This window comes from Cyprinus carpio, chromosome B12 (genome assembly GCF_018340385.1).
Source record: "Cyprinus carpio isolate SPL01 chromosome B12, ASM1834038v1, whole genome shotgun sequence".
NCBI lineage: Eukaryota > Metazoa > Chordata > Actinopteri > Cypriniformes > Cyprinidae > Cyprinus > Cyprinus carpio.
In genome coordinates, this window is record NC_056608.1 from 12,767,379 (window position 1) to 13,011,032 (window position 243,654).

Below are 243,654 nucleotides of genomic sequence, written 5' to 3' on the forward strand. Positions count from 1 at the left end.
ACACAACTTCAAAGCGCTGTGGTCTTCCCTCTCTTGCTCTTACAATGCTCTTGGCAGGGAGCTACTACATTTTAAAAGCTGATAAATTATATATGTGTGCTCAGAACATGCTTCTCTGATTTTCTTTAACAATGCAACCCTTAGGGCCGAAGATTTATGTTTCCCAACATGATTCCTTCAGCTGGATCTGAGCCTGTTGAAAGCAGGCTACCTTTAAAGACAAGATTACATTTAGACTCCTATAGAATTGCAGCAGCATTGTGTCTTCTGTTCCCCGAGGGACAAATGCTTGTGACATTAATTAACCTTTATATGGTGACTTTATGCAGAGTAAATCACTGGCAGCAGATGAGATCAGATTGCTATTACGTCAAGAGAGGCTAAACTGTGGTTATTTTCATCAAATGACTATTTTTTTTTAAATGTACATATGCTTTTAACAGATGCTGCCTTGAGGTTTTTGATGACTTTCTGATGAGTCTATGAAAATCATAAAGTGTACAGAAGCATGAAGTTATTTCATTTTAAGAGCTTCCATAATTACTTCTGTCCATCTTACAGAAGACAACAGCTCAGGGAATTCATACAAGATTATACAAGACGAAAGTCACGCTGACTGTTCATGTTCTTACACACGTAGGCCTATGCATATTTGCCCCAGAGGTTTTTAACTAGAATTTGGAACATTCCCTAGCTGCATGCCTCAAATATTTAAAGCCAATCCCAACCTATTCCTGCTATTAAAAACACGTTAGCATTGGCTACTGATTCCACTTTTCCCAAATAAATGCAACAAGATATTGAGGTTTAAGGACCACAGCAGTCTCATTGTAATGTATTTATGTATGATACCACTAATGCTAATAAGATAATATAAGATGGTCTGCAGTCTCTACATAGAAAATCACTTTAACAGAAATTTCTGAGATAAATGTGTGACAGTGCTGAGAGTAACCAGAAGATGTCAGTATACACCCATTGTTGATGTTTTGTCTCACTAAAAAAGATAGTTTACTCACTGAATTGAGTCAGATTTAATTTCTATTACTCATCATTTAGAATGCTTTACTATATACTGCATCCTTACTATATTATACAGCTTTATAATAACTTAAGCCTAATAATATACAGTATATGCCTTATGCATTTCATTTTTGTTGTTAGGAAATACATGTACCTTATATATTGAGTATTGTAATATTTAATTGATGAATTGGAATAAAAACAGGTTTGATGATCAGTTGTAAACAGAGCAATTTGTACAGTAGTTAATGACTGTCACAATGGACTTCAGCACTCCCAAAGGATGTAAACAAAAATAAAAATAGGGAACGACAGCTTGTCACTGGGACTGTTCTATCAGAAGGACATCTTTGTACCTTTTTCGCCCCAAAATGGTTCATAGTAGTACTCTAAAGCAGTAATACGCACCTATTAGGGCAGTGGTTGTCAATCCTGGTCCCGGAGAACCCCCAGCACTGCACATTTTGAATGCCTCTCTTATCTTCCTGTTGAAAAAAAAAAGCATATGCTGATTAGGTATGTTTTGAAGCATAGCAGCTGGTTTGTGCTGGTTAAAGCTGGTCCTGAGCAGGTTTTAAGCTGGTTATAAGGTGGTTTAAGATAGTCATGTGCTGGTCCTAAGCAACTAGCTCCTGCTCAGGACCAGCTCATAACCAGCTTAGGACCATCTTAAACCAGCTCGTGACCAATTAAAGACCAGCTCAAACCAGCTGCAATGCTTCAAAACATACCTAACCAGCACGTTTTTTTCAACTGGGCTGACAACACATTTGATGTCTTGGTCCGGAGTTGAATCAGGTGTGTTTGATTAGGAAGACATCTAAAATGTGCAGGATTGGGAACCAGACAGGGTACAAAGTTGTCCCTCAAAGGGAACTGCCCCAAGTAACAAGCTGTTGTACCCTTAAGACAGGGGTTTCAAACTCAGCTCTTAAGGGCAACTGTCCTGCAGAGTTTAGTCTAACCCCAATTAAACCTGAGCACCTGAGCCAGCTAATCAAGGTCTAAAGGACTACTAGAAACTTCCAGGCATTGGTTTTGGACCTGGTTGGAGCTACACTCTGCAGGACAGTGGCCCAAATGGAGTTTGACAAATGCTTTTCTGACAGTAAAGGATTCAAATAAACATCAGATTAAGAAGGATCTCACCACATCTGTTGGAGGGACACTCTGCTGGATTGTGTCTGATATTTTTATGAGAGTTAAGGATGAGAACAGTAGAAACAATCAGATCAACGAGAACAACAACGGTATACAAGTGCTATGACAAGTCTCAGTTAGTGTAGTACAGAACACGTAGCCAGGGGTTTTTTTTTTTTTTTTTTTTTTTTTTTTTTTTTTTGGGAATATGATAGAAAAGAAAAAAGGTAAGTACAAGTATTAGTTGGTTAAGTGCAGGCGAAAAAGATGAGTCTTTAGATGTTTTTTGAAAATGAGTAAAGACTCAGCTGTTCGAATTGAGATCGGGAGGTCATTCCACCAGCTGGGAGCAGTAGAGTAAGATGTTCGAATTGAGATCGGGAGGTCATTCCACCAGCTGGGAGAAGTGTAGTATTTTAGTTTGAGTGCGCAAACTTCTGGAGGGTGCATAAGATTGAACTAGTGAGTTTAGGTAAGTTGGCGCCGTGCCAGTGGTCGTTTTGTAGGCAAGCATCAGTACCTTGAATTTGATGCGAGCGGCTACTGGTAGCCAGTGTAACCTGATGAGGAGAGGAGTAACATGGGCTGTTTTTGGCTCATTGAAGACAACCCTCGCTGCTGCATTCTGGATCAGTTGTAGAGGCTTGATAGTACATGCAGGAAGGCCCGCCAGGAGAGCATTGCATAGTCCAGTCTGGAGAGAACAAGAGCTTGGACAAGAAGTTGGGTGGATTGCTCTGACAGGAAGGGTCTAATCTTCCTAATGTTGAATAAGGCAAATCTACAGGAGCGGGTCGTTGTAGCAATATGGTCTGTGAAGCTTAACTGATGATCCATCACAACTCCTAGGTTTCTGGCTGTCCTGGAAGGAGTTATTGTTGACGAACCCAGCTGTATAGAGAAGTTGTGATGAAACGATGGGTTAGCTGGAACCACCAGCAGTTTCAGTCTTAGTAAGGTTGAGCTGAAGGTGATGGTCATTCATCCAGCTAGAAATGTCACTCAGACAGGCTGAAATGCGAGCAACTACCGTCGGGTCATCTGGTTGGAATGAGAAGTAGAGTTGAGTGTCATCAGCGTAGCAGTGATAGGAAAAGCCATGCTTCTGAATGACAGATCCTAATGACGTCATGTAGATGGAGAAGAGAAGCGGTCCAAGTACTGAGCCTTGAGGAACCCAGTACAAGTTGTTGTGACTTAGAAACTTCACCCCTCCAAGACACCATGAAGGATCTATCAGATAGGTAGGAGTTAAGCCACTGGAGTGGCGGTTCCAGAGATGCCCATCTTTCTGAGGGTGGACAGGAGAATCTGGTGATTAACAGTGTCAAAAGCAGCAGACAGGTCCAGCAAAATTAATACGGAGTTTGACAAATGCTTTTCTGACAGTAAAGGATTCAAATAAACATCAGATTAAGAAGGATCTCACCATTGTTCAACGTTATGATGTTCGAAACCCAGTTCCTCTGTAGACTACAAACAGAGATGTTAGGCAGGATGTTCACACTGCTCTTATCCAAATAAAGGTAAGTTGTGACCAGGTGCTGTCAATCTCCCAAAAAAATTACAAAAAAAACGAACCATAACAGCAGTCTGTACAAACCATGCATGCACTAAATTCCAAGTCTTCTAAAAACATGTGATAGCTCTGTGTGAGGCAATGACATTTGCCACTGTTGGTGAAAAATCTAGAAATGCATGTGCCATATCTCAATCTACATAAGCGCAATTTGAGAGCTGCCATATAATTAATAACACATTTTTTATTTCTTTTTTCATGGCTTGAGAAGTCTAGGAATATAGAGCACAAATCATATGGACTACTTTTATGCTTTTGTTGTGCATTTTGGTGTATAAGGGCTAATAATTACAGAATCTTAAATTTTAGGTCAATTAGCCCTTAAATACTCAGAGCAGTTGGACATCTTAAAGAAATAATTTATGTAGAAATTAAAAAAAAGTCACCATTTACTCACCCTCATGTTGGTCATCTTTAATAAAACAAATTAAGATATTTTTGAAACCTAAGATTTCGGTCCCTCCAATTGAGGTCAATCCCACTAAAACACTGATGCTTTAGAAAGTTCATAAAGATATCATAAAGATATAAAAGTAATCCATATCAATTGAGCGGTTTAATCCAAGTCTTTTGAAGAGACACAACTACTTTTTATGGTATGATAAAAAGATTTCATTTAGGCTTTTATTCATGCATAAACAATGACCATACATAGAGTACATTAAATATGGTACACATGGAAGAAGAACCATACTTGTAACCTTTCATCTAATCTTTTAAGGAAGCATGGTAAGAATCTTTTTCAATCTGAGGTACATTTGAATCCTATGAAAACTTAGCAAAAAGACATTTTTAGATGGACACAGATAAACCTTCTATCCCCAAATGTCATATTTAACACATACGAATGACATTTTTTCCACTACCCTCTTTTTAACATAAAATCCATTCATTCAGAACTCTAATATCATCATCTGGGGCCTGGGGTTTGGACTGTCACACTCTGAAAATAAATACGCTCTATGCATCTCACATCTGATTCGATATTTGCTTAAGAATGCGTGCCAGGCGACATGCTTTGCAAGGATAACTGTACCCCGAAATATGCAATATGCCCTGGTAATGTATTCATTTTCGAGCTTCAATAACCCTGAGCCAAGAATAATTTCAAACTTGAGAGAAGAGGAAGAGAGGGCTTGTGACCCAAGCCGGTCTAATGATAGCCACACTGGAAAAAGCTAAAGTACTGACACTCCATTATTGTCCTATAGAGGAAGCTGAGGATTAGAACACCAAAGAATTTCAATAAAAGAAGTGTCTGTTGTGGGGCCGAGGGTCCTGGGGGGCTGCGGAGCTTTAGGTATTGTCCTGGAGGGTGATTGAGAGTGAGAGGAGGGGAGCGGAGAAGCATTGTGCAGGGACAGAGCCTTTCTAAAGGTGGTTATTAGGAGAGAAATGGTGTGGGGGTGGCTGTTGACTCTTCATCTTGTGTGAACAAAGTATCTGGCATACAGCTCTCTCTCTCTCGCGCGGCTTTTGCTTTACGACGGCCATGAATACTCTCGGCGGGCTCGCCCAGACCTGTGCAAAGGCTTATTGTCTGGCTTAAGTGTGGTTTAATTAAGCAAGCTCTGTGTCCTGAGAGAAGAGAGGCACTTTAAAGCGCTCGAGTCCCACGGAGGATGATGCGTAGTATCAGGGCTATTGAAGGGGAAAGTGTTTGCTGCTCTAATGAAAAAGGTTTGTTTGGGGGGGATGAGTGGGGAGGGGTTGAGGAGTGTCTGGGCTTTGTCCCCCAGCTTACAAAGTAGGGACAAAAGCTGTGATATTATACAAATGCACCCATTTCCAGGACATGATGCAGGGACGGGGGCCCGGAGACGGGTCGGACTGCTCCATCTCAGCCTTGTTGGCACCTTACAAAATGATTTTTCCCCCCACCACAAAGATACGCATTCTAGTTAAATCCTGAGAGCAGGGGGTTCTGGGTACCACAAATTTGGGGGTTGCAGACTTAAGCGGATTTTCTCTGCAACTGTAAGAACAAGCTAATTCCTCAGACCTCCTTTATCTCTAACATGGTAATAACAAACAATGAAATTCTGAAGAGAAAGGGGCAAAGGAAGAGGAGGGAGGAGAGACGCAGACACAAAAGAAGAAGAGATGGAGGGAATGAAAGAGAGGAGAGACGTGTGTGAGGAGAGGGTGGGCTATAGGGCGTGTTAAGAAACTTTCTCTCTCTAGTGTTATGTGTGAACGCTCCGCTAATCCAGGTTTTATTGCTTGCCTGTGTCCGGCAACACTGTCCGGATTGAGTGAGGGTGAGGGATAGTGGGGGTCTACACATGTCCCTCTTTGAGGAAAGCCTGAGAAAGAGCCGGACCTGGTTACAGCCGTTTTCGGGTCGCCTTAGAAACCCGCACCACAGGGGTCCTCTGTGTATGTCTCTGCATTCCCTACGCATGCTGCTAGCAAACACATACGGATTAGAGCTAACGTTAAAGGTGCGGTCACATTAGCGAAATTCGATGAAAGCTTGCAGGCAAAACAGGTAAATTATCTATTATCAATAGTCTAGCAATGTATGAAGAAGAACTCACCGAGAGGTCACTTTCAAAACATGCATCTTTATGTTGGTCAATGGGGCAAATCTGTGTGAAATTCCCAATCGTATGGATTCCTAGCAGAATTAATAGATTAATAGACCAACGTTAAACGTGACTGCACCTTATGTTTTGGCTTGTGTCGTTCGCAAATTATCTTGCATCCCCTCACAGGAAGCCAAAAGGGTGTCTTTCCCAGATTATAGGGGCTACTTTGTGGGTGTGTAGGGTGATGTATTAGCCTAGCCCTAATAAAAAGCAGGAGTGTCAGAACTAGCCAATAAAAGAAGAGGAAAAACCACAAACCCAGGAGTGTCCACAAACATGACTTAATGAGGGAGGATGAGAGACTCCTGACCCAGAGGTCAAAGCTCCTTGCCATTGATCAGCTAGTGCACTTCATTTCCATGCTCTAGGGCCCACTTCAGTAAATTCATTAAATGCGATTGATACGAGAATCAAGACTTCCTCCAAAGCACAATGGCTATGTTAGGAGGGAATGGTCTTGTTTGTGCTGTAGCTATGTCAAGCATCTCTGGCTTTTGTGTTGGCTTCACACCATTGCGGTGCACGCTGGGGTTTGAGTCCTTGAGATTCTAATCGTAAGCTCATTTCCAGCCGGTCTGTTGTGTCACGGCCTTACAGCCTTGACCTGGGAAATGTGGTTTCAGTGTTGTTGAGATGCCGACCGCAGACCGTTCCTCGCCTCCACTCATAAATTACGCTCCGATCAGGTTTTCCCAGCCAATCCTGGCGAGCAGATCCGCGTCTGTCACTCTTTAAGAATGCAGAATCAAACCGCTGATCTAGGCACAATGAAGTTAATGGAAAGCAGATCTTTATTCTAGATGTCGGGAACACAGTGTATGCTAAACATCGATGAAACCTGCAATCTAACTAACAGGTTCATATCCAATCAGATCAGGAGTGTAGCATCCTGTAAGGAACACTGAATTGCATGAACATTTAAGATGTCAGAATGACCTCGCAGCGCAGCTCCGACTCTTTTGATGTGGGAGAATAAAGGCAAAGGAAATATGACCTCCACACCGTGGTCAGAGTTGTCAGTGTCCCCCTTCAGCTCCTGCGGTGGCTGAGCATAGACCATGTCCCAGCTGTGAGTGAGACAGATAGGTACTCTAGCAGATAAACAGAAACACAGGCTTCAGTCCTTGATCACTGGATTGGAGGGATATCTTATCCAACCACAGCCAAGCAAGAGAATACTGGACAATAACACAAATGAAACAATCCTGGAAAAGAGGTGGGCACTTATGTGAAAACTAAGTTGTTGTTTTTTTGTTGTTTTTTTTTTTATTACGAACTGGAATTTGAAGTAAATTGGCCACAACCAACAGGAAACTGAATTGGAATTTGAATTGGAATGACAGGAAAAGGAATTTGCTGAATTGCAATTCAAAGAAATTCAACATAGGAAATGAAGTGTTCTTCCACTAAAAGTTAATACATACAAAATCCACATTTATAGGTGACATTTCATCTATCTATCTAGTCATATATACTTTCAAAAAACTTATTTTCAACACTTCCAAAGAAACTATTTTCAAGTCAACATTCACAATTAAAAATCCCAGCCATATTAATTGCGCTGAATTTTTTTCATTCTTTGTTATATTTGCATTGAAACTCTTCAATTCAAATTTTGTTGTCTGACGATGATTTATTCTGTTAATTTCTAGACTTATTTGTGTGGAAAACCCCACATGCTTACTGATATAAAACTCATTTGAATGCAGTTTTGGTATTTCCAGTATTTTTAACTGAAACCACTGTCAGTTCGCCTCTGTCCCGGCGTTTTAGATCAGTCTGAGTCTATATTAGAATGCATTGTCAACTTTTAGTGCTGTCTCTTTCTCAGTGCCGTCTGCCCTCATCCAATCCGAATGACAATAGTGTTTATGTAAAATGTACTGCCTTTGGGCCACTGGGGCACAGAACACTGCATGCCACACCACCTTTTACGGCTTTTTATTGTGTTTCCTTTGTGTCCCATCATCACAAGGGGAGGACGCGGCCATCAAAATTCTCCAAGACAAAATTCTTCGCAACGTGTGAATGCATGTGCACGCACATGCATCCGGAACAATTAGTTCGGGGCACGGCGTACTTAAATGTAGTGACGCCATTCCCCGATGCCGTCAGCAGGCCCAACTCTGACTCAGCTGGGTTTCCTTGATGTTAATACAGACAATATAGATCTTAATAAGACAAATCTACCTCTCCGAAACTCAGTGCTGACACCCTTTCATTCTTATTCCCTCCCAGCCTCCTCTCTCTCTCTCTCTCTTTCTCTCCCTCTGTCTCTTTCTTTCTTTGCTACATTACCAGGGGGTGGTGCATGATTGACAGATGGGCAGGAATAATAATTTTTTTTTTTTTGCGTAACCTAAGGCCATGCTCTGTGATTGGCTTGCCAGCTGACATCTCCAAACCTCGCTTGTCGTTTTTTCCCCTCTCTCTCTCACTCTCTCTCTAATATTGGCCCTGATGATCCTAAGGGGAAAAAAAGTGGGGAGAGAAAAAGATATGTACCTTAGGGAAGAACCTCAGTGAGAGGGAGGGAATCAGAGGACGAGTAGGAGCGTGTGTGCGAGTGTGTGAAAGAGACACTTACTCTCCTAACTACTTGGACACACACACTTTCCTCACCCAACTCAAAGAAGCAGCAAACCCTGGAGAATTATTATTATTTATTTTATTTTTGTGCTTTCATTTTAAACCCCAAAATTGCTAATTATTCTCTCAAGCATCCATCTTTTTCCACCTTAAGACTTGCCAGCTGGGACTTAATTTTCAGCCCCTCTCTAGGAATCCTATGTACTGATCAATAGCAATTTCCATCCACACAAGACATACCTCATGGATTTGTACCTGGTTGGATATCTCATGTGCATGTGGTTGTCCAGCTCTCGGGTGCTTGGAGGCTATCCCATCTGGTGGTGAGTAGCAACGATCCCCACTTTCTGCATCACTTTCTCCAGTAGCACTGGGGGAGAATGGTGGTCAATGATCATTTTTCAGAGGGCAGTAAATACAGAACACTTTCAGTTGACTGCGTGGAAAAAAGCTTCTCAGCTCAGTCCAAAGAATCTTAACCTCAGCCACTGGAGGGACGGAAAAGGCTAGCCTGTCTTTTTCCTCGCTGCCGCGTTTCGCCCGGGTACATTTATTTTGAATGTTCGAATGAGGCTGTTTTTGAAACTCGGAGTGTTGTGAAATGGATGCAGCATGTTTGTCAGAGATAAGGTTAGGTTAAGGTGTCAGCCAGCAGGCTGCTGTGGATGGGGTATATTGTTGTCTTTGCTAATAGCCTCAGCACTCCAGCCGTGTTAGGAGTGTTAATTGGGGCATTAGTGTGGATGTCCCTTGGCTTGGGTCTCAATAAATTCATTGGGGTTTAACCCTGAGTATAATTACACCATAAACCTGAGGCTGCTTTCAACATTTATTTTTCTTGTGTATTATAAACATATTTGCGATTTTAAAAATTTTGATTTGCTACTTTAATATGTTCAAAGTGATTGTCCAAATTTTGCAGCATAATTTATGCAAAGAATATTGAAATGGTCCACATACACATATCGCACATGCTTTAATAATGGTACTTTTTTAGTTTATTCATTTGAAATCAAAACATAACATCAAGACATTAAAAACTGAAACTAAATGCAAAACATTTCATATACTTAATATATATAAAATTATTTTATAAATAGGTTGAGTTTAGTTATTTAAATACATGAACAAATTAATTAATTTTAATCCTGCAATATTACTAAAATATATTAAAGTTCAAAAAATATAATTTAATATTTATTTAACATTTTTAATTAATTTTTTCTCATTTGTTCGAATTCTGTTATTCCGATCTGACATTAGGCTAGTACTGTTAAAGCACTTATGTTCATTCGATTTTGCTACAGTAGAGATCATATTTATCTCTGAATGGTGCTGATATGTCATAGTTCCACTAATTACCCCATCCTCAAAATGCCACTGACCTCACAGGGTTCTCTTGTAACATGAGACTTTCTGCAAAAATATTTGTGTAGGCGTACGACAAAAGCCCCCCTGGCTCATGATACAATACTTGTCAGAACTAATGTGCTTTAGTAGTCCCAGTTAGCATGTGGTCCCCGCTGCACTCTCGTTCCAAACCACCAGCATCTTCTGGTTTCTCTTATGCAGCGAGAGTTGCCAAACATGCAGTCGCACTCATAGACTTACACACACAAAGGCCACGGGGCTGGAGCATTATTATTTGCGTGGCTTTACTCATATGTTCACATTTAGTGCCACCAGAAGAAACTGACAAAGAGCAAAGCAGTCTCAAGTCATTGACCCGCAGCTGTTTTCTCTGACAACGGTGTAATATTTACCCACTGACAATGCATAACTTCTTTGATTTGGATAAATGGATAAAGTGAAGAGGAGAGAAAACGAGAGCGTGAGAAAGAAAGTGATATGAAAACGTACATGGCTGCAGGTAAATAGGTAGATGCGTCATCATTTCTTGTCTTCTATCTGAAGGAGTCTGAATGGCATCGGTGAACATGCAGTCCTAAAAAAAAAAAAAAACAGAAATAGATGAATAGAAAATCATTTTAATGTAGCAGGTGAAATATCTCTAGTGAAGGATTTAAATAAACATTAACTTTCAAAACTAGTGGTGCTATGTAACAAAATGTGATAAAACCAAGTGTGCTTTTGTGTCTACATACAAAATCTGTCTTTTGATCTCAAATTCATGATTTTACATGACACATTTGTTTAGTAGTTATTCCTAACAAATTAGTTTTAGTCAAAAGATAATAACATAATATAAATAATAATCAATAATAGAACTATTTGTATAATAATGTGACTGAATCAACCTTAAAAATACATTTAAAAAGGCTATATTAAAAAACAGAAACAATATGTGAATATTTGTAGCAATAGCCAAAAATATATTGTATGGGTCAAAATTATTGATTCTTCTTTTATGCCAAAAATCATTAGGATATTAAGTAAAGATCATGTTCCATGAAGATATTTTGCTAATTTCCTATCGTAAATATATTGAAACTTCATTTTTGATTAGTAATTTGCATTGCTAAGAACTTCATTCATTTGGACAACTTTAAAGACTCAGTATTTTGATTTTTTTGCACCCTCAGATTCCAGATTTTCAAATAGTTATATCTCGGGCAAATATTGTCCTAACAAACCATACATCAATGGAAAGCTTATTTATTCCACGTTCAGTTGATGTATAAATCTCAAAATCGAAAAATTGTCCCTTATGACTGTTTTGTTTTGTGCTCCAGGGTCACATATAATATAAACAGTAATAATTGTGTGTTTTAAATAAGTAAATCAAATGTATTCATGTCCTATAGTGAGAATTTAATTCATCCTGGTAGATCCTCTCCCTTTAATCCCTTCAAATCTGAATGGACTTTAAATCTACGATGAACAGAGTTGCAATAATCAGGCCGATTTCTTCCCTAATCTGTTTCAACAGCTTACCAGGCCGCTAAAATCTGACTTTATCCTCTCAAGATGAACTAATTAAGCTCAGTCTTAAGCAGCGAGAGCTCTTGAAAGCAATCAGCCTGTCTAGCTTTGTTCAATTTCACATGCATTACAGATGACGAGCAAGCTGAGACACAATCAGCAGTCACTTCGAATACCAGACAGAGAGGAACAGGGTATCTGTGGCTTTTTCCCACAACAGCACCGCAAAGCCACCATCCGTTTGGATCCAGTTGGCTGTTTCCACCACCGTTTATCTGTTATCTATCATAACTTCAGCTCAGTTACAACACAACAGCTCAGAAGAGGCCTGGCCTCAGATGTTCAAGTCTCGGCTTGACCTGAAAACACTTTTCAGTAGCTCTTATTATCTGAAGTACCCATCAAAAAAGTGGAAATGAACTGATCAAAACTGTATACACTATTAAATATTAGAGATGTTAATTGGTTTTACTGAAATTACTTTTAGAACTCAATCAAATTTGGCATTCTGTGTGTAGTCCACCTTTTTAAAGTAGTTTAGTTTTTCAAAAAACACGGTTTTTAAACTGATGGTTAAATTTATATTTTTAACATATATTATGGATTTTAAGCTGTTCTTTTTGTTATCGTAACAATTGCTTGCATTAAGGATGTATATGCTTTTATTCTTATGTTCTCAAAAGAAAAGAGCCCTTTCAGACGGAAACATACACAAGCACTTAACATAAAACTCTAATTCTGAATTAATTAAAATTCGGAAAACTCTTTTTTTGTGGGAATAGGCATGAAGGAGACCGCATCGGGAGGCCAGTGAGCATTCTGACCTGCTCTGGTCCCCTGCTGGCTTCAATGGGACTTGACTCATCTCTGCGAGAGAGGAATGTCATTATACACCGTTCATACCAAACCCCCCTGATGTCAGCCAGTGTCACTGCTTTAATGATACCGCAAGAAAATCCACCAGCTGCAATTCAGTGTGAAAAGATCAAGGATGTTCAGGGATAATGGGGGCCACTTAGGAAAAGGAGGGTGAAACAGATAGCCTGGTCAGAAGAGTATTAGTTTTCAAATGTATTGATTCAATATCAGCAAACCAATCAATTGCATTGTTGCACAGCAATTGTGTGGGATGATTAAGGTACACTGAAAAAAAAAAAAAAAAAACATTTACACTTTGAATTTGTGGTCCCACTTTATATTAAGTGGTCTTAATTACTATGTACTCACATTTACATTAATCATTTACTTCAATGCACTTATTGTGTAAATACGTTTTTACATTGTACTTTATTTTAAAAATACCTGCTTGTAATTACATCTGTAATTAGTTTCTGTAATTACATTTATAATTACAATGTTGACCCATCCCTTACATTTTAAACCTATCCATACCACCAAACCTGTCCCTAACCTTACCCGTATCCCACCTCAATAGCAGCAGAAGTGTTTTGTAATACAATATGAACACAATAAGTATTTTTTGATGCAAGGACATAGTAGTAAAGGCCACTTAATATAAAGTGGGACTGAAATTGCAAGTAAATTTCATAAATAATTACAAAGAAATGGCAAGTAACACATTGAATAAAATGTACAATGTTAAAGTAAAAAAAGTAACAACTTTGTAAACAACATGTAAACAACTTTGTACCCACCGTGAAATGTCACTGGCCCAAAATTCTGAAGTGTATATTATGCACTAACTTTTGATTGCCTGAGATTTTGCCACGTTGCAGTTTTGCATTCAGTTTAGACTGATTATTTGCTTGTTAGGACACAGAGGAAGGTTTAACAGTTGCTCTGACTGACAAATATACACAAAGGTTGCTTTATTAAATAAACTGGATTGTGAAGAAGAATGCACAGTTACCCTCAGTCAAGATCCGATGATGAATACACCTGTGCTCTTTGGATCTTCCAGACAACCTGAGGTTATCTCTGAAGTCACCCTGTCACACACACACACACACACACACACACACATACACATAATACACACACTTTGAATAGTGACAGTGGATGAGGCTGGTGTGTGTCTGTGAGAGGTTTCTTCAAAGCGATAGTTCACCTAAAAATGAACATTCTGTTATCATTTATTCACCCTCACATCAATCCAAATGACTTTTCTTCTTCCATGAAACAGAACAGAGAATTTCTGAAGACTGAATCATTCAGGCCAGTCTTGTGAATTGGATCAACAGATTCACTCAAAAGATCCAATTTAAAAGAATGATTTGTACAGTCTTATAAATCTTTAAAGTTTTATTAATAAATTATTAATTACATTTTTAAACATTGAAAAAACAATTAAAGTACATTAGACTGTAATTACCACATTTTGACTAATGTTTGGTCGGGCTTCCGAATGGAATTGGAAAAACCATCATGGCTCTGGTGAAAACCAAACTTCTAAGTCCATCTTAGTCCTTTCAGTAGGGATTTAGGGAGTTGTGTAATACATCACAACTTTAATCAAAAGTGTCAGGTTGCTTACGCAGGGACTGCCGGTGGATTCAAAGCTCTCTGACAGCTCTGCTAGTTGAGCAGTGACAGGCAGAGCCACAGAGCCGTAACGTCACAGTAGTTTCCGTACTACAGCAACAGGCCAGCACTTTCAGGATTGAGGTTTAGAAGTTATCTTACTGTCCTTACATCATTTGGAGCCTTGCACAAATATTGTCGAAAAAACACACGCACACATTCCACTGCTGGAAAATCAAGCTTTTAAGCTGGTAGTTGCATTTTGGCATGTGGTATCTGGTTTAGACTTGCAATTAACCAGCTTCTAGCTGATGCAACTGGCTTCAGGAAGTCTAGCTGGATGACCAGCTTGGAACAGATAGAAACTAGTTATTATATTTCATAACAGCGGCTGAAGATGGATTTTCAGGGTGATTTGGAATGTGATATATTTTATTACACACAAAAATAATAATGCAAGCAGTTTTCCCAAATTATTCCTCTTACAACTGTTTTTGGCTGTTTATGATCAACAGTCCTAAATAATGAAGGCTTAACTAATAAAGCTATGTAATACTAAAAGATCATCTTTTTCATAAAAATCTGAAGTTTTGTCCTAACCACAGCGCGAGTTAAAAATATTCATTAAACTCTGCCAAACCAAGCTCTAAACATAATATCCTCTGAGTAACAATACGACAAACAATATAAGCTTCAATGACATTAATGAAAAACATATTTACGAAATCTTACCCAAAGAGGAACTAAACTTACTGTAAATGTCAGTACTGAGACTGCTTGTCTATATTGCTCTACTGTCTCGAATGACCTTCCCATGCTTGCAACTACTACCTGTTGTCCTCTCAGTATGCGTCTTCAGTAAGCTAGCTAGCATTTGCATCTTGTATTTGTTTCTGCCAACAAAATGTGCTAAAAACCATTTTTCCCACTGAAATAAATAACATAGTTTGGAACTACAATTATTTTAGAGAACAGTGCAGTGGGTGGGCACCTCCCATGAAAAATTCACAGAAAACAGACACCCACAACGCATTAATCAATGACACGTTTGCAGAAGTGCGTTGTTGATTATAATACGAAGACTCTAGGGTAACTTCACTCGCTACAGCAAGGGTACATGGAGTGTGATTAGGAAAAGAAAAGGAACCAAGAGAAAGAAAACAACATTTTTCAAGGATTCTGAGATTTTCTTTTTTATCTGATAAGCCCAGAGCAGTTGAAATGCCAGTCACAAGTGTGGCGGGAAAAACCTGAACTGTCGACGGAGCTTGTGTTCCTGTTCTGACAGAACGACTGAGGAAAAGCCCCATCCTCGGGCTACCAACCCTTTCGCTCTTTCCTTTTTAAGGTTTTTTAAGTTAGTGGAAAATGAGCTCTAGTCATAATAAGGCATCTGACCAAAAATTAAAGCAGCATATAATTAAACTGAAATGGATACAACTTGGAATATTTGATAAAATTCCAAATATGATTCTGAAAATTCAAGTGATACTTTCCATAAATACTATAATGTACCACAGGACTCTAAAATGGAGAATATACTGTATGGCCCACTGTACTGCCCAGTGGGAAATTGTAAATTAATCAAGTGTAGACCATTTCACTGACATTTAAATTAAAGGCGTTTGTTAAATTACACAAATGTTCCATCATTCAATAGAGGAATTAATTATGACAAGGTGATTCTCTCTCTAATCCTTTTTCTCTCTCTGAACCTCTCTTCGTTCATGTAGCCTAAGGCACACATGCTTTCCATACATTTTTGACACAAAAAGGTGTGTATTTTCCAAAAATCTCACATCTCCTACTTCCTGTCTTAAAATGTTGAGTATGAGTTAAGTGGAGGGCAGAGATCCATACCAAACAATACTGAGATCTTTAAGCATTCTGTCAATCTTGACCAACATTTGGGATTTGAATAAGCTGTGACTTTAATCTCTTTGTTGAGAAGTCAATGTAGTGATGCAGCGCTTGCATAGATGCGTTATGGGAGTGCGTTAAGGTGTGATCAGACATGAGAGTACTTGATAAAGCTTTATATTTGAACGAGTGGCCTAAATGTTAAGATCACTGGTTTAAAACACACCTCTGTGTATCTCCAAGCAGCTCTCAAACAAAGCAGAAGCTGGCCAGGAATGTGTGGTGAATGTTCCCTGACCTGTCTGGGGCTTGGTGTAGCAGGCCAAAGCCGTGGCCTTGTAATGAACTCAAACAGAGCTTTAACAAGGCATCAACCTCAAGAGCTCCAGGGGTCGGATGTCACAAACTCACAAGTTCAAAGAGTTTCTTATTTCTTCTGCCTCTGGACAAAAACAGAACACTCAGCAGTGTGGTCATAGACAGGTGCCTCATCTCCCACTTTTTTGGAGAACGCAAGAAGAGAGCTGAAACAGTTGGAGAATGACATTTAAATATGCTTTGTCTAGGGTTGTTTTATTTGGAGGGTGAGCAAAAAAGGTAGCTTAAAGGGATAGTTCATGCAAAAATGAAAACTCACCAATGTAATTTTAAACGTTAAATTTAACTGTTTTCTGTACGTCTTTCTTCTGTGAAACAGAAAATGAGAAATTCTGGAAAAAATGAATTCCATGTGAACACAACAGCAAGTATAAAAATCATTTAAAAACTTGCTTATATGATTCATGTGCTATATAAATCTTCAGAAGACTTTTACGCAAGTCTGTCACCACATTACTTAGTCAGTGAGTTCTCAAGAATTAAATCAGTCAGATTCATGAACGATTCATTTAGACCAGCTTTGTGAACTGGATCGACCGAATAATTAAAAACATTCAACCAAAAAGAAAGGTTCATTTATGAATTAGGTATGAATGCGCCAAGAAAAGCTAGGATGAAAGATTTTCAGTGAATGCTGATTTAAATTGAAATTTATTTTTCACAAAACTCTTGTAGGGCTTCTAAATACTTTGGATACAGCAAAGAGTATATATGAAACTTATTGTGCTTTTTGGCGCTTTAGTGAAAAATAAATATAATAAATGTTTTTGAAATATATTTAGTATAATACAAATACATTTACACATTTAAGTGCTTAATAAAAATACCCTGCAATTGTACTTTTAGAATACTAATCTGGTATACTTAAAGTCTGCTAAATTGGATCAACTAATTTTGTACTTAATGCACTTTCATGGAAGTGGAAGTAGTGCTGATGTCCAATTAAAGATACACTAAAGTATATTTGATTGTGCTAAAATGGAACACTTGTGAAACTGAATTCAGAAAAGTACAGTACAGACTTTTTATAGAATGTGTTAATATGTGAATAAAAGCCTACATTTGAAAACTATTTTATGCTTTTTCGGACAGCTTGACAACCCCAGTCCTCATTTACTTTCATTATATAAAAAAATGCTTTTCAAGAGACTTAATGTTTGGGTGGGTGTCCCTTTAATCTTTAGCCAATGGCAAAATAACATTTCTCTGTTTTGTGTAGAGAGGAATTCCCTCACTTCATAATCCTTGTAGCTGTGGTTTGCAATGGCTCATTAATGCTTGCATCATTATTTTCATCTTGCACTGCAGTCACCACCCACCCAGCAACACGGAAAGCGAGCGATAACACCTGAAGGCTAGAGGTGGCCCTAAACCTGCTCAGACAAGCACCTGCTAGACCCTAAAGCTTCACTGTGTCTCCTCGCGGTAGCAGATTCCAGCAGACAAATTAGCAACTCACATCAACCCAGTGTTTGTATTCCCCACTCGTTCGTGTCGCCGCACCCTTCTTTCCTCGAAACGGTTTTGGTGCGTATTTATGTGTTTGCAATCCCCCCACACTGAAGCATTCCTCTTCTCATCCACTTCAGAGTCAATGGTGCAGATCACCAAACAAAACACAGATCACTAAGGACGTGAAGCATGCGATGAAAGCACGCTCGGGTGTGTATCAAAGCATGCGGTTAAGTAATTAAATTCATCAAACACATCCATATCTAATTAGGAGCCTCTACCTCATACATAGACACTGTCGAGTGCAGAGCAAGGCTGATGCACAATTCAGCACAACATGCACACACACCAACACACTAATCATCCACATGGGTGAGAGATTAATGGACAGTTATGCTGCAAGCAGATGTGTAATTATGCCACTTACTCACTCAGCAAACACAGCAGAAAAACAGGCTTCACTTCCAGTAAGTTCCTATGTAAGGGGCCGGGGTTTCTGTCAGACACTTCGAAAATAATAATCCAAACTTATAAGAATAATACATGGTGGAGTAAATGAATGACACACTATAAAAATGTCATACTGTAACCATGGCTTCTTGGATGGAATTACGGTAATAAATACAGGCAAAGAAAAACAGGCACCAGTTTCACTGCTCTTCCTTTAAGTGAAAGTGCACCCAAAAAAAATTCTGTCATCATTTATTCACCCTCATTCCAGATCTTTCCTATGTGGGACACAAATACTGTTTATATAATGAATGTCAGTGGGGTCTTGTTGACTTGACATTCATCGTGTGGATAAAAACAGTTCTTCAAAGTATCTTCTTTTGTGTTCCAAAGATGAACCAAAATCATAATTGTCTGGAATGACATTAGGGTGAGTAAACAATAACAGAATTGTATTTGTAGTGGTTCATAACCAGGCCAAAATTGGCCAAATGGGGGGCATCAGCAAAACTCCTAGGGAGCTTTCAGGATTACATCTGATTATATTAAAAATTAATTAACACTTCAATAAAATTCTAAAAATCACACACAAGAAATAAGATTTAAGAAAAAATAATAATCAAATCTTGGGTCTAAATGATCCTAAATGTGGACGTACAACAATTTTCAAAATGTTCCTATAAATGAATTATAAAACATCCATTCAATGCATCTTAACTTCAAGTGCAATATGAACAAGCTTATCAACTCCATCTATAGAATGGCCACATATATATCCCTTTATATGCAAGAAGTTCAGTATGTATATGAATATGTATATGATTTTTATGAAATCATATATTATTCATGAAATAATTTCAGTGATATAATTATCACAAAAGATAATTATCTGCTCATTAACGCATATAAAGATATTAATTCAGATTGTGATTTTCTATTAATTTTCAAATAAATCTGATTTTTCATATGTTTTATAAATAAGGCCCAGGTCTTTTTCCCTCTCAATAGCCTTTGGTTTTATTGAAAAACATGCTGAATGGGAATCTTGAATTGTTTTTGATTTTCTTACTTCTGAGTTTCTGTGGGACTTTCAAATGTTGTGTGTACATCGGGGGGCCTTCGAGACAAAAGTTGAGAAACTCTGTTTTAAGTGATACATTCGATAATTTACCTTCACAGAATGTAGTATAGAATTACATATTATATAACAGAGAGACGTAATGTTTACCTGTACAGCTGTTTGAATGCAGCCACTTTCACCCACAGACACAGACATCAGTGTTATGACGTCAACTCCTTGACAAAATTGATGGTGCCGTGACGCACCCAAATTATGTATCAAAGGATCTTGACATACTGTAAGACTCTGGGCTCCTCTGATACAAAGACTCACCTCTCACACCTCCTCTGATACCTGGCAGCCAGTTAACATAACGTCTGTGTTCACGGTTTCACACAACATCAAACAGAGAGAGTGTGCGACTGGAGCGAGGGAGGAGAGCAAAAGAGAAGCCGAGAAGCCTCTGAGGGGGATTTTTCTCTTCTGACTTCAATGCTAGGGCTTTTGTGTGTGAGGGGTGCAGTAGTACACTCATCTGTCAGAGAGACTGGCGCTGTGATAGGGTTGCACCCCGCGGGGGGCCTGAGGTCATCACAAGCGGCTGATCTCTAATAGGTGTGATCCTCCACTGGCCCGAAGGGGGAACCAGGTAAACCTCTGGCCCACAAGACAGCATCTATGCCAGCATTGCCTGTGAGGCAGCATATCTCATCAGAAAAGCATGGAATACTGTCTTTGCACACTCAGGGCAGCTACTTCAGTTCACAGGTTCTGGGAAAAAAATACAAAAATATATATTTGGCAGTGTAGGGATGCTTTTAATGAGAATGAAATGAAAATTCACCATCTGTTTTCTAAATACATTTTATTAATCTTATTGTAAACAAATCTTCCAAGAATGCGTTTAATTAAATAAATAAAAAAATTAAAAATTAAAAAAATTATTAATCCTTCTTTTTTATTTATTTCCTGATCTACTGGTGAATCTGATCTGTTTTTATTTATTGTTGTGCTGTTTGTTGTGATTTGTTTTCTTATTTTTGTTTTTGCTGTGTTGAAAATCCTTTACATAATTTGGTGTTCCTTTTAAAAGTTGCTTGTTGTTTTTTTATTATTGAGTGAAATAAAAGTATTATTTGTGGATCATTTTGACAATGTTCACTAAAAAACTGAAACACAAAACCTGTGCTAATTGAAAGAGTACATGTTTAGAAATAAAACAAGACTACATCCAATTTCTGGTAATGATATAGAGTTTTGGTTTTTAGTCCTGTGGCTGGAGAACCCCCAACACTGCACGCTTTTGGTGTCTCTCTTATCTGACACACACATTTCAGGTCTTGGAATCTTCACTAATGAGCTGATGAGTTGAATCAGGTGTGTTTGAATAGGGAGACATCTAAAATGTGCAGCGTTGGTGGTTCTCCAGGACCAGGATTGGGAACCACTGATATAGAGGGACAAGAAATTCATAAGCATGGAGCAAGGCGGGTCATTTTGATTGGGAACAACACAAGTGTAACAATGTAGGATGTTTAATTTTTTTATCAATAAAAAATATTGGCTATAATATACACTGTGTGAGCAAAGTCACCAGTCACTCTGATTGGTTTATTGCATGTTATGCACAAAAACTCTCATGTGCGCCCATTCACTTTAGACCATGAGCTTAGACCGTTAAAATAGAGCCCAATGCTTTGAAAAAGGGCCGCAAAGGCAATATGATAAAAGATTGTTTGCTTTACTCAGAATAAACAATTCTTCTGCAAAATAATATAGTTTATTATCCAAACTGTAGGTTTTAAATGGTTGTGAGGCAACATAGCAGCTTGCCGCATTATATATAGAATATAGAATGTGTAGTCAGAAGTTTGCACTTACTGGCATTTTCCAATGTCTTTTTTTACACTGGCTCATCTGATCACAATTACAAGTCTAAACTTTTGCTTTATGATTTTCTAAATGATTTTTACAGATTGCGACATTTACAGATTAGATGTCACTGGGTTCAGAGGTTCATGCAGATATGTTTTATAGCGTCGTCTGTGAGAAAATGAGGACAGAACTGCTAATAGATTCCTCTGCTGTACAACTGAATCTTTTCCAAACATTCACAGGATTTATAACACTGACAATTTGACTTATTACAGCTCCAGACAGAGCGTGTGTGTTCTGCATATGTTATCGAAGAGACAACACACACACACAGTTTTTAAAAAAATTCAATAAACAGCAATAAGAGCTAAAGGAGAGTTAGGGTTACACCTACAGTATAAAAGTATGTATGTCAAAACAAGGACGTCTTTAAAATAATCTCCTTATTCTTACATTGGACAGAGAAAGAAGGCAATAAAAATTAATTACCAGTGTGAAAGTATCGTTTCTGGAATAACTAATAGATTGGGCCTGTTTCCATGAAGTGTTCATGAAACTGTTGAGCTATTCACTGTTTGGAAAAGAAGTAAATCTCTGAGGAATCTGCTGTCAGTTCAGCCACACACATACATACACTTGCAAACAGCTAAATATCTAATGACACACAAAGATTTGGGTTAAAAACCGGAGCAGCAGAGACATAAATATTCTAACACATGCAATCTTGCAGAGGATATAAGTGGTCATATACGAGAAGTATATAATAACTATAATAACCAACTAGATCACAACTTTCTAACATCTAATCTACATCTAATACTAAAGTAAACATGTAAACTATACAAACCATAATAATCATGACAAAAATACACATTAAATAAAATCGCTCAGAACAGTCGTCCTCCATCAGAAGACGTAGCTCTAAGGTGTGCCCACGATTGGCTTTAATCTTCACACTTGTGTTTCAGGTCCCTGGCCCTTGGGCAGCAGTACTCATCCCTAGGATCCCAACCCATCCTGTGTGGCTCCATACCTGGTCTGGTGCCAAAACAGCTGCGCTTCTGCCGCAATTACATCGAGATCATGCCCAGTGTAGCAGAGGGAGTCAAACTGGGAATCCAGGAGTGTCAGCATCAGTTCCGAGGCCGCAGGTGGAACTGCACCACTATCAAGGACAATCTAGCAATATTTGGACCTGTTCTTGATAAAGGTATGAGTTAACAACACACACGAATCTAGCAAATGTAAATTATTTAAACTGCAGTTAAAGAAAACAATGTTCTCTAGTCTGTGTTTTTGATTTGAGGTCAAACATATGCTAGTGTATTTAAAAAAAAATGGCATCAGGCTTGAGGCAAATCAGTGCTTTGTTTAGGGTTTATTTTGTAAGTGAAGTTATTGACAAAAATTAAGACAGTATGATGAACTACTTTCATTTAAAAATATTGTTGACAAAAATATGATGAGAAAAGTATCACTGCAAGATACTAATGACTTTATAATGTTTTTAGAAAAGGTTAAACTGAACCACTTCAATGTGATAATTAATTACTCAAACAGTTCCTACACATGAGATGAATCAGCGATATCCACAGCATTAATGTAATATTAGAATTTACCGTCTAACAGCACAGATAATAAAACAAAATCACATGGAATCATGCAGAATGTGTAACATACTGTTTTTTATAACAACAAGCTATATGTAGGTCAGCATCCTAAAATAGTCTCCAAAACATGTACATTTAAATTAAAGTGGATTTATATATTAAAATAAATGTAAATTCAATAGTTTAGTTTATATTAATAGTACCTAAAAGTCATGATATTTCAGATAAGGTTTTCACAAGGACAGTTTTTAATGTTTGTAATTCTCTTAAATGAAATCTTATATATATTTTTATCTTACATACTTAAATTATTAATTTTTTTTTTTTATGTTTAGTACCAGATTTAGAACTTTTATTAAGTTAAATGGGTATTTTCATCAGCCAAACTGATTTGTCACTTCAGTCAAAATACAATGGCGAACATTAATATTTACGCTGATTAAAACTTCAATACACTTTATGAACATTTTTATAAAAAGAAAAAAAAGGACAAAAAAAATGATTAAAACTTAAAAACTGTATAAAAATGAACTATTCCAATTTGATATGTCCCACCCAAACTTCCTTTTTCAATAGAAAATGTCACCAAAAGCAATTCAACTCAAGTTCACCCCAAATTTCCTTTTTCAATAGAATTTGTTGCAAATATTGATTTAAATATTTGCCATAAATTTTCTGATATGATGTGAATGCCTGAGGTGAAGGACACCTTAACAAATCACTTGTTAAATAAAGTCGCATTGGTTCTCAGTCAGGACAGAAAGCACCCTAATGGGTCGCTCCCTCACAGAATTCACATAAGTTGTGTCTCAAATGCACTTTTTCAATGCACTCCATGTACTCTATGATCTAGTGTATAAGTTTTAGAAGGTTTTTTGACAGCCCCTCCACTACATAAGGAAAGCTTTGGAAAGACATGTACTTTAGGATCTTGTGTATGAGTTTTAGAAGGTTTTTCAGGTATAAGTAGTACACAAACTAGGATGCACCTATGTATGCTGAACAGTTAAGATGCTAAAGCAGTTAGCCACAGTGCAGGACCTGGGCAGGAACAGGCAGCGAGAGAGGGAGAGACAGAGAGAGAGAGAGAGAGAGAAAGAGAAGGGAGGCCAAATGAGATTACAAGCAACAGAAAAGGGCTAGAGGGTTCACTTCGACCCCTACTGTGCATGAAGGCCAGTATGAGCCATCCCTGTGTGCCTCTTACCGCCCGGCTCCCACGGACGCCCCATTCACACGCCCTTTTGACTGTGTCATGAAAGCAGGCTGAAAGGGAATCTCCCATCCTTCCCCATCACGAAGGAAGAGAGGTGGAAGACAGGGGGAACTCGAGAGGGGGATGAGGAGACGATGAAGGAGACAGTACAAGGAGAAGATAAGGAAGAAGTTTCTCCGCTTGCGTTCAGATTGGCCCAATGCGTCCTGACTGGATTTTTTAAAAAGGCTTTGGAATATTTTGGCATAGTGGCTGGTATGAGATGTATGTGTGTTTTGTGTATTTGTGACACAAGAGGTGGGGTGGGGGGGTTGCTCCTTTTGGAAATGCCAGCCCCTGCTCTGGGCAGCGCTGAACTGGGCTATGGGGTGCGGGGTGCTGGGCCCTTTTGTGTGGGTAATACGGTGTGACAACACAGAGACAAAGGCGGATTCATGGACCCAGCAGGTAGCGGGAGCTGCGCTCTTCTTGGCCCTTGGCCAGGGCTCCTGGGGCCCAGAGCTCACAGTTCTCTGTTGTGGTGAACCCAGCTGGGCCTGCCAGAACTAACTGGGCCTCCTTCTGGCCGCAAACCCAGAGAGGTGCGCGCCCAAACACAACCTTTATTAAAAAGGACTGTTTGTCTATGTGTGCGGACATGAACTTCCTGCAAGAATAAAACAAGAATACCAGGGGCGAGATGAGTCTGCAAATTCATGAGAAACAGCTAGACGGCAACAAACGTCCATAATGTCTTAAAGACCCTGTGAAATGCTTGTCAAACACAGTTTCACTCCAGTGTTCATGCGTTTCCTGTTAAAACAGGAAGTTTTGGTGGGAGATATTCATAGTTATTGACTGCTACTTGTTAATCAGTTGTAGATGGTGGGAGAGACACAGTCATTTTAATCTAGAGGGCATCTGATTGGACAGAAATCTGTGTAGTGCAGAATGAGTCATCACTACTTTCCTGGAAGAGAACTGTACTTTTTAAATGTGAACATCTGGTAAATGCTAATTTTGTTCATATTTCAGGGCTAAAATAGCATATACAGTAGTTGACTCTGAAATCTTATACTGAGGATACACTTTAGCATAATCAAATTTTACAAACTTTACATATAACTGTTTAGTAGTTAAAAGTACAATTTCAGGGTATTTTTATTAAGTACATAAATATGTAATGTATTTGTAGTATACTTAGCATGAAATAAACATATTCCAAATACATTTTAGTATATAAATTTTTTTACTAAAGAGTGCTGGACAGAATTACAAAATGATTGTACTAGAATGATAACATGTTACCATGGCAACCGTCATCTAAACACAACATTGTGAACAAGCGCTGTGTTTTGGTCACAAATTCACATTACCCACAATACACCAGCATATTCCATGTGTGTGGGCGCTCTTTTAGATAATCTTACACCATTATAGGCCTTACTGATCCCTGACCAACTCGGCCTGAGAACCACTGTCATCAGAAGCACTTAAATGTTTGGGGTGATGAAGTCGTATGGGTTGGTTGGGTTGCAATTTTTCCTGTGGGGACCAAGCGAACTGGTGAGCCACAGTAAGTGTGCTGCGATTGTGAAACGATGGTGTCTGGTTACATAATAAGCTGTTGCATTCAAAGGGGGCGTAACTCCATCTCTCAGCACATGCCTTCAGAAACCAAACACGCAGACTTATTGCTGGCTTTCACACACGTGGCCGCAGGGCTCGGACGGGTGGGAGAATCAGGGGGCTTCTGAAACATTATCCAGAGAGAAACCAGCACACCTTTGAGATGACACAGCGTCAGTGAAACCTCAGTGACATGATCAACAATCGTCCCGGTGCTGTCAGAGACGTTTACAGCGCAGCACTCAAACACCTCGTATATCAGTATATTCCAGAGCTCATCCCAGAAAATGAGCCATGCCCTGAAGACACAGGACAGCTAGATGAGAGACTTTCAGGAGGGCCACAGTTAAAGAGGCAGGGATCTCCTTCAAACCTTTTACAAGAGCCTCAGGATAGACTCAGAGTGAACTGTCTCACTGTCTAAATACACAGACTTCCTAAGTAGGCAGCATTCTTACTATCGTGATGTTCTAGATATGCAGCAATTCCATGTGCCATGAGTACAGCACTGGAGACTCGACTTTTTGAAGAGTTTGCAATTAGCATCTACTGCAACAAGCATAAATATATAGTGCACTAAAATAATCTATTTGGTCACACTATATTTTAAGGTCCAATTCTCACTATTAACAAACTATGTACTATGGCTTTTGTCTCAATAAACCCCTAATTTGCTGCTTATTAGCAGTTGGTAACGTAGTTGTTAAAGGAATAGTTTACCCAAAAATGAAAATTGTGTCATTAATTACTCACCCTCATGTTGTTCCAAACCCGTAAGACCGTTCATGTTCGGAACACAAATTAAGATATTTTTGATGCATTCCGAGAGCTCTCTGACCCTCCCATAGACAGCAATTTATTAACACAATCAATATCCAGAAACGTAGCAAGGAGATCGGTAAAATAATCTATGTGACATCACATCAGGAGTTCAACCATAATTTTACGAAGCTACAAGAATACTTTTTGAAAAAAAAAAAGTCAGTGGAAAAATAGAAAACATACTGGTAAATCCCGGGCAGGACTTTATCTTTTAAGTTGACAGACATTTCTTTTAAATTTAAAACGCAACACAATTCAAGGGGTCACTTAAAATACAGGAAAACATGACCACAAAACCAACAATCAACACAGAAAGTTCCTTTATGTTAACAATACTATACACTGGGCCCTATTTTTACTTACTTTTCTTAGAGTGTACTTTCTTCAGAGGGACACAAAATAAGATTTTTTTTTTTTTCAGCACACACTACAAAAAATAAATAACATTTTTCTCAAAATATCATGTTCCACAGAAGAAATGTTAACTGTCCCTATAAAAGCCAACATAACTAAGCAACTCTCTATGGTTTGGAACAGGACATGTGTCTGTCAGAGCAAGGAAAACTTATAATAGCCATAACATGAAGAAATGTTTACACAAATGTCATAAAAAAAAATCTTTCTTTTCTCTAGCCACAAGAGAGTCTGCGTTTGTTCATGCCATTGCATCAGCTGGAGTGGCGTTTGCAGTGACCCGTTCATGTGCGGAGGGGACCTCCACAATGTGCGGCTGTGACTCCCATCATAAAGGCCCGCCGGGAGAGGGATGGAAGTGGGGTGGCTGCAGTGAAGATGCAGAGTTTGGGGTTTTGGTGTCTCGAGAGTTTGCAGACGCTCGTGAGAACCGACCAGATGCTCGGAGTGCCATGAACAGACACAACAATGAAGCAGGACGGATGGTAAGAGATTTCAAAAAATCTTGATTTAAAAAATAATGTTGATGGAAAGTATTCTATGCCATTTTATATGAACAAAAGTTCAAAAAGTATGGGGTATTAAAGTATTTTTTAATACTTTTATTTAGCAAGAATGCATTAACAACATTTATAATGTTACAAAAGATTTATTTTTCAGAAAAATGCTGTTCTTTTGAACTTTTTATCAATCAAAAAAATACTGAAAAAAGGTTTCTTACATGAATTTTTTTTTCAACATTGATAAGAATTTTTTATTGAACAGCAAATGATTTCTGAAGGATCATGTGACACTGAAGATGAGTAACGATGCTGAAAATTCAGCTTTGGGCTATCTCAGGAATAAATTACATTTTAAAATAGATTAAAATAGATTACCAATTTGAAAATATCATCAATATTACTATTTTGCTTTGTTTCTGAACAAATTATATTGTGTTTTTGAACAAAACGCAGCCTTCGTGAATATAAGAGACTTCTTTCAAAATAATAATAATAATAAAAAAAACTTTCCGAGCCCAAATTTTTTGACACCCTCTTATTTAACAACTTTTGATCCCAATTAATTCCAAAGTATGACATTTTGGTGTCTACATACTTAAAGCCTTATTGTGTATTTCTTCATTTAAGTATCCTTATATCCCTCCCTGTGGATATCATTGTCAGTTTTGAAACTTAATACTGTGTCCACTCTTTGCCGAAGGGAGACTTATGTAATGTGAAAAGATAAAAGCTGAGAAAACGCACCATGTTTGTGAAATCACTTTAGGCAAAATAATTGCTGCTTTTATCATTGCTACAACTACAAACAGGTAGTTCCGCCCCAAACTCACATGATTGGCTGAGCAAATGTTGTTCTTGTCCCAGTCGGGCCATTGAAACAGATTGTGATTCCGGTAGTACCACAGAAATTACACACTTCACTTTTAAGCCAACAGGTTCATGATAAGCAAACAATGAACAAAGCCGTACTTGTGCCGCTCCTGGGTGGGTCTTACCCTACAGTTCACAAAGGTGTTAATGTACCACAGATCTGTCAAATATCTCCTCATCCCTTTTCCGAGAGGCTTTCAACTTTAAAACTGGTATTTTCGTGAGAAATTACTGGGTAATTACCTCTCTTATCCTTTCATGCCTCTCATAACTTGCATCTGTACTGAATCCGTGACAGTCGGTGGTTTGCAGAAGGCAGGAAGGGAAGAATAACACTGGGGTTCAGGGTTTAGCCCGTCACTGCTGCTGTCATGACTCAGAATTGGAGTCTTTTGCTCTAAAGGTGCTTAAGGGGCAACAGGCGAGACCACACTGCAACAGAACGCCACTTTGATCAGCGAGGGACCACAGGAGCAGGCACTGAGACAGTCGGCCCTGTCAGGACCCTCGCATGCTCCATTGTTTTCGACGCAGCCTGAGGGACCCGCCAAGGGCCCAAAGAGTTCAGGACATGATGTCAGCGGCCCCAACTAGACCCCCAGGGACCTGCAAACACCTGCCTTCCGCCGCAGCTGGGGAATTCTGCAGCTAAATATAGCGAGTGAATTAAGGCAAACAAACCAAAACAAAGACATATAGTGCCGGTGGCAAACTCCATTAAGCGGGACTTCAGAAGAGAATTAGCCAAGAAATGCAAGGGCCTGTCTGTACGCTCAGCACCTGAACAACACCTGTGGCCTGACCCTGAGAGCATGCAGAAGAACATGCAGTCCAGGTCTTATGTAGATCCTGATTTAAAAATCTGCTTTAGAAAGGGGAGGGTGACAACACAGGCAAAATTTAAGCAATATCACATATGTTAAAGATTGCTGTACAGATGTAAGCCAGAAGTTGAATATAGTAGGTGATCGGAGCGATGATATTTACAATGATATTCAGCACAACTGCAATTGTGATACTGTTTTATGCTATAATATAATTATAGACTCACCAAGACTTGTCATGGCACTTACATACAGTATTATTGCTCTTTTGTTGGTTCTGATCGCTTCTATTTTCCTTATTTGTAAATCGCTTTGGATAAAAGCGTCATCTAAATGACTAATGTAAATAATTTTTTAAACAAGCAACGCTTCAGACTAAATATGGTTACAGATAAATCCTTTGCGATCCTTACGGAAGAGAACACAACAACCTCCAAATTGCAAACGTTTAACTCCGCTCCACTAACACACTCTGGACTGAAAAAACCCAAATCAGTAAAATTTCCCAGTTACTTTTAAGTGAAATGGCAGTTAACAAAATGTAAAGGAATGATTAAAAAAAAGAATAATTATTAATTGAATAATTAAAAATGTAATTAAAATGTTTTTATTTACATTTTACAATGCAAAAAATATATAATATAATATATAATTAAGAAATCATATTTAAAATATAAGCGTGAAGAAAAAAGCTGAAAAACAATAATACATTTCCTGATTTAATAATTGACACATTCTGTCATACTGTCCAATGACAGACCATCTCATGTCTTATTTGAGTGATATTTGGAAAAGGGGGCGTGTCTTAAAATTGAGTCAAAGGTTAATTGGTTGCTGCAACAAGTGAACTGTTTTAAACTTGATTGTTGGTGAAAATATCCAGCAGAAAAAAGGAAGAATTCATCTGGCAAATATTTTGTCAAAATGCTATTTAAAAATTATTCATTCACTTTTTGTTTTATTTAACTGCAATTTAAAATGTGAATTCAATAATGCAATTGAATTCACATTTTAAAATGCAATAACATTTATTTATTAATTTAATAGTTAACTTTACTAATATTTGGTTATAGTGTAATTATACATGTATTGATTAGCTTGCATGTAGTTATGCATAATTTATTGTTATTATAATAGTAAGTACATGTAACGTAACAAGGACACCTTAAAATAAAGTGTTGCCAAATATTTCATAAAAGTTTGTTTAAAATATTTACATCATTTGATTTATTAAATGGCTAATGTATTTCTATTTCTATTAATGTTATTTCTCAATCATTTTAAATAGATAACAGCAAACTAATCCCAGTTCCCAATGTTTTTTTTCTTTTCCAGACCATCCTGGAAAACATGCACTTGCGCTGTAAGTGTCATGGACTGTCAGGCAGCTGTGAAGTAAAGACCTGCTGGTGGGCTCAGCCTGACTTCAGACTGTTGGGGGATTACCTGAAAGACAAGTATGACAGTGCCTCCGAGATGGTGGTTGAGAAACACCGCGAGTCCAGAGGCTGGGTGGAAACACTACGGGCCAAATACGCCTTCTTCAAGCACCCCACAGAACGAGACCTGGTGTACTACGAGGGATCGCCCAACTTCTGTGAGCCGAACCCTGAGACAGGCTCATTTGGCACCCGGGACCGTGCCTGCAATGTGTCGTCGCACGGCATTGAGGGCTGCGACTTGTTATGCTGTGGCCGTGGCCATAACACACGGACAGAAAAGCGCAAAGAGAAATGCCACTGCATCTTCCACTGGTGCTGCTACGTCAGCTGCCAGGAGTGTGTGAGGGTCTACGATGTGCACACGTGTAAATAAGTGCAGGAAGAAAGGGACTAGTGGACATTAAAGGATGGAAAGAGAGAGAAGGAAAGGGAGAGACCGAGAACACACACAAGATAGCGGCACTTCTGTGGTAGAACCCTTTACTAATGTGCCCTTTTTGATCTACATGCCCCAAAAGATGCTGATGGTGAGCATCATGGTTACTACTGCCATTCCTCTCACTCTTTTTTATGGCACGCATTACAAAAGAACAAAATGCCTTGTTATCATTCAGTCTTCTTTATCTGTAACACCATCTCTCTGATCTTCTCGTCCTGCTGCCCAAGGGCCGAAACAGGATATGTTAAAATACAACCAATGACACTAGGCGCGCATTAAAGAACAAGAGGAGGGGGGAAAGCACGACAGGAAACTACTGAACGCTGGGTCTCGAAATATGCCCTGTTATACTACTGAATCCAATGTAATGCCCATGTTTTTCCTCACGATTTCCCAATCATATTGTACACTCCTACCGTACCATTCCCTATAATCGTATATGTTCAAATCATGGAACATATTGCTGTTTGCTACATAAAAACTCTGTAATTTGTTTATACAGCAGTTTGGAGGGATGCAATTGATATATTAGCCTAGGGGCGGAGCAAACAGGAAAAGGCATTATGGGTACCTTCTGATTTTAAAAAAGGATTTTTGCAGAACGTGTACATGCAGAGTCATCTGGAATTCTCTTGGATGAGTGCATGACTGCAGAATGCAACGACTCACACTGGGCTTACGTGCACCCGACCAGTTAAATTTGCACTTACAAAACTACTAATGAGTATATTAATTCTAGAGATTACGGTGATTATTTTTTAACATATTCTTTTTGATAAAGCTCCTCGTATATGACTGTGAAGGCTCAGTTTCAACACTTCCCTGTCGAGAAGTTTGCGTAGAGGAAGGAGAACAAGCGCGCAGGAGGAGGATAGTTGAGAAATAGGAGGGTAAATTAAAGAGGGAAGTGGCAACCCAATTTCATGAAAAAACAACTAGGTGGCGCTTTCGTATGAATTCGTACGATTGTATACGTAGGAAAACGCACGATTTTTAGAAAAACGAAAGCATGAGGTCCATCCCTAAATCTAACCATCAGTGGGGCGTAAGCAGATCACGTGAAAACGTACGAAGGTCGTACAAATTTATACTAAGTAGCCACCAATTTGCCAATTGTCATGAGAGTTTGTTGCAAGTGGAGGACTGCTGTGGGTTCGAGTGTGTGATAAATGGAAGAAAGACCAGCTTCGCAAAGCTGCAACAGACTGGCGGAGGTTTCCATAGGACATGTTCTGACAGTCCCATATGCTTCCCATTAATTAAGTTTAACTACGCCACGCTAGTTTCACATTAACACCGATCCCCGAGGAGCCCTCTCACCAGTCACATTTATGCTCCCTTTCTCATTTCTCCTTCCGCTATATCCAAAGTTTTGTACAAAGCCTTTAAAAGTTCATAATTCCCTTTTTATTTTATAATCTGAAAATGTTATGTTTTTATAAATATTATTTATTACACAATGTATATATCTGTATGACTGAACTAAGATTATATATTTGAAGAACAAAACATGTCTCATGATTTTGCTTTTAAATATAAGACTGACTCTTGCTCTGCTGGTATATGCTATGTGTAGCCTCATTTATATTAATATATAATGCGGATAATGACACTTTTAACAACAGAATATTAAAATAAAGCATAGCTTAAAAATTAAAATACTGTGTGACATTGGCACGCAGCTAAATAAAGGGTTCAATTTACCTGATCACAATCATCTGATCCTCATGTCTGCATCTACTCTGTCATTCCAGCACTGACATCATTCTGTAGGTTTGCAGACGGACCTCTGTTGTCTCCACTACAGTAGCTCCACTTAATGACAGAGTAAAGCTGAGACAATGAACACTACAAATATTGACTGAAATAAAGCTGACTTCTTTTACCTGTTCGTGTAGATATTACTCAATCGGCTCCTGTACACACAGGTCAGTTTGAGAGTCGCACCTGTTGTTACACTGACAGTGTGAAGGTAGCCTATGTGACAAACCGATTCCAGAATCAAATAAATGAGGATCAATGGGGATACATGAAATATTTCTACATTACACTTTTGTCTTATTTTTTTGTTTTTGCTATGTCAGTCATTGCAATTTGTAGAGTGAATCCCACATTTATGTGGATGACACTCATGAAAATAAACAGCATGTGTGTGGCTGTTGGTCATCTTAGCATGAAAAACTAAATAGATTATATAGACCTACTTCTTGTCAAAAAAGCAAGCAATGAGCATTCACTTTATAATCACTAAAAAGCTCATTTCAGTTTATTCACAATGTCAGAAAGTTACGTTATAACCAATTAATCTCTCTACTACCTCGCACAATACTGAATAATATTTACATCATGTCTACTACACCTTGGTGTCTACACAAGCATATTCTGATTAACTTACTGTAAACACTTCTGATTGGCCATTGTGTTAATGAAATCAACAGGTGTGTCTCCTATTGACTACATTGCTCAACACTGCGTTGGAAATAGAAACCGTTAAAGATTTCCTGACCGCAAACACAAAGACGCATTGGAGGTTTGCAAAATCTGCTTTGCACCCCCGTGGAACCGGGCTTGCAATGGCTACGTTTACATGCAACCAAATAAACCGTTTGTAATCGGATTGATGGCTCAATCGGACTGAAAAGCCTTAGAACCGGGCTTGCAATGGCTATGTTTTGGGGGGGGGGGGTTGGGGTGGAATTTATTCCGACTGAAGGGGGTGGTTTATTCCTCTATATACGATTGAGAGTGCATGTAAACACTCGATCGGATTGAACCACATAACTGAAAGGACTGCGCATGTGCAATGATGCAGAAATAACGTAATGACGTGTGAAACGAGAGGTTCTTCCTTATGAATAAAGTGTTGTATAAATTCATGTCCTGTCATTATAAAACTCTCCTTTCACTCGGCAGTGGGAAGTCGTGGCCTAATGGTTAGAGAGTTTGACTCCTAACCCTAAAGTTGTGGGTTCAAGTCTCGGGCTGGCAATACCACAACTGAGGTGCCCTTGAGCAAGGCACCGAACCCCCAACTGCTCCCCGGGCGCTGCAGCATAAATGGCCGCCCACTGCTCCGGGTGTGTGTTCACGGTGTGTGTGTGCACTTTGGATGGGTTAAATGCAGACCACGAATTCTGAGTATGGGTCACCATACTTGGCTGTATGTCATGTCACGTCACATTGAAGTGAAGCAGGACAACCTTGTTTTGGATACTCATCCACAGGCAACCCGGTTTGGGCACGGGGAGGGGCATTATGAGCAGCACAGCACAACGGTTAATATGAAGGCCTATATTTAACCATAAATGGATAAATATTAATTCTGCTGTTAAAAACAAATAAAGAAACCATGTAGGAGAGTGGTTATTTTGTGCAAACACTGCAAACACCGTGAGTAACTCTATATTTGTGCAGTGTGCAAATTTGTGCAAATTCCGATTTGAAGCTTGTGACATAAATAACGGCAGTCATTTATTGCCATCTTAAAACCGCATTTTAATCAGGAAATCATTGAAGACATTATTTATATTTATATTTAATAGGAAATTCACGGTTCATGCCATTAAAATATCATTTATAGTCCAAATGTTTGACAATAAAGGCAGCTACTACAAGTGTGTGTGACATGCAATCCAAGTTGCAAAGATCCAAAATGTATACAAACCTCAAATTTTATATTTAAATGTGGTTCAATCACTATGACTTTCACAGTTCAACAGTAAAAGACATAAAGGGGTCATAATGTTTTGAGAGAGAAAGAATGCATATAAGAGACATAACAGAGAAAGAAGAGGAGAATTCAAGGCCAATGTGAACTATCCAGGCACTTTTGGCAGACTTGCAGAGGTGAGGTAGGTTGCGGGTTTCTGTCCTGTACACAATGCTTAAGGCCACTATGTTACCCATTAGACTGGGGCGAGGGGCTGAGACCAAGACCTTTCTATGTTCCTGACATGGAATGTCCCGAGTGACATACCATACGGCTAAAAACAAACAAACTAAAAAAATTCAAAAATGTTTCTACATTTTTCTAGCCAGAAAACAATAAAGCAATAAACAAACTGCAACAATATACTGGCATGCAAAGGCACAGGAGTGAGCATTTCAATATTGTTATTGGCAGGCACTAACTGTTTAGATAATAAGTCCATCCATGACAAAGAGAAAAGCGAGCAGAGGATTTGGTCAGAGATTTTTACCATTGCTAAATTCACACATCCCAGTAAGGACAATTTTAGGAGTAAGGCATTATTGACAGGAATAAATACATATAAATATGATACATTTTATATATAAAAACACATAACAGGTCTTTATATACATGCATGTACCATTTCAAAATTCCTGATGTCATAAGACACCTGAGGCACTATGCAAATACGAGTCCCTTTGCACTTGTAGTGAGGAATCAAGGAGCTAGCGTGTCTGCATTTGTCATGGAAACATGCCGAACACTTTACTTAAGGAAAGTGAGGGATAGAGAGATATGCTGTAGGTATGTCTGCTCTCTCTCTCTCTGTCTCTCAAGTGCACTCAGTGTTTTCCTGACTCCTTTAACAGCTTCTGAAATACATGGCAGAAAACACAAACAGGAAACCTTATGAAAAAGTGTACATGTGCAATGTGAATGAATGAAAGCTAAAACATAGATGATAAAAATTAAATAAAAAATCTTATTTTCATAATAACATCCATGGTGTCATTTTGAATAATTTAACAATGTATATTATTTAAAACAAAAGATATAAATAAATAAAACATGCACTATCATTCAGAAGATTTTTTTAACGTATTTGAAACAAGTCTCTTAAGCTCATCAAGGTTACATTTTTGTTGATCAACAGTAAAACAGTGAAACAGTCAACTTGTGAAATATGATTTCATTTTAAAATAACTGTTTTCTATTTGAACAGATTTTAAAATGCAATTTATTCTTGTGATGGCAAAACTGAATTGTCAGCAGCCATTACCCCAGTCTTCAGTGTCACATGATCCTTCAGAAATCATTTTAATATGCAGCTTTCTAGCTCAAGTAGCATCACTTGATCACTTGCATTTTTTTCTAACAGTGGAGATAGCTTAAAATACGCCGTCATTTTTGCTCATAATTTTAAACTGTAAAGGGTCTACTTTTATTTGCGTGTTCTCACAATATCAACAAAATGTTGTGCTTTTATAAAATAAAGAAAACAAACAGGATGCGTTTTCTGCCGTCTTGGTCTTGAACAGGAGCGCTTCACAATGATGAACCGAAACTCAGCAAACTGCCTCACAGACATGATAAAATATATAGAAAGAATTAAACTACTTTAAAACGAAACTCTTTCATTATGTAATCCATACAGATGCAACTCTATTTTGTAGTCCGTGCATTGAGTATATGTAAAGTTGTTTTTTTTATTAGGAGTTGTTTATTTTTTTCTTAAATATAATTGTTGGGTGTATTATAAAACAAGCCCGATTATAATTTGCGTTTTATTTTATAATTCTATACAATTAAAAAAATAAAACAAATTATTATGGCATATATGTAACACTTTGTCCTATATTTGTATAGCTGCTCATGTTTTCTGATTTTTAATGTTGCTCTGTTCTGAATACCTTAAAATAAAAAGGATTTGCTGCAATGCAATTTTTCTGTGAATTATTTATTAGCCTATTTTTTTTCCATGCAGCAAATGCCTTAAAAACAGCTTTAAAAATTACTTTATAGCATTCCAGACGCTTTTAAAGAACTTTTCACTATAATTTTTACGGGTAGCTTGAATTGTCAAAAACATTGTCATGAATTCATTGTATTCCCATTTGTAAAATAGCCTACAAATTAATTGTTGTAGGCTAACCCAATCTCATGAAAGTGCATATAGCACAATTTTCTGTTTCTATTTGGCATAATATTTATATGCAGAAACTGACTTTGGCATGCAAATGACTGATAAATTCATAATTAATGGCATGGCTGGTTCAGTCGACAGAAATATGGGACACAGAGGCCTATAATAACTGCTGAAATGTTTGCAGGGCAAATCTCAGGTCAGTCTGAGCACTCATGGTATGCAAAGTGCGTCCAGCCGTACACGTGCAGGTGCCACATTACAGTACATACTGTATTTTAAATGCAGCAACTGATGTTTGTGATGTTGTCTAAATGTCCAGTATTTGATAATCTCTAAACTGTCCACAGAAGCTGAAATTATAATATTGAAATACTGACAGCCAAATGTGATCCTGGATCACAAAACCAGTCATAAGGGTCAATTTTTTGAAATTCAGATTTATACATCATCTGAAAGCTGAATAAATAAGCTTTCCATTGATGTATGGTTTGTTAGGACAATATTTGGCTGAGATACTACTATTTAAAAATCTTGAATTTGAGGGTGAAAAATTCAATAATAATAATAAATTAAAATATTGAGAAAATTGCCTTTAAAGTTGTCCGAAGGAAGTCCTTACCAATGCATATTACTAATCAAAAATTAAGTTTTGATATATTCATGGTAGGAAATTTACAAAATATCTTCATGGAACATGATCTTTACTTAATATCCTAATGATTTTTGGCATAAAAGAAAAATCGATTATTTTGACCCATACAGTGTATTGTTGGCTATTGCTACAAATATACCCGTGCTATTTAAGACTGGTTTTGTGCTCCAGGGTCACAAATGTGTAAAAAGTTAGGCTTGGTAACTACTTGTCAGTCTTACCAAAACAGCCTTGGGTTGTCAGGCTAGACTATAAGACTACATGGCCACGTTTGTCAGAGCCCAACCTGGAAAACAACATAAACAACATATTAATGATAACAATCAATATGATAAAGAAGGACAATCCATTTGAAACCAAACAACCATAAAATAGACTTACGCTCCTTCTTCTCTCAGCAGTGCCAAGAACTTGTTAACTCTGTATTCCAAAGGCATCTGAAAAACAATATAGAAAAACACCCACAGGAGAGGTGAAAAATTACGAATAAAAGTGAAATCAGAAAAGAAAAAAAACTCTTTGTTAGTTACACTGCTGTAAAGTCCTTGCAAGCCCTCTTTTCTGGAAAGTTCTGAGATGTTGAAAAGACAAAAACCTTCTCAGCTATGTAAAGCCTGAGGGGTTCAGAGGGGCCCTGAGTTTGTCTGTGAGGAGTTGTGAAGGGGCAACAGTAAATGGCCATCGGGAAAGGGAAGTGACATGGCTACCTGTGTCACCCAGGACAGGAAGAGTGCTAAACAAACCAGTAATGATCCCCCAGCATTCTATTATTATTTGGTGAAATTTACATGAAGTAAAAATAAATCATCTCAGATTATTTTTATTGTACGATTCATTTCCTTATGGTTTCATGAATTGTCTAAGGAAAGATTAATTAAGGAGCTGCACAGGTTTAATCTAAGTCCTGAACTAAATTGTGCTGTTAACTTTCCTTTATAGACTAGAATGTGATTTAAGGACAGAGTAGAGCTCTGAGGAGGGAGACGGCACCAAGGAGGAAAATTAATGAAGGTGTATGCAATATAACTTCGCTTTTCAATTGCCTGGGGCTGTTGGAGAAGTGGAAATTACTGAAAGAACAGAGGGAATGGAAGGAAAACGCAGTGCGGCTGTGTGCAGCATGTCCCGGCAGACTCTGTCTCATTCCTCTCTGAGGGGAAGCACTCAGCGCTGCCACATTACTGCATACCACACCAATTACACAGCATCCAGCACAAACACCACTGCAACTCCAATTACGCCACCACAAAAACAAAACAACACTAACAAACATGACTATAATTCTCATTAAACAAGACCAGCAATAATCTAGAACTATAACGGTTTAAAAAAAGAACTGGAATATTTTCTAAAATACAGGTTTTCAAAAGACTCAACATTGGCTTAATAAAGCACAACAGTGACTGGCCAGTTTGTCAGTGGCCTTGGTTCCAGAAGTATTTTTCCTATTATTTTCTCCACAGGGATTTCAAGAATGTCTTCAATAAAGAGTTCTAACCAACCTTGTCTGAGGTGGATCACATCATCACAATCACTGAAGTAAAAACAAGGTTTTTTTTTAATCAAAAACTTAAACGATAAAGCTGTTTTCTGTTTTAATATATTTATAAATGTAAGTTATTCCTGCGATGGCCAAGCTGAATTTTCAGCAGCAATTTCTCCAGTCTTCAGTGTCACATGATCATTCAGAAATCATGCTGATTTGGTGCTCAAGGAACATTTCTAATCATTATCAATGTTGAAAACTGTGGAGATTTTTGGATGAATAGAACGTTCAAAAGAACAGTATTTATTTGAAATAGTACCTTTTTTCTTTAGATTTTTTTAATAAAAGCAATATTTTGTATCATTTTTTTTAGATTTAATAATATATAATTTGAACAGTATTAAAAGGCATTAAGCAGCTAACATTATTGCAGGATTTTTGAGAACAGTCTGTGTTGGCAGGGAAAGTGAAAGGCTTCAATCAACTCCAGAAGCGGGCCATAATCACCAAATAACATGCAGATGAGGAATATGGAGTTCTGTTTATTTGTGTGCGTCGAGAGAGAAGGCGCATCTGGAGGGGCTTGTTTTCATTACGATGCCATAAAGTAACTGAATTTGACATTTTCTCAAACCGCAGAAGATTTCGCAGGAAAAGCTGTGACTCAGAGAGTCGTCTAGACGACCGGCAGGGTGAAAAGGTCTTTCAGCATCTCACCTGCAGTGACATCTCAATGAGCATCTGCAGCTTCTTAATGCCGAGCCACACCGTTTGTCCTTTCACCTGTTTGGCAATAGTTGCTCGCTCTTCTTCCTGGAAGCCTCCGAGGAGCTGAACCACACAGAAGAAAACAAACAGCCAGTTGTAACATAACAGTCAAAAACTATGATCAGAATTTGAAATGTACATTTAGTTCACCCAAAGTTTTGATAATTTTGATAATGTAGATGCCTTAAAAATGAATGTATCAAATATGATACACTAGGCTTTATAAAGTTAAGTGTCCAAAACCTTTTGGGGCAACTGCCCTCTTTGCGTTTCTAAGAGCCTCACCTCCAGGGCCTCCATGAGATGTTGTCCATTAGAGATGTTAGGGATGTGAATTGTAGTGCTGAAAGAGTCCAACATGCCCATCTCCTGCAGAACATCCTTCCGGCTAGTTGTGCCAAGAATCAGCAACTTACGACCCTGCAGTGTAAATACGAGCAAACGTGTAAAATGATTTGGTTTAGAAATTATTGTAATATTTTTTAACACTGAAGGTCGGAATTTCTCACTGAAGAACTTTCGAGATGTGCTACTACAGCCATGCTATGGTGCTATCTACGTGAAGTAAAGAGGTGGGCCATTCCCAGAGGCCCCAGCGAGCAGAGGGGATTATGGGTTGCCCCCCTGTGGCGCCCAGTATATGCTAGTGCATGCAGATGAGGTGCCACACAGGCAGCAGGCCTGCCAGGTCTCGGCTCTCTCACAAACCCTTTCTATCAACTCACCCAAGACCCGACTCCCTGCTGAGTGCTGCTCTATACAGTCCTGATCTGGAGGAACAGACTCTCAGCTATTCAAAACACCTTACAAACACAGCACAACACCTATTGCTACCCAACATACACACTCACTGCCACCAGGCAAGAAGACACAACAGTAGCTTGTTGGGGGACCTCTACGCTACGAAAATCACTACTGCAGCAAAAAGTTTTCAAATGGAGCCAAAATATAAATGTAGATTTTGGTTGTTTAAATCACACGTGTGACTGCATAGAAAAGCGACAGGATGTTTTTTCTCAATCAAATTTGAAGTGTCTTTTGTGTCCATAATACAAATGTGTGGTACAAGTTACATACCAAAGTTTAACCAAAGGTTCTTAAACATTTGGGGTAACCACAGACTCAAAACTTGAAGGAAACATGCTCACCAAGGCTGCATTTATTGCATCAAAAAGACAGCAAATACAGAAATATTATTACAAGTTAAAATAACAGTTTTCTATTTGAATATATTTTATAACGTGATGTCAAAGCTGAATTTTCAGCATCATTACTCCAGTATTCAGTGTCACATGATCCTTCAGAAATCATTCTTATATGCTGATTTGGTATTTGTGGATCATTTCTTATTATGATCACAGTTGAAAATGGTTGTGCCGTTTCATATTTTTGTGGAAACCATTATAAATTTTTCAGGATTGTTTGATGAATCAAAAGTTTTAATTTGAAATAGATTTTTTAACATTATAAATGTCTTCAATGTAACTTGACCAGTTTAAAGCCTTCTTGCGGAATAAAAATTATATTTTTTATTTTATATTTTATATATGTTTTATGAACCTTTATGAGTTTACATTCGTTATGAAAAATTATTATTATATATGAAATTTATTATTTTTTTTTTGACTGAAGTTTTTTTTTCTTGATTTTTATGGTTTCTAAGTGTAGAGTAAATGAGTGTCATATAATATGCAAAATAAGACAACAGAAACATTTTATCGTATATTAATTTTTGCCCAATGAGTTAATAAACTGTTATGAGTTGACTACCAAATCAGCTAATTCAATATTGGCAACTTTTTATTCAGTTTAGTTATTTAATACAATTTAGTTAATTTGATATTGTAAAGTTTTATAACATCTGTTTTAGTATTATTTTTTGTGTTGGAGGTTTTTAAAACCCCTAATATTAAGGATAAAATAATAAATGATAATAGCGGATTAAAATAACTCTGATATGTCTATGAACAAAGAACAAATGTAGTGAGCGGCTTGATAGCAGTTAGAGTGACTCTTGTCTGATGGTGTTTTCTGGTTAAAAGGAGGTGCTGCTCCCTGTCTGTGGATGGCGGTACTACACGCTGGTGTGAATGTGCAACTTTCTCACCCGAGGAGGATGTTTCTTCAATAACACCAGCAGAGCCTGCAACACCAGGTTAGAGAACCGTGGCCCGATGGGAACAAAATCTGTGGAGCAGAGAAACATCAGAGATGAGAAGACAGTACTGAGTAAGTTTGATATGCATACCAAACATTACACTGTATATTGCCATCACTTCAAATCAAACAAGAACAAAAACTAGACAAGAAGACATACAGCCGCTCCGAATCCATATAAATAATAAAGAGCACAGTGATGTTTTTGTATTATCAGATTTGACAGGAAGTGCATCGTACTCGTTGTGACAGACTCACCCAGAAGTCTTTCTATATCGTCCACCACCACACAGCTCAATTGGGACTTGTAGGCATCCTCGAATATCTAAAGAGATGAAAACCATAAACCCACTATTAAAGGCAAGTGGCTGAAATATCACATCAGTAACATCCCCCATGACAACTGCTTTCAACACATACAGATCTCGTAATGTCTTAACCTACAGCGACGAGGTTGCTACCTTCTTGATGGCCTGACATTTGGCGGTCTCTGTAAAGCCGATCATTTTGTCTGGAGAGCAGATCTTGATGAAGGGGAACTGGGAGTCCTCTGCGATCTTGGCTGCCAGTGCGGTCTTACCACTGTGAGGAGACCCTGAGGGAGCAGAGAGCATTCACACTCTCAGTCATCTCAGATTGCAGCATTATGGTGCATGTTTCCTTGTGTGAACCAGAGAACTAGAGCAGGGAAGAATGCTGTTCCCTCAGTGTTTCTATGTACATGTGTGGAAAAACCTTTAAGTTACTCATAAATTTACAGTCAGCTATCCTTTTGAACAGCTGTTAGCTCTTAGATTCCATCTTCATACCCTCTCTTAGGTCTAAACAATTCACCAAATTAAAAAAAAATATGTACACAATATGTATTTGTGGAATCATCAAATCTCAAATGCTGTTATGTAATTAATTAAAGGGGTCATATGACTTTGCTAAAAAGGACATTATTTTGTGTGTTTGGTGTAATGAAATGTTTAAGGTTTATGTACTGTTTTAAGGTTCTGAAACACATTGGATTTTTACATGTCTACGTTGATTGTTCCAGGCGTTTGTGATTGGCCTCTATGGAAAATGTTACGCCCCTTAAAATCACATAAACATTAAAACCCTTTAAATAAACGTTATGAGTTGTGTCCTCTTTTGGAAAGCCAAATAAAGTAGTTTCGCTTTCTCTACGTAACAGCGTCACACACCGCTGCGGCATTATGCAAATCTTCCCACATAGTGACGTAGAAGTAGAACGAGCCGTTTTAGGGGGTGTGTGTCTTACTTTTATAAAGAATATCTCTTTGATTTGATACTTTAGTCTTTGCAGCTTTACAGATCTTCTTTATGCACCAAGAGCTTGTAACCATTGATAGTTTATAGTATTCATTGATATAGGATTATTTGATGCCTCAAGATATTTGTACCTAAGAATTCATGTAGAGAAGAATTAAGAGTGAAGTGCAGCACTGTGTTCATTTACATGTTAGCAGCTCATGATCCAGTGTTTTAAGTGTCTCAGAGTGGCTTTGTTCACAGTAAATATTGCTCCAAACTTCTATCTATTCTGGGTTATGGTCCTTTAAAACAGGCATTTAGGAAAACAATAGGAGCCACTCATTTACCAGATTTGTAACAAGAAGCGTTTAACATATCAAAAATGACAGAAGTTAAGACAGAACTATTAAAATTGTTACTTTACAGTTATTGTTGTATCATTTTTTTAAATAGTCATTATTTATTTCACAGTGAAATAGGATTACAATAGTATTTTTTTTATTTAATCATAAATGGTAATAATAAGAATTGTAATAATAACAATTCTTTTTAATTATTCAATAATTATACTTTTATAACTATATTAAAATATAAAAATTATTATTATAAATTAATATTTTATATATATATATATATATATATTATTCTTGATTAAATATTTGAATTGATTGATTTAAATTGCATATATTTCATAAAAGGATTGTAATAAATCTTACAATAATATTTTGTGTATTGCTACAAAAAAAATGCTACACCAGCATCTGAACAAGGACTCGATCAGCGAATCGTTTTTTTGGGTTTTTTTTTGCTGTTTTGATGTATTAAAAAATTCAAGCTCTTAATTTGAGAGAGAGAACAGAGATTTTTTTTACTCACTAAAAAGTAAATGTAACACTGTAAAGTGTTAACACTGTTTGTGTGTAAGACTTGCCTTCTAAAAGCACAGTTACTAGCGGAGTGCGTTCACTGTTCTTGGTCTGTTGCACCAAAAGTTCTCCATCTCCCAGTATATCAGACACACCATTGCTCCATTTCACAATTCCGTTCATGATGTAACTTGAGTAATCCTCCTGATTAGTGCCAAAAGCCTTTACAGAAAAACAGAGAGAACTGCATTAAATATTAAAGCAATAAATGACTTTATTCATTGCTAAAATTATTTAATAATGCATAATAATTCGACATTTTTCTTTAACAATTCAGTCTCAGCTGGCCCATTCACAATGTAGAATGCACAAAATAATTCACCAAACATTACTTTACATTTTGGATGTAAATAATAACAACCTCAAGTCTAAGTGGGTGGTTCTTTGCCTAAATGAACTCCAATGTGGGCCAGACTTAATGCCGATAGTGAAGTTTGGCTGCATGAGATCTAATCAGGGGATTTGGATTCAACATATTATGCAAACTGAACACACAATAATTGATAGTGGACTTACAGGCTTGATGTCATTATTCAGAGCGGCCAAGAAGTCACTCCTGCTGACTTGCAGCATGTGAGCCTTTTCTGTATCCACCTCCACCTGAGTACTGGCCTACAAAGCAGAAACACACAGACTGATCCTCAAACTCATCTACTTAATCAAAAAGAATGGTCTAGAAGCAAGAAAAAGACAGACCTATTACACCTGTGCAAGCGCCATCAAATATGGGATCATTATGTGTCAACACCATCAAATATGGGCATGTGTGAGCTGCTAATACACACACACACATGCACACACACTTTGTCTAGCTACACAAAGATATCCATAGGCTTCTAAAAATAGTTTTCATATAAAGCGAGATTGAATTTGTTTACAATTCACTACCTCAAGCATTGAAACAATCTTTTCTTATACTCACATAAAAACCACAGCATTTCAAAGGTATTCAAATGTGTAACACAACATTGCTGTAATCTGACGTAAACTGCATTTTATTTGTATAATAAACCAATTTTGTAACTTGAGGTAAGTTCCAACCAGAGTTCAGAACTGATTTTGTTTAAATCAACTATAATTAGTTATGACTGTGGTGGTGTATTGTGGATGAGATGATGAGATCAGACCTTGATGTGACGGTTCATGGCAGTGGACTGGGCTGCTCGCACAAGCCCTTCCAGCTCTGCTCCGCTGTAGTTCTTGGTCTCAACAGCAAGCTCCTTAATGTCAACATCTTTGGCCAGCATGTTTGACTGACTCATTTTTGCAGTGTGGATATTCAGGATCTGAACACGGCCCGTCTCGTCAGGCAAGCCTGGAGAAGGACTAGATTAAATTAGACAACTAGTTGTTTCAGAAACCTTGAATATGTGACCTATTGAAAAGAGTCATTCCGTTCTCACCGATCTCCATTTTGACCTCCATTCTACCCGGCCTCAAGAGGGCTTCATCAATCAGGTCAGGCCTGTTGGTCATTCCTAACACAGTATGATTTAATAATGAATCAGTGAAAAAAACATGAAGCGTTGTCATTCTTTATGCTCTCTGATTCCACAGGAAGTTCTCACCAATGACCAGGATGTTGTTGAGCTGCTCTACACCATCGATCTTAGACAGTAGCTGGTTGACTACAGTGTCGTGGACCCCAGTGCTGCCTGCCATGCTGCCACGTTGTTTACAGATGGCATCAATTTCATCAAATATGATGATGTGCAGTCCACTGTTGGCCCCCAACCAAAAAGGCAAAAAACGAGACAGAAAAGGATCGTTACAGGGCACCCATCATTTTAAAATTGTCACTTGTAATATTAATATTTTTTTTTTTTGTGTTTTTGCCTTTATTATGTTAGGACAGTATATAGTCATGAAGCGAAGTGGGAGAGAGAGGGGGATGTGATCACGAAAGGTCCGCAAGCCGGGACTCGAACCTGGGACGCCCAAAGCACAACTGCACTATATGACTATCATTGCCAATATATGTTATTGTTAAAGGTGGTGACTTTAAATTTACAAATTAAAAGAAATGTTTTTTGTTTTGTTTTTTTACACATTAAAACTATTTAAAAGGTATTTATTAAAAGCACTTATAACACTAATAAATGAAAGTAATAAGCAAATAATATACTATTACTATATTATCAATTATTTGAATTTGTTTGTCAAATTCATCAAAAGTTTCATTGCTTGTCAGTACTATATTTTTGTTTGTTTTTTTAAATGTATTTCTATTGAACTTTTATATCAATTTTAGTAATTTTAGTATTTAAATGTATACTTAGGTAAACGTAAATTTATTTTATGGCTTTTTCCACTGCATGGTACGGCGTGGTACTGTTCACTTTTGGGGGGATTTCCACTGGGTACAGTACCTGGTACCTGGTTGAGGTTCCAGCTGAACCGTGCCGTTACCAAAACGTGACGTGTAAACTCTTTTGATCACGGATTGGCCGGACAGAATCGTCACTACCTGCGTCACTGAACTTGCGACACAAAAACAAAGGAACCGCTAGATTTAAATCAGCACAGCTAGAGAAGGATCAAACGCAACTGTTTTGACCGAATGCAACTTTTATTAACAACCAAAAAGTTTCGTTGTCTGTTGCGGAAGTAGTATTTTACCACGCAGGAAAAGCGCCATTAGTTAGTTGCCAAGACCTTGTGTACATTTTAATTTAACTTAAGTGTTTTAAAAAAAAAAAGGTAGTCAAATATTTATATTAATTATAAATGTAATTAATATAAATTTAATTAATTATAAATTATTTATTTTTTATTTTATTACCACTTTATTTAAAATAATGAATTTTTTTAACAGTTTTTTAGTTTGTTTTAGTTAACAGTAAAGCCACAGAACAGAACAGAATGCAATTTAATAGCAGAATAGATAGCCTTAAAGAAAAAGAAAAAGTCAGGTTAAATGACAAGCCTAAAAACTCTAATTTTGTTTTGATGTCCTCTTAAAAACTTGCGCGCACCGTTCTCTTGAGCTCCCTGCTTAAATGCCAGGTTGGTGAATGGACTGTGACTGTATAAACTCTGTGACAATGGCCCACAATTAAGAGTTATCTTCTTCATCTGGGAGGCTGTCAGAGGCTAGGTCGTAACATTTAGCACAGATGGGAGGCCAGTATGAGTGTGCGTGGCCTCCCGTGAGTCAGGGTGAGGGGTTAGAGATAGCCGAACACTCTCATTAAGAGGTGACGAGTGAGCTCTTCAACGTCATGTAGTCACACTGTCTACCAACACAACATCACACTCAAGCACGGCCAGAACCAGCAGTTCACTGCCAACACTTCTTGACACATCACCCTTGGAAAAAAACAAACTATAATAATGTTCTAAGCAAACACTAGGCCATTTACAGTAATTCAGTAAATATATTTCAGCAATTTGGAGTTATTTGTAGAGCTGCTGGAGGGCCCAAAACTGGGAACAGCATCCTTCGTACTAATCTTTTTTTTTTTTTTTTTTTGACTGTTGACAAAGCAACCTTTCTTTAAAGTGTCAAATATTGGTGGGTTCCGTCACAGAGCCAGATGAATGTAAGGTTGTGCAAAACGTCTGTATGGCCTTTCTAAGATAACAGTGATTTGTGAAGTGCATGAAAGAATGGAGGTTTTCCTAAGGGTGTAATGTTTAATAATTTGCATGAAATCTCTTTTCCCTGCTTCTTCTTTCCTGGTTTCTTACCCTCTTCTGTTCTTCCTCTGCATCAGCAAACAGCTTTCTGATGTTGGCCTCTGACTCGCCCACATATTTGTTGAGAATCTCTGGCCCGTTGACCACTTTCGGCTCTCTGGCATTCAGCATTTTACCAATCTGGCGCGCCATCAGGGTTTTACCACAGCCGGGCGGCCCAAACAACAAGATCCCCTTCACGTGTTTACAGCCTGTGGAAAGAGTCAAAACCAGAGGGTATGAAACATAAGAGATTACAAAATGGTATAAGCATCAATGACAAACTGTATAAGAGTGTTCACAATAAATAAAAGGAAAAGTCTTTTAAGAAACGAGTTTAAAACATGCCAAACTCATGTCAAGTGGTATAACCAAGTAAAAAGACAACATTTTTTCCTTACACTTTGAATACATGTCAACTTAATTTTTCTTTTTTTTTGCTAAATAAATACATTGTTGTTAAAGTTTTTTTTTAAATCTCTTATTCTCATCAAATCTGCATTTATTTGATCAAAAACACAGTAAAACTTTATCAATGTAATACATCCTTGCTGAGTAAAAAATAAAAAACTAATCCCATATATAAAGCACACACAAAAAGTATGGCGAAGTGTCTAATACATCTGTTTTCAAAGCAGCACAGGGGTCTTTTTGATGAGCAGTGGCATTTCTCAGACAAGAGCCCTGTTTTTGGTTAACAACATCTGCTGGCTGCCATTTGGAGAGAGCGGGAAGGCTGGAGATAACCAGCAGGCCTGAGATGAGAATCAGTATGGCCATTTGCTCCTGATGACAGATTCAGGTTGAGGGAGGGCAGGCTTCCAGACTTTTCACGGAGGAGAAAAACGAGGCTGTGGCTGAGCAGACCGAAATGACCTTTAGCTGGTGGGAGTTTTGGGAGAAACTGGGTGTATTGGTGTAAACTCCCACCCAAGCACTGTCAGACAATAACATACTCAGAGACACACACCCGCACCTTCCTTCAGCACCTGGGCTCCAAAACCAACCCCAATTAGGTGCTCACCTTTGCGCTATCAAGACCTGCCATCTCATTAGAGCAGCCAGCTGCCCGAGCCAGAGGCCGACTCCTGCAGCCATCACACCACAAAGGTCATCTCTCGCTCTCTCTCACACACACACACACACTGCACTCTGAAGGCTCTCTGTGTATGTGTGTCATCTAGCAGCTTCATAACTGTTCATTTTCAATGTAAAACAACAAAGTTCATAGTTTCAGATTGTTTAGCTGGACAATGCTTTAAAGAAAAACCCATTTGAAACGTACAAAAAAAAACTATACTAGGTGCTGACGGGGTGTTCGAGGCGCTTGCTATGCTGTTGGTGGATGATTATTAGGGTATTTTGGGTTTATTCAAACTCCTAAATCTTAAAAATGAGCAACAGTAATAATGATGCTTGACTTAGCACATTTAAACATTCTTGTGCAAAGTTTGGCAAGTTCAGAATGGTATAAAATGATAATTAAACCACAAACTAAGTGTTAACAGTTATGGATAAATCAACTGAAACCACATGTACGCAAAAACCACACGCTCCTGGTGGCCTTAGAAAAAATGGATTGTGTTCAGCTGAAATATTTCGTTAGAATTATTAGAAATTTAACAACTAAGCAATACAAGAAATAAGTCATTCTTGTTTCAGAGTAACAGTGCGACAGTAGGCAGAGGTCCAAAACACATTCAAATGTACTCCAGGTCCAAAAAAAAAAAAAAAAAAGTTTTAATTTAAATTCAAAATTAAATTAGGTTATGTTGTGTGGAAAGTCCTTATATATTATGCTAATATTTCACCGTTGACATGTGCTTCCTCATTTAGGAATGAGCACCTGTTGAAAATCTGTACGAAATTCAGTGTGAGAACATTTTTTTGCACACAAGTAAGAACACTTGTTCACAATTACTGGCAAAAGACACCCAGTGTCTAAAAGCTGAGAACTGTACGTAGACAGCAGTTTCAACTGAAAATGATTAGAATACATTCTCTGCAGGAGTCAATCTGATGGGAATGTGTCTGCTGGATAGCATCTTTAACAACTGTTTATCTGTATAAAGGCTGAATATTAATCATAAACACACAATCAGACTGCAGTCTGAGGATATAATTCAAACTAGGCTTTTGACCGTAAGCCAGAGGCAAAGGAGAAGACAAGGATGTTTTTTTTAACAGAGCAATTCTCTTATTTATGGTTAGGATGAGGTGCTGGGAGGGTCTGAAAACTGTCTGTCCAAACTCTTATATATTTTGGCTTTGTCCTCTTTCTTTCAAACTGTATGTTTCATGTCGCCCACAACATGCTGTGCCTCTGCCTCACTGGCCATTTAAATAGAGAGGGATTTGTTTTTCCAAGAGACAAACAAGGGCGCCATGCACTTTTTATGTTTTGAGGGAGCACTAGTGGCGGTCCTGGACCACTTGGTACCCAAAGAAAGCTAAGAAAAGAAGTTACAGTTTTCCCTTCAAAGTGCCAGAGGGAGAGAAGAGACTCACCCATCTGCTCCACTATGTCTGGAGGAAAGACTCGCGAGGCGAAGGCCCGACGGAAGATGTCTGAGAACTCCTTGTCCAGGCCTCCGATGCCCATTCGCTCAAAGTTCCAGTCTGGGTTGATGATGGACTGCCGAGAACCTCTGGTCTTTGCTTTTCCTGGAGAAAAATTACCAAACTTTTTTTAAGGTTATACCACATGTCATATATTCAGTTGAGTAGAGGTGACAATTAAGTGAGGTGGCTGAAGTCAAACCATGTGTTCTGACTGCCATCTAGTGGTGCAGCTTGGCTGTTACACTATTTGAAGCATATGAATTGAATTGAGGCAAAGCCAATGACTGAGACACTGGATATAATTGTATGAAATATTTATCAATGGGAAAGTAAACCTTTGTTTTGAGGGATAAATATAAGATCTGTGGCAAACTTGCTGTTCTTAAAACACTGTGGAGTTGCTGAGGAGCAAAGACTAAAAATAGAGGTGGTAGTGAATGTTAATGGAAAGTAATGGAAAGTTTCTTCTTTCGGTTAGATGGACATTAATGTGTGTGCAGTTAGTACTCATTTTGTAATGTAAATGGATAGTAATGTTTTTTTTGTTATTTCTGTTTTGTTGACATTAATGTGTGTGCAGTTAGTACTCATTTGATGATTTAACAAAGTGCTAACACGTCCTGCAAGTAAAAGCATGTGACATATTTCACCCCAACTCACAAGAATAGGTGACCTATCAAGTTAGCAGCGATTTATGATAAAGACTATTTATCAGCAGCAGCTGACAATATTGGATTAACCATGACCGGTCCTTAGATTAATAAATCTAGACTAAACACTGAACTAAATACTGTATGTACTGTATTAGAAAGTATTCTGAAGACTCATACACATATTGCATATGTCAGAGCCATAATAGTGGTGTGTGTTTACAAGTTAAACACTAACCAATCAAATTGAGAGACGAGGTCTCTGATTTCTCAAAAATCACCTGACTGTTCCCGTGCAACAGTCCAATCTCAATCTGAAAAAGACAAATAAAGACAAACCACATTAAAGCCATATGAATAAGTATGCAAGCCACAAGTATGTAAGTTTAAGTAAGGATTAATTTGATTAATTATTATTTTTTTATATTGTTTTTTTTGCTTGTGATTTTGTTGGTTTTAATGGTGTTGATATCTTTTATGAGCAGTGCAAAGAGCTTATCACAGTAGCTGAAGACAAACTGCCAGGAAGCCAATACAGGTTTAACTATACTTCATTAGGTTTGGGTATGAGGTTCATTTGGTTAGTGCTTTGCTGGCTCACCTGCTGGCCTATGCTAAAGGCCTGTGCGGTAAAAAACTGGATAAACTCAATCGCCATTTTATCAGAGTCGTATGGGTTGCTGTCAACACTCTTCTTCTGGAGGAAGTCGATCTCTAGCGTCATGGTTCCCACGTACTGTCTCGACGGGTCAAAGTTGTAGACACTCACTGCAAACAAGACAACAGAGGGAAGCGTACAATAAGAAAATCGTCACTGTTGACATATACTATAGTTGTTAGTCAGGGTAGACGACATTTTTAATATGATGTGAATGAAAACAAGATTTTGTGTGAAATGTGTCAAATTCTTCTTGAAAACCAAATCATCAGATCATGTCATATTAATGGCTGCTGAAAATTCATCATTCCAGTGAGAAACAAATTATATACTAATTACTAATTATGAATATATCAAATTAGTAAATAATCATTTAAAAATGTAATTTATTCATTTATATTTTTTATCACTTTTCAATATATTTATAATAAATGCAGCTGTGGTGAGCACAAGAGAAAAACTTTTAAACAATATGGTACATGCATTTCTTTTTTTTTTTGAGAACTTATCTACATTTGTGTACTTCTTGGGTTGACTTAAATATTCATTAAAGTCTCCAAATTTTTAAGCAAAATTAATTGACAATGGTTTCAAATGAAAAGTTATTAAATTCATGACTAACTGGCAAATGCAGGGAACAAACTAACTAAGTTATTGCACTATTAGTCTGCAGCCAATCAAATTCGTTTTTGTGAAACGGTACACATACCTTCCACATCCTGGTTTAGAGAGAGTCCAGCCCATTTCCTCTATGACACAGAGAGCATATCAATGAATTTCTATTATCTTGCATTTAGTATAATACAGGCCACACAATTATTATAAAGTTATTATTTGTAAGATCCTACTGCTGAAAGCAATACAATATATTTGTACAACTTTCTGTTGATAGATGGTGTTACTGTAAAGCACACTTATAACGAAATGTGTACTAAAAAGTTTCTCTAGTAGTGTTTCATTTCTTGGTCTCTTGTTGAAAAAAATATCACATCATGTCAAAAATAAGACCACTGTGAGGAAGTTACTGTAGTACCTGAGAAGTCTTTCTTCTGTCATGTTAACAGATGAAGGAGAAGCGACAAAAACAATGCAAGGCATTAAGAAATAAGCATACTGACAACAACAGTACATCTTGTACATCTACATACTAATGCAGTTCACAAGGCAGACGGCAAAAAGGTAGTTACATAAAGACATATTCAGAGAATACTGTGTGTCATGCGATGTTAGAAAAGCCTGTTTAATGATGATACAAAAGTGTACCTGAGGTAGACTGAAGGCAATGGTTCTTGGCACCACGCTTGAGTGGGTCTTCACCGTGAACACAAACTTCTGAGTGGGTGTGGTTTTAATGCTCAAATGTCTATTAATCAAAAAACAAGAAAGAAAAGAAAACTATTTGACACATGCATTCTGACAGTATGTGTTTAAATATAACAACATCTCTGGTTTCTGATTCATTACACATCAAATACTCACTGCCCAGATTTAAAGTCCTTCTCACTTGCAACCACACAGTTTGTGAGAGACAGTTCATCTGTCGGGCATCTCGCGGCTTGCATCAGCTGTACAGGAAAGAAGAAAAAAAAACAAAAAAAGCACAGAAGTGATGAAGTGATACCAAAATCATAAACACTGACATTTCAGCCTGGATATACACTACTAGTCAAGAGCTCAAACACATTTAATCATTTTCAGTTATTATTTTCCAGAAGCCACATTTGTCTAGATCAGATCAGTCTTTATATTTTATAGGCCAAGGACCCCCCCTCTCCCTCTATACATACACACATACACAATTTTATTAGTTTTTATTTTTTATTTTCCAGATATATATATATATATATATACACACACACACACACACACACACACACACACACACAAATATACATGCCCCTCACAGAATATGCAAAATGTAAAATAATTTTAACAAAATAAGAGGGATCAAGAAAATTACATGTTATTATTTATTTAATACTGTCCTGATTAAGCTTTTTCACATAATAGATGTTTATATATTCGCCACAAGACAAAATAACTGAATTTATAAAAATGTATAATACTATATGTGTCATTTCCTGGATAATCCACGACTGTTTTTATATTTTGTGATAGTTGTTCATGAGTCCCTTGTTGGTCCTGAGCAGTTCAACAGCCTGCTGTTCTTCAGAAAAAAGCCCCAGCTCCTGCACATTCTTTGGTTTTACAGCATCATCTGCATAAAAGCGACTGTATGATGTTGAGATCCATATTTTCACACTGAGGGCAACTGAGGGACTCATACACAACTATTACAAAAGATAGAAACGTTTACTGATGCTCCAGAAGGCAACAAAATGCATTAAGAGCCGGGGGATGTAAACTTTTGAACAGGATAATGATGTGTACATTTTTCTCATGTTTAAAGATCATATTTCTTTTCATTTGGTAATGCACTTAAGAAGCTATAGTATGTGTGTGTGTACTGTGTATATTTATTATTTATATATAAATACACACCCATGAATGTATATATTTAAGAAAAATATGTTATGTTTATATATTAAATATATTTATGTATAATATAAATTATATGAATATAAATATGTTAATACATGTAAATATTTTCAAAAAATATACTGTAAATATATACATAATAAATATACACAGTACACACACATACTATTTGAAAAAAAACTTTTATTTTGGATGTTATTAATCGCTAATAATCATTTGACAGCACTAATATATATATCTATATATATATATATAGAGAGAGAGAGAGAGAGAGAGAGATATGCATAGATATATAAATAAATAAATAAATAAATAAATATATACATACATACACACTTCTCATATTTCTCTGATTCAACAGAAACAGACACCTGACACACAAGAAGCACATACAGTGGGGTCCAAAGGTTTGAGACCACATTGAAAAGCTGTTTAATCATCATCATCATCATCATCATTATTATTTAAACCAGTAAATTTTGTGCAAATCAAATCTAGATTTGAGAACATTTTAATTTGTACATTATTTTTTTGTGTTCTTCATTATAGTAAAAATCTGTAAAACAAAATGGTTATGTCCAAAATTATATTAATATTAATTCATATAGCAAATACTATGTTGCATATAACATAACAAAAAGAAATGTATCTAATTGCTTTAATAATAAATAAAAACAAATGCAACCATTTTCTAGTGATCTCAGAAGTCCAGTTTTATTTTAGTATTATTTACATACTTTTAAAATATTTAATAATATTTTGAATTCGCTTTTATTATATTATTTATTATTTATAAGTTTAAGTCATTTAGTAATATGCTTTTTATTCCATGTTCAGTTTTAGTAGCTTTAGCACTTAAAATTATTTTATTTCACTTTGTCAAAGCAACATTTCCAATTGTAGTATAGGTTTGTTTTTTTGTTTTTGTTTTTTTGAGTTCACGTTTTTCCATCTAATATTTTTTTCTATCTTTATTTCAGTGAACGAAAATTATTTATAAAAGGTAACAATAAAAACACTGCAGACCTCTGTAATGTCCAAATCTTTATACATGACTGAAACACAACAAAGTAAAGCCTTATATTGTATATTTATTTTTATTTAGGTAGCTGAATAAATCAATAACCTTGCTGCCTGTCAAAAACAGCATTTATCTATTATAACTGTATGAGCTCTCATTCACTCTTGATTCAACTGTCTGTAGTGACAGCAGCTACAGTTATATTAACATGCATTTGCCAAAGTCACTCTTCAGACATTTATAAAGAAAGTAGCTGTCGCTTCTACATCAAAAACGGTAAATATCCTCGTGACTTTTTGTATCCGCAGCACTGTTAGTGTTTTCATGAGAAGTCATACTGTGATGTGGAACTTGTCTTCCGGTACTGCGTGAGTGTGAATGACGTGTGCAAACACAGCACGTATGAATGGAGCTGAACAGACTGTCGAAAATATGAGTTATTTCTGTGCGACACCAAAACAACTTTAATCAGAAAGAAATACTCACCCTGCCAGCCATGTCTGCGTTTCTCAGGTGATCAAGACGACTTCCGCAAGAGCAACACGACTAGACGCTGTCCCTAGCTACTATGCTGCTTTCAGCCAAACCGGAAGCGAAAATCCACCAAAATAAAAGCACGAGCTTTTTGTTATTTCATAACGAACTTTAAAATTGTATCTAAAAAAATTTAAATGTGCAATTAATTTAATGTTTCTAATATTTTTTTTATTACATGTATGGTTTAGCTCATTTGTATAAATTCTCATGTTTGCTCTGCCATAGGTCTTAACTAATTAATGCACGCCAAACTGCACATTGCCCACTAGATGGCGCCAGAGGCATATGGATTTTAACCATGAATTTCTAAGGTTCTTAAATGATCAACGTTATTAAAATTGTTCTGAAAACCTGTTGTACATAATCTTCTACATGCCTTCTAATTGATGGCTCATATTGTTTAGTAAATAAAAGTAAGCAAAAGGACTTTTAGTATAATTCTAACCAACAATTTCCCACTTAAAAGGTTGTGGTACATGTGCGCTTTTGCTGTGAAATCTTTAATGATTTTTATAAAGTAAACATAAGAATAACTTTTATAATAATAGTAATGTGTCAAGATGAACATAGCTTTAAGCAACTTGTTTACTTGATTATCCATACATCATTTTTTATTATTATTAATATATAAGTATCACCATAATACAGGACTGTCAAGGAATTAAAACTACAGATTTGATCATAAAGCTAAGCATTTAATATCATCTTACCAAGATATATTATTGGGAGAAATATAGACAAATTGATACTAATACTTATATGTATTTTATGTAAGTAGTCTGTTATACTATACCATTATAAAAATCCCACTGACTTTATTTTAGATGTTTTTTTTGTCCAAAGGTTCAATAAACTAATCCATTAAAAAAAATGTTCACAGGACAAGTCCTAATTAAAAAGGGAAGAAAATTACTCTATATCATATGTTTTTACATCAAAAATGCAGAGTTTAATGTAGATTTACACCAACTCCCATTCCCACACATTCAAACAGTCTCACAAAACAAGAGGTGTGGCTTTAATGGAGCATTGAAGTGTACACACTGGAATATGCCTTTTCTGAGAAGTCAGCATATTATAAGCATGAAACACAACAGTGCTGAATATCTGGAGCAGATCATATGACACCGGGTTTTTAACTCATAATTTACTTCCTTTTATGTCATTCTAAATAGAAAAGAGCAGTATAAACATTTAGCTTTTTTCTACAAAAGACAAAGTTCTACAGGTTTAGATGATAAATAATGATGAGTAAAAATCAATTTATCAGTCCAACTGTGTAAAAACATTTCATTTTAATGTACCAAAGCATAAAGCATTTTGTTAATAGTAAATACAAGCTTATTTGTACACATTCGGTACTTCCATTAAAAACTGAAGATTAGTCATGCAGGTTGTACCACACATCTTGATCAGTGCATGTGATTTTTTTTACTAGCCTACTAATCAGTTCATGTGATATGTTATCATGTGACATACATGACTGCACCATTTAACCCATCCGCTTTGCTCATCTGGAATTTTAGTAGTTTGATGTTCTTGAAAGAAGTGCTAAACAATACAAGCACGCACAGACTCACACATACCTGTACACACACACACACACACACACACACACACACACACACACACACACGTGTTTCTGAAACAATGAACATTCCATATTAGGATCCAAAACAACTGAACATTTGAATAAAATGGACACACTTCAATGAGATTTACTTAAACAAGCACCAAAGCGGCTTTTGTATTGTAAAAAACCAAGCCATATAACACTGACTTTCCCATGTACTTTGTTTAAAATTCCAACAGAATTATATTTCCGATCCTGAAAAGGATGTTTGAGACGCATCAAAACAATTCCCGTTCATACTGAGTCTGTATCAAACATCTACAGTTTAAAAGCCTATTCCCATTTTAGGAATTCCCGATCTGCCAGGATGCAGTTGATTTAGTCTATGGTATACTTCGAGTCTTGGCGACCATGCCGGCAGCCTGGATAACACGGTATCGCTCTCGGAGGTTGCGTCGCCGGACGTGCTCGTTGGTGATTTCCAGTACGTTTGCTACAGGAAACCAGCCTTTCTGTCCATCAGACAGACGGATTCCCTCATACCATCCTAAAGAAGGAAAGGAGCCGTCAGATTGATGAACAAAAACAATGTTAGGATACATTTCAACATGTCAGATGTGCTTCCAGTAAATGGAAGGTATAGCATGACACACCTTCGTTGGTTTTGCGCACGACATTGATGATCTCTGTGGGCTCCAGATTTAATTCATCTGCTTGGTTTGCCATGTATTGCTTTACACACTGCACTTGAGGGCAATCTGTCACACAAAGACACACATGATTAGAAAGAAAGTAATCTGTAGAGAAAGGTTAATGTGATCAGAATCAAAGGCAAGCACTAACATGTCACAAATGAGTCAGAAACCTGAGCGGTTTGGAGAAATAAGCACCCACACTTACCCCAGTCTTCATATATGACTTCTTCTTGATCATTGTTGGGGTCATCGGGATTCGGGAATGCTGCTAACCACCTGTGCAGGTCAGATCTGATCGGAGAGACAGAAGAAAAGTGAGCAGCATACATCCTTATAGTCTGAACTGACTACATAATCCTGGATATTCCATAGAGGAATTTTTCAACTGTGGAAATTTATTTTTTGTATAAAATATATATATATAAGATTTCTTGCAATTTTTTTTAATCCAAATTGTGGATACCTTCTGATACATTGTTGATATACATATTTATTTATTTATATATTTTTTAAATTGTGCATTTGTATTCCTTTTAATGCGATGATTATACATGCACTAAATGTTTGGAGTGCATGATATTTTTTTTTTTTATTTTTTTTACTTTTATTAATCAAGGATATATTCAATTGATCAAAAGTGACAGTAAAGACACTAATATTACAAAAGACTTCTATTAAAAAAAAATTTAAAAAAATTATTTGATAAATATATATATATATCAAAGAATCCTGAAATAATTTATCATGTTTTTTTGTATCATATTATTTAACACTGATAATAAGAAATGTTTCTTGAGCAGCAAATGAGCATATTAAAATTAATTTTGAGGATCATGTGACACTGAAGACTGGTGTAATAGCTGCTTTAGCTTTGCTTTCACAGGAATACATTTTTAAGATATATAAATATATATATATTCATGTGACACTGAAGACCATTATACTGTTCTACAGTATTTTTGATTAAATAAATGTAGCTTTGATAAAGATTTTCATAAATATTACAAAAATCTTACTAACCCCAAATGTTTAAACAGTAGTGTATATTAACAAGACTTGTATATCTGGATTACTAACAGGAAAAAAAAATCAGCATATGAGCTCAAAACATAATGGAGCAATGAACATGTGTCATGGATGAGTAAAAGAAATAGTATGCAGTTTATTTATAACTCCACGCACTGTGTAGGAGCTTTGAACACTCTCTCCATCTGGCGTCCCTGGTGATTCTCCAGCAGAGTCAGAGAGAAGCAGTGCTCCAGGCTGGGGACAGCTGTGTCCTCCCTAAAAGCCTCCACCTGGACCAGGGAGCGATGGGCATGATCGAGGACTACATACCGCTCAGAACTGCAGCACAGGGAAATAAATGAGTGAAGTCTGATTCAGAAACAACAGGATTAACTAAACAGCAAATACAAACAGTGGTGTTACTTTTTAGAAAAGATCATTAAAAAGTGAACGCATATAAATGGCATGTAAATATAATGCAGTGTTTTGTAACCCTCATAAAACAGAGTAAAGTCATAACACAAACAGGTCTTTCAGCTTTCTACCTTTTCCTGCTGGCAATAACAAGTAGGTCATTGAAGAGAAAGAGGTAGACGGGGGTGAATTTGGTGCGGATGTTCAAGAATGTCCCTCCTCTGTTTACTTCGTCATTTTTCTGATGTAAATAACAATTTGTTCATTTGATAGTTTGACATTCACATTGTAATTATTTTGTTAATTATAAAAATAAAAAAAAATAAAAAAAACAGAGGAATTTTTACTGGTGGTCTCAGAATTTTAAATCCCACTGTAACCATCTGTATAATAATAATTGCTTTACAAAGAAAGGTTTAAAGGCACAATATGTAAGTTTTTTATATTAATATATTATATCCCAAAACCACTAGAACATTGTTATATATTTTGCTGTCTTGTGTACTTACATTATCCCAAATGTTTTGAAGAATGTTTAAATCCAGAGAAATAAGCAATTTTAAGTGTAACGCTAGTGTAACAGACTTTGTCCATAGTGGTGTTGCCTCCCAATGATGTCATACACCCTCGATTTTTCCGGTTTTATTTAGTTGAAAACATGGAAACCCCAAAGACACTTCAATATGTTATGCATATTATTTATATAGACAGGTGATGAATGCACAGAGTAGCATTATAACAGAATTTTCAATACACTCAAATGTATCTAGTATAAAACAGCACTGTTTTACCCCACATACGCATGACGGGAAGAAGCGGAAGCGGTCGACTGTGGCATAATAAAAGCTCTGCTGCTATCGAGCTGTATGTATCGTGCTTGTCCTTCATTAGCAATCACTCCAGCAGCCTCGTTTCGCTTCCACAAACTTACATATTGTGCCTTTAAGTAACTGAACTAAATAAACATTGAAGTGCCCATATTATGTATTTTTGAAAATTACAGCTCTAAGTGAATGAAAACATCCTGCAAAGTTTTACATCTGAAAATGCACCATGTATAAAGTTATTGTCTCTCAAAAGAAAGAGTCGACTCTGAATCATTGACCTCAACATGAAACATAGGCATATTGCCCGCCCACTTGTTGGTATTTTCGTGTTGAACTGAATGAAAATACAAATTCATTCTTTGCCACTAGGTGGCTTTTGGAGCGGTAAAAATAGCGGTTTCCCCGGTAACAGCTGTACACAAAGCAGCACTGCACTCACAAACACTGCTTTTTTAGGCATGATGCGGACCAATCATGCAGATTAACGTCACGCAAAAGGCAGGTTTTGGAAAAATGAATCATTGAGCGAATTGTTTGGGAGTCGTTGAGCAAGTAAGGTAAAAATAAATGCATATTGTAAGACCTTGACCTTGCATGCATGTCAACCTGTTGTTGGGGACTCCCAAAACCAAAATATGAACCTTTCATTACCCATAATAGGGGCACTTTCATACAAAAGTCAGTTTGCTTACCTTTAGTTTGTCGAACTCCAGCATACCATTAATCTGAATCAGTTCCTCCACCTGCTTCATTTTTCCAACCTGAGTATTACATTCTTCAATGATCTGTGAGGATATGCGTGACAAGTTATTTAAGATCACATCTGACAACACTAATAGCCTTAAACAATACGTACGCACACCAAAACATTCTTTTGAATTGAATCTGAATGCATGACAAACATATTAAACATGACTTAGTTTGGTTCTTTCATGAAAATAAAAAACAAATAAACTTCTTTTACTAGCCTAATGCTTTAAAACCTCTAGTGACCCGACCTGCATTTAACTTGTTTTCCACTCTCTCTCCCCCTCTTTCCCCTTATTCTTGCTCTTTTCCTTTTATCTTCTTCTCTAACAGGCTATTCTGGGAACAATGAAGTCTAGTTTGATCAAGGAACTGTGGGTGAGGAGTGGCTTTATAATGAGAGGAAAAAACAGGGTGCATTTACTGTGACCTTGAGGTGTTTACCTTGGACACAGAGTCCAGAGCTTTAGATGCTGTTTGCTCCTTCTCTGCCCCAACAGCCGTTCTCTTTAGGATGTTCTGATGAAGAAAAAAAAAACAACAGATTTTTACAAATCTGGATTATCTTCATATTACCTGGATCACTTTAAGACAGCTCTGCGAACGAAGTATAATTGTGGAAATAAAAACAAAACAAAAAACTCCCGAAACCCATTGAAATTGGTTCCAACAAATAAATATATACTACTGATTACAATTTTGGGGTCATTACGATTTTTGAAAGAAGTTTCTTATGCTTATCAAGGCTGCATTTATTTGATCAAACAGTAAAATTGTTAAATATTATTCCAATTTAAAACAACTTTTTTTCTATTTGAATATATTTTAAAATGTAATTTATTCCTGTGATGGCAAAGCTGATTTTTTAGCAGTCTTCAGACTCACAAGGGTCCTTACATGATCAATGTCCAGAAACTTAGCAAGGGGATCTTTGAAATGGTGATTGTTAAATTTTTGGATGTTATATTTTGGTGTGTAATAGCGTATGCTGTTCTGTGTCAGCCGCACTACACGGATACATTTTCTATGTTGTTTGTGCTTTGATTTGAACAAAAACAACATAACGTTATCCGTGTGGTGCACCTCTTTGGCGCAGACATTGTATCTCCAGCAGCTACAGCAAGAAAACAGTAGGAACTTTAAGCAACAACAGCTGATGGAACGCCAACGGCGATCTGACGAAAACTGTTAACTGCGGTAGCCAAAAAGCACAAAAACCACTAAGCAACTGCAACAACTGAGAGGACGGTGAAACATCCAATCATTTATCATTAGTGTAATAAAAAAATTTAATTTAAACGGGCAAGAGAAAGCGTGCTTTTGAAATTAAACGACAACTTATTGTCAGAAGAAGAGTTTTTAGTCTTGTATGATGCCAATAAGTCTTAAAACCTAGATTTACCATACAAAATATACTCGCCATTTAATCTGTCACGTAGTAGCGACTGCGGCCTTATGTCTCACGTGGGACGAAGTGGATTAAAGAAGAAGTAGTAGCAACTACGGCAAATTAGCTTTACTCCCGTAGTAGACCGCTACAATGTACACGTCACAAAATAGCACTTAAAGTCGCGCATGCGCAATCACATTCTTTGCCGTTGCCGTTCCATCAGCTGTTGTTGCTTAAAGTTCCTAGTAATAGTGGACTGCTGCTACTCACTCGGGGCTGTGTATATGCTAATAGGGCAGAGATCGTCACAAATGGGTGGGACTTTCTCGAGTATGACGTCATAATGGGGAGAAATCAGGAACTGCTCGTTTGGAGAGACTGGTTATGATTTATTGGGATTATAAAAAAATGAGTGGGTGGATTTTAACCATTAAAGGCTGGTTGTTTATTACACACTGCAGCCTGTGTTCAAACACTTTATAAAAGCAATTTTTGCATTCTATGGCACCTTTAATAAAAATTCTAAAGTGGATCATGTGAATTATTCACTCACCTCGATGAGCATTTTAATGCGTGTGATTCGCTGAAAGGGCAGCAGCTGGAAGGACATAAAGGGCAGTCGCTGACAAATGGGCGACTCCTGGAGTCGGGTGATTACAGTCGCAAACTGAGCGTTAGATTGCCTGTGACAGATATTAGGCAAAAGAACAAATGAGAAAATACAAAAAAATGCATGATAAGAATATTAGACAAAAGGTGTATGAGTTTCTCACATTAGATTACTATAGGTTTTTTCTTGATAAACCTGGTTTCGAACATAGTCGATATACGCAGGGAAATTATGCTGGGCATGATAGTGGATGATGTCACAGATGTCAGAAATGATAACGTTCTCATCCAGACGTTCCTCGAGGTCCTTTAGAAACCTGTGATCATCAACAGACAGTGGTATTTGTAAATGAATGTTTGTGACTGCTGTGACTTGTTTTACAGGCTACACTGCATTGTAGAAGCATTAGACTATTAGTCGCCGAGGATCTATTTGTCCTGAGATTTCATGTTTAATAGTTTTCTATTAATAAAACATCAGACGCTGCCGTCTCAGCAAATTCTGATGGGTTACACCTGGAAAATCATTTGTTGCTGTACAATAAGAATGCCGCAGATGTAGACTATGGGGTTTATGTATAAACAAAACTAATTTGTTTGGTTCAGGAAGTGCTGCTTCAGAAAATCTAAACTGTATATTGTCATAATTTTACACACACGGGCACTTACCTCTTGCTGACCTCTTGGATGCGAAGAATGTTTGAGAAGAGGGTTTTTTTGTCCATGTTAATAAGAGTGTCATTCAAGTCACTTGAATCCATAAAATGCTCTGTTAGCACTCGCAGAGAGCGCAGATACGACATTTCTGATTTAATCACCTCGAACATGCTCTGCAAACAAAGAAAGGAAACACTTAAATATAAGACTAAACCATTTCTATCCAGTTCAGATTTTGAGAAAGCAATTACTGCCATTGCCTTTTCATTCTAATTCTCTTTATTATGGAGTTGATGTTCGAGCACTTATGCATTTACAGAAAATCCAAAACGCAGCAGCAAAAGTGATCGAGTTGGCAAGGAAATATGAATCTGTGGTTGCCAGTATGACTTAGAATTATTTATAAGATCCTCATACTTGTTTTTAAGGCCTTGTACAATCTAGCTCCTGTGTATTTGTCCAGTATGGTGGCAATCTACACCCTCTCTAGATCATTGAGATCGAGCAGGCCCTAAACTGTGGAATGACCTCCTTCAATCTATTCGATCTGCCAAATCCTTACCCATGTTCAAGCTATGTTAAAACAACATATTTTCTCCTTGTGTTTCTTAGCTTGTGATTGTGAAGCACTTTGGGCAACTGTGTTTTTAATAAAAATGTATTAAATTCAATTTACTCTTCAATAGTAACAGCAGTAAATAGTAACAGCTTAGTTTTTTTCCCACATTCACTGTTATTATCTGCTGTAATTGTATTACACTAATTTGTAATACTGCCACATTTCAGGTCACACTTAAACCCAAAATCAAACTTTTTTTATTGCATAAAGAAAATAATACATGTTAGGATTTTTTAAATATAAATTTTTATAACTTTCTTTACATTTTAAAACATTATTTAAAAATTTTCTTGAGTAGATTTTCTTGATTTATGGTCACGACCATTTTAACTGTGAACAAAATAATTTAATAAACAAAAAACCTTAATATTCTTTATTCATGCCTTCATTTAAGTGGAAAAAATAAACTATTGTTTAAAAATGTGGGGAATTTTTTTTTCAACAAATATGCATTGAATTGATCAAAAGTGACACTAAAGATATCTATAATGCTTCAAAAATTCTATTTCAGAGAAATGCAGCACAGCTGTTTTCAATTACAATTCATTCTGTTTTAATTTCAACAATAAAAAGAAATGTTTCTTAAACTCCAAATTAGCATAATATAATAATTAACAAAAAATCATACAGTAATGGCTGTAGAAAATTCACTTTCGCATCACAGGAATAAATTCTATTTTAGAATTGTATTTTTAAATTGTAATAGTATTTCACAATATTACAGTTTTTACTATACTTTGGATCAAATAACTGCAGTCTCAGTGAGCATTAGACACTTATTATCTTACTGAGAATGGTAGTATACATATTTGTGAGGTCAACACTCTTTGTACTTCCTTTCCCATCCACCCCTTTCCATCCTGTCTTTTCCTACAGATTTCCATCCTCACTCTTTTCTCTTAAATTACTTTTATCCCCAAACACAGAAAGCCTAAAATCTCAGCACTGGCTATGAAGTACATGCTCTCCTCTGCATTCTGTACTATGTTCAGTGAGGATTTCTGCTCACCTCTTGGTACTTGCACTCCTCTGGACTTAGGGTCTGCAGGACCCCACTGTCTCGAACTGCTGGCTGGTCCCGCCATAAATTGCTCTGCTTGAGATTTGGAACACTACTGGATCTGGGACTTGTTTCTCCTTTCTCTGGGCTGGATGAAAAGTCCATGCTGGTTTTACTGATGTTGCGACATACTGTCCTCCTGATCTCCTTGTGTATATATGTTTCTGTGTAAAACTGATACAGCTCTGCAAGGGTCAGAAAATATGGCATTAAATTCAAACCCCCTAAAATCAATTTACTGAGAATTTTTACTAATGTATGAAAAATAACTAGAGTTGTTCATCACAACTTCTTTATATTGTTTCTTTCTTAACTTTCATCACGTCTGTCTTATAATTTTCAATTTATAACCAGCAATTTATTCAATATGAAAAAAATGATACCCTCAGACGTCCCAGCTTCCAAGTCAGCAGATTGTTGGTGACGTGGAATGACAAGTGGAGGTCTAGAGCTGTGACAGAGATTGAGTTACACATAGTAAAGTCAAATGTGACAGCTGTGTGACTTGCAATAAGCTTAAGAGAGCAGAAACTGTTTGAGAGATATAGGAAAGAAATATAAAAAACTAAAACGTATATACTTCTCAGTGGATCCACATTTTTTTTCATCATGACGCTGCTGTGCTGTTTTTCTTATGTTGTTGTGTAGAGAGGGGAGAAAAAAAATTAATTAAGTAATAATTATTATAACAAACACACAGAGATAATCAACAAATGTCAGTTTGAGACACTTAATTGAAAGAAATGCTGCAAACATGTTTTACTTCTGTTATATAAAGCATTTCTGAGTGATTTTTTTAATAAAAACATGTTTGGAACAGTGTTGTTATTGTTAATTAAACTAAAATGCTTAAAAATCATTTTGGCAATGGAAATAAAGCAAAATAATAATAAACTTTAAAAAAAAAATGATAAGAGTTTACAATAAGGTTGCATTTGTTAACATGAACTGGCAATAAAAAACACTTCTAACGCATTTATTAAGCTTTTGATTAATTTGATTACGTTGATGTTAATTTATAATTTTAATAATACATTATTAAAATCAAAAGTTGTATCTGTTGATCTTATTTAATAGACCTGAGCCAACATGAACTAACAATGAACGTTAACAAAAAATTATGCATTAACAATGTTAACTATTGTTTTACTTTAAAATTCGTATATAAAAATAGAAAGGTTATCTTGGCGATGAACCGAAATAAAAGCCCTTTAAGTAAATAAAAGCACTGAAATTATTAAAACTAAACTGAAATAAAAAAGAAATATTTAAATTAATGATAATAAAAATTACAAAATCAAATAAAAAAAAAAACACTGTTTGGAACATTTATTCACTGTTTGGAACATAATTCCTCTTTTTAAGAACATGAATATGGTCCATTTTGATTTCACGTCGACTTAAAAAGCCTTTATGTACCTATAGACTTGAGAGAATAATTGCTGTTCTCATAGGTCTTGGCTGGTGGAGTTGGTGCAGTTCTTTGCAGTCGGGGACTGGCAGGTGGAAGCAGAGGGGAGGAAGGACGTGCCAGAGACTGAGGCAGAATAATGCGAGGACCCCTTTTATCTAAAGGCATTCTGGGAGGAATGGCCGGAGGGGTGTCCTTGCTTACAGTATCCAGCCCCTTTTGAGGTCTGGGTGGAGCGACCACCTCCAGGCTAACATCGTAGATGGACTCCTCCGTCTCCTCCAAAGGCTGGTCTTTGGGGACGTTTAGAGGAGTCTGGGGAAATGAGACAGCAGAGGCGATCAACGTTGGAGTTCCAGGGTCCGATTTCCTCCTGAGCTGCTGCTCTAATAGGTTACAAGTCTCAAGAAACTTGTTTTTTTTTATTTGCGGTTCCTCCTTTTTGTTCTCGTCTTCAACTAATGACACACTCAAAGACTCAGGCTCCTTATTTGACTTGTCTTCGTTCTCTCCCTCTCCTCTTTCATTCTGATCCTCCGTGTCACTGTACTCAGTCTCATCCTCCTCACCCTCGTCATCATCTTGCTCGCTAATTGGCACCCATACGAGCTTCATGCCAGGCCTCTGCAGGTGGCATATACAGCCACAGTTCTTCTCACACCGAGGATCTGGAAGAGGGCTGGAATCCAGCTCTGCTCGCAGTTTGCTGCCTTCTTTTCCATCAGGAGCTAGAAGAGGACATGGATTATGGTCAGGGTTTAAATGAACTTTAAGATGGGTAAATAATGTGATGCTATTTTATTTATTCATTTTCAAAAAATGCAATTCATACAATGACTTGAATATATACGAAAAGCATGTTTTTTTTTGTATGAAAAATCATTCAGAAATATTTTTTTGGGATATAAAGTCATAAATATCAGGATGATATGACTGTCCTGCTATCATAATAAAGAAAAAATATAAATTAATACATTTTTTTTTTTTTAGTTTGGGTTATGAAATGCTATGGAACACTACAGGTCTTGCATTCATTCATAAATGTTAAATAAGAAAAAAACAAAAAGGTCAAGCTTTTTTTCTGTTATGGCTCTTAATCATTGGAACAGCCTTTATGGTAAGACACAATCTGGATAAAAGGCTCAAGTCTTTAGGCAGACACCTACAATTGAATTACTAACAAAATGTAATACATAATATTCCAAGTATCAAGCATTTTTTAGATTTATATTTAATAATGGCTTTTCTTCCAGGCTTTTTATTCATCAGTACTGTTTGTACTGTATTTTTGATCAAATAAGTGCAGTCTCGATGAGCATAAGACCCCAAACTTTTGAATGGTAGTGTAGTTTTAATATAATTAGTTCCAGGAGGGGTTTATTTATCCCCCCACACCCATCTGTCAATGTGTTCAGCAGATGACATATAATCCTACAGACTGACCGACAACTAAATGACCGCCGATGAGTTACGCCTGAATTATAATTCTTTGAATTACAAATAAATAAATATAAACTAAAACATCCAAGTACAAGAAAGTTGTTCGATTTTAATTTAAAAAGGAAAAAAAGGAAACTGATGTGTGTCACACACAAAGTTCACATTCAAAGTTACTTTCGAAATTATATTGTAAAAAAGAAAAAAAACAAACAATTTAACTTCCATCTCTCCAAGATTACTAGCAACACTAACAGAGAGCAGCAGAGTTTACTCTCCCAACACAGATTAAAGCTGATTACAATATGAGTTTAGTAGCAGCGTCCCTTAATTTAATGCTGTAAATGGTACTTGTTCTTTATCTTTATCCTTGTCTTCATTTCTTTCTGTCTATCTATGTTTTACGTGTCAGAGTGCATTACTCAAAGCAATCAAACACACATGACAAACGATCTAAACACTTTTAGGATGCATCTTGGGAGTAAATTTCAGCTGAATTAATTTTTAGGTAAAGTATTCCTTTACAATTTATAGCTATCTAAAATTTGGTAACTGAATATTTTCTATGGTAGATTTTCTATGGTAGTAGATCAAACAAATATACCATACCTGATCTGCTTCCATCAACAGCGCTCAAAGCTCCTTCTTGTCTCTCTTGGCAGTCCACCTCGTCTTTCTGTTCACTGTGATTTTGTCTGGCCTTTGGAGGCAGAGGAGGTGCCTTGCAATTGCTGGTGGGGGAAGAACTTTTCGATTTGCGTCTGGGCTTTACTGCAGGAGGTCTTTGTTGTTTCATTTCTGTGCTGGTGCTCTTTGCTGTATCTCCACTTGGAATCTTAGCCTCTGGCTGGCTGAATTTGTTGACTATCTTTTTGACATTCCCAGAACTCCCATTCCCAGAGGCGGCACCTTCCACAGATGAGGTGTCTGAGGTATTATTGGATGGCTTGATGGGAACCGGGGGACTTTGTTTAACCTCAGGTTTCTGAGGCAGGTTCTGAGACTTTTGAGAAGACATCTCGATCTTGGTTTTGATGTTTTAATCAAAGCAACCTGGCCAATATGAGGCCAGGCAGCAGGGTCACCGAGGGCCTTCACTCTTCAACCTGCAGTAACAAATAGTTATGACATTAAACATGACTGATGCATCTTTACAGACTCTTTCCACCACTTGATCAATCCCAGATCACCTGACATTGCAGTGTATTCATTAGATATATTACAATTCTGGCTGATACAGCTAAATGGGCGATATTAATGTCACAATGAAACAGAATTCCATGTTGTGACGAACATCAGAGTGTATCAAAATTGCAGTTTGGTGACTTAGTTGTTGTATTCATTGTTGATTGATTTTTACATTTTTAGGGATGTTGCACAAAAAAGTGGAGGCACGTGATTGTAAACTAGAAGGGACAGGGTTACAGCAGATTAAATTAGTGGAGAATTCTAGCATTTTGATTAAACATTATGAAAATTGAAAAGATGAAACATGCACAGATGAATAATTCAGATCTAAAATATGCATTTAGAAAATATGCATTTTTATTTATATTATTTTGTACAAATGTATTAAAACACTAAAACCAAAATAAGTCATTTTAAATGCTACAAGTGAATTAATTTAAACATCACAAAAAAGTAATATATTAATTTTTAGATTCATTAAAGTTTACATTTAACAGCGTATTAATTAATCTAAATCACGTGCACTTAAATATCTAATACTGACAGATCCAATAAATAAAAAAGAAAAAAAAGTAAAAACTCCAATATCAGCCAATAACCGATATAGCACCAATACACTGTTCAGCCCTAGTTTCCATTCTTTCAGTTTCGTATCCTACATGAAGAGTACTGTAATTGAAACCTCTTGACTCATCTATAGGAGTCAAAGTCCTCAAAACTATATAAATATTTGTCACGATGATTAGCATCTGGTAACTAAAATAAATAGCAGTGATCTTGGATAGCAGTACTGGAGTTATCTCACACCATACAGGTTTACCTGCACATGACTTTGTCTTACATATAAATTATATATAAAATATGAGCTGAACTTGCAATCAGACTGGTTAGTGCTGGAAACACTATAAAACTTAGCTTGGAATGTGCTTGTATGTCATGTTTATAGTACATGCCAGGTACTTTAACCTTTCAGATTCCAAAAGCCTATGCATGTCTTAGGAATGCATGATGAGATTAAAATAAAATGATTAGTGGTACATATATACCATATATACATATATACCATTTTATTGCTTATTGTTTCTCCTTATTATAGATACCAATGCCTTGAATGGAACTGTTTGGGAATAAACCCATTCTGGAAATATTGGAAGGGAACGGGTGTGTCAACAATTCTATAGTCAGGCTGAACTTTGGCGTCACTGACTTCACTTGCACACCTCAGACAGACTCAGCAGGTCTGTCAAGTTCTCCACTGCTTCTGTGCACTAATCTGATATCCTGAACATACAAAGCCAGAAAGAAATGCTTTCCCATGGGGTGAAACAGGATGGTTGAAAAGGTTATTATTTAAAAGGGCGATAATGTTTCGTAATTTTTACATTGTTCTGATAATAAAGTATAAACATCCCCTCGAGCAACAGGACATCCAAGTATCCGCTGCTGAGCAGTTTTTTCCAGAAATGTGTACAAGACACTTCCCCTCCAACCTATAAACATCTTGGGGTTGGAATCCTCCTTTCCTGATGAGAAGCTTGGCTTTGCTTTCAAATTCCTTAGAACCACTGGAATGTTGTGATGTATATACACAGTATAAATAAATATAAATAAGTAAATAAAACGTATTTTTAATGTAAAAATGCTGAAACTTTTCTGTTAGGGTTAGGTTACAGTATTTATAACTACCTGTATATAAAAACAATATAAGTCTATAGAGTGTCCCCTTTTAGATAGACAAAAGTGTGTCTGTGTTTGGTAGATATTTGAGATATTGTAATCCACTGTGTTACAAATTCCTTTGTATTGTCAGACCTGATGCTTAATTTCTTTCGTAATCATTCGTGATAATGTTTCAGAAACAATGGGCCAATGAAAAATCGACATTAAATCTGAAAGTCAATATTTCTACAATGTTGTTCACATGACCAATAAGGATCTGCTGTGTGAACTGAATGGTGGTAATGCAGCATGATATTCATTTGTATATCTGACAGACATAGTAACAACTAAGTAAGATGCAGTACTATATTCACAGCTGAGGGGCTGCTAGAATTCATATCTGTAATATTACACCAGACTACTTACCAAATGTGTCTCACTCTCCTATATAATCCATAAAGAAAAGCGAATTCCTGAAATGTGTCCAGAGCAAACTTCTTCATAAAAATAAAACAATTAGAGTGGCGTGGTGTAACTCTCTCACGGTGCACATGAACACATCAGTGTACGAGCAGTTACACAGACATCCATGTTCATACATTGCTTTAAAATGACAGCAGCAGATCGTCACATCCCAGCGCGATCTTCATATCCGTACGGATCTGATCAGATGTTACTTTCGTCTTTCCTAGCTTTTTGTCCTCTCCGGTAAACCCACGCGTATCTCTGGCTCTTTGTTTTCCTTCCCGTGAGCGTGTGGGTAAAGAAAAGCCGGGACAGTGTGGTTAGTGCACACCCCTCCTCCCCCATGGCACCCTATCCCATTCTTGCCTGCACACTAGTCCGGTTCGCGAGCGAATCGTTCGATTTAACCGGTTCTTCTTAGTGAACCGGTTGAACCAGTTCACCAAATCGGACTGAATCGTTTGAAACGGTTCGTGTCTCCAGCAAGCACTAATCCACTAATAAATTACTTAAATTAAGTCATTCATGTTTAACGTGGCTGACACTCCCTCTGAGTCGAAATTAACCAGTAACCCGGAGTAATTCATTTACTCAAATAGTACACTGACTGAACTGCTGTGAAGAGAGAACTGAGGATGAGCACGAGCAAAGCAGACGTACACGCCCACTGCTGGAGCGGTTCTCGTTCTCGAGTCAGGAACCGGTTCCATCGGTTTTCGGATCACCGGTACACTCAACCGAGAACCGTTTGATTTGAGAACCGATGAGCTGATGATACTGTGCATGCGTGTAATTTTTCAAGAGGACGAAAAGCATGTTATCCGAGTATTTTGTTAAACATCAGAAAGTGTGATGACATATTATTATTATTTATTTATTTATATTTTTTAAAGATGAATGTATCTAATCTCTGTACTTTGTTCAGTTTAAAATTCTGTTATAGGCCAAATGGGTTTGTCAGGGATGTTGGACCATAATTAAGACTCTATTTTTAATAGTAATAAGGGATGGTTTATGAAATACATGCACTGTATTTATAGTTAAAGATGACACATTCACACACTGAGTTTGTAGTAAATAGAATTGACGAGCAAGAGCAGAGCAGCTGATATACTGAACGTGCAGCGTGCCGTTTAAAGCGGTTCTCGTTCTCGAGTCAAGAACCGGTTGCATCGGTTTTCGGATCAACTGTACACTGAACCGAGAACTGTTTCTTTCACCCCTGTCTTCAAGACTTATGTCCTCGTATGCACGTCACTGCCTGTTACTGTATGTGGGTGCTTGAAAAACTTAATTGTAAACTTTTCAGATAATGATTTATGATGTTTTAACTGACTGAAGTTATGATTACTGACTTTATATAGTTGAATGTGTATTTTCATCAAGGTGTTATGATATTTTCGGTTTCTGAGATTTTCGGTTTCAATGGGCATGACTATGAATATTCATGAGTTTCCCGGATTTGCGCGTGGAACTGAGGATTTTAGTTCACGCTCCTTGTATCTCAGCAGATTTAATGGAATATTTCAAAAGATTCCTGTTCATTTTGTAAATATGCCAAACAGTTCAATCACACCAGGATAGATGAAAAATTATTATTCCACACAGATACAAGTTTATTTCAGTTGGTGGACTTAGATGATAACAACTAATAAGCTTCAGCACAACGAACTGAAATCATAGTTTGCTATGCTTTTATCCCAACATCACACAGAATACCTGCAATCATTCAGTCAGTGATGGCTGCACAAAACCTGCAAATAAAAACATTGTGTTATTAAATTATGAACAAATGTAGTTTAGGCTTAAGTTAGTGTAACGCTGAAAAAATATTTACCTGTTTTGAAGTATTCCGTTAAATCTGCTGAGATACAAGGAGACTAAACTACAATTCTCAGTTCCACGCGCAAGTCCGGGAAACTCGGAATGAATATTCATGTATGCTCCGCCAATTGAAACCGACAGTCTGGGGACCATGGACTTGATATCATAACGTCATCGCGAATGACGTCATTACGTTAGGGCGTAAAAGAACCGATGAGCCGAACTGTCCGAAAGAACCGGTTCGCGGAAAAGAACCGGATTCACATCACTACTGGTGCACACCCTCCTTGGGCTGCCACCCAGCGGAGACTCTCAGTGTGTGTGTGTGTGTGTGTGTGTGGATCAGGTTTATGGGAATCAAGCACAGTAAAACCTGAAATCATCTATTAATTACGAAATGGCTGTTTATTATGAGCAAATTGGTTCAATAAACATACAAAAACAGAGAATGTAGAATATACTAGCTATACCGTGAGGACATAATTGCTGAAAAATATCGTTCATAAAGAGACTATGTCTTTAGTGCATTAAAAAAAATCATAAAACTGTATTTTGTCTTTTTGTTTAGTTTATTGCGTAAGTTTTAACATGATGTTAAATGGGGTGTAGAAGATAATAACGATCTTGAACAACCGACTTTTGACAGTCTTTTATTTTGAAAAGCAGGTGGAGAGTCTCAGAGGAGAACCACTGCAAACCACTGAGTCCCAGCAAATCCGAAATGATTTATGCCCAAAATAATCCACGTTTATATTGTTCTCTTCCACAAGCGAATCACAAATTTTGTTGATTTATTTTTCTGCATTGCAGGAATGAGGGGATTAAAAAATCCGATATTTTACTAACATACAAGATTTACCTTAAGTCTTTCCAAATTATAATTAATATTTTTTTTACTCATTCCACTTGTGATAAACCAAAAATAGCATAGCAAAAGCTAAAAATGCAGTGATGCATACTAAACTGAAATAATATTAGGTGGAATGCACTTTAAAGGTAAAGGAAAGAGACAAATACATCTAAAGTAAATTGTATAATATCCAATAGAATCCAATAGCATATTATTTGTACATCTTCCAGTATTTTACAATTCAATAATAGTTTTTTTAACAAAATAGTTATCTGTTTCCTTGAATTTAACATCGATTACTACATGAAAACATTAACAAATAAATAAACATACGTAAAACATAAAATAATGTGTCTGATTCATGAATACAATTTATGAATCAAAGATTCGATTCAGTTGAGTCGATTCTCAGCAGCAGTGTTTACTGTCAGCAGACCAGCGGCTAGGCTTTTCCGTCTGATAAGGTGATCATTTGCTTTTGTTGTCGTAGACGTGCTACTTATCGCACCGTTTTGTTACTGAATGAACATATCCGCGTTTTCTGCAATCAGATTACAGTATTTAAAGCAGAGATAGACACGAGCTCTATAGCTAACGAGCTGTTACATGTAGCAGATTAGCTGGCCAGCTGAACTCAGATATCCCGAATATTCTGCAGGCTAGAAAATATAATACTAATACTATCACCACGATACAGAATGCATCTGTCCCTCACTTTGATATTCAAGGCTTTCACAGCTGTTTTAACTGGCAGTTGCGCTCTTATATCTCATGCAGTGTTGTTAGCCTGCTTCAGTATTTGTTTACACAGATCTGCTGCTCTACACTGAGCTTGCAAATGATATGGATCTTGATAGTGTAAGATATATTCATTTTATATAGTATGAAAATAGACAGGAGAGCGCGATAATTGCTTGTATTGTTTTGATATTGAACATGTAGGTTATGAAAAAATATATATTTGCAAGTGCTTTGCATAGTTCCCTCAATACCTAAAAGCTGTGTATATAAGGCATTTTTTCCTGCACAAACTTATTATCAACGCAAGAGCAGACAAAAGTACCACTCTGCAATTAGATCCTCATAATATTAGAAAATAATGACAAGCCTATTAGCTGAAATTTGTTATATTACATGTATTATTCTACTAACGTTACATGGGTAATTTACTCTCTCAATGCATGTTAGATGAATATGTGTAAAATGTGTCAATCCCATGTGTACATACAATGTGTGTGTGTGTGTATTTTTGCCATCACTACAGTAAGCACAAACACCCACATGCCAATTAGATACCTAGTCACCTGAGAGTGAAGTGGAGGCTATCCTTAGCACCACATCTAGCTATTGCCTCCCACAGGACAGACCACTGTGACTCTGCCCCCTATCTCGGTCAACCTCAGAGGGCTTTGCCACGAGATGCTGTGTGATGGTGTGTTGGGGTGTTTATTTTCTCTCTTTGTTAACCTCACCCACACAGGGCTGAACAAACAGACTGACACTGAAGAGCTCTCAGTAGCATCCACCTGGACGGACTTTCTGGTTTTCGACCCTTTGCAGGTGGGTGAAAATATGTGGCTTTGGCATGGTTGTGATAGTAAAGCGTATTTGAAAAATGAGTATGTTGCATGCACTTACAGAATTTAATATGACTTGTTTGTAATGCACGTGTGCAGTGTATAACTTCAGTGAAGTCTTCTGAAAACTGTTTAGGGAACTTTCAGTGCAATATACGTATGTATAATTTTCATTGTCACATCTTTCTTCATAACAATTCCACTTGAGCTTTTCCACAAGGCTTTTTCGTCAGATTTCACAGCTGCAGCGTCTTTAATTGGAGAGCTCAGGTGGAGAAAGATGCTGTAGGGCTCAGGGAGGTGCCAGTGTGTGTCGGGCCCCGCTGGGCTGCTGAAAGTAGTCCCTTACTGCTGTGCTCTTTTAGTTAGTTTTATTGATGGCTGTGTGTTTGGATAGATATTCTCTTCTATTATATCGTTGTTGTTTTTTGCTATTTTCTCTCCACATAACGCTCCTCTTCCTCCTGGTCTCTGCAGGATAGCGGATCAGGTCTTGAAACATGAGCTCTGTGGCAGTGTTGACTCAGGAGAGTTTTGCGGAGCACCGCAGTGGCTTGAAGGACGGTGATATCACAGGTATGATGACTGTGGCAGAATTAGGGGTGAAACTATTCTTCTACGTGATTCACACGTTTAGTCATTTTTTTAGTACCAACGTTCATCGCGTGTCAAATGGCAGGAATCAATAACCGTGAATTAAAAGATGCATATGCAAATACATTCGTATATTTCATAAGTAGCGGCAAATATCATGTATACTAATGATTTGTTACAGGAACAGTTTTAAAGCTAGTATTAAGACTATATTAACATCCACACCAGCAGACGATGTTGTCTGTTTATTCTAAGTGAACGCTCGTCTGCCACTTTAAATTCTCAAGCTCATTATAGCAGGATTGATTCTGATTGGGTGTCAATGTTTTTATTGTTCATCAGCTGGAAAAGAAACCTGTGATTCCAAAGATATCGTTTCTCTGTGCCTTTATCATAATAGCTGTGGTAACTAAAAAAAAAGTCAGAATTTTCAATAATTTATCATACTAGTATTATCAAAAGAATGCAAAGAAAAGATGTTGTGTGCATCTTTTACAATTCATTTTTTAATTGTCTGTGATTAGGTAGTGTGCCAGAAGATGAAGCATATATACCCACCTATCTGGAGGCCTTTCCACCTTTACCAGACAAGGGCACTCCAGGTGAGAAGACAGGTGAGCCGGCACGTGCCTGGAGCAAGATCCGACCCATCAAAGCTTCTGTCATCACTCAGGTAACATATGATCATCCACTGAAGTTTATACAGTCTAAGTAAGCTGCACTGTATCTTTTCAGTGTTATTGAGGGCCTGCCACACATTTTCTACTTCTCTTTGCACCTTCAGGTGTTCCATGTTCCTTTGGAGGAGCGCCGGTATAAAGACAACAGTCAGTTTGGGGAGGGGGAGGAGGCGAAAGTGTGCCTGGATATCATGCAGAAGACCGGGGCACATATCGAGCTCTCTCTTGCCAAGGACCAAGGCCTCTCCATCATGGTGACTGGAAAACTTGATTCGGTTATGAAAGCGAGGAAGGAGATTGTGGCCCGACTGCAGACTCAGGTGCATGTTTGAGTCTTGCATTTCTTATTAGATTAATTTTACCGTATGTTAAAAGTTTTATTTTAATGCTGGACTTCTCAGGCGTCAGCGACTGTGCTTATTCCGAAAGAGCATCATCGATTTGTGATCGGAAAGAACGGGGAAAAGTTGCAGGAGCTGGAGCTGAAAACAGCCACCAAGATCGCCATCCCCCGCTCTGACGATCCCAACGCCAACATCCGCATCAGCGGCACCAAGGACGGCATTGAGAAAGCTCGCCATGAAATCCAGCTCATCTCTGCTGAGCAGGTAACCATCGAAGATAGATGAGATGAGGTTTTTGCGTTTCATTTGTAATTCAGTCTTATTATGACCTCACTGTTTGCTTTAGGATAAGCGTGCAGTGGAACGTTTGTCCTTTGAGAAGGCTTTTCATCCATTCATCGCTGGTGCATATAATCGACTCGTTCAAGAGCTTAGTCAAGAGACCGGCGCTCGTATTAGCATCCCGCCACCCAGCATACCCAAAGATGAGATTGTCATTACCGGCGAGAAAGAGGCAGTTGCCATGGCGATTGCCCGTATCCGGGCCATCTATGAAGAGAAGGTGATTCACTATTACACTGTCATTCATCATTTTGTGTCATTGTTTTTTTTTTTTTTTTTTTTTTAAGAAAACAAAACATTTATTCACCAAGGGTGCATTAAATTGATCTGAAGTGACAATAAAAATATTTATAATGTTACAAAAAAATCTGTTTTAAATAAATGCTGCTCTTTTGAGCTGTTTATTATTCAGAAACCTGAGTAAATTATCATGGTGTCTACAAAAATAATAAAGGAGACCTATTATGTCCCTTTTTACAAGATGTAATATAAGTCTCAGGTGTCCCCAGAATGTGTCTGTGAAATTTCTCATCAAAATACCCCACAGATCATTTATTGCATCATTTTGTAAAAGCCTATTTTGAGTACAAGCAGAAACACTCTGTTTTTGTGCATGTCTCTTTAAATGCAAATGAACTTCTTCTCCCCGCCCCTTTTTTCAGATAAGGTCTGTACCTTTACAGCTCATACTTCAGATACTATGAGAATATTTTTGTTTTTGTGCATGTCTCTTTTGTCTATCACGCTGAAGCTCATACTTCAGATACTCTGCTAAAAGCTCATTGGTTTTCTGAACACATACATCAGAAGCATGAGCACAGAAAGGGGCTGTCACACAGCATGTGAGTATTAAACGAAGTTCTCTCTTATTGCGATTAAAGTGTCAAATACACGCAATTTTATTTTAAACACATACATAAGTTACAAAAACACACTCAGTTATGTCTGTGAAGGTAAACGGCTGGGTAAGAAATCGCATGTTTATATTAGAGCTGTGTGGCAGCAGCGTAATATACAGTAAATAAATCAATAAATCCACTGCTCTTTTGTCTCCTCTGAGGCTAGGTCTCTAAATAGTGTTCTGTGCTTGTCTGTGCAACCAAAGACAGAACAGTTAGCATGCTTTGCTTAAAAACTTTTACCATGACATTAGAGCTGGTACATCATTTTCGCTTGCAAAAAACACAATGGCGCCGCCGTAGGTGGAAACTTCCAGATTAAGGAGCGGTAATATTATAATAAGATATATCACAAAATCTGAGCAGCTCATTTTTTCACAAGCTTGCAGAGAAAGGCTTACCAAAAAAAAAATGACTGGCTTGGTAGATGCACTGGGGACCCGATTATAGCACTGAAAAAGTCTGATTTTTATGATATATCACCTTTAAGCAGCACAACTTTTTAACATTTTTAAAAATAAGGAATCTTTTTTGAGTACCAAATCAGAAAATTGAAGAACAATGATTTCTGAAGGATCATTTGGGATTAAAGACTGGTTATGAATGATGGCTGCTGAAAATTCATGGGAATAAATTGCAGTTCAAAATATATGCAAAAAGGAAGCTGTTATTTCAAATTATAATACAGTATTACTGTTTTACTGTATTTTTGATCAAATAAATGCATCCTTAGTGAGCATAAAAACCTTTGTGTACACACACAGAGAAATGTGAAATTTCACATTTAAAGCCTGGTGAAGTTTCCTGACCTACTTCTTAATATTCACAAGCAGAAGTGTAAAACGACCACAATCTCAGTGGAGGTGAAAAAGTCACAACATAAGTACATAGTAGGCCCCAAGGGCAACACCCTGCAGGAGATCCTGGAGAACACGGGGGTGTCTGTGGAGATGCCCCCTCTGGACTCCTCATCCGAGACCATCATCCTCAGAGGAGAACCAGATAAGCTGGGTCCGGCTCTTACGCAGGTGTACGCCAAGGTCAGTTGTTTTGGCATTTTTTGGCCTTGTTTTTAACAGAATGCATGCAAAAGTCAGCTTTTCACACGCCACTTGTGTGTTTTGCAGGCTAAAAGTGTGATAGTGGTGGAGGTGATTGCTCCGGCTTGGCTCCATCGTTTCATCATTGGCAAAAAAGGACAAAACATCAGTCGCATTACTCAGCAGCTGCCTAAGGTATAAAAAATTTAAATGAGAAGTCACCCTCATGTCATTCCAAACTTGTAAGACCTTCGCTCATCTTCGGAACACAAATTAAGATATTTTTATATCTGACCCTCCGTAGACAGCAAGGGTCCTACCACGTTCAAGGCCCAGAAAGGTGACCCATAAAAGAAGAAAAATCGTCAAAAAAATGAATAATATATATATATATATATATATTTTTTTTTTTTGTGCACAAAACATATTCTTGTAGCTTCATAAAATGTCATATGGACTATTTTATCAATGACCCTACTGCCTTTCTTGCCCTTGAATCTGGTAGTTGCATTACAGTCTATGCAGGATCAGAAAGCTCTCGGATTTCATCAAAAATATCTTGTGCTCTGAAGATGAATAATGGTTTTGCAGGTTTGGAACCACATGAGGGTGAATAATTAATGACAGAACTTTCTTTCTTTTTTCATTTTTATTTTCACCATCCCTTTAAAGCCTAAATACAATCACCAGAAGTATAAAGCTAATGTACAGGCTATAAACGACATCACCACCAAGCTTCTGTGAACCCTTTCAAACTTTATTTAAAATCTTCAAGTTTGTCATCATCAGGTGCATATAGAGTTCACTGATGGAGAGGAACGTATCAGTTTGGAGGGACCAACGGAGGAAGTAGAACAAGCTCAGGCTCAGATACAGGAGATCATCAAAGACCTGGTAAGAGAACCCTCAAATCTCTCTTTTTTTTTTTTTTTTGCTGTTGTTGTTAAAAAAGTTTGCTTCATTCTTATAACTGTAAGATTTCAGTTATGGTTTGTTCTTAAGGTTTCTGTTTAGCTATAGTCCAAGTATTTTATTTTCCTCCCTCCAGATGGCAAGAATGGACTATGCAGAGATTAACATTGACCAGCGTTTCCACAGACATCTCATTGGCAAAAACGGAGCCAACAGTAGGTCAACTTTATGGAGTGTTGAACCTGAAACTTTAGTCATGTTTGGGATGCCTGGATAGAAACAGAGCTCATAGCACAGATAGAAAAGTGATGTTTGAATACTCAAATAATTGTGGTTTTACACATTATTTGATAACAAGCAGTGCACAATGACAATATGCAACAGTTGCAAATGTACATCTCCCTTTCTATTTAAAAATGTGCTGTTGCCATTACAACAGAACCTGAGAAAAATGAATAACTGCGATGCACACTGAATCTGATTCAGTGACTCTTTGAGTTATCCATAATATATTTGTTAGAGTAAAGTTGATTTGATCAATGAACAGTGCAGATGGATGAAAGAGCAGATAAATGAATTATTGGTGCTTTTCCCAGTCAATCGGATAAAGGAGCAGTATAAGGTATCAGTGAGGATTCCTCAGGACTCGGAGCGCTGTGGGCTGGTTCGTATTGAGGGCGATCCTCAGGGAGTACAGCTCGCTCGCAAGGAACTAATGGACATGGCCCAGCGCATGGTGAGACGTTCTATACGGAAATCACAAGAGCGCTCTGCATATGAGGCGCATTTGCCTGCATTGTTTCAGATTTGGCCTTTTCTGGCATCTTTAGGAAAATGAACGCACGAAAGACCTGATAATAGAGCAGAAGTTTCACCGCACCATCATTGGGCAGAAAGGAGAGAAGATCAAAGAAGTACGGGACAAGTTCCCTGAGGTGCTCACAGCTTCGTTTTGTAAAATGCAGTACCACATTTTTTTTAGCATTACATGAGAGATGATTTCATACAGATGGTTTCATTTTTGCAGGTCATTATCATCTTTCCAGACCAGCAACAGAAAAGTGACATAGTACAGCTCAGAGGGCCTAAAAACGAAGTGGAGAAATGTGCAAAGTTTCTCCAGAAACTCATCGCTGAGCTGGTACAAGAGTCCTTCCTGCTTTCAAATAACATTTGCTTTGTGACTAATACAAGGTCACAAAGAGCAGCTATTATGTGCTCAGACAGCTATGAAATGAACATACTCAGACAGTTTCTTGCTATGCTATTATAGTTTAAAGTAAAACAGCTGAGAAGTAGTTAACTCTTTGAATGACACTGAGGTTTGGTGTTTTTTGTAGTATGTTATATTTGTAATTATATGTTCATGTTATTAGGTTGAGAGCAGCTTCTCAATTTCTGTACCCATCCACAAGCAGTTCCACAAAAACATCATTGGCAAAGGAGGTGCCAACATCAAAAAGGCGAGGACGCAACGTCTGCCCTTTTATATTTAGATTTGTAAAAATTACTTATTTTTAATACTGCAACAAAAATGTTTGGTTCCCAAAATCAATATAGAATCATTGCTGTGTAAATCTATATAGATACGTGAGGAGACCAACACCAAGATTGATCTCCCAACGGAAAACAGCAACTCTGAGATGATTGTAATAACTGGCAAGAAGAGCAGCTGTGAAGCCGCACGAGATCGGATTCTCACCATTCAGAAAGAGCTGGTGAGAGAAACAGGAAGCTAGAAAATGTATTCTAGGTGTAATTCCCAGTTTTTCTTCTCTCACACACTCTGGCTTGGTCTTTCAATTCTCCCAGGCCAACCTGAAGGAGGCTGAGGTTTCCATCCCAGCCAAACTGCACAACTCTCTGATTGGATCCAAGGGCAGTCTGGTGCGCTCTGTGATGGAAGAGTGTGGCGGTGTTCACATCCACTTCCCTGCGGAGGGCTCAGGGTTGGACAAGGTCACTATCCGTGGTCCTGCAGAGGAGGTGGAGAGAGCCAGGAGACAACTGCTTCAGTTGGCGGAGGAGAAGGTGAGTAATAAGATGAAGATTTAAAGCAAAAAAATAAAAACATGACCAATTTGAAGTTTTGCATCATTTGTTTTTTTCTCCCACCAGCAAGTCAACAACTTCTCAGTGGAGCTTCAAGCCAAGCCAGAGTATCACAAGTTCCTGATAGGCAGAGGAGGAGCTAATATCCGACGGGTACGGGACCGAACCGGAGCGCGGATCATCTTCCCGTCACCAGACGAACCAGAACAGGAGCACATTACCATCATGGGTAAAGAGGAGGCTGTATGGCTTGCCCAGAAAGAGCTGGAGACCCTCATTAAAAACCTGGTATGCCGGAAGAGAAAGTTAAACATTTGAGTTAGTGTTTCTTTGAAAGCACTTCCTGCAGTTCATCTGTCCTTTCTTTTCAGGATGATGTGATAGAGGACAGCATGGTCGTGGACCCCCGTTATCACCGTCACTTCGTCTGTCGGAGAGGGCAGGTGTTGAGAGAGTTGGCGGAGGAATATGGAGGTGTAGCTGTTAGCTTCCCTCGCACGGGCACGCACAATGACAATATCACTCTCAAAGGACCCAGAGAGTGTGTCGACGCTGCTAAGAAACGCATTCAGGAGATCGTTCGAGATCTTGTGAGTTTTATATATTTAATCAATGTGTACATATTGCATATTAATGCAGTGACTTTTTCGACCAAGAACAGTATATACACTGCTGTTCAGCATTTTTTGGAAGAATTGATTGTAAGAATTGATCTTGATTGTATATTGATTGATTGATTGATTGATTGATTGATTGTCATTATCTGCTGATGTGTCATCAGGAGTCACAGGTGAATGTGGAGGTGTTGATTCCTCAGCGGTACCACAGAGCCATCATGGGACCCAAAGGCTGCAGAATACAACAAATTACACGGGAACATGAAGTTCAGATCAAATTTCCAGACAGAGATGAATCTGCAGGTCTCTTCCTTTCACTCTCAAAGACTTTTTTTTTCTTTGTTAAAAGATGACTATGATATTTATGAGCTGTATTATTTCTTGTATTTGTGGCTGGCAGCTCAGGAAGCTGCATCTCAAGAGAACGGGGATACGGACCTCATCCCTCGGAAGTGCGATATCATCACTGTGATGGGTCGAGCTGAAAAGTGCGAGCTGGCTCGTGCAGCTTTACTTGTAAGGAATTCTGGAAAGTCTCTTTTGTCCTGTGGTGGATCATTCTCTTTATCCCATTTTTCCTTCATTTTTGCATTCTAGGCCTTAGTTCCTGTGACGATTGATGTTGAGGTTTCCTTTGACCTTCATCGTTACATCATAGGACAGAAAGGAGCTGGAATAAGGAAAATGATGGAGGAATATGAGGTAGAGACGTATTAAATTGTACTTCGTGCTACCGTTCAAAAGTTACTGTTTTTGAAAGAACTGCTCACCAAGACAAAAATCCAGTAAAGACAGTAATATTATCAAATACTATTACAACTGTTTTCTTTTTTTTTAATAGAAATTCTATTTTACTTCAGTCTTCAGTGTCAAAAGATCCTTCAGAAATCATTCTAATATGCTGATCGGTGCTCAAGAAGCATTTCATATTATTATCAAAGCTGAAAACAGTTGTGCTGCTTAATATTCTTGTGTAAGCCATTATACCATTTTTCAAGATTCTTTGATGAATAGACAGCATTTATTTGAATAGAAATCTTTTTTAATATTATAAATGTCTTTTTGATCAATTGAATGCATCCTTGCTGAATAAAAGTAGTAATTTCTTTAAAAACAAAAAATCTTTCTGACCCCAATGCTTTGAACGTGTGGGCATAAACAATCCATTTTTAATTGAACTGAGCAAAATCCTGTTAATGGGACAGTAAAGCAAAACATGAAAATCCTGTCCTCATTTTATTTTCTTCTGTAGAACACAAAAGAATATGTTTAGAATAATGTCCACGCTTCTGTTTTCCGTACAGCTGACCACAGTCTGATGAGTGGATGTTAATGTGTCTGCTTGTACTGTGCTGTGCAGGTCAATATTTGGGTTCCTCAGCCTGAGCAACAGTCAGATATCATAAAGATCACAGGACAGGTGGCCAGTGTGGAGCGGGCCAAACAGGGTCTGCTGGAGAGAGTCAAGGAGCTGCAGGCGGAACAGGAAGATCGGGTACAACCTCTGCTCAACACTGCTCTGCTGACATCAGAAAACATGCTGTGACAGCAATTTCTTAAAATGCACTGCTTGAAAAAGGATGTATTCTTTTTTTTCTTGTCTGTTTGTAGGCTTTACGGAGCTATAAGGTGACGCTCTCAGTAGACCCCAAATATCACCCCAAAATTATAGGCCGCAAAGGAGCCGTCATCTCTCAAATACGCAAAGACTATGATGTCAACGTGCAGTTCCCTGACAAGGGTGATGAGCAGCAGGTATGAAAGCAGATTGTTTTCGAAAGAGCATTTCCTCATTCTGTAACCCAGACTGGGTTCATACCTTTCATACCTGTCATCCTGTTTCTGTGTGTTTACCCTCTAGGATGTAATCGTGATCTCGGGTTATGAGAGGAGTGCTAACGAGGCCAGGGCGGCTATAGAGCAGCTGGTGGCAGCGCTGCAGGATATGGTGAGTGAGGACATCCGGCTGGACCGGCGGGTCCACGCACGCATCATCGGAGCACGCGGCAAAGCCATTCGGAAACTCATGGAGGAGTTCAAAGTAAGTGATAAAACTATATAACATCTACATTAGTCTTAATATTTAACATAATAACGATGATGATTTATTATTATAATTATTCAGTTTATTATTAGAAACTTTGGAGTACAATATTTAACATAATAATAATCAATAACATCATTATCAGAATTATTATTAATTGTTATTATTATTATTGTTATTATTATTATTATTATTATTATTAAAAATAATCACCATCACCAATATTTAACATCATAATAGTAATTAATGATGATTATGATCAATAACAATCAGTATGATAATTATTATTATCTTCTGTTGTTGTTGTTATTATTAAAAAATAATTAACATCAATATTTAACATCATAAACATAATTATAATAATATTAATAATGGTAATGATGATCAATAACCATTATTATATGTATTAACTATTATTATTATTATTATTATTATTATTATTATTAATATATAATAATTTTTAATATTATAATTATAATTTTTGATTATTAATATTAATAATATTAAAGATGATGATCAGTAACAATCATTGATAATTATTATTAACTATTATATTATTATTATTACAAATAATTACATCACTAATATTTAACATCATAATCATAATATTAATAATGATAATGATGATCAGTAACATAATAATATTTATTATTAACTATTATTGTTGTTAAAAATAATTACCATCACCAATAAAAAATAATATTAACTACTATTGTTATCGACTTTTTAAATGATCATAATTATCAATAATAATAATAATTTGTATTATTACTGTTATACGAAAAACAATTACCATCATCAGTAATAATAATAATAATTAATAATTTAGAAATAAATTATTTAATACAAACTGGTTTATTTGCCAATAGTGCCATGACTATCTAACATCTAAAATTTGTAGTCATAATATTTATAATTATAAGATTAAAAAATATAACAACAACAATGTTTATAATAATAGTAGTAAAATTATTAGTATTATTATTATTATTATTCTAAAAATGAACAATATTAATACTTACGAAAAAAAACATTGTTATTAAAACATTTAGCAATATATGTATTTAATAATAAAAATACATATTAAAAATAAATAATTCAGTTTCAAATAATAGCTTTATCTCATATTTGGTTCATGGGATCCTTAATAATTTTCTTCTTTTTTTAGGTTGACATACGGTTTCCTCAGCCAGGCTCCGAGGACCCGAGCAAGGTTACTGTAACTGGACTGCCGGAGAATGTTGATAACGCCATTGACCATCTACTTAACCTGGAAGAAGAATATGTGAGTCTGGAATCCACTGCAAATGCTTCTGTCTAAACAGATATATTCCACCACTTGTGTTTTCCTTTCTTTTGGATCCTCGCTCACTCATCTTCCCTCTTAGATGTTGAGTGTCACAGAGACAGAGACTATGGCAGCTTATATGAAGCCTCCTTCAAAGACGATGGGGACAGGAGGAAATGACGAGGACAACAAAGCTCTAGCAAAAGGCTTTGTTGTGCGGGACGCCCCTTGGAATGCACAAGGCAACAAGGTTTAAAAGATGATGTTTACCACGGTAAAAGCTTGATTTCCTGCTGTCACTATCATTGTCATATTAATGATTGCCTTTTTCTTCTTTTTGCAACATTCAGGCACCAGACATGAGCAGTGCCGAAGAGTTCCCCACTTTCGGATCTGGAATAGCACCGAAACAGACATCTGCATGGGGACCCAAAAAGTGCTAAACGAAACGGATATGTTCTGCCTCCAGAGGTCACATCCCTGGCACTCGAGAACAAGAACATACCATATTTTTGCTCTTGTCTTTCTCCTGGTGCATTTAGTGCCCTTGGAGGAGTTACTTCTGTCCTCTCCTTCCTTTGCCTGAATAGTTCCTTATCATTGGTGGATAAATGTTCTTCAACACTCCTCAAATGCCCGCAGGTGGTCACATGTCATCCCCTTTTGTGCCAGTCTGAAATCACAGAAACGGAACCTCAAGTAGCAGTTACTGTCATTATCCTGTTGGTTTCTTGAGTTGGGTGACAAATGGCTAGGCATTGAAGAACGAGGCAGATGTTTTTATTTCTTGGACTATTTATTGCAAGAGAACCCTTAGTTCACTGTGTATGAGTTCTTTTTTTAAGTCCTTGACAGTGTTTACTGTTCTTTTTATTGCTCTCTCACTCTCTCTCTCTCTCTCTCTCTCTCTCTCTCTCTCTCTCTCTGTGTGTGTGTGTGTGTGTGTGTGTGTGTGTGTGTGTGTGTGTGTGTGTGTGTGTGTGTGTGTGTGCGCACTCGGTTTGCTGAGTTTTCACTCTATGCTGTAAGGGAGATGAAGGCTGGTCAATACTGAACTTCTTTCAAATATTTTTCTGTATTTATTAGTGTATGTATATATGTCTGTTATTTATTAATTTTCATAAGTGACTGAATATTCAAACTGATAGGTGTGGATGGTTTTAAAGCATAAAAAGCATTAGGTATTATTTTGCAGTATGTTTGGTTTCTTTTGCTTCTGGGTATTATTTTGTGTGTGTGTGTGTCTGTTTGTTTTTGTTTTTTTTTTGTGTGTGTTTTTGTATGGTGTTTTTTTGTTTTTTAGTATTATTTGATTTTCAAAATGTTCAATTTGCTGGTTATATTTGAAGTATTTTTCACTTCACCTTTGTCTATAACTCCTCAAAAGTGCAGGAAATGAAGAGATTTGTGATTTAATTTCATAAGATTTCCATTTTTCAAACAGAGCATACATGACGAACTCAAGATTTCAAATGAAAAGTCTCTGAATAGTTGTTTATTAACAGAAGATTTCCAAGTAAAAGACTATAATTAAAGCAACTGTATGTAGTTGTGTGTATGTTTGAGATTTGGAGCCCCCTACAGTTAAGTAAGTGGAATTCACTGTAAATTACAGTGGATTGCTATGCGATAATACCGTAAAACAGTCCACTCTTTTTTTTAAAAATATCATACTCCTTCACTAAACTTTAAACTTACATCAAGATTGGGGGAAGCGTGAGACAGAAACCGAAGACATTCGCCTAATAAGTCAGTGTAGCGGGAAAAAAACAACAACAATAAACTTACAGTTGCATTAAAATGAATGACAAACTCACGCTCATGCAGATTGCTGGTTCTCAATTTGCATATGTTTACTTAAAGGTGATGGGTGTAATTTTTTAATGTTAAAAGAATTGCTTTATACAGAGAAAGCTGTAAACAGCCATTCATATGTGGTGCTTTCAATACATTTCAAAACATTGCTCTGTTTGTTTGAGCATCACAACCAGCCTGTTACAGTAACATTGACTTAACCAATGACATGAGCTTGTTCAATGCCTAATAATAGATGGGAAGTATTGCATGAAACTTATTATTTTTTGCAATTCCATGTGGCGACGCTAGTGGTGCAGAAACTACACACTTCACCTTTAAATTTTGATATGTTTTGACTGTGAGGGTCATTCCCTGTCCTGTAAGTTGTCTTGTGAGTCACTGTTGTATGTGTTGTGATGGTAAGCTAGTGTACATGGTTGAGTGAAGAACCAACTACAACCAACCGAAGATAGAAACACTATCGGCCTTAAGAAGTTAATGCCATAGGATATTTTTACCGAGATTTGATGACATTGATATGCATCACTGCAATAACATGTCAGTGACAGAACTTTCCTACTCCAAATAAAAAACCCATTCAAATAAAAGATGTATTTTTGCTGTTCATTATTTCTGAAGTTTAACCGAAATGTCAAGATGTACACTTAAAAGAATACTCCACCCTAAAATGAAAATTTTGTCATTAATCACTTACCCCCATGTCGTTCAAAACCCATAAAAGCTCAGTTCATCTTCGGAACACATGCTCTTCTGTATCCTCCGCGCCACAAGGATGCGCTATTTCTACCTGTAATTAGCTTTGATTTGAAAGAAAACAGCGCATCCTTGTGGCACGGATGACACAGAAGAGCATACAGTGATATAGAGAGAGACAGAGGAGACTGTTGACAAAAGGAATTGTTGAATAAAACGGATTATTTTTTGTTTTCTTCGCTTACAAAAAAGTGTTTCCCGTCGCTTCATATAACCCAGATTGCATGTCTGATGGCAGATGGACTATTCTGACGACGACTTTCATACATTTTATGGACCTTGACACTGTTATTTACTTGGCTGTCTATGGGACAGTCACAAGCCTCCCGGTTTTCATCCAAAATATCTTAAATTGTGTCCCAAAGATGAACGAAACTTTTACGCGTTTGGAACGACATGGGGTAAGTGATTAATGACAAAATTTTCATTTTGGGGTGGAGTATCCCTTTAAGGTCAATAATATGGTTATAAATAAAAAAGACACAGTATAGAAACATTAGTTTAAACATACAGAGAGAGCCCATACATTTGCGCAAAATTGACAATAAAGACATTTACAATGTTACAATAGATTCTTAGTTCTTTTGAACGTAATATTAACTGAAGAATCCTGGAAAAAATATGTCATAGTTTCCACAAAAAAATATTAGGAAGCACAACAAGAAGCAGCTGATAATAAGAAATGGTTCTTTGGTCTATCTATCTATCTATCTATCTATCTATCTATCTATCTATGTGTGAGTGAGAGAGAGAGAGAGAGAGAGAGATTTTTAATTGTCATACAATTTAATGAATTAATGGAAGACAGAACACGATTTCCATGTTGTGCATAACTGTCTCTTTTTTGGATTTTTATTTTCTTACAAACCAGGAAGGTAATGTTAGTGTTATGTAACAGGCTGTACAGCACAACGTAAAGAGATAAAAATAACACAAACATAAACAAATAATACAAACAAACTGAAAAGCAGCAATGGGCCGACACAAACCCTGTGTTTTCACATTTTCCGATTTTCATAGCAAGCATTCATTCACACATCACCCTTGGCAATAAAGCGGGGATTGCTAATGCAAAAATGTACACTCAAGTATGTCATATTGGCAACAAAATAATAAAAAAATGGATAGAGATATGCCTTCACAGAGGGTACTGTAAGTCTAGATACAATCAAAAGAGAGCTGACTTTTTTTTTTATGTCATCGTTTTTCCAGCAAGGGCTTACATTTGTGCAATCTTAGTCATAAGAGAATACAAAAAAAGGCTATATACCTAGCATGGAGTAAACAATCTATTAAAAACAAATCACATTCCCAGTGTAAACACAATTCTGGGGTCAGGTATACCAGTAGACGCGACTTTTAATTCCCACAATTCCTCGTGAGGCTAAGCACATCTACCTGATAGCTGAATAAACAGTCCTTCTTGTTGAATAGGATGCTGAACGCAGAACACAAACAGACCTTTCCATTCAGTTTTTGTACCTGCCACCATTCAGAAACACTCACATCCTGGTTCTTACACTAAAGTTTGCGAGTAAACAAATGGGCTCAACAGCACACGTTACATCAGAACAGAAGACAAACTCGAACATAACCTGTGTGTAAACAACATCTAAAGCATTTTAAACATAAGACAAGAACTTCCACAGGTGACTGACCTTAAATAATGGGCAGCGTATGATGCACAGACTACCGAGACGCACATTTGGCCAAAACGGACACAAATACATATATAGCTTCTTAAACTCTCTTCTTCAGATATTTTAGAGTGCTTTGTGGGGGGACAAATTCTGTTTGTATGTATCCATCCAGTTAAACTATGTATGTCTGTCACAATTTGGGTCACATGAAGTAATTTTAGTGGTATGAAGAGATGCGAGTTCCACTCCATAGATGGTTACAGTTATACATGTATTCACAAGAAAAATAAAATAAAATCGATTTTATGCCTTCCTGTTTTTATGTAGCCATTTTATCCACTTTGCCTTTGATTAAACACGGTTTGCTGTAATTTGTGAATAAATACACAGCTATAAGAACCAAATATAGAGCAGAATCTGGAAAGCATGAAATAACGCTTTCTTCCTGATTTTGCTGCATCCTTTATCTTGTTGACATTGTCACTGAAACAGGTCTTGGTTATTTCCAGGTTGATTTGTCCATTGCAAGTCCTAAGAAAAACATGAGTATAAATCCAGGGTTGTGCTATGAACTGGTGGTTCTGTGTTGCTTCAGTCCAGTTTTATTTCTGTGAGAACAACAGGCTCTCAAAGCAAAAACTGACAGGGGGATACATAGCTTTAGATGTACGGAGAGACCGAAAAAATAACAGCCGAGTTAGAAAGACTAAAAATCGCCCACCAGTGTCCGAAACATAAAGTGCAGGCAGTGTCTTTGTCTCTGGGGATTATCATCACCCTCCTTCAAAACAGAACAAACACAAAAGTATGTCTGAAACATGCAGAGATGAATGAGTTTGGGCAGCGAAACAACGCCTGAGGGGGGGCTGCGCTAAAATTTGGTTTATAGCGAGGAAGATGATGCCAGTATCCTCGCTCGAGTCTGTTTTTACTCCACCCGTATGAGCAGGCCGTACAGAAGCGTGCCTCCCTTTTCCTTGGTGATCCATTCGATTTCTGCATTGCTGAATCTAGGATCGAGGGGCTCGCTGATTCCCAGCGAAGTCGGGCCCACTTTGTAGGAGCCTGGCCGCACACACACCTGGAAGCCCACCTGGGCCTGGTGACAGCGGAGGGAACGTGGGTCTCGGAATCTGTGCAGAAAAGCGTAACTGTCATTGTTTTCAAATTCATTTTTTAGGCAATCTTGTTATATTCTCTCTGGTCTTTTTCTCTAGAAGCACTGCTGGTGACTTACTGCACTTTGGGGGCAAAGACCTCCAGGCCAGAGTAGCGCATGGTTGGAGAAAGCTGCACACGAGGAACCTCTCGCTCTGGGGCGCTGTTCTCCTCGGGCTCCCCGTAGCTGCCGTGACCCTCTGTCTTCACCGTGGACAAGGAAAAAATGGAGGACGATTCTGCTCATGAGAAGACAGAGAAGCTCAGGTGTGCAGATCTATTCTAATTCACACATTCATGCATTTTATTATCAGATCATTTGCTGTTTTTTTTTTTTTGGTCAAAAGTAAACAAACAGAAAATTCTAAAATTTTAAATGAAAAAGAACATGGGCTGAAAACCTGAACTACTGTAAACCTGCTGTTTTTGAATAGCAGAGACTAAAGCAAATTATAATATTTAACATACTGATCGGACATAATTATGTATTTTTTCTATACAGTTTTCTCAAGTAATATAACATAATACAAATATATAAATATATTACAATATAAAATAAATAAATCTGTAACATTTTAATATTTAATAAACTATCAAATAAATGTTTTGCTTATAAAAAAAGCATAAAAATTGTAATAGAAAATTATATTATATATATAAAAAAAATATATATATATATATATATATATATTACGTTTTTGAAAGTCTCTTACGCTCACCCAGTCTGCATTTATTTAATCAGAAATACTGTACAAACAGCAATATTGTTGGTTTAAAATAAATAACTGTCTTCTATGTTTAATATATATTTTAAAATGTCATTTATTTCTGTGAAAAATTCTAGCAGTCTTTACTCTAGTTTTCAGTGTCACACGATCCTTCAGAAATCATTCTAATTTACTGATTTGATGCTAAAGAAAAATATTATCACTGAAGAAACGTAATATTTTTGTGGAAACAATGCTAAATAATTTATTTACCATCATGTTCAATTCAGTTTAATTAAACCTTGCTGAATTCATTTACTGAATTAAAAAAACAAACATCTTTGAACAGTAGTGTATTATCACATCATATTTCCAAAGGACTAAATTAAGAATTATTTTAATGATTAAAAAAAAAGATAAAATTCTTAGTGGTTACTAACCTGACAAGAGTTGGTTGTGGTCCAGTATGCGTCTAAGTGAGCCGACACTAGTGCCATGGTACGCAATATGCCACTTCTTGAAGGCATTGGAGACTTCACAGTGGGTCTTGATTCTGTTAGAATACAGACAAGAGCTCTTTTTAAGTAATTAGTACTGCTAATACCAAAAATATTTTTTTTTCAGAGCTTAATTACGGAGTTAAATAAATAATAACTGACTGGAGTGCAAAGCGGCACCAGCCGAAAGGCAGAGCGTAGTCTCTGGGAGGCTCCCCTCGCTTGTAATAGGCCTCATCACCCCTTAGTTTGTGACAGGACTCACAGTAACACAGGTTGTACTTAGCATCCTCATTAAAATAACCATCTGAAAGATGAAGAAAGCAAAATGTTCAGTCACTATACCGCCATAATTAGAAAGTGCTGCAAAAACCGCTACTAAGTTGTCCACATTGAATCTGTGGCCACAAAGGATTATTATTATGGCCGTTCGGTGTAATGCAGTTGTACCAGGCAGTGTGAGCAGTTCTTTGAATCTGGAACATAGCGCCTGGTACTCGCACGTCTTATTGGGGTTGACCTCTGGAGGAGGTGTCCAGCAGACACTCTCCTTTATACCTGTCACAAACAGACAGACAGCACATGTGTTTAAAGCAGAGTCACACTACAGTGTGTAAGACATGGAGTCAAAATCTCACGCACCATCTACCATATCAGCCTTCTCCATGTCCCCTTGACAACGCATGTCTCCTCTCTCCCCACCAACCACAGACACATGATTTGTCACTATAGTGACCTAAAAATACAACACCAACAAGAGACAATCATTTGTTGTGCATCCAAACAAAGGTTTCATATAAAGAAGTTATGAATTTATTTATTTACATTTTCTTATATATTTACTTGTTTAAAAAAGCAATTATTTTCATCAGTATATTAACATAGGGCTTTAAAGATGTTGGTAAAATATTATTATTTATTTATTTATTTATTTATTTTATGGATGGGCAGGGCAAACAACGATACTGAATATTATATAAACAGCAAAATGTTTAATGAAATATTTTATATAAATAATATAAATTAATAACACAAATATTTTGTGACACTGGCAAAAAAAAAAACATTCAAATTACACATTTTTGTGGTAGGGTCTGTAAAAATGTTTGCAGGGCAAGTAAAAATAATTATTTATACATTATTTAATAGTAATAAACAAGTAATTAAAAATATAAATATTTTCTGTCAAGTACAAAAAGATGTTTGTAAAATAAATGCCTCAAATTCCTAATTGGTTTGTAATGGGGCCTGTAAAAATGTTGGCAAGTTAAGTAAAAACATAACATATAATAACACAATATTTATTGAAAATAAATATTTTCTCACATTTTTAGGCCCCGTCCACACGGAGACACGTTTATCTGTATACACATAAATTTTATATCATATAGGCGTTTCGTCCACACGGATCCAGCGTTCTGGGAGAGTGAAACTGATATTTTTTGAAACCGTGTCCCAGAGTGAATAAATCTGAAAACGACGCCCTTGTGTTTTCTTGTGGACAGCGAATCCGTATATTTTCTGAAACAATGACGTCATCAGCCCATGTCTCGCCCCTAGCCAAACACCGCTACATCACGTAACAGCAATCAAAACATGAACAAACACTGAACGATTGTCTTTTTATTAACTAACATAAACACAAATTAATAAACATATTGTTCCATGTTCATTTGTATACCGCGTGCAAGGTTTATGCGCATAGTCCAAGTCTTCTTCTCCGTTTTTAGTGTATCTCTGTGGCAGAATTACAGTGCCACATGCTGGTCTGGCATGTATACTACATCATTTTGTGGTTTCGTGTGGACGCAAATATTTCTTGAGACTAAGAAAAAGAAAAAAGATCGGATAGGGAAAGCTCGGGCTTCATGTGGACGTAGCCTAAAGGCCCGTTCACACCAAGGACGATAACTATAAAGATAACGATAAAGATATAGTTCTAAAAATCATTTTCTGTATAAAGAACAGCAGCATCCACACCACAACTATAACGATAAAGACAAAGAAAAAGATATCGTTGGAATCACTTTCACTTTCACTTTCACTGGATTTTTTTTCCAGCTGATGAACGATAAAAAATTGACAGCCAATAAGAATCCATCATGCTGTAACGAGCTCGAGAATTTAAAGCGCCAGACGAGCGTGCGCTTAGAATAAACAGACGATATCGTTCGCTGGTGTGGACGCTAATATCATTATCTTTATAGTTATCTTTATAGTTATCGTTCTTGGTGTGAACAGGCCTTTACTCTCTTTCTCACGATTCCTCTCGGTCACACTTTATTTTAAGGCCCAATTCTCGCCATTAACATACCATTAACCAAGACTTAAACTCCTAATTTACTACTTATTACTAGTAAATAAGGTGTTTGTTAAGTTTCAGTATTGGGTAGGATTATAGAATATGTGCTTTATAAGTACTAATAAACAGCCAATATGTTAACAATAGGCATGCTAATAAGCAACTAGTTAATAGTGAGAATTGGTCCCTATATGAAAGTGTTACCTTACTTTTTTGTGGTGCATTCTTTGAAAATATTAGAAGAAAAAAAACTTTTGTTGAAGTCTGATTACACAGTCATAAGCACTGACCTGTTCACACTGGCCATAAAGGTCAATAAGGGGGTAACAGGGGCTTGGGATGTCCTGGGCTGCTACGCCCTGATCCATACCGTTAACAAACAGATGGAGGCAACCACTGCTGTCCACCAACAGCCCCAAAATGGTCCCTTCGGGACAGGTGTCCAGGTTTGGACCATAGTTCTCACAAATCTAAGGAAATGAAAGAGAATGAAGTCAGGAACTGATACTAATACTGTAAAAACAAGAAGAACATAGGATTTTATTAATCAGAAAAGATGGAAAGAAAAGTTCAAAACAAATGAAAAACAAACATGAAAGAAACAACACAAGGAAGCGAAGATAAGAGAAAGAAGGATGAAAGAACCAAACAACAGAAGTGACATCACCTTTAACGAGTTGTGAAAAACAGAGTCTCGTTGCAGTAGCCAGACAGAGCGTTTAAGGCAGCAAGCTGTGGAAGGAAAGTTGAGGCGGTCTGGTGAATGACCGATCACACCCAGCGACAGGGAGGACGTCCATGATGGATTCAGACGGTCTATCTGAAACTGAGAAAGAACAGCTATTAGCATCATGCAGACTGTGCCTCTCACTTCCAAAAACACTCACAAACAAACACACACCTGGAATAGCTGCTGGCGCGGCAAAGCTTGAGCTGTGACCAAAAGACCCTGGTTGTAGCTGGACACCCGGGCAGCGGTCAGGTTCTGATTGGACAGCTGGATATTTTTTCCGTGATTCTCCAAAAAAGTCATGACCGTGGGCACCAGGGCAGGCTCATTCTCACACTGAGAGTTGAAAAACAAACAAATACCAATAAAGCTTGACATTAAAATACAGGCAATCAAGCTTCAAAACAGGATCCTCTGAGAGGACACACCTCTCGGACAGGAGTGCTGTCCTCCTCTCCCTCGCTGCAGCTGTCGGGCGAGAGCGAGGGAGCTTTCACACTTTCAGAATCCTCAACTAGCGTGGAGCTGACGATGGACACGGCCGTCACCTTTCCGTACAGGTCCAAAACAGCATACACGTTCTGAAACAAAAGTGGATGAGCAGACTGTACAACTGAAAAATGAAGATGTATTTACAGATACAGCGGCATACTCATACCTTTGCCACTGCAGTGGCTGCTGGTCCCATGTCTTCTCCATCAATGAGGATGTGCATGGTGTCGTCACTGCATCTCTTCACCCCAACGCGATTCCCCACCTATAGTAGAATGGAGGTGTTGAGGCCGTGATATACTCTCTCCTCACTTAGGGGTAATAAGAGCTTTTATATATATATACCACTCTTCAGTGTGCTCATGTTTGTATTGGACTGAATAGAGGAAATGAACTAGAGAAGATTTCCATGTCAATGTCATGTTCCAGTTCAAAACCAGCTGGAGCACACAACAGTTGGTTGTTCGATTTGTAATGAAGTATATTGGGGCCTTAAAGGAATAGTTCACCCAAAAATAAAAAATAAATGTTGTCATCATTTACTCGCCCTCACGTGGTTTCTTACTTTGCCATCACAGGAGTATAATACATTTTAAAATGTTTTAAAATAGAAAGGTTTATTTTAAATTGTAATAATATTTTACAATATTATTGTTTTACTGTATTTTTGAATGCTTAAGCTCGTTAATATCAGGAGGATTCTGATTTATTGTTGATTTGTTGGAAAAACGGCATTCTAGGGTCATCGTTTCTCTGTCATTGTTACAGCTGGGATGTGGACTTCCCTCTTCGTATAGAATTAGAACAAATATTAAAACTTTACTGTTACAGTTCTCGTCATTGGTATGAATGCACCTGTGATCTCTTACCGTGAGCCGATCCAGAGAGCAGCCGTAGTTCTGTCTCTGTAGCACACCGTTCCGCCTGACCTCGGAGCCGGCGAGGACCCAGGTGACCTTTGACCTGAGCTGGGTGAGCGAAGGAGAGAGGCCACTGAGAGGGCAGGATGGTAGGTCAGGGGGCTGCAGGGTGGTCAAACCCACATGAAGGGAACCGGACCATCTGTCATCTACCTTGTTAATTTTCACCTAAAAGGAACAACAGCAGGACCGTATGTGTATAGGACACTGAAATTTCTGGGAACACTTTACAACAAGGTTCCATTTTTTCACTCACCCTTTAATAAGTTCCTTTCCTCTGTTAAACACAATAGAAGATATTTTCCATTGACTTCCATAGTATAAAAAAAGTACAGAAGTCAATGGTTGTTTGGTAACCAACAAACATTCTTCGAAATATCTTCTTTTGTGTTCAACAGAAAACTCATACAGGTTTGAAAAAATTTGAGGGTGAGTAAATGATAACAGAATTTAAATTTTTAGCTGAATCTCAATAGTTAACGTGAACCAACAATAAAAAATGTTAATATTAACAAAATACTGTATCAAACGTATTCCCATTGTTAAGATTTTACTAAACTAATGGGACCTTACTGTAAAGTGCAACCACATTTTTAATTTCTTTTTTTTTTTAAGTTGTAAAATGTAAATTAAAACACGTCCCACATCTCACCTCAAACACCTCATCTGTCTTGAGCTCCTTTGCGCTAAACACAATTCCGTGGGCATATCCATCGACCCTCAGCGCTTGACAACCGTCTCCTAATAACACCACATTCTTACCATGTTTGCTGTGCAGGCGATGGGCAACCCCTGCCACTAGAGAGTGGCAAAGACACAAAAGTTGAACAAAACATATGATCCTGTTGTTGGCACGAATGTTAAAATCATCGATCTTAATAAATGAATACTGCCTCAAATGCAAATAATAATTATAATACCCGGAGATTGTATGGGAAAGCTCTTCTCTGTGATGTTACTGGTACACAGACTGTTATCCAGTGGCCCCGATGAACTTGTAATGGACACTTGCACACACTGACCATAAAGATCGATCACAGCATATACTTCTAAAAAAAGACAGAAGAAAAGAAAGAAAGCAGGAGGACGTTAGACATTACTAAGTTCTGAAATATCAGTGTTGCCTAATGTGAAATAGTTTTTGAAAATGACCTGGTGGCAGTCCGGTACAAGCTACACCCTGGTCAAGGCCGTTGATGAAGTAATGCAGGTCTCCAGTAGCTGTACGCATCATCCCAATCCTGGAGCCTGTGGTCAGAGAGTCCAAGTCACAGCCGTAGTTATTCCTCATGGTATTCCCATCCTGCATGATAGCTGTGCCACTACAGAAGAGAAAGTGCAAAGAGAGATGTAAGGGATCAGGTCTGGCAAAGAAAGCAGTTTTAATGCATTAACTCACAGCTCACCTCAACATCCAAGTGTCATAGTCAATGTCAGTCATTGTATTAGGGAACTCCAGTTCTTCTGGTCTGATTGCGGTTACTCCTGTGAAAAATGCAAACCAAAATCTGGTTCTTATTCAGGTTCCATTAAAAAAAAAAAACACAGAACCAAGTGATTATTGGAAATAATAATATTCGGTTCCTTTAATATTTCTGGAGCCAGTATTTTTCTACCATGCTTCCTCCACTACAGCACCGTCCATTTGATTATTGGAAATAATAATATTCGGTTCCTTTAATATTTCTGGAGCCAGTTTCTTTAGAGCACCAGTGTTATTTCTCTGGTCACTCACTGGCATTTCTTTAGTAAATCAGTGCCATTTTTTTTAACAAACATTGTTATTTAGTTAATAAGTGCCATTTCGTTTGTAAGTATGAGGTGTGTATTTCTTCAGTGATGAGGTATTTAATAAATTAGAGGTATTTCTTTACTGAATCAGTGTTTTAAATAAGCTGACCTGCTTCAATTGAGCCTGACCAGCGATCCACCATTTTCTGAATTACAATTTCAAAGAGCTCTCCATCCCGAAGGCACCTGTTCAGTGGGACATGCAAGCATAAAATATTCATTTAATCGATGACTGATCCATCAAGATCAACCAGCATGACCTAAGCACTTAAGAGTTCATGTCAAAACAAAAGTAACCTGTTTGAAATAACAATGGCATCGTTAAACTCGCTGCGGCAGTTCTGCCTGAGCGCTGTTCGGCCACCGTTGGTGATGACTGCATTTGTGCCGTGCAGCTGATGAAAGCGCAAGTCATTGGCAGCTGTAGCTCCTGAAACTGAACATGGGCTTCCAGGAGACATGGCAGTAGGGCCCTCCGAGCTGTCATCAGGCAAGGGAGGGAGGTCAGCTATAACAGAGAGAAAGAGATTTTTAAAAGTCTCCTGGGTACTTCAGGGTGTGTACCATCTATCCATTCATTTCTACTCTCTTCTTATTCTTCTCACCCATATCATCCATGATGGTGGCCTGGGCAGCCTGTCCATACAGGTCCACCACTGCATACACACTGGGAGGAACATTCCAGGCCGCAGGGCCCTGAGGCACTCCGTTCACAAAGAAATGCAAACTTCCATCCTCCTTTCGGACAACTCCCACTGTATCTCCAGCCTGTAAACATTCACATGAGGCACATGAACATTAAACCAGGATAAGTTTCTAAAAATCAAGTCTCAATTCACCCTGGTGACAGTTCTGTCAAGTCTCAAAAAGATCTTTAAAAGAATCACTCAGAAGAGCTTGAAATTTAAAGGGTTAGTTCTCCCAAAAATTTAAATTCTGTCATTAATTACTCACCCTCATGTCTTTCCAAACCCGTAAGACATCCGTTAATCTTCAAAACACAAATTAAGATTTTTGATGAAATCCGAGAGATTTCTGACCCTGCATAGACAGCAACACAACTGACACCTTCAAGGCCCAGAAAGGAAGTAAGGATATCGTTAAAATATTCCATGTGACATCAGTGGTTCAAGTGTAATTTTATGAAGCTACGAGAATACTCTTTGTGCGAAAAGGAAACAAAAATAAAGACTTTATTCAACAATTTTTCTCTTCCGTGTCAGTCTTTGAGGAGTGTTCACGAGAGTACCACAACCCACTATGTTCTGACATAGAACACACATGCACTGTTTACAAGCAAAATGTATACGCATGCTTCGTGGTACCGACTTGAACACACATCAAATCTGACACGGAAAATATGTAACTGTTGAATAAAAGTAATTTGTTTTTTTTTTTATTTGTGCACAAAAAGTATTCTCGTTGCTTCATAAAATTAAGGTTGAACCACTGATGTCATATGGACTATTTTGAGGTCCCTTACGATGTCTTTGATACCTTTCTGGGCACTGAATGTGGTAATTGCGTTGCTGTCTATGGAGGATCAGAAAGCTCTTGGATTTCATGAAAAATATCTTAATTTGTGTTCTAAAGATGAGCGAAGGTCTTATGGGTTTGGAACAATGTGACAGAATTTTTTATTTTTTTTTGTGTACTATCCCTTTAAGATTGTGTGTGTGTGTGTGGGGGGGGGGGGGGGGGGGGGGGGGGGGGGATCATAAGTGAATTTTTTTTATTGAAACACCAAAACTGAATTTGGTATGCCATGTAGGGTGTTGAGATATTTTAGCTGTACAAATGAGAAATTTTGCTCATCTATGATTCATTTTTGATTACGGTGCATTCACACTGCTGGCATGTTTACTGGCTGTTGCTTATCCATGTTGTATATCTAAAATACACTTTGACTAAGACACAACTGCTTCGGTCAATGATTTTACTGCTTTAAAACTATTTGGGCCAAAGACAAAAATGTAACTTTCTTCTGTTTCGGCCAAATGCCTTCAGTTGCCAAACTTTCAGTGCATCACTAGTAGTCACTATGAATATGTTGGATAAAAGCTGTGTGTAGGTTTTTCCAAAATTATCCTTTTCTGTTTACAATACAGATTTGGAAAGACACTTGAAAATTTACTAAATGTTTAAGCCAGTCTGCAAAACTCACTTTTAGACGGTCCAAGTTGTGCCCATATTCATCAAGAATTGTAGTTCCGTTGTGCATGACACCATTTCCTGTCATCATCCAGGTTCCTGTGAAGATATCGATGCATTAGATTAGCTATCTACCAACAATCATGCATTTTACATTTGATTCTACAGGTAACATGGCCTTGACTCATGGACACTTTAATCAGTCAGCTAAGCTTTCAGTTGTGACCTGTGGCTGTAACTGTGTGGCAGCATTTCACCTGAGCGCAGGTTGGTCATGGTTGACGGTAGCTGAAGATAGGCGGGGTTATGAGTCGTCACGCCAATCTCTATAGAGCCCGCCCATTTGTCCACCATTTTGTCGATGCGCACCTGGAAAACCTCATTGGAGTGCAGCGGACGATTGCTAAGCACAACACCATGGTTGAAGTCATCTGTCGCACTGTGCCAGAGAATAAGATTTCATTGAACTGCCCCATAATGCAGTATATTATATTAGTGCAGTAAGTAGATTTTTAGATTAAAGAACTCACTGAGGCCGTAAAGCAGTGCGGCCATCGCTGCTGATTGCAGCCTTCTGCCCACAGTTTAGATGGAATAGCAAGCGGTCTGGGACATCGGGCTCAGGGGTCAATGAGAGAGCAGGCCGAGGCCGGCCCACGTCAGGTGACAGTGCCCTCATGATTGCATTGTTGCGGCGTAAACGGTCACTGTGGTTATGGTTGTGGACGATGGTGACCTTCACTGCCATGCCATAGAGATCCACCACTCCGTACACTACACCAGGGGTCTGATTGGCTGCAACCCCTATGACATCATTTCCGAAAAGTATTTTAGAACAATCTGAACTGTGTGTGAATTTTTCTTATCACTGAGATCTGAAATTACTCTCACCCTGGTCGATGCCATTAATGTAGAAGTGCAGAGCTCCACTGGCTTTCCTCATCAGCCCTATGTGATCTCCTTCCTATAAATAACAAAAGCATAAAAAAAAGTTTTATGGGCATGTTGTGTATAAATAAACAAAGGGAATTACCTTGAGTATTAGACTACATGAGATAATCATAAGACTCACAGATGCTGCCAACTTACCTGGAGTTCATCCAGGCTGAATTCACAGTATTCCCGACGAGTCCCCTTCCCATTGGTTAAAATCCCACAGCCACTCATCATGATTGTGCCTAAAAACAAGAAGAATGTAATGAACATTATGATTTAGATACACATGTGCTCGCTATGTATATTGTAATGATTCTGTGAGACATGAGGATCTATTTGATTATATGACAGAATACTAAAGAAGCTACCTGAACGTAAATTGGTCATTGTTGCAGGGTAGTCAAGATTATTTGGGTTGTGGGTTGTCACTCCAATCTCAATAGAACCAGACCATTTATCCACGAGTTTGTCAATGCGAATCTGAAACAGACAAGTGCAGCAATGTAAACAAAAATTGTACTTTTACTATATTTGTTTTGTATAAATGTAATAAATGTAATAAAATAAAAAGCATCATAATATTATTAATTAGTTTGTACTTTAAATAAATAATTAAAAAAAATACTCCTTAACGCCAAAAAAATTATTTGGCAGAAAACTGGAATTAAAAGAATAATTATATGAATAAAATTCTGCTCAATGTTATTTTAATTAGTAAATCTCTTCAGGCAATTTAAAAGGGAAAAATATATATATTTAAATAATTATCACTAATATTTAAACTAATATTTAACACTAACTATTTAATAATTAAATTAAGAATGTCAAGATTATTTTGTTTTTGAAAGAAGTCTCTTATGCTCACCATGGTTGCATTTATTTGAATAAATATGCAATTTAGTGAAATATTATTACAACTTTAAAAAAGCATTTTTCTATTAATATATTAACACAAATAAAAATTTAATTTATTCAGGTAAAAACAAATGTAATATTTTTCTAATATGCTGATTTGGCACTTAAGAAACATTTATTACTACATACATTTAGTACATACATATATACACACACACACATATACACACACACCCATATGTATATATATATATATATATATATATATATATATATAACACACACACCCATATGAGCCTCAACTTAGGAATAACCAATAGATCCTGCTTGGAAGACCGAAGGGATTTAATGGGTTGATAACCAGTCAGTAACTCACTGTTTTCAGTTGTTTCTGTGATGTACTGAAATATAATTACAAGCACTTCCTATGTTTCAAAGGCTTTTATCGACAATTACATGACATTTATGCAAAGAGTCAGTATTTGCAGTGTTGGCCCGTTCTTTTTCAGGACCTCTGCAATTCGACTGGGCATGCTCTCAATCAACTCTTCTGGGCCAAATCCTGACTGATAGCAAACCATTCTTTCATAATAACTTCTTGGAGTTTTGTCAGAATTAGTGGGTTTTTTTGTTTGTCCACCCGCCTCTTGAGGATTGACCACAAGTTCTCAAATGGGACTTAAGATCTGGGGAGAGTTTCCAGGCCATGGGACCCACTAAATTTTCAACATTCTGGTTCCCGACCAGAGCCACTTAGTTATCACTTTTGCCTTATGGCACGGTGCTCCCATCATGCTGGAAAATGCATTGTTCTTCACCAAACTGGTTGTTGGGTTGGTTTGGAAAGAAGTTGCTGTTGGAGGGTGTTTTGGTACCATTCTTTATTCATAGGCTGTGTTTTTTTGGGCAGAATTGTGAGTGAGCCCACTCCCATTGGATGAGAAGCAAACCCCACACATGAATGGTGTCAGGATGCTTTACTGTTGGCATGACACAGGACTGATGGTTAGCGCTCACCTTTTTCTTCTCCGGACAAGCCTTTTTCCAGATGCCCCAAACCAATCGGAAAGGGGCTTCATCGGAGAATATGACTTTGCCCCAGTCCTCAGCAGTCCATTCACTATACTTTCTGCAGAAGATCAATCGTCCCTGATGTTTTTTTTTGAAGAGAAGTGGATTCTTTGCTGCCCTTCTTGACACCAGGCCATCTTTCCAAAAGTCTTGGCCTCACTGTGCGTGCAGATTGCGCCACACCTGCCTGCTGCCATTCCTGAGCAAGCTCTGCACTGGTGGCACTCCGATCCCGCAGCTGAATCCTCTTTAGGAGACGATCCTGGCGCTTGCTGGACTTTCTTGGACGCCTGAAGCCTTCTTTACAAGAATTGAACCTCTTTTTCCTTGAAGTTCTTGATGAACCTATAAATTGTTGATTTAGGTGCAATCTCAGTAGCCACAATATCCTTGCCTGTTGAAGCCATTTTTTTTATCCAATGCAATGATGGCTGCACGCGTTTTCTTTGCAGGTCACCCATGGTTTTAACAATGGAAGAACAATGATTTCAAGCATCAACCTCCTTTTAACATGTCAAGTAGTCTGCCATTTCTAAACCCAATCAGCCTGACATAATGATCTCCAGCCTTGTGCTCGTACAACATTCTCACCTGAGTTAACAAGATGATTACTGAAATGATCTCAGCAGGTCCTTTAATGACAGAATGAAATGCAGTGGAACAGTTTTTTTTTTTTTTTGGGATTAAGTTAATTTTCATGGCAAAGAAGGACTATGCAATTCATCTGATCACTCTTCATAACATTCTGGAGTATATGCAAATTGCTATTATAAAAACTTAAGCAGCAACTGTTTCCAATTTCCAATATTTATGTAATTCTCAAAACTTTTGGGCCACGACTGTATATATATATATATATATATATATATATATATATATATATATATATATATATACACATACATATGTTGTTTTTATTGTGATAGGACAGTATTTAGACAGGAATTGAAGTGGGAGAGAGAGGGGGATGGGATCTATATGTTGACTCGCTGCCCACAAGGCTATTGGCACTGACATGTATCATATTTTTTTCAGGATTCTTTGATGAATATAAAGTTACAAAGAAAATAATTTATTTCAATCAGAAATATTTTGTGAGATTATAAATGTCTTTATTTTCATCAATGGATCCCAGCTAAATAAGAATACAAAAAAAAACTCTTATATACCTCAAACATTTCGTTGTTTCTGAGTGGTCGATTGGTCATGACGACTCCGTTATTGAACTCATCCAGCGGTCTCCTCCTTTCTGCTGTCTTATTGTTGTTGCTTAGTTTGATCAGCGTGCCACACTTCTCGTGGAACAACAGCGCGTCATTGGTTGTCATGCCGCCAGCGGCCACCCCCAGTCCCGCCACCCCACCAGAGTTCCCCGCTGGGCTGCTGTTGCTGCTACTGCCTCCACCTGTCCCTCCGCCACCAATGCCACTGTCACTTCCTGTTCCTCGGCCTCCACCACTACTTCCTGTGCCGCCCCTCGAGGAGTCAGAGCCTCCCCCTCCCACCCCCAAGTCCTCTCCACCCTCATCCTCTGAACGATACAGAGAGACAATGGCATTGTTGAACACATCAAATAACTGATGCTCAGTCAAAACTGTGAGGGAGAAAAAAAGGAGGAAAAAGAGCAAAAGATAAAGAAAACAACAATGACATTCCAGATTTAAAATGATAAATAACCAAGGCTGGTTTTAAAAGTGACGTACCACTATCAGGCTCAAAGTTGTTTGGGAATTTGTCGGGCCGACTGTGCGCCCTTGACACTTCAGGCACTGATGAGAAAACAAAACAGTAAACATTAGTTCATTACTATTGGGCCAAAGATATATTAAGAGTGTCCATGATAAAGCAAAGAAAAAATCTTTAAAAAAAAAACTAGTTAAAAAGTAAACCCAACAAAATCCTTAGAAATGTACTGTTTGTTTTCATGGTTTTCTAAGCATTTTTAAGAATTTTTCAATGGAATGAATGATAAAAATATCATGTGGTATAGGCATCAAGTAAACTGTAATAACATATTCCATACACCTTGAATACATGCAAATGTTCACTTAAGATAGAAAGATAATTTCCATATAATGTTTTTAAATTTTCCATATAATTTGTTTTTATATATTTTAAATATATTTTTTTTTTTAGATTTAGTTTATGTTTTTTTTATTGTGAGGTTTGAATTATTAATTGTGACCCTGGACCACAAAACCAGTCATAAGTAGCACAGGTATATTTGTAGAAATAGTTAACAATACACTGTATGTAAAATTATAAATTTTTCTTTTATGCTAAAAATCATTAGGATATTAAGTAAAGATCATGTTCAATGAAGATATTTTGTAAATTTCCTACCATAAATATATCAAAACTTAATTTTTGATTTGTAATATGCATTGCTAAAAATTTCATTTGTACAACTTTAAAGGAAATTTTCGCATTATTTGAAATTTGTTTTTTTGCTCCATCAGATTCCAGATTTTCAAATAGTTGTATCTCAGCCAAATATTGTCCTATCCTAAACAAACCATACATTAACTGAAATGTATTTAGCTTTCAGATGATGTATAAATATTAGTTTAAAAAAATTGCCCCTTATGACTAGTTTTGTGGTCCAAGGCCACAATTAATAAATATTACTAATCTGTTCAGGAATCCGAATGCATATTTCGGCTTGTTTCAAAGCACCACATGACTTAAATTTTTGCGGACAAAGCAGTTTATTAATATAAGAAATAATAAAGGACAAATATACCAAACTACTTAAGGTCTTCTTTTCAAGTTTTTATTAAAATGAATAATAGATACGAGCATCATGTTATTGACCCAACTACTTGAAATCCTTTCCATCTCTCTACACTATGTGGTCTCGTTTTACCTTCCTCTGCTGATCCATTCATCATGGTCTCTGTAGCACCAGCTGCAGACAGCTGGATAGCTCCAGCCCGATCATCGTGGCTAAGGCAAGCATCTGCCATTATGGAGGCCGCTTGCGTCGACACAATCTCATCCTCCACCTCTTCATCCTCCTCACCATCCATTTCAGGTGGGGGTTCACAGCTTACCACAGTCACTTGGGTACACTTCCCATAGAGGTCCACCACGGCCCATAAACGGGAAGGAAGTCCACTTGCCGCCGTGCCACAGTCCTGCCCGTTCACCCACAGATGCAGCTCTCCTTTCCCATTCCGCTGGATCCCCACATGGTCCCCTTCCCCTAGCTGGTCCAAGTCGTGACCGTACTCCTCCAGGACTGAGCGGCCGTCCTTTAGCACAGAGCAGCCGGACACGATCCACGAGCCCCCCTTCAGGCCTGTGGCACTGCTGGGAAATTCCAGACCGGCTGGGTCCAGCGCAGTCACTCCGATCTCTATAGAACCGCTCCACGAGTTCACCTGGGAATAGAAATGTTAGTCAGTTAGTCAATCCCTTTATGACTCTTTATAAATAATCTCAGAAGTCTCAGGTGCTAAAATGAGTGCCACAAGTTCAAGCCAGGCCTGCAACATATTATGGTCTTTCTCAATAACGTTCTGTGTCTAATAAAAAGAATTTTCAAGATAGCTTTAAGTATTAGGCTTATTACCTTTAATGTATAATATATAATATACTCAATGTTTGGGTTTAGTACTTTTTTTTGTTTGTTAATGTTTACTTATATTTAGCAAGGATACATTAAATACATGTATGATATTACAAAAGATTATTAGAATGATTTCTGAATGATTATGTGACACTGAAGACTGGAGAAATGGCTGCATAAAATTCAGCTTTGCCATCACTGGAATAAATTGCACTTGAGAACATAATGCCTTTTTACTGTAATATAATTTTACAGTATTACTGTTTTTACTCTATTTTCAATCAAATAAATGCAGCCTTGGTGAGCATTTAAAGATATCTCTTTCAAATATTTTTGAATAGTAATGTGTGTATATATATATATATATATCTATATCCATCCATCCATATATATTATATATATATATATATATATATATATATATATATATATATATATATATATTATATATATATATATATATATATATATATTATATATTATATATATATATATATATATATATATAAAAAAATAACAGTTTTCCAGGTTCAATGACTATTGCCAAAGAGAAAAATATGGGGGGGGGACAGCCACAATTGAAATCTACAGAGAACACATTTAAACCAAAGACATGAAAATGATAAATTAATAATAATTACAATAATATCAATTATATATTAATCATATTAATCATCTCCAAAATTGTATTATAGGAGATATAAAAGCTGTCTAAGTCATCCTTTTAGCTGTGGGACTGTCCTAGTTGGACAAACTTTGTTATCCATCCACCAATGAACTTCCTGCATGTGGATTAGCTCCAATGTGAACGGTCATTTGTAGATGGGTATACTTCCCTTTCTGGTATACTCTCTACATATATGAGCATTTCAGAGTCTACACAGGAAAGTCTTTTAGCTACTTGCTATACATTCAAAACAATATTTTAATGTTTACTCAAGGACACAGCTTTGTCTGACAGACTTCCGTTTCAAGTGCAAGCCATTCATATGACCATTCCTTGAAGACTAACATCTAACTAACATCATGCTGTCTCTAGCTTTTTTCATAATCACTGCATTTCTCAAAAGTCTTTATGTGGATGGTATGTAGGCTGTCAGTGCAGCCGGACCGTGTGTAACTGGGTTAAGGCAGGCTGAGGAGAGGGACAGGCGGTTACATACATTCTCTAATCTGGTTACATAAGTGACCAGTAATCTGTCCATTGTCTTTTTCCCCTCTGTCCAGAAGTGAGGAAACAGTAAGACTGAAACAATACAGGAAACTAGAATAATATCAGGAAACAATAAGAATAATATTGTTTTGCTCTGCGCCTCCTTTCTCAAGCTTCAAAAACTGAAAGTCATTTCTTTTAAACATTAGGCGCAGACTATCATAAAATAGTTTAGGCTGCATTTTATTTGACCAAATCTGACTAAAACATATTCTCTCCTGAAAACATTTTGTGTAGGAGCTGACTGGATGCAAGATGATGTCAGAAACATAGCAAAAATATACAGAATCAAATTATAAATGATGTACTATGGCAGTCTCATGATTTGAATAAACATTTGATTATTGGGTCACACAATTACTAGTAAGTGCATGGATTATTTCATATCTGTATGCACGCGTCTCACTAAAAATTACAACACTTAACTCACAACATGTGCATAAGCACAAGAATTTGTTTTTAACCTTGTTTTAATTTTAATAAATTTGGAGTATTCTGCATAAGTGATGATGTTCCCTTTATTTACTCTCAGCAAACATATGACACTCTCTAAAACCGCTCTTGCCTGACAGCATGCACAGCAAGATCCTCAAGCAATGCCAAGTGTGTGCCATCCTCAAGAGCAGTTCAAACATTTAACACAGACCCAGATTACAGACCTCTAATCTTCACAGCTCAAACGATAATGCAAGCTTTCCTTAACTTTTTCACTGTATAAAATTTCATCCTAACATGATAATAAACCCCCCCGAATATGGCTGAATCCAAAATTGCATACTTCCGGACAATATAGCAGGTGAAAAACAGTATGTGAAAAAGAGCAGTATGTCCAAATTTACAGTTTTCATAAAGCAGTAGACGAAAAGTTCCCAGATGACCTACTAGTTTGGGTGAGATTCTGAAGTGTGTATTCCATGGACACTTTACTTTCCCATGAAGCCACTGTCACATGACAATGACAACATCCATATTAAATTCATAATACGCACATTTTTTCAGACACTTAGTGAATGAGACCCATTGTGTTGCTTTGTTTATTAGTATTAACTAGAACTTCTTTTACTAGAAATCTTTCTGAAATGCACTCTTGTCTGTTCACAGTAACATAATAAATTTAATTACCACACACTGACCCACTTTAAAACAGGGTTTTAATCTATAACAACATTATCCTGCTTTGGTGGTCAAAACCATTCTCAGTGGTTCATCTTACCTCAGATGAAGTGATAATTGGTTGCCTTCTTATGCCCTTGAATAATCATTAAATCACTCATGGCATTATTATATTCACTATTAAAATCACAGTTTAAACACTGCAAAAAGCAAATAGAAGTGGCAGCGGCAGTGTGAGAGATGCCCTGCTGTAAAGCCATATGGTACGTGAGCAGACAGCAAGGTCACTCTTAATTAAAAATCCATAGACAACAGTACAGGCTACTGATATGAACTAAATGCTGCTCAGCTATCTACTGAAATGCATTAACAGAGATAAAAGTAGAATTTCGTAGGTAAGAAAGGTCAAGCATGTTTACATGAATCAGCTGACTGTCTATCAGCCTTTAAATGTGTGAAAAGAAACTGACTGACTAGAATCTGAGAGCCGAGAATGTCAAAGAATAAACTTTATATCATTATGTGTGACTTGTAAGATATTAGAGTTTGATTTAAACTCTTTAACGGCTTCAGGGTTGATGTGAGGCTAACAAGCAGTATGTTGTGACAATGAGCATCTGTATACAGGCAGAAATGTTACACCTCTTAACATATCGTGATGCCTTGTCCAGCCGGAGCGATGAGACATAAATATAAAACCCATTATAAACGTGATATAAACATGATTTCTAGTCGGGTATTCTTTTGGAAGGCAAAAACAAAGTAGTTTCGTTTTCTCAACGAAACAGCGTCACACACCGCAGCCTTGAGTGAGCAGAGGCTGGAGGCCTAGAGAGAGCCGCGGGTGGCTTGAGTGAGCAGAGGAGGGCGGCTTGAGGAGGATTCTATGAAGGAGCGTACCTTGTGCGTGCGGCAACCACATGTGACGACCCCGGGCTGGACTCTGCTTTCGTCCACGGTGAAAGCTCATTCTGCAATCCACAGTGCACAGTTGATGTATTTCCTCAGCGACCAGCACGGATCAGCTCCAGACATGACGGAGCGGATATCGTCCTCTTTTGGAAGGCCAAACAAAGTAGTTTCACTTTCACAGTGAAACACACAGCATCTATACGACACGGCGGCGGCGGCAACAACAATAATACAACGAGAATAAAAGGTGCGCCTTCTTTCTTTGCGTGAACATCTGGGCGGCGTTATGCAAATCTTCCCACATACTGACGTAGATATGTGGGGACGTGTTAGAACGAGTCGTTTCAGGGGGGTGTGGACGAGTCTCAACTTTTATAAAGAATGTCTCTTTGGATTTGAGACTTTAATCTTTGCAACTTTACAGATCTTCTTTATGCACCAAGAGCTTGTCACACTACAAAGAGAAAGGAAAATGTGAAATCACATCATATGACCCCTTTAACATTACTATAATTTGTAGGGGAGATGTGTTTGATGCTTAGCAATCCTTCTATTCATAGATTTGCAAACATGATCATTTCAGGCCCGCTACTACAATTCATGAAGCCCAAGACAAAATTTTTGTGTGGTCCCTTCTCCCACAGTCCCAAATGAGCAGGCCTCCCTCTGGCCACAGGAAACAACCGTCCCAGTTATTCTCTCGGACCATGCTATGCCTGCTTTGGTCATCTTGTTTTTGAACGAATCACCTGACTGCATGATTTCATGACTCACTACACTCGTAAAAGACAGTCACTTGATATAACCTGCAGAAAGGGTCACTGAACTAATCAGTGAATTCAAAAGAATCGATTCACTGGAATGAATCAAAACCAGCAGCTAAGGACACAACACACGGTGTATATAAACGTTTACATGGGATTCCAATTTAACACATATAGTAGTATTAAACAAAAAACAGATTCAGTGTATATGCAGGCTGTTGTGATCAGATTAGATTAATCTGATAGTGATGGAATCGCATGGAATGACAGTCCAAGCAGACCAGCATCCAAACATCAACAGCACTGACAAACCGTGACAGATGACTACAAAAGACATCCACACACCAAAACACCACGCATGACCTATGAATAAGCGCTGACAGTGAACCACTGCAGACAATCTGACACACTCCCACCCTTTTCTCGATTTCTCTCTCTCTCTCTCTCTCTCTCTCTCTCTCTCTCTGGTGGGACATGCTTGTTTACCTTCTTGTCGATGCAGACAGTGAAGACATCGCGGTCCCGCAGCGGCTCCCGACTCAGGACCAGGCCGTGGTTGAATTCCTGTACCGGCTGATTCCGTTGAGCAGTTCGGTTGGAGTTCGACAAACCGATCAGTTTTCCGCTGCGCGGATGCAGCTCAGCCGCCATCTTCGCACGGGCGGCGCGGTGCACGACACCGAGCGTCGTTTTGCGACAGTGTAGAGTGGCTTGTGGGCAACTCGCCATTGGATCTGGGTATATTTGTCGGCATAAATCAATATCAGTGCATTGATTCTTGAGTGTGTAAATAGAAACCAGCAAACTCGCACGAGCCGATAAAACTGGATCAATGTGTTGGAGGTAGGTAATATGTGAGTATACAGACAAATGAATACTCAAACGCCACAGTTCACAACATCACAAATGAAGTTAGTGATGAATTAAACAACCCTCTCACGACAAGAACTCAATTATATAATGACTTTAACAACTCTATCAAGCCATGTACTTGGGGATTGCTTTAAACCGAGTATTTTTTTAAGGAAATTTAAACATAAAACTGCTGAATCTATTACTGATATTAAAACAATAAGCCAATTTCAAATTTGTGGGAACTGTACTACGTTTGTTGAAAAAGTCCTCTAGATGGCAGTGGATTACAGCTAAACCTGCATAACAACTAATATATGAAGTTCATGTGGCCAAAAAACATGAGGTGGGTGAATAGAATGAAGATGTGTACATTTTTCTTATTTTGCCTAAATATCTTCTTTTTAAAAAAAAAAATTATTTTGCCTATGTCAGAGGCTACAGAAGATAGTTGCTGTACATGTTTCCCAGAAGACATAATAAGTTAAATTTACCCTGATCTTTAAAATCAAAAAGTTTTCACCCCCCAGCTCTTAATGCATGATTTTTGTTTTCCTTCTGGAGCATCAGTGAGTGTTTGAACCTTCTGTAATAGTTGCATATGACTCCAACAGCTGTCCCCAGTTTGAAAAGATGGATGTCAAAATCATACAGTCATTGCTGGAAAGGGTTCAAATACACAAAAATGCTGGAGAGAAAAAAAAGAATATGTGGGACCTGGTGGATTTTTCTGAAGAACAACAGGCAGTTTAACTGTTCAGGACAAACAAGGGACTTACGAATACATATCACACAAAAAAAAAAAAATAAAACACAGCTGTGGATCATTCAGGTAAGAACACAGTATTAAGAATCAAGTGTATATAAACTTGTGTGTGTGTATATTACATTATACAGGGTTTTTCCTGGGTCAAAATTGGTCTTCGGTGGTGGCTGACCGACACACACATCAAGGAGTACCATAGTACCCACATGATCCGCAAGCCCAATATTGACAATAAATGTTACATTTAAAATAAATACAAAGAAACAGTTTGTGATTTTTTTCTTATCCTATTTATTCATGAAAAAACTATCACTGTTAGGCTAGATAGTAAAAGAAAGCGATTACAACTTATTTTACATGTAAACATCATCGATACCAAAGTATATTTGAAATGTCAAAGGTATCACAATTTATCTATTTACAAATTATGCAATTATCAGACACAGATATTACCTGTCACTCTCACTGTCATTCTTTATTGCCCTCTTTGCAAAAAAAAAGCTGTGATTTTTCCACCACTGACTTTCATAGTTTTGAAAGATAAAATCCTTTTTTGATAGACCTGATAATTATTTTAGTATAATCATATCAATTAAAAAGCAGCAGTAAAAACGTAGCGTTAAAAAGGTGTAATAGTGTAATTTTTACAATATATATTTTAATACAATTAGCAGCTAGCTAGCAACAGCTTGCTTTGTGCTTTGATCTAGTTTATCTCACTCCAGTCTATCTTTAAACGAAATGATTTTATAGGTAATTTACTACACATTGTCATAGGCCTATACATACTGTGGATTATTAAGGCTAAATTTTACTAAACACTCTGGCTAAATGGGGTAAGCACACTTACTTTCTCATTTCAGATGTGTATGTTCTTCTAAGAAGTAATGATTTGTTATACACCGATTCAGACACTGACGGGCAGACCGATCGCTGTAACCATTCATTATAATGAATCGGCTCAAAGGAGTCATTAGGTCATGAATCCGACTTTAGCGGACTGTTAGGACATCGCGAAAGATTTGTCTTCACACACACACACACACGAACACACGCACTTCATAACTGGATAGATTTTTTTTTTTTTTTTTTGTTTTTTTTTTGTTGTTTTGTCTGTTTTTTGTGAATGCTTGTCACAAGTTATAAGAGAAGATAAGGCAACTTTTTTTTTTTTTTGACTTCAATTCACAGCCAGCGGTAATTCAGCAAAAATATTCTCCGAATGCACCACGTGAAACATGGATTCGGTCTTCCGACCTTTAGGATCAGTTGATTTTGATCCGAGGGAGAGAGCAAAGACAGAACTGAAGACGGAGAGTGCGCGCGCGGGGGAGGGGCGCTGTGCTCGTTTTCTCCGTCACTCCGTCTGTAGCCTTCACTCACAAAACCCTATTACACATCAAATAAGGCGTTGGCGGGACAAAAAATCGTTTTGGCGGCCGCCAAAAAAATTTCAATGTAGGAAAAACCCTGTTAAGAATCAAGTGTATATAAACTTGTGTGTGTGTATATATATATTTATTTTATGAATATTATCTTGTGGTCTATATGTAAACATCTTTTATGTGAAATATCTCATTCAGGCCAGTACTAAATAAACAATAACATGCATTTTGTATGATCCCTCTTATTTTGTAAAATAATTAACATTTAGCAGATTCTGAAAGGGGCATGTAAACATACATATATATATATATATATATATATATATATATATATATATATATATATATATACACATACATACATATATATATAGGTATACATACATATACATTAATAATCTTTTCCTGTTTTTGCTTAGTGTCAAATTGAATTTATTTATAGAATTTGTCTTATTACTGTGATAAACTTAAGTCTTAAAATATGAACTTCCATGTATATATTGAAATTTGTTGCATTATCAGACTAACCCATAATTAATTCATTAATTTGTTTATTTATTTTACATGACCTACACATTTTTTGTATTTTCTTGAAACAGCAATGAAACAATGAATCTTTTATTGATCTTGATTTATTTTGTTGACTTAAAGATGTTCATTGAAAAACATTCCCTTTTAAATGCACCTTTTTCAATCATTAATGTACTGGAAAGATGTGGCAATTAATTTCATTTAATTTTCAAAATGTATTTTATTGCTCAATGTAACATCACAGCCCATCAGTACATTTTTGGAGGTTTTGGGTCAATTGAACATTGAGCATTTTTAAATAGGCCTACCTATGACAGATATAAGATGTGTGGAACATCAAGGGAATCTTAGAGTTTAGCCTGCCAGGATGAATGGCTTGTATCTCTATTAAGTGAGTTCATTCATTGCTTCTGTAGGACAGCTGTGAGATGATACCACTGTGTGTTTGTACAATGCCCGATCAAGATCCATGACCTGGCCTTGGACGAGGATTTTCTCCAGACACCCACGCAGGTAATGTGTATTTTTTGCCTCCTCACTGTCACCTGAAAAAAAAGGGTTCAATGTGAAGTAGAAGGATTTGTTTAATACAAAAAATGATTGTCTACTTGACGGATACAAGCGAAACATTGAGAAATTAACACAGTACATAGAGGATATTGGAGAATGGAGGAGTACTTGAGGACGGAAATTCTTGCTTACTTCCACCTCGCAAATTTACCTGGCACTCCCCCAAAAGTCAGTAGCATCCCATTTTTCCACATGGAGAAGAAGTCCAGACTTTCCGTTTCAAGCTTTGGTTTGCTGTTTACCACAAGTGAATGTTTCAGTATGTTGAAAGTAAGTGTTGCAGGTTCATGGGGAGGGGCAACACTTTCCGATCCCTCTTTAAGGCCCAACTGCACCTCCTGTTAGAGTGCAGATAAATGGGTAACACTTTACAATAGGGTCCCATTAATGAATGCATTACCTAAAATTAAAATTTTGAATTTTAATAAAGTATTAGTAAATGTTTAACATTATCTAAAATTAATAAATCCTTAATTTTGCATTATTAGTTCATATTAAGTAATGTAATGTTAACAAATGGAATCTTATTTTAAAGTTTTACCAATAAATGTTAGGAAAGATTGCTCGTAATAGGCCTGCAAACAATCTCTAGTTTTCTTTATAATAATCATTAGTGGGGTCATCATTTAAATGTCAATAGCGTTCTGTTAATGATAGGATATTTTTTTTACAGTGTACATACCTTGACATCTTTATTCGCTTCTAACTCTCTCAAGACATACTCAAATCCTGTGCTTTGGAGACTCAACGTTGTCCCAGTCCAGGATCCGAAGATCTCGACTGTGATACCGGCCTCTTCCGTCTTAAGTCCAGGAAGATCTGCCGTGATATGTGCATGGAAGAATAAGGTCATCTAATCTGCAATGCAAGTTTAAACATAGATGATTCTTCGCTCACCAGATGTATTAAACACAGCCACTCCAGTTCCTGGAAAATAGCTCCCTTTCTTGATCTCAGAGAAGCAGGGCCGGGGTTCCCATGTTGAGTCTGCATCCCAGGGGGTGCTGAGATTTAGCCAATGCCCTCCTCTTATACAAGCATCCATTTCTGGCTCAAACTAAAAATATATAAAATAAAGAAAGGAAAATTTTATGTTGTCAGTCAATGCTGTCAGTGATAATTAGTTATTTTTCACTTTTCAGTTAAAATATTAATGGAAAATACAAGTAAACATACTGGATGGAAGAGCTTTTGTTTGTCCACCAGCATGCCACCAAGAGCAAGACGTATCTTTCCTGTTAGTTCATCTTCTGCCAGTTTAGAATGAAGACCGACTATAAGCTCTACACTGTTGTTTACCTCTAGCACCACAAATTTGCCCTCACTGCGCAACTCCAGCTGTCCAAAACCAACAAAGAATCCTTAGAAGATTTATCACTTCATCAATAAATGCCAAATCACATTTCATCAATAAATCCTGTGAATTTTTTTTTATAATGGTTTCCACAAAAGTAATTAGCAATGCAACTGTTTTAAACATTGATAATATAAAGAAATGTTTCTTGAGCACCAAATCAGCATATCGGAATGATTTGTGACACTGAAGACTGGAATAATGGCTACAGAAAATACAGCTTTGCCATCACAGGAATTAAATCAAATTTTAAATTATATTCAAATAGAAAGCAATTATTTTCAATTGTAATAATATTACATTATATTACTGTCTCACTGATCACATAAATGGAGCCTTGGTGAGCATAAGAGACAAAAACATTTTAAAAAATCTTAAAGACCTCTAGCATTTAACCTGGTGTATATAGTGTCATATAGAAAGGGTTGTTGCTTTAAATTGTTTCAGAGAAATCAGTAGAGATTTAGAAAAGATAAACAGTATTTACCAAGTGCCAGGCCCCATCATTGAGTTTTCGACCTCCTTTTACGCTTACTAATATATCTGCTTTCCCAATCTGCATTTCAGGTATCCCATCACGCAGTGAAAGCACAAACCAGTCCTGTCCTTCTTTGGTGTCTCCATAAAAGACGGCCCCCTCTGGGTCAAGGGTTCGAAACTCAAAGAAAGATCTAATGCTGTTAAGTGCAAGGTAAAACATATCACAGTCAAATCTGCCACTATGATGTTCTGTATGTTTGAATTAGATACACGATGAGCAGCTACTGCAGTTGAGATCCAAGAAAATGAGATTTACAAAGTGAAGCAGAATCAAGTCAACTCACCTTGTGATGTCAGAGAGATTTGCGCTCGTCTGCATTAAGGGAGTCCATTTGGACTGTCTGTGTGCAAGATTGATGACTCCCTTGCCAGATATCTGTCCCAATCATCCCAAAAATCAAAGAACAGTTTTGACATCACACAACAAAAATCATACAGCAGCCAGGCATGCTCAGATTACATTGAGACATATCTTCTGCACTCTTGCTAAAGGCTAGGTAAACACAAGCATCTGCGATATCCCAGACAAGCCGCCAGTGTAAATACTGCTGCCCCGGGCAAGTGTTCAGGGTTCAGCGAATTCAGAGTCGAATGCCCTAACTGTGCAACGACTTTGTCAGCTAAAGTTGCTTCCAGGCCAGCCATTTAGCTCAAAATATACAGTGCGTGCTGTGGTCTGTCTTCTGTAATATGTTTTGAAATGTAGAATTTGGACATGTTAGCAGATGCATGAACTGTTACTCCAAAATGATTTCATTTAACATTTTTAAATAGTAAAAATATAATTAAAGAAAGAGCTTAGATGTTTTTTATAACTGTATACATTCACTACATATATACACATACAGTCATGGACAAAAGTTTTGGCAGTGACATAAATTGTGTGTTTTGCAAATTTAGCTGTTTAAGCTGTTGTGGTGTTCATTCACATTGTTTCTAGATTATTGTGTAGAGTGAGCAGATGCATTTTAAATTAATGCTAAAAGCTTTGTTGACCAAAAAAAATGACTTTTTACAACAACAAAAAAAGTAACTGTTTTTTGATCCTGACACAAAATGACCAGCTAACATTAATTGACTAATCATATCAGCAGCACATGTGAAAGTGTGAATGAGTACTATTCAGGTAAAATCACTGTCATACCATTTAGATTATAAGAGCAGACTGATATAAGAGGAGGGAAGATGCGCTTCCAATCATTGTGTTCTTGTTAGTATTGGTTACCTCCAAAGAAAAACGTGCAGCCATCATCGCTTTGGATCAAAATGGCTTCAAATGCAAGAAAATTGCTACAAAGAATATTGCACCTGAAAGAACCATTTACCGGATCATTGAGAACTTCAAGGAGAGAAGTTCAACTGCAGTGAAGAAGTCTTCAGAACGTCCCAGAATGTCCAGCAAGCTCCAGGACTGCTCCTCCTGAAGAGTCAGTTATGGAATCGTGTCACCAGCAGTGCAGAGCTTGCTCAGGAATGACAGCAGGTTGCTGTGAGAGTATCTGCACTCACAGTGAGGCCAAGACTTTTGGACAACAGCTTTGTGTCAAGAAGGGCAGCAAAGAAGCCACTTCTCTCCAAGAAAAATGTCACAGACAGATGAGATTCTGAAGGAAGTACAAGGATTGGACAGCAGAAGACTGGTGCAAAGTTATTTTATCTGAAGCTCCCTTCCAACTGTTTGGGACATCTGGAAAATCCATTGTTTGGAGAAGAAAAGGTGAACTCTACCATGAGTCCTGTGTTGTGCCAACAGTGAAGCATCCTGAGACCATCTATGTGTGGGGTTGCTTTTCAACCAAGAGAGTGGGCTCTCTCATAATTCTGCCCAAAAACACTGCCATGAATTAAGAATGGTATCAAAACATCTTGCAAGAGCGACTTCTACAAAGGATCCATGAACAGTTTGATGATCCGTGCATTTTCCAGCATGATGGATCACCATGTCACAAAGCAAGAGTGATAAAGAAGTGGCTCGAAGATCATTACATTGAAATTTTGGATCCATGGCCATGAAACTCCTGGATTTCAGTCCCATAGAGAACCTGTGGTCAGTCCCCAAAAGGCAAGTGGACAAGCAGAACCCCACAAATTGTGATCAACTCCAAGAACTAAAAAGGCAAAAATGGATCAGTCAGGATTTGTCCCAGAAGCTAATATCCAGCATGCCAGAGCCAACTGCAGAGGTTATGAAGAACAAGGGTCAACACCGTAAATATTGACTCATTTATTTATTTATTTATTTATATATATATAAAAAAAAAAAATTTTTTTTGCCAATAAAAGCCTTTAAAAACTTATGCTCATCATTGTTTTTCAGTAACATGTGGAAAAAATAATCTACAAATACTGAAGCAACAAACTTTGCAAAACACAATTTATGTCACTGCCAAAAATGGACATGACTTTTTGGACAAAAATTTGGACATGACTGTATATATAAAATTTAAAGGAATAATAAACTACAGTTTTATATATATAAAAAAAAAACTTCAACATTGTACAACATTGTCTATTAAATAACTTATCAATGAAGTTGGCTTGAATTTTATCTTTAGTATTTCCATTACATAACATACTATACATTTATCCAAGTTAGCTTACAAATTTGGAATTCAATTTAAAGAAAAGTCTTTTATGTAACTGGAGTTTCACATGATATTAAAAAGAGGGGGCAATACAGTCTTTTAAAATGCAAAGCAAGTATATTTTCTTTGGCATTATATGAACTCATTTTATGTCAAAGTTAAGCTTATATAATAAATCTATCTAATATTATCAGAAGTCATTTTTAAGTGTAGAGAAGGTGAAGTGGATCAAGCAAGCAAACCTCAGTATACTCAGGCTGATAAGACATGGGGCAACTTTTTGAGCAATGTTGCTTGGGCACTTTCCCACTGAGAATGGGTAATACATTTTTATCTGGATATTTTAGATCGGTCGTGGGTCCTGTGTCTCACCTGGATGCCCGATGACGGCTTCATTTCCCATAGTCGCCTGGCAACATTGCTCAAAATGTTGCCCAGTGTATCATCAGCCTTAGAATCTTCATTTATATCTGTGCTTTCAACTTTAGCCTTTACCTTTTAATTTCTGTTGATTCAGTTGCATGGTAACAATTGCAAATTATATTTAACATAGTAAAGAGAGCACTAGTTTCTCAACATAATTTCTTAGTAACAAACCTTTTTTGATTATGTTATATCTTTTATATCTTCAGACCTGTTTTTTAGAGATCTTATACTCACCTGTTCACCTGACACTCTCCTGCACAGCAGAATCAGGTACGGGGTTAACAGTAGTATGACCACTTCCTTTAGATAGTTCATTCTCTTTTAACTCCAGAGGTTAGAACAGGAGTAGAAACGAGGGAATGGAATCAGGACATAAGCTAGAGGACTTTTGTTTAGCTTACTGCCATCAGACTACCTCTCTCTCTCTTTCTGTGAGAAGTGAATAACTCCAGTTTAGGACACAGCTTTCCTATAAGACCAGTGACTAAGGATGTCGACATCACAGCACTGGAAAGTATTGATTTTGAGCTTGTTTGTTTGAGCGTACAGGTCTTTTGTATGCTGATAACTTGGTGATTCATTTTACCAGTGTACAACTGCAAAATTGGCATTCAGTTACATGTTTGTGCTATAGTGTTTAATGGCTATGAAAACTGTCATGGCATATACCTTCTGTAAATGCATTGTATTAATTAAATGGATATTGTAGTTTCTTAGGTTAGTAAAAATTATTTTGAGTGCCAAATGAGGAAACATCTTTCTTAGAGTTTTAGAGTAACCCATGTGGCCCTCTTTTTCAGTGCATAATTAAGAAAAATCATAGAAAAAAAAATACTATTTCTATATTAAAATAATTTATATGCAAATTGTTCTGGATTTTTTTTTTTTTTTTTTATACCTGTCCTCGACCTGGCAGTTGGTCTGATTACATGACAACTGAACTTTGAAAGGTAACTCATGTTTGTTCATCCAGTACAGTGAAACCTTGATGACTAGTGAGGCGTAGGTGTTTTTTTTTGTTTTTGTTTTTTAATTATTATTTATTTTTTTGTAATGCTAAAGTAGACTAAAACTAACAATTACTATGAACAGTGGTAAAATCAGTTTGTGGAAAGTTCCACCATTTTGTTTAATTATTTGAAAGGTGCACATCATTGTTTGTGTGACCCTTGGTTGACTTTCCAAATTCCATGCCCAGTGCCAAAGAGCAGGAAAACCTGGCTATAGCCTACATCCAACAATCTGTATATGATCCCACTGTCAGAAATAATGTAGTAAAATGGTACCTTTAGCTTGTCAATGGGACAGTGCCTTCTCATAAAAGGCACATATTAGTAGCTACAAACAAGATACAAAAGGTAGCATTTTTTTCTAACAGTGTAAACAGTCTAGTTATTTTGCATTAAACATTCTGTATTATGTTGTCCCATAATTTCCCAAATTCACATTTGAAAAAAACAAAAAAAACACTTCATTTACTGTGCCAACACTGCATATTAATGATGAATTCAAAGATATTTTGTACATCATCAGGTTAATACTTTATTTGTATGGTTGTAGCGTGGACAGAGGGAGTAAAGAGAACAGGAGCAAAGAAATTAACTGTTGATTGTAGACTTAAATCGGCAATGTGTGCCAACAAACCTCTGTATTAAATGGTCACAAAGTCAACAAGACAAAAATAAAGTTTCAAACATTTCACTTCTTTGAAACTGTCCAAATATAACGTGGACCTCTAAAACAATGGCACATATGGCATATAACATTGTCACAAAATACCAGACAATTTAGTCACATGCCTACAACTATGACCAAGTGCAGAACATATGCCGCTGGTAGATTTTAGTCACTTTGATTGACAATTGAAGCCTCCAAAGGGTCCTTGTTCTGGGTGGACCAAGATGATGAAAATTCTTTTGTAGTTCTGGTATTGTTCAAAACCAAATGTACTAAACAGATCTGTGATTATTTCTCTACATATGTCCCCAAAAAGCTTAATTTCTAAAAATATTTCTAAGTCGTTTTTATAGGTCTGTGCAAATATTCAGTAGTCTATCCAAATGCTGACTGATAAATATGTTTTTTTAAAGGAGGACTAGTAGTAGTAGTAGCCCACATCGTCAAAAGTGACCTCTTTCAAGCAAACTATCCATTGAATTTCATTGAATGTCTGCTGATGGATGAAACGGAAAACATGAGAACATAACTCATAACTCATTATGTTGTTTCTCAAGGCAGTACTTAAATAGAATGTTTTATAGAAAATGGTATGACAATTTTTTCTTTGTAAGGTGCGCTCAGATTATGTGCATATTCTTATTAGCTTATTCAAATAAAAATGCAAAGGCATCTTGTATGTAAACATTAGAATTTTAGATTTAGTCATTTTAAACCAGTTACTGATTCAGAATTGAACAATTGATACTCGGGCCAATATTTAAACCTAATCAGGCTTAAATAGACAATGGAGACAAAAATAAAAATAAAAAATTACAAAGCCAATGTTAATAGTTCTTTAAAATAATTGTCAGATTTTTGTGTGAACCTCTCAACAATATGTTTGTTACCGTTTTTACATTCGTTTACACAAATGTAACATTTACTAATTTTTTTTTTTTTTTTTACCAATCATTGGTACAAGTGGTTGACGCAACTAATTCATTTATACATTTCTAGTCATGGTGAAGAAAATACAGCAAAAAATAAGAGGTCCAAAATCAAACACAAGTTTGTTGGTAGCTATCAAAGGAGATAGACCTTGTTTTGGTTTCCTTTTCCTTTACCACCACACATTCTTTCTCTCTCTCTCTCTCTCTCTCTCTCTCTCTCTCACACACACACTTTTACAATGCAAACAAAAGGCTTGTACTCATACCCGAGTGAAGCTACATTATCCACAACCGTTCATTGCATTGTGTTTTACCCTCAGGAAATGAACAGTGCTGCGGCTACATTGCACAGTTTCACACTTACTTCAAAGGGAGAAGGTCAAATATTGTGAATAGACAGGGAGAGGGTGTTGAAATGAGAAAGAGTTGGAGTTGGAAGGGTGGTGTTTGAAAAGCTTTCGTAATGCTTGGGGAAAAGAAATAAGGCAACATAGGAAATTGTCTTTTTGGTTTTAGATTTGAAATTGTGACACTGAAGGGTTAAAAAAAGAAGCCCAAAAGTCTTGTGAGGATATGCCTCAAGAGAAAAAAGCAGGAGGAAATGAAGAACCACATATGGAGGAAAATGGAGTTTTGTGACAACACCAGAAGATACTGAAGAAGCAGTTGTTTCTCATGCGTTGTGGTTATATTGAATCCAACTTCCTTGACATGTCCCTAAGACTACTGTATGTATATATATTTATATGAATACCTCATAGCGGTTCAATATTACATGTCATGTTATGTTAAGTCAGCGTACAGAAATGTTCTACCATACTGTCTTTATTTTTAACCTCATGACTAAATTACATTCATATTTTTGTGTACTTGAATGAGCTTCAAGTACAAGCCTTTTCTCACTACCAAAAATGGAAAAATATGTAAATCAAAGAAATAATGTAGTGAAAAACAAAAGAAAAAAAAACAAGAAAGAACAAGGGAGAGCTTAAGCCACTCCAGTGCTATAAGTCCCATAGTGCAGGCCCTGCAGGGGCATCAGGACTGACTGATGTTCTGTTCCTCTCTTTTCTCTACTGCGGAGAGAGAATCTGCTAACCAAAAGAAATGCTCGCTTGTAGTAGATTATGTTTTTCGAAAACTAACATTCACCGACTTCAATTCTCTGTGTCTTTATAAAGGAAGCTTCATTTATGCTAACGCACTGCCCAGCTGCGCTTTTCTCCACTTTCCTCCCATTTTTTGCTCACGCTCTCACTCTGTATCGTTGTCTGTTTGTCTCAATTGGTTTCTCCCTCTCTGTTGTGTCTTAAATTCAGTCAAGTGAATGGAGTGTCTTTGGTGGACACCAGGGGGCAGTGGGGAGGAGAAGGCCACAAACATGAAGTCGACTGGAACGTATGTTGTTGGAAGAGATGAAATGGTTGGCAGGAGTACTGGAAGTACACAGACTTATTTCATAAATGATCAAGGATTAATATCAACATCCTACAAACCAAACTATGCGAAACACAATCTGTCTCTAGACATAACACGCTCAAATGTAGAGTGGATTCTACATCACCATACATTTGATCTTGTCATGATGATCCTGGTTAGTGAAGGCATCACGTAATAATATGTTTAATCCATATGACATGTAGCTACACCATCAAGTTGCTATGCTATGACTTACGAGAGAAGAACTTCATCTATGTTTTCTATTTACTGACCTATTAAGATTATAACAGCTTTCCAGGAATGGTGTTTTTATGTGAACTTGCATGGAACTGACCAAGGCTGATGCAGCACAAATGATTTTAAGTGTGCATGCCTACACCCCCAACACACCCCACAAATACACTGACACAAACCTGCAGGCACACATAAAGCCGAAATACTGAAAAACACATGACTGGAGTACCGATGTTGTAAGATATGACACTATGAACTACCCCAAAGTCTCCATGCATTACCTCTATACAAAATCGCACACTGTACACACTCATGCATGCACACACACGCACGCACACACACAAAACTGCTGCTGCATCTTCCCTGTGTGTTGAGTAAGTTGAGCCTCTTCAGGCATACCATTTTGCTTTCAATGATAAGCCACCCTTGTATTACTATTACTATATAATTAACACAACTATTTTTATCATTATTGTTGTTATACTGTCCTTATTATGGGAAGCAGACAAAATTCATTTAGCGAAACACATATCCTGTTAGCTGTTATTGTTCATGTGTTATCCCTAATGTCGTATTGGTTTTGAGAGGACGGATATCCAAGCTCTAACAACACTACAGAAGAGGCAAAGAAGTGGTGTGTTGGAGGTGCATCTTGGCAGTGCCTGAAGGGGGCATTATATCTATTGTTCTTCAGCCCCTTATATCCTTTCCTCCTGTAGTCAAGACACCTCTCCATCTTTCCACCACGTTTGATTTCTAGGTATACATATGCATTTACTGCTTTACAAAAGAGAAGTAAGAGCTGTGTAAGAGTGTTCAGTTAACAAACAGAAAAACATAACTTCCACCCTTAATGGCCTCCTCTGCTCTTTTACAGATATTCCCTTGCTGCCATTGTGTACTCACTTATGGGTTGTCCTGCTTTGTGCTACTGCTGCCACCACTGTTGTATAGGCTGGGGTTCACTACTAAAGGATGGGGCACTGTGCCTGTTAAAGGGGCAGCAGCGGCAGCATAATTGAAAAAAGGCAGGAAGGGTAAGGGCTCTTTGTCCCCTGATGTCATCATATTTAGAGCCATTGGAAGGGCAGCAAGGTTATAGGGATATGGCAGTAGCTGTGGGCCATACAGTAGGTGATAGGGGTCAGGGTAAAAGGGCAGTTTAGCGGAGTCAGAGTGTGGTACCATCTTCCCAAGTGGCGGAAAGGGTAGGGGTCCGCAGGGTAAGACATCAGGATTTGCTCCTCCTGTTTCTTACCAGAGCAGTACCCTCCAGGTATGACCAAGGGAAGAGTAAGCTCCTGGACAGGGTAGCCTGAGCCTCTGTGGTGTTCTGTAGGAGTGACAGAGGTGTGGTCCTTTGATTCAGGCTCTGCTGTGGGCACTTGAGGATGTAGCAGGTTGTGGGATGAAGGAGTATTGCTCATCCCAGCTGAATTCGCTTGCAACATAACACCCTGTTTTTCTGTATTGTGCCTTCCTCTGTGTGTTTGGCTTTTCTCCACCTGTGGCCGCAACTGTAGGTCCAAGGGTCCTGGAGAGTGACAAGGTGACTTTGAATACCTTTGAGAAGATCCTTTTGGAGTGGTTTGAATGACAGAGCATGTAGGAGATGGTATAGGACTAAGTGGTTCCTCTTTGGGTACTAGCAACAACACCTCCTCATTACAAGACTGTTCCTTTGAGATGTTGGATGGATGTTTATTCTGTTGATCAAGCTCCTTCTTTTTTGCCAGTATTGTTGGCATGGATAAGTCTTGGGCTTGGCTGCTGGATTGAGGAAAGATTCTTAAATCCTGAGCATCTTGTAAATCACTGAAATCTTCATTTGGAATATTGTCACCTTCTCTAAACACATAACCTCTGCCTGTTTTTAGTGATATGGGTCCAGATGGAGTTGTTTCTCTTCTAATCTGAGGCTCTGTCAGCATTTGAGAAACTTGGATTTGCCTGTCGCTTGGCGTTGGGCTTCTTTTCTGCTGATCTAGTGTGTCTAAATTCCGTTTCTCTGGTGTCCTGTAGTCTAGGCACTCTGCACCGTTCATTACAAGTACACTAGGGAGGTTAGGAGAGATGACGTTAAACCTTTCTAAAGTGGGGCTGTGCATAACTTGGGAAAACTGTGCACACAGTGGACTGTGGACTTTCTCATTGGCTGCCACTTTGGGGCTTTCACAATTTCTGACTCTTTGGTGTTCTTCCCTCTTCTCACCCAGTTGGTTGTCAGTTATTTGACAGTCTGGTTTGGAGTAATATATGACAGACACAGGCTGTACTTGCTCACAGTTGGTGTCAAAACCTTTGCTTGGTGTAGTCTCCACTGCAGAAGTTGCGCAACTAGGCAAATCTTGCTTTTCCTGTGTGTCTTCAACCTCGATTGAACTCCCTAACTCGTGTCGCTTGAGGTGGCAGTTAAGTGCAGCAGAGGTTTTGCAGACTTTATCACATTGTGAGCATGTATATCTGATTAAAGGCCTCCTGCCCGAGCGAACTGGGCTGCCTTTCTCTATGAAACGTCCATCCACTCCATTCTCATCTGCTTTCATTTCCACCTCATTTCTTGATGACTGGGAAGTGAAGAAAGTAGGGGCAGACAGGGGCTTGGTTTTGGGATGTTGAGTCCTCTGATGTTCCTCTAGTTTGGATTGTGAGGGGAATGGAGCTCTGCAAAGCATGCACACAAACTCAAATAAATGTGTCAACTCATGTTTGTCTCGTTTCCTTGGGCTGGAGAACCAGCGCCCACATGTTCCACACTCAGAAGCCTGATCTTCTGACCATCGTTGTTTGATGATAGAGGATGCTGTGTTTTGAGAATTGGTTGTAGCCTGCGAAACAGACAAAGGGAGAGGAAGATCAGGCTTTTCATGTGTTCCCTTTTCTTTTCCCTTCTGTTCTGTTTTTGAAGAGACAGGAAAAGTGTGTGACATTTCTTTAACTTCAGTTTTTTGTGGCTTACTAAGTTCTTTCCGCTCTTTCTTTACTTTCTGTCTCCTGTCCTCTCCCTCATCTGCCTCTTCACCATGAATTTCTTTATTCAGGTTTTTCATGAGTCTCTCAGCTCTCCTCATAGGCCTCAGGGATCGTTTGTAGTGCAATTTGCGCTTCCAGGCTTTAGCCCCTTGCATATGAAGGGCCTTTCGCTTGGGTTTGTAAGAATAGTAAGGCCTCCATAGGTTGTCCTCCACATCATGGTCATTTCTGTCCTCCCTGACCTCCTGCCGGAAGAAGTATTTCCTCACCTTGCCTTTTAGTTTAGGGTTTTTCCATTTGGACTCCCTCTCCTTTCCTTCCTGATTGGAGTTACGGTGTTTACGTTGGTGGTGATTGGTGTGCCGCTGCTCTCTCTGGTCCTCCTGTGAGAGGTGACTCTTTTTGGGTTTGCTGCGTGTAGGGCTTTTGTCTCTCCTTAGATCTGTTTCAGAGATGCTCCGTTTGACAATCGCCTCCTCCCCTATGCGCACAGTAATCTGACAAAGTGGGCCGCTGCCTTTCACTTCTGATCCCACCGCTAAAGGTATTGTCTTACTTGACTCTGTTTTATTGTGAACTTTTCGACCCTTGTGAAGTTTCTCTGTTGGCTGTCTGATTTTCAAGGCCTCTGTGTCTTCACTGACAGCGTCCCAGTCCCTGTATGTCTCTGTGTGCACTCTCTGGCTATGTTTTTTAATCTGTTTTTGACTTGTTTTTGCCATTAGATGATTTTCTGGACTTCTTTTTCTCTCCTCAGAATCCATCTTGTTTCTGTGAACAATGACAGAGGAAGAAACTGCAGCACTGTGCATGATGACCGAGGGTTTGCTGTGTGCAAATGCAATGACTGAAGAGACATTTTCTTCTGGGCACTTTGGAGTTTTGCTTTTGCCATTGTTGCTACCTGACTGCCATAAATCTGACCCCTCTGTCTCTCTTGCTTCTACTGCCATGTCTGTTTGAGGAGAAGCTAGTTTTTTACCCTGCTCAACACCCACCCTGATGGGGAATCGCTCTGGCTCTGTGGTTTGAAGATCTTTCAGGAAAGACTCGAGTTTCTTAGTGTCCAGAGGTTGTGGGAGGCTGCTGTCTATAGACAGAGGCAGGGTAACTGATGAATCAGAAGAGAGTAGTCCATCAGCCATTGGCTGACTGTATGTTTTGTAAGGCCGCTTTAGAGATCGCATGGGCAGCAGGCGGTACAGTTTAAGGGCATTGACCTTCTGCTTGTAGCCACCATTGGCTGTTTTTTCACTTGAGATCAAACCAGGATTGATACCATGGAATGCCTTTTGGTGTGTTTTAAGGTTGTAGTAAGTAGGAAATGCCTCCCAGCAAAAGATGCACTGGTAGCGCCTTTCACCTGTGTGCCACACCTCATGTTTGGTGCGGTATTCAGCCAGAGCAAAAACCTTGTCACAGTAGTGACAGGGGTACTTCCGCCGCCATGAATGCACATTGGAGTGTCGCTTCAGGCTGGACAAAGTCATGTAAGAGCGTTCGCACACAGAGCAAAAGTAAATGATATGTCCATCCACCACTTTCACAAAGTGATCCTCTTCCCCCAGGTCATCCCTGCAAGTCAGTGTTCCAGCATGACGGGCATGAAGGTCTCGCACTTTCTTTATGGGTCGGCCAGGCCTTGTTCCTTGTCCAAGCTGTTCTGGCTCCGCAGCCTCATCTGCTCTCTCCCCCTCCACTTCACCCTCCTCCAGGGGCTCTTCTTTGGGTGGCACTGGAAAAGCTGGCAGCCCTTGCTTGCAGGTGGCCTCATGGGATTGCAGTCTTTTATTATGGATGAAGGCTTTGCCACAGTGGCGGCAGCTGAGTACTCGTCCCCCCCTATGGAGACGCATGTGGACAGTGAGGGACGAGGCAGTGCTGAACAGACGGTGGCACACCCCACACAGTAGTTCTGGCTTCGGCACTGCCCTAAAGGAGTCATGGAAAGATGGCGTTGGGATAGTCAAGGGGGAGGAAGTTAGAGAGAGAGACGAGGGAGAAGAAGGAGGAGGGGTTGATGAGGACGAGTGAGGGTTTATGCTAGGGAGAGGAAGGCTCAGTTCAACGTGGAGGCTGTTTGCCTTGCGTTTTTTGCCTTTTGAACTCTCAGGATCCTTCATACCTTTGTCCTGGTAGGCTCTCGCACTGAGATTGAAAAGGATGTGTGCTGTTTCTGTTGTCGAATGCTCTTTGTACCCATTATTGAGACTAACCCCAGCTGTCTCTTTTGAATAGTCAATTTTGTTAGAGTGTTGTAAGGGAGATGTGGGGTATCTGGAGCCACTACCATCGACAGAAAAGGACAGAGATGACTTGCAGTTCTTACTGACCGGAGCAGTTAGATCAACAGGGAAGGAAGAAGAAGTGCATGGCAGGCGGTCAGTTTTTGATGACGTTTTCGATAACTGTTTGTCTCTGAATGCTTCCCCCATCCATGCTGTGCCATCTGAACCATCTCTGTCATGGACGTTAGTGGAGGAAGTGGGGTGGGATGAGGAGCAGTGCTTCTGTGCAGAAAAGCTAGGTAGTCCAGCACTAAGGGGAAAACTGAGCGATATCCTCGTAGTTTTGGCACCATCTGCCTCCTCCGTGCCCTCTCCCATCCTGTCTCCTCTCATGTGTTTATTTCTGTGTTTCATTGGATACTTGTACAAGTCCTCTGAGATGCTCTCCAAGGCTATAGTTGGCCTAAAACAGAGAACACTAGACAGTCAAAGGATGTGTCTGTAGTCCAACAAGGTCCAGGAAAATGCTTTACAGAGGGTCTGTTCTAGCTATATCTTCGGTGCAAAAGTTGACAATTGAAGGATGGTAGAAAAAAGAAGTGTCAAATCAAGAAGACGGCAGTTCCTGGAGGTCAAGCCCAGAGACAACAACTCCTAAATGTAGGTAATATTGTGCATCTTTGATTATCTTTGTATAAAACAAGATGAGGATTGCCATGCATTGCACATTCAGCTCCAAGAATGCAGTGCAGGTGTGGAGAGGGTCCCAGCTATCCTCTCCCGACACCATGACCCCGCTCTTAATCCTGCAAAAAACAAAACAAAAGATAGTTCAAATATTCTGTTTGAATCACAGGACACATTGTAGATTTTAGACTACCACAAACCAGACAATGTAGTAGTATTATACTAACAAGAAAGGCACATGACAAAAAGTGTGCATTGTGTGGTGGCAAATCAGCATACTAGACTACCTATAAAATACAAGCTTGCACAAAATAAGCAATCCATTATGGTAATTATACACAGGAAACTTAGTCAGACAAGGTTGGTTGGTCTCATTTTAGTTTAGTGAATTTGGCATGACAAAATCTAAAAATGTGGAAAGAATCTCAGCAATCAACCCCACAGAGTCACAGCAATCCCTTTACCTAATTGAACACTGCTAAAATGTAATTTCCCCAACAGAGTGTTATTTATAGTCAAAGTGCTCCAAATATGCCTAGACTGAAAAGGTACCAAAATATAGATGGCCTTTTGAACCGAAGCATCATGCTTTCCTGATGCTGATTTTTAAATATATATATATAAATATTTATTTTTACTATATATCATTTAAAGCAAAAGACCATGTGATAAGTACTGTCATGGTGTTTTCTTTAGCAGTCTGAGAATGAATAGTCCAGTCTTGCTGTGTTCATAAACCATCTTTAGTTGCTTATGAAATGATCATCTTGTTTGCTTAACCTGTTTTACCAAAATCTACCATAGATTTTGGTGAGCATTCTTAGTTATCGCTAAGGATGCGACACCAGAGAAAATCCCAAGTCATGGTTTTCTGCCTGAGTTTTAGCCAGGCAGGCAGGCCTCTGTAAAATTCCACAAGCAGCCCTGAACGCACTGAAACTAGGTCAGCACTGTTATTGCAGAGAGAGAAAGAGAGGAGGAGGGAGAGCAATGGAGAGAGAGACAGAGAGAGGTGGGGAAGAAAGCAAGATCCAGGCCTGGAGACAGGAACAGCCACAAACACACACTTACACATGCACAGAAACACACAGGCAGTCAACAGGCTGCATGCACAAACACACACACTCTCCTCTCAACACGCAAACACATTTGCAGGCGTGCAGGCACATATGAACCGGTCTGTCTGTAAACAAGTGGCTTGACAGCTAGCGTTACCCAGCATACCACAAATGCAGCTGCTGAGAGTGTGCAAAGGATGTACACCAGAAGACCTGTATAATAATAGATGTTACGTAAGAGTACATTTAGACAGGAAGAGTTGAATATTATTTAAACCTGTCCAGCACTTGTTGTGGCTGTGGCTACTAAGGCATGAAACAAGGCCTAGGAATGACACAGTTTTACATGGCATTCGCATAGTAATGGACAAACACATCTGCCATCCCCTCATTTTCTCTGTACGTCTGTCCCTATTTATCTCTCCCTCTCACCCTCCTTTTCTCTTCGCATATGACGCACACACTGCCTCTCAACAAACAGTCCCTGGCGCAAGAGGCTGGCCAAGCGTGACAGGCCCTCTGCCTCCCCCCTCTGATTGCCCCTCTACTTAAACATGCGACTGACTGAAAGAGTTAGAGCTGAAGTATTAAGGTGTTGCATCTTGCACAATAAAACATCATGTCTGTAAAGTCTATTTAAATAAAGGTTAACAAATCGACTTTATCCTAAATGTAGGAAATTGAAAACAACCGTCAGAACCGCGTCATTAGCCGGAACATGAAATGCATGCTAGTCATGCAGATGAAGATTTTCAATTTAAGCACATGAGATAACTTGTTTTATAATGCGGTCACCGGCAGGTTAGGAACCGAGAAGAGTCTCAGAAGAAGCTGGGTAATGGGCTATAGGTCTGGCGTTTAACTGTGTCACTGAAACAGACCATGCAAAAGGGTAATGAGTGAAGGCCGCCTGTTTCCGTGTGGCCGTGACGGGGCCCACCAGGGTGAGGCGGACTGTGAAAAGGGGGCTGTCGCTAGATACTGAACTCTGCACAACCCCCTGCCAAAAACATGGTGGAGCCAGCCAGAGGAGAGATGAGGAGTAGGGAAACAAGCGAAGAGGAGGAGTGGGCTGTTTTGGAAGCAGTTGGGAAATGGAGTCGGATGGTCCGAGGTTGGGTTCATGGTAAGATTTCCTTGCTCCTTGCTTTCCCCTCTGAGCAATTTATGGTATCTTGGTGATTTGGCATGATGGGCCATGCTCTAGAGAGTCAGCCCGTGTTACACACTGTGTTCGACATGGTCTGCTGAGTTTAAACTCGACAAGTGATTCCCATAAATGTGTTGCTGTAATATGATCAAGGACAATATTCTAAGTAGAGCAAAACTGGAAGAAAATTGACATCACAGACAGAGTGAGATACTCCGCTAGTGACCTGGCTATTTCCTTTAGATCATGTCTGAACCTGCTTATATAATGCTTCAGTTTGGTTAGGAAGGCCAGCAGCACTGCCATGTTTCCATTCTAACTTGATGCCAGAAACTTTATGCTGACATGTGCCAGAGTTTGAATAGCAAATATCCCATGCTAGCTGACTTGAACCCTTAAGCAGCGACAGGAAATTCAATTTGATCCTGGCATATATGCAACTCACATCTACAAGACCATGCAACTCGGCTGCTTGGCTTCTAACGACCTCTGACCCTATGGCCTTGTAGGGGATGTAAATAGTGTACTATGCTATGCTTTTTTTTTTTTTTTAAAGTGCAAGTGCATCTTAGAACATCTAATAACATCCACCTTACTTTAAAACGGGTAGATGCCGTTTTTAGGAAAACGACTGGCTCTGTATTACAAGATGCAGCTTGATTCTAAAAACATGTCCTTTGCTATCGAGAAGATTTCGTCAGAAGTGAACTTGCCACAACATAAAGTATCCAAATCCAGCAGACCAGAAATTATGATAAGAGAACGCAAAAAGTCTGAAGCTTTATTCTGATTATACTTTAATCGTGGAGCGACTCACCAGCCCTGAAAAAGAACTGCGTGGTTCAGCCACAGCAGCCGAGGATAAGGGAGACAGGCCTTGATTAGCACACACACAAACCCACACGCACACTCATTTCTGGTGTCTACACAGAACCAAAACAACATCGATATGATATGAGAGTGGCATAGAAACACAAGAAGCAGGAAGAGGTGAAGACAGAGAGATAGATCAGAGGAAAAAGTCTCTCCTTCTCACTCCCATTCTCTGCTAGGCAAGCACACAACAAGACAACGTACCTCGAAAAACCTTCTGCTGCATCTCGGCTGCGATGTGTTCTCTCTCTCACTCTCTCACTCTCCCTCCCTCGGTCTGTGTCCTGGTCTGCGTGTTCCCGTGTGCGTGTCTGAGTGAGAGAGAGAGAGAACACAGGGAAAGACGAGCGCGTGCACACAGGCAGCGCTATGTAGAGGGCAGAAACGACTCTCTCGCACTCTGACTCTCCCCCTCCTTCTGCCGCTCTGTCTCTCCTTCCCTCGCCCGCTCTCTCTCACACTTCAGTTTGCCACTGACACATGATTCTGGGCTGTTTTTGCATTTTTTTTTTATCTCCCCCTTACTCACCCGCACCCACCCCCCAGCCTCATTTTAATTCCAATTCTCTTTTTATTCCAAATTTTGTTGTTCATTAGACACACACTTTCAGCATGCACACTCTCTACTCTACATACACCAAGCCTGATGATAGCACGGAAGGGAGGGAGAACCGGAGCGAGGGAGAGAATGAGCGAGTGAGAGGACGCCATTTAAGCAGTTTGTTACTAGCACTGCCAGTCCCCAAAATGGCTGAAAACAAACAGGAGCCATGCCAACAGAAAAAAAGCTTGGCCATAGAGACACGGAGGGAAAGAGATAAAGAGTAGGAGTGGGGAGAAAGAGAGAGACACCAGACAATACTTGGGTAAAACTCTTTAAATAAGTGAGGTAGCCAAAAGAGAGATCAAAGAGAAGGGCATGGACATGCACTTTGGTTTCCATTTTCTCCTCTCTCCACTTCCCTGACTAAAGAGGAGGACGTTTATGGCAAGAAGCTGTGGAATAGAAGAGTAAACATTGAAGGTTTTGGCCGAGACGGCCTTCTATGACAGATTTGGCCTTCTCGCCATTACGCAGAGCAGAGAAATAGCACCTCTGTACTTTTTGTCTTGCCCTCGTTTGCCGAATCACTCCATCTGGCATTTGCCAAATCGATTGATCCTACTTACTCTCAATCTATAGCTACTGAAAAGTTCAGGAACCACCTGTTTTAAAATGGCATTGTGTGTGGAGAACTGTTTAAAACGGTCTGTCTTGACATTCAGAAAAAAATGTTTCAGTCCAAATGGACCTGCGGAGAGCAGGGCAGCAGGATAAGGAAAAATGAGAGTTCATACTGAAATTTTTTTTCACTTCGCTCTTCCTCTTCTGTCCGCTTTTTTCATGCCCAAATTTCTGCCGAACAGCTCATTATACCCCCATCCTACGTTCCTTTCCCCTGTGCCCCTCGGTCCTTCTCTCTATTTTTCCTTTCTCTTTCGCACTCCTTTTTCTTTTCTATTGTATGCCAGCCCACTTGTCTCCATGGGAACTCCGTTTGGAAGGGGTGTTGTTCTTATGATCTCTCCGACTTGTTGGAACTTTGTCACTTTTCTCACACTTCTACGTGGTTCTTATTGTGAGCTTGATTACAGAACTTTCAGTTCACATGCTTGTTTTAAACTGTTTGTTTCTTTTTGGAGTTTATAACAGTTCAGGTAACCCATTCAGTAAGGTTTACCAAAAAGTGATTCTACTTTTTCTTGAGCTGTTTGGAAATTGGAACAAGGATATAAGAAACTCAAAAATGCAAGATATTTCACCACAGTCAATATTAAGAGCATGGTGCATATGTCAAGATATGTAGACAATAGATGTTTTATTACTCAGTGTGGATAAGAAAATTGAATTGTTGATAAGGAAGTTCGTATGAGACAGTAGTTGATTTATGGTACCTTTGGGCTAAGATCTTGGTTCAGTTCAGCAAATGTTCAAGGATTATGCATTAAGCAAAATAAATTGATATATTTTATATTATTTAAATAGTATTTTAGCTTAAAAAAAAAAACAAGTAGGCCAGACAGAGGTGGTCTTCACAAATCGTCCTCTTGAATCATCCATGCAACTCTGTAAACAAGCTTTGTCGTATTCCAAATGATTGTATTTGTCGTTTGATTGCCTCTAATCTTTGTCTGCTGTGAAAATAGGTGGCTGAAATGTTTCCCTGCTCACTGTTGATCAAAGGCCATCTTTAACATGACATATGGATCAGCAGACACTAATGAGAGGGCAGTGGCCAGCTGAATCTCCACAGTAACAAAAGAGGCTGGGACATCTGGAGTCAGCCACACACAGACTCCTGGTGAGTTTTGGAGAAGAGGGGGCTGTCGAACGTCCGCCTGTAATAGTAGGACTGGATAACAAATATGGCAGTGGGCAAATGAATGAAATGTCAAGTTAACCCTTTGACTTTTCATAGTTTTGTTATCAGTCTGAGGACAAATAAGCAGTGTTTACAAGAAATAAGCATGACTACCCAGAGCACAGAGAATCTTTTCATATCAAAAACTGCACAGTGAATCAGATTTAAATTACTTGGTAATACAGAAAAATTCAACCCTTTCTTTATGCCTGGCCTTTACAGTTTCTTTCCCTTGCCCCTCATTTACTAATAAATGGAGAGCACAGAGAGAGAGAAAAAAAGAAAAGAATAAATAAATAAATAAATATATATAAATATGAATTTATATATATATGCAATTGTTCTAATTTTCAATTATTGCAATACTTTTCCTTTATTGCCCAATTTTTGTTGTAATTTCCTTTAAAATATATATTTAATTATTCAATATTTAATATTTACTTAGTTTTTCCATACTGTTAATATATAATATTAATTATATACTTTCTGTTTCCTGCAGTGTCTTGATGTTGCTTAAAATGCTCTGATTGTCTGTTCATCCCTGTTTTAAATTTACATGACAAATACCAAAAAATGTTATTTTATTGTAGTAAATGATTTGCTATGTTTGTGTAGCTCCAATCTAAAATATTTGTAACAGCTTACAGTACATGAATTAAATAATAGATAAAATATGTATGATTGGCAGCCCTTCGTCTGAACGCACACTGTCTGAACACTGTGGAGAAACTTTGTATACTTTTAAGATTTCTGGTGTCATTCTCATATTCATCTTCCAAGCATATTCCTGCCAGAATGGAGATTAAGTGCTGAATGTTTCTTTAAAACACTGTTCTCATTCTTTGTCTATTTGTTTCTCATATTTCTTAAATACTGGGATTTGCCCAACCATCTATTTCTGTATTTTGTTTTGAAACTTTTAATCTTTTTTTTCAGTCCCTCTGTCACGACACACGGAATTAGGATCAACCAATGTTAAGTTCACTGAAGGCAGATGAAATCAACACGATGCAGGTGAGTAATGACTGTTAGAATGATAGGATGAATATTGACTTGAATGTCTCCAGGAACACACACACAAACAGAGGAGCAGTCACGACGTGGAGACCAGAAGATTCGACTTGGGAAAAGGAGGCAGCATCAGAGATAATCCAAGCAGCTATGGACAGTTCCCAAGGTTCCCAAGAGAGTCTGTGTTCTCTTGACAAAGCCAGGTACATTTGTGTTTGATTAGAACTCTGGGAAACATGAGCTAGAGCTTAAATAGCCTTCTATTTGCAGTACTCCTGTCTTATTTAAATGTATTTATATATGGATAAGCTTCTGTGCTATAAGCTAAAACTTAATAATATTACAGTCACATTTTTAAAATTTTAAAAGACATTTTATTTGTATTAAAGTTCTATAGGTAAAGCAGATAATGGATCCTCTTGTCTTGTTTCTCTTAATATTTAAAAGGCTTCAAAGATATTTTCATTAGCCATCACTCTTACTTCAGCTTGTTTATACATACCTTTAATCATTGTAATAAACTTTTGTTGAAAGTCAAAGAACTCGCACATTTCAAAACTAAAGGGCCATAACAACCTATCAAAGGTCTTTTCAGTGTGAGAAGTCTCAGCGTTTGTTACTTTTTTCACACACCCTCAGATTGTTCCAAACCTGTGTGAGTATCTTTCTTCTAGTAGAAAAAAAAGTGAGTCACTTGAGTAAACAAACAGTTTTTGGTCCCCACTGTATTCCATAATATGGAAAAAAATTACTTTGGAAATAAATGGGGAGCAAAAACTGTTTGTTTACTCAAGCGACTTTTTTTTCTACTAGAAGAAAGATACTCACAACTTTGGAAAAAAAATTACTTTGGAAATAAATGGGTTTTTAAAACTGTTTTTTTGGTGAACTATGCCTTTAAGTAATGAGGTACTTAAAGGGACAGTTCACCACCCCCTTTCTATAGAAAAACAAAATATTCTGAAATGTGTTTCAACTGGTTATTGTCCATACAATCAATGTTATAGCATATTGAGCGTTGCATTTTTCCCTATTCAAAACTATACGAATGACATGTCTTTGTTATTCTATAGTCTTTGCTATAATTTAATTATGGACAAGTAAACTAGTGAAGCATTTTTCAAAATATCTACTTTTGTGTTCCACCAAGTCAGATTTAGAACAACATGAAAAAACTTTCCTTTTTTTGTGAGCTGTAAGAAGGTTCAATTAGAAAAAGGTATTTTATGATACTCTCCCAATTCACTATATCACACCTTCCAAAGCATCACGTGTAGCCTTATAGCCTTTCTTTTCCATAATGCTTATCTAAATAGAACCCACTCGTAAAATAAGTTCTAAATTGTGTTTTATATCATCTGACATCAAATCCTTCCCTCAGCTCTAACCCCCTGGATTTCTGTTTTCGGTAAAGACGGAAAATGTTGTATAATAATTACAATTTCCACTGTTTTCTATTTTAATATATTTTAAATTAGAATTTATTTCTATGATGGCAAAGTTTAATTTTTAGCAGCCATTACTTGTCTTAAGTGTCAAACGATCCTTCAGAAATCATTTTAATGTGCTGATCTGGTGCCAGGTAACATTTCTTATTATTAATGCTGTGAAAAACAGTCGTTTTTGGTTCTTTGGGGAATCTAAAATGGTTCTTCTATGGCATCACTGCAAAAACATCCTTATGGAAACTTTAAGAGTGTATCCTTTTCTGTGATCAGCTATGATAGTAATTTTTGTGAACTTAGTGAACCCCGTGTTACAACTCACCCATGTTACAATCATTCCTGGTCTGCCGGAATGTCGGTGAAATTTCTGTGATCCAAGCTTGGGATGATCAGTGTTTGGGATAATCAGCGACAATCTATCATTTAAGTGAGAAGTGCTATTTATTGTAATTTCTTTAGCACTCCATTTTATTTACATTTTTTGTATCTCAATATTTGACATTTAGCATTTTCTCTTTCATAGTCATCATAATGATATGTTGTGTTAATTCTCACTGGTCTTAAATAATAGAACATTTCGATGATTAAAATATAGGCTTAGAAACATTTCTGCTTGGTGAGCTTAATTTTGTAAAACTTACTTTACCATTCACGGTCATTACCATCTTAAAAACGTATCATTACATTGGCTTGGTAAATGTGTTTTTTTTTTTTTTTTTTTTTTTTTTACCAAACAAGCTTGCTTATGGAGCCTTGTGATTACTAAACTGAAACAACAGGGCTTCCCTGAGAACTCATGATCAAAGCACAGCCCATTTTCTGCTTGATTGTGGCTTCCGCTCGGACAGACTGAGGGAAGACGAGCATTCAGCTGTGTCTGTTTTGCGCTCAAAGCTTCCATCTAGTGGTCATGTCTCTCGTCTGATTTGCAGTTTGACAAGTTTCTCAGCATCTCTTGCATTTACACACGACTGTAACATGATCATAATGTAACATTTGAGCATATACCTTTAATGGCTACATCATGAAAAACTGTACAGGAATTAATCCAATAACACCACCTGGTATTAAATGTGTCGTGATGTTGGGTAATATCTGGCAAGCCTGTGTTATTAATAATTTCTTGTTTTAGTATCAAAGTGAGATTATAGTTTTGCTCTAGTTTCTGGAAGAGCAGTGCAATATATATTATGTGTGTATGCAGCCACTGTAGTTTAATACAAACTTATTGTTTATAAATAATATATGCTTTGAAATGTCTGTATGTTTTCCTGAAGGAACCATATTTCTAAATTGATTTGCAACGTGTAAAAATGACAAAACGTCCTTTGAATAAAAAGTGCCTCTTAGAGACCAGCTTTGACAAAGATTTTATTTTTGTCCATTGTGTAAAATTCCAGAGAACCTTTATAAAGGTTTAAAAGAAATGCTATATAGTGATTAGGATTTACAGTTATGTTAAAACGCATGGACAAAGGGTTTTTTTCAACGCAGGCTGTAGTGAAAGTGTTCCAAAGTGGGAGTCTAAATAAGTGCTCAATTACATAACAGATTTTTATTTTTGTGCCTTCCACAAGGAGGTGCTGCAGCTCGGTTTGAAATGCATAGAAGACAACCTCTGCTCATGTAAACAGACAAAATATTTAGCAGTGTGTACAGTCATGGCCAAAAGTTTTGGCAGCTACATAAATTTTGTGTTTTGCATAGTTTCAGTATTTGTAGATTATTTTTTCCCACATGTTTCTATGGTATACTGAAAAACAATGATAAGCATATCATAAGTTTTAGTTTTAAACTTTTATTGGCAAAAAAATGAGTCTGCATTTACAGTGTTGACCCTTGTTCTTCATAACCTCTGCAGTTGGCTCTGGCATGCTGGATATTAGCTTCTGGGCCAAATTCTGACTGATCCATTCTTGCCTTATTAGTTCTCGGAGTTGATCACAATTTGTGGGCTTCTGCTTGTCCACTTGCCTTTTGAGGACTGAGCACAGGTTGTCTATGGGATTGAGATCCAGGAGTTTCATGGCCATGGATCCAAAATTTCAAAGTAATGATCTTCGAGCCAATTCTTTATCACTCTTGCTTTGTGACATGGTGCTCCATCATGCTGGAAAATGCATGGATCATCACCAAATTGCTCATGGATCGTTGGAAGATGTCGCTTTTGCAGGACGTTTTGATACCATTCTTTATTCACGTCAGTGTTTTTGGGCAGAATTATGAGAGAGCCCACTCTCTTGGTTGAAAAGCAACCCCACACATGGATGGTCTCGGGATGCTTCACTGTTGGCACAACACAGGACTCATGGAAGAGTTCACCTTTTCTTCTCCGAACTATCGATTTTCCAGATGTCCCAAACAGTGGAAGGGAGCTTCATCAGAGAAAATAACTTTGCACCAGTCTTCTGCTATCCAAAACCTTTTACTTCCTGCAGAATCTCAGTCTGTCCTAGACGTTTTTCTTGGAGAGAAGTGGCTTCTTTGCTGCCCTTCTTGAAATCAGGCTGTTGTCCAAAAGTCTTGGCCTCACTGTGAGTGCAGATACTCTCACAGCAACCTGCTGCCATTCCTGAGCAAGCGCTGCACTGCTAGTGACACGATTCTGTAGCTGACTCCTCAGGAGGAGATGGTCCTGGTGCTTGCTGGACACTCTGGGACGTCCTGAAGACTTCACTGCCGTCGAACCTTTCTCCTTGAAGTTCTTGATGATCTGGTAAATGGTTCTTTCAGGTGCAATATTCTTTGAAACCATTTTGAAGCAAAGCCATGATGGCTGCACGTGTTTCTTTGGAGGTAACCATTGCTAACAATAACACAATGATTGGAAGCACATCTTCGCTCCTCTTATAGCAATAAGTATGCTCTTACAATCTAAATGGTATGATAGTGATTTCACCTGACTAGTACTCATTCACACTTTCACGTTGATGCTGATATGATTAGTCAATTAATGTTAGCTGGTCATTTTGTGTCAGGATCAAAAAACTGTTCCTTTTTTTTTGTGAAAAGTTCTTTTTTGGGGGCCAAATGAAGCTTTTAGCAATTATTTAAAATGCATCTGCTCACTCTACACAATCTAGAAACAATGTGAATGAACACCACAATAGCTTAGACCATCAAACTTTGCAAAACCAAATATGTCACTGCCAAAACTTTTAGTCACAACTGTACTTTAAAAGGTGACGTAATACATTCCTGTTTGATTCACTTAATACAGGCACATAAATCTAATTTAAGCACACAGACCTTTCAGGTACGAAGGATTTTTTTACAAAAAAAGAGAGAACCCAAGAATTTGAATCCAATGCAAATATTTTATTTACACGCAAAATACTTACATGAATGTCATATGAGAGGATTTCAAACCATTCAGAGTTAATATACATTTGTCCAAATTACAGTCTGTTGATGAAAACCTACTTTCTTGCATTAAAACACATTAGTAAGCCACTTGAAGCAAAATCTCACATTACAACGTCAAATTTAAAGAGACAGTTCACCCAGTTACCCCCACGTGATTTCAAAAATATGATTTACCTTTTGAATACAAAAGAAATATGTAAAACAGAATCAAAGTTTTTGTGTCTTTTCATTCATATCAATCCAAACATTATATATATTTATATACATCTTTTGTGCTCCATAGAAGAAAGTCATACAGGTTTAAACACAAATGATAGTTTTATTTTTAAGTGAACTATCCCTTAAACAATTAAGACTCATTACGCTTAACTTTGTAACAAACAAATGTATCTGAGATGTTCAACAATCGTACTGAAAAACATCCGTTTGTAGAAAACAGCCTCCATGTTGCACCGACCAAAGTAAACGACCATCAGCCCGCCTATTTATTTTATGCAGGTTGTAATAAATACATAGCTTTTTCCCCCAGATACTGCCTTCAATTCAATAACTGCGTCACAATGGTTTCGTTTTTGTGGAAGAAGGTTTTCACGGTTAACATCATGCTAATGTTATCTAGCTCAGGCTCGTTTCACTTTAGTCTGGAGTTACGCAACTCCGCTTCTCTTCTGCCCTGTAAACCCGCCCAAGTACACAAGCAGCAGACTCCATGTTTGTTCACCTCACCGCCATGTACGACAAGATCTCTCAAAATCCATGTTCACTTGGAGTTATTTCTAAGCAAGTTTCTGATTTAAGCGAGGAGACCGATTCAGATAGACTTTAAGACAACACATCCACATTAAAGAACAATGAGGTTTTGACTGTAAGACTAAACAGAGCCAATAACTCATATTTATCCACAAAAACCGACTATTAAGCCAATTTCCCGATACATGTGGTTTCAAAGAAGTCGATTTGGGTTTGATATGAGTTACAACCAAGCTCTTGATCCATTATCCGATTAGCTTTGTAGATATGACCACTATGAACTAACTCCTTTCGGGTATAAATCAGCTTTCGGTTTTAAGAAATCGGTGTATATTATACATTATATGTTCATTATATAATCGAAAACGATTCGAACATTAGATAACCCCCCCTTTTTTTTAATGTAAATACATTCACAGGCATCCAAGCTCAATGCTAACAGGCTATCATGAACGTGATACAACACATGATCTGTTAAAAAAGCCACATCTACGTCTGAGACCATACAAAGGCAAGAACAAGATAAACACAAACAGCTTTTTTAAAAGCCCAAATTGCTAAAAATAATTAACGTTCCAGTAAATAACATTGATATATTTCTGGTGTCTATATTAATATGTAACTAAAAGTCCAATTCCAGTATAAAATGTGACTGAACCTATATGAACAAATTCAAAAAGTTTTTTTTTTTTTTTTTAATACAACCATCTGTCTACACTGTAACCTATAATGTACTTAATCCATAACTATGTAGACGAATAATGCTGGTTATTTACACTAATTTGAACCTATATACGCAATAACACAAATATACACACTACAGTTTTAAAGATGTAAACTAACATTTCAGACAAAACAACTTTAAACGAGCGCTGTTTAATGTTCACATTCCACAAAGAATGGCGGCTAACAAACGAGCAAAAGCTCACAACAGTCGCTAGGTAACATCGGGTTATGTTACACATTCTTGATTGCGCTCTTCAACTTCAAGAACGATAAACTATATTAGATTATCAAATGAAATCATTTACGAACTACGGATTTGCGATTATTTATAAGAAAACCGGTAACGTTAACCAGAAAACGTAAGCTAGCGCCTTTTTTAGAACAACATGGCCTAGATGTACAATTCTATTTTTTTTATTTTACAGTGAGCTACAGTAACGTTCTAATTCTCCAAATAGTTTAAAAAAAACATCGTATGTTTAAAACAACAAAATCTCTCGAAAGTTTAAATTGAAAATGCATTTTCTGAAACCCCAGGCTTTCAGCGGAGTTTCCAGCTGATCATACCGAAAAAAGCGCGTGCTGTCCAGCCAGTGTATTTACTCGACCTCGTGGATTCTTGCAGTTTCCCGTAGAACTCAAATAAAATAAGGAAAATCATAATAAATATTTCTAGAAATATGAATAAATGTACAAAATAAAAGTAGATTATTAATTTGAATTACATAAAAATCATATTTAAAACAAAAATAATGGCGTTAATCCTCGACGGTAGGTGTAGGCCTCTCACACGAGCTTCTTTCCCAGCACTGTTAACTGATCCAGAGCGAGACGGACGGAACAGCACAGGTTTTTTTTATTTTTGCTCAGAGGGTGAAAAAATATCAGTCGGGTAAAATCGGCAATGCTCGTAAAAAAGGCGGGCCGTAAGAAAGTTATTTTACCGCCGTCAAGCGTTGGGTTGCGATTGGTCAAACACTGTCTGCTCATGAATATTACGAACACGTTTGACGAATTACGTTTCATATTGACGAATGTTATTGAATATTCATGTTTAAAGTGTCCACGGATCCGCCCTCTGGTTTTACGGGCCTATAGAATCTCTTCATACGTTTTGTCCCGCCTCCGCCTGCACAGGATTCGCAGGAATCAAAAGCGAACGACTCCATTGGTTCTGCGTCAACTTTAATTAATTATTCATATACTGCAGTCTCGCAGCCAATAAGCGCACAGAGAGATCGATCCATAACCCGCCCTCTGACTGTTCAGCCCCTGCCAAGTAGGCTGTGTAAACCCGTAGCAAAGCGTACAGTCTATATAAAGAGGTGTGAGAGCAGTTTTCTCTCAGATGCGCTTAGAGCGCACTGGAGAGTAGATCGGGGAAAGGGAAGGGGACAGCCGGTAGCTACAATAGCTAGTATATAAACACCAATTTAAAAGCACATTGAGTAGCAAGATACGGTGGTCACTGGGAAACCGCCATCGGACAAGTTCCGGTCACCATTGGGTGCCAGGAGAGTCTTGGTGGCGTTTCAGAGGTGTGTTCCTTCTTACAAAGCGGCGTGCCGGGGGAGGACGCGTCTCTTTGAATAGTCAGGATGCACGGACCGCCTTCCAGCGACAGCGCATGCCCATTGCGCCTCATCAAGAGAGTGCAATTCGGCGTCCTCAGCCCTGATGAACTTGTAGGTTTTGCTCTTGAGAGGGGGTATTCTCTTAATTCTTTGAGTATTATTGCATTACTCAAATCAACATCGTGTTGAAATCATATTAAATACGGATATTAACATACAGTGTCTTTTGTGAACTTGTGTTTTGCTAACTTTAGCCGGCTAGCCACTTCTTCCTCAGTAAGAGCATGTGTTTGGAAAGTTGAAGAAACACTACACAAGGGTCCTGCTTTAACAATTAGCAACAAGACACGGAAAGCCTTGTTTGAAGTTATACAATTTTAGCTTCTTGTAATATTTATTATTTGTTACATTATTTGAACATTTTGGAGTCACATGGCAGACCCAGAGTTACTCCCAAGTTTCCACATTGTTTCCTATGTCTCCCTTACTGGCAATAAAATGTGAATTTGTTATATGCATGCTTTCATTTATTTAAACTCAAATACGTTCAGTTTGTGACGTGCATTTATGTTTTGAAATAAATGACGAGCAAATGGTATGTTTCCAAGTTGAGCTGTAATGCATTTTCTTTAGACAGCGATGCGATGCAACGTAACTGGGTTTTATTCAATAATGTCATTTTTAAAAACTTATACCTTTCTTTATTTGAAATTTATATATTTTTTTTTAAATGAATGCTGAGTTGAGCAATCTCTTGACACTTAATTTGATTGTTTTTGTGTTTTATGTATGCAGCTTGTAATGTAAAGAAAACCACGATAAATACAACCATTAAACAGCCTTGTTACATTTCAAATTAACATTTTTAAAAATGCTAAATTCATAATTTGACAGATGACATCTGAACTATTGCTATTGCATTCCATGTATTTAAAAAATACTTTAAGGGTATATTTAGTGTATAAATGTTTCCCATTGTTGTGAAAATGTACAACAATTTAATGCTGTTTTTTTTTTTATCTTTTTCAGAAACGGATGTCCGTTACTGAAGGGGGCATCAAGTACCCTGAGACCACAGAAGGAGGGCGCCCTAAACTGGGGGGACTTATGGACCCTCGGCAAGGGGTAATTGAAAGGTCAGGCAGATGCCAGACGTGTGCAGGTATGTTCATAAACTGATATTTATCCGTCTTGCTTGGTATTAAACACTTAAAGATGAACCTCTGCGTATTTGTTTGTTGTCATTTAGGTAACATGACTGAGTGCCCCGGTCATTTTGGTCACATTGAGCTGGCAAAGCCAGTCTTTCATGTTGGATTCATCACAAAGATCATGAAGGTCCTCCGATGTGTCTGCTTCTTCTGTTCAAAACTGCTTGTGGACGCGGTATGCCATATTTTCAGTTTGCCTTTTGTGATTTATTCCATTGTTAAAATTTTCTTCTGATCAAGTTCCTTTGGTCAAAAAATTTTGTAGTGTATTTAAACTTCCCCTTATGTTGTTTTACCCAGAACAATCCAAAAATCAAAGACATCTTGACCAAGTCGAAGGGGCAGCCACGTAAGCGTCTGACCCACGTCTATGACCTCTGTAAAGGCAAAAACATTTGTGAGGGTGGAGAGGAGATGGACAACAAGTTTGGAGTGGAGCAGCAGGAGACCGAAGAAGACCTCACCAAAGAGAAGGTACAGACCTAAAATTCTCTAAGCGCACAGGCCAATTTGAAACTTTCCAGCTTGCTCAGGAAGTTTTAAAACTGATTTCTAACTTTTATTTCTCAAGGTCATGGAGGCTGTGGCAGGTACCAGCCACGTATCCGTCGCTCTGGCCTGGAGCTGTATGCTGAGTGGAAGCACGTGAACGAAGACTCGCAGGAAAAGAAGATTCTTCTCAGCCCTGAACGTGTGCATGAGATCTTCAAACGTATTTCGGATGAAGAGGACATGATCTTGGGCATGGACCCCAAATATTCCCGTCCTGAGTGGATGATTGTCACTGTGTTGCCCGTGCCTCCTCTTGCTGTGAGACCAGCTGTGGTCATGCAGGGCTCTGCTAGAAACCAGGTAAGCAAAGCATTGCTTATTAAACAGTGGGAAAGAAGTTTGGTGTATTGCGTAGTACTGATAGCTGTTAGATTTGTATCAATTGTAAATTGTTCTTCTTAGGATGATTTAACACACAAGTTGGCTGACATTGTGAAGATCAATAACCAGCTGAAGCGAAATGAGCAGAGTGGAGCTGCAGCGCATGTTATAGCAGAGGATGTCAAGCTGCTTCAGTTCCACGTGGCCACCATGGTAGACAATGAACTGCCAGGTCTCCCTAGGGTAAGATTTACACTACACCTTAGGAGATCTGAGTCCAGAATATTGTGAGAAGCAACAATTATACTCTTATTAACAGTTAAGTTAATATTTAATTTAAAAAAAATCACTCCTACTAAAGATTATTTATCAATAACTAATTGTTTTTATTGTTGTTGTTAAAGAATTTACATAGAATATAAATGTTAAAGAAAAAATAAAAAATAAGTGCTTTTTTTATTATTATTATTAGTGCATTTATAATAAAATGCAATTGTGGAAAAAAAATCAGGTTACGCACTTACACTGATACCTGGTGCAGCCAGTTAAAATATTTGATCTGCAGTTATGTAGAGTGGGACAATCAGGAAAATATTAATGAAGATTTTGCTCTCGTATGCTCTTGATTCAGGCAATGCAAAAGTCTGGTCGTCCACTAAAATCTATCAAGCAGAGGCTAAAGGGTAAGGAAGGACGTGTCAGAGGTAATCTGATGGGGAAGCGTGTAGATTTCTCCGCCCGAACTGTCATCACGCCAGACCCCAACCTGCAAATCGACCAGGTGGGCGTCCCCCGTTCCATCGCCGCAAACATGACCTTCCCTGAGATTGTCACACCCTTTAACATTGACAGGTAATATTGTTTTTATCTCTTTCTGAATGCATCTCACTTACAAAATATTTTAGTGTTTTCTGATAGGTTTCTTAAACCCAGTGCTCTCATTCTTTTTCTTAATTTTACTTTACAGACTCCAAGAGCTTGTAAGGAGAGGTAACAGTCAGTATCCTGGAGCCAAATATATCATCCGAGACAACGGGGACAGAATTGACCTGCGATTCCACCCTAAACCAAGTGACCTTCACCTTCAGATTGGATACAAAGTCAGTGTTTTTTTTTTTTTTTTTTTTTTTTTTGTTTAATGTAAGAATGCAATGTAATTTTCATTTACAGTGAGCAAAGCATTTAAAACCTGTTTGTTTTCTTTCTAGGTTGAACGACACATGTGTGATGGAGACATTATTGTGTTCAACAGACAGCCTACGCTGCACAAAATGTCTATGATGGGCCACAGAGTGCGAATCTTGCCTTGGTCAACGTTTCGACTCAACCTCAGGTGCACTGGGTTTATAATACTTGATCCGTCGCATTGTTTGGAGATTGATACGTGGATAGGCAATATATTGAGTTTGTGTGCTGTATCATCAGTTTGAAATTGTTACAAATCTGTATAGAAAACGAATGGTCAGATTTAGCACCATTGCTCTAATATAAAGGTTTTTGACTTCGTTTTAAAAGAGAAAATCCCTTTCACTTCTAGTGTGACAACCCCATACAATGCTGACTTTGATGGCGATGAGATGAACCTGCACTTGCCACAGTCCTTGGAGACCCGTGCTGAGATCCAAGAGCTGGCTATGGTGCCTCGTATGATTGTCACACCACAGTCTAACAGACCCGTCATGGGTATTGTGCAGGACACACTGACAGCTGTGCGCAAGTTCACCAAGAGAGATGTCTTCTTGGAGAGGGTGAGTTTATGAAGCTGTGGTACCAAATTATGAATGTAATGAGCTGTAAGTTTGTACAGGTACATGACATTGATACTAAAATAAATCATTTCGTGTGCTTTGTTTAGGGTGAGGTGATGAACCTCCTCATGTTTCTCTCCACATGGGACGGCAAAGTGCCCCAACCTGCTATCTTGAAGCCTCGACCTCTCTGGACTGGCAAACAGATCTTCAGCTTGATCATCCCTGGGCACATTAATGCCATCCGCACACACAGCACTCACCCCGATGAAGAGGACAGCGGCCCTTACAAACACATCTCCCCTGGAGACACTAAGGTACAGTAGTGCAGCCGAAATGTGGATGTAGCTTTTGTGCAAAAGAAAGTTTGTTCTCATTCTTCTCATTTTGCAGGTGATTGTGGAGAACGGTGAGCTGATCATGGGGATCCTGTGTAAGAAGTCATTGGGAACCTCCGCTGGCTCTCTTGTCCATATCTCATACCTTGAGATGGGCCATGACATCACACGACTCTTCTATTCTAACATCCAGACTGTTGTCAACAACTGGCTGCTTATTGAGGGTAAAAAAAAAAAAGACTTGATATTTGCACACAAAAACAGTTTTGATTCTTATTCATTTATTTACAACCATCTTGTCTACTTCAGGTCACTCTATTGGTATTGGAGACTCCATTGCCGATAAGGCGACATATCAGGACATTCAGAACACGATTAAGAAAGCCAAACAGGATGTGATAGAGGTGAGTTGGCACCATTAAGTAATTATAAATGCAACAGATTGTTGCTTTTGTACATGAATGCAGTTGTTCATTGATTTCTTTCCCACAGGTCATTGAGAAAGCCCACAACAATGAGTTGGAGCCCACCCCAGGTAACACTCTGAGACAGACCTTTGAGAACCAGGTCAACCGCATTCTGAACGATGCTCGAGACAAGACTGGATCCTCTGCCCAGAAGTCATTGTCTGAGTACAACAATTTCAAATCCATGGTGGTGGCTGGTTCAAAAGGCTCTAAAATTAACATTTCTCAGGTGAGAGAAGACAGTAGATGGTCTTTATATCTTAAAATAGTTAGGTGCCTCTTTCAGGAATTTTTTCACAATCTCTGTATTTGTTCTTCTTTCTCTTCACCCATTTAGGTTATTGCTGTAGTGGGGCAGCAGAACGTTGAGGGTAAGCGAATCCCCTTCGGTTTCAAGCACCGCACTCTCCCTCACTTCATTAAAGATGATTATGGTCCAGAGAGTAGAGGCTTCGTAGAAAACTCCTATCTGGCCGGTCTCACACCAACTGAGTTTTTCTTTCACGCCATGGGAGGCAGAGAGGGTCTGATCGACACAGCTGTCAAAACTGCTGAGACAGGTAATGGCCTGAGCAGCTATTGAGGGCAAATACTAAATGTAATCTGAACTTCTAGTCTCTAAGTGAGATGTTATATGCACTTGTTATCAGATTAGTCTTCGTTGAAGCCTGAAATTGTCTTCATGAGTTTTGATGAAACTCCTATTCCTTCAGGTTATATTCAGCGTCGTCTGATCAAGTCTATGGAGTCTGTTATGGTAAAGTATGATGCTACAGTCAGAAACTCCATTAACCAAGTTGTCCAGCTGAGGTATGGAGAGGATGGTCTGGCAGGAGAGGCTGTGGAGTTCCAGAACATGGCTACCCTTAAGCCATCCCACAAAGCCTTTGAGAAGAAGTGAGTGCTGTTGTGTCTGTTCAAGTATTTACAGTAAAGTAATTAGGGGTGGGAATCTTTAAATTGTAATAATATTTCAAAATGTTCCTGTCTATATTAGGGGTGGGAATCTATGTTAACGATGCATATTAATTAACGATGCATCACAATGTTGTCATACATCCTGTACATCGATTAGGGGTGGGAATCTTCAGGCACTTCACGATCCATTCTGATTCTGGGGGTCACAATCCGATTCCAAAACAATTCTTGATCTACATTTTTTCCCCAATTAATTGTTCTGCTGTGCAAATACATCTTTACAACTTTACATCTTAAACAAAATTGCAGTTATATGCTTTTTGTTTGTTTGGAATCTCTGTATGTCAGTACTGCCAACTTAAAAATAGGGGTGTGAGTCTTCACTGGTTTCACAGTTCAATTACGATTATCATTATCAACTCAATATCACGATGCATCACATTCTCAGTTTTCAATATTACTGTACATGGCTACATTTTCATATACATTTTATATCAAATTTTTTTGTGCAAAATTAACTTAACTTTTTTTATTATATAAGCACAGCAGGCTATTTTTATAAAACACTTACTTATTTAAAATGTGTTCTTTAAGTGTCCGAAGGTTTACAGACAATAGTTGAGGATTTTTCTTTTTTTCCTCAGCGTTATTGCAATTTGATTATTACTGATGAGATCATAGATGGTGGCAGCTTTAACGGGCTGCATTCAAACTAATGCACAGATCTATTTCGATATCAGATGTTTTGTCCTGCTCTGAAAACATGACTGACTGTGTGTATATCAATTTCGTATAAAAGTATTCGAAAATGCAAGTGCATTTAACCGCAGCTGCAATTAAGCTTCAGGACAACAAACACAAAGCGCACGTGAAAGTCTGTCAGTGCGCAAGCTTCGTGTAGCTAATAGTACTGCATTCCAAACAGCATAAATGAAAGCATATCTAAAGTAAAACACGGCGGATGGAAGCATAGACTGTCAACCAATGTGCACATGTCTCACAACGCAAATTCTGTGCAATGAAGCCCACCCAGAATCGTTGAAGAGAGAATCGCGATGCATCGGAGAAATGATTTTTTTTTCTCCCACCCCTAAAAGTAATCTATTGCAACTAATTTAAACTAAGTAATATAATCAATATAGCCGTATTAACTCAGATCAACAAGGACATGGATAGTAAGCTATTTAGGAGTCTGTTTTCAAGTCTTCTCAGGTCATTGTTGATCATCAGCTCAGAGCTCAACTGACTAACGTCATTGATTTAACTTTCTGCCTCTTTCTTTAATTGCACAGGTTTAGGTTTGACTGCACCAATGACCGAGCTCTCCGCCGCACTCTACAGGAAGATGTGGTGAAAGATGTGTTGACCAATGCCCATGTCCAGAGTGCTCTAGAGAGAGAGTTTGAGAAGATGAAGGAAGACCGAGAGATCTTGAGAGCCATTTTCCCCACAGGCGACAGCAAGGTCTGTCCCTTAAGAGTACCATTTAAGTACCATCAGTATCCATATGCCCTTTGGTTGGGATTGTCCTCTTTCTTTTTACAACCTTATCAAGCATGAATATCACTATATTTGCACACTTCTATAGAATGTCATTAACACAAACCATGTTTTTCATAGGTGGTACTACCGTGCAATTTGGCCAGAATGATCTGGAATGCTCAGAAGATTTTCCGCATCAATCCTCGAACACCAACTGACCTCAACCCAGCACGAGTAGTGGAAGGTGGGTTTTGTACTTTGAGCCTGTAAATTTTTATTTAGGTATCTTATATCTAACTTTTAATTTTGACGTGCACGCTATATACACCGCTTTAACTGACTTAAGGCTGTCTGCATTTGAGCGGGTCTCTCAGCTAAATAAAGACTCCTGCTTGTGGTAGCTAAATAAAGCCTGCTGACGACTGATCCCTGTAGCTTACCACTGTCTTGTGGCAGACCTGTACAAGCTGATTATAAAGGCCACAGTTACATCCTTGCATACGTGTTGACTGAAGACATGATGCCAAACTCATGCGCTTGACAAATCTGCACCTTTAAGAGATGTCAATTTTATGAAGCCCTAACCAATATGGCTGTTTTACCTTGCCATTATAGTGGTAGCACCAACCGATTCTTGTCTTATTATTGGAGTGAGCTTTGCATTGTAATGATAGCACATGGATATTTGCTCTTTCTTTTTTATGCAGGAGTTCATGAGTTGAGTAAGAAGCTGGTGATCGTAAATGGTGAAGACCAGTTAAGCAGGCAAGCCCAGGAGAATGCCACTCTGCTATTCAACATCCACCTGCGCTCCACCCTGTGCTCCAAGCGAATGACCGAGGAGTTCCGTCTTAGCACAGAGGCTTTTGATTGGCTGCTGGGAGAGATTGAGACCAAATTTAACCAGTCCATTGTAAGTAAAGCTTGCCTAGTTACTGCACCTGAAAAAGAAAAAAAAAGAAAATGGGGAGTAATCTAGTTTTATCAAATTGCCTGAAGCTGGACACTTTCTTTGTTTTCGTCAGGCTCATCCTGGTGAGATGGTAGGTGCTCTGGCTGCCCAGTCTCTGGGAGAGCCTGCTACTCAGATGACCCTGAATACATTCCACTACGCCGGTGTGTCCGCCAAAAACGTCACTCTTGGTGTGCCTCGACTCAAAGAGCTTATCAACATCTCCAAGCGACCAAAGACCCCCTCCTTGACCGTATTTCTTCTGGGCCAAGCGGCCCGTGACGCAGAGAGGGCCAAAGATATCCTGTGTCGGTTGGAGCACACAACACTGCGCAAGGTCACTGCCAACACAGCCATTTATTATGACCCCAACCCTCAGAACACTGTGGTGACTGAGGATCAGGAGTGGGTCAACGTGTACTATGAGATGCCTGACTTCGATGTGACCCGCATTTCACCCTGGCTGCTGCGTATCGAGCTTGACCGCAAACACATGACTGACCGTAAGCTGACAATGGAGCAAATCGCAGAAAAGATCAATGCAGGTGGGCTTGAGATTATCATTGGATAAATGCATGTTGATACCACACTTTAAATGGCAAACGGAATGGATGCTGAGGTGTTATAGTTTTCTAACTCTACTTTGTCTCCTAGGATTTGGTGATGACCTTAACTGCATCTTCAATGATGACAATGCTGAGAAACTGGTTTTGCGAATCCGCATCATGAATAGTGACGAGAATAAGTTTCAAGAGGTAAGTTGTTGTAATTTGAATCTTTGCTGGTGAGTACGTAACTGGCCTCTTCTCTCAATGTTGAATCGTAAATGTTGAATCTTGTGTCCAGGATGAGGAGGTAGTGGATAAGATGGATGACGATGTCTTCCTTCGCTGCATTGAATCGAACATGCTGACAGACATGACACTGCAAGGCATTGAGCAGATCAGCAAGGTATTTTTTTTCTTCCATCTTTAACTTCACTTCAGTAAATCTGAAAGCCCATGTGGCAGTGCAGGTTTGTCCGAAAAGACACATGACGCTTACATGCTCTGGAGTAATGGGGAGTGCTAATTGGCTTGCTCCTGAAACAATAATAGCTAATAGGTGGACACCTTAATTTTGTGGACACAGCTGGCACTGAGATTAAAGTTTAATTTCTCCTGCCTTTGTAGGTATACATGCATCTACCACAGACTGACAACAAGAAAAAAATCATCATCACAGAAGAGGGAGAGTTTAAAGCTTTGCAAGAGTGGATCCTGGAAACTGATGGAGTCAGCCTCATGAGGGTCCTCAGTGAGAAGGATGTGGACCCTGTCAGAACCACCTCCAATGACATTGTGGAGATTTTCACTGTAAGAATTGTTTAAAAGCTTGTCTAAAGATCAGAACCTATCAGATCCTCAGATCAAATTCAGAAATGTCTGCTCTTCAACTGCAGGTTCTTGGTATTGAGGCTGTGCGTAAGGCTCTGGAAAGAGAGTTGTACCATGTCATCTCTTTCGACGGTTCTTACGTTAACTACCGCCATCTTGCTTTGCTGTGTGACACGATGACCTGCAGAGGTCACTTGATGGCCATCACTCGTCACGGTATCAACAGGCAGGACACTGGACCGCTAATGAAGTGCTCTTTTGAAGAGACGGTGAGGCGCCGTTTAATGTTTTAAAATGGTATTGTGGTTGATCTTGTAAAGAAATCTTAAATATGTTATCCCTCACTCTTCTGTAGGTGGATGTGTTGATGGAAGCCTCATCTCATGGTGAATGTGACCCAATGAAAGGAGTGTCTGAGAATATCATGCTGGGGCAGCTGGCTCCTGCAGGCACTGGTTGCTTTGACCTGCTGTTGGATGCTGAGAAGTGCAAGTATGGTATGGAGATTCCCACCAACATCCCTGGTATCAGTGTTGCAGGACGTAAGTCAAACTTATTTTTTGAATACTTTAAAGGCTTAAACCTAATACTCTGTCCCCAAATTTAAACCTGTGGTTAATCATTGCTTTTTCCACCACAGCCACGGGTATGTTCTTTGGCTCTGCCCCCAGCCCCATGAGTGGCATGTCTCCTGCCATGACTCCCTGGAACACAGGAGCCACTCCTGCATATGGTGCTTGGTCTCCCAGTGTTGGTGAGTGAAGAAATGTTACATACGGTTTTGTTTTACTGCCACCCGTATTTACAGTGTGTATGTTTACATTTATTCCATTTAATGCCCTATTCTTTTTTTCTCGTACAGGAAGCGGAATGACACCAGGTGCTGCAGGCTTCTCTCCCAGCGCTGCGTCTGATGCCAGCGGCTTCTCACCTGGTTATTCTCCTGCCTGGTCTCCTACTCCTGGTTCTCCTGGATCCCCTGGACCAGCTAGCCCTTATATCCCCTCACCAGGTCTCTTTACTGTCTATTTTGGTCTTGTTCGGTTTTTAAGAATAATGGTCTTAGTTTACTTGGTTGTAATTAGTAGGTTGCAAACCAAACAGCTGCTAATGCAATTGTTTTTTTTTTTTTCTCCTTTGTCTTTCTCATCAGGAGCCTTGTCTCCAAATTACTCTCCAACTTCTCCTGCCTACGAGCCTCGCTCTCCTGGTGGATACACCCCACAGAGCCCTGGATACTCTCCGACCTCTCCGTCATACTCTCCGACTTCACCATCTTATTCTCCCACCAGTCCAAACTACAGCCCCACATCTCCGTCCTACTCGCCCACATCACCCTCCTACTCTCCAACTTCGCCGTCTTATTCTCCAACATCTCCAAGCTACTCTCCGACTTCACCTTCTTACTCTCCGACTTCACCGTCTTACTCCCCGACTTCACCATCCTACTCGCCAACATCCCCCAGCTATAGCCCAACGTCCCCCAGCTACAGCCCAACTTCACCAAGTTACAGCCCCACGTCTCCGTCGTATTCCCCAACTTCTCCATCTTATTCCCCGACCTCCCCGTCTTACTCTCCCACTTCTCCAAGCTACTCTCCAACCTCCCCGTCCTATTCCCCAACATCTCCGAGCTACAGTCCCACTTCGCCCAACTACACGCCCACCTCACCAAGTTACTCTCCGACCTCTCCATCTTACAGCCCCACCTCACCTTCCTACTCCCCCACCTCTCCCAATTATACCCCGACCAGTCCCAATTACTCTCCCACATCTCCTTCTTACTCCCCAACTTCGCCGTCCTACTCTCCATCCAGTCCTCGTTACACCCCGCAGTCTCCCACCTACACCCCAAGCTCGCCTTCTTACAGCCCAAGTTCTCCATCCTACTCCCCCACCTCCCCAAAATACACCCCCACCTCCCCCTCCTACAGTCCCAGCTCTCCCGAATATACCCCAACGTCCCCCAAATATTCCCCCACTTCCCCGAAGTACTCTCCCACTTCGCCCAAATACAGTCCCACTTCTCCGACCTACTCCCCAACTACTCCCAAGTACAGCCCCACTTCCCCTACTTATTCTCCAACCTCTCCTACCTACACCCCAACCAGCCCCAAATATTCCCCCACCTCTCCGACTTACTCTCCAACGTCTCCAAAATACTCACCCACATCCCCTACCTACTCTCCAACTAGTCCGAAGGGCTCCACCTACAGCCCCACTTCTCCCGGCTACAGCCCCACCTCTCCAACCTACAGCCCAGCCATCAGCCCTGATGACAGTGATGAAGAAAATAATTAAAGATGGTTGGTTCCAGGGTTTGTCCTGCTTCCCTTATGGGCACTCTGACCCTGGGATAAAGACTGAAGGAAAGCCACTCAGCTGGGGTTGTCATGTACAGGGAAGGCTAAGGAACCTGGGATCCCACATGTGACATCCTCCTTTTTGATTTTTCTCTTTTGGACTTAATGAATTGTTCTTAAATAGCCTCACTAAACAGTCTTCAGTGGTTGCATATGTTAGGTTAGAGGATTGAACTACAAGCCAAACAAGGCTGCCTTTGTATAGACCGCTTTGGTCGCTCTAAGTTTAGAGGGAGAACCATTTCTCAAAGTTGGTGGAAAGATGCAAGAGATTGACTGCTTTTGGAGGAGAAAGATCATGCATTGTCCTCCTCTTTCCATCCAGTCATTTCTGCCTCCCTTTTTCTCAAAAATTCAGTGTTGGATGTAAAGGAAGTTTAAGAAGTATTGCCAAAAGCCTTCAAACAGAAAACAGTGGATTGTATCTGAAAAGTTTCAAATGAAACCTTGAAAAATATCTATAACGTAAATAGAAAGGGGGAGAAACTGACCTTTCTCACATTTTACAGCTTTTAGTTTCTTCCCCAGTGTAAATAAGCGCTTGCTCCCAGTTTTTGAGTCTTTATTCCAGATCTGAACTGTTTAAATATTAATGTTGATTTTGTCTAATTTGAGTTCACTTATGAAAAATGTTATTTCTAAAGAAGCAGGAGGTTCAAAGTGGCTGTTTATTAGAAAACGTGTTGAAGCTGACACGCATTGTGCAGATTAAAAATGTCTTGTAATACTGTAGTCTATGTATGCCGGCCCATAACATGGGCAAAAGTGTTGTGTAGTGATTGCCCTCTTTATGAATCAGAGAGTGGGAACAGATGCTTTATTTGAGGCATCAATTTTCTAGTCCATTGTCCCCAAAAGATGCAAGCCTTATCCTTCACCAGCATCTGCCCAGTAATTTACACTTTCAAAAAACTGCAAAAAATGGTAACCAGCGGTCTTGTACCTCTGAGTGCACAGAGGAGTGTGAAATTATGACCTTTTTGGTTTTATTTTTCTTTTATCCTGAGAGTAAGGTTGGAGCCCAGCTTTACATAAGATGCAGTTAATTTTTTTTTTTTTTTTTTTTTTTTTTTTTTTAAACCACCTAGGTTCAAATCTGAGTCCTTCCTTGTCCTCAGCACTCAACCCTTTAATATAATAAGTGTATAATTGTTTTTTCTGATATATGCATCATTACAATTGATAATCTATTGTGTGATTTACTGCGGAAAAGCATTTATTTGACACTTTTTCTTGCGCTGGCTTCATTGTCGTTGGGTCAGCTTTGCTTTTTGGATTAAGTGCTTGGGGAGGGGAGAAAGGTGCAGTTTGGTTTGTTTCCTTTCGAATATGCACTGTTTCATATCTAAATTTCATCAGCTGATTCTGAATCATCTTTTGCTTGAACAGTAGAGGGCGACAGAGACTGATTTGACTCGGGCGTTAGAGGCATTTAGATCTTTTTGAGTGTTACCTTTTTTTATAACCTGTGGTTGCCTCAACTTACTCTTCCATCTGGACAGTGGTAGTTGCAGGAGGTTTTTTTGACTTGTAAAAGACTTTGATGCTCTTGCATATTTCAGCTTTAGATTTAAGGCCTTAGATCGCATTGGGGGAGCAGTTCTGACAGTCTCTTTAATGCCCTTGTTTGCCTTCAGTTTCATGGATGTTTCAAACAAGTCCAGTTAATACTCTATACCCAGGCTCCCAGTAAGGGTGTGTGCGCGTGTGTGTGTGTGTGTGTGTGTGTGCATGAAAGCATAAATGGAAAAGACAGGGTTTTCTTGAGTTTGAGTAATAACCGGTTCGGGTTTATGGGGAAAGGAGAATTTAAATTAAGAGAAATTGCCACTGTATAGAAATCAGTCTGATACATCATTCTCTGTAACTGTTTTGTTTTTTTGAATTGAAAAATAAAAGTTTGACTAAACTATTGGTCGTGTTTTTTTTTTGTTTGTTTTTGTTTTTTTTTTTTGTTTGTTTTTGTTTTTTTTTAACATGGCTGTTGGGTTTATGATTAACCTTAAAACGACAGTTCACCTGAAAAAGTTATTTTGTGTTCTACTGAAGAAAGTTACATTACATACACGTTTGAAACTTTTTGTGTATATAATGGTTTATAATCAATGGTTTGAAGTGACAAAGTATGTAAATTACATTAATTAAAGGGATAGGTCACCCAAAAATGATTTTTTTTGTTTTTTTTTTTTTTTGTATATAGTGGTTTGTAAGAAATGTTCCCAGACCAAGAAACGTAGTAAGAACATGACTTAAATCCATGTGACATCAGTGGTTCAACTAAAATTTTACAAAGCTATGAGAATGTTTTTTGTGCACATTTATTCAACAATGCTTCATTTCTGCGAGTGCAATCTATTCGAAAACAGCAGCAGCAGCACGTTTCTTTGTGGTATTTTATTTAATCAAAAATATCTTGTTTTGTGTTTTGAAGATGAACATTAAGCGTTTGGAAAAACACGAGGGTGAGTAATTCGAGAATTTTCATTTTTGGGTAAAATATCCTTTTAAGGCTTAGACTTAATCATCCTTAAATGTCAAAGTTTTGCAGAAGTGTCTTGTAGCACAATGTCCTTTTGAGATGAATTGGTAAAGTGCATGGTATTGTTCGCTTCAGTTTGGAAACACATGACTTGTGATTCAATGGGCTGTGTGTCAAGGATACACTTCTGTTTTACAGTCTGTCAGACGTATAGGAAGAGTTATCTCCCACTGAATTTCTAAATGAAGATGTGCAGTTTCCGCACATAGATGTGTTCCAAGGTATTTTGAGCCTCACAGGTTCTTGTTTTTAATAAACCACTGAAACCACAGTCCAGCCCCTGGATTTCCTGTGCTCTTCTGAAAGTCTGAGCGAACGCAGTCAGTCACAGCCATTAAGTGCTGCATTTTTTTAAGCTGACATAACTTTTTGCTATGACTGACTTATGTATTATATTCATTTGTTTTGTTTTCATGGGCAAGTCCTGACATTATCACGAATGCTTTGTGAGTGACTGGGTGTGACTCTTATATGTAACGAGAATCCCATGATTTTTAGATATTTTCTTCTACTTCGGTCCACAAAGTCCAGGTCTTCCTGCAGGCAAATTCAGTCAAATCAGGTCATGCTTTTGTTAACAAATCTGTGAATGTCACTCTCTGTGCCTTAGGCTTTTTTCTCATTTCTTGGCATCTGTTAGTTTAGGCGGGGGTGTATTCCAGGGGGCTGGCCCAAAAGTAATGCAGGAAGTGATTTGGTACATTTAGCCTCTTCTACAAATTCTCTTCCTTTCTTTCTCGATACTCTACAGGGTTCCCCAGCTTCAACAGCAGCAAGGTAAGGACTGTAAATCTCCTCAGAAACTCACAAGTTATACATGCATAACCCTCAAAAACCAGGCTGTGCCAAAACAGTTCTGCCAAATTCATTTTAGAGCAAAGGAACTTAAAGCAGAGAGAACTTTAAGCAAGAGAGACACTCCCAAAGCTCCACAGCTTAGTGCTTAGGCTCACATCTAGCTTATTTCTTATAGTAAATGTGCACTCAAGGGGTTAGATTTGAAAACATGTTTGCTGCTCATTACCACTTTAAACATAAAAGTTTGTCAAATTTAGTAAAAGAATTTCAGGTAATTAGCTGGGCGAGCCACAAAAACTTGTTAAAATTAATAAAATTATAAATGAATAACTGTCTTGACTTGATAATAGTTTTGCGTATGGTTCTTCTACTGATTCGTATTTTCTGGAAACCATCGTTTTTGGTCTACATTGACTGGTCATTTTTCATAAAAATTATTTTTGAATGTTTTGTTACAAAGAAAAGTATAGAATTTCAGCTAATTAATATGATGAGCCACAAAGAATGGTGTGAAAACTAATAATTCATAATTAAAAATAAATTATAAATGAATAACTGTTTCGACTTGGTAATAGTTTTGTGTATGGTTCTACAACTGGTTCTGAGCTTCTGAAATTTAGAACTTTTTGTCTTAGAAACAAACACCATGTTTTACCGTGTTTCCTCCATCAACTCCCTCTGATGAGTGGAGGAAAGATGGATGGTGCCTTGCAGTAATTATCACGCTAGTGTTTAGCATTTGTCAGGCAACCCGACTCTCCTCGCTGTGGGGCGTCCTCGGCAGGGCCGCTCGGATTATTGCCCCGTGTCTAGTTACTGGACACATATAAGCTAACCAGGCCAGGTAAACTCACACACACACACACACACACACAAACACACTGGAAAAGGCAGAATGGAGCCGGACTCAGAAAGCATGGCAGAGCAGGCCGAAGGAGTTTTACAGTTAAGTGGACAAGTGTATTTCTTAGTTTCGAGTGCGCTCTTTACTTATCAAGAGAGACTATGAGCTTCTGTCATCGCTGTCTTCACATTATGCGCATGGGCCCTCGTTCCACTATCCTGCGCTGTACCTGAATGTTTGTCATATTTCATGCTGTTCTGTAGTAGATAGCAAACTGCTTTTTTTTAGTGCAGTCCCAATATTGGTGATCACTGTTAGAAATTTTAAATGTTTGTTGACCAATGGGAAAATGGGAGGAGTGTTTAGGAAACATGTCTGAAAACAATCCTAGTGCCAGAACACGAATAACTCTCCACTATGGTAATTGAAAATTAGTGTATTAAATTAGTATGCCCAAATTAGTCATTAAAGTGTACATTTAATGGATAACTTTGCACTGGTAACATGGTGGATGTAGTACGTCTGGATTGCATTCATACAACACACACACATACTTTATATAATATTTTTTAAAAGTCACAATGTAGTTATAAGGCTACCTAAATCATAGTACATACTCTGGAGCTGCTTCCGAAATTGCATACTGTCTGAATTATGTCCATGTCAGCTATTTTTTATTGAATGGGGGTTGCTTCCTGTTTCAGTCAGACAGTAAAACGGATCAGGCCCTAGTCATTCCCAAGTATTATTATTTTGTGTGTGTGCCAGCTTGCATGTTCTCCACACTGTGGTTTTGAATGACTCACTGTAGTTGTATGTGTCAAAAACATTTTCGACCACTTTAAGACACTTTCATATCTGTTTACATGAGAAGCCAGAATTAATTCCTGTGAGGGTGGGGTGTTAAAGCCCACAATGAGGTGGAGCTGTTTGATCAGTGAGGTCAAGACAACATTTCATTATTTGATTATGACATGGAGGGCAAATATAACTTCAGTCTAATCAGATTAATAGCTTAATGTAATGTAAACAAAATCTCTATGTGTTCTACCACACTTCATCATATGATCATTTTGAAAAGGTTTTCACGATGTTTTATGACTGAATGTCTTGTCTGGCTTGCTTCTTCTTTCTCATTAAAACATCTTTAGAAATGACTAATGCTTACTGACTAGTGGACTTTAAATATAGCATACTGTGTCTTGTAAATTCTTTAAACTGATCATAAAATTTGTATCATAAAGTGATGAACTAGGAGAAGCCAAAGCTGAATAATAGCAATAATGAGGGGGTAGTTCTCAGCTAGTCCTTCCTTGTAGTCTATGAGGTGACATGCCTGGATGGTGAGTAAACAGAAAATGTTGCACCGAATGAACAGATAAACAGGGAGGAGTAGCATCTTTTAATTCTGCTATTTGTGTTCACATTGCATTCACTATGTGAGAATATTCTTTGGCATTGTGAAACTGGATGGTCTGGCTTTGTCTATAGCATGTCTTGAAGTGACATAAAATAACATGCACCTCTGAAGCCTCTTCTTTACATTCTTTACCATCACAAGAGGAGCCTAATTAGACTGACTGATTAAACCATGCCAATTTATTTGCAAAGCCAATATTTATGTTGTAAATCCGCACGCCTGTCATAGATGATATGCTATCTAATATCACCAATGATTGATTTAGTTTGGTTTCCATTCTAGTTAAAGCATTTGATAAGATAATAAGCTTAGCAGACCATTAATATTGATAAGTGAGCTTAAATAGCTTAACAACAAAAAATTGAATAATGCCAAGGAAGGAAATGAAGAAATCTTAGGAGGAACCAGAACTCCGCTGTGGATGTCTTCATCCTTGGGCTGGTACATCCTTATTGTCTTGAGTGTTTCTTTGGCAACAGTATACTGGAATCTACATACGTTTTAATGTGTGCTGCCATTACGCTGTGGTGACTAAACAAACAGATTTCCAGAATCCAGATCATGTGTTTTGGTAGTCAATTTACTGACAGGTCAAAGAACCAATCAGATAACAACAGTCTTTTACTGATAGCTCTGTTGGCAAATTAGTGAGAGGAGTACAGCTACAGTGGAGTAGCCATCTGCCCACAAGCCAAATGACTAGTAGTTTATATATATATATATATATATATATATATATATATATATATATATATATATATATATATATATATAAATATACACTACTGTGCAAAAGTCTTAGGCATGTTAGTATTTTCACCCCAAAGAATGGTGTTCGTTCGCCTGTTATTTAATCTTTTGCTGTAGTGTCAGTAGAAAATATCAGTTTACATCTCCAAACATTCATTTTGCCATTAATTTTAATAATAATGTAGTGTTATTTTTGAATGCACAAGCAGTCTGACAACAGCTGGTGCTCCACATGGAGAACTGATCTCACCATCTTCGAATCTGTCTGTGATTACATGAAGAAACAGATGAAACTGAGACAAGCTAAATCCAGAAGAACTGTGGTCGTATCTCCAAGATGCTTGAAGAAACCTTCCTGCAAAGCTACCTGAAAAATAATGAATCAGACAGATTCGATGATGGTGAGATCAGATCTCCATGTGGAGCACCGTCTGTTGTCAGACTGCTTGTGCATTCAAAAATCTCACTAGATTATTATTCAAATTAATGGCAAAATTAATGTTTGAAATGTAAACTGATATTTTCTACTGACACACTACAGCAAAAGATTGAAGTGTCCAAACACCATTTTATGGGGTGAAAATACTAATGTGCCTAAGGCTTTTGCACAGTACTGTATATAAGACAAACTGTACATCAACATGTGAAAAAAAATCTTGTTGAAAATACTGTAAGACAGTGTATATCAATGTGTGAAAAGAAACATTTCCTGTTAAAGAAACAGATGCAGTATGTTTTTTTGTCTTTTTAATTTAATGGATGTACTTTCCTTACTCTTGAATATACACTACCATCTAAGTTTGGAGTGATTGAGATTTTTTTTAGGCAAATTAATACATTATTCACATTGATACATTAAAGTGCTCAGATGATTCAGTAAAGACATTGTTACAAAATAAATGCTGTTATTAAAATTGATACATTAAAGTGTTTTGATGATTATGTATTTTTTCAACATTGATAATAATAAGATAATAATAATGTTTCTTGAACAACAAATCAGCATATTAGAATGTGACTGAGTAATGGCTTGTGAAAATTCAGCTTTGCCAGCATAAATGGCTTATCCAAATAAATTAAAATAGAAAACAATTATTTTAAATAATAATAATAATTTTCAACCAATATTACTGTTTTTACTGTATTTGTCATCAAATGAATGAAGCTGTTGTTCTCATAAGAGACTTCATAATTCTTACTAAATTTATTTATTTATTGTTTTACAGAATTGGTTTAAAAAAGAACAAATAATCATTTTATTTCGAAGATGAGGCCTGAAAGCTACTCACATGTATCATTATATGGCAAAAGTATGCTAGTTTTATGCTATTCCAGTGTTTGTCCTTCAAGGTGACCAGTATTTCCTAACCTTTTTACTTAACTTCCTTATTTAACAACACTTATGAATCTACTCATTCACTCATTAAGGTACTTATCAGTGGAGTACTATCTAACACTCCTGAATCAAATCATCCACTCATAATGTTACTCATCACTGGAGTACTATTTAACACTCCTGAATCAACTCATCCACTCATTAGGGTACTCATCACTGGAGTACTATTTAACACTCCTGAATCAACTCATACACTCATTAGGGTACTCATCACCAGAGTACTATTTAACACTCCTGAATCAACTCATCCACTCATTAGGGTACTCATCACCGGTATACTATTTAACACTCCAGAATCAACTCAATCACTCATTAGGGTACTCATCACCGGAGTACTATTTAACACTCCTGAATCAACTCATACACTCATTAGGGTACTCATCACCAGAGTACTATTCTACACTCCTGAATCAACTCATCCACTCATTAGGATACTCATCACTGGAGTACTATTTAACACTCCTGAATCAACTCATCCACTCATTAGGGTACTCATCACCAGAGTACTATTTTACACTACTTAATTAACTCATTCACTCATTAGGGTACTCATCACCGGAGTACTATTTAACACTCCTGAATCAACTCATCCACTCATTAGGGTACTCATCACTGGAGTACTATTTAACACTCCTGAATCAACTCATCCACTCATTAGGGTACTCATCACTGGAGTACTATTTAACACTCCTGAATCAACTCATCCAATCATTAGGGTACTCATCACTGTAATACTATTTAACACTCCTGAATCAACTCATCCACTCATTAGGGTACTCATCACCAGAGTACTATTTTACACTACTTAATTAACTCATTCACTCATCACTGGAGTACTATTTAACACTCCTGAATCAACTCATCTACTCATTAGGGTAATCATCACTGGAGTACTATTTAACAGTCCTGAATCAAATCATCCACTCAATAGGGTACTCATCACTGGAGTACTATTTTACACTCCTGAATCAACTCATCCACTCATTAGGGTACTCATCACCAGAGTATTATTTAATTATTTAGTATTATTTTGATCCTCCCTTTCTCACCGCTTTTCTGTTTCTCTGCAGAATGCTCCCATTTCAGGCCGCTCCAGGACAGTTTGCGGATGAGGTCAGACAGCCAGGACTGAGATGCTGGCGAGTGGAGAAGATGAAGGCTGTTCCTCTGGCCCAAGCTGAGGTGGGGGCTTTCTTCAATGGTGACTCCTACCTTGTGCTGGATAACCGGGGTGACCAGGGAGCAGACCTCCACATGTGGATCGGTGAGATGATAGCTGCTGATTTTCTCTGTTGGTTCATTTCGTCACTTCCCGTGCTGTCTGAAAGACACAGGACACTTTCAGACACTTTCAGTATGTAGGGTGACATTATTTCATACTTTTAATAATAATATCTAATGTAACTACATTTTTTTTATGATGATGATGGTTTTAAAGGGACTGAAGATGTGGCCAGAAAACACATAAGCACCTCAACATTTATACTTTATTTCACATGCCAGTGACTTAAAGATGATTGAGTGTTAATATATATATTGTAACTACAATATATATATATATATATATATATATATATATATATATAATATACTTTTGACAGACTTGGTCACTATGAACTATTTTTTTAAGGAAAAAAATAACAAACATTCTTGAATTCTCTTTTATGCTCCTTTGTACTTTTGTTGCTTATAGAAAAATAGTCACTACGAAATGTTTTTTGTGGAAAAATGTGCTTACTTTAGTCTTTAGAATATTTTTTACTACTCTCATTTTTGTCCCCAAGTAAATAAATATTTTTTTATTACCTCTGAAGCTTGAAAGACCTGGTTGTTATGAATATTATTTTTCTGAAGCTTGAGGTTTCTGGTTTAAAATCTGTTATGTTCCATAGAACAAAATTTCATCTGGGTTTGGAATGACATGAGGATGATTAATGAAGATATTAGAATTTACATTTTTATCGAAATAGCTATATTTATTATTCAGTGTTAGACATTTCAACAATACAAACAAGAAGACTACACAAACAATAATACCGGTTGTGTCATAATTGTGCTTAGCATTTAAATAATGTAAAATACACCACAAGTTTAAAGAAAGAAATGACCTATAAGAGTCAGGGACAGTCAGAATCATTTTCATCATGTAGCGGGGTTATGCAGTCTAAAAGACAATAGAGAGACAATAGCCTGCTGAGTTAAATGATACGCTTGATCGGACAGTCGAGTGGGCCTGACCCAGTCTGAGTGAGCACACACAAAGATGGGATAGAGCGGCTCATGCACATGAGAGAGGGATGAAGAGGGAAGAGTCCCAAGGGAAAAAGCATGGGGGATGTTTTCATAGCTCATTAATGTTTCAACAGGCCCGTGACAGGACTTCAGTCAGGTCTATTGTCTTATCCAGTCCTTTAGGTAACACTAAGCTGGTTGTCTGCATGATGAGCCATTTTCTCCCATGCATTCTCGTTAGCCATGCCTCATCCATAAACACCCCCATCTCTTCATTACTCAGAATACCTGGTCATTGGCTTCCATAGTGTGGAAAAAAATAAATAAAAATACTATGGAAGTCAATGGCTACCATCAACTGTTTGGTTCCATTACACCTACATTCTTCAAGGTGTCTTCTTTTGTGCTTAACAGAAGAAACTTGGAACAACTTGAGAGTGAGTAAATGACCGTTTTCATTTTTGCGTGAGCTATCTATTTAAGGTAAAAAACAAAATCTTGATTATTATAGTTGAGATCACAGTTGTTTTAGCTGCTGTGTAAAATTTGGAAACATGAATTTATTAAATAAATAAATAAATAATAATAATAATAATAATAATAAACCTTTTTCAATAGCATATTTCGTTGACTCTAAAGTATGATTACCATGAAAACAAATACAAACAATGTTTTTAAAAAATAATAATAATAATAATTATGCATTCACAATTTATTTTTTGAGACATCATGCTTTTATTTAACAGTTTTAAAAGTCTACTTCCTTAAAATTATAATTCTATAATGTAAAAAGCTTAAAAATAATTATGTGTATGCATTTAAATGGATAATATAAAAAACCTCACAACTGTAAAAGAGCAGGTGGTGCTTGGTTCAACACAATACATTCCGTTTAAAGCCATAATCATAACATTTGGTTAATCGCCCAGTCCTACTACAAACTGCTTTTCATTTAGGTAAAACAGCTCAGCATCTGGTTTATCAGCCCAACTGTTGCTCAAAGTCTATTGTGCAGATAGAGGAAGTGGTTGCGTTGGTGGCATCTCACAAAGGGCAGAATTGTGCAAAATTGTGCTAGTGTTAACATGAACAGCAATTCCAGAGGCAACCATGCTGGCAGAATAATTTAACTGTTCTGCCTAATTGCCTTCACTTATCTGTTTTCGCTGACATTTTATTGGCATGTGAATTCCATATTATGTTGAAAAGACTGAATATGTATTCATATTCTCTCTTCTTTCACCTTTTTAGGAGAGAAATCATCTCGTGATGAGCAGGTAGCTTGTGCCATGTTGGCTACACAGCTGGACAACTTCCTGGGTGGAGATCCGGTCCAGCACCGGCAAGTTCAAGGCTACGAGTCCCCAGAGTTCATGAACCTTTTCCCCCGAGGTGTCAGCTATAAGGTGAGAAGTCAGATAATGTGAACACACACAACCACACAGGAAAAATGGTATAGAGCTGCCACTGGAGTGGTACCCTAAAGTAAAAAAGTTAAATTTTTTACCTTATTTACCCTTAAAAGGTACATATTACTGTCTTATACAGTACAGGTCAAAAGTTTGGAAACATTACTATTTTTAATGTTTTTGAAAGAAGTTTCTTCTGCTCATCAAGCCTGCATTTATTTGATCAAAAATACAGAAAAAAAAGTATAATATTGTGATATATTATTACAATTTAAAATAATTGTTTTTAAATTTATTATACTTTAAATTATCATTTATTTCTGTGATGCAAAGCTGTATTTTTAGGATCATTATCACATGATCCTTTAGAAATCATTCTAATATGATGATTCATTATCAAAGTTGGAAACAGTTCTGCCGCTTAATATTTTTTCAGAACATGTGATACTTTTTTAGGATACTTTGATGAATAAAAAGTAAAAAAAAAAGTAAAAAAGTAAAAAAAAAAAAAAAGATGATTTAGAAGAAGCTATGTTTTTAAAATATAAATATTTTGTAATAACGATATACACTGCTGGTCAGTAATTTGGGGTCAGTCATTTTTTTTTCTTTCTTTTTTTAAAATAAAATCAATACTTTTATTCAGCATGGATGTGTTAAATTGATAAAAAATGATAGTAAAGAAAATATACTATTAGAATATATATTATTAGATTTTTTTTTTATTTTGAATAAATGCAGTTCTTTTTAACCTTTTATTCATCAGATATATAAGACAGCAGAACTGTTTCCAACACTCATAATAAATCAGAATATTAGAATGATTTCTAAATGATCATGTGATAGACTGGATGTTACATGTGACACTGAAGGCTGGAGTAATGATGCTGAAAATTCAGCTTTGCATCACAGGAATAAATTATTTTTTAAAGTATATTCAAATAGAAAACTATTATTTTAAGTTGTATTAATATTTCACAATATTACTGTTTTTTTATGTATTTTTGATCAAATAAATGCAGGCTTGATGAGCAGAAGAGACTTCTTTCAAAAACATTAAAAATAGTAATGTTTCCAAACTTTTGACCTGTACTGTATGTAAACTTAAAGTGTACATAATACATAGCATTTAAAAGGGTACTGCCCCCAATGACAGTTTCTGATGTATACAAATAGACTTGATATAAAACAAACTGATCGTTACAGTTATACTGTACGCAGAATTAAATTAAAGAGGGCTTTTCTTTGCATAGTCACGCTCTTTTGTTTCTGCAGGAGGGAGGCGTGGAGTCTGGCTTCAGAAAATCACAGTCTGGATCTGGACCCGTTAAGAGGTTATACCAAATCAAAGGGAAGCGTAACATAAGAGCCAAAGAAGTGGATTTGAGCTGGAAGAGCTTTAACAAAGGAGACTGCTTTATACTTGACCTGGGCGAGGTGTGTGTATTTGTGGCTATTGTCTATTGATTATATGTCTCTGTATGTACAGTTTGATTCAGAAATTTGGGGTCAGTGAGATATTTTTTTAAAGAAATGATTAAGTGACAGTGAAGACATTTATAATGATATAAAATATTTCTATTTTAAATACTGATCTTTTGAATTTTCTATCAATCAGTGTCCTAAAAATGAGTACAGTGTTTTCAACACTGATGATGATGATTAGTTGATGAAAATATTTCTTGAGCACCAGATCAGCATATTAGAATGGTTTCTGAAGGATCATTTGACACTAAAGGCTGCTGAAAATGTAGCTTTGTCATTGCTAGAATACATTTTAAAATTTAAATTTAAAAATTGCAATATTTTACAATCTTAATGTTTTTACTATATTTTGGATCAAATAAGAAAGTATTTGGATGCTGGAACCACACAAAAATGCTTTCAACAAAATGTCAAAGCATGTAGCGTTTATTTGAAATGAACATTTAAATGTTTTTATTCTGCAGACGATTGTGTCATGGATAGGATCTCAGGCAAACATCTTTGAGAAGCAGAAGGTGAGGGAGATCGCCGCTCTGATCAGAGACACCGATAGACACGGCAAAGCCCAGATCACCAGCATCAGTGAGGGAGATGAGACACAGGAAATGCTAGAGGTAACAACATGCCAGAACACTTATTGTTGAACTTTGCCCTTCATTGATTCTTTAGCTTTACAGTTCTCTAGAATCCTAGTCTAATCCCCGGTTGAAAAGTCTGACATCTCCTGTCACAGTTTCCTTGTCTAAAAATTCCCTCAGTACCTATAAGTAAACAACAAATGGTGATAAAGTACTAAAGTACATTTAACAAAAAAGTCACGTTTCTAACCTCTATCTACATAACAAATTCCAAAATCCATACCATGGCCAGACAGTGATTCATTTTTTCTGAATCATTAAAATATTGGTGGCTGGAGACTGTAGAGTTTTTCAAATCTCAGCTTAGAAGTGTGCTATAAATATTTAATGCTCATAAAGTGTGTTAAGAGGAAGTAGAGGTTTAGACCCGGAAGAACTGTTATCAAAACGTTTTTTTATTTTTTGCACTCAAATTAAATTTCTTCTGCTACAATAAAAAGGTACTTGGTCCAATGCCAGAGCTGAAAGAAAGCACTCCAGAGGAGGACAGCCAAGCAGATGCATCCAATTCTGCCTCCCTCTACAAGGTACCACAACTAGCCTTGTATATATTCATCTAAATTGTGGAGGATTACATGTGTATTTTGATGTTAGATATCTCTCCCATACCTATTATGCACATCTATTTATATGATTCAAAATTCATAAAAAGTATTACATACCTTGTCATTCCATTTCATGTGCATCCAATATATAAAAATGGTCAATTCTTCATAGGTTTCAGATGCAACAGGGTCGATGAAGTTGACCAAGGTGTCAGAGAAAAGTCCATTTGCCAAGGACTTGCTGGTACGTGATGACTGCTTTATCCTGGACAATGGGGCCAATGGAAAAATCTTTGTTTGGAAAGGTAAGAAAAATTGTGTGTGTGTCATAATAACTTAGAATGCAGCTAAAATAGTTTAATTTGTGTATCTTTTATTATATTAATACCTTTTATTCAGCAAGAATGTGTTCAGTTGATTAAAAGTGACACAGTAAAGACTGCTCTGTGCTGTGCATTGTTACAAAATAAATGCTGTTCATTTGAACTTCATCAAAGAATCCCCCACAAATGTATCACAGTTAAAAAAAAAAAAACCCAAAGAAATAAAATAAAACATAAGCAGCACAACTGTTTTCAGCATTGATAATAATACTACTAATAATATTACTATGTTTCTTGAGCATCAAATCAAAATGTTAGAATGAAGAATCATGTGACACTGCAGACTGAAAGAATGGCTGCTGAAAATTAAGCTTCACAATCACAGAAATAAATTGCATTTTATTTTCACAATATTACTGCTTTTACTGTATTTTGATCAAATAAATAGAGCCTTGGTGAGCATAAGAAAAATAAAAAAAACTTTGGAATGTAGTGTATTCTTACTCACAATTTCATGGAAATATTTCATTGAAAATAAGTTGTTTCTAAATAATTTATATATATATATATATATATATATATATATATATATGTGTGTGTGTGTGTATATATACATAATAGTAATATTAACAATAATGATAATAATAAATGTTCCTTTAGAAAGTTAATTATTTTCCATAATGTAATGATAAAAATTAAACTTTCATATATTTTAGATTCATTGCACACCAACTGAAATATTTCAGGTCTTTTATTGTTTTAATACTGATGATTTTGGCATACAGCTCATGAAAACCCAAAATTCATATCTCAAAAAATTAGCATATTTCATCCAACCAATAAAAGAAAAGTGTTTTTTAATACAAACAAAGTCAACCTTCAAATAATTATGTTCAGTTATGCACTCAATACTTGGTCGGGAATCCTTTTGCAGAAATGACTGCTTCAATGCGGCGTGGCATGGAGGCAATCAGCCTGTGGCACTGCTGAGGTGTTATGGAGGCCCAGGATGCTTCGATAGCGGCCTTAAGCTCATCCAGAGTGTTGGGTCTTGCGTCTCTCAACTTTCTCTTCACAATATCCCACAGATTCTCTATGGGGTTCAGGTCAGGAGAGTTGGCAGGCCAATTGAGCACAGTAATACCATGGTCAGTAAACCATTTACCAGTGGTTTTGGCACTGTGAGCAGGTGCCAGGTCGTGCTGAAAAACGAAATCTTCATTTCCATAAAGCTTTTCAGCAGATGGAAGCATGAAGTGCTCCAAAATCTCCTGATAGCTAGCTGCATTGACCCTGCCCTTGATAAAACACAGTGGACCAACACCAGCAGCTGACATGGAACCCCAGACCATCACTGACTGTGGGTACTTGACACTGGACTTCAGGCATTTTGGCATTTCCTTCTCCCCAGTCTTCCTCCAGACTCTGGCACCCTGATTTCCGAATGACATGCAAAATTTGCTTTCATCCGAAAAAAAGTACTTTGGACCACTGAGCAACAGTCCAGTGCTGCTTCTCTGTAGCCCAGGTCAGGCGCTTCTGCCGCTGTTTCTGGTTCAAAAGCACACGCCTGTGCACGGTGGCTCTGGATGTTTCTACTCCAGACTCAGTCCACTGCTTCCGCAGGTCCCCCAAGGTCTGGAATCGGTTCCTTCTCCACGATCTTCCTCAGGGTCCGGTCACCTCTTCTCGTTGTGCAGCGTTTTTTGCCACACTTTTTCCTTCCCACAGACTTCCCACTGAGGTGCCTTGATACAGCACTCTGGGAACAGCCTATTCGTTCAGAAATTTCTTTCTGTGTCTTACCCTCTCGCTTGAGGGTGTCAATGATGGCCTTCTGGACAGCAGTCAGGTTGGCAGTGTTAGTTCAGAAATTGAGTAATGAACCAGGCTGGGAGTTTTTAAAAGCCTCAGGAATCTTTTGCAGGTGTTTAGAGTTAATTAGTTGATTCAGATGATTAGGTTAATAGCTCGTTTTAGAGAACCTTTTCATGATATGCTAATTTTTGAGATAGGAATTTTGGGTTTTCATGAGCTGTATGCCAAAATCATCAGTATTAAGACACAATAAAAGACCTGAAATATTTCAGTTGGTGTGCAATGAATCTAAAATATATGAAAGTTAAATTTTTATCATTACATTATGGAAAATAATGAACTTTATCACAATATGCTAATTTTTTGAGAAGGACCTGTATATATATATATATATATATATATATATATATATATATATATATATATATATATATATATTTACTCACAATTTCATGGAAATATTTCATTGTAATTGTTTTTTTTCTTTGTAATTGTGTGGAGAAAATGCAGAAGAGAAGAGGGCTGCTCTGAAAATGGCAGATGACTTCATTCAGCAAATGAATTATCCCAAGATGAAAACACAGGTCAGCTAATGTTGTTGTGTTTGGCTGCTCCAACAAACAGATTTTTAGTTTTGTTTGGTTATGTGCACATAAAATTCTTATAATGAGGGCGAGTGATTTACAATTAGATTTACAGTATCTATGTTCTAACTTCATGCAGCAAGCAATCTTGCAGTGGTCTACAAACATATTATTCTATGTTCATTGTCTTTGTTCAGTCTTTTGAGGCATAATGCAAAAGAATTCAAAATCTTGACTTCATAACATGACCCCTCACCCATAAATCTGTAATCTATAAATGATTTTTGTCTTACAGGTGGAGATTTTACCACAGGGCAGAGAGACCGTTATCTTTAAACAGTTCTTCCAAAGCTGGAATTAAACCACATTTCACTGCATGATCGGAGAATAAACTGCACTCAACCAGCTGTCAAAAGATTGTAATTTACTTCAACTTGCTACATTATAAACAAATGTACAGTTTTATTAAATAAGATCAGCTTTTATTCATGGAGGGTTGCAGTAATAATGCATATGAGTGAGAGGGGCTTTACTATGTGTCTGTTACCATATTTTTATGATTTTAAAAGGTGTTTATAATGATAAATACAAATTTTGAAGAACTTGTGATTATTTTCCACTAATTTTATTTAGAAATTAAAACGGTTGCAACCTTGATAACCACAAATCCCTGAGTACCGCTTCTACTTAAAAACAGAATAATGCTACTAACCATTTTTCAAGCCAACGCGCAATTTTAAAGACTGCTTTTTTCTTTATTTCTTCTTCTTTTTTTACTCATTTTGTGTATGTAATTGGAGCATGGCAATAAAAAAGCATATGCAAAAACTGCAGAGAGTTCTGGGATTCTTTTTCAGATGTGCAGTTCTGCTAATGCCCTGGAGTTCCCCTTTAAGACAGGTAAGATAAGATGACACAGAAGTTACAGCAGATAAGGGTCATGTGCAGTCTATCAGGGCATGTTACCACATAAACTCATGTCACAAGAATTCAGAGCTTCAGGTTTATTTCATTGTAAACTTAAATACACATGTAGCTTGCTCTGTTATGAGGTCTTTTTTATTATGATTTTTATTTATGAATTATAAAGCTTTATTTTTATTCTTGCTGTTTTGCTTCATAAATCTGAACTTTGGATAGATGGAGGAATAACATTTATCTCATGGCTTCAGAAAATGTTCACCTACTTTTCATATTAATCAGTGTTAGTGTAATACTGATAGGGTATGATATTATTCAGAATGTTATCAGCAGGGTGGAAAAATGTCAGAATTTAAGAATACTCCCCCTTACAGTTAATCAATTACAGGGCTTGCAAAAGAAATTGTGTTTTCCAGTCAGCCTACCAAAATGCATCACTGCCCTGATGACTGTGGTGAAAAGTGACATAAAATTCCTTCCTTGATTCACATTGTGAATTAAACCGATCAGGTGCAGTTCGGATGCACACATGTTATCACTGAGGTGCCATGTAAATTTATTTTTACAGATGTCCACGTGCTAAAAAGTTAGTTTTTTGAAAGATTCATGAATTAAAAGATGGAAAATGCCCATTACCACTGTAACAGTGTTGCCGCAGGTTGTTTTTCATGTCCGCGGGTTGAAGCAACCCCAATAACGTGTTGGGAATTTTACCGGAGGATCCCTGCCGAAAAACTTTGTCTAATGGAATTTTTACAGGGGAACACCTCTTGAAACGTGACTGTGCAAGTTTTGAGTAGAAGTTTTGTTGTGAAAACCTGGCAACCCTGATCTCATCTTTATGTCATTTGAGGGTGGGAAAACACTGTTACTAGGATAAAGTTCATGCCATCAGCAGCTGTATCTTAAGCAGATATTCAACATTCCCCCCGATAAGCTCAAACATGATTTACACAACATGCCTTTATCATTAGCCTACTTTTTTGGCTGTTATTATATAGCCTAGATACTTGCTAGTGAACAAACAACATTGAAAAATTTATGAAATGCATGAACTTCTGGGTCATTCCTGGGATTCAGTAATGTTTCAATCCCCCAGACTTTTTAAAGACATGGTTCATCAAAATGAAGTGTTAAAAGCATTTCAATATACTTTGATCTGCCCCTTATAATCACTAAAAATAATTGTTGCATTTTAATAATTTTTTGTATAAAATAATGTCTCATAAGCATTTTGTCACCTCCCTGAGGCACTTCGTTTAGTTTGCACTTAGTAAATCTGTGTTCACAGTTTATTTTTTTTTTTGATGTTAAAAATTTATTTGTGTTCCTTTCTTGTTAAAAATTATTTTAAATGTTTTAATTTTTTGTTTTTTTGTTTTTCTTTTTAAATTGAATATTTTAAAAAATTTTATTTGAAAATAACAGACTCCACCCATATATGACATAATTTTCCAAAAATTACATCCTTCAGGTCTCTTTAATATCCTATATTAATATAATACTTTCTATTTTTTTTCTCCAACATTTTATTTGAATCCATAAGTATATAATGTACTTATTTTATTGTTATGGTCTACTTGAGGAGCAGTGGACATTTTAAGTGAAGAAGCACAACCTCATCAATATATGTATATTTTTCATTGTTACGGGGTTGTAAACTTGTGACAGGGTTGAGTTGTTTGCCTCATTTATAAAAAAAAAAAAAAAAATGTCATGGTTTCAGCACATGCTGACCCAGAAAGACGTGGACAATATGAGAGAGAAACAAAACTGAAATTAAAATGTAAGGCAATATATCCCTTCAAATGTGTTACCGTCTTCAACCCCATCACACCATGTCAAATTAATATTTTTGGAAAAAAAATTATGAATGAAAACAATTCTTGCTGATTTCCATCTGACATAATATTGTGGTTTTGGTTAAACATCTAAATTATTATTACTATTATTATTTTACAAAAATAAAGAGACCATAAACATGCAATTTCACCATTTTTAACTTCGGCCCTATAAAAATATTAGAAAATTATGATAAATTTGAATTTTTTTTGTCATTCAGTTTTTATAAGAGACACACGAGCAGTAGGTAGATGTTTGTTTTATAACAAGTTCTGTGTAAAATCCATTTGAAACCAATACCATTTTGGGGATGAGAATAAATGGTGTCTAAATCTGAAAAACCCTTAAAATAATATAAAGCCTTTAATGCTTGAGGTGGGAAAATATGTTTTTTTTTAGAGGTTTGATAATATGTTCCTAATGATGTGGGGTATTTAGGAAATGAATCATATGTAGTTGAAAAAAATGGATATTCAAAATCGAAATGTTATTGAATCCCAAGAATAACCTTTCTTTTATTGGCTTTTCGAGAATTTAAGGTAGGAAAAAATAGATCAGTTTACTGGATCTATAATCATTTTCTAGTGAACTCTTTCACATGTGGACAGCGTTCATTTTTTAAAAGTTACATAACCTATTTACAGTCATATAACAATCCGTATTTTATAACTGGCTTATAAAGTCATGCAGAGGAAGGATGCTTGCACAAATGTGAGGTCTTTTGAGTAGTGTGCAAAAGGTTATATAAAGGTTAGCCTACTATTGCAAAAAAAAAAAAAAAAAAAAAAAAAAAAAAACTGACAAACAACTCCACATACAGTTTTTAGTGAGTGTTCAGTGAATCAGTAAATGCACATGTGGCATGATAGTTCATGCATGATATGCAGTGTAGGAATATGTTCACTTTCTTTTTTTTTGGCATCATGCCATGTTGACTACTAACTGAATCATTTCTGGGAAAGACCATATCTCATCACGTAGCTTTACTGGCCTCCACCTCATACAATCATGGCAGTAATAATTCAGGTCCAAAGTTCAGATTATGCAGATGATGAGCTAAAACTGGGGCTGAGAGAGCACCAACGTTCAGTTTCACCAGAAACCCTCAGCGCTCACTTGCCTCCCCAACACTTCATCATGGGTAAGTCTCATTTGAGTCTCATGCATAGCTTTTATCATGATGCCAATTGCAGGGTGCCATTACTAAGAAATTAATATTATTGTTAACTGCTTTGATAGAAGTATTATGATTATTATTACATTTATGCATTTGGCGAGCCCATGATGTTATCAACAAGAATAATAATAATAATAGTTTTTATTTAGGCCTTTTAATAATATTTAAGTAAATTAATATGTTTTTAATATTTATGTTCATTTACATAAAAAAATATAACTTTTAAAAAAATATCTCTTGTAAAGGTGAACAGGCAAACACTCTGAAGAGCATCCTGAAGGACAACAGTATGGCACGTAACAGTAAGTACATGCCTGTGTTTCTGTTTAACTGTAACACATTACATTAATTTCAAAGTGAAAGCATATAGTCAGATGAAACTAACTGAGTAAAAATCCTTCTTTTCCTCTACCCCAGTGCCCCAGAAGCAGAGTAATTCTGTTGGGGTTGTGCGCTGGACACTATCAGAGAAAGATATTCAGGTCCACAGTTCTGCACCCACCAGCCCCTTCAAGAACAGTAGTGGGTTTTCTACCCGTTCACAGGTAATACTAACTCACGGATGTTATGGGAGATTAATGTTGGGCCATGATCACAATAACTTGGACACCACACTCTTGCTAATTATTTTGTGTTGGTTTCCAGCAAAGGCAACGTCAGCAAGGCCTGAACGATCTCCGGAGTTTGGATGAGTGCATCAGATTTATAAACCACTGGAAGCAACAGGTGGCACAAGTTTGCAAGGTAGGCCATGGATTATTATTTTATTTTACCAGTAAAATATATATCGGCACGGCTGTGATTCAGCCATATCGAAATCTATCTATCTATCTATCTATCTATCTATCTATCTGGGTTATTTTTTATACATTTAAAGTAAAACGTATATAAACAGACAGATGTGTTTAACAGCTTAAGTAATAATTTCTGGCAAACTCCTCTTTGCGTGCAAACTCAACGGCAATCAATGACTTTTTTATTGGTATTATATGATAAGCGTTGCCATGAGAGAAATATATGATGCTTAATTATTAGTTTATGTTTCACCATGGTAACTGATAACACCTATATCAATAACCAAGCAATACTGTATGTGAAATTCTGGGCCTTGTCACGCTATGTATGTGATAAAGAGTGTTCGTATCATATATCAATTATTTATTTTGGCTTTATATAACAATATAATTGAAAGTTATTTAATATTGTCTGTAATATGCTTTTTATGCTTTTCCTTTTGACATTAAGAACCAAAATTGCATCAGGAGATGACAAAGGAAGAATAATTTTAGGGATACACCAATTTTAGGCCGATACTAAGCCAATATTTATAGTCATGTTATGATCAATAACTGATAAACAGACGATATAAAACAATATATTTACTATTGTTTAAATAAACAAATAATCAATCACTAAGAACTAAAATAATTTTAAATGCTACAAGAAAAATTAGTGTCTCATCATAACATTATAATGTACAATATGAAAATTTGATATTCATTTTAAATTTTGCTTAAAATTTAATTTGACAGTGTAATTAAATGTTTTTAAAGATTTAAGGTTTAGTTCACCCAAAAATGAAAATTCTGTCATTAATTACTCACCCTCATGTCGTTCCAAACCCATAAGACCTTCATTCATCTTGAACCGCTGATGTCACATGGACTGTTTTAATGATGTCCTTACTACCTTTCTGGGCCTTGGACATAGTAACTCCATTGCTGTCTATGCAGGGTCAGAAAGCTCTCAGATTTTTTTCAAAATGTTCATTTTTGTGTAAAGTCAGCATAAAAATAGGGGAAGTGAGCATGCAATACAAAATCAACTGATAATAAATTAAACTAACTTCTATATGCTTCCTATATATCATGCATCCATAAATTTGTGTCTGTCACAGAATGAGGATGATCCCGGTGAAGGGTGCAGCAGTCAGGCAGAGAGGCAGATCGACCCCAGAACTGAGCGCAGTCTTGAAGAGTGTCACAAGCTTATTCTGCAGTGGGCCAGTGAACTTCAAAGTGTAGACAAGGTGAAACTGACTGTACTACAAAAAATACAAACATCTCAATCATACTGTTCTGTTCTTCATATACGATGGCATGCTCTTACTCAAACTAAGTTTCCTTGTTTCTTTGTGTGACCCCAGCTGTCTAAAAAGAATCCATGGATGAAGGAGAGGATTGTTGAAGAGGAAGAAGAGGACACAAAGGAGGATAAAGATCAGAGCGAGGGGGTGCAGAAGATCACAAACTGGGCCAAAGAGATAAAGAGTGTGTCAGAGGTGGGGCAGCAAGTATATCTATATTATCTTGAACGCAGGTCTCTTATGCGTGGTCACAAACGCTTTAAGCTGTCCTAAGTCCAGTCATGTTTTTCTGCTTTCTTGGAAATTGTTTATCTTTCAAAGTCTCCACTTGTAAAATGGCACTTTAATATACAGTACATGTACTTTTAACTAGCCTATAAAAAAGATAATCAGAAGAGATGAAAAGTATGTAATATTTGTTCTTTCTGTCGAAATGCAGAGCTCTGGAATGCTGGGAGATGAACTGGCACGGCTGTTGCGTCTCCTGGGGCTGAAGAAGAAGAAACTGGTTTCCCTCATGCCACTGCTGGAGTTCATCACTTGGAGTTTGCTGAAAGAAGACAGCAAGGTGGGATGGCTATCAATACAATTCTTTCACCGTTTGTGTTTGGGACAGTGTAGTGTAAATGTTTTGGAAAGTGGTGCCATTTAATGAGGAAATGGCGAATATATAAAACTAATTAAAGTACACTCTAAAAAATGTTTGGTTAAAAACAACCCAACTTGGGTTATTTGGCAACCCGGCGCTGGGTAAATATTTGGACAGAACACATTTTTTGACCCAGCTGGTTGGGTAAAACGTTTTTACCCACCATGATGGGTTGTTTTATTTAAGTCATCTATTGTTTAAAAATAATTATATTGCTGGCTTAAAATGGGTTGGAAATTAAAAATCACACATAGAATTACTGATAGGCAACAGCAATAATCAAAAGATGAACGTATATTATTAAGCAAGAACACCCATGGACAAAATACAAGACAAATTTAATTTATTTGAATTTATTAAATGTATACAAACCTTTATTTCCCCGAAAGAGTTCACCAAATCGGTGGCGGCGGCGTTGAGAACTGCTTTCTCCTGTGGACTTAAAAAGCCCGTGCTCTCAGCAGCTGCGTTGTTGAGAAGTTTCACCCGAGATAAGCTCAACCCAGCGGTTAGGTAGAAAAAAAATAACCCAGCGTTAAAATGACCCAGCACATGGGTAAAACTTTTTTTAGTAGTTTAATAAAAGGCTGAACCCAGCATTTGGGTTAAAGGTAAAACTATTGATAATAACCCAATAAAAGGCTGAACTCAGCATTTGGGTTAAAAAAAAAATTACCCAGAATTTTTTAAAGTATTAAAATGTGAGTATGTGTGTGTGTGTGTGTGTGTGTGGTTTACAGCCTGTGACCAGTTATTGCAATCTGTGATGTATGACCATTTGCATTTGAAAGACATTTATTATGTACCGTAAAACATTATATTATATCGTGTTTGTTTAAAAGTTATGAAAAATTATTTATTAAATTATGATTTTAAATAATAACTTTTTGGTTTGAAATATGGTTTGATATGGTAAAAGTTTGGTGACAGGTTCAACTTCAAACAGCAATGTCTGTAAATACGGCATATCATGTCATTTTAACCCTTATACAGTCTAAGTGATAGAGGGTGTCTCATTAGATGCCTTTATTAAAATGTCTTGCTGCTAATTCATGTTTTTTAATATTTATTTTAGGGCATGGTTCCTCATCTATGGCTTTCAGCTAAGCAACGCACCTGGAAAGCTGGTGAGGGATCTGAAACCTAGCCTAACATAAAATGAATAAAGCTGAAAATATGAATAAAGCTGAAAAGTGCACTAATGAATAACTTTCTTCTGGGTTCTTTTTTGTTTTCAAATAGGCATGCCACGATACATCCCTAATTCAGGTAACTATAACTTTTATTAGACCCCGTGGAGCACATTTGAGATTTGAGCACAATAGCATTTCTATGACTATCCAAATTTTGAGAGATAGATTGATTAGAGTAAAAAGAAAGAAAGATTTCAATTTGGAGTTAAATAGTTGTCTGAAATTTAATGAATAAAACAAAGTATAGTATTATGTGTATTTAAAAATTGGAAATCTGAAAAAAAAAACCCTGCTAGATTTATGATGTTAATAACTGTGAAAATGTGTTATCAGTCTGTGAAAAGGGTCTATAGTTACAATTTGCCATGGGAGTGTGATGGCCTAGCTGTCATAATGATTAACTTTCATATATAGTTGTGTATTAAAATGTGGTGTCTAAACTCAAGACTCAATATTTTTCTCTTTTTTTTCAGTCTGGAACTGGATTGTCAGTGCAGGAGGTAAGTTTATATCTTTTAAACTTGACCTTCTCCCCAAAAAACCCTTCACTCCAGCATTAACAAAAAAGTGTTAAATGCATCAGTCCTAATGCCCTCACGTTCTTCTCTCAAATAGCTGATGTAACTCTTGATCCCATGACCAACCAAGCTTGGCTGCAGCTCTCTGATGACCACAAGAAAGTTCAGGAGGGCCTAACAGAGGCCAGTCTGCCTTACAGCCCTCAGCGATTTGACAGCTTGCCCTGCGTCCTAGGCTGGGAGGGCTACATGAGTGGCCACCATTACTGGGAAGTGGAATTTGCAAACAATGGTTATTGGAAAGTTGGAGTGACAACTACTTCCTCAAAAAGGCATGGCCGCTTTCCAATGAATCCTTCTACTGGTTATTGGGTCCTGTGGCGCAGCACACGTCAGTTTTTCGCATGCACCAATCCCGAAACAGCATTGCCACTGCTGCTGGTGCCCCAACGGATGGGAATATACATTGATTACGAGGAGGGGCAGATTTCCTTCTACAATGCAGAGAACAAATCACACATCTACACCTTTACGGGACACTTTCGTGAGAAGCTGTACCCTTTCTTTGCCCTGCTTGATGGCAGGGGAGTCATAACCGTATGGTCTCCTAAAGAACATAGCCGCTTTTAACAACAGAGCAGGTTTAAAAGATCATCTTTCATTCTTTGCTTCAGTTTGAACATTAATACCTTAACAAATGATACACTGGAGCCAAATAAAAAGCTACTCCTAACAGCGACCTTTCCATTTAGATCAATCAACACTGTTGTGGGCTGGACCTGCTCAATGAAAGCTATTAAAACTACAAAGTAAAGATTTCAATTATTTCCTCAAGATGATTGCTACACTTACAGTATGTATCTCTTTATTCATTTATATAGTAATTATAAAAATGTATCTATGCTTGTCTGCTTTCATGTATGCAAGTAACAGTATGTGTTTTGACACAAATATTTAATGTGTGTTATATCTGTTCATCCTGCAACCATCAATAAGATAACTACACGATATTTATTGTATCACTGTTTATGTGTGAATAATGTCTATTCAAATGTTAATCTACTTTTATAGTAGCTCTGGCTGATTCTACATATGTAGCCTATTAATAAAACATAAAATACAGGTCACCATATGTCTTTTTATTGCACTGCACTGTTGTACACACCTATAATTTAAATAAATATAAATCTAGTCGTTCTTAAAATAATTTTTATGTGCACTTGTGCTCAGACTGAAGAGCAATGGGGTCAGAAAAGGACCTTAACCAAGGGGGCATCCTTCTTTCTTTCTATATCTATCCAAAGAAGGCAGTTGGACAGAGTGAAAATCCTGTAAGGGATCTGTAGATAAAATATAGCCCCATCATTTTCGTTAAATATCACTGGCAAACACTCATAAGCCTTTGAAAAGCAATGCAAAGAATACTGTAAAATAAATGCATCAGGTTTTCTTAAAAAAGAATCCCCCAAATTAGTGTGGAACATGTTTGTTTTGTTTTTTATGTTTTACTTTGTTTATAAATACGTGCATTATACCTGGGGGAATTTGAAGTTGGGCAAGTTCAAGCTCAAACCGCTACGGTTTCCGGTTTGAACGACATGTTTCCTGGAAACGGTGGGCAAGACACGTTTTCTCGTTTGGTGGGTGTGTCAGAAATGTCAGCCCAATCAGCAGCAACATGTATATAAACCACGTGGTATTAAAGAGACAGCTTGCACAATGTAATTGACATCAAAATAAATTCACAAGAGCAAGTATATTGTTTGCACGTTTATTTACATTAAAGGCAAAATAACTGAAATACTATACTCCTCCGATTATATAATGGTAAATATTACAATATCATAGCACAACAACAGTGATTAGCAATAATGATATGCCTAACACTCACAATAGAAATAATAAGGTAATATAGATCATAACACAATGGATTATCCTTCACCAGAAATATTTGTCTTTTCATCCTGAAATGCGAGGCAAATGTTGGATCACAATAATTAGGAACCACAGTTTCCGCAAATCCCTTCACTCGATTGGGATGTTCTTTTTATTCTGTACGGCAAAGGCAGTGACTGTAACATCGAGCGTATTTTGCAGTATTAAATACGTATTTATACCGATTTTATCAGGCTCCGAAAATTCTTCAAGAAGAACACAAAGAATGGCCTTCTCAGCTGCCATAGTTGTAGTGATGGGTAGTGATAGGTCGTTCTTGAATGATTCGTTCATTTTGAATGAATCTTTAATGTGACTCGGGAAGAACGAGTCGTCTCGGGGAGTGATTCGTTCTGTCGCGCATGCGCAACATCCTATAGGTCCTGCACTGAATTAGTTCACATGTCGTTTCGAGTCTTCAGGTTTTTCGAGTCCTTCATTCATCACGTGACAGCCCCATACGCGTAAAGGCTGATTTATACCAAAGAGTATAGGCTTCTATACTCTTTGTTTATACTTCTGCGTCGGACCTACGCCGTAGCCTACGCATAGACGCACACCCTACGCCGTAGCATGACGTGCACCTCTCCTAAAATCTAAAATCCTTTTTGTAATTTTAAATAATGATTTAATGATTTGATATTTATTTGCCGCCGTCACGGCTATAATGCTTATCAGGCAAGCCGCTTCTTCTTCGGCTTTTGGCGTGGTACTGCATAGGGTTAGCTGATGAGGCTGTCACGTGATGAACGAACGACTCAAACCTGAAGACTCAAGAGATGAACTAATCAATTCTCTTTCCAGCTGCATTGGTTAAGTTTATGGGGTGAAATAACAACTCCAACCCGAAGACTTGTCAGATTTAAGAGGTGAGGTGAGCTAATCATAGACTAAAGACCCAGGTAAACAATTATTTTTTTCTGTTTCTTATACCATTATAGTTTTGTATTGTGTGTAGTGTGATCAACGTTTGTATAAGAAGTAGATGTGTTAGGGAAGTAGCACCTAACATTTTAATTATATTTTGCTAAAATGAACGAAATGACTCAAAAAAAGATTCGTTCATTTTGCTGAACGAGACTCAAAGGTCCGAGTCAGTAAAATGATCCGAACTTCACATCACTACATAGTTGCAACTCTTGCATCATCAGAACAGGGTGTTCAACACACCACCGTTTCCGTTTAAAAAAAGTTTGACACCGTTTTGCCTGACACTGACTTTTTTTTTTTTAACAGTAGGGCCCCCCGGAAACAGATGGATAGGATTGGGCAAACAGACTGTCAACACAGTGGTATAACCAATCAAATCCTCTCTTTTAGCTGGGAGGGCGGGACATTTAGTGGAACCTCGATCTTATTGCCTCTGCTCTCTAAAACGGTAACGTTATATGTTCTTCATTGTTTTTGTATATATATATATATATTGTGAATATGTTAATTGCATATTTGCTGTTTTAGTTATCAAAGGATTTTGCTCCTTGTAGACCCTAATAAATCCGACTGAGTCCAGAATGGAGCACTTGGAAACAACGCCGATGTTCATGACAAGGTTTGCTGTGGCATTATTCATCTTCGTTTGTTACGCTGGGTGGTGCTGATGGTACACAACAAATACATCATGCCAACAGCCACTACAAGTAGCCTATTGCTACTACTGTAAATCCAAAGGAAATTAATATGAAATATCAATTAAACCGTCTTAGAAGCCTTCAGTCCATTTTTATTACATCTGTGACTAAGTTACCACAATTCTGTTGTATTAACAATTAACTTACATGGTGTTCTGATGGATCTTATGATTGCCATGAAAAATTTTCCCAAGTTCAAGATACAAGCTCACAAGTTCAAGCTTATCTTATTTTTAAATAAGATTAAATAAAAAAATGAAATGAAATTAAATTTCATGACAGTGATGCCACTGCTGTAACAAGACTGTTTACAACTTTGAGTTTGTTCCTTTGCATGGTTTAGACTTGGGTCACAGATGAGAAAGCCACTTCACACAAGTAAGTAGATCCACAGGATAAAAAGCAAACTGGGTCATTGTTTTGTCTGCATGGTTCATCCTTGTCTCACTGACCGAATGCTGCTGCTGCTGCTCTCACACCTGTTCACATCATCACCATCTCCACATGTGTCTTCTTCAGTTCCCTGATGTGTGACCTTCCCCTGAAGCAGGGGGTGTCAAACTCATTTTAGGTTGATGGTCGGATCTGATAATATGTCCCCTTGTGTGGGCCGAATTGTTAAACATTAGTTTGCTCACAATAGCATTAATATTAACCCTACAAACTACAATATAGTAGGATGATGCTAGCTTATTATAAAGGTGTGCAATATCAACAAAAACAGCAACATGGCTGCCAACTGCTCCGGGTGTGTGTTCACGACGTGTGTGTGTCCACTACTGTGTGGGATGGGTTAAATGCAGAGCACAAATTCCGAGGGTCACCATACTTGGCCACACGTCACTTCACTTTCATTTTCACTTTCATATGTGTAATGATAATTAAACCATATTTTTATTAATTAAACCATATTTATTATATTATATTATGGACTCTCAAGATGTTATTGTTATATAATAACATCTAGATAAACATCTAGTTGAACAATACACAATACATATTGTTATAACAACAATTATGATATTACAGTAGAAAACATTTTCCATTCCAAGCTTCAGTGCATCTCATATTGTTGTTTAATATTGCACACTTTTACAACACAAAATGGGTTTGTGATTAATGCTGGTCGGCGCTGACCTCACAGAACATATAACCTTTTTTCATGTTTAAAATCACTAGTAGCCTTACTTGCCACACAAGCATCAGTTACAATGCAGCTAACATCACTTATGTTCCGCATTAAATATTGTAGCGAATACACTTTATGTAATTTTCAAAATAACGTTTTAGTTGCTTTATATTATCGTTCAATTCATAACGTGGGCGGGATGGTTTGGCCGTCTTCGGTCTATGTGTTTGACACCCCTGCTCTCAAGATTCCAGATGCACCTATTTATTCCTGTTCATCTCGTTCACAATTTCTGTTCCTAAAAGGTTGTCAGTTATTTGTCTATCAACTGTCACTATTACTATCACTATCACAAAAATCCCACTCTGTGTTTATTCATCCTCCTCTTGACATTTTATTCACCACTTGGTCAACATGCAAATGTTATTGTCATTAATCCAGTGGCAGACTGCAATGTTTAATTATACAACTGTACTGATTGCATTGGTTGATATCTTGTCAAACATATTTCACCAACATTACAGCCTCTTGATTGAAAATGAGAGGGTGATGTTGATGGCTCCTGTATACACTGCTGTCTGGAATAATTAAGGTTTTTAATACACAAATCAGCATATTAGAATGATTTTTTGAGTGACACTGAAGGCTGTGTGTTAATGGCTGCCGAAAATTCAACTTTGTCATAACAGGAATAAATTAAAAAAAGAGAAGAGAATACGAGACGAAAAGAAAAGGGACTTTTGGGACCTTTATTTTGAAATCTGGATGTCGCGGTTTGTTTTCAGTTTCTCACTGCTCACGTGTGACCACGAAACTTCAGAGCAATCAGAGGATTCAAGTTTGCGCAGAATCAACAACACCAATGGACCTTAGACTGCGCGTGAAATAACACCGAATTACTCTTAACACTACTGTACCTAACAGCTAAAATGGGAATATTATACAAATACCTGAATGCGTTTTCGAGATTTCTGTTGTGCAAATCTAGACGGTTTTCAGTCAAGTTAACTTGATTATAAGGAGCATGTCAATGAACTGAGTCTTGTCGTCGTTTCATTTTCTCAAGCTGCTTAATCACTAATAATGTCTCTTGTGGAGTCTGACGAAAACACTCCGCTTCTCAGAGGCGAAATTACAAGGTAAGTTTTGATAATTGCATTTGCAATTACTCAGTATGCCAGAGCTGATCTTGTTTTCTGTTATGAAATGTCTGAATTGGAAACATTTAGCTCGAGCAATCTAACAGTGTTGCCTGTGTGTGTTCAGTCACAAGGGTATTTGTCACTAATGCACAACATGATGATTCATGTTCAGAATAGATTAAGTCGTCCCAGTGTGAAAGTGAAGATATGACTGTTACATCAATCATGAGCTCCTGTCATAATGCATGCATAACATGCATAATGCATGAGATCATTGTAATTAAATAGGCTTAAGTGTAAACAATCAAGAGCTATGATTGTTAGTTATATATCCATGAATGTTAATAAACTGTCTTTTCCTCTGTTAGTGGTGGGGATGCAGACAGAAGCCGCTGGAGGTCCATCAGGGTCATGTACTTCACCATGTTCCTTAGCAGCGTTGGTAAGAAACACGTTCTTTATCTCTCACACCCTTATTTCTGCTTTGACTGTTACTGATCAGATTACAGTAAACGCTGCTGTGCAGATGTATTGTGCTCTCCGGTTCAGTGAACAAACATGCATCCAACATGCATTCATTTCAAAGTTGAAAGCCTGCTGTAACCTGCAAGATGTTTGTTTGTGCAATATCAGAACACTGACAATGTGTTTAATTGTACACTTGTAACTTGTTACACTGCAGTGTAATCCAACATATTATGCCTTTAAACCTCACAAAAATAGCAAAACAAGAAGGAATCTCTCTGTACACCTGTTGTAGTTACAATAGATATATAAATTAATGTTAGTTGCATTGTTTGTATAGTACAAAGTACATGCATGTAATATATATCACTGATTGCATTGTTTTTTTGTTTTGTTTTTTAGGTTTTACGATTGTCATTACTTCCATATGGCCCTATCTGAAGAAAGTAAGTGTATTTGGATTTACACACACTATATAATACTTAGGCTATAAATTTTTTAAGTTGATGCATTTCTTGGAAATTAAACTCATGACCGTGGTGTTTCACAGCATCATGTTCTACCGCTTGATTTACAGAAACTAAGTGTATTCTGTGCAGCTAAAATTTGAGTGAAGGGAATGTTCATTATTATGGCAGTTCTATAAATACTGTGCAGAGTATGATTCCCTGTGTTAAGCATGATGTACAAACTAGAAGTGAAAGAGGGAAGTCGGTATATGTGCATTCCATTTCTAAGAAAGTGTGCCAAAGGTTCTTAAATGCATCAACTGAAACCTGTTGAATTTTCAGATTGTGATTTCCCCCTGAGAATGTTAAATGTTGTCTAAAATCTGTTGTTTCGATTCTGTGAATATGTAAAAAAAAAAAGATAGATATATATATATATATATATATATATATATATATATATATATATATATATATAGGTATATCTCAAAAAATTTTAATATCGTGAAAAAAATCTTTTTTTTTGGTACCGATTTAAAAAAGTGAAACTTTCATATATTCAAGATTTATAATATGTAAAGTAAAACATTTCAAAAGATTTTTTTACATTTTTATGATAAGAGCTTACAGCTCATGAAAATAAAAAAATCCAGTATATCAAAATATTAAATTGTTTCCTAAGATCATTATATATATATATATATATATATATATATATATATATATATATATATATATATATATATATATATATATATATATATATATACGTATGTTTGTGTACAGTGGGGAAAATATTTATTTGATCCCCTGCTGATTTTGTAAGTTTGCCCACTTACAAAGAAATGAAGGGTCTTTAATTTTTATGGTAGGTTTATTTTAATGTATAGAGACAGAATACCAGCCAAAAAATCCAGAAAAAAAACACATTATATAAAGTTTTGAAACTGATTTGCATTTCAGTGAGTGAAATAAGTATTGCACAGTAATACACATACATTTAAAATGCACTCCAAATGTTATTTTGTTTTATTTAAATTTATAAAAAAAATATAGTTTATTAAAAAATACGTTTTTTCTGCGATTGCTCGGTTGACTGAAGGTAGTTGCACAGTAATTTTTCAAGCCTTGTTAGTCTATGACTGTCTTGTAAATCCATCAGTCATGCTTTGTATTTCTTTTTTAGATTGATAAGAGTGCAGATGCCAGTTTCTTGGGGTGGGTGGTTGCTGCATACAGTTTGGGTCAGATGGTGGCCTCACCCCTCTTTGGACTGTGGTCCAATCACAGGCCTCGACAAGAGCCTCTAGTCTGCTCTTTATTCATCAACGTCTCTGCTAACATTTACTACGCCTATGTCTCCCTACCTTCCTCACACAAAAAAATTCACATGCTTTTGGCTCGTACATTTGTGGGCATTGGAGCAGGTAAACTTATATACATTTATTAATAAATTTATATGCTTTTGGCTCGTACATTTGTGGGCATTGGAGCTTGATCAAAAGTGACAGCAAAGACAATTTATAATGTTACAAAAATCTATTTCAAATAATTGAAATTATTTTAATTTCTAATTTTAATATTTAAGTATTTTAATATATTTTTTTGTAATTTTATTAAAGTATTAATCATAAATTTACTGTATTTTTGATAAATAACTGCTTCCTAGGTGAGCAAAAGAGACTTAAGATATATACTTTAAATAAGAAAAATGCTATTATAATTAGCTAATATAATTTAAAATTCTAACATGTTTATTTTGCAATTATTATTTTATTTATTCATAAATTATTCTAACAATTATTATCAAGCACAAGGTAAAGTATTTTATTTGGATGCATTGTAAAGGTCCTTTATTCTGTCCCGTAGGTAATGTAGCAGTTGTGAGGTCCTATGTGGCTGGTGCCACTTCCCTGAAGGAAAGAACCTGTGCAATGGCAAACATGAGTGCCTGCCAAGCTCTCGGCTTCATACTTGGCCCAGGTTTGTGTAAAGGCAATAAAAGCATGTTAATTCCAGAATGCGTTTGAACTGAAAATGGTCTGCAAGAACAGTAATTGTTCCCAACTTAGTTTGATAGTGTCTTTTTAATCATTAACTTCAAAAAATGTTGATTGCATTAATTTCTCAGCCCTGCAGGCTGCTTTGTCATTCATTGGAGAGACTGGCGTCACTGTGAATGTCATCCAGCTTCAGGTTAATATGTACACTGCTCCAGCGCTGTTGGCCGCCTGCTTCGGGATCATTAACATTCTGCTGGTTATATTAGTCTTGAGGTAATGATTTAACCTCGGTATTTTATAGCATTTGGCAATAGTTAAATACATATAGATTTAAGGTGTTTAATTTCAGGTTTGACCTAAAGCTTACATTATTTGACTACTTGAATTAAGCAATGCATAGAATTGAAAGTGTTTTACATGATTTAGGGAGCACTGTGTGGATGACCATGGAAATCATATCCGTGCAATTAACTACACCTCAGAAGGTAAGAGATTTATTTTATGGTTTAAATACTTTAGCAGTATACCGTTGCATTCTAGTGGTGTCACTGTACAGTCTGTTTTACACAGTGATTGTCTTTCTGCCTTTAGAGCAAGTAGATGTGGCTCCTGAGGCAGAAGGTGATATTGACCAGATCGCAGTGTTCACATCTAATGTCCTTTTCTTTGTCATTCTCTTCATTTTTGCTGTGTTTGAAACGTAAGTGGTTATACTTTAATCTAGACTCATATTTAAAGGCATATCTGATTAGTGCATATTCATGTGTAATTTTTCCCTTCAGTATATCTACTCCTCTATCAATGGACATGTTTGCATGGACAAGGAAAGAAGCTGTTTTGTACAATGGTATCATATTGGCTGCCATTGGGTTTGAGTCCATCCTCGTGTTCGTGGTGGTAAAAGTGGTCTCAGCACGGTAAAAAATGTTTTGATTTTGGTTATTGGAATTTTTTTTTTTTTACAGTAATTGCTCTTTCTTTATTGCAATATCTCATGTATTTGAAATGTTTTGAAGAAGCATGAACATGTAAATCGGCTTTTTTACTTCAGTTTGACATCTCAAGCTTATGGTGCTGTAAACCTCTTATAAGAAGTCATCTTAGGAAATCTGTGTTGGTTGCATTTTTTTCTGCTGTACCCAACACATATAATGAATGTTAGCAGTTTTTGAAAACATGACTTCCTCATTGCCCGACTTACTGAGACTGACTGATCAGATCTTAGATAAAATCTGTTATTTCTTTGGTTGTTTTTTTCAGGGTAGGAGATCGCCCACTGCTACTTGGAGGCTTGATTCTCATATTTGTGGGTTTCTTTATCTTGTTGCCATGGGGAAATCAATATCCTAAAATACAGTGGGCAGGTAAGGTATCCAAATAACTCAGCAAAGCTGGTTTCCTTTATTATTAAAATAGCAATAAACACTACTTTTGAAAAAGGGTTTTAAAGAAATAATTTTTTCTTCTGCAAGGATGCATTAAATTGATCAAAAGTGACGGTAAAATGACACTTTATTTTACAGTGTCACATGTTATATTTACTTGCTGCAGTAATAACAGTAAATTATGCATGATAACATGCAACTAAACCTAAACCAAACCCTATTCCTAAACCTAACCAAGTGTTTTTTTTTTTTTTAATAATATTACTCAGTATTTAAGTGTATAGTAACACTTTAACTAAGGCACCTTAAAATAAAGTGTAACCAAGATTTCGATTTCAATTAAATGCTTAGTAATGCTTTTCCTTTATCCCGGTTTCTGCAAAAATATCAAGCAGCATGAAAGTTTTCAACAGTTTCTTGAGTGCCAAGTCAGCATATTAAAAAGATCTTGTGACACTGAAGACTGAAGTAATGGCTGCTGAAAATTCAGCTTTGCTATCATAAGGATAAATGACATTTTAAAATATATTCAAATAGAAAAGTTATTTTAAATGATCAAATTATTACTGTATATTTGATTTAATAAATGCATCCTTGGTGAGCATAAGAAAATCTTCTAAAAACAAAACCCCACACTTTTGAATGCTAATGTACAGTATATTACAATAGAAATATGTGTATATTAAACAGATATTATCCCCATAAACAGACATTCAGAATAACACTGGACTGGCACCCACTCAACCCTCAAACACTTCTCTGGAGCCCACTGGATGCCCATACAAACAGGCCTGGTGCTTGTTTACCCCTGTAATTCACCTGGCACAGTACATTACCTCTGACATCCTGATTGGAGTGGGTTATCCCACATGCAACGTAATGTCATACACTTTATACTCAAAGATACTAGGCCCCAAACCACAGGTAAAAAACACTTTTCTTCTGAAATTTCAATTAAATCTCAAATTAAAGTAACACAAAGATTGGTTCAAATGAATGCTATTTATTCTCTTCCCCAATTGTGTGCGAACTCAGGGCGTTTACATGGGCTGGCTGACAGCATCAGGAAGTGGTGCGCGGACCCTCGGGCCTGTGTTCGTCTCTCAGGTCTACACCATCCTGGGACCCCGATGGGCCTTCAGTGTTATATGTGGCATAGTGCTAGTTGCAATCGTTTTCCTCAGTGCTATGTACAAACGACTTGTCGCCTTCTCCATACGCCATGGAAGGATAGAAGAACGTCATGACTGACAGGTGCCTCCACCAACTACTAAAGGACAGTTTAGAAAAGTGGGCCTGGCTTAAAGATGGAAAACTTTAAGATAACTATATAAATTGTGGAGCTTTCCAAGCATAATCATGATTCATAAGAGGCTTAAGTAGTCGTAAATATCTTTATATCTTCTATTTGTTGAACTACAGTTTCCCTTGTTAACTAAACTGTGAATATAACCACTATTGTCGCAGCATGACATGGATTGACACCATATAAAACTGAACTGTGCAGACTCTAAAAAGTCCTATGTGAACCGCAGTATTAATGTTTGGCAGCTCAATGGGTTATGAAGCATCGCAGATTATGAGGTCTAAGCACTGAGCGATGATTATGATTGTTTTGGTTTTAAAAATCTATTTTAATAACTTGAATTTCTGGCATTGCCAAGCATTAACAAATGTGTCAGGTGACTTATTAAAATCTGCATTGATGGGACAGGCTTAAAATCTCTGTTAAAGTTTCTTTCTTTTTAATAACACTAAGCTTAAAATGTACACTAGGTGCTGAGCATCACTTGACTTTGACTGCCTCCATAATCACTGGTGATTATAATCTACAAGACTACTGTATTTTAAACTGATACCAAATGCTTTTGTTTTGTTTGTGTTAAAGCACATACATTCTAAAGCACTGAGAACTAATTTCTTGAGAACTGGCAATTAATTGTTCCTTTAATGTTTTTAAAAAAGTGAAGTGTGACATGCTTTCCAGCTTTTTTTGTTCCCGTTTCTTTAAATACATTAAAATTATATATTTAACAAGAAACCTGTTTGTCGTTTTTGAAAAATACAAAAATGGGTTACACTTTATTTTGATAGTCCACTTTAGACATTTTACTAACTACAAGCAACTTTGCAACTACATGTCAACTAATTCTCATTAATTTGCATCTACATGTCTACTAACTCTCAGAGTAGACTGTTAGGTTAGGTTAGGGTTAGTAGAGTAAGTTGGCATATACTTGCAAAGTTTCTCATAGTCAGTATGTTGTGGACCCATCAAAATAAATTGTTCGAAGATATTAAGCAGACAGTCTACTAATACTCTAATGACTGCTAGTTGGCATGTAGTTGCAAAGTTACTTACTGTTAACAGAATGTCTAAAGTTGACTATCAAAGTAAAGTGTTTTCCAAAAATGACATCCATTCCAGTAATACAGTAGTTGTATTCAAAGATTTTATCCACAGATCGTCACTGTTTGAGCCACATAAATTGGAACAAAGCTTCTTTGAAACGTTACTCCAGACCAAGCATGAGGTTTGTTCACACAACGTGTCAGTTGTACTGAGAAAGTTGTAGTGTAGGATGAGCATGTGACAAAAAGAGGATGCAAGAAGACAACTATGGCTGTACATACACAACAACCTTCTTTTATAGATGTAGGTTTAACACCAGTTAGCCGTTTCACACTTTGTGATCTCACTGTTTGTGATCACGATGCAATTTTTAGCAGCCACAAACCCATCCTGTAATGCACTCTGTGTGAGTGAGATCATGTAACTGTTCTTCTCCTCTTGTTCTTAGTTGTGGATTTGCCAGCAATGTGTTTTAACAGTCCTGGAGCACCACGGCCACCTGGCACAATCATTCTGTTGGCAAAATGTGTAAGAGAATTATATTAGTATTAAACAGACTTGAAAAAACAGTTTGTATGAGTGCAGAAATCATGATATTAAGTGTTAGTTTTTACTGTAATTGTATTTTCATATTGTATTAGTGGATTATTATCTTGACTGATTATTTTTTTTTTTTTTTTTTTTTTTTTTTAGATTTTTTGAATTTCAATTATTATAATTTTTTTTTTACAATTTAAATCATTTATATTCATAGTTAAAAAAAAACACTTTATAATAAACATTTACTGAAAATTACAAAACAAAAACAAAATTACTAAAACTAAAAAAACAAAAATAAAATTACATACAACATACATCAAATTATATATATATATATATATATATATATATATATATATATATATATGCGTATGTATGTATGTATGTATATATAATTTTATTTTAGTTTTAGTAATTTTGTGCTTTTGTCATTTGTATTATTTGATTTATTTTTTAGGTCCTTAATGTCAATATAGTTTTAAATTTCTATTTCAGTTTTATTTACTTTAGTACATGAATTTAGACTAAAAGTAAGAAATGCTGCCTTGGGAGCTAATGGAAATAAGTAATTATTTAAAAAAATATTTTATTTCAGTAAATGTTTATTATAATTCAAGTAAAAAATTTTTTTAAGTTAACCCTGGTTTATACTCGCCGTTTATTGTGTTTCTTAGGACAAGTTCTAAGTTTGTGTTTTTGGCTGCCACAGTTGAAACAGCCAGTTTGGCTCTGACCACAAGGGTGATCAGGGAGAGCACAGTGACCACATGAGGAACAATGACGCCATGCTGGAGAGAGAATAAGATCAGAAAGAAAGTGGTAAGAGAGCGAGAAATAAACACATTAGGAAACATCAGTTTAAATGAATTCAAATCTGCTTACAAGGCTTCACACACCGTCCACATTCATCACAGTGCCTCCATTCTCGCCCATCCTGTGAGATAAATAGGGAAATGTCAGTTAATCTACTCCTATTCCATACACTGACTAAGAAATAAGCATTCACCTTAGATGGGCACGTGTCACACTTTGGGCAGTGTTTATTTCCCGCTGACACATACCTCTCACAAACACTGCAAAATCTGAGAAAGATTGAAAAAAAATAAAATAGTTGTGAATGATAAACCACCTTAAAGCAGTTTATAACAGCATATATAACTACTTATATTAAAAAAATCAAATGATTAAGTGCATGTTTAATCCTATGCAATCAAAATCTGCAATTGGTTCTCTCTCTCGCTCTCAATATATATATAGATATCATATATATATAGATTCATGACATGTATTTTGATAGTCATTGCTTATTTGTAATGTTTGGTAACTATTTTTTTTTTTAAAGTGCATGTTTTAGACTTTTGTATGTATCTCTTCCAAATCAAAAACTCAGAATGCATTATTTTTGTGCACCTGTAGCCTTCATCCTCTGGTAGAATGATATCTTTGGGGCTCAGATTGGTGAAAAGTCGAACAGGTGACTGCTTACGGCCTGTCTTTCCGTGTTTATATAGAGGGTGGTTATCATAATCAACCTGAGAATGAAGAATAACACAGGACTATAATATATTAATTCTTATATTTATTAACATGTTTATAACACAATATTCCTATAATACCTGGTAATCCAGCATAGAGAAGGAGGGAAAACACTCCAGGATACGGGACTCAAAGAAGTAAGGGAAGATCCAGATCATTGGCATCTGACCTGCATTGCTTACTAAAAATCAACAACAACAGATAAGAATGGTAACAGATTATGAAGTGTCTGAGTCACTTGCTCACCCTCATTCTGTTCCAAACCTGCATGACTTTATTTCTTCCGTTGAATATAAAAGGAGAAATTCTGTGAAATTGTGCTGGTCTCTCCTTTCAATGCAATTACGAAAAATAGAGGGAAACTGAGGGTTTCAAGTATGCAAATAAGTAACATGAAGCCATATGAACTGAAGCCAGCTTTGTGTGAGATCAGCAAACACAATTTTTACATTCACCTTCCACTGAAGAAAAAAAAAAGAAAGAAGCCAAATCGAAGTTGAATGGCAGAATTGTCATTTTTTTGGTAAACTGTTGAAAATGTATTAATGGATTTTCTTTGAAAGTTAAACATGCACAAGTACCAGTTGTTGAATCAAAATAAGTCATCCATGGCTTAGTAAAGCATGCCGTTTCTCATACCTTTATTTTGATTTTTCCAGGTGATTGCCATCTGAGAGAAACTGTTGGCTAGTGGCTTGACTAGGCCTCCGAATGGGGGGTCTGTTATCATGACTACCTTGGCTCCTTCCTCCTCACGCAGAAAGCCTTGAAAAAACGTGACCGCTTCCTGCAAAACACCGTATCATGACTTATCAGAATGTAGTACAGTTGACCACATTTGACGTCAAAGGAGATTTTTTTTTTTTACCTCATCATCAAAAAAGTGATGGTTGAACATATTATAGCGGCAGAACTCATCCTGCCCGTAAAACTGGCAGTACCTAAGAGGGCAAAAAAAAAACAGAGGTTGATGCTTTCAAAATGCATGCAATGCAAGTGTCAACATGCATTTCAGAATAGCGAAATAAAAACCACAATCTGCCGCTACTTCCAAACCCTGCAGCAGGTCAACAAGTCTGGAATTGAGCAGACATAATCCTGTCAGTTATGAAACATTGCAAAAGCATTCACACGCACACATATGCATATGCAGCAGGCTTTGACTTGTTAAAAGGGGCTACACACATTTTTTTTTAACACATTCCACAGACGAACATAGCAGTGCTTGCAGGGAGACGACGACAACTAAACAAATTCACTAATTCTCTTATCCATCTCTTAGGTAAGTTATTTTATTGCATATTATTCCAGTTACAAAGAACACAACTGTTCATAGAACTGTGTAACTTGATAATGTGCCAATGTTAAGACAGAAGCCTTATGTGCAGGCTGCTCAAAAGTATGATTATGATTAAAATGTTTAACTCCTTGCTTCGGGCTATGCAGATAGAAATGCAACTTTTGGCATTCTGTGTGTTCTAGTAAAGGCTTGCTGTGACATTTTATGCATTAGCAAGAAGCCATACATAGTGAGACAATTATGATCACTAAAAACTACTTAAGTGGTGTTTATGATGTTTCTACACATTAGCTCAGAGGAGACTTGGAGAGATGGCAGAGGAAGACTTTCGGCCTTTATCAGAGGAAATAAGTTCCTTCTGTCTGGTTACCGAGGCTCGTTCAGGGACACAAGTTACCCAGCCCTTCCCACGCTCTCCAAAACTGATCAGGAGAGCTGGAGCCAACTCTCCGAAACCCTCAGAGGTAATGACAGATTTTCTAACCTGCCAGACAAATAAAACGGAAGAATGTGGTCATGCCAGAAATCTACTATAGGAACATTGTTATAGTTGTTGTTAAAGTTTGAGCATGTGCTCATGGGCTGCAACAATGAAAAACAAGTTTAAGACTTTCATGAATGTTCAAAAATGTGGGGTTGGTGAAAATTTTTAAATGTTTTATGCTCTCATGCTCAACCATGTATCACTGTATACAAGTATCAGTGAAAACAATTAAATTGATAAATGTTATTATAATTTGAAGTAACTGTTCCATTTTAATTTATTTATTTCTGTGATGCCAAAGCTGAATTTTCAGCAGCCATTACTTCAGTCTTCTGTGTCATATGATCCTTTAGAATCACTCTAATATGCTGATTTGGTGCTCAATATATTTTTTTATTATTATCAGTGATATTAAAAGCTGTAATATAAAAATATAAAAGTGATAACATCTTTAGGGTTCTTTTGTGAAAAGAAAGTTCAAAGAACAGCATTTAGTTTTGATCAATTAAATGCACCCTTGGTGAATAAACATACTCTGGTTTTAAGAACAGCATTTAGTTTTGATCAATTAAATGCACCCTTGGTGAATAAACATACTCTTCCCAGGGAACACATACTGATTATATATAATTGGTGAATAAACATACTCTTCCCAGGGAACACATACTGATAAAAAAAAAAAAAAAATATGTAAATGTAAATATACAAATCTTATTGTGAAGTAATAAATAAATAATTCGAAAATATTGTGTAAACAGCTGCCAGTCTGGTTGGATGACTTGAAGAAGGAAAGGAAAAGAACAGAATCCCATCTGGAATCAATTAAAAAGCGGCAAGCAAACCTGAATGTAAGCAAAACCCTGTTGGGAATTTGATTTGATGGTGAAAAGTGATCTATATGACTGGTGCTTGGCATGGAGGGCTTGTTAAATAACTAACTGTTAAATAACTAATGAATCAAACATCTCTGCTGAACGAGTTCAGAGGCGATGAAGCAGCAGGTACAGGAGTGCTTCGAGGAGCTACATATGGCTCTGCACGAGGACGAGAAGGCTGTCCTGGACATGATAGAGCAAGACCGCCGGGAGACCGGCAGTAAACTAAACCGACTTCTTCAAGACTGGAATCAACACCTCAGTCTCCTGCAGAAACACATCAGCGCTATTCACGCGGCTCAACAGAGCCCCGCAGAATCCATGAAGCAGGTAACCATCAAGGATGAAACATGCATTTCATGTCGTTGTAATAATCCTGTTGACAAAATGTATGGATCACATACTGTATATTCTCTTCTGCATGTTCTCTGCTTTCAGCCATTTCCTGAGGATTTTACGTAAGGCCATATTTTTCTATTTCATAAATAGTGGATTTTGTGATGGGTCCTTGATACAAATACTTATAGATAACTTAATTATTTTCAAAACAACATGCCTTTCCATGTTCTGTTCGATAGAAAACATGCTGTATGTTTGATTCTGATGAATCTTTAACTAGACTGACTAGCTGTCGTAAGAAACTGGACCCAGCTGAAGAGGAGATAAAAATGAATGAAGAAAGGATCCATAAGCTCATGAAGGTTCTTAGGAACATCTCAAAAGATCTGAAAGCCCAGCTCCAGCGAAAGAGCCTGCTGCTGGGTACAAAACACTATCAACACCTAAAGCCCATAAATCAAGTTAATTCAAAATATATATTTTTAGATTATATTATACATATCATGTGCGTATCTCTCTCTCTCTCTCTATTCTATTTATCTCTCTCTCTCTCTCTAAAAGTTTGAGTCAGTAAGAGAAAAAAAAAGAAAAAAAAAAAATTACTACTTTCTTCAGCAAGGACACATTAAACTGACCAAAAGTCACAGTAGGGGTATTTATAATTTTACAAGATTTCTATTTCAAATAAATGATAAATCCTGTTCTTTCAATTTATCAAAGAATGTTGAAAAAATATATATATATATATATATATATGTGTATATATATATATATATATATATATAATATATATATATATATATATATATATATATATTCCCCCAGAATTGTTAATAATTAGTAAATATTTTAATATAATTAAGAAATTATTTTAAAATGTAATAATATTTCATAAGTTCTTTAAAAAAAAAAAAAAAAAAAAACTTAATGATCTCAAACTGTTGAACGGTAGTATATATCCTGCATACTATAATTTTAAAAAATTATAATTTGTGTTTGCATAATTTTTAAGACTGTATTACATATTCCATATATCATACTGTATTGAAAGGATTAGCTAATGGGCAACAAGAAATGTTTAGAATATGCTGTAAGTAAATCAGATGTTTCTGAATATTCTTGCGTTTCATCTTGACAGACTCCTTTAACGTGGCGATTGACAAACAGAGCTGTCACAAACAGATCAAGTTGACCTCAGACGGACGGGGCCTGTGCCTTTCCTCAGAGGATCGCTGCATTCCCAATGAGCCTCTGAGGTTTGATCAGTTATTCTGCGCCTTGGGCTCTGTTGCTATTACATCTGGGCAGCACTACTGGGAGGTAGATGTGCGCTGCTGTCCATCATGGGCTGTGGGCGTGGCTTATGGCAGCCTACAGAGGAGAGGACGGGACAAAGGTGCCAAGCTTGGAAGGAACAGGTGCTCGTGGAGTCTTGAGTTTCAGAATGGGCATCTCATGGCCTGGCACAATGATCGACACGTGGCACTACCCATCACAGCAGCTCGGGCAGCACCAAACAGAGTAGGGGTGTTTGTAAAGTATCAGAAGGGCCGTCTAGTGTTTTATGATGCTGAGACTATGAGAACGCTACAAGAGTTTTCAGCAGTGCAAACGGCTGTGTTTGAAAGAGCACATCATCAGTTTACTGAGCCTCTCTATCCAGCCTTCCGCTTTTTTTCACCCAAAGACAAAGGCCATTATCATATAGAAATATGCGATCTCAGTCTTTAATTATTATTAGTAATAATAAAAACAAAAGTTAATAAACATTACTGACACTTTTGTTCTATTTAATCTTTACTGAATAACAGTGTTAATTTCTTTAAAAGACTCAAAAAAAAAATTATATTTCTTAGATAAAGGACGATCTTTATGAGCATTAACAGTTATTAATAGTGAAAGCATATAATATATAAGCCTATGTCCAAAAAAGCAAAGGTTATCAAGGTAACCTGGAGGAACAGTCTACTCTTCCACCTTATGCAAAACAATGAAAAAATAGAGTGTAGTATATAATAAAAATATATACTAATAAATAAATAAAAATAAAATACCACATAAAATACTCTCTGCACCCTCTTAACAGAATTTAATTCTGTCTATGTGGTTATTTAACCTTGTATTTGCAAAGAATTATGGGTAACACTTTATTTTATGGTGTCCTTGTTACATGTACTTACTATTATAATAACAATAAATGATACATAATTACATTCAAGTAGCCCTAAACCAAACCCTAACCATATAGTAAGTACATCTTGTTAAAGGGATGGTTGACTGTTTTTTTTTTTAGGCTTGATTGTGTTTATGGGGTGCAGTCTAACATGTGTTAATGCTTCGTTTTTGAAAAAACACATAATTTTTCACATAATTGACCTTTGTTCCACAACGCTCTGTCCCTTCTCTGAGAAATCCGCTGATCATTTCCTTCTTTTATGAAGTGAACAGTATTAAGAGCCGCTGCTTTAGAACATTGATTTTGAAACTTGTGAATCCATTAGAATCGTTAAAAGACAGAATTGCGATTCATATATGAATAGATTTTTACGTGCACCTCTAGTTTTCCCTCCCTTTTCTCTAAAGCAGTGCAGTATGGCCTTGCCCCTTTTGCCGCCTTTTCCCGAGGGAAGTAAGGGGAAGTCCTTTTCCCGAGGGCGGGGTTTATCTGGGTTTGTTACGCCACGAACCCGGGTTTTAAAAGACAGTATCTCCGTTTGCATTGATCTTTCATCTTCGTAAGTTTGCAGATATTGTTTATGCTCAAACAGCAACATTACACACTAACGTTAAAAAGTGAAATTGCAATCAACCATCCCTTTAATTAATATTACACAGTCCTTAAATGTATAATTACACTGTAACAAGGACACCTTAAAATAAAGTGTAACCGAATTATGTTGTATTGTGTTTACCTGTAATCAATATCCAGCAATAAACTCTTCATTTTAGGACTCTTGCCCTCCATATTCCGCAACTTAATCACCTCATGTAATCTGTCAATGTGTACAAGAGAATCTTCAATTATAAAGTTAAAATGTGGAGATATGTTATCGATTGTACACATTCGATATTTTGCCAATTTAAAGGCCTGTTCACACTGAGCGAAATGAATATCGGACGCGATGATGCGCTGGAATAAAACCAGTGTAAACAAACCGAAGAAGAGTATCCCAGATAAGAGTAGAGAGTGGATGCGGAGTTCTTGTTATTGTTGGTATTTGAGAACAGATTTATTCTCATGTGTTCTTTATACAGAATAACATTTCTATTAATTGTCCACTGAACTGTGTGATCTGTAGAGCACCGTCCGTTTTCTTCCACGTGCGCGAGTGTTATGAGTCAGAGCGTGTTCACTCTTTTTCTACACATGTAATATGAAACCAAATAAACATGATTATGATGATATATTTTCTGTATGTGTTTTGTATGCAGCTCATGGTATTTTTAGAGCAATAAAGGATGTTCATGACAAATATTAGCAGTATTTATCTTAATTTAATGCTGTATATTGAGCAGCGGATGATGTTAAATCCATTTACGAGATACATATCTGAGGAAAAATGCATTGTTGGTTGGCGCCACCTAGCGTGCAGGTGTGAATTAGCAGAAGGCGAACAATCGGTGTGAAAGCACCGTTCGTCTGCGATTCGCCTCGCTTTTTCGCATTATACTCAGTGCGAAAAGGCCTTTACAGACAGGAAAATAATTGCACACACTTTAAGATTTTTAAAATATAGAAATTTGTATAGCAGTAACTGCTTACACTTACCGTGGCGTCCCAACACAGAGAATTTTCTGGAAGCCTAACCCCAAGAGCATATCCAGGAGAAAATGACAGCTACGATCTGCAAACAGATACTGTGCATTACTCTTCTTGTTATCTAGAGGACACAGAAGTAGACTGGGCCTTTTCAATCTCTGCACTGTGGTGTCCTCAGAAAGTGCCTTGTGTTTTGCATGAGTCGCCCGTTCCTCAGGAAGAATCAGCAGCTGACAGTCCACACAGAACCTTCTCTGCTCCAGCGGGAGAGAAACAAACTCTCTAAATCTGAAGAAGAAACAAACGTACACATATGAATGATTTTATTGAGTTGTAGTATCTCTGGTACTATTTTTTAGTTTCAATCTGTTTTCGTTTCAGTTTTCAGTCATTTCCTCTTTCCATAAACAGACATGGCAGTATCTGATCTGATGAGTGTAGTTTTTTTAAATAAAAGTTATTTACCTTGAGCTGTATTCCTGATGACTGAAAAGAGGCATCTTGGAGCGATTCTGTTCTTCTCTGGCAAGCATCCTTGCCTCAGATATCTGAAGCATAAATTAAATAAAGTGAATTAAAAACTAGTATTCATACATATGTTTTTTTTTGTTGTCTTTGATTAAGGTTTCATTTTTGTTGTATTATGTTTTACATGCTTGTGTTCAGCTGTCATATTTTAGATTATTATATTAACCTTATAAAGCTTACTGTATTATATCTGGTACACAAGTTTCTTACCCTCGCTGAAAAACCTGATGTACACAATCTACTACGTGTCTTCTGTTGCCTGACTGATAATTCTATTCCAAAAAATAGACTTTTATAACTTTTATTCTTTCATAACTTTTAGATTTGTATAAGGGTCAAATACATTTTAATCTCCACATAAAGAAATAAAGAAATTTAGCAAAAGTGATTTTATATACATAGACAATACTAAATCCAAGTAAAGTGTCTACTTTTAAGGTTTCAATTAAGTTTTGGGAGAATAAAATGTCAAAATGTGGGTGAAATAATGTTCCATTGTCATCCAGTGTAAAACTTATATTTACGTAAAAATTATTGCATTGAAAAGGAGTAAAATTTTATTGCTGACAAATGGCCTAAATGTAAAATTACAAGTAAGTAGTATTTCCGGTAAAACTAATTAGTGTTTTAACATGTTGTGAACTGATTTTTGTGGTAAATATGCCTGACAGGCACTGAATGACATTTTAGTGGCTGTTTTTCATAAATCATGGTTAAAAAATGTAGCCTATGATATTTATATTTTGCATAGGAAAAAAAACTTTATTTAAACTGGACACTTCTAATGTATTAACAAAAACAACAACAACAGTTCAAAGTTGTATTACACGTATTGTTTTGATGCTTGAAAACCCTCTTTCGTATTTGACGCATAACTATTATTTCACGTCAGGCTTTACAGGATTTAATATATTCGTCTTATTTTTTTCAAACTTAAGTTTGTTTGTACAATTCTTAGTATTTCATGAAAAAACTTTTGTAAAGCTGTTACATTAAAATTGGTACAACAATAAATACAATGTTAGTCCTAGTAAACCTTTTCGTCAGCCCACTGAAAAAAGTTGCAGTCCTTTCTGTCCCGACAAGCAGAGCATGCGTAAAATCTTCTTCCTTTCTCCTCTCCATTGCCAGTTTTCTCAAACAACAAAGCGGGTCCTGAAAAAGCACGTATCGATGATTACATATGGTATTAATTGCATTTTAGAATAAGACAATTGACGGCATTAATAAACGTATAATTGATCTCATACCATGTGGGCACCGTGGTGCAGTTTTGTCCTCTTCGTTCTGAATAATAACTTCTATTCCGCCACTATCCACGGCATCATCCATTATTTTACTCATATTTGCCAGAAACCTCACACGTGAGAATCAAAACAACACTCGCATGCTTGACAGGAGGCTGCCGTAGTAGACAGTTAAATGTGTCGCACACATATGACGTCGCGTACCGTCGCCTAAATTAGTCAGGAGGCGGGGTTTCGCCTAACGTAGCATACGTAACGAATACATAGCAATGTTATTTGTTTGTTTGTTTGTTTTGTTTTTAAAATAAAAAAATAAAATAAAAATCAAGTAGATAGAATAGAACAATAATAGGGAATGCTAGTGTTAGAGGCTCATTTTTAAATAAAAATAAAACAAGTCAATAGAACAGAAAAAGAATAGATAATGCTTGTGTTAGAAGGTCATTATTTATAATAAATGAGAAAATACGTAGAAAGAATAGAGAAAGAAGAGAGAATGCTAGTGTTAAAGGCTCTTTTCTTTTTAAATAAAACAAGTAGTTAGAATAGAAATAGAATAGAGAGTGCTAGACTTAAATAAAGATGAAAGAGATGTATTTTCAGCCGTTTTTTGAAAATGATTGAGGACTTGGATGCTTGGATTGAGTCGGGCAGGTCATTCCTCCAGGAGGGAACAGTTAATGTAGAAGTCCATGAAAGTTTTATCATATCAAAATGTGTCAATACAGGCATTTCAGTCAAATGTATTTATATGCAATATTTCAAACCTTTTAACAGTTTATGTAGTTTTCAATTGGAGTTTTTTTGTGTAAAATTGTCACCAGTTTGAGAAAATCCTGAACTAAGCGCATCCAGGCCAGTAAGTGGCGCTAGAGAACCTTCGCTATTAAAACAGAAGAAGGTAATTGTGAACACCTGCTCCGAGTTTTGTACTGTTTATAAAAAGTTCTGAAGTTCTGTCTTGTGTTGTTATTATCATGGCTTCACGAAGAACTAGAAAAGTCTGTCAGGATTCTGACGGTCAGCCCGAAGCGCAGCACAACTATGACCAGAAAATTAGACTTACTAAGAGAAAGGAGCTGTTTATACAGCAGTTTGAGAAGGAAGGTCAGTCATATATTACAATCAATATGCTCTTTCCTGTTTATATATATTAACGAACCCAATCTTTTACTTGCACCGGAACAGCCCAGGACCGGATAAATGAAATGGAGGCTAATCTGAACAAATTACTGGCCACTGTGGACCGAGTCTTCAAAATAGAGCTGATGAAAATGCCTCAGTCGCTCCACACCACGCTGATTAAAGACCTGATGAATGGTACGACAATTACAGAGCCTGTTATTGGTGTTTTTTTATTATTATTTATAATCTCTAATGTTTTTCAGATGATGACACGTCTGTGGGGGAGGTCACTATGGCGCTCAAGGTAAAATAATGATTTTGCTGTCCTCTGAGTTCACTTCAGATAACCGCACCACTTACATCAGTACTGGTGGTGTTTTTTTCTTTTTCTTCTTTTAGTGTGCGTCTCCAGAAATTCAGAAACCCTTATCTCGAAAACCAAGCAAAAAAGGTTTTATTAAAATTTTATAATTTTTTTTTTTTTTTTTAAATGTAACTTTCATTCCTTTAAGGATCGCTTTAATTTCTTTTAGGTTTGAGTGTCGCAGTAGGCCAACAGAGGTCATCAGGTCAAAACAAGACCGCTCCAGTTGAAGGCCCAAAGGTACTGACCCCCCCATTTATGTCATCTTTGTGGGTGCCTAATTTACTTTACTCATGAGCTTTGCTATCACAGAAACCCACTAAGAAGACCCTGCACAACAGTAAGAGCACTGGAAGTCTGAGGTAAACTACATTTTATTTAACCTGGTGGTTTTAGACTGCTGTTTGTTTTGATTTTATTTTTTGATTGGTGTTGTATGTTTTGAATTTATTTCTTAATTGTGTATTTTTTGATAATGTGTAAATACAAATGCAAAACCTAAAACATTTTTCTGAAAATGATGAATTGCATGGTGCAATTATATTAAAATATAATTGAAAATGACTTTCTAATGTTATTTTTTTTCTTTTCTTTTTTTTTTAAAGAAATGAATTGTGCATACTTTATTGGTGAATATTTTGCAGTCCTACAAAATCCCCTCAAAATACAAAATGTTAAAGAATAGAAATTAAAATGCAATATAGTACATTTTCCATTAATTTGTCTTTAGTCTGTTCTGACTGCAGAGGATTGTGATTGCCTAAGTGTTGAATACCAGAGGGATAAATTGCTTTTGTACGTGTTTGGCTGTTTCCTAAAGTTTTGATTGCTCCTCTGTTTCTTTGACAGGTGTGCCTCAACTGTCAGTGCAAAAAGAACCCAAGGACGGGTTGTCAAAATGGGTGATCAGGCTTTGGGGTTGGGTAAATTCAGGTAGTTTCCTCACTTATCTGGTTTTACCAGTGAGTTTCTTGTGGTGTGGGTTTTCACTAAAAATGCTGTTTTTCTTTTGATAAACAGACAAACGAGTCGCTCTGTTGGTGATGAAATGATGGCGACAGCCACAATAGTAACTTCCCTTGGAGAAGTGAGTGCGTTATAGTATCTATTGTTTGTGTGTGCGTGTACACTTTTTTTTTTTTTTCTCTCTCTCTGTATAAAATTCAGTAATGGTTATTTTCCACCTTTGAAGACACTGTTCCTTTCTGAAGACAATAAAGATGACATCAATGTTGAGTTGTTAGATGATGCAGCTGTACATCAGATGCGAAAAATCAAGGTGAGCAGTTTAAAACCTGCATAATTTCATGTGGTTGCTTAAAGAGAGACTGAAATGTAGCATAAGACATTTGACTTTTGTTGCAGGATCTAATGGACTATCTGTGTAACAAAGTGGGGCTCAATAACACCCGCTGATATTTGAAGAGAAATGTGTATATATATTTTTTAATTGTAAAACTATTGTAAGTAAATGAAATAAAGTGATTTATTTAATTTGGTCTGTCATCCAATTTGATTGCCCCCCACTCCTTTCCAAGTAAGAGGTCTTAAAGCAACTTCATTTAGCACTGCTGATTGTTTGCTCTAACAAATCAGACTTTTGTCCAGTTGTGGTATTAGTGGTATTCAATCTCATGTAGGATTCATTTGCATGAATTGAAGATTTACAATCTGTCTGTCTTCAACACTAGATGGCGTTAATTTGCTTATGCACATTTTCCTATTGTGCAGTTGCGCAATATCAGGGTGGATACAGTGAACTAAAGCCATAAATTTATTACTTGAAATAAAGATTAACTGAAATAATAATAAAAGCTTATTTCATTTATTTCTAAATTTCATTTAATTTTACTTGATGTACTTAAATTAAACTAGACGTGTAAAAATATCTTAATGACAAATTTCTCGTCCCACACTGTTTGTGCTTTGACTAATGGTGCTTATTACTTTAAGTGTCGAGTGGAGGCTTGTTGTGGGCCACCTGAGCCCCCTGGGGGCCCCAGCTATAGCTTGTTACAGATATGAGTGGTTTTCTTTCTTGGAACAATACAAAGGGAAATCCTCACTTTGGGTGGGAAGTTTTGCTTTAATGTCGTCGAATATTAATTCTTTCGTTTAGCTGGTTATTGCTGTGGCTGATCTAGAGTTTGATTCGCGCACATAAACTCCATTTCCCAGAAGCCCGCTGTCACAGTGCGTCTCGTGCAGGAATGGTGCTGAGGCAAATACGCACACGCGCATCACAGCCATACGGCAACACCCCGCTCCTGCATGCGCCTGCAACGCTGCGCACTACGTTTATTAGCGGTTTTACAGCATATAATAACAACGAATTTTCTTCAGTCGGAGGTGCGAGGGCTTAGTTCGCGATCTTTTTAGTATATTTTATTATTACCACGTTGACTCGAGCACTTGTGCACCGGGCGGTTGAAAGATGCACGGAGCGCGTTGATGGCTCGGCGTGAATGACGATCTAGAGACATACATGACATTGCACTCTGGAAAGGTCTGCGGATAACGATGAGCACCGGTGAGTGTGTTGGGAGTGCGTCGCGTATACTAATCTCATTACCTAAGAGCCCGGAGATTCGTCTGTGTCTGTATGGTAGTCTGGATCCAGCGCGTATGTTGCAGTGCAGCCGTGTTGTATGGAAATGCGTAATGTAGTGCTGTCAAAGGTGTATAGTGGCTGTCCCTTTTGTTTTTCGTGTGATGTGTAGCGTGTTCAATAGTGTCCCAAGCCTCCCTTAGTGTTCTGCAGCTGGTGACAACAACCCCTTTAAGTTGGGAAACTTGAATAGTTATTACTTAGGGTTTTATTAAGGAAAATATTCTGGGTTTATTTTATTTTGAGAATTGGCACCATTTATCTATAAATCTTTTTTTGGATAGTCTTAAAAATCTTAAGTCTGAATGATGCTTCTCTCCTATATTTATTAATAAAATAAATCCTGTGCATAGTCATGAATTTTTTTTTTTTCTTGCTCTTACACTGTCAGATGGATACCTTTTGTACCTTCTTTACCCCCAAAGGTTGCATAGTATCTTATATTAGCAATCTCTATTCTTTTGGTGCTATTTTTAGCCCTTGTACCCCTAAAAGAATTTTTTTTTTTTGCACTTTTTTTTTTTCCTTCTCTGACAGTGTAGGTGCATTTGGAAGTCCTATAAAAAGTTGAATAACCAGTATTTTGTTGATTTTTGGTTTTTAAAGGAATAGGTCTACAACAGTCATTCATCATGTGGTAGCTTAAGTTAACACTGAGGGTGTTAGAAGGATGGTCTGCACAATCCCAGGTATTAGTTGATTTTGCTGTCAAGGTGGTCAATCTCTAACCTTAATCAATATTGTCTGTAGATACAAGTTCTCTTTTGATGTGGTAATGATGTTCTGTAACATCTATCCCGGGTTGCTTTTCCAAAAAGCATCGTAATCATAAGCAGACAGACGAGACCGTTGATGCCAGTGGTTTCTGTTCTACATATGGCTGTACATATTCTGTAAGGTTCATAAAGTGGTTGCTTTAATATGAATGAGAAATTTAGTTTGAAATGAATCGATTATTTCTTTAAAAATGTTGTTCTGAAACAGTATGTGAACCAAAATGATGCATAATTTGGTGAATTTATGTTCTGTATAATCTTATTTTCAGGTCAGCATAATTTGTGCCAGAAATTCAACTCATGTGAATCTGACTGATGTAATATCATCAGAGTACTAGCTAAATCATCATGGGAGTGACTTTGGAGTGAGGTTGGTACATTAGGGCAGTTCTCAACTGGGTCTGGTTGAGGACACATTATTTTTATATCAGGTATCAAGTGCTGTCCCAACACTGTGGCATGCATTTTTATTACGGCCTGAGCACCGACGGTGTGAGCACCCTAATGGAATTGCTGTTTCTTTTCCAAAGTAAATTGCATTTTTGAGGGCCTAAACGTGCTTCAAAACTCATGAAACTTCGCCCACACGTCAGAACTGGTGATAATTTATGTCTGATATGGGTTTTAGAAGTGGGTGTGACTTGATGGCATCGCTTTAGAGTTGGTGAAAATTTGCTTCTGATCTGGGTTTTTGATGTTTTTTTTGTTTGATGGCGTCACCTGTACACATTCACAAGTAATAGGCTAGTTTGAGATGCGCCTTGCCTCGCCTGAAATGTAGGCGGCTGCAGTAAGGGGAGGGGTCAAAAAAAGACCTTTGAAGTCGGACACTTCCCGAATCTCGCTGTTTTGTCGCTTGCAAACGTCAGCAATAGAGGAGATCGCGTTCACGTTTTTTATCGCAGACGCAGTGGATGTAATCGAAATACCACTGTTTTGTCATCATGTGCATCAATTCCTTCGTTCTGCTGAACACAGAGGAAATTAAGAAGAATGTTTGCAAACAAGTAGGTTCCTGCCACCATTTCACGTTCATAGTATTTTTCCATATGCAAGCCAAAGCTGTTTTGTAGCAAACATTCTTCAGAATTTCTTTCCTTGTTTTAAGCCAGACCCTGACCCTTCTCAGATGAAACCACACAAAGATGAGTCATAATGGCTAAACAGTTCATTTAGATATGTATGTGTGCATGTATATCTTTAATGGATTGATTTATTAATTCACACAAACATGCAATAAAATAAAGTGAAAATTACAAGGAAGAATTCTAATTAAGAGAAAAATAAAATAAACCCATGTCCTAATTCTTAACTTCACTAGGTGTTTTGTTTTTGTTTAGTTCACATGTAAATATAATTAAATAAATGGGTAATGTAATTCTTAGAGTAAAGAGAAAATGTATCAGTTGACATTTTCAGCCAATGAGCATGAAGCTGTCGTCAGTCAGTCGTTTCCCATCATGCTTTAGAATAGCGCAGTCGGTGGAGAGCAACTGCGCTCGACTGCTCAATCCGACACAGCCGCCTCGCTGTCGCGAGAGTTTTTTGGCACACGTCAGCATGACATCAGAGCAAGGCGGATGTAACTCGGACACTTTTATAACCGGCATGCATCTCGCGGTGATCACCGGTGATCAGTTCTGCGCAGATTCTGCTAATCTATAATATGAATAATGTCTGATGTGTGACAACCGGCAGGGTGTTTGATAGTAGTTCTGTCCTGAACACATACTCATGCCCATATTCAGTTATAGTCATAGTGCCACCTGCTGGCAACAGGAAGTAACATGTTTAACACTTTGATGCACTATTAGCAATACAGTAAAATATGCCATTGTACTAAACATGCTAGAGATATGCTCAAACATGCTAGCAACACTTACTGAGTGTTAAAGCATGCTATTAATGCCATGAAATGGGAAGTTGTTGTAACTCATGCGTACAATGCCCAATCTGCCCCAAACTGCACATTTTCTACATGCCAACATTCAGTTACAGTCATATTGCCACCAGCTGGCAGTAGGAAGTTTGGCACATATAAATGACTGACATTCCTCTTATATTTATCACTTTAAATGGATATTACCCACCGTTAGCGGTTTTCCTAAAGGTGGTGTTGAGTCTGGGTGCGAGGGCACTTTCATTGCTGCTTCATTCCTCTTATACTTATCACGTGATTTTGTTGTTTAAGTGCAGGCATGGGTGAGCTGTTTACTATTACTTTGGGTTATATATTTATAATGCATTTATGCTACCTCTGGGCAGCATTAAACAGTTTGTCAAGATGTACATATAAATGCCATTTCACTTTTGTAGTGTAAATTTGGCATTGATAACACGAATTGGCACCAAAATAGTGAGTTTAATTGGATATAAGCCCTTTGACATCTAAAACAAAAGATATGTCAATATCACCTTTTTTTTAAAAGTTGATGAGTCTCTTTATTTTGGTGTTGATTGTACGGTTAGCACAAAACTGCCGTATTAGGGTATAAGACTTTCTTTAGAAAATATTTGGTTCCAATTAAAAAGATTGTGGGTTTTGGCTCTTTGCAGAAACTGAGCAGGCTGAATGTAAAATTTTTACAGCTGTTGGAAGCAAATAGAGAAATAGCTGGTGATATCACAGTAACTGCAACAGTAAGTCCCTGAGAAACAGGCACTAGCAATTAGCCCTGAAATCTAGAGTGGTCCTGTGACATTTTCCTTGACCTGGTTTTATTGGTACTCACTGTGAGAGGAATGGCCTCCAGCTTTTTCATCAAACACTAGCTGCGGTAGGGACAAAATCAGAAAGCTCATTTTTCACGTAATGTTGAAGAATAGATTGGAAGCTGTTTTCAGCTATTTAAGGTGCTGTTCTGACCTGCAGAAATCAGAAAGGAGACACAAATTGGATATCACATATGAAAAAGTGTTTGAAATATACACCCTCGTCTTCTGCATGAACCCTGCTGGTTTTGGTAATTGAGCCTTGGTTGGAAGCATGCTGGGAGAATGCCATTTCATCATCAGCAGGTGTGTTTAGAGGGACATTTCAAGAACAGTATCTGTGTTTTTCATACACATACAACATACCCCCCCTCCCCATCACTTTGTCAAATAGACCTTAGAGTAGTGCCATATTTAACTCATGACAGGAGTGAAATCAAGACTGTAATGATAGAAGTGCAGCGTGTTCAGTGGATTGTACTGTTGTTTACTAACAACATACTGTTCAGCTGAAGAAACTTGTTTATGAAAAGACATTTAGTAGACAAAAGCTCCATAAAACAGTTTTGAAAGTTATTTGGTGGAAATTATTACATGATCTATCCGTTGAAAAGACAAGTCTATTATCTCACAGACTTGTTTTAATTGGTTGAATGCAGTATGATATCTAACCTGACTAAGGTCTGTTGTTCATTTGAGCATCAATGAGTCTGCTCAGAATGCTTGGTAAATATTGCATGTTTTTAGATTGCATTATCCCACAAATGGTTTGTGTGATTCTTAAAAATGCCCCTCAACAAATTGAGGCCTTGTAAAGGTCTTAAATCAGAGCAAAAGCCTTAAATAAAGTCATGGCATTAAATGTTGCATGCATTGCAAAAAATGAATATCAATGTTTTGGTTTCCAATACAAATATTAAACATTCATATATTAAGAAAATCAAAATTAAATGTTTATACTTTGAACAAGAACAAATCTGTCAATGGTGTATGAAAATTAGTTTTTTTTTTTTCCTTTTAGAGTTAAGTTGATTTTTGATTCTAAATTCACAGAAATTGAGACGTTTTGCTATTTTGCTTCAGAAACCTGTACAAAATACACATTTTTTTAATTTAAATTTTTGTTTGCAGTCACTATCATGAGCATAATGGATAATACACTTGTATTGAGTTATTGAAAGATGCTATAACCTGTCTTTTTAGACACACCCTTTTTACAGTTACATCATTAAACATTTGACTGTGCACATGTATGTGCCAGTGACTTGATATTTGATACTGGTGTTTGCTTTGAGCTGAGTTTTTACTCCAAGGCAAAAGTCATTTGTTAATATGACCAGTTATTTGCACTTTTATGCAAAATAGGCTTCTGTTTGCCCATCAAACCCTAAAGGCATGCTGTCCAGAGATGACCTGCTGCTTTACTTGTGACTGTGTGTGTGTACAAGTGTCTGTGTGCATATTCTGCCTTGATAACTTTCTTCAAATGCTCAAAATAACTTTTTGCTCTGTCACATGTTTTTATGATTGTACCATGCCTCTGCACAACAGTAATAAAATTCAAATGATGCACTTTCTTTTTGAACATTTTCGTTATTTTATTGGAATGTAGCTCTGCTGAATATAGTACTGCTGAGTCAGTGAACAGTTTGCAAGTCACCTCAGATGGAGGCTCATCTGGTTTGACCAAATTTTGTTGCCAGCTTATGAGATATTGAAAATGTTAACCATTTTGCGAGCAATTTGCATACATGTATACACTTTCCTTAATACACTTTGAATATGTCTAAATATATCTTCACACTGTCATTTTTGTCTGATCAAACATGTCTTTTATCCCAGGCAGCTCCTTTGGTTCAGCAAAAAAACATCTTGTTGAGCTGCTTTGTGCTGTAGGGTTCTTGAATTGGCTCTGTGGTTCTTATTTCCTTATTAAAAATGATGTTCTAATTTGTTTGTGTGTCAGGCTCAGAAATTAAGGTTTCCATTAGGTGGCAATTGTCCCTGAATCGATATTAAGGACTTTTTTTTTTTTTTTTAACCTTTCAAAGGGTGTGTATTTATTATTTATTCATTATTTGTTATTTTAACTTGGAAAGATTTATATATAGAAAACAATAAACTGAATGTGTCTGATTGGCCACTGCATTCAAACACTGAAATGTGTGTGATTTGGCTTTAATGCTCAACTGAAAAATGAGTAAAAGAAATCTTTGAGCAGTTATTTCACATTAATTGTGACCATTATTATATTAAGTTCAATTGATTTTTTTTTTTTTTTTTTTGGCCAACTTATCTTAAATTTGGGGGGAATTTTGGTTAATTTTGTTGGCTTTTTTGCCCAAAGCCCTTGATAATTTCTGAGCGTGTGTGTGTGTGTGTGTGTGTGTGTGTGTTGTTGGTGAATCTTTGGCATGGAATGGAATGTTAGAGCAGAGTGTGATGATTCTCTACCCATCACCCCTCTCATCCCGCCGCTGTAACCAGAAGAGTGCTGAGGTAATGGGGACAAATCCAGAATGTAGCGTCCTCGTGCTAAACTGATAGGTCAGGTCTGAATTTACTGGTGGTAAGTGTTCTCAGCTTAGGAGCTATAAATCAGCAAATAGATCAGAAAAATTTGATTTTTTTTTTTTTTTTTTTTTTTTTTGGTATGTTTTGGTTTAAAAGTGAAGGAAAATTTGAGTGAAATTTCAACAATCTTTGTGAAACCGGAACTCAAACTACAGTAATGTTTTTGTAATACAAATTTTTTTTGAATAACTATCAATTTTTGTTGAAATAATGACTGTTTCCAGACAGGTTTCAGAACACTCCCCTGTCTGCCATTAGTTACCCAAACAGATAGACCTGCCATATACGCCATTGGTTGAACCAGTGTTGCTGCTGTGTCAGGCAGGGATGCGTTTTCCATACAACTCGTTTTTGCTAAAATAGAGCAATGCGTTTTTGAAGAAATAACTTCTTGCAAAGCCGCAGTAACCTCACAAATATGTTGTTCAAAAGACAAAGAACTGGTGTTAATGACGCAGGTATTATTTGTGTAATAACTTCAGCTAATTAATCAGTTTGAGCTTGAATTAACATCATAATTAGCTGTAAATAAAGAAAATGACTCCAATATTTTTGTTCTGATGTTTTGCTTTATTTCCAGATGTTTGATTCAATCGTTGCTTGGCTTTCACTTCATAAAATGTTGCTTACCTTCTCTTGAAAAACTAAAAAATGTAGAATGATTAAGATAATTAACCCCCCCCCCCCCCCACCGAAAAAAAACTGAAGACTGAAACAGTATTTTCTTTAAATTTTTGGTAAAATCTTTAAACTGTTTAACTACAGTTGTCTTCATGGTTTTCCATGAATTTCCATAATCTAATGTACTGTAGTTCTCACCCTCAGTTGCATGTGTTGCTGAGATTTGACACCTGAGCACCGCTGCTGTGCTTTAGAGTCTCAGGTTACGTGGAGAGGGTAAAGGACCTCTGTAAATTATTCATGACTTGAATCTTAAGGGTGTCCGAGTTGGAACAAGCAGAGTACATCCCCCATCCCTGTTTCTCTCTCTCTCTCTCTCTCTCTCTCTCTCTCTCTCTCTCTCTCTCTCTCTCTCTCTCTCTCTCTCTCTCTCTCTCTCTCTCTCTCTGTTATCTCTCTCCTTCTGTGGCCCCTATTACTCTCTCCATTAGCTCAGGCAAAGAGGATATGGGATGAAGTTGAAGTAAAAGTGTTGAAGGACTTTTGAATGCTGATATTTTGACACTGGCAGAGTTCGTGTACAGGATGTGAGTGCATACTTTGTTTTTTCTGGATCCTGATGAGGTCACAATATTCAGTTCAAGCATACTTTGTTTTTTCTGGATCCTGATGAGGTCACAATATTCAGTTCCATACAATTTTACGTGATTTATTTTTTTATTTTATTGCTAAAAATGCTTCTAAAAAGATTGTCGTGTACAGGATGTGAGTGCATACTTTGTTTTTTCTGGATCCTGATGAGGTCACAATATTCAGTTCAAACAAACAATTTAAGTGGTTTTGGTGTTTGCCAACTTATCTGCTTCTGGCTGTCTTACCGTCTCTATTGATCATGCTGTTTAGATGATAAATAGCCTGAAAATATCCTATAATTTTTGTAAGCAAATTTGTTTAAGATGATGACTGCATACAGAGGAGAAAACGCCCACAGGGTGTCAAACTTTTAAAATAAATCATCTCGACGGACAGACAAATGAGCACAGATTAGTCAGGCACATGTTCTCTATCTTTTCAAATCATACAAAGGGAATTATGTAATGTGTTTTCTCTGAAGGCCGAGGTTGGCTCGCTCACTCTATCGCTCCTTTTTTCTGTTTTGCCATCTCTCACTTTAGAACAATGCCTCTTTCATTATTTTTTCCATGGATTGCCAGCACAGACTTTCAGCGGTGTCTAAACAATCATTTTTAATGGTGCAGACAAACTGAAGCCAAATGCTTATGACAGCAAATTTAGCACAGTAAAAAAGAAATTCCATAATCAGTTACTTGTTTGAAGCCCCTGGCAGGTGCTAGCTGCCCGTTCACAAGCCTGATCATTATTCAGGACTTATAGAGGACATGTGAGAGAGTGAGATAGCAGAATGACATTGACTCGTGATTACACATCAAACAGTGAACCGTGTATAGAGCTGGAGCTGGAGTGAGGGGTCTTCAGAACTGGAAAAGATTTGTGCCCCTCTGACCGCATGAATGCATTAATTAAATGGACCGGGCGTGTGAAAAGTTCTGCAGTTCATAAATGCCTGCCATGACTCTGTTCATATTTTCGAACTTTCATTAGAGCGACTGCATTCAAGTGTGGTCTTGCTAATAGAGCACTGATGATAAAATCTCAGCTTGAAATTGTTGTTACAGGCGTCCAATCCATCACAATCCAGTCCTTTTCCAAGGAAAGGTGGATTCAAAATGACAAGGAAAACACCAACAAGTCAATATAAAGCATGATCTCATGTGCAAAGGTATGTAGTAATAAAATAAATGGTTAGAGTCAGATAGGGCTGAGTGTAGCATTATGGGATAGCAACAGATGCAGCTGGTCACTTTTTTTTTTTTTTTTTTTTTTTGCATGTTTCATGTTTATTTGGGGCATCCTACATTGTAAAAATAGTTTTCACTTGCTTTAGCTATATCCTTGTGTGTATCATTTTTATATTAAATGAACTTATTCATATTAATATTTTTCATAGTTTCAACACACTTTATTATTAGTAATTAAAGTTCTAGAAAAGTGGAACAATACTACTATTATTAAATAATAATAGTAGTAGTAATAATAATAATAGGCCTAATAATAATTTGAGGAGGCATCCTATATATCCTAAGTAAAGGTACCTATTCTAATTTCATTAAATTGTAGGCTATATTATGAATAATGTGTGAGACTTCCAGCATTTAGAAAAGTTAAAAAAACAAAAAAAAAACAAAAAAACGAAATTATGGAATGAAAAATGTTACATTATATAAATATTAAAACATTGATGACATTCCAGTGTCCTATAGACCTGACATAAGTTTATAGCCTAAACCTTTAGCTTATGTATGCAGCATGTTTCTCACGTTATTAACAGGTTGATATTGTATTTTTTCCCCCAACTGAGCTAAATGATAGTCCAGCTGCGTACCTCACACAGAGAAAATACGGTAAACGCCCTCAGATATTTGGGAAGGGGTGTCATGTTTTTGATCGAGAAGCTTCTATTTATAATGGATTGCAGCAATAGCTCGAGTGTGAGGCGGGAATCATATGACCTGCGTTCATTCCTGTTGTATCGCTGTGACACGCGCTGCGTGAAGCGCATTTCTCCGTCGCTCGCGAGAGGAGCTCAGCATTAACATGTACCAGACCGCTGTGCTCCACTGAAATACTGTCGGATATATATATATAGCCTATATTTTTAAAACAGCAGGCTAATTCTCTTATTTAAAGAATAGACGTGATTACGGGAGACGATGCCTGAAGAAAAAGGTAATGTTGCGCTTTGACGCACTGTCTGGTTTTTATTATTTCAGGTGGCGGTTCTGCCGCTTTGTAAATGGGATCCTGTCATTTACGTGTTGATTTCATTTAAGTAATGTCGAGGCTTGATAATATATTGTAATCTTATGATATTCAGCCTGTTTAAAATCACTGAATTTTGAGCTTTAAAGATGATGGCATTTTGATTCATGATGCATTTTAGTAAGCAATGGCATGCATAGCAAATATACAGACATGCAATCTGAGCATTTTTGTTAGATTGAGGCTCTGCAAAACATTATTATGATGATTGTCTATTAAAACAACAACAATAATAATACACCTAGAGAATATGCATGGTTTTGGCAGAAGGACATACTGTTGCACTCCAGGAGCTCAGATGCAATCTGGCCTCTGACAGCAGTCTAGAGATGTTTTGCTTGTGTGTGTGTGTGTGTGTGTGTGTTGTGTGTGTGTGTGTGTGTGTGTGATAGGAGACAGTGAAAACATGGAGGGGAGTGGGGAAAGATACTGACATGCTGAGGTAGTTATTTTTTGAGTACTGTGAGTTTTGATTGTCATGTTAAGACACTGCAATGATGTCTAAATAAGAATGGCAGATAATTGCTTTTTAAATGTGTTCAGTGTGCATTAAGGTTGTTAGCAGGCAAGAATGGAAAATTGAATGTGAGTTGGTGTTAAGACTGGTGGTTGATGATGAAGATAGATAAGCGTGGTTGGTTGCCAGTGAATGCAACATGTGATCCTTTACTCTGCATTTAGTTTTAAAAAACATTTGCTGTTTTAAAATATTCAAAACACTTTGAAAACAGAAACCGTGTATTGTTCAGTGACAGTGTTGATTGTGTAACTGAGAATAGGAATCTTTTTTTTTTTTTTTTTTTTTTTAAAGGAATAGTTCATATCAAATTTAAAATCTGCTGACAATGTACTCATCCAAGATATCAATGAGTTTATTTTATAATTTGAATGGGTTTGCAGAATTTTTAGCATTCCATCACTTGCTCACCAATGGATTCTCTGCAATGAATGGGTGCCGTCAGAATGAGAGTTCAAACAGCTGATAAAAACATCACAATATTCCACTGATTGACTGGAGCGAAAAGCTGTGTGTTTGTAATAAACAAATCTATCATTAAGTTGTTTTTAACATTAAACCGTTGCCTCCTTTAATCCAAAGTATTGCTTTTTGCACTAAAAAGTTGTCTTGTCTGAATCAGGAGAGAAATATGCACAGATCAAGCACTGGCACCCAACACTTTGAGATCAAAAGTAATACTCTAAATTGCTTGGATGGCCTTACTGTCACACTTTCACAAGGGCAAACACATCCATGTCATGATATAACTGTTGGAAGAGTCTCAGCAGCTGCAGAAATACCTTAGTGCTGACCTTGGTGACAGTAAACAAACTCTCTTTCTGTGCTCTGCCTCTTCTCTAATGCAGGAAAACCACTCTGAAAGAAATATTAAGAGATTAAATATAAAAGGTAGTTGTTGTCTTTGCAAATTTAAACTGGATTTCTATAATCTAATTCTTGCTCTTCAAACGTAATGGTGCGTTTCTGTTTCATTTGAGTACGAAATTGGTATATCAATGAACATAAGTGCACAAATATAATATGTGGCATTGAGTCTTGGATGTTTATCTTGGTTTTTCACTACCACAATGAATGAGACTTGGGTTAAGTGCTTTAAATCCATTACTGTGGTTCCTGTTGTTGTCCTCCCAGACAGAAAGCTGCTGAAATGGAGTTACCTCTGGTTGCTTCAAAATGGGCACTCTATGCTCATGAGCGTGTAATTTACTTAAAAAAATCCTTTAATCATCCTGCCATGTCCGAGGATCATCCTCAGACACACAGCTGCGAGCCTTGTGGACAAATTAGTGCTTTAAGTTTCTTATAGAGAGATGTAAGCATGTCTTGGAGTATTTGCTGTGACTTTACCACCAAAATCTTTTCATTTTGCAGGATTTTCCTCACCAGTGCACAGTAAGCTACTTGTTTTCCTCAGCCATCTGAAAATACATTTAACTCTAGAACTAAATGAAAAGGAGTATGTACAGCTACACATTTATGTATGCAGTAGCTTGTTATACAAAACAATTATAATTTAATAACACTTACTTTATTGTAATCTTTAGCAAGTCTTAAAAAAAAAACTGTACATATACTGTATACTTTTAATTTTGTTATTGTTATGTTTAAATTTATATTTTTAATTTAATATTTTTGTTTTTGTTGTTTTTTTTTATTTATAGTATTATTTTCATATTATCAAGTATTTTAATCTATCTGTTTTTATTAGGTGACTGTCATAAAATAAAAATAATAATTTGATTCCCTTAATAATAATTAATTATACCTTATCCCTAATTTATCTAATTATTTATTAATACTGTTATAAATCCTTGCTAGTGTCATTGGATGTTTAAATTATTATGATTATATATGGCTGGTTGTGAATGAAATATATATTTTCTATTCATTTCTTGTCTTATTTTTTCTTTCCATATTTATTTGTCTTGCTGAAGTCTCTTGAAACTTCTCATCGGCTGTTCCACCTTGCACAGCTGATAACCTGACGAGTGACATTTAATACAGAAGAATCATCAAAATGTGACTGTTAGGTCACTTTGAGGTCAAGACGTGACTTCATATGTTTCATGAACTTATACACTTCAGTTGAAGTGAATGAAGAGATGGTGAATGCAGGAGATGAAAATATAAACCTCCTCTCGTTGCATATAGGGAACATCAAACAGCTTCGACATGCACGGTGTGATATTTGAGGAATGGGGCTCTTATATAACTCATAACTATAGAAGTAAGCTGCAGTATTGAATTATGCTGCAGCACAAGGCTAATAGGATGAATGCTTGAGTATTCAAAGGCTTTCTATTATTCAATCATACCCCAAAACCCACAATTGCATTTGCAAAATAAGGCAAATGTCGAGTGATTTTTGGCTAGTTGAATGGCAGAGAGATCCTGTGGTGGAAATCTGAACCTTTCAAATACACAGTCATGTCAGCCATGCGCATGGACCTCAAGCAGAATGTAGAAGGGCATGATGGAAGCCCCACGGGTTGACTAGATGCTCTATTTATGGAGAACCTGCTTAAAGATGGATGACTCTGGCTGTATGAACAAGCAAGTTGGTGAAAAGTAAGGTGTGTGTGTGTGTGTTTAGTGACATGTTGAACAAACTCTTCCCTTATGCTGACCTTTAGTTGTTCGTGCTTACATAGGTTTTGATGTATGATGTGGACATCTGAAGCATGCAGATGAGTGTGAAGAGAGCGGGTGCGGCAGTGATAGGAATCTTACTACTGCAGTAGGACTTCATGCCTTTATTACTTTAACCGCAGATCTTTGGCTCAGGTTGAAAGGAATCAGAGATTTGGGAAAACTCTGGATTGTTTTTGTACTTCATGAGAACCTGATTATGATCCACCCTGACTCTTTGAGTTCTTATCAGAGGAGATGTGGTTAGGCTTATAAGATTCAATCACTGTTTTCTCTCTTTTATGATGTGGTTTGCTAGTTTATGGAAGCTTTGTGCTGGCTGGAACCACAATCTCTTTATACACCCTACAGTACTCTTGAAAGATATTGTGACTTGAAAGCTATAGTAATAGTTCGCCCTTTCTTTCTTCTGCACTGAAGGTATTTTGCAAAATGTCTTGGGTTTTTTTTGTACATAAAATGAAAGTAAATGAATTCTGATTGACGATGTCTTCATCATTTGAGTTAACAATCTCAGATGCTGAGAGGTACAAAGTGCATGAATGTTTAATGAGGTAATCTTTTAGACTGTTTACGATGTTTGTTTTTTTGCCATAACATTTAACCCATTTTTAAGAACTGTGAAATTAAATGTTTATTAGTATTTTTGAATCAGCTTCTATTTGTGTATTTTTAGTTGTAATTTCAGTTCCAGTTTGTTATTTTGTGCTTTTGTCATTTTTATTCTTTTTTAAATATTTCTGTTTAAACTTTAAATTCTTATTTTAATTACTTGTATGTACAAGTAATTGAAATAAAATGTATTTCAATTGAAATAATTGAAAGAAAGTAAATAAAAATGTATGTCAAGTTATTTATTCTAGGCACCTAAATGAAAATTCTTGGCCGAAGCCGAAACCCAACAAAATGATACACTGGGCTGAAGATAAGTAGATTGGTAAAATATTTTTTGTCCATTTTTGAGGTCCCCTTCTGGAATCAGGCATGTATTTTTTTTTTTACTGTACAAATAAATGCAGTCTTGCTGAGCAGAAGAGAATTCTTTTAAAACATTTGAAAATGTTACAGATCCCAATTTGAACACTACAGTGCCGTGAAAATGTTTTTGCCCCTTCCTGTTTTTTTTTTTTTTATATTTTTTGCATATTTGTAACACTGTAACATTTGTAAAAATTTACATTATCAGTCAAATTTTAATATTACACAGAGATGATGCAAGTCAATACAAAATGCAGTTTTTAAATGATGATTTCATTTATTAAGGGAAAAAAGCTGTCTAAAACTACCTGGCCCTGCGTGAAAAATTAATTGCCCCCTCCTGTTAAATCATGAAAGAACTGTGATTAACCACGTTATTTTAGAAAGCTGAGTTAAATTTCACTGATTTCACCTGGTTACTGCCAGACCTGTTGAATCAAGAAATCACTTAAATAGAACCTGTCTGACAAAGTGAAGCATGCTTAAAGAGCAACACTTCATGCCACGATCTAAAGAAATTCAAGAACCAAAGAGAAACAGAATAGTTGACATGTATCTGTCTGGAAAGGGTTATAAAGCCATTTCTAAGGCTTTGGGACTCCAGCGAGCTACGGTCAGAGCCATTATCCACAAATAGAGAAAACTTGGAACAGTGGTGAACCTTCCCAGGAGTGGCCAGCCTAACAAAATAACCCCAAGAGCACAACAACGACTCCAGGAGGTCATAAAAGAACCCAGAACAACATCTGAAGAACTGCAGGCCTTACTTGCCTTAATTAAGGATAGTGTTCATGATTCAACAAGAAAGAGACTGGACAAAAACGGCATCCATGGGAGAGTTCCAAGGCAAAAGCCATTGCTGACCTAAAAGAACACAAAGGCTCATCTCACATTTGCCAAAAAATGTCTTGATTATCCCCTTGATTATTTGGGAAAATATTCTGTTTACTGATGTGACAAAAGTTGAACTTTTGATTATTATTAGATTTATTAGATTTTAGGGGGCAATTAGTTTTTCACGTAGTGCCAGGCAGGTTTGGACAGCGTTTTTCCCTTAATAAATTAAATAATTATTTAAAAACTGCATTTTGTATTTACTCGGGTTATCTTTGTGTAATATTAAAATTAGTTTGATCCGAATCATTCAAATTGTGTGATAAATATGCAAAAAAAAAAAAAAAAAAAATAAAATCGAATCATTCAAGTTGTGTGATAATTTTTCAAAAAAATGTGTGTGTGAATATTATAATAAATGTATTAAGAGAGCTATTGTAATTATTATTATCATTATTACTGGCTTTATTTTACAGAACAGCAGTAAAATTATAATACTAACGTTTAAGAATGTTGATGGAGTTTTAGAGATTCGGGAAACCTGCAGGAAGTTCTCAGTGCTTCTTTTTGTTGACAACAGCAGATTAATAAATGATTCGCATTACGAATTTAGGAAAAGAAAATTGTAAAAGGCCCATTATTTGAAAAGGCAGCATTGATAAAGTTTAAGTTTTTTGTTTAATTTTAAAACTGTTTTGTTTAAGCTTTATTTCAATGCCTGAAAATTATTTTTATAAATGTATTAAGAGAGCTATTGTAATTATTATAGTTTTAATTTTAGTAAACAATAGCTACACTGGGTTTAAAAATGGTTAAAAAATGTAGATGAGTCTAAATGCTGGTCTATAACGTAGCAGTGATAGTTTATGTCATCATTCTTTGTTTGTGGTTGTAGTTGGAATGTACCAGGCATTCATTAAGTTCATTAACCTCTTTATGAGGGTTGATGGGACATAAAGCTTGCTTTTCTTTATTGGAAGCATATTTCATGGAAAAAAATTACCTGTAGAGCTGTTTATGAAAATACTGTCTGTCTTCTGTCATTTGACTGTAACCTCAAAAGATTAATTCAAGGTATAAAGCATTACCATATACAGTCAGAGTCAGCATGCTAAAAGTGAGTCATCCATTGTTTTAATTGCACTTTTATGGATAATCATACATGCGTACTGTTGTTTAACAACTCTACCTGATCTGTGAAAGCAGGAATTTAAAACATTCCCAGCTTGCTGTTTCTGCGATTCAGCAGCAAAAGAATTTCTCTTAGGATCTATCCAAAAACAAGTTGATGTAGTGGAGGTTCACAGAGAGTATTTGTGTCAAGTTTAAATGAGAGGTTAAGCCAATCGGTGGATTAATGGTACAGGTAAAAGTGATTGACATATTAACCAGCCCATTTCTGTTTTCTGTCATCAGCCTCTGAATGACAAATACTAATTCTTAAACTAACCTTTCTGGTTCAGAGTACTGCATATGATTTATTTAGAGAGCTTCGAGGAATATCTCATTCATGAAAATGTAATAACTTACTCAAAATTTGAAACATCTTTTCTGCTGACGTTGTTAGGACATTCAGGCTGTATTGGATAATGTTAACCAACAGCCAAATTGTTTTTAGGCATTGATTTGGCAAACTCACAACTGGTCTGGCTCCATTTCGATATAGCACCTACTTTCTATGATTCAACTAATTTCCAGTGTCTGAGTCCTATTCTACATGTTTTTCTCTGAAATATGTCACATTACAAATTAAAATGGGATGAAAATCGAAATTCACATTGACTTTAAATTAGTGTTTCATACTGTGTGACCACTATTATGACATCATGACAAATGCAGTCAAACACACACAAGCAAACACACACACATTCAGTGATTTCTGTAGTTTCCTCCCTAAGCACTTCTATCTAATTGTCAAAGGCTCAGTAATTCTGTGTGAGTGAGCTTGAAACTAGCAGCTTTTACAAACTTCTCGAGGAATGAGGGACAATACAGGTTTTCGCCTTTGAGAACAAGCAAAAAAACATTTCTCTGTAGCCATTTATCCCATAGACTTCACAAAGTGAACACCTGCTGTGAAAATCCCACTACAGAATGGAACGGGACGTCCAACAGAACCAGTTTTGCTACACACCCTTTGAAAAAAAAAAGAGGTTGAAGGTCTTTCTCTAGCTGTGTGTTGGACTGTATTATTAAGTGTTTGTTTGAGTTTACATGCCATTGTAATGGAGTAGGTGTGAATATTGGGTGCCAGACAGGTGCAAACAACAGTTTAAAAATTCACAAAGGAGAGCAGAGCCCTGACGTCATCCATGTCTACCGCAAACTCATCTTCACTGTTCTACATGGTGATTATCCGTGAACAGTGGTGTGAGAGAGGGTACAAGGTCATGTAATATTTTAGTATAGCTCATGATCTGGAGGGGGAAAAAACAAGAATGCATTCCCATGACATTAATCAATTCTCTTTTAGTTGATTTAAAAAAAAAGTAAACTGCAAACTTTCCCAAATGTCAGAAAATTCACAACAATAATATGATGTAGACAACTTAAGGATTTACATTTTAAAAGTAGCACGTTTACAGGCTTTTGTAAAATAAATAAATAAATAAATAATAAACATTTTCAAGAATGTACTATTATGTAACTGTTGTAGTATTCATTTAAATTTTTAAAGTTTAGCATTTATTTTTATAATTTTATTTATTAGTTTAGGTTTTTAGTAACTTTTATGTGATTGTCACATTTCTTAGTTTTTTACATTTACATTTAGTCATTTAGCAGACACTTTTATCCAAAGCGACTTACAAATGAGGACAATGGAAGCAATCAAAATCAACAAAAGAGCAATGATATACAAGTGCTATAACAAGTCTCAGTTAGCTTAAACGCAGTACATATAGCAAGGGCTTTTATAATAATATAATAAATAAAAAGAAAACAGATAGAATAGAAAAAGAATAGAGCAAGCTAGTGTTAGAGGTCTTTATTTTTTAATTTTGTTAATTGTATAATAAATGAAAAGAAAACAAATAGAATACAAAAAGATTAGAAAGCTAGAATATAGTGTTAGAGGTTTAAGAATGGAATTAGAATAGTGAGTGCTAAAGTTAGAGGGTCAAATAAAGATGGAAGAGATGTGTTTTAAGCCAATTCTTGAAGATGGTTAAGGACTCAGCTGCTCGGATTGAGCTGGGCAGGTCATTTAATTTAAAAGTCCGTAAAAGTGACTTTGTGCTTCTTTGGGATGGCACAATCAAGCGACGTTCACTTGCAGAATGCAAGCTTCTAGAGGTCACATAAGTCTGAAGTAATGAAGTTAGGTAAAGGGGTGCTGAGCCAGTGGTGGTTTTGTATGCAAACATAAATGCCTTGAATTTTATGCATGCAGCTTTTTGTATGCAAGCATAAATGCCTTGAAAAGGTTTATTCTTTTCGGCTTATTAAAAATTAATTTTAATTGCTGCCACATTCTGGATTAATTGTAAAGATTTGATAGAACTGGCTGGAAGACCTGCCAAGAGAGCATTGCAATAGTCCAGCCTGGACAGACCAAGAACTTGAACAAGGAGTTGTGCAGCATGTTCCGAAAGAAAGGGCTTGATCTTCTTAATGTTGAATAAAGCAAATCTGCAGAACTGGACAGTTTTAGCAATGTGGTCTGAGAAAGTTAGCTGATCATCAATCATAACTCCAAGGTTTCTGGCTGTTTTTGAAGGAGTTGTGGTTGATGTGCCTAACTGGATGGTGAAATTGTGATGAAACGATGGATTTGCTGGAACCACAAGCAGTTCTGACTTTGCAAGGTTGAGTTGAAGGTGATGGTCCTTCATCCAGCAAGAAATGTCTGTTAGACAAGTTGAGATGCGAGCAGCGAGCGTCGGATCATCAGGATGGAATGAGAGGTAGAGTTGAGTGTCATCAGCATAGCAGTGGTATGAAAAGCCATGTTTCTGTATGAGAGAACCTAATGATGCCATGTAGACAGAGAAGAGAAGTGGACCAAGAACTGAGCCCTGAGGCACCCCATTAGTTAGATGTTGCAACTTGGACACGTCACCTCTCCAAGATACTTTGAAGGACCTATAGGTAAGACTTAAACCACTGGAGTGCGGTTCCTGAGATGCCCTTTGCCAGTAGGGTTGACAGGAGGTGGTTACAAAAGCAGTGGACAGATCAAGCAAGAAAAGTACTGAAGATTTGGATTCCGCTCTTGCCAGTCTTAGGGCTTCAACAACTGAGAGCAAGGCAGTCTCAGTTAAATGTCCACTTCTGAAGCCAGATTGGTTGCTGTCAAGGAGGTTGTTCTGTGAAACTGGTCTGTAGTTCTCTTAAAGAGTTGGGTTGAGGGTGGGTTTCTTAAGTAGTGGAGTTATACGAGCCTGTCTAAATGATAAGGGGAAAAAAACCAGTATGGAAGGATATGTTAATGATGTGAGTGAGTGCAGGTACAACTGCAGGAGAAATGGCTTGAAGGAGATGAGATGGAATAGGATCAAGCGGACAAGTAGTAGGATGATTAGAAAGGATGAGTTTGGAGACTTATGCATCAGAGAGTGAAGAGAAGGATGTGAATGAGAATGTGAATGTTTTTTTAATATTTATATTTAGCTTTTTTAGTAATTTTAGTTCTTTTAAGTTTACATTTCTATTTTTTTTTTCAAAGCGTCCCACCTAATTTTTTTAATTATATTTATTATTTATGATATTTAGTTACCAATAACTTTGCTGGCTTTACCCAGAGTTTAAAGATTCATTGGGGGAAAAAAAACTAAACAAAACTCATGGTCATTGTTTTTTGTTTTGTTTTTGTTTAAGTAAACTGTTGGTTTTGATGATATTCTCAGATGTCAAAAAATTCACGACAATGAGATGTAGACAACTTCAGGATTTACTTCTCAAACATGCTACATTATTGTTACACCTAACAAAATCGTGTCCAAAATAAGTTTTTGTTTACATAATATATGTGTGTATACTTTATGTATATATGTATATTTATTATGTCTATATAAATACAAACATATGCATGTGTATATTTAAGAAAAATGTTTATGTACTAAATATATGTATATATAATATAAAATATAAGAATGCAAATGTATATACATGTAAATATTTAAAAATATATACTGTATGTGTGTGTATTTATATATACATAATAAATAAACAGTACACATACATATACAGTATTATGTAAACAAAAACTTTTAATCGCTTGACAGCAAAAATTTTATCTAATAAAAAATAATGAATAGACATTTTAAATAATAATAAAATAATTATTTATTTATTCAAAATTATTACAGATATTCAATTCTGACTAATCAATGTTTAAATTTGCAATAGCATACTAGCATACTAGGTTAGATTAGTATAGGTTGTTGACTAATTCCTAAATGTTTCTATACCTGTCAACTGTCATAGACACTTTTCAGTCAAACTTTTTTTTTTAACTTTTTCTCAGTGTTTTTTCAGCAGGATGTTGTTAGTAGTCTGGTGGAGCAGAAGGGGGGGCGGCGGAGGGGCTGCTTCATGTGTTGTAAATGTTGTGGGAAGTGCTAAGGCGAGGTGCTCCGGGTGCAGAACAAACACTTCCACATCAAGTGCTTTGTCTGCAAAGGTAACACGTCAGTCACGACCCACTCACTCCCTCTACATACTATTATTGTGTGGCAGTTTTCAGACAGGTATATAATGGCTTTTACCCCAAGGGAATCTTGAAAGGCGCTTTGAATGTACAGCTTCTAGAACCTGAACACAAAACAAATGTGATGAAAACATTTAGGTATTTTGTTGTGCAGTGTGGCACTGTATTTACATTAGCAAACTCAATCATTCTCTATGAACGGGGAGGGTTGGGTGCATATTGTTGTGACGGTGGTCTGCCACAACCATAGAGCGCATAGGAAGTTTATTAAGGTGACGATGTTTCATCTGTTTGCGATCTGATTTCATTAAGAATAACTCCAATTAAGCCAAACACATAGGTCACTCTGGATTCTTGTTTTGTCTGTCTGTGTATGTGTGTCTGCTTATGCATAAGCAAGATCATTTCTCCCAGCACCGGCTGTTTTCAGCTTGATGATGTTGTGAATACAGTCAGGGGTTGCTAGGTGACCTCAGGGTTGAGACAATGTGATCTTCTTAATAGAGTTTAGCAAGTTTATTCTTACCTCACAGCATCAGTCAGTGCGGTTACTGCACACCATTTGTCAAACTGCAGTTGCTGCTCTTATTTTTTTTTTTTTGATAACCTCCCACCCTTAATTCTTATTGTTTTAAATAACTGTCACGTTTTAAGCTATGCACTAATAATTATGGATTTAATACAGAGTGGTTAAGGCTAGTATTGTAAAACAGAATAGACAATTCACCCTTATTTTGTGGTTGGGTGTGTATTTAGAAAAAGTTTGTATTCTCTGAATAATCAATGTGTCATGCTTTTCTTATGTGTGTCTTATCACACATTGAACTAGGGTTGAGCGTGAAAACAACATATTTCTTATGATGTGCATGGATATACACAACCGTTTTATTCAACAACGATGCATTAAATTGATCAAACGTGAGAGTAAAGATATTTTGTTGTTACAAAGGATTTCTATTCTATTTTTATTGCTCTGCTTTGAAAAAAATCAGTTTTCTGCTCTGTTTAGGGGTTAAAAAGGTACAAAAGTGTACCTTTTGAAAAGGTACCACCCCAGTGACAGCTTTTGTACCTTTTGTTTCTTGTACACTAAAACAGCATATTAGATTGATTTCTAAAGGATCATGTTGCGTAAATTGAAAACTTGAGATTGCTGAGATAAAAATTCAGCTTTTCCATCATGGAAATAAATTACATTTTACAGTGCATTAAAATAGGAAACAGTTATTTTAAACTGCAGTAATATTTCACAATATTAACATACTGTTTTTTTTAATTACTAGTCCTAAACTTTTAAACAGTAGTGTATAAAGTAGAATTTTTAATTGTAACTATTACTATTGAGTGTAGTTAAATACTTATAGGTTTGCTTGAAAAAGGGCATTTTTTGTAATATAATTGAGTTTCTGCATTAGTATTTACAGAATTATTAAAGGAATCTGCATAAAATTATTTATTGATTAAAGAAGACAAATGCCAGCCCCTCAGATTGTTCTCACTTTCACCCCATTAGCATTGACAGTGGTGAGACTGTGATTTTTATTTTTATTCATCCAAAATGCTTAATAAAATTATATAATAGGTGCATCGACAAAAAATGTGATGAGCAAGGAATGTCAGTATTTCTAGACATTAATTGCTTTAATTGTAAAATTGTTTAATAGTTTTATATAATAGTTGTGTGGGTAGAAAATATGATTAGTTTTACTTGATTTGTTAAAATTAAAGTGTTTCATTTACTTTTTTTTATTGTTTTTTCTTTTATAGGAGTCATTCTAGGAACACTGGTTATGTGGGCGGGTGTTGTTTTTACAGGAAGTGTGTTTAAGATTGTGTTTTTCTAGCACTCATTGCGCTGTCACACCACCTTCAACTCATTTGTTATGTAAAACATCAAACAAACCAGATGATATTGCTTCATTCTAATATGTTTTGGAGCCTTCGTATGGAGGTCTGGAGAAGGACAGAGACACATGGGGGAATTCACTTATCGTAAAACTGCCTGTATTTGTTTCATGCACACCATGACAACATGGCAATGCTGTTCTGCACAGTGGGAATTTCATTACTCTATAAAGACTGCACTGAGCACGCCCAACACTCGTTCCAAAGATGTGAGCTCAAATATATTATTCAATCAAAATACACATTATACACATATATGTATAAAAATATAGATATATACATGCAGCTTTTGTCAGCAGGTTTGAATAAAAAGGAACATATTTTTAATGTATAGCATTATGGACACAAATATACCCTTAGTATATAGTTTTATGTAAATTGGAGTAAATGTAATGTAACTGGAGAGGGATTTCTGTTCTAAACATACTCTAACTTAATATTAATGAAGCATTACATATAACATATTAAATACCAACCATTTAAAGATCTTCTAAAATATACATGTTCTCTGTGTGTGTGACCTACACCCTACTGAAAACACCCTAATACAGCTGCCTTTTGTTTGCCTGAATCCCCTAGTGAAATGTTTTTCTATCAACAGATACACACTATCCACACACAAACACACATCAAAGTAAAGTCTTGAATCTTGATACCTCATCTTGGGAAAATGTTGAAATGATTTGATTTGAATTCTTAGAAAGTCGGGTGATTTCCCGAACCTAAAAAAATCCTTGTATTTTTGCCAAGGCAGCCTGTGTCACTTCTCTCTCTCTGACAGCACTACATCTACAGCACTACACTACATCTGTTTCAGTTCAACATCTGAAACATGATGAGCCTCATATATTTTTTTATATATTATACATGCATTATAAGTGTGTTTGGCAAGTGATATGCTTTCTGTAGGCCTGTACGTACGCACACTTGTATGTGTGGACATTTTCATCATGCTGGCTTTGTAATTCCAAAATATGTTGATTTAATGTTATTTTCTATGTTATATAGGAATGTTTTTACAGTAATGTAGAATTTGTATTTACAGGTGGGCTATGTCATAATATGGACTATAATATAGCTACTGTTTTATCTTGAATTTTTGATTTGTTTGTCATTTCAGTGTTGTTTCAGTAGTTTGTCAATGAAACCTCCAAGTACTGTACATGTATCCCAGTTAAATTAAATCATGTCAGTTTGATTTAATACACAAAATTAAATTGTTTCACACTCAAGGACAGAGCACAATGTGTTTCCCACTGCAACTGAGCCGCCACTGACTTTATATAACAACTCCACGGATCCAGAAGGATTCAGCAGAATTAATAAATGACACACTTATTCAGTTCCTCTTTTAGTAGCGCTCATCAGGGACATTTAGCCGCAGAGGCTTTCTATTCATAATTTAGCACTAATAACTCAACAATGGTGTATTGAAACCATGGATGCTGTGAAATGACAAATATGGATTTCCCCCATTATCTGAAATTTTGATTGGATTTGGGAACACATTATTCTTTAATCCCATCCGTCACATTGGATTATGATCATCTTAGATTCAATCAAATATCATTGAATATCTCTATCAAATAGGCAGGATGCAACTGCTTTTTTGCTGCTCATTTACAGATGCTGGCTCATCTGTAAATAAAAGTGTGTGCTGCATGCAGTAGAACATGTTTAATTAAGTATATTGTGCTCTTGTTGTGTGATTATGTGTGTGTCTGAGAAATTTTATTTCTAAGTTTTTTTACATCTACTGTAAATCTGATACACAACTTAGAAGATAGCACCTTTTGTTTGAACCCATCCATTGCTCATGTGAGCAAAATTACTGAAACATGTGACTGACAGGTGTGTTTTGTTGCCCTGGTGTGTCCTGTTACATTGATTAATCAAATAATAAATAGCACTGAATGTCTGCGCTAAGTTTCAGATTTGGGTTTTGCCTGTGTAGACTGCATTTATAGTTAGACATGAAACATGAAAACCAAAGAGCTGTCTATGGGTGAAAAACAAACAATTGTGAAGACGAAAAACCAATCGGAGGCATTGCACAAACATTGGCCATAGCCAGTTCAAACATTTGGAATGTAATGAGGAAGAAAGAAACTAAGTAACAGATCTCGAACAAGTAGACCAAGGAAACCTTCAGCAGTTGATGACATGAAACATTGTGACAGCTGTAAAGAAAGACCCTAAAACAACTGTTAGTGACATCAGCAACAACCTCCAGAGGGCAGGAGTGAAGGTATCACAATCTACTGTTTGAAGAAGACATGGAATTTGCCATAAAGTACAGATATGAGCCTCAATAATTCTGGGACAAAGTTTTATGGACTGATAAGACAAAGATTAACCTTTACCAAAGTGATGGAAAGGCTGAAGTTTGAAGAAAAAAAAGGATCTGCTCATGATATTGAGTCTTATTCACTTTAATCTAGCTAAATCCATATGTTCCAATACTTTTGCTCACATGTTTTTGGAAGGGAGTGTATATGCTCATGTTATTTAGTATTATTAAAATTAATAATTAGAAAGCCCCAAATCAGCATATAAGAATCATTTTTGAAGGACCATCTGACACTGAAGACTACTAACACAACTAAATGATACTTTAAAATAAATTTAAATAGAAAAATATTCATTTTAAATTGTAATAATATTTTCTAGTGAAAGTGACGTGACATACAGCCAAGTATGGTGACCCATACTCAGAATTCGTGCTCTGCATTTAGCCCATCCGAGTGCACACACACCCGGAGCATTGGGCAGCCATTTATTCTGCAGCTCCGGGGGAGCAGTTGGGGGATCGGTGCCTTGCTCAAGGGCACCTCAGTCATGGTATTGCCGGCCCGAGACACGAACCCACAACCTTAGGGTTAGGAGTCAAACTCTAACCACTAGGCCACGACTTCCTCCAAAGATTTTGTAGAAAAATATTCATTTTAAATTGTAATAATATTTCATGATATTACTGTTTATACTTTATTTTTTGATTAAATAAATGCCTTTGTTGGTATTAAAGTATTGCTGTGTTGTATTATAGTTATTTGTAGTTACTTTAATTTAATGTTATGTTATGCATTTTATGTCATTTCACATCAGACAATATGGTAAAAATGGTGTGGGTATTTTGTTTCTATTTTTGCGATCTCTTTTCAAGGCCTGCAGGAGCACACATTCTATGTATAACAATAACACTAATACCACTATCCCACTTATATAGTCGATATACACTCATTGGACCTCCGATGAAAAGATAATATGAAGTTTAAAGTGATACAACTGTATTTATAGTAATATGCTCTATGCAAAAGGTGCCATATTGCAAACAACATCACAGCAAGACAGCAACAAATACTGTATACTCCCTTTCTTCGTTTGACAAAAATTGTTTAGTTTTGAATCAGTGTTAAAAAAATTATTGATGCTTAATTGGTGTTTAATTGTCATAATAGCTAAAAATGGATAAAGAACCGTAATTGATCATAATTGAACACATTTCGCTTTGCTCTGTTGGATGAGTTGTCAACCTAATCTTTTTTGTTTATGTATGTTTGTATATATTTTTTGCTGTTGTGTAGGCTAAGTATTTATTCAGTGCACTAGTTTGTCTGGCTAGTAGCCCAGGCCTTTCATGTGCAGTGTCTACAGTATGTGCTTGTTCAGAGATGCATTTTCTTATCATATTCCATTTTCTCTGTTGTGTAGACAGTCAGCTACATGTTGTTACATGTCCAAGCCTTCTTCATTGTACTAGTGCACACTAATTTGCTCTCATGTGTTAGTTATTGATTAAGTTAATGTGTAATTGCATGTCATGTAGAACAGAACACTCTGTGCTGTAGTTCAGTGACCACTCAGGACTCTCAAGGTGAATGTCACAGCTGGAGCTTAAGATCCTCTGCCAAATGAAGGTGATGATGCAGGAGTTCTTCTGTTCATTAGGTCATTGATGCGAGGTTCATTGGCAAAGGTTTGCTGATACCTAATAGTGTTGTTTTCTGCATCATCTGCAGGATGCAATATTGTGATACTGTGTTTATCATGAGGCAGTCTCAACCTCAAAAATACCACCCACAGTCCATTAGCAGACTGTCTAATCCAATGGCAGTAGCTGTACTTAATGCCTTTATTGACCTTAAAGAGAGTACACTCTTATATTTCCAAGTTACTCTGTATTTTGTATTGCTTTGCATTTTATCTTCTTTTCTAATTAGTCATCTGCACCAGACCATTTTGGCCAAAATGAGCCCATAAAATCATATTTGCCCGGAGGTATATGCAGCATTAACAGTAATCCGATTACGCGTTACTGCTGAGCTTCTCCCACTACACCGTGGGGTATGATATGGTCCAGAGTCTGGTGGTCTCAGCGGTCTTCAGTCTGGTGGTGCCAAATTCGGTGACCACTTAGTCCTTCCTGGTCTGGTGGTCACAATACTCCCTGATCATGTGGTCCCAGTACTCGCTAGCCTGGAGGTCTAAGTTTGGTGGTCTCAGCTCTCTTAAATCAAGTGTTCTCAGTTCTCCATAGCTCAGTGGTCCTAAGTCTGGTTGTCTGGGAGGCACTGTCTGGTAGTCCTGGAGGTCCTTTCCTTGTCATCAACACTTCCAGTAAAAACTACTGTCATTTTGTGTGTCTGGACCACACACACTTCCCTGACTGCCCCAGAGGTGGTGACGTCATCTGCGACATCCCCAGAGCCAGTAGCATCTGCTGTGGCTACCCCTGACTCCTCAGAGTTCCCCATTATGGCCAAGAGGGTCATCCCTGAGTCTTCCGAGTTCTCTATCTTGACCAGGAGGAATTTCCCTGTCTCTTCTACTCTGCCATGCTGGTCATCTGCTTTGCTGTGGACTCCAGATCCCCAGAGGTCTTCTGTTCAACCCTGGAGGTCCTCTTCTCAGTTGGCACAGCCTAGGTCTCCTCCTCCTCCGGTAACCCCTGGTGATCTCCGGCTCAGTCATGGTGGTCTTCTGTTATGCTGTGGTCGCCATCTCAGCCAGCTTTTGGCTGCGGTGGTCTCCTGATCCTGAGTTTTGTGATCTCATGGAATGAGTCTACAGAGACCTCAAAATGACATGTTCAGCTTTTGTTGTATTTTATTCTAAGGTAGATGTGACATCAGTAGCCTGTTTGCTTGATTGTTGCTGAAAGTTTGATCTCATGATGTGAAATTGAAACCCCTCTCATGTAGAGGAACAGCAGACCCTCTCAAGGCAGCCAACTCCCTGAAAGCATGCACTATAGCGGCATTTTAGATTGCCAGAGAATTCAGTCTGAACACTAGAGCTAGCTAGTTGGCTTAGACAGTGTGTAGAGGGGTTATATTACCCTACAGGAATAAAACGCTTCCCTCTGTTGATGCGAATCCTGCCAATTACATGTCACTGGTGCTAGCTTTCACAATTCTTTGGCCTTGAGGAAAGAGATTTAACCCTACAGCTTCATTGATCTTTCACTGATAGCTTCCGAGATTGTTCTAAAAGTTATCACTTATATTTAGAGTGCCTCAGGTGAGGAATGTGTAAAGGAATTGCTTTTGCCCGCCAACACGTTTTTTATAATCTTGTTTACTTGCTCTTGTTGCATCGCAAAGTTTAGGTTTCAGAGAGTCAGACATGTTAAGAATTATGATCCAGAGATTTTATTTCGAGTCCAATATTAAGATCCTTAAGTTTCCATGTTGACTTACTAAGTTCACCCTCCCAATTTCTTCTTGTTTGCACTCCTGCCCTATTCTATAGTTTGTTTATCTTCCTTCACCATCATTTTTCCATGTTCCATTTCTCCTAGCCCAACCCATCCTCTTTTTAGTTCCGCTTGTATAACCTCCTTAGCTGTGCTTTTTTTTTTTTCTCCATGTTTTCTAATTTATCTGCTTTTTTCTGTATCTATACCCTTCAGTCATCATATGGCAGGTGTGACATTCTTGGGAGCTTAAGCACACAAAGTGTTCATTCCCAAGGTGCTGATGGGGTGTCCATCTGGAGCACTTAACCCCAGGGAGGGCTGTTCCTGGAATTGTTCTTGTATTTGCTGTTTTGGATGAAAACATCCTTTAGATTTCAAAATGATAACTTAACATTATAACTTGCATACTTTCAGCTGAGTGAAGACTGCTCGTGTGCGTGATCATGAGAGCAGCGCTGCTCACAGACATTCCTTGCTGCTCTTATTCAGGTGCTGTTTTCTGTCTGCAGCTGAGCTAAATATACACAGCAGGGTGAAAGACACACCCTGTGGTGCCCAGTGTTGAGGACTTCTTATCATTGCAGGGTTTGTGTTACATTCTTTAGTACTTGATGGGCGAAAGTATGCTTAGAGCAGTGGTTTTCAAACTGGGGTCCAGGGGCAGGGCTGCAATGGGATGATGAGGGGTCCACAAAAACCTTTACTGAAAAGTATTGGTCAAAGTCAATGAATAAACATAATAAATGTTTCATGTAATAATTTAGCTGACATTTGATATTATAACTTCATTCTCCTTTCTAAACATTGGCATTAAATCATGAGATCAGTCACAACTATTTTATTCTATTGACAGATCAATTAGTGACTGAAAAAAAAATCTTGTCTTGTTAGTATGAAGAAAATATTCTACAGTATATATATATAATATTTTAATAGTTAATAATACTTCTTTTTTTATAATTGACTATATTTGTCATATTACTTTAACCTATTTTTTTTTTTTACTATAGTTGTAATATTTCTTTATTTTTATTTTTTAAATTTTACATTTTTTTTTTATTTTTGAAATTTGGTGTGCTTATATAATAGTATAAATATATATTTTTATATACATTTAAAAATTACATTTTATATATTAGGTTAAAACTTATATATATATATATATATATATATATATATATATATATATATATATATATATTTAAGAAGTATCTTATGAAACTGAATAGGATAATATTACAAATTTTTAAAATAAGATGCATGTCTATCATTGGTTAAATTCATGTAAATAAATCATACATGGCTTCTATTAAAAATCCATTTTGCTTTTATATACATTTAAAAATTACATTTTATATATTAGGTTAAAACTTCACTGCGCAAAAAAAACTGTATATATTTCTTTAAGACAGTTTGTGCTTTTAGGAGGAAGTTTTAATTCATTTGGAACAGAATTCACACATTGTCACACCGCATATGCCTATAACCTAGCTAACCTTCCACATCGCCAACTAATCATTCTTCAGCAGCTGTGGAAAATATCATTTCCTGAACAACATTCCTGTGTTATTGTTTGGTTTTTTACTACTAGAGGATCATTACTAGAATGCATTGTGTTGTGCTAGGACGGGAATTAGTACACGTATTAGTATAAGTGTGCATTTAGGTGTGTGTGAAAGAGAGCAAGAGAGAGCCTGTTTTCTGAGTGCCGAAGCTTATTATGTAACAGCAAAGTGAGGTCATTCAAGATAGGATCTTACAGAGGCAGGTGGATAACTGTCAGGCACTTGGAGAGAATAGGATTCACTCACTCTATAATATACTGGGATTGTAACAATTTTACTGCTCAGCAGTTGCTCTTTTAGATCAAAATGTTTTCTATGTTTCAGCTTATTCTCAAATGTTTATCCTGTTATACAATAAACATAAACAGACAAAATGAGGCAATTGTTGACTTGCAGTAAGAATAAAAAGCAATAAAATGAATATGGATAGTATAGTCCGGATTCGATTTTAAATTTGAATTGAGTTTTTCCTTCTGTACTGACAACTTTTTAAATATTTTTTATAATGTTATATTATATTTGGATTTTACAGGGCAAATTTTCTTTTGTATTTGTTTGTTAAACACGTTAAAAAGCTTCAGCTGTGGTTGCAAGAACTTTACTGTACTACAGTAGCAGATTTGCGAAAAGAAAAAAACAATGAATATATAAAAGGAGGACACAAATAAAAAACACCATCATGGTAACGAACATGGCAGTAAATAATACAATAAATGTTAACAACATAACTGTAAAAGAAAAAACAAACAAACAAAAAAAACAAATGTTTAAATGAAAAAACATAAAATGAGAAGTGTCAAACAGGAAATTCTGGGAATGTCAATTTACTGTTTTTCACTGTGAAGTATAAAATGACTTGTTCTTATTTTGAAAATATTTACATGTATATATTTACATGCCTATATTTTATATTATATATAAATATATTGAACATATGAACATAACATGTTTTTCTTAAATATATACATGCATGTGTTTGTATTTATATATAGATAATAAATATACATATTATACACACATACATTATGTAAACAAAAACTTTTATTTTGGATGTAATTAATCGCGATTAATCATTTGACAGCACTTATTTTTTGCGTGTTTTACTGTTAAAATTATAAAAGCAGACAACTAAGAACTGAAGAAAGAGGTGCAGTTGTTTTTGTCTATTATTCAGAATGAGATATCTCAGCTCTGGACAGACGAAGGAAATTCCACAGTTATCATTTACCTCAGAGGAGGTGGAAAATGGATCAGCCCTGAGAATGATGTCATCGGAGCGTGTCTGTGTGTATTATGTTCCTGATGTGGTTCCTGTTTTAGTGGAAAAATGACTGTGAGAAAAGGAAAGAGAGAGTGGGGAGAGATTGAGTAAGTCAATGAGGGAGAGGGGAAAATTAGAGGAAGGTTGTGTTTGATTTTGTTTTGTCCTGTCCACTCATGCACCTGCCTGGTCTCCAGTCTCCATGTGCCTGGATCATGTCATGCTGTGCTGATTAGAAACACAATAATTACTCTACTCACATAAACAAATGGACACACACCCAAACACATGATTTGGGTTGTCATTATGTCATTATGGGCAAAAACGCATATTTATTCCTCAGACCCATTAAGCACAAACCAGTGTTCATTTTGACAGCACATTTTGATTCAGTTAAAGTCATAGCCTTTTGACTAAAATGGCATTTAGTTTTAGTCATCTGAATTGTTTTAGTTTTAGTCTGGTTTTAGTCAACTAAATATCATAAGTTTTAAGTCAACTAGCCTACTGTATACTAAAATCTAACGGGTTTCTTCTCCATCCTCACCAGAATGAACTTTTCAGGTTTTGCACACATTTAAGTGACTACTTTGACAGATTGAATTCTGGAAATGTTATGTTATCAATAAAGATGAACACATTGTAGCATTAACAGTCTCTCTCTTTTTTTTCCCCTGCAGTTTGTGGATGTGATTTGGCCCAGGGAGGCTTTTTTGTACGTCAGTGCGAGTTTATCTGCACTCTGGATTATCAGCGGCTCTATGGCACCCGCTGCTTCAGTTGTGAAGAGTTCATTGAAGGGGAAGTTGTGTCCGCCCTTGGCAAGACATATCATCCACGCTGCTTTGTCTGTGCCATCTGCAAGTAAGACGCACATTCGGTCCTTTAACAGTTTTAGCTTTATGTTTTTAACATTTTCATTTGGATAAGGTACAGCAGCAGTAACCAAATTCAAAATGTTAACCATATATGTGACCCTGGACCACAAAACCAGTCATATGTTGCACGGGTATATTTGTAGCAATAGCTAACAATACATTGTATGGGTCTATATTATCCATTTTTCTTTTATGCCAAAAATAAGATATTAAGTAAAGATCATGTTCCATGAAGATATTTATTACATTTCCTACCGTAAATATATCAAAACTTAATTTTTGATTAATAATGTGCATTGCTAAGAACTTCATTTGGACAAACAAAGGCCATTTTCTCAATATTTAGATTTGTTTCACCCTCAGATTCCAGATTTTCAAATAGTTGCATCTCAGCCAAATATTGTCCAAACAAACCATACATCAATGGAAAGCTTATTTATTCAGCAAGCATTCATGTAAATTTGAATTGACCCTTATGACTGATTTTGTGGTCCAGGGTCACATTACATTCAATATCAGTTTTATCAGTAATAATAATTTACACATTTAATGTCTTTTTCTTCTCCTTCTTCAGACATTAACATTCCTATGAATTTCTTTCAGTGTAATTATATTATGTAATTAATGTGGACAAAAATGACTTGCACACTGCATGTAGAAATTTTAATTAATAAATTTTTTTTTATTTTATTATTAATTATTTTTTTTTTTTTTTTTTATTTATTTTTTTTTTTTATTGAATTATTTTTTATTTTTTTTTATAAAACAATTTATTATTATAAATACAAAACTCTACTAAGATTTGCTAAATGCAAGGTATGATTTTTTTCATACCTTTACACATGAAAAAAAGAATAGGCTTAGTAGGTGTCAATGTAATGTCCAAGACTGCTGTTGTATTGGCAATACATGCTGTATAAATATATAAATGCTGTGTGAAATGCATCTTTATTAGATTCAGCACTTCCTGCATGCAGGGTTTTGCCCTGGATGCACAAGTTCCATTTGTATCTCATGGAGATTCAAACTAAATGTACTTATTGTGTTTCCGTGTGTGCATTCATACTGGCTCGTGTAGCTGCCATTTGTGGTGTTTTATTTCGAAATGTTCTGCTGCTGACTCTGTGTGTGAGTGAATTTTATGGGAAGGCAATCTTGTTACTCAGGGAGGGGAAGGAAAGGGGACCCGTCAGCTTTCAGTAAGAATGTTAAGTGTGTGCTCTGCTCCCGGGCCACTTATTTCCAGAGTGGTGTAGGGTGTCCCTCAGTCTCTGAATGGATGTTGTGTATGTGCATGTGACATGTTGCTCAGAACATGGCCCTCCTATATTTCCATAGCGATGCCCATGTTTCTGTGGACACGGTGTACCCAATTGGTATCTTGGGTGCGACTGGCTCTTAAATCACCTTGTAAATATCTCATTTGTAGTTACTCTGGATGACTTTATCCAACCTATTCCAACACATAGTGTTTCTACATTTGCCAATAAGAAATTATTGTTACTGCTATTATTATAACGTTAATGGCAGGCTAGTAGGTGTGAACAGAGGTCTACAGAACTAAATGATGACATTTTTACAAACTAAACTGGTCCAACAACCACAGGAATAGAGTATTCGTTGTTATACCAAGAAAAACAGAGAACCAGTATCCATTACAGAGTTTTGGATAACCTAGACTAGCTCATTAGTTTTAAATTCACTGTCAGGCGATGGTGTGTTAACTGGACATGGACTTTCACTCTTCCTTTGGGTGATGAGAGCATGAGCCGATGATCAACATACTGTGATATCATCAGCTCTCGTACTGAACTATCAGCCAAAGAGATGATTGGACATGTGCCATCAATCATAAGCCTGTCTTATAATGGCCTGCTTCAACTAAGAGTTCTTTTGCCTGCCATGTTCATTTTGCTGTAGCACCAGAAAATGATTTAATGTAATAGTATAAGATTAATTCACATTAAACTTCTGTGGAATGCAAAAGGCAGAATATTCAGGATGTTTATTTTCATACACTGTAAAACCAGTAATGTATTAATACTAAAACTATATACTGTATGTTGGATGCTGCTTTATTTGAAAAGCAATAAAATGTTAGTTAATTTGATTTTTGGAATTGTAATTTTTTATTTAATTTGATTAAGTTTAAACTACATAAACTATGTGTATATAGATTTTATCTTTAATATCAAGACAATATTTTTTATGAACTTAAATTATGTTACACTGTACTCAAAAATTTACAGTGGTGGCCAACATTATTAGAAGACTAGTAGTTTCACCAGCTTAAAATGACTTTAAGTCAGTTATTTCTATCTTTTGCTGTAGTATATCAGTAGGAAATATCAGTTTACATTTCCAAACATTAATTTTGCCATTAATTGCAATAATTAGGGACCAATCACTGAAGGTGCGTAGGCACCTATTGTATTCGTTGGAGTTCTTATTATTCTTCTTTCAGCTTAGACTTTATTAGACTTTCTTTCAG

General features: G+C 37.1%; 14 protein-coding genes and 1 long non-coding RNA gene across 21 annotated transcripts; 9 read left to right on the top strand and 6 right to left on the bottom strand.

The window, feature by feature from the left end:
* The first annotated feature begins 8,072 nt into the window (after positions 1-8,072).
* LOC109099470 (proto-oncogene Wnt-3) lies at positions 8,073-33,136 on the top strand. Its single transcript, XM_042735418.1, has 4 exons — positions 8,073-9,245; positions 22,330-22,571; positions 27,251-27,516; positions 30,564-33,136. Exons 1-4 carry the CDS (start codon positions 9,166-9,168, stop codon positions 31,041-31,043), a joined length of 1,068 nt encoding a protein of 355 aa, XP_042591352.1. The 5' UTR covers positions 8,073-9,165; the 3' UTR covers positions 31,044-33,136.
* Positions 33,137-34,583: 1,447 nt separating this feature from the next.
* LOC109099175 (vesicle-fusing ATPase-like) lies at positions 34,584-55,872 on the bottom strand. Its single transcript, XM_042735419.1, has 22 exons — positions 55,750-55,872; positions 53,223-53,308; positions 53,007-53,106; positions 52,453-52,492; positions 51,687-51,853; positions 51,500-51,603; positions 51,324-51,403; positions 50,382-50,537; positions 47,886-48,085; positions 45,764-45,929; positions 45,599-45,673; positions 45,323-45,510; positions 44,712-44,807; positions 44,201-44,357; positions 42,471-42,604; positions 42,268-42,334; positions 41,960-42,039; positions 40,138-40,272; positions 39,802-39,915; positions 37,980-38,035; positions 37,820-37,884; positions 34,584-35,672 (listed from the first exon to the last, which is right to left on the bottom strand). Exons 1-21 carry the CDS (start codon positions 55,759-55,761, stop codon positions 37,848-37,850), a joined length of 2,250 nt encoding a protein of 749 aa, XP_042591353.1. The 5' UTR covers positions 55,762-55,872; the 3' UTR covers positions 34,584-35,672; positions 37,820-37,847.
* A 1,204-nt stretch (positions 55,873-57,076) lies between these two features.
* Positions 57,077-72,133, bottom strand: LOC109046490 (ephexin-1-like). Its single transcript, XM_042734848.1, has 16 exons — positions 71,521-72,133; positions 68,857-69,353; positions 66,819-67,538; positions 65,980-66,022; positions 65,783-65,850; positions 65,349-65,584; positions 63,733-63,893; positions 63,228-63,380; positions 63,008-63,137; positions 61,509-61,583; positions 60,992-61,102; positions 59,622-59,731; positions 59,251-59,415; positions 58,274-58,359; positions 58,027-58,131; positions 57,077-57,920 (listed from the first exon to the last, which is right to left on the bottom strand). Exons 2-16 carry the CDS (start codon positions 69,263-69,265, stop codon positions 57,757-57,759), a joined length of 2,736 nt encoding a protein of 911 aa, XP_042590782.1. The 5' UTR covers positions 69,266-69,353; positions 71,521-72,133; the 3' UTR covers positions 57,077-57,756.
* A 2,461-nt stretch (positions 72,134-74,594) lies between these two features.
* Positions 74,595-87,813, top strand: LOC109046489 (vigilin-like). Of its 2 annotated transcripts, none has more exons than XM_042735420.1 (28): positions 74,595-74,697; positions 75,714-75,793; positions 76,288-76,386; positions 76,929-77,077; positions 77,189-77,404; positions 77,486-77,692; positions 77,775-77,990; positions 79,503-79,709; positions 79,797-79,904; positions 80,499-80,603; positions 80,758-80,836; positions 81,218-81,357; positions 81,452-81,556; positions 81,649-81,762; positions 81,998-82,084; positions 82,208-82,339; positions 82,425-82,652; positions 82,740-82,961; positions 83,045-83,263; positions 83,455-83,593; positions 83,691-83,806; positions 83,888-83,992; positions 84,651-84,785; positions 84,902-85,045; positions 85,152-85,331; positions 86,503-86,619; positions 86,723-86,872; positions 86,973-87,813. In XM_042735420.1, exons 3-28 carry the CDS (start codon positions 76,311-76,313, stop codon positions 87,063-87,065), a joined length of 3,789 nt encoding a protein of 1,262 aa, XP_042591354.1. In that variant the 5' UTR covers positions 74,595-74,697; positions 75,714-75,793; positions 76,288-76,310; the 3' UTR covers positions 87,066-87,813. The 2 variants fall into 2 exon arrangements, with proteins under 2 accessions (XP_042591354.1, XP_042591355.1); XM_042735421.1 differs by having other exon boundaries at positions 82,434-82,652.
* A 2,147-nt stretch (positions 87,814-89,960) lies between these two features.
* Positions 89,961-112,829, bottom strand: LOC109046875 (neuralized-like protein 4). The gene is made up of 29 exons (XM_042735422.1): positions 112,503-112,829; positions 107,310-107,826; positions 106,147-106,212; positions 105,613-106,037; positions 102,886-102,997; positions 102,671-102,759; positions 102,473-102,545; positions 102,112-102,385; positions 101,839-102,020; positions 101,595-101,680; positions 100,036-100,198; positions 99,728-99,938; positions 99,540-99,616; positions 99,046-99,124; positions 98,792-98,961; positions 98,560-98,688; positions 98,292-98,437; positions 97,589-97,807; positions 96,886-96,984; positions 96,656-96,808; positions 96,399-96,563; positions 96,165-96,323; positions 95,788-95,967; positions 93,838-93,931; positions 93,646-93,753; positions 93,358-93,502; positions 93,139-93,251; positions 92,071-92,230; positions 89,961-91,966 (listed from the first exon to the last, which is right to left on the bottom strand). The coding sequence occupies exons 1-29, from the start codon at positions 112,743-112,745 to the stop codon at positions 91,762-91,764; spliced, it is 4,842 nt and encodes a 1,613-aa protein (XP_042591356.1). The 5' UTR covers positions 112,746-112,829; the 3' UTR covers positions 89,961-91,761.
* A 2,811-nt stretch (positions 112,830-115,640) lies between these two features.
* shbg (sex hormone-binding globulin) lies at positions 115,641-121,488 on the bottom strand. Its single transcript, XM_019084109.2, has 8 exons — positions 121,260-121,488; positions 118,299-118,390; positions 117,962-118,151; positions 117,297-117,458; positions 117,018-117,177; positions 116,803-116,939; positions 116,272-116,458; positions 115,641-116,095 (listed from the first exon to the last, which is right to left on the bottom strand). Exons 1-8 carry the CDS (start codon positions 121,338-121,340, stop codon positions 115,938-115,940), a joined length of 1,167 nt encoding a protein of 388 aa, XP_018939654.1. The 5' UTR covers positions 121,341-121,488; the 3' UTR covers positions 115,641-115,937.
* Positions 118,037-138,407, top strand: LOC122139219. Of its 2 annotated transcripts, none has more exons than XR_006156094.1 (3): positions 118,037-118,165; positions 136,465-136,619; positions 137,616-138,407. It is a non-coding gene; the product is annotated as an uncharacterized LOC122139219 (long non-coding RNA). The 2 variants fall into 2 exon arrangements; XR_006156095.1 differs by lacking the exon at positions 118,037-118,165 and adding an exon at positions 132,948-133,380.
* On the bottom strand, positions 122,543-134,762 carry LOC109067103 (zinc finger and BTB domain-containing protein 38-like). The gene is made up of 2 exons (XM_042735423.1): positions 134,482-134,762; positions 122,543-131,315 (listed from the first exon to the last, which is right to left on the bottom strand). The coding sequence occupies exon 2, from the start codon at positions 130,921-130,923 to the stop codon at positions 126,379-126,381; it is 4,545 nt and encodes a 1,514-aa protein (XP_042591357.1). The 5' UTR covers positions 130,924-131,315; positions 134,482-134,762; the 3' UTR covers positions 122,543-126,378.
* A 6,898-nt stretch (positions 138,408-145,305) lies between the features above and the next one.
* LOC109067075 (DNA-directed RNA polymerase II subunit RPB1) lies at positions 145,306-159,191 on the top strand. The gene is made up of 28 exons (XM_042735424.1): positions 145,306-145,662; positions 146,581-146,713; positions 146,801-146,937; positions 147,063-147,236; positions 147,333-147,614; positions 147,717-147,878; positions 148,267-148,487; positions 148,603-148,735; positions 148,844-148,968; positions 149,173-149,383; positions 149,491-149,700; positions 149,777-149,945; positions 150,031-150,125; positions 150,214-150,417; positions 150,526-150,748; positions 150,902-151,085; positions 152,399-152,570; positions 152,727-152,832; positions 153,296-153,501; positions 153,614-154,085; positions 154,195-154,295; positions 154,387-154,491; positions 154,713-154,895; positions 154,982-155,185; positions 155,272-155,458; positions 155,557-155,670; positions 155,779-155,928; positions 156,070-159,191. The coding sequence occupies exons 1-28, from the start codon at positions 145,576-145,578 to the stop codon at positions 157,215-157,217; spliced, it is 5,898 nt and encodes a 1,965-aa protein (XP_042591358.1). The 5' UTR covers positions 145,306-145,575; the 3' UTR covers positions 157,218-159,191.
* A 1,268-nt stretch (positions 159,192-160,459) lies between these two features.
* On the top strand, positions 160,460-174,888 carry LOC109067076 (macrophage-capping protein-like). Its single transcript, XM_042735425.1, has 9 exons — positions 160,460-160,595; positions 166,097-166,290; positions 168,510-168,664; positions 169,943-170,104; positions 170,617-170,766; positions 171,231-171,317; positions 171,508-171,643; positions 173,972-174,060; positions 174,356-174,888. The coding sequence occupies exons 2-9, from the start codon at positions 166,098-166,100 to the stop codon at positions 174,419-174,421; spliced, it is 1,038 nt and encodes a 345-aa protein (XP_042591359.1). The 5' UTR covers positions 160,460-160,595; position 166,097; the 3' UTR covers positions 174,422-174,888.
* A 2,926-nt stretch (positions 174,889-177,814) lies between these two features.
* LOC109053604 (E3 ubiquitin-protein ligase TRIM39-like) lies at positions 177,815-183,573 on the top strand. Its single transcript, XM_042735426.1, has 11 exons — positions 177,815-177,964; positions 178,246-178,302; positions 178,418-178,545; positions 178,646-178,744; positions 179,898-180,029; positions 180,147-180,281; positions 180,526-180,654; positions 181,811-181,862; positions 181,978-182,004; positions 182,402-182,428; positions 182,544-183,573. Exons 1-11 carry the CDS (start codon positions 177,832-177,834, stop codon positions 183,074-183,076), a joined length of 1,452 nt encoding a protein of 483 aa, XP_042591360.1. The 5' UTR covers positions 177,815-177,831; the 3' UTR covers positions 183,077-183,573.
* Positions 183,574-185,623: 2,050 nt separating this feature from the next.
* Positions 185,624-194,623, top strand: LOC109100130 (major facilitator superfamily domain-containing protein 8). 3 transcript variants are annotated; one of them, XM_042735429.1, is made up of 14 exons: positions 185,624-185,759; positions 185,866-185,930; positions 186,353-186,387; positions 188,649-188,722; positions 189,148-189,191; positions 190,381-190,621; positions 191,064-191,177; positions 191,326-191,470; positions 191,624-191,682; positions 191,789-191,897; positions 191,980-192,114; positions 192,458-192,561; positions 193,292-193,506; positions 193,618-194,623. In XM_042735429.1, the coding sequence occupies exons 4-14, from the start codon at positions 188,692-188,694 to the stop codon at positions 193,831-193,833; spliced, it is 1,413 nt and encodes a 470-aa protein (XP_042591363.1). In that variant the 5' UTR covers positions 185,624-185,759; positions 185,866-185,930; positions 186,353-186,387; positions 188,649-188,691; the 3' UTR covers positions 193,834-194,623. The 3 variants fall into 3 exon arrangements, with proteins under 3 accessions (XP_042591363.1, XP_042591361.1, XP_042591362.1); XM_042735427.1 differs by lacking the exon at positions 186,353-186,387; XM_042735428.1 differs by lacking the exons at positions 185,624-185,759; positions 185,866-185,930; positions 186,353-186,387 and adding an exon at positions 186,880-188,277.
* A 372-nt stretch (positions 194,624-194,995) lies between these two features.
* On the bottom strand, positions 194,996-205,744 carry LOC109100133 (rRNA N6-adenosine-methyltransferase ZCCHC4-like). Its single transcript, XM_042735431.1, has 13 exons — positions 205,548-205,744; positions 205,334-205,452; positions 204,235-204,317; positions 203,779-204,057; positions 202,922-203,002; positions 197,880-197,952; positions 197,651-197,798; positions 197,092-197,192; positions 196,886-197,007; positions 196,482-196,557; positions 196,358-196,409; positions 196,131-196,263; positions 194,996-195,448 (listed from the first exon to the last, which is right to left on the bottom strand). Exons 1-13 carry the CDS (start codon positions 205,639-205,641, stop codon positions 195,352-195,354), a joined length of 1,458 nt encoding a protein of 485 aa, XP_042591365.1. The 5' UTR covers positions 205,642-205,744; the 3' UTR covers positions 194,996-195,351.
* Positions 198,153-202,077, top strand: LOC109100132 (tripartite motif-containing protein 14-like). 3 transcript variants are annotated; one of them, XM_019113631.2, is made up of 7 exons: positions 198,155-198,293; positions 198,603-198,775; positions 199,554-199,643; positions 199,770-200,000; positions 200,109-200,128; positions 200,290-200,432; positions 201,148-202,077. In XM_019113631.2, the coding sequence occupies exons 2-7, from the start codon at positions 198,623-198,625 to the stop codon at positions 201,738-201,740; spliced, it is 1,230 nt and encodes a 409-aa protein (XP_018969176.1). In that variant the 5' UTR covers positions 198,155-198,293; positions 198,603-198,622; the 3' UTR covers positions 201,741-202,077. The 3 variants fall into 3 exon arrangements, with proteins under 3 accessions (XP_018969175.1, XP_018969176.1, XP_042591366.1); XM_019113630.2 differs by having other exon boundaries at positions 198,153-198,293; positions 199,770-200,128; XM_042735432.1 differs by lacking the exon at positions 198,155-198,293 and having other exon boundaries at positions 198,304-198,775; positions 199,770-200,128.
* Positions 205,745-206,462: 718 nt separating the features above from the next.
* On the top strand, positions 206,463-208,527 carry cdca9 (cell division cycle associated 9). Its single transcript, XM_042735433.1, has 10 exons — positions 206,463-206,651; positions 206,733-206,864; positions 206,933-206,973; positions 207,069-207,120; positions 207,203-207,273; positions 207,346-207,395; positions 207,883-207,966; positions 208,054-208,120; positions 208,226-208,312; positions 208,399-208,527. Exons 1-10 carry the CDS (start codon positions 206,522-206,524, stop codon positions 208,447-208,449), a joined length of 765 nt encoding a protein of 254 aa, XP_042591367.1. The 5' UTR covers positions 206,463-206,521; the 3' UTR covers positions 208,450-208,527.
* The last annotated feature ends 35,127 nt before the right edge of the window (positions 208,528-243,654 follow it).

Coding starts and splice junctions, on each gene's coding strand:
- LOC109046490 (XM_042734848.1), bottom strand. CDS start 69,265: ATGTCTTCTCAAAAGTCTCAGAACCTGCCTCAGAAACCTGAGGTTAAA. Junction 63,894..65,348: donor AGGAGTGCAAGTACCAAGAG/GTGAGCAGAAAT, acceptor CTTTGTTTGCAG/AGCATGTTCGAGGTGATTAA. Junction 63,138..63,227: donor AAAACCTATAGTAATCTAAT/GTGAGAAACTCA, acceptor TATCTGTCACAG/GCAATCTAACGCTCAGTTTG.
- LOC109067076 (XM_042735425.1), top strand. CDS start 166,098: ATGCTCCCATTTCAGGCCGCTCCAGGACAGTTTGCGGATGAGGTCAGA. Junction 170,767..171,230: donor AGACACAGGAAATGCTAGAG/GTAACAACATGC, acceptor TACAATAAAAAG/GTACTTGGTCCAATGCCAGA. Junction 171,318..171,507: donor ATTCTGCCTCCCTCTACAAG/GTACCACAACTA, acceptor AATTCTTCATAG/GTTTCAGATGCAACAGGGTC.
- LOC109046875 (XM_042735422.1), bottom strand. CDS start 112,745: ATGGCGAGTTGCCCACAAGCCACTCTACACTGTCGCAAAACGACGCTC. Junction 106,213..107,309: donor GAATGGATCAGCAGAGGAAG/GTAAAACGAGAC, acceptor TTTTCTCATCAG/TGCCTGAAGTGTCAAGGGCG. Junction 95,968..96,164: donor TTTTTCACAACTCGTTAAAG/GTGATGTCACTT, acceptor TCATTTCCTTAG/ATTTGTGAGAACTATGGTCC.
- shbg (XM_019084109.2), bottom strand. CDS start 121,340: ATGAACTATCTAAAGGAAGTGGTCATACTACTGTTAACCCCGTACCTG. Junction 117,178..117,296: donor AACAAAAGCTCTTCCATCCA/GTATGTTTACTT, acceptor ATATATTTTTAG/TTTGAGCCAGAAATGGATGC. Junction 116,459..116,802: donor AAGCGAATAAAGATGTCAAG/GTATGTACACTG, acceptor GCACTCTAACAG/GAGGTGCAGTTGGGCCTTAA.
- LOC109100130 (XM_042735427.1), top strand. CDS start 185,637: ATGGATAGGATTGGGCAAACAGACTGTCAACACAGTGGTATAACCAAT. Junction 185,760..185,865: donor TGCCTCTGCTCTCTAAAACG/GTAACGTTATAT, acceptor TGCTCCTTGTAG/ACCCTAATAAATCCGACTGA. Junction 191,471..191,623: donor CTGGTTATATTAGTCTTGAG/GTAATGATTTAA, acceptor TACATGATTTAG/GGAGCACTGTGTGGATGACC.
- LOC109099470 (XM_042735418.1), top strand. CDS start 9,166: ATGGATTTGTACCTGGTTGGATATCTCATGTGCATGTGGTTGTCCAGC. Junction 9,246..22,329: donor GGAGGCTATCCCATCTGGTG/GTGAGTAGCAAC, acceptor CTTGTGTTTCAG/GTCCCTGGCCCTTGGGCAGC. Junction 27,517..30,563: donor ACAATGAAGCAGGACGGATG/GTAAGAGATTTC, acceptor TTTCTTTTCCAG/ACCATCCTGGAAAACATGCA.
- LOC109067103 (XM_042735423.1), bottom strand. CDS start 130,923: ATGAAACACAGAAATAAACACATGAGAGGAGACAGGATGGGAGAGGGC.
- LOC109046489 (XM_042735420.1), top strand. CDS start 76,311: ATGAGCTCTGTGGCAGTGTTGACTCAGGAGAGTTTTGCGGAGCACCGC. Junction 77,991..79,502: donor GGGCCATCTATGAAGAGAAG/GTGATTCACTAT, acceptor ATTCACAAGCAG/AAGTGTAAAACGACCACAAT. Junction 82,340..82,424: donor TCACCATTCAGAAAGAGCTG/GTGAGAGAAACA, acceptor TTGGTCTTTCAA/TTCTCCCAGGCCAACCTGAA.
- LOC109100132 (XM_019113630.2), top strand. CDS start 198,623: ATGGCAGAGGAAGACTTTCGGCCTTTATCAGAGGAAATAAGTTCCTTC. Junction 200,129..200,289: donor CCATTTCCTGAGGATTTTAC/GTAAGGCCATAT, acceptor ATCTTTAACTAG/ACTGACTAGCTGTCGTAAGA. Junction 200,433..201,147: donor GCGAAAGAGCCTGCTGCTGG/GTACAAAACACT, acceptor TCATCTTGACAG/ACTCCTTTAACGTGGCGATT.
- LOC109053604 (XM_042735426.1), top strand. CDS start 177,832: ATGGCAGTAATAATTCAGGTCCAAAGTTCAGATTATGCAGATGATGAG. Junction 178,745..179,897: donor AGGTGGCACAAGTTTGCAAG/GTAGGCCATGGA, acceptor TGTCTGTCACAG/AATGAGGATGATCCCGGTGA. Junction 180,655..181,810: donor TGCTGAAAGAAGACAGCAAG/GTGGGATGGCTA, acceptor TATTTATTTTAG/GGCATGGTTCCTCATCTATG.
- LOC109067075 (XM_042735424.1), top strand. CDS start 145,576: ATGCACGGACCGCCTTCCAGCGACAGCGCATGCCCATTGCGCCTCATC. Junction 153,502..153,613: donor CCAAATTTAACCAGTCCATT/GTAAGTAAAGCT, acceptor TGTTTTCGTCAG/GCTCATCCTGGTGAGATGGT. Junction 155,929..156,069: donor CCCTTATATCCCCTCACCAG/GTCTCTTTACTG, acceptor CTTTCTCATCAG/GAGCCTTGTCTCCAAATTAC.
- LOC109100133 (XM_042735431.1), bottom strand. CDS start 205,641: ATGAGTAAAATAATGGATGATGCCGTGGATAGTGGCGGAATAGAAGTT. Junction 197,953..202,921: donor TTGCTGGATATTGATTACAG/GTAAACACAATA, acceptor TTGCCCTCTTAG/GTACTGCCAGTTTTACGGGC. Junction 196,410..196,481: donor GTGACACGTGCCCATCTAAG/GTGAATGCTTAT, acceptor TTTATCTCACAG/GATGGGCGAGAATGGAGGCA.
- LOC109099175 (XM_042735419.1), bottom strand. Junction 45,930..47,885: donor CAGAGGAAGAACAGAAGAGG/GTAAGAAACCAG, acceptor TTGCCTTTTTGG/TTGGGGGCCAACAGTGGACT. Junction 44,808..45,322: donor CCATGAACCGTCACATCAAG/GTCTGATCTCAT, acceptor TCTGCTTTGTAG/GCCAGTACTCAGGTGGAGGT.
- cdca9 (XM_042735433.1), top strand. CDS start 206,522: ATGGCTTCACGAAGAACTAGAAAAGTCTGTCAGGATTCTGACGGTCAG. Junction 207,121..207,202: donor TCGAAAACCAAGCAAAAAAG/GTTTTATTAAAA, acceptor AATTTCTTTTAG/GTTTGAGTGTCGCAGTAGGC. Junction 207,967..208,053: donor TTGGGGTTGGGTAAATTCAG/GTAGTTTCCTCA, acceptor TTTGATAAACAG/ACAAACGAGTCGCTCTGTTG.